At 43.6% G+C, this 255,691-nt stretch overlaps 1 protein-coding gene across 2 annotated transcripts; it reads right to left on the reverse strand.

The window, feature by feature from the left end:
• Nucleotides 1-316: 316 nt before the first annotated feature.
• Nucleotides 317-216,756, reverse strand: ARFGEF3 (ARFGEF family member 3). Of its 2 annotated transcripts, XM_033938198.1 has the most exons (35): nt 216,412-216,756; nt 186,028-186,079; nt 176,463-176,544; nt 168,685-168,816; nt 157,768-157,836; nt 156,854-156,985; nt 151,262-151,384; nt 140,476-140,518; nt 139,651-139,735; nt 127,293-127,397; nt 123,898-124,219; nt 123,107-123,219; nt 119,582-120,504; nt 114,053-114,219; nt 112,446-112,611; nt 102,598-102,705; nt 99,429-99,644; nt 98,564-98,674; nt 94,271-94,421; nt 89,676-89,981; nt 81,987-82,120; nt 74,689-74,834; nt 73,329-73,508; nt 67,891-68,032; nt 63,908-64,030; nt 62,985-63,088; nt 59,545-59,689; nt 56,814-56,942; nt 43,895-44,071; nt 34,091-34,205; nt 32,818-32,920; nt 30,358-30,489; nt 23,258-23,388; nt 10,523-11,741; nt 317-979 (listed from the first exon to the last, which is right to left on the reverse strand). In XM_033938198.1, the coding sequence occupies exons 1-35, from the start codon at nt 216,494-216,496 to the stop codon at nt 788-790; spliced, it is 6,663 nt and encodes a 2,220-aa protein (XP_033794089.1). In that variant the 5' UTR covers nt 216,497-216,756; the 3' UTR covers nt 317-787. The 2 variants fall into 2 exon arrangements, with proteins under 2 accessions (XP_033794089.1, XP_033794090.1); XM_033938199.1 differs by lacking the exon at nt 156,854-156,985.
• Nucleotides 216,757-255,691: the final 38,935 nt, after the last annotated feature.

A 255,691-nucleotide genomic window follows, 5' to 3' on the forward strand; every position in this document is an offset into this window, starting at 1 on the left:
TCAAAGATTTCATCAGTGTGCTTCTAAAGATTTTTTTTTTTTAAACAAAGCAAACATACTGCTTCCTTCAAAGTTATATTGTGCCTCTGTGTGTTTTTAATAATACTTCAAAGGACCACGGAAGGTAGCATTAATATTACTTTAGAGCAGTGGTTCCCAAACCTGTCCTGGAGGACCCCCAGGCCAGTCGGGTTTTCAAGATAACCCTAATGAATATGCATGGAGCAGATCTGCATTCCTGGCATCTCCATTTTATGCAAATCTCTGTCATGCATATTCATTAGGGCTATCTTGAAAACCCGACTGGCCTGGGGGTCCTCCAGAACAGGTTTGGGAACCACTGCTTTAGAGCCTTTGAGGAGTACTGTGACAAAGTCACATTTTAAACATGAAATGAAGGATCACATTCCCTTTCCTGAAGGTACAATGAACATGCCAAAGCTCTGACATATTGAACTGATGGGCTATTGCCATCGAGGAGTTCCTGACACATGGAACAGTAGCTGCTGAACATCCACAATTCTGCCAACTCCAGCTCATGTACATGGCTTCAGTTCCCAGTGTGTTCATATTTCCCCTTTCTGAGTCACTTAAGCCAAGATCACAGACACCAGAATGCACTGAGTTAAGCAGTTACAGAACCCAGATTCACACAAAGTGAAGCTAGTTTTGCAGACACTGACACCACTGTTACTGCAGGCATAATCCCGCCCAAGTCACAAAATACTAAAACAATGATAGTAGCTGAATCTCATTTGGCTCCAGAAATTAAGCCTTACTAATTTTCTTATACAATAATATCATATATTCTTCCAATTCTGCCCAGCCATTCTCTTGTGGCCTGACGAACACGGATGTCAGTCACATGACAGGTCAACTGACTGATACAGGGAAACACGGCTGGCTGCAGAGCTGTAAACATCTGGTCCGGCAGGATCTGGAGCTGATTGAGAACTGTCAACACCATGTCGGTCCATGCCTAAAGGAACAAAAATGAGGGGGTGAAAAATAGAACAGTTTTCTCTTGCCACCCTAAAACAGTTGAAGTATGAGTTTGTGGCCATAAAAGAATCCAAAAGCAGGAATGGCTAGCTCCGATCCTTAGCATTCATAAACAGGACAGGTTTTCAGGGTAGCCCAAATATGAACTTCGACTGAGGGTTAATATTCAAAGCAAGGTACATTTTCACCAGCAGATGGTGAATGTATAACTTGGATTTTAAGAAGCTGAAGATCCATCTAAATAGCTCAATATTATCTGTGAAGAAGAAGAGGGAAGGCAAAGAGGGATGGACTGAGGAAGCCTGATAGAGGCAATCTATAGCTGCTATCCAGATAAGATAAATTAAATAGATGATGGCCCCAGTGATTGCATCTGTATATTTCACCAGACACAGCAGTACTGAATATATGCATTAATTTAGATGCCACTTCCAGCAATTAAAACGGATGCCACCACTACTACTGAAACCAGATTCCCTGGTTTTGAGAGTAATTGTACAGAAATATAGAAGAGAAACAGGTTTTCTTCCAAGATATGCCTATAATTTGCACCATTCATTTCCCCCTTGATCTTCACAAGCCTTCCTATACCTACAGTGGCAAATTATCCCCAAAACATAATACTTCCACCCCTAGGTTTTACAAAGAAATGGTGTTAGCAAGGTGACATTCTGAATTTGTTTTATACCATAAGGTCATTCCATGCCAAGTGGTCCAGAACTTCCATTCAACCATCTCAGAAATTGCTGAAATCTTTTCAGGGGATATGTTGGGACCTCTAATGAAGATATCCAAAGTTTTGGGGCATGTTCTCAACCAGGTCCAGAGTTAGGAGCCCTTTTATTTGGGCCACTTTTTTGTATCCACGGAATGACATGAGGACACATTATTCCCTGTTCCCGTGGAAACTCATTTTCCCATCCAGGTGAATTCTTTTCCTGTCCCTGCCCCATTTCTGCAAGCTCCATCCTCATCTGCAAAAGCCTCAAACACTTTAAAATCATAAGTGTTCGAGACTTGTGTGGTTAAGGCAGAGCTTACAGGAATGGGGAAGGGACAGCGACAAAACACATGGGGACAGGATGGGGAAATTGAGTTCCTGTGGGGACAGGGAAAAATTTGTCCCCGTGTCATTCTCTAGTATCCTCCTTGAAATTGGACCAATTGACATGGAATTACCGCATACATATCCAGAGTTGTGGCCAGCTTTTCCTGCAACTGGCAAGTTAGAATTATATCTCCCTCCCATTTTAAATTAGAGTTCACTTTATTTGTGAGGGTAAAGATAAGGAGGATATGGACCTGTTGGGTTGGAAGGCCATAGGGAGGTCAATTATGTTGCATTGGTCAGTGAAAAAAATGCATTATCCCAGGACAAGCAGGCAGCATATTCTCACATGTGGGTGACGTCATCTACGGAGCCCCAGCGCGGACAGCTTTTCAAGCAAACTTGATTGAAGTTTCAAGTTTGCTATGCTGCACCACGCATGTGCATGCCTTCTTGCCCACTAGAGGGCGCATCCCCACCTCATGGTCCTCAGTTCAGTTTTTTCTGCGGAGCCAGAAGCCCTGTGGAAATTGTGCTCTCTCTTTTTTGCCTTCTGACACCGCGTCTGAGTCGTTTTTCTCGGTCGCTGTGCTTGCTTTATTTTTTTATTCGTTCGTGTGTTTGTTAATCGTCGAAAAAAAAAAGAAAAAGATTTTTCGTTCGGCTCCGGGGGCTCCCGGTAGCCGCGGCCGCGGGACCTCGTTCCATTCTCGGCCGTTTTTCGATTTCATGTCCCATCCTTTGACGGGCTTTAAAAAGTGCACCAGGTGCGATCGGCTACTTTCTCTCACCGATCCCCACCGGTGGTGCTTACTTTGCCTGGGTCCCGAGCACCCCACCGATTCCTGTCCCAGGTGCTCGACTTTTCAGCCAAGAGCTCTCCGCCGCCGTCGTGCCAGAATGGCGGAGCTCTTTGCTGTCGACCCCGCGGAGCAGGCCTCGACGTCGGCCTCGGCTTCGGCCCCGGCCTTGACCTCGGCCTCGACTCCATCGGCCTCGCCGAGACATCCTGCTTCCTCGAAACCGACGGCCTCAACTTCGAAGTAGACGGGGGGTAAGTCCTCTCTTCCTTCCTCAGCTCCAACTTCGAAGAAGCCATCCTCGGGATCCTCGACGGGGGTGGGTGGGTCGTCCTCGGCCCCGCCCCGAGCGTCGAAGTCGGGTGCCCCGCGGGAATACTCGAGACCGAGGTCGCCCTCGAGGGAGCACCCGCCGGCCCCGGATCTACCAGCCATGATGGCGGTGCCGGCTTTTCAGGACTTGCTCCGTGCCCTCATTACCTCGGAGCTGTCCGGCGCCTTAGCGCACCTGCAGCCGGCTTCGGCCCCGAGTGCCCCGGCTTCGGCGGCCTCGGTCTCGGTGCCCTCGACTTCGGCCCCCGGGTGGTTCCGGCCTCGACCCCGACCTTGCCCTCGACCTCGGTCGACCAGCCGGAACGGAGTGTGCAGCCTCGGGACAAGGTGCGAAGAGTTCGGAGGATCTCTTCCACTTCTTCCTCGTCGAGGTCCTCCCTGGGCTCCTCGCCCTCGGGTCGTCTTCGGGCGAAGCGCCGGCCGAGGAAGCCCAAGCGTTCTCACGGGTCTCCTCGGAGGCGCGGTCGCTCCTCGCCGATCGGGGCCGAGACGCTACGTGTCTCGGAGCTCCGCCTCGATAATCCGAGGTTGTTCCGTTCCTCCGAGGGAGGGTTGTCGAGAGACTCCTTGCCGAAACGGAAGGGGCAGACCTCGGTGCCTCGTACCCCGGGGACTTCACACAGGGGTTCCTCGGGGCATAGGCGGTCCCCGACCCTGTCGAGATCGCTCGGGGTGGCCTCTTGGGGCTCGGGGTCTGGTAGGGAACCTCGTTATTCCTGTGAGGCTTCCCCTTCCTTTTTGGAGACGCGGGCCTCTCGATCGCCCTCCCCACCGTCCAAACCCTCCTCCTTTTCCAGATTTGTACTTAATATGGGGAGGGCCTTGGACCTGGATCTGGTGTCTGGTTCACAATACACCAAGGAGTTTTTGGAGGAGCAGGATTTACCTTCTCCCCCGAGGGAGACCCCTCGTCTGCCTCTTAATAAAGTCCTCCATCAGACCTTCCTGAGGAACTTGGACTCCCCTCTTACAGTCACAGCGGTTCCATCTAAAATGGAGTCGAAGTACCGTACCATCCCATGTAAGGGCTTCGAAAAAGCGCAACTGTCTCACCAGTCGTTGCTGGTGGAGTCGGCGTTAAAGTAGTCCCAACCTTCTAGGGTCTCCGCTGCAGTCGCTCCCGGGCGGGAAGGGCGGACTTTGGACAAGTTTGGTCGCCGCCTCTATTCCAATTCCATGATGGCGGCCAGGGTCCTTAATTATGCTTTCATCTTATCTGAGGCAGATGGTGAAGGCATTACCCCGTTATCATGGGGTCATGCCGGATTCCCATAAGGGGGACTTTGGTAAATTTATGGCCAACTTGTCACAGCTGCGCCTATACCTTTTTCATGCGGTTTACGACGCATTTGAGTTGGCCTCCGGAGTCTCCGCCTTTGCAGTAGCGATGCGCCGTCTCGCATGGCTCCGAACGGTTGATATGGATCCGAACTTGCAGGAGCGCCTAGCCAATCTGCCATGCGTCGGATCGGAATTGTTCGATGAGTCCTTGGAGGCGGCGACCAAACGCCTGTCCGAACACGAGCGCTCCATCGCCTCCTTGGTCCGTCCTAAACCACAGGTAACGCCGCAGAAGCCATTTAGACCTTCGCCGCGGCGATACCCTCAAAAGTCTACACCAGCATTCTCGAGGCCTCCGCCCAGGCGCCCACCGCAGCAGGGCAGAGGGGCCCAGTCAAAACCTCAGACGCAAGGGGCGTCTAAGCCGGCGCCGTCATTTTGACGTGATGAGCGGATGGGGGTGGGTCCCCTCTGCACTCTCTCCAGACCCCCTGCCCATCGGGGGCCGGCTGCGGGCCTTTCATTCGGCCTGGACTATGATCACGTCAGACGCTTGGGTGCTCCGTCTCGTCTCAGAGGGTTACTCGCTAAACTTCTCGGCCACGCCGCCGGAACAACCGCCGGGGGCATCTCTTTGCAACCGAACCCAGCTTCCTCTTCTACTCTCGGAAGCCAGGGCCTTGTTGAGCCTTCGGGCGGTGGAGCCGGTCCCCCCAAACCAATGGGGGCGGGGGTTTTACTCCCGTTACTTTTTGGTCCCAAAGAAGACCGGGGACATACGCCCCATTTTGGACCTCCGGAAGCTCAACAAGTTCCTGGTCCGGGAGAAGTTCCGTATGTTGTCGCTTCCGGTTCTCTACCCTCTGTTGGAGGAGGGGGACTGGATGTGCTCCCTAGACTTGAAGGAAGCGCATCCCGCCTTCCGCAAGTTCTTACGGTTCCAGGTGGGGGAGTTGCACCTTCAGTATCGTGTCCTCCCCTTCGGGCTGGCCTCGTCTCCTCGAGTCTTCACGAAGTGTATGGTGGTAGTCGCGGCTGCCCTGAGATCTCAGGGGCTGCAGGTCTTCCCCTACTTGGACGATTGGCTGATCAAGGCTTCATCCCGGGAGGGGGTTATCTCAGCGACCCGACAGACTATCATCTTCCTTCAACGTTTGGGGTTCGAGGTGAATTTTCCCAAATCGCAGCTGTGCCCTGCTCAATCCCTTCAGTTTATCGGGGCCGTGCTGGACACGGTTCGCCTTCGTGCGTTCCTTCCCTCTTCGAGGCTGGAGGCTCTGCTTCGACTGTGCCGTCAGATTTCGCGGCAGCGCTCCGTCTCAGCGCACCGGCTGATGATTCTACTCAGCCACATGGCATCGACGGTTCATGTCACACCGTTTGCCCGATTGCATCTGAGACTCCCTCAGTGGACCTTGGCCTCCCAGTGGCGTCAGGATCGAGACCCGCTCTCCCTTCCTGTAACAGTGACTCCTTCCTTGAGACGCTCGCTCCGTTGGTGGACCAACTCTTCCAATCTTTCCGGGGGTTTGCTCTTTCTCGTCCCTCCACATCGCAAGGTCCTGACCACGGACTCTTCGGAGTACGCATGGGGGGCTCACCTCGACGGTCTGCGGACTCAAGATCTATGGTCGGCGGAGGACCGTCTTTGTCACATCAATGTGTTGGAGCTTCGCGCCATTTTTCTGGCAGCTCGAGCGTTCTGCCATCTGCTGCGCAATCAGGTAGTCCTGGTACGGACGGACAACCAAGTGGCAATGTATTATGTAAACAAGCAAGGGGGGACGGGCTCTTGGTCCCTGTGCCGGGAAGCCTTGCGCCTTTGGGAATGGGCGGTCTCCCAGAACATCTTCCTGTGGGCGGTTTACATTCAGGGAGAGAAGAATTATCTGGCCGACAAACTCAGTCGTCTTCTCCAGCCGCACGAGTGGTCGCTCAACTCCCGAGTTCTGCGAGAGGTCTTCGACCGCTGGGGGACTCCTCAGGTGGATCTGTTTGCCTCCCCGGAGACTCACAAACTGCCCCTCTATTGTTCTCGGATTTACTCCCAGGACCGTCTCGAGGCCGATGCCTTCCTTCTCGACTGGGGAGGGAGGTTCCTTTATGCGTTTCCTCCTTTCCCTCTGATCTTGAGGATGTTGGTTCATCTCAAGTCATCCAGAGCCACTATGATTCTCATTGCGCCTCGTTGGCCTCGTCAGCACTGGTTCTCCCTGCTCCTTCAACTCAGTGCCAGGGAGCCTCTACTTCTGCCTGTTTTTCCCTCTCTGCTGTCTCAGAGTCGGGGTTCGCTGTTGCATCCCAATCTTCAGTCATTACATCTGACGGCTTGGTTCCTTTCCCCCTGACTTCGGTTTCTGTTTCTCAGTCGGTCAGGGAGGTGTTGGAAGCCTCGCGCAAGGTCTCGACTCGGCTTTGTTATTCCCAGAAGTGGACCAGATTTTCATCCTGGTGTTCCTCGCACCATCTGGATCCGAGTTCGGTTCCGGTGTCCTCGGTTCTGGAATATTTGTTGCATTTGTCCAAGTCTGGGCTAAAGACGACTTCCATTCGGGTGCATCTCAGTGCTATTGCTGCTTTCCATCGGCATCTCGAGGGACGTTCTCTCTCTCTTCATCCTCTGGTGGTTCGTTTCATGAGGGGTTTAGTGAATGTTAATCCTCCTCTGAAACCTCCTCCTGTGGTTTGGGATCTTAATGTGGTCTTGGCTCAGCTGATGAAACCTCCTTTTGAGCCTATTGACAAGTCTCTTCTTAAGTTTCTCACTTGGAAGGTGATCTTTTTACTTGCGCTCACGTCTGCTCGTCGGATTAGTGAGCTGCAGGCTTTGGTTGCAGACCCGCCCTTTACTGTGTTCCATCATGACAAGATGGTTCTTCGCACCCATCCTAAATTTTTACCTAAGGTTGTGTCTGATTTCCACCTCAATCAGTCAATTGTTCTTCCGGTGTTTTTTCCGAAGCCCCAAACTCATCCTGGGGAGGCGGCGCTTCACATGCTTGACTGTAAGAGGGCGTTGGCTTTTTATCTTCAACGCACCAAGTCTCATCGGAAGGTTCCTCAATTATTTTTGTCCTTTGATCCTAATCGGTTGGGACGTCCTGTTTCCAAGCGCACCTTGTCCAACTGGTTGGCTGCTTGTATTTCTTTTTGCTACGCTCAGGCTGGTCTCGAGCTGCATGGTCGGGTTACGGGACATAAGGTCCGAGCGATGGCAGCTTCTGTTGCTTTCCTCCAGTCTACTCCGATGGAGGACATCTGCAAGGCTGCCACTTGGTCTTCGGTTCATACTTTCACCTCCCACTACTGTCTGGATACGTTATCCAGGAGTGACGGCCGGTTTGGCCAGTCAGTTTTGCGAAATCTATTTTCCTAAATTGCCATCCTCCCACCTGCCCTTTTTTGGTTGGCTTGGAGGTCATCCACATGTGAGAATATCATGCCTGCTTGTCCTGGGATAAAGCACAGTTACTTACCGTAACAGGTGTTATCCAGGGACAGCAGGCATATATTCTCACAACCCGCCCTCCTCCCCGGGGATGGCTTCTTTGCTGGATATGGAACCGAGGACCACGAGGTGGGGATGCGCCCTCTAGTGGGCAAGAAGGCATGCACATGCGTGGTGCAGCATAGCAAACTTGAAACTTCAATCAAGTTTGCTTGAAAAGCTGTCCGTGCTGGGGCTCCGTAGATGACGTCACCCACATGTGAGAATATATGCCTGCTGTCCCTGGATAACACCTGTTACGGTAAGTAACTGTGCTTTCTAACTTGTATATTTTAGACAGCAGAATGTGAAAAATGCACAAAGGTGTGAACGTTGCAGATCCAGGCACTATGGCCTAGATTCACTAAAGATAGTGGAGTCAATCGCTGTTGGCCGATTCCTGGCCGATTTAAAAACAGCAATTGATTCACTATCAAGTTTGAAAGCAAATGATTTGCACGGAGGTGCAAATCATTTGCATGCAAACTCCTGACTCAGTCTCTCAGTGAGCAATTGAGTCGAGGCAGAGCCCTGACAATAGTAACAGGAGAAGCAGCCTCCTGTCTCTGCTGTCAGGACTTCTACTGGCTTTAAATTTTTTTTTTAAATCGGGCAGATATTTTGCGTGTATTACACACTCAAAATAACTGTTTCATTAAATTTTTTTTTAAAAGCCACCCCCTCCTGCGACAAAGTGCCACCTTGCTCCCAGAACCCTCCAAAATGCCCCTTACCCCCAAACGCAGCCCTGCCGAAGAAAAACGCAGGAGGGATGCCATTGCAAACCTGATGCTGCTGGGCAATCCCCAACGCTGCCCGCCTACCCCCTCCTTCCCTGCTTGCGGGCACGCAAATGAATAAGGCAGAAGGGAAGCCAACTCTCTCCTGCCATCGCAAACCCACCATCGGCCGGGCCCACCCCCCTCCCTCCACCTTAATAAAGTTGGAAGCAGGAGGGGTGCACACTCCCTCCTGCTCCAGGCCTCCTCCTCCTCCTCTTCACTGCGGCATTAGGCCCCGCCCCGGTGCATATGATGCACGGGGAGGTGCCTAAGGCCCTGATTGACTCAGGAGCCTTGGACTCCTCCCTTGGGAGGGGCCTGGAGCATCTCAGCCAATCAGGGATTTCCTTAGGGAGGAGTCTAAGGAAGTCCATGATTGGCCATTGTTGCACCGGCACCGAGATGGGGGCCTAAGGCCGTAGTTCGGAGGATGCCTGGAGCAGGAGGGACTGAGCACCCCTCCTGCTCCCAACTTTTTTAAGGTACAGGGAGGGGGGTGGGCCCGGCCGATGGCAGGTTTGCGATGGCAGGAGGGACTTGCCATCCCTCCTGCCATATTCATTTAAGCACGCGGGGAAGGGGTGGGTGGGCAGCATTGGAGATTGCCCAGAGTTTTGTTTTTTTTAGGGGGAACCGGGCCTGATGGCAATGGGCAACTGTGCCGGGGAGGAGGGGCACATTTTTTGGGGTTTGGGGGGCACTGTCGGGTTAAAACCATGGGCTCGCAATGCGCTTTTTTGCAGAATATATAAAAAAGGAAAAATTCCTTTTTTTATATATTCTGCTTAAAGCATTGCAAGCCTTTGGTTTTAAAGGGCAGGAGAATCTGTAAGGAAGTGAAGCAACTGGTCCTCAGCAGTCGCTTTACTTCGGATTGGCAAGCTCAATCGGTGTTCCTTCTTCCGTTTAGTGAATTGCTGCCTTCCTACTTATGTATGCAATTTCCCCTAATTTGCATTGGTGGATCGGATTGGAAATTGATCGGCAACAAAGTTAATGAATTGGGCCAGGAACATATTGGGTTGGGAACGATCGCAAACTGGTCGGGATACGATTGGTGGGTTTAGTGAATCTGGCCCTAAGCACATCCACCTAAGCAAAATTTTTAAATTAAACTTTGTGAAATGAAAATGTTTTTGAATATCAGGCCAACAGATTATCTGTTCCCTCTAAGCTGAGCAGGAGTTCACCAACTGCACTGCTGCCAGGGGGGTAAGTGCTTCAATATTATTTTCAATGGCTAAAGACAGGCGGGTTCTCTGGAATCCTGCAGAACTTGTCTGTCCTTTGCTAGTGAAAATGTGGTAGTACAATAACAGTGCACAGAAGAGAGGCATTACACATCTTGATACCATAAATTGAACTAAAAAAAAAAAAAAAAAAATGTGGTAGTGAAAAACAACACCCTCTGCTTGCAGAAATGTAGGTGGATATTTCCTGCTCAGCATAGAGGGAACAATGGCAGCAACACCTGGTACACAGAGAACTGCCATTGGCTAGGGCTATCCATTAATGTTCAAAGGCATTATCTGTATAATGCCGCTGAAAATCATTGTAGACCACCTTGGCACTATCCAGTCTGGGGATAGAGTGGAAAATTATCCGGATATTCCTAAATGTTCAGAGAGTCATAAAGTGGTGTGGAATATTGCCATAATCTGGATCATTCCTGCAGTTTACCTGGATAGCTACTGGTGCAGAATATTTGGGAATATATTAAAACACTGACCGTGGAGTTTAAATATTGACCCATATAGTTTCCTTCATACATTTACCGAATGTGCCATACCTGTATCTGTGCCTCAGCATCCCTTGCAGAAATGTTGTGTGTGCTGACTGTAGAGCCGGAGCGAGGCCGCTTCTCTTGCCTCAGGATTTCAGGGCCTGCGCTGAAGGAATGCCTCATTTGACCCTGGTCTACCAGATGCTGAGGTCGTTGGGGGACAGGAGAATCCTGCCCTCTTGAACATAATGTCTCCCCTTTTTTATCTACTTTTGTATCTTTAACAAATGTGGAAAGGTTGTGTTGCTGTTTCCTCTTTTTGTACTCAGTCATCAGTTTTGAGATAGTTTTATCAGCGGCCATTGTGTAGATTTTGTTGCCAGCACTCTCCCACCATTCCTTTTTTCTGCTTTGGTCCTTCTTCTCTATTTTAGGACTTGGTGGTAGCACCACGCCTCCAATTACAGCTTTGGGTGTTGAGTTCTCTGCAAAATAATCTTTAATTTGACTCCGGTCATCTTCAGACGGTGTACCCTTCCCGGACAACCCTCCTGTTGAGGGAGTGGACATGTCAGATTGAAATGACGGTAGGATGAAAAAATGGTCTCCTTTAAGAACCTGGAGTCCCTCTGCACTGCTTTCAAGGTCCAGATGCATTTGAATGTAATTATTACACAGCTCCATGCACAGTTTGTGCAGTCTCTTAACCAACCAAGCCCAATCAGCATTACTGACTGGCTGGCCACTCAGCGATGGTATTCTGGCCCTCCACTGCCTCTTCTCTTTCCCTCTTGGAGGGCTGACTTGAGCGGTCTCCTCAAAAATGTCTTCATCTTCTGAAGAACACTGTTGAGAGGAGTCTGTACTTCTTTCATCATCCTCAAAAAGGATCTTCTTTACCTGCTCAGCTGTAATGTTCTCCTGATTGGTCAAAAGGGCACAGATCAAGGCCTGGAAGTAAATATTGAAGCTCATGACTGATTGGCGATAGAGGTTGGCAGCTCCTCCAATACCAGAAACTTTCATCAGCAGGCATTTTAGTCCAGGCCTAGTGTCAAACTCTCTGGCAGTCTGATAGGAATCCAGCAGCAGGTCAAATATAAGCGCCAAGTTCTGCATGGAGATGTATCTGAGGAAACCGGCAGACTTGGGTTCTTGCCCGTGAGCTGTCTTCTCCTCCAAGTGAGAGGGCCCTTTCACAAACTCTTCCAGTAAGATGTCATACAAATTCTGAAGCAGCACTTGATGGGATAACAAGCTGACTACTATTGTCCTAAAAGGGATACTTTAAGAGAAAAACAAAACCAAAACAAAGGTCTAAATATAGTCAATCTGCTTATCTCTTGATAGGCTACTTTAAAAATTGAAGAAAATCACATCCTAAAGACTAGTTTACACCATTATTAACAAAATTACAGTACATTTGTAACTCAATGCTCTTAAGAGGTATTCAGCCCTGACTGCATGTGAAAATGAATGTGCAAAAATAATCCCAAGCCTTATGGTGACCTGTAGTTCCTATCCTCTAACTTCTCTTTTTGGTTATATTCTGAGTCAAGTACAACACAATGATATTTACAGTTGGAGGTAGAACCAAAAATAACTGGGAAGAAATGTATATTTACTAAACAGCTGAATCAATAGAAGAACCATCACTTTTAACATTTAAAATAAAAGGAAAAAATAACTTCTGGCAAGTTCAGTTTGGAGAAGTGCAGTTTTCTTTAAAAGAAGAAAAAGAACATAAGAATTGCCGCTGCTGGGTCAGACCTGTGGTCCATCATGCCTAGCAGTCCGCTCACGCGGCAGCCCTCTGGTCAAAGACCAGCACCCTATCTGAGACTAGCCCTACCTGCGTACGTCCTGGTTCAGCAGGAACTTGTCTAACTTTGTCTTGAATCCCTGGAGGGGGTTATTTCCTATGACAGACTCCAGAAGAGCATTCCAGTTCTCTACCACTCTCTGGGTGAAGAAGAACTTCCTTATGTTCGTATGGAATCTATCCCCTTTCAATTTTAGAGAGTACCCTCCCTACCTTGGAGAGGGTGAACAACCTGTCCTTATCTACTAAGTCTATTCCCTTCAGTACCTAAATATTATAGAATTGAATCTTAGATGCATGAAGCCAGTAATACAGTTTGTGAAGGCCATTGGCCCACTGAGTCTTTTGATCTACACTGGTGGGATTTATTTTCAGCCCTGCCTTCTGTTAAAGATAATCTCAGCCCTGTGTTAATTGCTTTTGGCTTATCTCATAGTTCCACACTGGAGGTAACGGTTGGACTGAAGGAAGACCAAAATTACCATGCTCAACCTTCCTTACCTGCCTCTATACTTCTCTCTCCATATTCGAGGTTTCAGCAATCGCGGTTTCGACTAATCACGGTTTTTAGCTTGCTGGCTTCTCCCCCCAAATTACATCAGCTTATATAGAGAAATCGCTGATTCCAAGTGTTTACAGAGAAAAGCGCTGATTCCCAGCACTTTCTTCACTATGTTTTGCCTCTCCTTCAGGAACAGGGCAGGTCTCCCACCATGTTATTTGCGGTTTCACCATATTCACAATAGTTTTTAATAGAAAACAGCGAATAACATATAAAAAGTTATTCACGGTTTTTCTGTTAATCCCCTAACACAGCGAATACAGAGGGAGAAGTGTATGACTATTCTCTACAGAAATTTTAAAAGTGGAGGGCAAAGCAGAAAGAATTCCAATTCATTACTGCTAATTTTGTTTTTTCAGCAGATTGCCTCATTATTCCAAAAATGTTTCCCCTTGATTGATACCTAAAATTCAAGCAAACTGTTATAATCGCTGATCTACTTGTCCTTAAGGAACAAATATAACTTGTTCTTATACAGATGTATAGATACAGCTAAGAGGATCACCCTGGAAACATTCTAATACAGTCAAACCCCGGTTTGCGAGTGTTTTGCAAGACGAGCAAAACACTCAGCAAACTTTTGACTCGCAAACCGAGTGTTGACTCCGCTCCAACCGGCACCCCCCCTGCGCAAACCGGCCCCCCCCGCCCGAACAACTTAAACTTACCCCCTCCCCCCGTCTAGCGCAGGCACAAATCGTGTGCCTAGAAGATCTTCCGGCTTCCGCTTCTGACTGCCTTGAGCATGCATCTGCGCATGCTCAAGGACTTCTAATTCTCCTTCTCGCCGAGAATCTCGTTGAGAAATGTAAAGTATTAGATGTGGGAAGCAGAAACCTGAGGTACAACTATACGATGGGAGGGATATTATTGAATAAGAGTACCCAGGAAAGGGACTTGGGGGTAATGGTGGATATGACAATGAAGCTGACGGCACAGTGCGCAGTGGTCGCTAAGAGAGTGAATAGAATGCTAGGCATAATCAAAAAGGGTATTACTACCAGAATGAAAGAAGTTATCCTGCCGTTGTATCGGGCGATGGTGCATCCGCATCTGGAGTACTGCGTCCAATATTGGTCACTGTCCCTTAAGAAGGATATGGCGTTACTCGAGAGGGTTCAGAGGAGAGCGACACGTCTGATAAAAGGGATGGAAAACCTTTCATATGCTGAGAGATTGGAGAAACTGGGACTCTTTTCCCTGGGAAAGAGGAGACTTAGAAGGGATATGATAGAGGCTTACAAGATCATGAAGGGCACAGAGAGAGTAGAGAGGGACAGATTCTTCAAACTTTCGAAAAAGAAGAGAACAAGAGGGCATTCGGAAAAGTTGAAAGGGGACAGATTCAAAATGAATGATAGGAAGTTTTTCTTTACCCAACGTGTGGTGGACACCTGGAATGCGCTTCCAGAGGGCGTAATAGGGCAGAGTACGGTACTGGGATTCAAGAAAGGATTGGACAATTTCCTGCTGGAAAAAGGGATAGAGGGGTATAGATAGATGATTACTGCACAGGTCCTGGACCTGTTGGGCCGCTGCATGAGCGGACTTGCTGGGCACGATGGATCTCAGGTCTGACTCAATGGAGGCATTGCTTATGTTCTTATGTTACTCTATGTATACTTTTACCCATGATGAGCTTGAACGTTTCTGGGGGAGGAATTGGTGTGGAGTTTGAACTTATGCAAATAGTTTTCAATCATCAAAAGTATGCACATACAGTCTGAAAATATTTTGTATAGACAGTATTAAATAGAGGGTGTAAATGTGTGTGGGTAAGTTTTGTGAGGTAATTTTAAAAGGGAAGTATGAGCATACTCTTTTAGAATCTGGTATAACATTGATATACAGAATTCCCAAATCAAGTAACCTTCTATAAAATGATGCTTCTAATTTTAGGTTTTAGACAGTAAATATCTCCAATACAAAAAAAAACAAACCCAAAAAACAAAAGATGTAAGCAATTTTTACTGGATAAACAAAGAAAAACACCTTGTCTTCTCTTATAATCCTCATGTCTTCCCATGCCTGTTTTAGATAATTCATTCAATATTTACACATTCTATGTGCTGAAGACTCTTCAGTTATAGAAAGGTGTGTAGCATTACTATCTTTGTGTACGATCACTGAAGATCTATAACACAGATCTTATAAATAATAGTGCTCAGTAAAAGCCAAAGTGAACTATACAATATGTGAGCGCAGGGTTCTATTAGTTTATCCAGCTTGCATTGAAAAAGTCTGCTAGCAGTAATGCCGCTATGAAGCCGTGTGGGGTTCTATTCCAATAATAGGCCGTATGCTATTTGAGAAGATAGTGCTGCAAACATCTTCCTCTTGATAAAGCGAATTGGGAAACATGTATTGTGTCAACTCACCGGACACCATATACTGTGTCGAGGAAGCTCTGGATTTAACAGATGAACTGATTGAATTGATAAATTATAGTTGGATGAATGAACTTTGAAATGAATGAACTTGAACATTTATTGTGATTTTTGTATTTTGATTTGATGGGGAGCACTGTGCACTTTTGGATTTGCAGCTGAGCCCAGGAGGATACAACAATTCTAATGGAGATAAGTACTCCTCTACTCTTATTTATTCACTGCTGGGTTTTACCTGCTTTATTTATTGGTAGGGAGGGAGGAGTGCAATGATGACTTAAGCTGGATGAACTAATAGAACCCTGCGCTCACGTATTGTATAGTTCACTTTGGCTTTTACTGAGCACTATTATTTATAAGATCTATGTTATAGATTTTTTTATTATATTTCAAATTAGCAAATTCTCTACTTTTTGTAGAAGCATTAATCTGTTGCAGAGAATTAGATATATACTTTTATGTAGAGAATGACACGGTGACAAAATTCATCACCGTTCCCGTCCCCGCGGATAACCGTGGGAAATAATCCCATGTCATTTTCTAGTGTCTATTTCAACCTCGGTCCTTCTACACCAGCATTCTTCAAAGCAAAGCTTGCGGGTCAGTGGTTGTGGCCAATCATACTCTAATTCTTCCCTCTCTCCTTAAAGAATGACATGAAGATGGTTTCCCGCGGTTATCCACGGGGACGGGAACGGTGATGAATTTTGTCACCGTGTCATTCTCTACTTTTATGTTCCCATTCATAGTGAGAGTGTTGATACAGAACACTGAAGATTATTGCACCCTTTAATAATCCCTACTTAGCTGGAAAATAAGATCCCAAAAGTAAGAACCCTAAATATAACCATGTCCTATTTTAGTTTTCTTCCAAGGCTAAAAAAAATCTACCGATCAATAATCAGTCTGTGGTGGCCAAAGCTAAATGCAGTTATACTTGTTAATTTTCTTTCCTTTAGTACTGCTGCACCATCCTGTATGATCAATTGGGTTGTTTCCCCTTTCTACCAGTAGATGGAGATAGAGACATCTTCAGTCTAAGTGCTGGTGCTCTGTAGAAAGCTTCTACTACTAATAATCATTTCTACAGTGCTTCTAGACATATGCAGCGCTGTACATCAAAGCATAGAAGAGACAGTTCCTACTCAAAAGAACTTACAGTCTAGTCAAGACAGACAAATTGGACAAGAAGGTGCATCAATACAAAGTGCTCAGGTGGGGGAATTACAGAGGGAATAAGTCAAGACAGATACTGGTGCTTGGAAGGTGGGTTGGAGTTTGGAATTGAAAGCATCTTCAAAGAAAACTCCAGCATGCCTTTGCCAAAGCAGTGGAAGGTCCCATATATCACACCCATGCCCCATCAAACCAATGCAACCATAATTAAATTCCAACGAATAATAGTTCTTTTTTAAGACCACCACTAGAAAGAGAAGCAGAGAAGTCAATGAGTTCCTTGAACTGGCCTTCCAGGGAGAGTTACAGACTCATGCAGCAGGATTAAATGAAAGTACCTTAACAGGTATGACTAAATTTCACCTTCTTTAGAATCCAGCTGCACTGTCCTGTACGACTGGGATATATCTAAGCATAAACTCACTGGGCAGGGAAAGACATAGCCCCCTGAATGACAGCTCTGGATTCTAGCCAGCACATCCGGTGTGTAATGCTTTACAAAACAGTGGAATGACAACCAGATTGCTACTCTACCCAAGATATTGCCAGAGTATGAATTGATTGCACTCGCAGGCCAGAAGGTACCCATTTATTCCTGTTCCTTGATGGCTGCCTTTATCCATCATGCAGAGGAAGCCTTTGACATGATCTGGCCCTTTTGGGGGCCATAGTAAAGGATGAACAATGACCAGAAAAATGAAAGGCATTCATCTCTTGCAAGTACTGAATCTTGTGGAGCCTCCTGGCCCTTTGAGTCAGCACCCTAAACTAAACTAAACTAAACCTTAAGTTTATATACCGCATCATCTCCACGGAAGTAGAGCTCGGCACGGTTTACAAGAACTTAAAAATGAGAAAGGGTAGGAAAAGGTTTACATAAGTTTATAAATCGAGTGGAAAAGTAAGGGAAAAGAAATTACATGTTAGAGAAGAGCCAGGTTTTTAGTTGCTTGCGGAATAAATGGAGGGAGCTCAGGTTCCGCAGCGGGATAGTAAGGTCATTCCAGAGACCTGTGATTTTGAAAAGAAGTGATTTTCCCAGTTTACCTGCGTGGAGAATACCATGTAGGGAGGGGAAGGATAGTTTTAATTTATGGGCGGTCCTGGTGGAGTCAGGGCACGAGGAGTTGAAAGAAAGTGGGATTAGGGAAGGAAGGATGCCGTGAATAATCTTAAAAGCCAGGCAAGAGCATTTGAATTGGACTCTGGAAATCACTGGGAGCCAATGAAGATTGGCCAGGAGTGGGGAGACGTGGTCAGATTTACGTTTTGCAAAAAGAGGGCAAATAGACCTCCTGATTCACATGTAAAAGAAAAATGGGGAGACCCAATGATCCACAGTGAAAACAATCCACCGATGAAAACAAAACCAAAAACTTGTCTGTGGTGTTCTTTGCTCACATGTTTAAAGACAATTCTTTATATGTGAGGTTGCAAACCATTGGACCCCTGAGGAAGGCGTGTTCGCCGAAACACGGACTGTGTAGGGTCTGGTTGGATTTTTATCATAGTATTTTTTATCACTGTACTTTTTTAATTGAATGTTCATGGTTTTATATGTCAATGTTTAATAAATTATCTCCAGAACATCTGTATCCACAGTTTTTGGTTTTGTTTTCACATGTAAAAGAGAAATCGCCTTTAAGAGAAATGAGGGAATTCTGTAGATGGACACAGTGTAATATGAGAAAGAGAGATATAGGTCACAACAGGTCAGAGCCTGACGTTCTAACATTCTCCTGACTGAAGCAATCGTCTTCGAGGTGAAATCCTTGAATGAGGCAGCCTTTAGGAGTTCATAGGGAGCTCCTGAAAGCATATAAAATATCAGATTCAAATCCCATGAGGACGGTCGAACAGGATGTCTCAGATGAGTGACCCCTGTAGAAACCATGCAATGTCAATGAACTGCTAGGGAATCTCCCAGCACCTTGCCCCTGAATGAGAGAGAGTTGCTAGCTGAACTGTGAAGGAGTTCAGTGCCACACCCTGGTCAAACCCCTGCTGCAGAAAGCTAAGCATCTTTGGGGAGAAGAAGCGCTGACACTAACCTCAAACATTTTACAGACCCTGACATAAGCCACAGAAGTGGACCACTTGCAGGCTTTGAGCAAGGTGCTGATAGCAGGAGACTTGCTAGATGCTTCCTCTCAGGGGTCAAATAGTAAGCTAGAAAGGATCCTGAGCCTCCATTTCCACTGGACGTTGTCTGAGCAATCTGTGACCCCTGGGAAGAGAATTTACCAGGAGGCAAATGAGATCTGCATATTACAGACTTCGGAGTCAATCTGGAGCCACCAGAAGAATCAGAAAGGGATAATGGGCTATTCTCTGAAGGACCTGGTGATAAGAGGTCACAGTAGAAAGATGTCCAGAGGCTCCCTTCACCCTTTTTTTTTTTTTGTTAAGTTTGTATATAGTCTGGTTTAATTTTGTTTATGTTAAATATTGTATTACTTTTTAATATTGTAATTTTTAATGTTTTTTTATGTATGTTCATCGCTTTGAAGTATGATTAAGCGATTAATCAAAAACACTAATAAACTTGAAACTTAAACTTGAAACTCCTCCTTGAACCGCTGCTCATTCAAGGCATCTATTCCCATCAAGGCTGCCTCTTTCCTGCAGCTGAAGTGTTCCACCTTAACATTCATAAAAACTCCAGAGAAAACCAATATCTCTGCAGCACCCTGCTTAAACAATGCTCCCCCAATTGAGAAGACTTGCACTGATGGCCACCACCATCAGTTGGGAGGATCCAGAAGAACCCCTACAGGAGGTGACTGGGCCAGTTCCACCAGACCAGGATGCACCAAGCACTGAAGAGGAGAGGCAAATGACAGCCACAGACATAAGAACATAAGAGTTGTCCTATTGGAACAAAACGAAGGTCCATGAAGCCCAGTATCCTGTTTCCAACAGTGGCCAATGCAACAAATTCACTCAAACCAAAACGTGTTCCCCAGGGCTTGGACTCTTATGACTCCAGGGTGCACAACAAGAACCATCCTCCCCCCCCCCAACTAAAAGCAGAGAGTCACAAACAAATCTCACCGTTTAGAAGAGTATCCAGTCCAAAATTAAGAGATGAGTGAAACAGCAGGATCCTAGGGCCTGATTGGTCTAGGCACCTAAAGCCACTCCCGCTATAGGAGGGGCCTTAGGTGCTTGGGCCAATCAGGCCCTAGGATCCTGTGGGTTAGGCAGGGGAGGGGAGGGGCGGGCCCGCCTCATTTGGACGGAGGCAGGCCTGCTGGCCAGACGAGCGAGGAGCTGTCCGGTCCAACTTGGAAAGTAAGACTAAGGGTGGTGTTTCGGGATGGCGGGGTTTGTTGGGGGAGGGTCCGGCAGGAGGGGTTGGGCACCCTCCTATTGGCGATATAGGGGGCCGTTGGGGGGGCCGGCAGGAGGGGTTGGGCACCCTCCTATCAGTGATCATAGGTGGGCTGTTGGGGAGCTGGCAGGAGGGGTTGGATATCCTCCTGCCGGCGATCGTCGGGGGAGGGGGGGGGCGGGTTCTATTGGCAGGAAGGGTTGATCTGACAAATGCAAGTTGGATCGAGAGTAAATGCGGCAACGTGCGAGTTGGATCGAAAGTTGGAGGAGACAGACAACATGGCGGAGACATCTAACACCCGGTCACGAACACGGTGAAACACAGGTAAATAGCGGTTCCTAGAAGGGGGGACATTGGCCTGCGGGGACAAATCTATTCACCGTTTTTGCGGGCGGTGAAAGGATTTGTCCCCGCGTCTGTGGCGATTTGCTAATGAGGTCACCATAACCCGCAGCCAAACCGCAGCCACGCAGCGGTTCGCTGCGGGGATCGCTCCCCGTGTCATTCTCTAAAGTAGAGCTCTATGTAATGCCGACACCGAAGTATTTGAGATTTCAACCACAGCAAAGAACCCATAGGGTGGCCTAATTTATCTTGTGGTAAACACAATACATAATGTTTACTCTGGCAATATGCAAAGGTGTCACCCTAAAAGTTCGCAGCTGTTCTCTGGAGCCATCAGCAGAGTTGAGGTCCCAGAATAATAATAATAACAACAATTTTTTATATACCGCAGGACCGTGAAGTTCTATGCAGTTTACAATGATTAAAGATGTTACAGATAGAGTGGAATCAACAAAGTATAGACTTGATTGACAGTTCTAGAGATCATTTGTTGAGGACCAGGATTGTATAGGTTGGTTTCCTAAGTATTTCAGGAACAGTTGTGTTTTTAGACGTTTCCTGAATTCCCTATAGGTAGTAGGCACGAGTAATTGTTCTAGATCTTTACCCCACAGAGCTGCTTGATGTGAGAAAAGATGTTGGTGATGACTTTTAAATTTACAGCCTCTGACCAGTGGAGAAACAAAGTTCGGGTGTGAGCTTCGCCTATGTCTGTTGGTTGAGAAAGAGAAAAGGTCTGTTATATATTTAGGGGCTAAGCCATAAAGTACCTTGAAGCAAAAACAACCAAACTTGAATTTCACATGTGCCTCCATCGGCAGCCAGTGTAGAAGTCGATAGAAAGGTGTTACGTGGTCAGACTTCTTCAGTCCATAAAGTAGTCTGACCGCTGCATTTTGTACCAGTTGAAATCGCCGTATTTTCTTCTGGGGGAGTGCCAAGTAGGCACTCATGTTACCTGAAAGGTCCCAGAACAGACCAGGGCTGATGCTTATCCATCTGCAACTGGCTTTCTTCCTTAGAATAACCAAAGAGGTAAGCTGGGGTCTTTTTTGGAACCAAAGAGATCAGCCTCCCCCAGGCCTTGGACCTGCTTCTTCAGGGCCTCCTGAAAAAATAGACAGTTCTTAAAGGAAAGATAACTCAGATGCTTCTTGGAGACTGTATCCACTGTGGGGACCGAACTGAGTGCCTCACCCAAATGTCGTCTGTGGGTGACTGGCAGCTGCGAAGCCACGCTCTAATAGAGATGGTCTGTGAACCAGAAATTTTGTAGCAGGGCTGGCTACCGAGCAGTGCAGCCTTAATCTGCCCAGCCGAGCCACGGAACAGATACACCAGCCACATAACCTACCATTTGTTAAATGTAAAGAAAATACTGATTTTCTTTCTACGAGGCACCAGCTCATACCAGTGATGTCATTGGGAAAAATCAGTTTCTCTACCTCCATCTTCTGGTAGAAAGGAGATTACAAACGAATCATACAGAACGGGGCACAGTTGCATGCTAAGGAATGCCTTTTCTTAAACACTGGCGGTGTAGGCTAATTTAAACAAACACGGATATTCAATGCTGGGCCACATTTGGCTACAAGCATTCAATATCCAGATACTGCCAGTATTCAAAACGCTGGTACCCAGATAGCTATCCGGGCAAGTCAGGCCTGCCATTTATGTGATCCTACTTGCCTGGAAAGTAGGTATCTGGGCATCAGCTCCGAACAGCAGCAGTGACTGGATAATTTCTGGCTCTGCCTATGCTCAGTCCCTGGATCGACATGACACTAACCCATAGTTCAGTGGTCAGACATTATATTCAGTGGCACTGTCAGCATGAGCAAACCACACAGGAATCGCTTGTGCCCTGTTAACTCCCACTAAATATTTTGCTAGATGATCCCCCTCAATTCCTCAAATTTGATGAAATGAGACAACTGTCCTCAAATCTATGCTTCAACCTTTTGCCATTTTTTTTCCTCTATGTTATGTATCCATCTTTGCACACTTTGGTAAAAATAACTAGGCACATATCCAGACCTGAAAATACCTCTTTGCTACCAGAAAAATGGCCCCATTCAGCATTTTCATCTTTTTATTTACAGCTCCTGGTAAATAACAAGCTGAAACTGCAACTTTCACAATAACTTATGGAAAGAAAAATCCCCTTACCCCAGCTTCCTGTCATACAGTGCAGCATTAGTGAAGAAAGGGAGAGAAGAAACCCCACACCGTTAAATAATCATGCTTCCCTGCAGCCAGGATTTGAACATGTAAGGCTTACAAAACAGATCACAAACAGAACCGCAATGAGCAGAAGTTTTTTTGCTGATGCAGTCGCTGACAAAACATTCTGCTGATAAGGAACAGGAACATCTTTCTAAGTGCCACAGCACAATGCTGATCAGCCCTATCATATTTTTTTGTTTAGCTCCGGTCTTCAACCAGGCAAACTGATATCAGATGTCACGTATGACAAATGACTCATTCTGAAGATCATCAAAGACTAGCGTCCCAATGTCTGGGAAAGAATAGATGCATCCAAGTGACAGCCATGCTATGCAAGATGATCTCATACCCATAATGAATAGAGAACTCCCTCGTGCTAAGTAGAGAATGACTTGGGGACAAATTTTTCCCTGTCTCTGCGGGAACTCATTTTCCCGTGCCCACGAGTTCTTTTCCTGTCCCTGCCCCATTCCAAGTGTTCGAGGCTCGTGCAGTTAAAGCAGAGCTTACAGGAATGGGGCAGGGATAGTGACAAAATTCACGGGGACGGGGAAATTGAGTTCCTGCGGGGACGGGGATAAATTTGTCCCTGTACTGGGAGACAAAGACAGCTGTGTTCTATGGAGGTCTGGCTGTAAAAGTGAGAGGGAGATATTCACAGAGAAGAGGCAAGAAAGGAAGACATAGCATTAAGGAAATGGGGCATGGACTGTAGAGGGCTGGGGTGTCACCTGTCTTATTTGGTACTCTCTCCCTTCATTCATAATCCTACTCCCAAGCCTCCTTTCCAGGTGGAGCTTTCAGCAATGCAGCTCAGAGTCAAAACTTGTGTTCAAGATGCCAATGCATCTCAACAATCATTTAAGAAGCCACAGCTGGAAGAGACACATGAGCTATGACAGTGTCACAATGTTCTCCACTTTGTCCATCTGGATCATTAGTTTACCTTTTCTGGGTGTGTCCATTGGGTTTTTCATCAGGAGGCAAATCGATGATGAGGACGCAGAACTGGGCATGCTCAAAGCCTTCTTTATTATTTGGAGTCTTTGGCGAGCACTGGGTATCCAACATGAAAACCTGAAAAGCATAAGTAGTTCAATACCTGCATTCACTGAACACCACAGGCGATGGACAATATACGTCCCATTTCACATAATAATTGGTTGCGAGGCACTATCGGTGGGGAGCTCTGGGTGTCTGTAGCTGCTGCCGACGGAGCTCCACCACCGCACCGACCCAAACAGCAGTTTTCAGGCCGGCTGCGAGTGCCTCGCGTCTGGACCAAATTGTGTCCCATTCCTCCGGAGAAGGGCTCAATTGCTCCATACGTGACCTAGCTAGATTTAAAGTTCCGGTTAGTGCAAAAAAATACAGTAAAATACAGTAATTTAAAGGGAATAACCCTTCAGACCGGCACTACCTCAGGATTTTTTTTCAGAACAGACTCCACAGGCTCTCAAAGCAATATGCCTTGCTTGATTTAGGGGGTAAGGCTTACTGCTGAGGCTCCTCTAAAAAAATGTGGGGAGGTGGAGGAAATGGGGGAAGGGACCCCACTTGAGACCTGCCAAGTTTAACACCCCCGAGGTCAGAAGGACCCCCAAACAGTGGCTCAATCCGGCCAAAAAACAGGACTCCTAAACAAATTCCAACAGCCCTACCAAGGGAGATGGGTACAACTCACTCAACACCTGCTGGAGACTGAAAGAAGACTGATAGAAATAGGGAAAGGTATCTCTTTATGTACTATTCCACAGTTTTGTTTTCAGTTTCCACCTGCTGATCATGATTGGGATATATACCCACTCGTAAAGATTAACCTGGAGAGTGCTAAAGAATGTACAGCTATGCATAACATTGTGATTTCATAATACCTCTCGGTACTAGCTATAGAAAACATCAACTCGACAGTTTTGATGATACAATTATGCTGACACACCAAAAGACAACATTTTCATTCCAGATTGAGCCTTGCCAAGATTGCCAGGCTGACTAATACCCAACTGGTGATTTTTAAGTTGTGATCACTTGCTGAAGAGGTACATATCCATTCTTAAAACAGTATTACTAAGAGAAGTTATTTTACTAGTACAGCAAAACCCTGGCTTGCAAGTAACTTGATTTGCAAGTGTTTTGCAAGATATACAAGCAATCTCTTGCAATACAAGTACATACAGTATACACATATTACATCATCACAACTCTTACATCATGGCTCTTCTCTCTCTGACATTGCAAGAGTGTACTGACTGTTCTAAATGAGCAAGGTCTTGCAATACAAGTACGTATAGTATTTTGTAGTAAAGGTTTTGGGTTGTGGAACAAATCGTCTGAGTTTCCATTATTTCTTATGGAGAAATTTGCTTTGATATACAAGTGTTTTGGATTTGTTTTTGGAACAAATTATGCTTGCAAACCAAGGTTTTACTGTACTTCATTTTCAGTTATGGCACCTATTCTTTGGAACTCTCTCCCCACTTACCTTTGTGAAGAAAAATTGTTTATTACATTTAAAGCCCAACTAAAGGCATTTTACTTCTCTCAAGTATTTTGCTCATAGGTTGTTTTTTTTTTTTTGGGGGGGGGTTATATTATGGGTACCCCTTTTTTCTTCCCTTTCCCTATTTTACTTTTGCAAATTTTATTGTAATTTAACTTTATTGTTTTTCCCTTTAAATGTAAGAGTTTGTTTTGTATTGCTTTATTCCCTTATTTTATACTTATTGTAAACCACATAGATTTTAACTTTTTTGTTTTATATTTGCGGTACATTAAATAAATTGAACATGAACTTGCTCAACTGAAGACACAGGTTGCTGCCTTCACAGTGTTTCTAGTCTTGTGATGGATAATTAAAAAAAAAATTTACACATGTCTGGAAAAAAATGAAACCCCTTACATGTTTGAAAATACATTTGTATATAGGTTTTTTCTTAGTTAATTCATAATTTGTGTTTAAAGTGTCCTTCTTCAACCTTGACAAAAAGTCTTCAACACTGGGTTGTGGTGGGTAATGGTTTTCTGATTTGGTTGGGTTTGACAAATGATGACTTGTATATTTTCGTTGGCTTGTATGTTTTCTGCATATTCTTAATAAAATTTTGAATCTCAATAAAAAAAAAAAGTCTTCAACACCACTGAGTGTCAACTCAATGAATTCTTGGGTTTCATCAGAAGCTGAACTGTTTTGAGAGCTCCATCCTGTTGAAAAATTACTCAGAAATGTCTCAAATTTCAAGCACAAGTTTCTGCTGCAATACGATGTTTTGGGGTTATTTGGAAAAATGTTGTGGGTTGTGATTTTTTTTCCAGACACTATAATAATAATAATAATAATTTTATTCTTATATACCGCCAAAGCCATAGTAGTTAAAAATGGCTAAAAATGTAAAAAAGGGAGACAAAAATTTTTTCAGATATATTAGTGAAAGGAGGAAGATGAAAAATGGAATTGTAAACTAAAGATGCTGGGAACCGATATGTGGAGAGTGATGAGGAAAAAGCAAATGAGCTAAACAAATACTTCTGTTCTGTGTTCACAGAAGAAAATCCTGGAGAAGGACTGAGATTGTCTGGCATAGTTACATGAGAAAATGGAGTAGATTCTGCGCCGTTCACGGAGGAGAGTGTTTATGAGCAATTTGAAAAACTGAAGGTGGACAAAGCGATGGGACCAGACGGGATCCATCCCAGGATACTAAGGGAGCTCAGAGAGGTTCTGGCGAGTCCTATTAAAGACTTATTCAACAAATCTCTGGAGGCGGGAGTGGTTCATGGGGATTGGAGGAGAGCGAATGTGGTCCCTATTCATAAAAGTGGTCACAGGGATGAAATAGGAAACTACAGGCCAGTGAGTCTCACTTCAGTTTTGGAAAAATAATGGAAATGTTGCTGAAAGAAAGGATAGTGTACTTCCTTGAATCTAATGGGTTACAGGATCCGAGGCAACATGGCTTTACAAAAGGTAAATCATGCCAAACAAACCTGATTGAATTTTTTGATTGGGTGACCAGAGAGCTGGATCAAGGACATATGCTAGATGTAATTTACTTAGATTTCAGCAAAGCGTTTGATACAGTTCCTCATAGGAGACTGTTGAACAAACTTGAAGGGCTGAAGTTAGGACCCAAAGTGGTGAACTGGGTTAGAAACTGGCTGTCGGACAGACGCCAGAGGGTGATGGTTAATGGAAGTTGCTCGGAGGAAGGAAAGGTGAGTAGTGGAGTCCCTCAGGGTTCGGTGCTGGGGCCAATCCTGTTCAATATGTTTGTGAGTGACATTGCTGAAGGGTTAGAAGGAAAAGTGTGCCTTTTTGCAGATGATACCAAGATTTGTAACAGAGTAGACACCGAAGAGGGAGTGGAAAATATGAAAAAGGATCTGCAAAAGTTAGAGGAATGGTCTAATGCCTGGCAACTAAAATTCAATGCAAAGAAATGCAGAGTAATAAATTTGGGGATTAATAATTGGAAGGAACCGTATATGCTAGGAGGAGAGAAGCTAATATGCACGGACAGGGAGAGGGACCTTGGGGTTATAGTGTCCGAAGATCTAAAGGCGAAAAAACAGTGTGACAAGGCAGTGGCTGCTGCCAGAAGGATGCTGGGCTGTATAAAGAGAGGCGTAGTCAGTAGAAGGAAGAAGGTGTTGATGTCCCTGTACAGGTCATTGGTAAGGCCCCACTTGTATTGTGTTCAGTTTTGGAGACCGTATCTGGCGAAGGACATAAGAAGACTTGAAGCGGTCCAGAGTAGGGCGACGAAAATGATAGGAGGTTTGCGCCAGAAGACGTATGAGGAGAGACTGGAAGCCCTGAATATGAATACCCCAGAGGAAATGAGAGACAGGGGAGATATGATTCAGACGTTCAAATACTTGAAGGGTATTAACATAGAACATAATCTTTTCCAGAGAACATAATTTGAGGTTGAGGGGTGGTAGATTCAAAGGCAATGTTAGGAAATTCTACTTTACGGAGAGGGTGGTGGATGCCTGGAATGTGCTCTCGAGAGAGGTGGTGGAGAGTAAAACTGTGACTGAGTTCAAAGAAGCGTTGGATGAACACAGAGGATCTAAAATAAGAAAATAATATCAAAAATTGAACTAAGGTCAGTACTGGGCAGACTTGCACGGTCTGTGTCTGTATATGGCCATTTGGTGGAGGATGGGCTGGGGAGGGTTTCAATGGCTGGGAGGGTGCAGATGGGCTGGAGTAGGTTTTAACGGAGATTTCAGAAGTAGGAACCCAAGCACAGTACTGGGTAGAGCTTTGGATTCTTGCCCAGAAATAGCTAAGAAGAAAAAACTAAAAAATTTAAATTGAATCAGGTTGAGCAGACTGGATGGACCATTCGGGTCTTTATCTGCTGTCATCTACTATGTTACTATGTTTCACTATGTAGTTCGAGGCGGTTTACAATAAGAGGAGCTGGACAATCAGCGAAGATAGGCACAATGTAAAGTAATGGAATACATGTAAACAGGATACAGAGATATGAAGGGCTGAAACAATCATGTAGAGCAGGGGTGCCCACACTTTTTTGACTCGCGAGCTACTTTTAAAATGACTATGTCAAAATGATCTACCAACAATAAAATTTTAAAAAAACACAACGCACACTGTACGCATAGAATTGTTAATTATCATTCCTATTTCGGTGTTTTTTCAAAGAGGTCAAAATAGATGACTCTATGCACTGTCACCTAAGTATCAACCATACAAAAATAGACAAATTACCCACCCCCTCCCTTTTTACTAAACCACAATAGCAGTTTTTAGCGCAGGGAGCTGCGCTGAATGCCCAGCGCTTCTCTCGACGCTCATAGGCTCCCTGCGCTAAAAACCACTATTGCGGTTTAGTAAAAGGGGACCATATTGTAAAATATAGACAGCAGATATAAATTCAGACACATTTTGATCACTAAATTTAAAATAAAATCATTTTTTCTACCTTGTCTGGTGATTTCATGAGTCTCTGGTTGCACTTTCTTCTTCTGACTGTGCATCCAATCTTTCTTTCAGCCTGTATGATTCCTCTCCTCCAAACCTCATTTCCCCCCAACTTTTTCTTCCTCTCTCCCTGCCCTTTCTTTCTTTCTCTCTTCATGCCCCCTTTCTTATTTTCCTGTTTCTCTTCTTTCCTTCTGTCTCCCTGCCTGCGCCCCTTTCTTTCTTTCTCCCTGCCCTTCCCCAAGCCACTGCCACTGCCATCGGGGAATGGGACCCAAAAGCCACCAATGGATAACGCTGACGCCGCCCCATGCTCTCTCTGCTTCGGGCCGATCAATCTTCCTCTCCCCGATGTCAATTCTGCCGTCGGAGAGGAAGTTCCACCCAGCCAGGCAGCGATTGGCTGGCCCGAACTTCCTCTCCGACGACAGAATTGACGTCGGGGAGAGGAAGATTGATCGGCCCGATAGATCGCCAAGGCAAAGGGAGTCCTGGATGATCGACTCACTTTGCCTTGGCGAGCTACGGTCGATCACGATCGACCTATTGGGCACCCCTGATGTAGAGTCTAGCCACGGAATAGGGTTATAACACAAAAAAATCAAGCTGCAGTCAGCAAAATCATATCTCTTTAGCCTTCATCAGGGTCTTGTGATTGAATATCTGGTTTCCAACCAAATTACTGGCTGTTAAGTAAGCAACTATTATTACTTAACTTTTTGCTTTATTTTAAAAAAACTAAACAATGTTATTCCTGATTTGAATTTTTCTCTATAATAACATGAGACCTTAAAAAAGGTACTAAGATTTTGAACACTGTTCTACCCATGAGCTTTCCTCTCCTAGAAACATGATGACAGATAAAGGCCAAATGGCCCATCCAGTCTGCCCATCCACAGTAACCATTATCTCTTCCTGTCTCTAAAAGATCCAACGTGCCTATCCCAGAATTCAGAAAGTCTCTGTTTCCACCACCTCTTCCAGGAGACTGTTCCATGCATCTACCACCCTTTCTGTAAAAAAGTATTTCCTTAGATTACTCCTGAGCCTATCACCTTGTAACTTCATCCTATGCCCTCTCATTTTGGAACTTCCTTTCAAATGATAGAGACTCGATTCATGCATATTTATGCTATGTAGGTATTTAAACATCTCTATCATATCTCCCCCTCTCCCACCTTTCCTTTAAAGTATACAGACTGAGATCTTTAAGTCTGTCCTTATACGCCTTATGACGAAGACTACACACCATTTTAGTAGCCGTCCTCTAGACCAGTGGTTCCCAACCCTGTCCTGGAGGACCACCAGGCCAATCGGGTTTTCAGGCTAGCCCTAATGAATATGCATGGAGCAGATTTGCATGCCTGTCACTTCCATTGTATGCAAATCTCTCTCATGCATATTCATTAGGGCTATCCCGAAAATCCGATTGGCCTGGTGGTCCTCCAGGACAGGGTTGTGAACCACTGCTCTAGACTGACTTCATCCTTTTTATATCTTTTTGAAGGTGTGGCCTCCAGAATTGTATACAATATTCTAAATGAGGTCTCACCAGAGTCTTATACAGGGGCATCAATACCTCCTTTTTCCTACTGGCCATACCTCTTCCTATGCACCTTAGCATTCTTCTGGCTTTTGCCATCACCTTTTCAACCTGTTTGGCCACCTTAAAATCATCACATACAAGTCCCGCTCTTCAGTCGTGTACAAATTCTTTACCCCTAAACTGTACCGTTCCTTCAGGGTTTTGCAGCCCAAATGCATGACCTTAGCATTAAATTTTAGCTGCCAAATTTCAGACCATTTTTCAAGCTTCGCTAGATCTTTCTTCATGTCATTCACACCATCTGGGATGTCTACTCTATTGCAGATTTTTGTATCATCACAAAGAGGCAAATCTTACCTGATAGCCCTTCAGCAATATCGGTTATAAAAATGTTAAAAAGAACAGGCCCAAGAACAGAACCTTGAGGAACACCACAGGTAACATCCCTTTCCTCAGAGCGATCTCCAATAACCACTACCCTCTGTCTTGTTAACCCTGTGTGAGCCTCTGACTTGTAGTACTTTATTTCTCACATTAGTTGGCTGGTTACCTGCTGTGTCATGGCTCGAATTCTCCAGTATTCAACCTCAGCATTGGGACAGAGAGAGGGAGCTGCCACTTTCACTTCACAGGCATCTCCAGAAAAGTTTTCAGAGCCGCTGTGGAAATAGCCCAATAAGTTCTAAAGGGAGACAAAACATTCAGCTTTCACTAAATGAGAAGGGCAAAAATACTCCTAGTGAGGTGGGGTCTGATGGCACAGCACAACCTAGCAGTACAGAATGACGTCTACAGTGCAGTTGTGTTTGAGTATGTTAGACCAGGGATAGGGCAAGGCAAACCTTCAGCCTTAAATGTTCATGTCTCAATTACAGGCACCTATTTTTGCTGTTACACTGGTATTCTACAAAAGAAAGCAGAAGCCTACATTTCATTATAGAACAGATATACATGTTGCCAAAATAATATAGGATACTTAGAATTAGTTGTTTACAGTTTTTTTAATTTTTATATAAAAATATTTTGGGCTTTTGGGTATTTGTGTGGGCTGTTGGTATGGACTTTCCTATCTAGTATATGGAGTTCTTTTCCAATATGTGATTTTATCTAAAATTGTAAACCACTTAGATTGCATTGTAAGTTTGTGGTATATCAAACTGAATAAATCTGTGGTAAAAGCAGTTAGCTTAGCAGTGTTTAAAAAAGGGTTGAATAATTTCCTAAAAGTCCATAAACTATTATTAAGATGAACTTGAGAAAATCTACTGCTTATCCCTAGGATAAGCAACATAAAATCTGTTTTACTCTTTGGGATATTGCCAGGTATTTGTGCCCTGGGTTGGCCACTGTTGGAAAGAGGATAACTGAGTTTGATGGACTTTCAGTCTGCCCCATGCTCTTCCCCGAGAAGATTAGGGCCCTAATATTCAAAAAAATTATCTTGATATATTAGTAGCTGTTATGTGGATAACTCTCTTAGCAGGCACTAGTATCTGAATAACTATTCAGAGAAATTTAGGAAAGATACATTCTACCTTTATCCAGATAGTTCTGAATATTGGCACTATCCACACAGCAGTATAGTGTTGCTAACTATCCAGATAGTGGCTGGCATTAAAAAAAATTTCAAACTGAGACAGGAGCTTTGATAAGGCCTGACTTTAGTGCAGGAAGAGGCGGTCGGAGCATACAGCGAGTGATTTCCTTCACTCCCTGGCGCTCCGGCTGCTCTCTCCTGCCTCTCCAGCTGCCCTCTCTAGTCTCCCCCCACAAAAAACTGTATTCGTGGTTTTTCAAGATTCGCGGGGGTTCCTGGAATAGAACCCCCACAAATTTCAGGGGAGTACTGTACTGCATTTCTGAGGTATAACCAAAGCAGTTTACGTATGTTATGTGCAGGCACTTTCTCGGACCCTAGTGGTCTCATAATGTAAGTTGTGGAATGGAATGTTAAATGACATCTCCAGGGTCACACAGAGCTGCTGTGGGAATTAAATCCAGTTCACTCAATTCTCAACTCACTGAACTATTAGACTCCTCCTCCACTCCAGGACAAATATTGTATAATACTGGACATCGGTGTCTCAAACCTTTTTAGCTCCGGCATACTAAATGGAACAAATGTTTTTCGCGGCACTTTATAATTAAAATAATAAAAATGAAAACCAACAAAAACATTAAATTTGAGAGTTATTTATTATAAGTTATTTAAGCTATGTTTGGATAACTGTAACAATGGTGAAATTAAAGTAGACAGGATTGCTAATCAATGTGATGGATGTGCTTGTTTTTGATTGCAAATTAGCTCAAAATGTGTCTTGATAGTCGACAAGCAATCACGCATTTCATCATCCACTATCTGCAGTCGTTCTCTTTTTTTCAATTTAATTTCTGACAGAGCAGAAATTCCAAGTTCACAAAGATGAGAACCAAACGGTAACAAAGCCTTGACTGATTTATTGCTCAAGTTAGGATAACTATAGCATAAAAAATAAAACTAAAAATTATGTGACATTAGTTTTCAAGGACCAATCACGTCAAAGAATGATGCTTGTCTGGGCAGCAGCATCCTTACGCACACAGACACTCATAACATTGACAGATTCTTGGGTATGCGACGTACATGTCATCTATTCTAGTGTACACTTATGAAGGGAATTTTTAAAAATAAAGTAAAATTCTGGAATCTCTTGTGGCACACCACTGTGTCTTGGAACACAGTTTGAGAGACACTGCTATACACAACTTACTTGCACACAAGATGGACAACTTTCAAAGCTCATTTTCCTAGAAAAATGATTTTTTTAACACTCTATTCCCCATGTCTTGCTGAGTGGATGGAAGGGGGTGGTGATGGGGAACTAGAGTTCAAGTTCCTAACTGTGATCACTCTGCCCATGACTATACTACCAGCTCTTCCATTCAGCACTCCTGCTGCGCTTGGTGTGAATTCTGGGAAAATAATTTTCCAGAACAGATTAGATTTATTATTAGTATTTTTTTTTTTTACCTTCACTGGCTCGAGTGTAGCAGAAAAAGCATTCTGTAACGCACAGCAGGCCAGTCTCCACATCTCTTCAGTAAAAACGGGCCCAGCCGTAACCAGGACATACCTGAGACCCAAGACAACCCTCTGTTACATTTCTATACCAAAAAAAATGGAGATTTCCTTTTACAAGATATAGCAGAAAGAGAGACTGCAAGTAATTGGCTATATGAGAAACCTAGGATGTGTCTCACATATCAAGAAGGACTTAACAGGTTAGGGCTCTTCACCTTGGAAAACAGATGAGGGAGGGGAAGTATGAGAAGTTTATAAAATCACATTTGATACAGAACATGCTAATAGGGAAAAGTGCTAGGACTAGAAGATACTCCATGAAAACAACAGGCAGCAGATTTGAAAAGAAACTGAAATTAAACATTTTTTTTTTTCAACCAGTGCAAAATTAAGCTGTGGAACTGTTCAGAAGCAGCACAGCTGGATTTAAAACTGTTTTGCACAAGTTTTTGGAGGACAGATGGAGACGTAAGCAACATGTAATAGGTCTCTCCACTAGGATCTGCTGTGTAGGTTCTAGTTACCCAGACTGCCCTTTGTCAAAGATGGGATTCTGAAGAACAAATGGTCTGACTAAGCATGACACTTCTTACGCTCTTATATATTGCTTGATATGAACAGAAAACATGTGGAATATTCTGTCCGCATGTGTATAAATCACCAGTAAGTAATGTAAGCACTCACACTGAAGTACTGCAGAACAGCTAAAAACTTGCAATCTACTGTATTCATTGAAGTATTTACCACAACAGAACATTTAGCTCTGTCTAAAATTAAGCTATTCATTTTTATTTTAAAGCAAATCATCTGCTTGCTCTTTTTCTACATGGAAAGCTCATAATATTCTTTTTGAACCTTTCTGTGTATATATGCATTCATATGTGTGTGTTTTCTGTAGAAGTACTACATGTGTTGTATCTTTGAGGGGTAGTGGGAGGGTGGTTTGCTGGGGAGGAAGTCATTTTATTTGAAGTTAGAGCATTTTGCAGGGAGGTGAAACAGTTGCAGGGGCTATTTCTTGAGACAGTTCCTAGTGTAGGCAGACAAAGACAGTTTGGCATTAATCATCAAGTCGGTGCGCCTTCAAGAACCCTATGAAGAAATCTTGCATTGTCCTTAGAAAGAGAATGAAAAGACTGGAATCAGATTTAGAAATATATAAACAAATGAATATCTGGAAGTCTTTGTTGCCCGCTGGCCGATTACAATATTTTGGCCTTACCTTATACAAGAACAACCAACCCTGGAGATGGACTCTGTAGGTTCAGAAACACAGGCTACCAGTAGCTTGAAGAGATCCTTCAGCATTGTGTTGATTAGACGTTCATATCCAATGTCTAAGACGAGAATGTCCAATTTTAAATTTCAGTCTCTGATATCATCACACTTATTTTATATATGTACATCTGGTAGCGCTATAGAAATAATTAATAGTGGTAGTAGTATATATCAAAATCCACTTATGTATTTCTTTCTTCATATGATAGGTAATATAATTATTACACATTGTGAGTACAGTCTATCTCACAAACATTTGTTCAGTGGACCAGCCAGCTACCTGGGGAAGAATTATACCATTGATGACTGGTCTTCTGAAAGTCCCAAAAATACTTTTGTCCATTATAATTGATAAGTGAGGATTATTTAAACTGTGTTAACTGAAGACCTTTTACATGATTGAAGTTCATAGATTAGATAATTAACCTTATCAAAATTACTGAGCTCTGGAATAATTTTCCTGTCCAGTTGCGCGATCTGGGCTTTCTCCATTCATTCCGTAAACATCTGAAAACTTGGCTTTTTTCAAAATTGTGATCTTCGTTTTCTTCTATATTATCCCTATTGTATTTTTTAAAAAACATTTACTGTAAACCGTGTCGAGTTCTATTCTTATAGAGAAGATGCAGTATATAAGCCTAAGGTTTAGTTTAGTTTATCACAAGGAGAGAAGGTAACACAGGTGCTGGACTGGAGCATCACCGTACTTTTAAGCTGACTGACATAACACATTGCAGAGCCAGTGCAGATACACAGTTCCAACTGATATATGCCTTTTTGCCCCCAACCCTCTTTTAGGTACCTTGGACAGCAAAACTGCATGTGAGCTGCTTCTGCATATTTTGACGAAGTGTGCTACCTTCTCTCCTTATGGTAAGGTTAAACGCCTAATGTATGAACTTCAATCATGTAAAGCATCTTCAATTAACACAATTCAAATAATCTTCACCTACTTATCAATTATAATTTTCAAAATGGAAGTATTTCAAATTCCTTGGTGCTTGCTCTATGTATCACTGTGTAGTAAGAGACAGTAGATGCCAACTTCTTCAGAGACAAGCAGGGGAAATGCAGCCCCACTTGCTGGTGAAGTCCTCTGACTGAGCCTACAAGTCGGTGCTCTCCCCAGATTCAGTAGAATTTTTTTTTTTCTACTGAGCATGTGCAGAATGCCTTGCCTCTGGGAGCCCTCCATTACTTGTTGGTTATGTCACTAGCTTAGAAAAATATCTGGCAAGAGGGGATGGTGGGCGAGCAAGTGTGGCTGCATAAGAACATAAGAAGTTGCCTCCGCTGAGGCAGACCATAGGTCCATCCTGCCCAGCGGTCCGCTCCCGCGGCGGCCCATCAGGCCCATCGCCTGAGTAGTGGTCTATACCTATCTATACCCTTCAATCCCTTTTTCTTCTAGGAATCTATCCAAACTTTCTTTGAAACCATTTAATGTTTTCTTGTCTACAACAGCCTCTGGAAGCACGTTCCATGTATCCACCACCCTCTGAGTGAAAAAGAACTTCCTAGCGTTTGTTCTAAACCTGTCCCCTTTCAATTTCTCCGAGTGCCCCCTTGTACATGTGGTGGTCCTTAATTTGAAAAATCTGTCCCTGTCTACTTTTTCTATGCCCTTCAGGATCTTGAAGGTTTCTATCATGTCTCCTCTAAGTCTCCGCTTTTCAAGTGAGAAAAGTCCCAACCGCTTCAACCTGTCGGTATATGGGAGATTTTCCATTCCCTTTATCAGTTTAGTTGCTCTTCTCTGTACTCCCTCAAGTACTGCCATGTCCTTCTTGAGGTACGGCGACCAGTACTGGACACAGTACTCCAGATGCGGCCGCACCATTGCATGATGACTTCCTTCGTCCTGGTCGTAATACCCTTCTTAATGATACCCAACATTCTGTTAGCTTTCTTTGAGGCTGTAGCGCACTGCGCTGATGCCTTCAGTGTTGCGTCTACCATCACTCCCAGGTCTCTCTCCAGGTTACTGACCCCTAGCGGTGTTCCCCCCATTCTGTATGTGAACATCGGGTTCTTTTTCCCCACGTCCATGACCTTGCATTTCCCTACGTTGAAGCTCATTTGCCATTTTTCGGCCCACTTTTCCAGCTGCGTTAGATCCTTTTGGAGATTTTCGCAGTCTCCCCTGGTTTGAGCCCTGCTGTATAGTTTGGTGTCATCTGCAAATTTAATAACCTCACACTTGGTTCCCGCCTCTAGGTCGTTTATGTAGATATTGAACAGGAGCGGTCCCAGCACCGACCCCTGCGGAACTCCGCTCGTGACCCCTTTCCAGTCTGAGTAATGGCCCTTTACGCCAACCCTCTGTTCCCTGTTCGCCAGCCAGTTTTTGATCCATCGGTGGATCACCCCTTGTACCCCGTGGTTCCATATCTTCTTAAGCAGCCTTTCGTGTGGTACCTTGTCGAAGGCTTTTTGGAAGTCTATGGAGAACACCTGTTACAGGTAAGCAACTTTGCTTTCTCCAGAGACAAGCAGGGGAAATGCAGCCCTATTTGCTGGTGAGTCCCTAGCTTGACACTGAAGATGGTGGAGTTATAGAACCTATAGTGCAAATAAATTTTTGGAGGACTGATTGTCCAAACTGCATAGCATGTGCTGAACTTTGATCCAAACAAAAGCACTTAGTGAAAATATGTACATAGGACCAAGTTGCTGCTCTGTCTTGTTGTGAGTTGGAATGTCTATAATTACGGAATATTCAAGTGATCTGCCCACTGGCAAAGTATATACCATCAAATCATGATGCATACTTTTCTTCTAGTCTGTGTTTAATAGGAGATAAGAGGCTATATGTATATACTAATGCTTAAAATATGGGAAACAAGGTTCTGGATGTGTAGGATGCAATGGAAGAGGCTGAGTTGGATTTAGGGGTGATCACAGGGTTTACGAAGAACCATGACTGGGATATAGTTATACTAGGCCAGGGGCTAGGCAATTCCGGTCCTTGAGAGCCAAAGCCAGGTCAGGTTTGCAGGATCTCCACCATGAATATGTATGAGGTGGATTTGCATGCACTGCCTCCTTGAGATGCAAATCTATCTCATGCATATTTATTGTGGAGATCCTGAAAACCTGACCTGGATCCAGCTCTCGAGGACTGGAATTACCTACCCCTGTACTAGGCTATATGTTCAGGTAAGAAGAAAAGTAGGGGGAGTGGCATTATATGATAAAGATCATATTAAAGACATATAATTGCAGGATCTGCCAGGTAAGGAAGAGGCACTGTGGGTCAAACTGGAAAGAGAATGGAAGATGTATTTACAGAAATTTAATAGTAGACATTCAGAATATAGCTGTAAAAGGGGAAGTATTACTAATAAGTGATTTTATCATAACAGATGTTAATTGGGGTATCCCTATTGTGGGGTCTTTTAGAAGTAGGGAAATCCTGGATTCTCTAGAAGGAGAACTGTTCCAGCACTTGGTAATGGAACCCACATGAGATAGGAGCCATACTGGACTTAGTGCTTACAAACAGGGAAAGTGTTTCTGATGTTACAATGGGTGATCATCTGGCATCCAGTGATGACCGCATGGTGTGGTTTAATATTAAAACAGGTGTAGAGAGGAATTATTCAAAAGTAAAAGTTCTAGACTTTAAAAAAACTAACGTTGTTCATATAGGGGCTTGTGTCAAGGAATTGTTGACTAGATGGAACCATCTGGAAGAAGTAGGAAAGCAGTGGGCAAAACTGAAAGGAGCTATTGTATGAAAAGTAAGTAAGAGGAAAAGAAGGCTGCTCTGGTTCTCAAAAGTAGTAGCTGAGAAGGTAAAGAAAGAGAGGTCAGCTTTCATAAACTACAAAAAAATCGCAGAAAGAGGAAGACAAGCAAAAATATCTGAAAAAGTTAAGACAGGCTGGTCAAGTAGTCAGTAAAGCAAAGATGCAAATGGAAGACAAAGTAGCCGACACAGTAAAACTGGGGGATAAGACTTTTTTTTAGATATATTATTGTTAGGAAGAAGTGCAAAAGTGGCATTATGAGACTCAAAGGTGAAGGGGAGAAATATGTAGAAGCTGATAAATATGGTGTCAGGTCAAAAAGCGTGCCGGGACAAAGGCGCGCGCAGACAATTGAGCGCAGCGTGGAGGCACACGCCGAAGAAAATTACTGTTTTTAGGGGCTCCGACGGGGGGGGAGTGTGGGAGGAACCCCCCACTTTACTTAATACAGATTGCGCCGCGTTGTGGGGGGTTGTAACCCCCCACATTTTACTGAAAACTTCACTTTTTCCCTGTTTCCCTGCAGCCGCGATCTGTATTAAGTAAAGTGGGGGGGGGGCTCCCCAACAAAACCCCCGTCGGAGCCCCTAAAAACAGTAATTTTCTTCGGTGCGCGCCTCCATCTTGCGTTCAGTTGTCGGCGCGCGCCTTTGTCTTCCGCGATTATGTCTATGAACCGATAAAGATAAGTCTGAATTTCTTAACTAATATTTCTGTTCTGTGTTCACAGCTCAAGCATCAGGAGGGGACCGCAGAAGACAAAAGGCAAATAGGGATGAAGGAGTGGTAGACTCTGATCGATTTTCAGAGGATTGTGTTTGAGGAACTAACTAAACTAGAGAATGACACGGGGAAAAAACCTGTCCCCGTCACTGCACCGTCCCCAGCCCACCATCCTCTGCACCGCCCCCTCACCGCCGTTCCCTTCACCGCCCCATCACCGCCATCCCTTTCACCGCCCCGTCACCGCCACTGCCATCCCATTCACTGCCCTGTCACCGTCCCTGTCTAGCACCCATCTTCTTCCCTCCGCTCCCCCATAGTCTGGCATCTGTCTTCTTCCCTTCCAGCGTCTTCTCCCCACTCTGCCTTCCACATTTCCTTTCAGGGTCTGTTCCTCTCTACCCTCTTTCAATGTCTCTTCTATTCCTTTCCACCACCACCCTTCCCTCCCTCCTTTACCATCTGTTCCTTTCTACCACCCTTCTTTCATATCTTCTATCAGTCCCCCCACCATCACTAGCAGTCTCTCTTCTCCCTTACCATGAGCAAATAGAACTTCTGAAAATTGTATTGCTGAGGCATTATTTCTAGTACGCCTTTTTCTCCAGATGGATAATGACATCAATTTTATAATTCTTACTGTCTGCTCTGATTTCATTCACAATTTGGTTTGTGTTTTGTACCTGAGGATTCCATGAGGCATTTAACCTTTTCCTGTCTCTTCTCTGATTTCAAGTTGATTCCTTCAATAATGGAGTCTCAAGGCAGTAGCAGTTTTCTATTTTGGGCTCTTTTGACATTGTTTAAGGGATTTCTTGTACATTTGGTGCTGGTCTTCTTTGATGAGGTCACTTCAGAATCTATTTCCAAGGAAGAGAAACTTTTTCCCTTTCACCCCCTCCTTCCTTGTGTGAGCCGGAACACGCGGTCCCCGCAAGCAAGTAATTTTATATCATTTTCATTCTATTCATTCATAGAAATTAAAGTCTAGATAATGCCAGTCACATAACAAAACATGATTTTACAAAAATAATTCCCTGCACAGTCAAGCCTGCAAGGATTACTAGATGTCTTTCAGCAGCTCCCCTCTTTATTTCTGCCTTTCTTTCTCTCTCCCTCTAGCCCCCCTCTTTATTTCTGCCTTTCTTTCTCTCTTCCCCTGGCCTCCCTCTTTATTTCTCTCTCCCCATGGCCCTCCTCTTTCTTTCTGCCTTTCTTTCTCTCCCTCTTGACCCCCTCTTTATTTCTGCCTTTCTTTCTCTCTCCCCCTGGCTCCCCCTCTTTATTTTTTCCTTTCTTTCTCTCCCCCTAGCCCTCACAAAGCCATCATGCCAATTTCTCCACTTCCACGATTCTTTCCCTACCCTCACCCCCAAGCCAGCAGCCGATTTCTCCCTGCTCCTTCCCCGATGTCCTGAACTTCATCGGACAGCAGCAGCATTCACAATTCACTGCTGTTGCCCACTTCAGGCTTTCCTCTCTGTCGGGTCCTGTCTTCATGAAAACAGGAAGTAGGCAGGACCCGGCAGAGAACAAGGCCTGAAGCCGGCAACAGCAGCGAATTGTAAACGCTGCTGCTGCCCGAAGAAGGTAATGGAGCACGAGGCAGACCGCTTCTCCCCCCTCCCAGCCGAACCCCCACTGACCCTCCTATCTCCCCTCCTCCGTGAACCTTTCCGACCCTCCCAGCGAGAGCAACAAACCTCCTTCGCGGCTTTCTCCTCCCTCTGCCGCGTCACTGATGACGTCATCAGTGATGCGGCAGAGGGAGGAGAAAGCCGATGCTACTGGAGGGAGGTTTGCTGCTTTCGCTGGGAGGGTCGGAAAGGTTCACTTGGGGGGGAGAGATAGGAGGGTCAGCGGGGGTTCGGCTGGGAGGGGGAAAAGCGGTCTGCCTCGGTGCTCCAAGGCCTGGCGCCATTACCTTTTTTGCCCCTTCCGCCCCCCCCTTGGTACGCTACTGCTCTCCAGCTCTCCTTAGTTTGCTGGTTTTCTTTTTCGGCGACCGGCACGCTTTCAAAGAGCCGCGCACACGCTGCTGCTCAAAGTTCAATCTTCTGCAACTTCCTATTTCCGGTTGGGTCAGAGCAGAAGATTGAATACTGAGCAGCCGCACGTGCGCGGCTCTTTTGAAAGCGTTCCGGTCGCCGAAAAAGAAAGCCGGCAAACTAAGGTGAGGTGGAGAGAGGAAGCTGGTTAAACGATCGAGCGGGTGGGCGGGTGGGGGCTGCGGGGACCGCACGATCCTTTATGCCTCACTGCGGTGACAAGACCATTCACCGCTCCACGGGGCGGTGATGGCCTTGTCCCCGTCCCCGCAGAGGCTGCTAATTTTCATTCCCCGTTTTTGGCGGGTTACCCGCGGCTAAACGCAGTAGCCGCGGGTAAACCGCCACCGTGTCATTCTCTAAACTAAACTAAAGGTGGACAAAGTGATGGAGCTGGATGGTGTACATCCGAGGGTACTGAAGGAACTTAGGGAAGTTCTGGCAGCTCCGCTTACTGACCTTTCAATGCATCTCTAGACTCGGGTGTGGTACCAAAAGACTGGAGAAGAGCAGATGACTAAGCAGTTTTACATTCAGATACTCAATTTTTTTTACCTATTTGTCCTGGCAGGCTCACAATCTACCTAGTGTACCTTGGGCAAAGGAGGACTAAGTGACTTCTTGCCTAGGGTCACAAGGAGCAGTGCTGGGCTTGAACCTACAACCTCAGAGTGCTGAGGCTTAGCTCTAACCACTAGAACACTCCTTCCTAGCCACAAAAGTGGAAATAAGAAAGAAGTAGGAAACTAAAGGCAAGTAAATCTGACTTCTGTGATAAGTAAATTAATGGAAACACTTTTAAAACAGAGAATAGTGATGTTTCTAGCATTCAATGAATTACAGCAGTGTTTCTCAACTCGGTCCTGAAGTACCCCCTTGCCAGTCAAGTTTTCAGGATAGCCACAATGAATATGCATAAACTTGATTTGCATACACTGCCCCCCCATTATATGCAAATTTTCTTTCATGCATATTCATTGTGGCTATCCTGAAAACCTGACTGGCAAGGGGGTAATCCAGGACCGAGTTGAGAAACATTTAATTACAGGATCCGAGGCAACATGGATTCACTAGAAGTAGGTCTTGTCAGACAAAACTGATCAATTTCTTCTATTGGAGGACCAGAGAATTGGATAGAGGAAGTGTGCTAGATGTGGTATATTTAGATTTTAACAAAACCTCTGACAGGGTTTTACAAAGACTTTTAATAATTAAACTGAGTGCCCTCAGTATGGCCCCCCCAAATGACAGACTGGATCAGGAATTGGTTGAGTGGAAGGTGACAGAGGGTAGTGGTCAATGGAGATCATTCTGAGGAAAGGGATGTTACCAGTGGTGTGCCTCAAGGTTTGGTTATTGGGCCTGGCCTTTTAAACATTTTTGTAAGTGATATTGCTGAAGGACTGTTGGGTAAGATTTGCCTCTTTGCAGATGATACTAAAATCTGCAAAAGGGCAGACACTCCTGATGGTGTGAATTAAATGAGGAATGACCTAGCGAAGCTTGAAGAATGGTCTGAAATTTGGCAGCTAAGAAATGCAAGTTCATGTACTTGGGCTGCAAAAACCAGAGGGAATGGTACAGTTTAGGGAGTGAAGAACTTCTGTGAATGAAAGATGAGTAGAACTTGGGTGTGTTAGTATGTGATGATCTTAAGGTGGCCAACAGTGAAAATTAGAAGGATGCTAGGATGCATAGGGAGAGGAATGGCCAGTAGGAAAAGGAGATATTGATGCTCCTGTATGAGACCTTAGTGAGACCTCATTTGGAATATTGTGTACAATTCTGAAGACCGCATCTTTAAAAAGATATAAGTAGAATGGAGTCAGTCCACAGGAAGGCTACTAAAATGGTCAGTGGTCTTTATCATAAGAATTATGGGGACACACAAAGATCTCAATATGTATACTTTGGAGGAAAGGTGGGACTGGGGAGATATAAGAGATGTTTAAATACCTACATGGCATAAATGCGCATGAGGCAAGTCTCTTTCATTTGAAAGGAAGCTCCAAAATGAGAGTGCATAGGATGAAGTTAAGAGATGACAGACTCAGGAGTAATCTAAGGAAATGCGTTTTTACAAAAAGGGTGGTAGATGCATGGAAGTCTCCTGGTAAGAGTGGTAGAGATAAAGACTGTGTCTGAATTCAAGAAAGCGTGGGACAGGCATGTGGCACTTCAGGGAGAGGAGAAGATAGTGGATGCTGTGGATGGGCAGACTAGATGCGTCATTTGGCCTTCATCTGCCATCATGTTTCTATGCAGTTGTGTGACTACAATTCTGCTTTTTACATGCCTTTTTGTCAATTACAACTGGACAGCTCCTTACACAATTACCCTACATATGCACATATCAAACAGATAATTTTATAAACACCTATTTCTACATATAAAGAAACGGCTTGTCCTCCCTGTGCCTGATCTGTAAAAGAGAAACGCTGAGGTCATTGTTGAAAATCTAATTCAGTGACTTTGGCTATCATAGGTTCAGGTAATAAGAGGACATGATCCTGAGGGCATATTTAGGATGGCAGAGGAACATAACAGATGTAGACTACACTGTAAATTCTATGCAAACATTACGTTTTAAATATATGCCAATGCTACTTTGTACCCATAGCAATGAACAGAGCAAACCAACAAGGAAAATTTTGCTCTGAATGTTGGTGATAAATCTGTAGATAACATCTTTGTATTCAAAAGAAAACCCATGTCAGATCTATGCTAAAGTGCTCCAAGCCAGAAACATGCTTATCATATTTTTTTGCTCCATAAGATGCATTTCCCCCACCCCAAAAAAAAAAAAAGTGGGTGGAAATGTAGCGAATATTGCATCACAGACCGTGATGTGCAGTGTTCTCCCTAGCGTCTTTTAGACAGACGCTGCGCCCAACTAATAACCAGGGAAACTTATAGTATGTAAAGTACCTTTTTTTGCCTTTTTAAATCCTGGTGGTCCAGCGGTGTATTGGCAGAAGCGAGTTTTCCGTGTTCCTGCCCCGCTCTGAGCCCCTCCCTCACTGGACGGCTGCCTCAGATTTCATAGCCAGCGGCACACAAGGCAGGAGCAAGCTTTTCGAGCTCCAGCCTGGCTGCGTGCCGCTCCCTGAATGGCTGCCGTCAGTTCTCGCCATCATATTTTATGCTTCTGTGTTAAACTGTACAAACTGTATAACCAATTCTCCAAGAAGGTAATTTATTAAAACATTTCCAAATGACTCTTACCCGAGTGAATAAAGCTTTGAATATGTTCGACAACTAATTCACAGGACAAGCCAATGGCATGCTTGAAATTAGCAGATGCAACATCCCAATAGGAGTGATCTCCACGACTACGCTGGAGCCAAAGGGACATCACGGGCAAGAGAAGCTGCACAACAGCATAGATGGCAAACCCGGGACCTAAAGGGAAGGAATGCTGACAGTGAAACACTCCCCAACCACCTCCAGCACTATATAACAAACTCTGACAAAACATCAACAGCACCAAGCCATGCAAATCTGCAGACTAGCTTTAACAGTCACATAAACAGAATGTAATTGGAAGGAATTTCTGATGTTTAGCATTTTTATGCCAATCAGAGAAGGATCTGCCTTGATAATGAGGCTCTTAACACACCTTTGTAAACTTAAGTTCTGATGTGCACCAGCTGTGGATAGGATTACGTCAGCATTCTCTCATTTTTACGCTTTCCATGTCATCATTTCAAAGATTTTATGAATTTCTGGTTATGCTCAATTACGTTTACAAAATGTTGTATTTTTTCCAACCCATTGTAATGTTGGAAAGAAATGATATATCAAGGGTCAAAGATGTCTGTCAAGGGTCAAAACCAAATGAAGCAGAGCCAAATTTGGCTTTTGCATGGAGGTAAGAAGAGACAGGGGAAGGAGTAGAGAAAAAGACATATTGAGCATAAACATGGGACAAACTGGACTCAGGGTTGCAGAGAAATAATGTCCCCTCAAAAATGGTCTAATGTATTTTTGAGGGAGAGTTTAGTTTGGCAGATGCAGAACAGAGACACTGAAACACTGTGATTTGGAAGCTGTTCCAATTAAAGTGGCTCTTCTTTCTCTCACCTTCTGGTCAGAGGCAAACTCAGGGCTGATATACTGTAGATAGACACAAGAACATTTAAATGGTACTCCACCCCCAAGCCATTACTCTTATTGCTGGGCTGGCTCTTAGTAATAGAGAATGACACGGGGAAAAAATCTGTCCCTGTCACTGCACCGTCCCCAGCCCACCATCCTTTGCACCGCCCCGTCACCGCCGTTCCTTTCACCGCCCCGTCACCGTCATCCCTTTCACCGCCCCGTCACCGCCACTGCCATCCCATTCATCGCCCCGTCACCGTCCCCGTCTAGCACCCATCTTCTTCCCTCCGCTCCCCCATAGTCTGGCATCTGTCTTCTTCCCTTCCAGCGTCTTCTCCCCACTCTGACTTCCACATTTCCTTTCAGGGTCTGTTCCTCTCTACCCTCTTTCAATGTCTCTTCTATTCCTTTCCACCACCATCCTTCCCTCCCTCATTTACCATCTGTTCCTTTCTACCACCCTTCTTTCATATCTTCTATCAGTCCCCCCACCATCACTAGCAGTCTCTCTTCTCCCTTACCATGAGCAAATAGAACTTCTGAAAATTGTATTGCTGAGGCATTATTTCTAGTACGGTTTTTTTTCCAGATGGATAATGACATCAATTTTATAATTCTTACTGTCTGCTTTGATTTCATTCACAATTTGGTTTGTGTTTTGTACCTGAGGATTCCATGAGGCATTTAACCTTTTCCTGTCTCTTCTGTGATTTCAAGTTAATTCCTTCAATAATGGAGTCTCAAGGCAGTAGCAGTTTTCTATTTTGGGCTCTTTTGACATTGTTTAAGGGATTTCTTGTACATTTGGTGCTGGTCTTCTTTGATGAGGTCACTTCAGAATCTATTTCCAAGGAAGAGAAACTTTTTCCCTTTCATCCCCTCCTTCCTTGTGTGAGCCAGAACACGCGGTCCCCGCAAGCAAGTAATTTTATATCATTTTCATTCTATTCATTCATAGAAATTAAAGTCTAGATAATGCCAGTCACATAACAAAACATGATTTTACAAAAATAATTCCCTGCACAGTCAAGCCTGCAAGGATTACTAGATGTCTTTCAGCAGCTCCCCTCCCTCCCTCCCCCTTACCTTTGTGGCCAAGTCAAAATGATCTACCAACAATAAAATTTTAAAAACACAAAGCACGCTGTACGCAGAGAAAATGTTAATTATCATTTATATTCCGCGGGTTTTCAAAGAGGTCAAGGCAGATGACTTTATGCAATGTCACCTCAGTAACAACTATACAAAAATAGACAAATATTCCCCCTCCCTTTTTACTAAACTGCGATAGCGGTTTTTAGCGCAGGGAGCTGCGCTGAAAGCCCCACGCTGCTCTCGATGCTCATAGGCTCCCTGCGCTAAAAACCGCTATTGCGTTTTAGTAAAAGGGGGCCATAGTGCAAAATATAGACAGCAGATACAAATTCTCAAAACGGACACATTTTGATCACTAAGTTGAAAATAAAATCATTTTTCCTACCTTTTTGTCTGGTGATTTCATGAGTCTCTGGTCCTTCTTCTTTCTTCTCCTGCCCCCCCTCTTTCTTTCTCTCTCCCCCTGGCTCCCCTCTTTATTTCTGCCTTTCTTTCTCTCTCCCCCTGGCCCCCCTCTTTATTTCTGCCTTTCTTTCTCTCTCCCCCTGGTCTCCCTCTTTATTTCTCTCTCCCCCTGGCCCTCCTCTTTCTATCTACCTTTCTTTCTCTCCCCCTTGACCCCCTCTTTATTTCTGCCTTTCTTTCTCTCTCCCTCTGGCCCCCCTCTTTATTTCTGCCTTTATTTCTCTCTTCCCCTGGCCTCCCTCTTTCTCTCTCCCCCTGGCCCTCTTCTTTCTTTCTGCCTTTCTTTCTCTCCCTCTTGACCTCCTCTTTATTTCTGCCTTTCTTTCTCTCTCCCCCTAACCCCTCTTTATTTCTGCCTTTCTTTCTCTTTCCCCCTGCCCCCCCTCTTTATTTTTTCCTTTCTTTCTCTCCCCCTAGCCCCCACAAAGCCATCGTGCCAATTTCTCCACTTCCACGATTCTTTCCCTACCCTCACCCCCAAGCCAGCAGCCGATTTCTCCCTGCTCCTTCCCCGATGTCCTGATGTCCTGAACTTCATCGGGCAGCAGCAGCATTCACAATTCACTGCTGTTGCCCGCTTCAGGCCTTCCTCTCTGTCGGGTCCTGTCTTCATGAAAACAGGAAGTAGGCAGGACCCGGCAGAGAACAAGGCCTGAAGCCGGCAACAGCAGCGAATTGTAAACGCTGCTGCTGCCCGAAGAAGGTAATGGAGCACGAGGCAGACCGCTTCTCCCCCCTCCCAGCCGAACCCCCGCTGACCCTCCTATCTCCCCCCTCCGTGAACCTTTCCGACCCTCCCAGCGAGAGCAGCAAACCTCCTTCGCGGCTTTCTCCTCCCTCTGCCGCGTCACTGATGACGTCATCAGTGATGCAGCAGAGGGAGGAGAAAGCCGACGCTACTGGAGGGAGGTTTGCTGCTTTCGCTGGGAGGGTCGGAAAGGTTCACTTGGGGGGGAGAGATAGGAGGGTCAGCGGGGGTTCGGCTGGGAGGGGGGAGAAGCGGTCTGCCTCGGTGCTCCAAGGCCTGGCACCATTACCTTTTTCGCCCCTCCCGCCCCCCTCTTGGTACGCTACTGCTCTCCAGCTCTCCTTAGTTTGCCGGTTTTCTTTTTTGGCAACCGGCACGCTTTCAAAGAGCCGCGCATGCGCGGCTGCTCAAAGTTCAATCTTCTGCTCTGCTGCAACTTCCTGTTTCCGGTTGGGTCAGAGCAGAAGATTGAATACTGAGCAGCTGCGCATGCGCGGCTCTTTTGAAAGCGTTCCGGTCGCCGAAAAAGAAAGCCGGCAAACTAAGGTGAGGTGGAGAGAGGAAGCTGGTTAATCGATCGAGCCGGCGTGTGGGTGGGCGGGTGGGGGCTGCGGGAACCGCACGATCCTTTATGCCTCACTGCGATGACAAGACCATTCACCGCTCCACGGGGCGGTGATGGCCTTGTCCCCGTCCCCGCAGAGGCTGCTAATTTTCATTCCCCGTTTTTGGGGCCTTCTCTTTGAAACTTGTTGATGGGTGATGGAAGAGGTCAGAAGGAGGGGTGTGGGGGGATCCAGGTTTTGGGCAATCAGGGTTGTGGGGGTGGTCCAGACAGGAGGGAGTGGGCATCCCATCTGCCTTTCTTTTTTTTGTGGGAGGGATGGCCATCAGGACTTTTTTTTATGGGGACAAGTATTGAATGTGTGAAACACATGCACATCATCTGTGTGCATTTAAAAGAAAAAAAAAAGTCTTCCTGCCCCGAATAGCTGAGCGGCAGGAGGCTACTTCAGGGCTTCCCTGACAATCAGCTGTTTGAACTTCCCCTGCTGGCTCTGCGCATGTTTGAAAGTCACTTTTCCAATAACTGGATGGGGTGGGATTAAGACTGACCTCCATGAAATTAATTTGCATGCAAAGTTGGTTGAACATCAAATGCAGTTTTAAAATTGGACAATTTGTTGGACCCACAGGGACCCACCAAATTTTAGCAACGATTTTAGTGCATCCAGGCCTTGGTTAATGCTTTATGCTTTCTAACCCAAGGGAATGTTGGGGAATGTCCTTGTCTCTACAGTTAAGGGAGGGAATAGGTGCGGTCACCGATCGTGCTCCCTCCCTCCTTACTAACGATTGCCGTTGCCCCGTCCAAGCATCTCCCTCCCTCCTTACTAACGATCGCCGCCGTTGCTGCCGCTTGATCGCCGCTGTCGCCCCGTCCAAGCATCTCCCTTTCTCCCTCCCTTCCCCTTCCCTTCATGGCGGGCGATTGCTAAATTTCCTTCTTACGAGCAGTTGGAGCATTGAAGTTGCGTGCAGCTGCCGTAAAGATCATCTCTGATGCAACCGGAAGTTGCATCAGAGACGACCTTGCCTGCACCTACATGCAACTTCAACGTTCTGGCTGCTCATAGGAAGGAAATTTAGAAATCACCCGCCACGAAGCTATGGGGCAGAGAGGGAGAAAGGGAGGAAAGGTGGGATGGAGAGGAACAAACGCTGAAGGGAAATGGGGAAGGGAGAGGGAGGGAACATGGGGTGGAGAGGAACAGACGCTGAAGGGAAATGGGGAAGGGAGAGAAGGAGGGAAGATGGGGTGGAGAGGAACAGACGCTGAAGGGAAATGGGGAAGGGAGAGGAGGGAAGATGGGGTGGAGAGGAACAGACGCTGAAGGGAAATGGGAAGAGAGAGATTCCAGACTATGGGGGGTGAGCAGAGGGAGGAAGATGAGTGCCAGACAAATTGGGGGTGGGGGTGGAGGGAGAGATGGAAGGGAGAGGCACAGTAACAGAGAATATGGAAGAGACAGAGAAGGCAGACAGTGGATGGAAGGAAATGAATGAGATGAGGAAAGCAGAAACCAGACAGCAAAAGGTAGAAAAAAAAATTATATTTATTTTCTTTTTTTGCTTTAGGATAAAGTAGTATATTAGTTGTGTTGATAAACATTTATAAACAAAGCCCTGCCAGCTGAACATTTCCTTCTCCAGTTCAGCAGCCAGATTTATAAAATGACAATTGTACAGAATATTGTTTCTTTTTATACTTTAATAAAATAAGTTCAGTATAAAACAATTCGAGGCTTGTATGGATGGGATCAGATGGTCTGCGGGGAAGGGCAGGGACCGAGCTTGCGGGGACTGGACAGAGAGCGAGCTCACGGGGACAGGGACGAGCTCGCGGGGACGGGGCAGAGATGGGGGACAAAGTTTTTCCCCATGTCATTCTCTATTTGGCAATATAAGCCATAGGCAGTCTTACTGAATGCCCGTCCTCCCACCTGCAAACAGCATATCTGTAGTGCAGCATCAAAATCATAATTATGCAGTATGGCTAGGGAACCTTTGGGACAATGGGAAGTAAGGCTATTCTTGACATCGCAGGGAAGTAAATTAAAGATCAGAGAATAGCCAGGAGACATTATCTGTCCTTTATAGTATTGAAACCACAGATTTTTCCTTTTCTAAAAAATGCCTAATGACCTGGTCTTTCCATCTGATTGTGACCTATTCTCTGCCTAGGTCTGCAGCCCCAGGATAACCTGTACAGTTGTGCTGCCCGATTCAGGAAAAAAAAATTTGATTTGATTCAGACTATTGAATTGATTTTTCAATTCGATTTTCATTCCCAATTGGGTGTTTTTTTTACAAACATCCTGGTGGATTCATTTTATAGTCTCTTCACCCCCTTTGCCTTCTCCTAACCACACTGGCGCTGTGGTGTAAACAAAACAAAAAAGACTTTTCCTCTCTCTGTTAAATCCTAGCTCTTGTTTGTGGTCTAACACCAACTCTGGCAGGATACACGTTTCAAATCTGACATATTGTAATCACAAAACAGAAAATAACATTAGTTTTTCTACCTTTTGTTGTCTGGTCATTATTTAAATCTTGTTGGTCCCAGGCTCTGGATGTCTTCTGATAACTTGCATACCAGGGTCTCCTTCTTTCTTCTTTCTCTGTGCTAACCATCCACTGTTCATCTCTGTCCTCCCCTTCCGTTTCCCTTCCCTCCCCCGGAGGTCTGGCATCTTTCCTTTTTTCATCTCCATCCACAGATCCACCTTTTCTCAACTACCCTTTCATCCAGCATCTCTCCCTCCTTTCCCACCACCCCAGGGTCCACCGTCTCTACCTTTCTTTTCCCAACTACCCTCCGATCCAGTATCTCTAGCCCCCTCCACACCATCCCTTGTGTCCAACTTCTCTCCCTTTCTGCTCCTTCCCTTCCTAAATCCCGTTGTCCACCATCTCTCTCCCTCTTCTCTGTTTTTAGATCCATTATTTCTTCCCCCAAAGGCCAGCGTATGCACGTCTCTTTGAACCCACCCCTTCCCTCCCTTCCTCCCTCCATGTACACCAGGGCACCCCTCCCCTGAAGGTCTGTCCCCACCCTGAAGGCCTGCACCCCACCCCGAAGGCCATCACCACCCTTGAAAGCCTGTGCCACAAACCCTGAAGGCCTGTCCCCCCCTTAAAGGCCTGCACCCCACCCCTGAAGGCCTGCCTGTCCCTCCTGAAGGCCTGTACCACCACCACTGAAGGACTGCACACCCCCCGGAAGGCCTGCGTGTTCCCCCTGACTACCGCGCATCCATTTACTTAATTTCAGCAGCGGAGCAGCCTGCAGAGAGGATCGCCGTTGCTAGCAATCTTTGCAAGCTGCCATAGGCCTTCAGAGCTGTTTCTTCTGCCACGATCCTGCCTCTGATGTCAGAGGAGGGGCAGGACTGCGACAGAGGGAAGACAACTCCAAAGGCCTATGGCAGCTTGCAAAAATCGCTAGCACCGGCGATCTTCTCTGCAGGCTGCTCCGCTGCTGAAATTAGGTAAATGGATGCGCTGGAGGCCAGGGGGGGAAGCTGGACACCAGCACTTCCCAACTGACCCTCCCCCCTTGCCCTCTAAAGCAGGAGTGGCAGCGGCCGGCCAGCAAGAGGCAGCGCTACTGCTCCTGCTTTAGGGGGCGACGGGGGAGGGTCAGTCACCGAATCAGGAGGCCAATTTTTTTGGGTTTTAAATTGATTTGAATCAATTCACCCGAAGTGAATTGGTGAATCAATTTGAATCGGGCAGCACTACTGTACAGTGTAACATCATGCTGGACTGCTTCTCTCACCAGGCCTGTTACTAGGAAAGAAAGCGTATAGCACAAGTGTTTTAGTGTACCTAATGTATGTGACAACCAATTCAGCACCAGTGATGCACGCCAAGCTGGGAGCAGGGAAAGGAGACTGCTGTAATTGGTTTGACAGATTACCCTAGCACAAACTGTGCTAGGGTAATCAGCAAACAGCTCTTTAGCCACTTGAGTGCAGCTCGCGGCTCGTCTAGAGCAGGGGTGTCCAACCTGCTTCCCTTCCCTTCTCACTGCCCTCCCCCAAGCCACCGCCATTGGGGAACAGGCTGCCGCCACCACCAGGGAGTAGGCTGCCACTGACGCGATCAGGGAACAGGTCGGCACCGAGTTCTGAGCTCTCCCTGCTTCCCTTCCCCGTGGGGCCGACCAACTCTCGCCACCAGACGTCAATTCTGATGTTGGAAAGGACGTTCTGGGCCAGCCAATCGCTGCCTGGCTGGCCCGGAACTTCCTCTCTGACATTAGAAATGAAGTTGGGTGATGAGAGTTGGTCGGCCCTGCGGGGAAGGGAAGCAGGAAGAGATCAGAACCCGGCGGTGGCCTGTTTCTCGATGGCGGCTGTCAGCCTAGAGGCCTATGGGAGATTATATCAATCTGGCTCTGGCATGGGAAGGCAGATAGACCCTTAGTGCAGGGAAACTGTTTTAAGTTTCTCTGATTGAATCATGACTAGCTAAAAGGTGTTAATGTCTGATTAAGAGGGTGCTTAGGACAATGGTTCACAGATCAAGCCAGAGACTTAATCCCATCACCATGCTTGCAGATGTCACACTCTCCTTTGTCAATTAAATTGACCATTATCTCAAACAGTTTGCAAGTTCTAAACAGAAAGATACTGGGAGATACAATATTTTCTCTAGTCAGAATAAGATTCCAAGGTATAAAAGCCTGCTCTCTGCTCTAACAAGCTATCTCTCTTTTTCTATGGAGCTATCAATCTCTCTCTTCTTCTATCAAGCTATCAGGAGAGGGGTCTTGGCCCTCTCTCTCTCTTTCTATCTAGCTATCTCTTGGCTCTTGGCTTGGCACTCTGGCTCTCCCTCTCTCTGTCTATCCTTCCCTTTATCTATGGAACACAAAGCTTAGACCATCCCCCTTTTCTCTTTCTCTCTGCCTTTCCCTGCAACTAGAGAGTTGCGCGGGGACAGAAATCCCACCCGTCCCCACCCGTCCCCGCCAAAGTCCCACCCGTCCCCACCCGTCCCCGTGAGGACTCCCACCCGTCCCCGCGAGGAATCCCTCCGTCCCCACCCGTCCCCGCGAGGAATCCCCTCCGTCCCCACCCGTCCCCGCGAGGAATCCCCTACGTCCCCGCCTGTCCCTATAAACTACAGAAATAGTTATTTCATTTAATTATGCTACTGAATTAAAGGCTCTGGTAGAAACCCATTTAAAAATAAGCAAAAAGACTTTATTAATTTGGAAATATTAATTGGGAAGAATACATACTTTGTAAACGGGTTTCTACCAGAGCCTCTAATGTTTATAAATTTTTATCAACACAACTAATATACTACTTTATCCTTAAGCAAAAAAAAAAAATAATAATAATTTTTTTCCTACCTTTATTGCCTGGTTTCTGCTTTCTTCATGTTCTCATTCAATTCCTTCCATCCACTGCCTCTCTTCTCTCTGTGTCTTCCATTTGCTCTGTTACTGTGCCTCTCCCTTTCTCCCCCCTCCCAAATTGGTCTGGCACCCATCTTCTTCCCTCCACTCCCCCCATAGTCTGGCACCTCTGTCTTCTTCCCTGCCAGCGTCTTCTTCCCATTCCCTCTTCCCCATTTCCTTTCAGTGTCCTTCTCCCCCACCATCTTTCCCATGTCCTGTCAGGCAGCATCCTTCTCCCCTCTCTGCCTTCCCCATGTCCTTTCAGCGGCCTTCTCCCCCCTCTGTCTTCCCCATGTCCTTTCAGTGGCATTCTCCACCCCTTTGTCTTCCCCAGTGCTTTCAGGGTCCTTCCCCCCCCCCTTTCTCCCGTTTACCCCATGTCCTTTCAGCGTTCTTTTCCACCCCTTTGTCTTCCCCAGTACTTTCAGCGGCCTTCTCCCCCCTTAAGCATCTTTTCTTCTCCACTCCACCTTTCCTCCCTCCCTGCCTCCACCTTTGTGGCGCTTTTGCACCCGACCGACAACAGAACAGGCCCGGTCGGACAAATCTCCCTGTCCTGTAGCCGCGAATCTAAATTACCTTCTTACAGCAGCTGGAGTAGTGAAGCTGCTGTAAGAGGTAATTTAGATTCGCGGCTACAGGGCAGGGAGATTTGTCGGCCGGGCCTGTTGTCGGTCGATCGGGGGACCTGACCGGCTGTGCACATTCTCCGGGGCGGACCGCCCCCTCCCCCCTCTTTCGTACGCCATTGCCTTCTTCCTACCTGCCCTGCCGCACACAGCCGACCGGAAGTCTTCCTGATGTCAGCGCTGACGTCGGAGGAAGGGAGGGCTTTGCTTAAGCCCTCCCTCCGACGTCAGCGCTGACATCGGGAAGATTTCCGTTCGGATGTGTGCTGCGACAGGGCAGGTAAGGAGAAGGAGACTACCCTCGCGGCTCGACCAACCCCGCTGCGATCCAACCCCGCAGGAACCCCGCGACCCTCGGAGGCGTCCCCACGGGATCCCCGCGACCCTCGGAGGCGTCCCCACGGGATCCCCGCGACCCTAGGGGGCGTCCCCACGGGATCCCCGTGACCCAAAGGGGGAACCCGCGGGATCCCCGCGGGTCCCGCGGGATTCCCATCATCCCCGTTCCCGTGCAGCTCTCTACCTGCAACTTCATGCTTCCTTCTGGATTCTGTAAGGCAGTGAGACTGCTTTGCTCTCTGCTTAAGTGTAATGCTCTCTGCTTAAGTGTAATGCTCTCTGCTTAATTGTAATGCTTATAAATATTACTTTTCTGTAAGACTATTTCTATAATATATTCTTTATATAATCACCCCTGGCTGTGCTTCTTATTTGATTCTATCCCTAATGAAACTTCTGTGAAGGTATTGAACTCGGGACCGCGGATTGTAAGGCCGTGTCAAACATAACCCCTCCAACCTAACATTGTGGGGGTGCGACCATCCTTACATTTTATTAAACTTACAGCGGCAGTGGCAGCCTATCCTCTGGCAGCAGTGGCAGCATGTTCCCCAATGGCGGTGGCTTGAGGGAGGGCAGGGAGAAAGAAAGGAGACTGGAGACAGACAGAAAAGAGGCATGGAGAAACAAAAAAAAGAAAGAAAGAAATGGGGCACGGAGAGAGAAAGACAGAAAGAAAGAGAGGGGGCATGGAGAAACAAAGAAAGAAAGAAATGGGGCATGGAAAGAGAGCGAGAAAGACAGACATAAAGAAAGAAAGGGGGTATGAATAGAGAAAGAAAGAAGGGGGCTGGGTGAAAGAAAGAAAAAGTTGGGGGAGGGAATGAGGTCTGGAGGAGAGGAAGCATACAGAAGGCTGAAAGAAGGGAAGAAATATTGGATGCATAGTCAGAAGAATAAAGTGCAACCAGAGACTGATGAAATTACCAAACAAAGGTAGGAAAAATGATTTTATTTTCAATTTAGTGATTGAAATGTGTCCATTTTGAGAATTTATATCTGCTGTTTATATTTTGCACTATGACCCCCTTTTTACTAAACTGTAACAGCGGTTTTTAACGCAGAGAGCCTATAAGCATTGAAAGTAGCGCAGGACATTCAGCGCAGCTCCCTGCGCTAAAAAACGTTATCGCGGTTTAGTAAAAAGGAGATATTGGTCTATTTTTGTATAGTTGTTATAGAGGTGATATTGCATAAAGTCATCTGTCTTGACCTCTTTGAAAACCCGCGGAATATAAATGATAATTAACATTTTCTCTGCGTACAGTGTGCTTTGTGTTTTTAAAAATGTTATTGTTAGTAGATCATTTTGACTTGGCCACGAAAGTAAGGGTGAGGGAGGGGAGCTGCTTAAAGACATCTAGTAATCCTTGCAGGCTTGACTGTGCAGGGAATTATTTTTGTAAAATCATGTTTTGTTATGTGACTGGCATTATTTAGACTTTAATTTCAATGAATGAATAGAATGAAAATGATATAAAATTGCTTGCTTGTTTTTATGTGCGTGCACTGAAGGGAAGTGGTGAGTGAGTGGGCTGAAGACGCTGAAGGGAAATGGGGAAGAGAGAGTGGGGAGAAGACGCTGATTTATAAATTGACAATTGTACAGAATATTGTTTCTTTTTAAACTTTAATATTATATAATATTAAAATTTGCCTCCGTCTCTGTGAGCTCGGTCCCCATCCCCGCAAACCACCAATAGTTTTAACTATTTGAGGCTTGTGTGGATGGAATCAGGTGGTTTGCGGGGATGGGGACCGAGCTCACGGGGACAGAGGCAAATTTTTTCCCCGTGTCATTCTCTAGGCTCTGCCACGAATCGATTTTGACAGTGAGCAGGGTGTCAGTCGGGTTGACGTAGCCGTCGTAGCACAAACGGGCACGGGATATGCCTCTCAAAAAAAATCTTAATCGTTGTACTGCTGATTTTGGCTCTTTTGACTAATGTGTTTGCCTACCACTGCCCTAGCATATACCTGTCAACTCATTCTCTTGTGACACTAGGATGCTGAATTGGGTGTTACATACATAGCATACACTAAAAATCATCCTAATACTGCCTTGTTGTTGCCAAAAACATTGCCAGCCCCTATTTTATGCATTTTTCACTCTAGTGGGCAGATGCATAAACAGACCTCTGTAACAAACCAAAGACAGTTACATAGGTAAGAATGAAAGGTAAATCTAGAGCATTCTACCCAAGTGAGACCTATATACAGCTTTCTCCATTGTACTATGCCTGAGAATGTTACATGGAATCTGAATATGTTTTTAAATTTGCACAATGGTATAAATAGCTTTGCATGTTCCACACAAATATGGTTATGAGCTGGTGGTAGTTCTCCAGGATTTTGATCAAGTACTAGGCCATGATTATTTTTCTATTTGGTAAGAAAAGTCCTTTCCATTTCTAGACCACAAATACCTTTCAGTTCATCGCGGTGTACAAAGAAACGAAGAGACTGTAAAAACAGTGACTTACAAAATTTGCAGAAAACAATTTGTAGTTAAAATAGCAAACTTTTTTAGTTATAAAATAATATTACCAGATTTTCAATTACCAATAAATTTGGTAAACAATGATGACTTCAATAATTTTCTGAATTGCAAATATGAAAATGACAACAATAGTATCTTACGAAATTCAATGTCCCAACTAGCAACCTGAAAAGAGATCAAACGATGTAAAAACTTCTTATAAATACATCCTCTTACCAGTGGAAAAGTAAAAATAGAAGTAATCCATAAAGGACGATTTGTATTAAAGAAACTAAATTGTGCCATTAAGTTACCAGGTACTTTGGTGACCTCCCTCAGCAATTCAAAGAGTAACTCCAGAGTAGGAGGCTGGTGCTGACGAGGACAGTTGGATATGGCGGCTGCCAGCTGTTCCAACAGAATAATCCACACTTCAATAAGACCTAGAGGAAGTGCAAACATATAGGAGTCAGTGATGTGGTGCGGTCAACTTGTTACCTGGAACAAGGTTCAGAGTTTACTTAGGGTTAGATGCTCAAACGTTTACTGTGCATGTAAGACTGGTTGTAGCTAGTCTAGCTTGCAAGTTAGTTTAGCCTTCGATGCACAAAAAGGTTCTTGGTGGCTTTTTCCAATCACTGCAGGAGCCATCGAGAATCCAATGCAAATGCATTACAAGAAGCTCATTAGTATTATAATGAGCACTCTGTGTAATGCACAGCGAAGAATGCCTACCTTAGTGTGCAAAATATTTCGGCAGTTCTAGAGGTTCTCTGGTAGGAGTAGTTTGCTTGAATTTTAAAAGTTTGCAAGCGTGGCCATGTACATGCTTTGTATGCATGTGAGTCCTGCACATAAGAGCTGTGCCCCATATCGCCATAGAAATAAAAGAGACTTCCAGAACTTGCTGAAGCAAAAAAAGGCTGGAGGAGGTTTTTTTTGTCCTTGCTGCTTACTTCTTTGGAGCTCCGGTGATCCCGGCCCTGCACTCTACTAGGCCCGAGCACTCTGGAATGGGATGATTCAGCTGGCCATTTCATTGTGTGAGGTGCTGGATCACAGAGAGGAGAGCGGGAGGACATAATTTTTGGGGTGGGTTGGGGCATTGCTCCCCCCCCCCAACACTGATATTGGATGATTCGTTGCGGCTAGTTCATCTTGCTGAAACTGGCACACTGAAAAGGCTGCGATGAATCGTCCTAGATCTGTGAACTCTACCGCTCAGCCCTTTAGCACAGGCCCAGTTCCTCCCCCCTTTTATTGCTGGCGTGCAACACAAACAGCATGTATGTAATTTGCACGCCATTTGCGTTGAGCACACGGTAGAGTAAAATTGCTCACACCGGGTTGATGCAGTTGCACCGGGTTGCTGGAGTTCTGTGCATCGGCCCCTTAGTGGCTTGCACCAAAATGGCTCCTCGACTTGACTGTTATGTAGTTTACATTACAAAAACAACTGCTTCTAGAAAAAAAAACCATAAAAGGAATGACGGTCACCAAACGGGGCCACCTACATTTTTGTCAGACATCTGTTCTGTGCTTTCAATTAGATAGCCTGTGTTATCTATGTCCCGTGATCAACCTTTTTCCTTACTCACTATCCTTTTTACATTCTGAGCACTGTGTGACTGAATGTGGAATTTGCAGGTATTAATTAGACATCCAGGGACTCTAGTCCTTTTTCTTTAGCATTCTCAGTGCAGCAAACTGAATGAACTATGTATGTATGTATTTATTTAAAAAAATTTTATTTCTCGTAACCATCTAACAGTTCAGAGCGAGTTACAATCAAGCATGCATAATTAAAATAATAGCACGAACGACACATAAAAACAAACCATCCCATAAACTATGTCAAAACAATAGAATTCTTTCTAACTCAGTCATTTACCATGATACATTTATAAAAAAAGCAAAGTATTTTCTTACATTATTCCGAACTCACCCACCTCCCAAGAAACATTTATGAAAAAGCAGAGTTTTAACCATTTTCCTAAAATGACAAACTAGTAGCACTCCTTATATTCAGTGGCAATGTATTTCACAATATTGCTCCCTGCATAGTTAATAAAGCATGCTGAATGCCTACTATCGTATCTTCAGACCGTAATGACCAAAGAGGATGATATATCTGCAGGAGAGAACTAAGCAGTGTTGGACATCTGACCTTCAACAGCTTAAAAATGAAACAAACTGTTTTAAAAACTGTTTTTGCTGTTATAGTTTTCAAATGCTGTTTTTCTGGCTGATCTGTTTTATGCTTACTCTGCTCCTGGTTGTATGTTCCCTTTGCAATTGTTAATAAAGATAATTGGGGGAAAAAAAAAAAAAAAGAGATCAATAATCTTCAAGCATTCAGTGTGCTGACATAACTGGTAAATAAATAAATAAACAAGGCCCCCTTTTATCAAGCTGCATAAGGGTTTTTAAAAAATCACAGATAGCTGCGGTAAAAGCTCTAACGCTCCTAGAATTCCTATGAGCGTCAGAGCTTTCACTGTAGCGGCCTGCGATAAAAAAAACCCCTAACACAGCTTGATAAAAGGTGGCTTAAATAAATAAATAAAATATTCTTTCAGACAACCACAAAGAGTACATTTTAAAAACAGGAGCTACTCACTGAGGATTCTATAAAACCTCTATTGAATGCAGTGAAAATGCGTGGTAAATATGTAAATAACTATAAACATTTATCTCAGCTCTTCCCAAACTTTTATCCAACATGATCCCATTTTAACACTAAAAACTCAAATGACCTCCGAGGATGATAAAAACAAAACAGCAGACATCCAGTCCCCTCCTCTCTATGTAAATGTGGGATCAGAGGCATTAGAACTCGGATTGGATTTGCAGTCTAACGGGAGACCCGCCAGGAGAAAAAAGCAGGGCTTGTGAACATTCACCGACATACAAGCCTCACACTGGCTGCCAGTATTGGGCACAGATCAAAGTGGAGGTCCAGAGGGAGGGGGAGCAGTCTTGCTTTTGTGAGCCTTTCCCCCGACTCCAGTTGGGAGCATCAATGGTCTAACTTCATGCACCTACCGGTATCATCGTCAAACTCGGAAAGGACAGAATCAATTCCATCCTCACTGCTTGCCGATCTCTCCTGTACCCTCCGGGGTAGGTTAGCTAGACGTCCACTGAGGAACATTGGCTTCAAGGGCATTTTGTAGATTTTGGCAAGCAACTAAATGGAGAAACATGGAAAGAAAGTGAAACTGCTGTCGTTTAAAGCACGTCACACATAACCCTCATCCATGCAGCCCATAGCCAAAGATTTCAGTGAATTTATTCTCCTTGACTTTCTAATGCGCCCTACCCACCCAGGGTCTCACTGTTCCTTCTTATCGAGTTTGATAGTCAGGTATCTTGCCTTCAGTCTTGCTCTGCACATTTAGCTCACTTTGTCATGAATTTGTATCCACACGAGATGGTCTTGCCACCAACATTACTCATTGCTGGTTAGCACAGTTTCATTTAGGAAAATATATATCCAGGTGGCCCGCTCTGTATGCTAACCTGCAACCGTTTGTCTTTATTTTATGTATATTAACCTGTAACCCTTTCTGAGCTCATTGGGGAGAACGGGATATAAAACAAATTAAATAAGTAATCACTGCTATTAAAATATAGGAGCAATATTGGAACCCGTATAAGAAAGAGCAATCTCAAAACTGCCGCTGGGACCTCCCGCAGCAGTCTCGAAAGGCTGCCGCGGACTCAGCAGAGGCAAGAGTGACTGTGGATCACTCTTGTCCTGAGGAGTCACTAAACCACCAGCTTCGGGGACCAGTCGAGAACGTTCGAGCTGCAGCGAAGGAGCTCACCTCTCCAGCTTCATCGGCCAGCAACTAACAGCCCGGCTCAGCCCCAGTGCCTCGTTCTGGCCCTGTCCCCTGCACTACTTCACTTTCCCTCGACAGACGGTGCCTGCTCCGAACGACTTCTCCTCCTGCAAGATCTCCCCATCAGGTGCACCACCTGGATAAACTGATAAGTATTTTCTTGGTAATTGCATGGTTAGTCTACTACCCTTACTCTAGTGTAATCTTACGCTCTGTCGCACACCCATTACATGATGGCTTCTTTAAACAATTTTTTAACACTGTTTCTTATGTTCTATTGGTCCTGCTACAAAAGCTGGTCAACTGATGCACTGTAATTCTACACTTATTCCAATCCTCACAAGGGCTCGTTTTACTAACCGAGAACCCCACACAATTGCCCATCGATATTTACATGATTGTTCCGAAAGGGGCCCTTTTCAAATCCCAGTTGCTCTCCCTTCACGCAAACCAAACCGATATCTTTGCAATAAACAGCAGACATTGAGGAAAGTTACCTACTCAGCAACAACAGACCCCTCCCTCCATCAAAAGGACCCAAGGTTTCTACCTAAACATCCGATCCATTAGGAATAAGTCACAGCTGGTTAAAGATTGGTTAGAGGAGACCAATTCTGACTTTGTTCTCTTAACCGAAATATGGTTGGTTGCAGATAATGACATCATAATACGCGAGTGTCTTCCACCTGGGTTTAAAATCATATCTCAGCCCAGAAATAGGGGAAGAGGGGGGAGGATTAGCCATCATTGTAAGAGATTCATTTGAGTCTTCCATCTTAGCTTCAAACTCCTTTATGGACCTCGAAATCTTTTCTTGCAAACTCAGGTCAAATCAGTTAGAAGATGGCTTAATTATCACACTATTTTATATTTCCCCCAAGAAATAGTCCTCTGCCAAGGACAGCTTCTTCGAATTCCTCCTTACTAATTCAATATCGGGTCCCTACAACCTACTGACCGGCGATCTGAACATCCACCTAGAGCAAGCAGAGCAGGGCGACGCCAAAGAATTACTATCCTTTACTGCTTCGCTAGACTTCTTCACACCGACCCCAGAGAAGACCCATCAAAAAGGTCATCAACTAGATCTAGTAACCTTTTCCTTCAAAGAACTAGCCAACCCCAAGATTCTCTGGGAGCAAATCACTTGGTCTGACTCTCTATGGTCAGATCACTGACTATGTAATTTCAAACTCAGCTGGCAAACTAAACGTTCCCCATCCAACCTCAAGGTGACTAAAAGGAATAAGAAAATGATAGCCACTAGAGGTTTGGTAAATCCTGTGGAATTCTGGTCACACTACGACATTACTTCTAACTCAGATCTTGATTCCTTCACGCCAGAATCCTGGACCAACACGAGTACACAGATATTAAACAAAATGGCCCCCATCAAAACTAGAATAATGAGAAACAATAACCTAGATGGCTGGTTCGACGCCCAACTAGGAACAGTGAAACGAGAGTTACGAAAACTTGAAAGACAATGGCTGAAATCAGGAGACAATAAAGGGAGAATGAATTGGAGACTAAAATTAAAAGAATATAAAAAATTAATAACAACAAAATGTACTAATTTTTACGTTCAAAAATTGGTTTTTCAAATACCAACACCAGAAATCTGTTTAAATTAGTCAACAATCTTTATGACATAAAGACCCTCTCCCGCCCTACCTCAGACCCCCTACCATCGGGATCTACTGTGCTAAATCCTACTGAAATAAACACTTGATTTCTGATTTCACATTGTTTATTTTATTTGTTATGTTACATATCTCTCCATTCTGCAGCTCACAATCTCCTTAACATTCCATCCTTAAAATATATTAATACTTTAAGATCCAATAATTTTGCTGTGACAGTACCTTCCCTTTGGAATTCCATTCCCAACTATATAAAGGAAGAAACTTTCGTAGGCCCTTTCAAGATGAAGTTGAAGACTTTCCTATTCATAGTCGCTTTTGAGACATAACTGCCCTCGTTAGGGCAATAATTTCTTCGTTATTTTTCAGGTCTACCTTTTCCTTATTGTTCTTCCCTTATTTGTTCTTTTCTTTACTGATTGTAGTTCTCCCCTTCTTCCTCTTGTTACTTTTGTTTGTCTAGTGTATGTACGTTTGTTTTTACTGACATATCCCCCATAATGATATGTTCTGTTTTTAATCAATTGTTTTTATGTCATTGTATGCTGACAATGAATTTTTATTGTACACCGCTTTGAATTTCAGATGAAGTGGTATAACAAATTTTTAATAAACCTTTTTTTTATTTTTTTTTTTAATAAACCTTAAAGTTCAAGGCCCATTATTCATTTTTTAAAAATTAGTTTTCAGCCAAATAGTAAAATATGCTAGCCAGTACAGCTCTACTTGTAAGTACTGTGAAGAGACATGGTACTATTGTGACTAACACACTTGCATAAAGTAACACACTTGCATAAACAGGTAGCTGAAAGTTTAAGAAACTCTTCTAAGAGACAGAGAAGCAAAAAATAACCAGCATCTGCACATATCTGGATTTCTTGTGCTAGTATGGAGTTGGAAGACAGGAAACTGTGGACTGAAAGCTGTCTCTGTTCCAGCACCAGGCAGTCCTGCGACTATCACAGGAGAACCTGTGCTCAGGGCCAGTGTGTACCTGAGAACACCTCCTGAGGTAATCCAGGGCAGGAAGGCACAGATCTGTAGATAGGGATCCTGATACTTCTACACAATCTCCTATTTCCTTGCAATCTGCTTCTCCTGAGATATATAAAAGAAAATCAGGAGAGAGTAGCTTGATAAAAGAGAAAATGCACACACACACAAAAAATATCAGTCCTGCATCTAACCAGAGAATTTCATTTTGACAGGGAAAGGAACACCATGAATGAAATCAAACTGGTCAACGCAAAGATATTTTCCCCCTTTCCTTGTCAAAGTGAAACCCTGTGAGGGGTTTCCATTTGAAAATGTACTTACAGTCCAGTAGGATTCCCCACAGGCTTTTCAAACTGCCCTGTAGATCCCTTCACAAAGCTCCTCACAAACTGGCTAATGTCAACTGGCAGGAAGACTGTACATGTGTTAAGGCCTCGTCTCTCTCCACCCTTGTGAAAGTACAGCAATTGGGCAACTGATTACACCAAAATTGAATAATTTCAATCATGGCACTATTCTTCAACAACTAGCTCTTAAAGGGGATGATTATCAGAGGGACTGCCAAAGGCAAATATCTCTTTACGCATGGAAACTTTTGAAAACTGTCCCCCAGGAAAAGGTGCATGGGATTATCAAAGAGAATTGCCCTGGGAAAACCAGAGCTGGGAAATGAACCCAAGTCCCTCTACCTGTCCGTACACAGCACTCCCTGATTCACCAGGCGGGCCTGTGAAGGTTTCTCCTTATGAGCTACCAAGAGTGGATGTATAAACTTAGCAATACTCTCAAATACATTAAATCACAGCAGTGGGAACTTCTTGAGCCATCTCTGAGGCATCATAACCAATCTCTTTAACCTAGCAGAAGTCACTACTAGTATAAAATATATATTCCTCACAATAGTGAAGGTGTCACATTTACCTAATCCTCTCACAAACTTCATAAGGCACATAATATAGTCAGTAGAAGCATTGGCAAAGACTTGAATGTTGTTAGTGCCGAGGAATGCCTCAAAGACATCAAACACTGGAGCCTGGCGTTTTCCTATTAAAACAAAGACAAGAAACAATGAATCTCATCTTTCCATCAACAGAAGTCAAGGAATGAAGTGATATCAATGACTTGAGGCAGATGTGCAGTCTCTGTCCCAAAGGTTGAGCAAATTACTCCATCTGTGTCCCTACACTTGGACTGGAGAGCTAAGGCTTTGTCTAAAGCTGGAGTCTTGGGTGCCACCATTTGGGCATCGCTGTTAGGGCACCAGATTTTTGGGCACCCAAACAGTAATGTCCATAACTTCTCTCTCTACTTCTCCCCTCCACTGACCTCCAGTACTCATTGGCAGAAGCTGCTCAGTGCTGCAGCTGCAAGCTGCCCTAGGTAGTGCCTGTGAGGGAGCATGGTTCCTCAGAAAGCCTATTTTGTTCTCCTTCACAGGCACTGCCTGGGGCAGCCTGCATCTCCCTTCTATTCCAAGACCCCCAGCTGAAGCAGTGAGAAGCCATGGGCCCTACACTCCACAGACCAGTACCAGAGGTAAGTGCAGAGAAAGGACTTTTAGATGCTGTTGTTTTGGTGCCAAAACTTATATACCTATCTCAGCACTTAGCTTTTCCAAGTGACACCCATGTTTCATAGAAATAGCAGCAGCTGAAATACCATATCACATGAAGGTTCATTAACCAGAAGTGGGCACCCTTATAAGAAAATCTAGAGCCCAAGGAGGAATTCTTCTACACACATAAGGCAGCATAAGCCTCTGCAGAAATGAGCAAGGGAAAATTGTGTTCTTACCTCGATAATCTTCTTTCTAGTAGAAAGGCATACGAGTCTTGAACCAGTGGGTTACTCACCTCTAATTGCAAGTTGTGTAGAAAGCATCATCTACATTTATCGGCTCTGCCTCCTGTATCACTGGACTGTGCTGTATCTCCTCAATTCATACCAAAGCAGTTGAAATTCACTATAAGAGTTGAAATAAAGGAGAGGGGCATGGAGAACTCCCCAACAAAACCAAGTCTGCTCTGTTCTTAAAACCATTATAGTTAAAGTAATCAATTGGAACATAACAATACAACAAGGTGGAACTGAACAAGCTACTTACCCGAGTGCAACCAGCACTAACACTTATATAGTTCTTACCGCCTCCCATTACCTTTTTGCAATATAGAGTTATCTCATCACTCTTCAGATCTATTTGACAGGAGAAAGTGTATCTAAGACAGTAAACAGGACTAATTGAAATTTGACAGGGTGGGCCTTCAAGAGTTATTTGCCTTTCTACTAGAAAGATGATTGAGGTAAGAACCTAATCTTCCTTCCAATGCAAAAGGCATACGAGTATTGAACTACTGGTATGTACCAAAGCAGTGCCCTGAGTCTAGGGCGGGGCAGATGAGCCTGCTGCTAGCACTGCAGACCCATATGTGGCATCAAGCTGTGCAACTACATCCACTCTGTAAAATTTCATGCACATATGAAGGGTGGACAATGTAGCCACCCTACAAATCTCCTCGGGTGGAACTGCCTGGGACTGCTCTCAAGAAGCTGCCACACTCCTCGTAGTATGTGCTCTCAAAGAAATCGGTGGTTGATTAACACACTCAATATATGCTGAAGAAATAGCCATGAGAATCCATTTTGAAATAGAAGCCTTAGAAGTTGGTATCCCCAGGCAACTAGGACTTGTTAGTACAAAAAGATGATTTGAGAGTCGAAAATCATTCATCACCTCAAGGTAACGGAGAAGAACTCTTCTAACATCCAGCAACATCAAAACTTTGTCCTTTCTCTTCGAACCCATGGCATGAAGTGAGGGTGGCTGGACTTCCTGATTTATGTGGCCAATACAACCTTTGGAAAAAAAGAAGGTACCATGAGCAGCGAGACCCCGACCTCTGTAAATCTGAGGAAAGGCTCTCTGAAAGACAGAGCCTGCAGCTTCGAGACCCTTCTCACTGAGGCGATAGCTACTAGAAAAGCCATTTTAATGGTAAGATCCATCAGTGAAGTCTCTTGTAAAGTCTCGTACCAGGCCTTACAGAGGGCATGCAATACAATGGTACGATTTCACGTCGGGGAATGCAGCTGTAACACTCTCGTAAAAAATCTGGTTATATCAAGATGAAGTGTCAAAGAAACTTTCTTCACTTGAGTCATAAAGCACAAGATGCCTGCCACCTGTATTTTGAGGGAACCAACTGCCAGGCTCTTCTTAAGCCCATTCTGAAGAAATGCTAAGATCACTGACATTGGAGCATTAAAAGGCTCAACATTCTGCTTAGCATACTAGCACTGAAACATTTTCTAAGCAACAGTCGCCAGTCCCTTTGATCTTAGGAGGGTAGCTATAACCACTTCTGAATAGTCCTGTGCTAAGACTGCATGCTCATGAGCCATGCCATAAGCTCAAGGTGTTCCGGATCCATTGGGGCAACTGGACCATGAGAAAAGAGTTGGATGAAGTGGCAGTTTGAGACACTTGTCCCTCTGTAGATGAACCAGATCCATGTACCATGGCCGACGCAGCCAATCTGGAGCAACCAGGATTACCATCCACGGGTGGGTCGCTATTCTTCCCCTGGGCCACAAGGGAAAAAAACGTACAATAGCACTTTCTTTGGCCTTTTCACAGAAAGGGTAGTGGATGCCTAGAATGCCCTTTTGAGAGAGGTGGTAGAGTAAAAATGGTGAGCAAATTCAAAAATGTATGGGAGACAGGGGATACCTAAATAGAAAAAAGATGGAAACACAACATGACTAGTAATCTTGGGCAGGAGTAGTGGGAACTGAGGCTGATGCCGGATAGACTACTATGGTATGGGTCCTGCAAATAGCGAGAGACTGAAAAAGATTAGCCAAATCCATCATGGGGTAACTGAGGCTGATGCTGCACAGACTTCTAAGGTTTGTATCCTACAAATGGCGAGAGACAGATGAAGTTTCGAAAACTCTGGTGTGCTAGATCATTTTATTGCCACATACTGTGAGTGGGGTGCTGTGCAGTTTAGGGAGTAAGAGAAGGCATCTTGACTGGTACGTTGAATACAATCAGTAATACTTGGAGTCTTGGTTATAACCGCAGTTATCATTCCCATCATGTTTGGCTACCTATATGGTTGGTTTGGTGGTGACTTCACAACTGGCACTTGAACATGGATGACCAGGGCCTGCACAGAGTGGTGGGTGCAACTCTGGCCACCTTGTTGGCAAAATGGATAGATCATGAGGGGTTTTATCTACCGTTAATTATTTTGTTACTGTGGCAAAGGTAAGTGGAGTGTAAAGAAAGGAAGGCATCTGAGAATCCAGCTGAGGCCCGGAGTAGATAGTTATCAATGGTGTAGAGACAAGAAGTGCATCACTTTGCATTTTTCCACATTAAACTTCATCTGCCATTTGTCTGCCCATTGCTGCAATCGGCTCAAGTTGCTCTGGGGTTCCTCACTGTCCTTCTGCGATTTGATTGCCTGGCATAGCTTTGTGTCATCTGCAAACTTGATGATCTCACTGGATGTTGGTTGAAGAGCCTTGGGACACTCTGCTCAGTGGACTCCAGCTGTCTGAGAATTTGCCATTTTTCTTAACATTGTAGTGGTGTTTAGTTAAAAAGCCTTGAAACTATAATTGGGTTGGACCATGTAATCCAAAGTGGCTACGGGTTTCCACCATTCGAGTAAAATCTACGAAGTATGGCTGAAGTGGCCCCAGAAGAGCTTGAGATGCAACAGAGTCAAAGCAGCAAAGGTAAGTGGCACTCTTGAGTAGTTTAGATGTGAGAAAGGAGGGAGGTGAAATGACAAGGATAGATAAGGTCCAATAAAGTTTTAGACATAGGTGGTGACTAAACAGGAGGTGGTAGCCAAAAGTTACAACCCTCCCTCCATCCAAACACAAAAACTTACCCAAGGAATATTCTCCAACCAGGTACTCTTTCACATCAGACTTGCCACTGCGTACTGTTTCCAGTGCACTGAACAGAGGTCGCCACCCAGACTGGATCTGTGGGGAGCAGACCTCTACCAGTTGGCCAATGGAAGTGACTACCTGTCAGATGCAAAGTAGGAAACCTATTAATATACTTCAATAGACTGGGTTTGCAAACGACCAAAGAGGAAGAGAAGCTCTTTTGCCAGTTATGTTGCTCTGCTTCAGTGTTGAGGCTGTTATATGTTTTTAAGCCTGCAATTACAGCTCGTAGGAAATAAATTACATGTTTCTTGAAAATCTCCTTGGCTATCACAACTTTATATTTGTACATCAGACATACTATATCCCAAATATATCATGAGGAAGAACTAGCCTTCCAGTTGGAAAATAAGAGTTTTAAAGACATAGATATCACAATAGCTATCAATGCAAAAATACCTTACATACTTGCAATTGATTTATTGATTTCTAAGTAATAACATGAAATAAAGGCTCAAATTAGCTATTCAGTATTTAAATTCCTCACAGAGATATGAATGTAAGGCCTTGGTTATAAAACTGCCCACTTAGTTGCAATCTAATTTTAAATTGGAGTTCTGCTCTTCACTTTACTTGTTTTTAGCTTATTGTTGTAAACTGCTTTAATTTGTTCCTTAATAAGAGCGGTATAGCAAATAAGAATAAAAAACAAACTTGCCACAAAATCCTGTAAATTGCCTTAATGGCTTGTGCTAAGTGGTATATAAAGTAAATAAATCAAATCAAATCCTGAAATTGATGTTGCAGGTTACAACCCTGTCCCAATATTTCTGTCCAGTGGTTTGGAGCTCTGAGAGACAGTTTGGGGGAGGGGTGACAAAAAGCTGCATGGTCTGGAAAACACTTGGCTATCCTCTACAATAGGATGCCCAATTGGGCTGTTTCCCCAGAAGCCAAACTCTAGATGCCAAGATTTATGAGAATTTTAGACCTGTTTCTACACTCACAATTTTAGCTAAATTTATTGAGTGGGTGGGGCCAGGACTTCTCATACATGCTCAGCTTGTGCAAGAGCTGAGCATGCTCAGAGAGTAGGGACATAACTAGACACGCAAGTGGCAGGCACAAGAACCCTGCCCCTGCCAAGTATTTCCCTCCCTTCCACCCCAGCAATCTAGCAGCCCAACTTCACTCTCCCAACTACCCCAATACCTTTTAAATCCATCAGTGCTGGGCAAGAAAGGCTCAGGGCTAATGCAAGCAGCTGGTATGAGTCTCTGCTCGCTGCCGGCCCAGCACTGAAGGATTTAAAAGATATACTGTGGGGGGGAGGGGAAGTGAAGTATGAGACCTGGATTACCAGGGGTCTTCAGCTGGTGGGGGCTTGGGGATCTCCGCCAGCTACAAAATAGCTGTGCCACTGTTGAGTAGGTCTGTAATGTGCGGGTGAGGAGGGAATATGTTGCCCCCTGGTCTGCCCCTGAGCCCCTCCCCAAATTGGAGGGCTGGCTATACCCTGGTGTGTATTTAGTTTATTCAGCGATTACATTTTTCATCCTTCTGTTTTTTGCCATTTGAATCTTTTGGATTTCTTGTTAAGGCAGCTGGTTTTATACAGATGATAGGACTGTTGTTATTATGTTTTCTGCTTTGAATTATTTGGAAAAGCTAGACATAAATTTGAGATTTAAAGTTATGAATTAAAATGATAATCATCCTGATAATTTAAAAAAAATATGGTGGAATCTCAATGAATAAATAATCAATGAAGTCACCCATCCTGTAAGGGCTTGCAAATCTACTTGCTGTACACTGCCTTGGGTGAATCTTCATAAAGGCAGTTAATAAATCCAAATACATACATACATACTGTGTTTCCCCGAAAATAAGACATTGTTTTATATTAATTTGGGGCCCAAAAAACGCACTAGGTCTTATTTTCGGGGTATGCACATGATCATTTCTCCCTTCCTCTCCTTCACCCCAATTCTTCCTCTTTCCTTTCTCTCCCCCACTTGTGCAGCATCTTTCCTCCCCTCCTTCCCTCCCATCCCCCTGTGCAGCAGAAGTTTGCCCAGCGTCTATCCTTCCTTCCCTCCCTCCCATCCCTTGTGCAGCAGAATCCTTGAGCCCACACACCCCTGCCCCCACCGCGCAGCCGAACCCCTGCTGCCCCTCCATCCTTCCCTCCTCACCAACTGCAAGCGAGCCTTACCTTCATCCAAAGCAGCGACGGGCAGACAGCATTCTAAACAGGCTGCTACAGCCTTGTCCGTTGGGGAATTCAATCTGGCACGTTACTGATGACATCATTAGTAATGCGGCAGAATGAATTCCTCTTACGGGGATAATTAGTTTTGTTCAAAAAATTTGAAAGTTTCATGTTGAATAGATAGAACAGGTAAAGTTTTAAAATGGTATTTATTAGACAGCAGATTGTGAAAAATATAGAATGGCACTATATTCTCTGTCACAGCCCCCTTCCTATGGAATGCTGTACCATCAGACTTGAAGAATCCCCTTGACAAATTCAGATGCAAATTATAGACCTTCCTATTTAGGGATGCCTACCAGTCATGAAAAAAAATTAAAAAAGGGATTGGGACATCAACGCTCATGGTCAAACAGAGTAATAACCATGAACCATTTTTAAGAAGCGCTATCCCTACCCTATTGTTATCTCCACCCCTTTTTACCTCCCTTTTAATTTATTTTATCTCGATGTTCTTTACTCATCCTTACCCACTGACCCCTTTGTTACCATATGTCTTTGTCTTATCTGTCCTTGATATTTTAACTATGAATGCCTCCCTTTTCTTTTTTTCTTTTTAAAGTTTAGTATTGTAAACTGTCTAAGTAACCTTTGAGAGACGGTATATCAAATATGAAATAAACTTGGAAACTTGGATGAAGACCTTTACAAAGCTATGTATACATCAATACATCATTATGTGTGTTGATGTTTTTTTTCCTTTGTATGATGTTGATCCTGTGATCTCGACAACACCATAGCAAATGGGAGTTATCTCTGGTACATAAACTGATTTCATATGCGTAGCGCAACGGGATATCAGATATGACCTACGAGTATTAGCACTCTTCGGTTTGTATTTATGTCATTTCCTCATTCATCCCTGCGTAATGCATTTTTGTATATGTTTTATATATAATGCTTTTTTTGTGATTTTCTTATTTTTTTACACTTAATTAAATAATTTAAATAGTTTAAATGAACTTAGCTTCATAGCGAACATGCTTCAACTTTAGAATGAAGTTCCCCAGTGCCAACGCGTTTCGCACATCTTTATCAAGGCTGGGGATCTCAAAGATTTACAAACACTACTTGTCAAGCCAGCGGCATTCAGGATCGTGTGATCTGCCTTGGATAAAGGAGGACTATAAATGATAAACTATAACTATTTACTTAATCATTCTGTGGACTTTTTTATGATTGCACGGTATGAGCCTCCTTAAACAACAATACTCATTGCTGGAAAAGTAGGGTGAAAGCAAATAAATCGGATCACACCATGGCTACAGCCCTCACTGCACTAATGTAATCTGAATGAGTGAATATGTTGTTATACTGCTCCCAGCGGTGTTAGGCCTGCATCATGTTTCCAAGTGGCATTGGGATAACCAGCATAGTTTTACCCAAGGTTGTTCCAAACATTGGTGGAACATAGATGAGGTCAGGTATTTTTAGACCATAGCCTCATAAATTTTGGTGGCTATGTGGACTGCTACAAGATTTGGTGATAAGAAATGGAAGGTGTCAGATTAAGCACCGATTAAGAATCCAAGAAGGTGACAAAAGCTTGAAACAGCCAACCCGGGAGAGATGGTGGAGGCTAGCACTGTAATCAACAGGACATGTCTGGGTCAGATATGAAGGCAGTGGTAGAAACATGGTTGAAAGGTTAGGATGTGGGGCTAGCCTTGTGTTAAGAACATAAGCAATGCCTCCGCTGGGTCAGACCTGAGGTCCATCGTGCCCAGCAGTCCGCTCATGCGGCGGCCCAACAGGTCCAGGACCTGTGCAGTAATCCTCTATTTATACCCCTCTATCCCCTTTTCCAGCAGGAAATTGTCCAATCCTTTCTTAACCCCTGTACTGTACTCTGCCCTATTACGCCCTCTGGAAGCGCATTCCAGTTGTCCACCACTCGTTGGGTAAAGAAGAACTTCCTAGCATTAGTTTTGAATCTTTCCCCTTTCAACTTTTCCGAGTGTCCTCTTGTTCTTTTATTTTTCGAAAGTTTGAAGAATCTGTCCCTCTCTACTCTCTCTATGCCCTTCATGATCTTGTAAGTCTTTATCATATCCCCTCTAAGTCTCCTCTACTCCAGGGAAAAGAGACCCAGTTTCTCCAATCTCTCAGCGTATGAGAGGTTTTCCATCCCTTTTATCAAACGTGTCGCTCTCCTCTGAACCCTGTCGAGTAACACCATGTCCTTCTTAAGGTACGGCGACCAATATTGGACGCAGTATCCCAGATGCGGGCGCACCATCGCCCAATACAATGGCAGGATAACTTCTTTTGTCCTTGTTGTAATACCCTTCTTGATTATGCCTAGCATTCTATTTGCTTTCTTAGCGGCCGCTGCGCACTGTGCCGTCGGCTTCATTGTCATGTCCAGCATTACCCCCAAGTCCCTTTCTTGGATACTCTCGTTCACAAACATCCCTCCCATCGTATAGTTGTACCTCGGGTTTCTGCTTCCCACATGCAATACTTTACATTTCTCAACGTTGAACTTCATCTGCCATCTCGCCGCCCATTCCCCCAGTTTGTTCAAGTCCCTTTGCAATTCTTCGCATTCCTCTTTAGTCCCAGCTCCACTAAATAGTTTTGTATCGTCCGCAAATTTTATTATCTCACACTTCGTGCCTGTTTCTAGATCATTTATGAATATATTAAATAGCAGCGGCCCGAGCACCGAGCCCTGCGGAACACCACTCGTGACCCTCATCTACATGTCTACTGTGTCATCAGCACAGGGCTTCTGAACGCTGGATCTCAAGGGCTGCAAGGTTTGTTTTTCAGGCTAATTACGCTTTTCAGAGTTGCCTTGTTAAATACATTTGATAAAAATTTACTGCGAACAACTGGACAACCACCTGCTGTTTATGGCTTTTGTTGAACACTGTTAGACTAGACAACTAGACAAGTAATGGACACTTCAGTGACAAGACAAACTACTCACACAAACGGGCTCTGTCTTTGTTTCTGAAAAGCAGAACTTTAGGAAAATTAATTAGGGAGAGGAGATGGTAGATGCTGTGGATGGGCCATTTGGCCTTTATCTGCCGTCATGTTTCTGTCTTATGTTTTTCTGTTTCTAGAGCAAGAAATACACATGCTGCATTCTTAAGCTTTCCAGAGGCCCATCTCCACCCCCCGCGCATCAGGAGCTCCATGGTGCACTTTTACCTGGTCCTGAACATCCTCATCGCACAGCTCAAGCTGCATGATGCGCTCAAATGGCCGAAACAGTGCTTCATTGAAGTGGAAGTGAGGGGGCTCGCTCCAGTCACTCAGAACTTCAATCATGATATCGTGGATAAAAGAAACAGCTTTTTGTGATACACGCCTCTCTTTGTGACAGGCAGCCTATGGAAAGATAAAGGAGAGGCTTTGAATTTTTAAGCAGGGAACAATTTGCTAATCTTTGAGGCATCCTGCCATGGAGGGTAATAATTGGGTGGAGACTTTCTGCTGTGCTCCTGGCAAAATAGGCAAGAGTACAAAATATGAAAAAATAGTGCTAAACCTCTCTCCTCCCAATCATTTCTATATCAGTGCTGCTCTTGAATGCACTGTCCCCAGACAAGTATTATCTAATTGAAAAACATGGCTGTTAGCTTGTAAACCACTTAGATAAGTGGTCTGTAAATGCTGTATTTAAAAGTACATTCAGTGAAAAGAAGCATCTTCCTCACTGTACGTGAATATGCTGTACATGCAGGCATGACACCACCAGACCTCATATTTCTCTGCAAATTAGTTGGTCAGAAAAGACAATTCTTGGGTCATAGGACCACTTTTGGAAGGTAAATCATTGATAAGTCATTGCAACAGTAATACCGCGAAGGTTTGCAGAAGTTAATCACAAAGAGCAGGAGCAAGTGGGTTTTGATTCTGTTTACACTGCCCACCACTGGATCACCAGAGATACAGGTAAGCGTGGATGGGGCCTACCTATACAATAGAAATATTTAGGGATTGGTTGAGTGGGGGGCTTAAGAATGGTGGGACTCAGTGGGAAGGATTTATATATCTGCTTTGGGGGACTCAGTGGGAAGGATTTATATATCTATCTATCTATATGTATGTATATATATATCCGTCCCCATAAAAAGAAGCAATTACTTCTGACAGGATCATTAATTCCACAGTTTCTTTTGCTGTTTTCCTTGTGGAATCTCTTTGGTGGAACCCTTATTTTGTTTTCTGTTCAGGTAATTAACTTATAAACCCCCTCTTTTACTAAGGCTGACGTGTCCATTATATTATATGGACGAACCCTTCTTCCAAAGCCTCCATCCCCGTGGGAGTCCCGTTGGCTAGAGGGGGGTCCCCCTGGGAGTCCCGTGGGCCAGAGGGGGGTCCCTGTGGGAGTCCCGTGGGTTATGGGGGGGATTCCCGCGATCCCCGTTCCCGTGCAGACCTCTAGTCTGAGCTTCTGCATCTAGGTCAAATAAAGAATCCTTCAGACCCCTTACCTCATCCAAACCCAGAGAAGTTGGTAGAAGCAGATGCAGGGAGACCAAGGCTGCACTGCTGGACTCACCTCCACTAAGTGGGGAGCCACCAAGCTCCAGCAGCGCATGACATGGAGCAGTGGGCGGCCTTTGCTCCGCACAATCCTCAACATCACATCCCCAAGGCGGAAGAGGTGGAGAGCACTTTTCCTGTCTTGAGTAGATTTAATTTCTCCTGAGGTCAATAGAATAAAAACAGTCAGCCATCAATTTGACTGCTGCGATACATAAAATAGTGGCATATCAGTGAAACAACACACCAACCTCCCCCAACTCTATAAATTTGTGCACACAATTTAAATGCTTAGTGCACACAATTACATATGCAAGTTACAGAATAGCGTCTGTTGACAAGATTAAAGAATCAATGATACACCTGAATGGTTGCGACTACCCTATAAAATATTGGAAGTGACTTTAGATCGACACCTTACCTTAGAATAACAAACAGATTTGTTACTCAGGAAATGTTTCTCAGTTCTTTGGAAACTCCGAACCATTAAGAAATATTCTGATACAGCTTCCTTTCATTTGCTAGTTCAGTCATCGATACTGAGTTTCCTTGATTATTCTAATATAATTTACCTGGGCGCCTATAAGAAAATCTTCAAAAAACTAAGAGTGGTTCAAAACACTGCTGTCCGACTGATTTTCGGTCTGAAAAAAATGGGAGCATGTTACACCTTATTACCAAAAATTACACTGGCTACCGATTGAGGCTAGAATTTTATTCAGATTCGCATGTATTTGCTTCAAATCAATCTTCGGTATGTCCCCAGGTTACCTTGCTTCTCATTTCTCTTTAAATCACTCCAATAAGCCCATGCATAAAGTCCAGTTATTCACATATCCTACTGTCAAATTGTGTCGTTTGAAGAGATTTCTCGAGATAACTCTCTCTTTCCAGGCAGCTAAAATGAATGCCTGGTTTGGCAAAATCATCCAAACTACAAAAAATTGGTATTAATGGTGATGATCTGTCCTTGAATAACCCTGGAGGTGATATGGAAAAATGTGCTTCCATATCACCTCCAGGGTTATTCAAGGACAGATCATCACCATTAATACCAATTTTTTGTAGTTTGGATCATCGTTGTTATTGGTATTTATATTTTGGTTTCTTTTTGGCCATTTTTGGCAAAATCATGCCAGGAGTCTCATCCTATTATTTTTTTAGGAAAACTATTAAAGACACAACTATTTGACAAATTTGTAACCCAAGTTTCCTAATTGCTTTTTAAATATAACATGTATTGTGTACATTCTAGAAATTGATGTTATCTTTTTGAACTGTATATTTGCTGGATGTTCAGCCTTATCTGCTGTGAACAGCCTAGAACCATTTGTGGTCTGGCGGTAAATAAGAATAAATTATTATTATTATTATAACTTGTTTAATTCGTAGCTAATTATGTTAATGACCAAAAATTGTCTATAATTGGTGTTGATCGGCAGTATTTTTCAGTTCCTTAGTCGTATTTTACAAATTCAGTGCACAAAATTCATAGCACATTACTATAAGGGGTATGGTCTGGGAGGAGCGTGAGCAGGTCAGGGGCGTGCCTAGCACAACACTGGCAGTTACATGCCCTACTGACAAGAGTTAGCTGCAAACACTGACTCCAGACAACGAGCTAGCATGAGTCTTATCTTTCTAGAGTTAGAAAGATAAGCAGCTGCAAGATGTTATCTCTCAGTTTTGCCATACTTCATTCAATAATATTTATAGGTTTTACTGGTCCTCAGCGGGCCACCACGCACTCAAACCATCTCATTGTGCTGGGCTTTATGCTTTATGGTGAATCTACCCCCCCTGAATAGCGCCTTTGCACAAGCTAAGTACTTTTAGCATATATTTATTTGAAAAGGCTAAATTATTTCTTAAAACATTTAAAATAATATTCATACTGGATCCGATGACAAGTGGGAGCATAAAGCCCAGCACAATGAGATGGTTTGAGTGCATGGTGGCCCGCTGAGGACCAGTAAAACCTATAAATATTATTGAATGAAGTATGGCAAAACTGTGAGATAACATCTTGCAGCTGCTTATCTTTATATTAGAGTAGTCTTCATTCTATTATGTTATATGAGTGCCTTAGCCTACACTTCTAGAGTTAGGCATGTAACTACAGACCTATGTGCCTAACTTTAGAGAATTACCCTAGAGGGTTATTTTACAAAGCATTTTCAGCATGTGAAACATTTTTACATGTGGAAAACAGCTCTTAATATTTGTGTGTTGTGTATACTTTTACACAATCTTGGGGAAATTCTATGTACGGCACGGAATGTAAGGAGCTATTATCATATTTTTGGCAAAAAGTATTCTGATGTATGCAAGGGGCCAGAATGGGACAGAAAGCGAAGCTATACCTAAAGCGGGTATTCTCCGAGGACCGCAAGCTAAGCATTCTCACATCTAGGTGACATCATCTGGCGGAACCTGATATGGACGCTGACTAATTAGCAAGTAGAAAACCCGATATGGATGAACATAAGAATTGCCGCTCCTGGGTCAGACCAGTGGTCCATCGTGCCCAGCAGTCTGCTCATGTGGCGGCCCCTAGGTCAAAGACCAGTGCTCTAAATGAGCCCAGCCTCACCTGCGTACTTTCCAGTTGAGCAAGAACTTGTCCAACTTTGTCTTGAATCCCTGGAGGGTGTTTTCCCCTATGACAGACTCCGGAAGAGCATTCCAGTTTTCTACCACTCTCTGGGTGAAGAAGAACTTCCTTACTTTTGTATGGAATCTATCCCCTTTCAACTTTAGCGAGTGCCCTCTCGTTCTCCCTACTTTGGAGAGGGTGAACAACCTGTCTTTACTAAGTCTATCCCCTTCAGTATCTTGAATGTTTCAATCATGTCCCCTCTCAAGCTCCTCTTTTTGAGGGAGAAGGGGCCCAGCTTCTCTAATCTCTCACTGTACGGCAACTCCTCCAGCCCCTTAACCATTTTAGTCGCTCTTCTCTGGACCCTTTCGAGTAGTATTGTGTCCTCCTTCTTGTACGGCGACCAGTGCTGGACACAGTACTCCAGGTGAGGGCGCACCATGTAAGTAGAAAATTCTAGCAGTGTCCTGCTGTGCATGAGTGGGTGCCTTCCCACCTGATGCATTAGTGAAAGTTTCTCAGTAGAATAATATAGCTGTAGGAATACAATTGCTAGAGGAGGAGGAAGAGTATGTGAAAATACTATGAATTGCTTGACCTCGGAGAAAGGTGTTTCAAGTTTATTATAAATTTGATTGATCGCTTATTCAAAATTCTAAGTGATGAACACATCAGTAAAATTACAAAATTAAGAGGGTAACAAAAACAAAGAGAACTAAACCTTACAAAACATATTGAAGACTAACTTTACAAACATAATAAAACACGAGGAAAGGATGGAAAAAGAAATACAAATTGATTAATAGAAGAGAAGACAATTATGGTAAAAAACAATAGGAAGGGAAAGAACAATGAACCTCAGAGAGGTTATGGGATTAGAATGAAACTCCTAGTCAGGCTTTCTAATTACTAAATGCATCTTTAAAAAGAAAGCTTTTTAGTTTGATCTTAAATTTATCCAAATTATTTTCTTCCCTTAAGTAAATAGGGAAGGAATTCCATGTTTGAGGAGCTGTAACAGAGAAGATGAAATGCCGCCGTGTGTTAATAATTTTAAGTGAGGGACAAGCAGGCCAAGTATTTTGACATCTGGGAATCCCTAACTACCAGGCTCACCAAAACAACAACTCTAGGACAATAAAGACTCAAAATGTCTAAGTCTTGAAGTCAACCAATCTGAAAGTATATAGAAATTGGCTGTGAAGGTACAACCTGGAACAGAACAAACTTGGGCCTGGAAGAGTAGAGTTGGAATCTAAGCACCAAACAAACTGTAGGACTGTATGACTGAACTGGATCAGCTAGTAGGGCACAAAGCTCCAAGCCTTTCCAGGTCAATCACTTCAATTGACAGGAGTCAAGCAACTCAAAAGGAGCTCTCATCAACTGGGTTAGAATGATGCTGAGATCCCATGACATAGTAGGTGATTTGACCACAGGCTCTGTCAGCAACAAACCTATCATGAATCTAACACCTAAAGGTTGCACAGTAATGGCCTTACTCTTTACCTGAGAATGGTAAGCACTGATTGCACCGAGATGTACCCTTACAGAGTTAGTTTTCAAAACAGACTCAGAGGTACAGGAGGTATTCAAGCAGTTTTTGCATACAGTAAGACATAGGATCTAGGGCCTTGCCCTCACACCAGCAAGAAAACCTTCTCCATTTAAAATAAACACCTCTTAGTGGAGTCTTTCCTGGAAGCATGCAAGATTTTGGACACACCCTCAGGCATTTCAAAGTTTTAAATTCTACACTCTTAACATCCAGATCATGAAGGCTAGGATCTGGAAGTGGAGATGCAGAAGGGATCCCTCATTCTGTGTTATGAGGATCAGAAAACACTCCAATTGCCATGGTCCTTGGAGGACAATTCCAGAAGAGGAATGATTAGGATCATTGTTCCCTGATCCTGCTTGAGTTTCTGAAAAGTCTTCTCTACAAGAGATTTCAGAGGATAATTATACAGAAAATTATCCCCTCAGTGAAGGAGAAAGGCATCTGAAGCTAGTCTGCCATGTGACCCAGTTGTCTACCAGAGGAGGGAATAAACAGCTCTGAAGGAATCTGGATGGTCAGCCTGAGACCACTGGGAAGCCAGAGTCCATTTGGCACATCCCAAACGGAGGCGTGGCATGGGAGGCCATATGGCCAAATTTCAACATCTGGTAAGCTGTGACCTTCTTGCTGCTCTGGACTTGTGAGGTGAGCTACATTAAAGCACCTGCTCTTGCTAGAGGCAGAAAAGCCCAAGCTTGCACAATGTTGGGCAGGGCTCCAATGTATTTCAATTGTTAATCTGACAGAAGGTGGGCCTTGGGGGTAGCTTATGACAAACCCCAGGAGGTCTAGTATTCGAATAGCTTTCCGCAATGACTCGTGCTCCTTCCTGCACAGTTCTCTTGACTAGCCCATCGTCCAGATGGGGAAACACATACACTCCCAGTTTGTGCAGCAATGATTCTATTGCTACTAAAAACTTGGTGAAAACCCTGGGAGCTGATGCGAGGCCACGAGGTAGAACATGATACTGGTAATGGTGTTTCCCATTCAAAATCTGAGATACTTTCTGTGGCTGGGAAGACTCAAAATGGGGGTATAGGCATCCTTTAAGTCCAGAGAGCTTAGGCAATCTTGATCTTGAATCTTGCCCAGGGACATTAATCTGAACTGGGTAGAGCGTAGGCAGATCATGGGCGGGTCTCCCAGTTCAGAATACCATAAACTACACGCCACTTGGCGCACTTACACCTGTGAAAGACAGCCTAAAAATGGGTGCGCTAATGCAGACATTGCAACTGTATTCTATAACTAGTTTTTTAGCCCGTTACATTAACGGGTGCTAGAATAGATGTGTTGACTTAGGCATTTCTTTCTTTCTGTATATCTGTCTTTCTTTCTCTCTCCCTGCCCCCTTTCTGTCTCTCTCCCTGGCTCCCTGTCTGTCTGTCTTTCTTTCTGTCTCTTCCCCCTGTCCAGCAGTAGCCCTTCCCCCTTACTTTTACCTCCCCTCTGTCCAGCAGTAGCCCTTCTCCCTTACTTTTACCTCTCCTCTTTCCAGCAGCACCCCTTCTCTGCTCCCAATGTCCAGCAGTAGCCCTTCCCCCTTACTTTTACCTCCCCTCTGTCCAGCAGTAGCCCTTTTCCCTTACTTTTACCTCTCCTCTGTCCAGCAGCACCCCTTCCCTGTTCCCCCTGTCCAGCAGTAGCCCTTCTCCCTTAATTTTACCTCCCCCCCTGTTCATTAGTACCCCTTCTCCCTTCCCTGCTCCCCCTGTCCAGCATCCACTAGCCTGGGCAGCCTTGGGGCTTTTGCTAGGCCAGCCCACCTCGCATTATCGAATTTTACCTCTCCCCTGTTCATTAGTACCCCTTCTCCCTTCCCTGCTCCCCCTGTCCAGCATCCGCTAGCCTGGGCAGCCTCGGGGCTTTTGCTAGGCCGGCCCACCTCGCATTATCGAGGTGGGCCGGTCTAGCAAATGCCCCACGGCTGCTTTATGAAACTGTGGCTGCTGCCGCTGCTGGTCCAGGGATGAGAAGAAGAGGCGTCCCGCCAGCATAGTCAGAAGGCAGAGAGTCAGCCGGTGTCTGAGATCGGGGCATGAAATCAGCTGAGGCAGGCACTGCACATGCGCGGCACGGAAGCATGGAGATTGAAGTGCGCATGCGCACTAAGGGTTTTATTATAGTGGATGGAATCTTGAAGCCAAGATGCCATTACTGTATTGGTGCTAAACGTTTAGCACTGGGGCACCTAAACTGAAGTGCCAATTTATAGACTTGCCCTGGTTGCAGTAACGAAGGTGAGAGGAGCCCCCTCCCTCGAACTCTTCGTCCCCACACCTCTATTTTCTCCTTCTCCGCCCCTGCCGCTTCCCTTCCCCCATATCCCTGTAATGTTCCTGGCACAAGCAGCAACCCCCAACCTGCTGTCGCACCAGCGTCGGCTCTTCCTCTGACGTCGATTCCTAGGCGCAGGTCTAGGGAGTGACGTCGGAAGATGAGCTGGTGCGACAGCAGGTCGGGGGTTGCTGCTCGTACCAAAAATGTTTCAGAGGTACAGGGAGGAGGGGTGCCTGCGCTCTCATCAAGACGGCACCCGGGACAGACTGTTCCCCCCCAACTTACAACACCACTATCTGCTTGTTTTCAAAATTCAGGCTAGCCTTCATAACAATAAGTCAAAAAGTATGCATTCAAGAGGAGAGGTAGGGCTAAAAGTTATGCAAACAGCATTGATATTCAATTCTACTTGGATAACTATCTGTTTTAAGTAGGCCCATGCAAATAACTGTCCTAAACAGATAACGTTCTCCCTTTAAGACTTCATATTCAGTGGTCCTGCTTAGCATGAAGAGGCCAGTTGAAAATCCAGCATAAAAAGCCAAAAAGTCACCCACACATTTTTTTAAAATAAACTTTATTTAGATGAACTTGAAACAAGTGACATCAGTGGCAACATACCACAACACCAACACAATAGTATCAAAGAACTGTAGTGGTTAGGGGGAGCTGGGATGGGAGGGGGTGGCAGCGATGTGACAGGATATAAATTGAAAACTTGATTCAACTTGGGGCCGGTGTTACTGGTTCCTAGCGATGCCACACCCACACATCTTATATGTGATACAGCAGCTGTCCCCCCTGAATATAACCTATATAAATAACTGAAAGGACTGCCAGCAACTTTGCACACATAAGAGTGAAGGCTTACCTGGCATTGCTAAGGAGTAGTCAACTGTGTCTGTGACGGAATGGAAGAGTTGAGACTGGGAGGCCTTTTTCAGCTGGTATAAGAAACCCCCCAAAGCCACCAGGTTCAGCTTGTCAGCAGCACCTTCAAACAGCCTGCAAAGTAAAGAGAGAATGCAGGTGTGTGTCAAGAGCATGAGCCATGCCATCTGTTCAACTAATCCGATGTAGATAGAAAAGAGGGGAAAAGTGTTACAGATCACAGTCCAGTGCCCAGGAGTTTTCAGCACCACAGTCACCTCTTGTATTCATGAAAACAGAGAATCTCGGAGAGAGCGAGACCAGAAGGCTTTGAGCATGCGCAAATGTTCAAAGCCCAGTCCAGCCCAGCACAGGGAAGAGGGAGGATCTCCCTCGCACCGCCCAGCCCAGCCCAGGCGAGGGAGGATCTTCGGGCACTGGCACGTCCTGTGCATTGGTGCTGGTGCCCAATTGGGGTAAGCGATGTCTTTGCGGTGCTGGGGGGGATGTAGGATCGCGGGGGGGGGGGGGCGATGTGAGCGGGGGGGAGGATGCCGGTTCGCAGGGGGGATGCCGGATCGCAATGAAAAAAAAATTGTATAACGCGCTCACACATATAACGCGCATGGTTATGCTCAGTTTGTAAAATCGTGTATAATGCGCGCGATATATGCGTGAAAATACGGTAGTGGAATTAGAAAAGCTACAGAGAAGGGCCATGAAAATGATAAAAGGGATGGGATGGCTTCTGAACAAGGAAAGGGTAAAGGTTCAGGTTTATTTCATTTGCTTATCCGCTCAAGGGCATAAAGTCCATACAAGCGGGTACAAAAAAACCCCCAAAATCCAAAGTATAGAAAAGAACACCATAAAATAATAGAAGAGAAAAAGAGTATAAGAAGTTTGAGCAGCTAGGGCTCTTCACCTTGGAGAAGAGACGGCTCAGGGAGATATGATAGAGATCTATAAAATACTGAGTGACATGCAACAGGTAGATGTGAATCGCTTGTTTACACTTGCCAAAAATATTAGGACTAGGGGGCATGCAGATTTAAGACAAACTAAAGAAAATATTTCTGCAATATGTAATTAAACTCTGGAATTCATCGTCAGAGAATATGGTGAAAGCAGTTAGCTTAGCAGGGCTTAAAAAAGGTTTGGATAATTTCCTAAAACAAAGATCCATTATTAAGATGGACTTGCGAGGAATCCACAGCTTATTTCTAGGTATTTGTGACCTGAGCTGGCCACTGTTAGAAACAGGATACTGGGCTTGATGGACATTTGGTCTGCTCCAGTATGGCAACTCTTATGTTCTTATATGTGTGTGGTGCATGAGATTCTGTAGGTGGTGCATGTGCAGTACCTAAGCCCATCCCATGTTCCACCCATGTGAATGTCCCCTAGCATTTACTCACTATGCCACTAATGTGTGCCCTTACAGAATAGCGTTTTGTGGCTTTGTTGCCACTTACTCACAAAAATGACACTATTCTGTACATCGATGCCTAGTTACAGAATGCTATTACGATCAAGTCTACTCTTTTTACCTTCAAGGTGGTCTCCACCAGCATAGGGTTGAGTGACAATGACTAGGCAGATTAGACAAGGTAGAGATTTCTAGGATTCTGTTAAAGGATTTATCTTCCACTCTTAAAATGAGAAACTTTCTGGAAAGAGAAGGTTTTCCAAGGTAGGGAACACTTAATGAAGTTACGGGGAAATACTTTTAAAACTAATAGAAGGAAATATTTTTTTCACTCAGAATAGTTAAGCTCTGGAATGCGCTGCCAGAGGATGTGGAAAGAGCAGTTAATGTAGCTGGTTTAAAAAAGGTTTCGACAAGTTCCTGGAGGAAAAGTGCTTAGTCTGTTATTGAGAAAGACACGGGGGAAGCCTCTGTTGCTACTCCTTGGGTTTGGGCCAGGTACAAGTGTCCTGGATTGGCCACCGTGAGAACAGGCTACTAGGCTTGATGGACCATTGGTCTAACCCAGTAAGACTAGTCTTATGTTCTTATGATTTATTTTGAGTGATTTATCTGCCCATCCTTAAACTGGGAGCAGAGTATAAAAAGTGATTCCCCTTGTCACAACTTAAGACATAAGGGACTGAATTCTATATATGGCACCTCCTGAGTGGTATTCTATAAACTCCGTTTAAAGTTAGGCATGGTTTATAGAATAGTGCTTATGCCCAGGAATTATGCCTAACCTCAGGTGTGTCTATCTGCACCAACAGAAATATGGTGCAAAACCTCAGGCCTACATTTATGAATAGATTTCTCTGATCTGTAATTACCCACGAAACTATGTGTAAATTTACCCACATAGCTTTTAATTAACCCTTTATTTGGCATTGCTGCTCAGAAGCAACATGTGTTTCTATGGCTCTTATGGGAGATCACAGAATATGGAAGGAAGGAGCTGTTAAGCCACAATTGTCTCGGACAGTACAAGTCCAGTGTGCCCTGAGGAAACGGCAAAAGTGCCGTGAAACGTTGGCTGGAACTGTTGGACTCAAATACCGCATGGTTAAGTAGTGGCGACAAATAGACTGGAGTATTTACAGAGATCATTTGTTCACTAAATGCTTCATTTAATAATTGGCACAATTCACATGATTGAACGGTTTTTTTTTTCTGTCGATGATGTGGGAGATAGAGGTCAAGCATATACAGGCTCAACGTTAACCTGAGGCTTTTCCTTTCGTTCACAGTGAGTTGCTCAGTAATCTGCAGGAGAGGTTTTTGTAATAATATTGATTTTCCTCCATTTCGCTACTTTTTTGATCTTATGGGAGATCTTCATCTCCAAATGCCTGTTACTTGGCACGGTTGCTCTTGTTCAACGTCAAGTTATATAAAGCAGCTGTTTTCACCATTAGCCAATTAAAAGGTCAAAAATAATTACAACTAATTAAAATTCCAATTGTTTGCACTAATTGGCTTGTTATTTAATTAAATTGCGCACTTTTGAGGGAATGGCTGGGTGGGGTGTATGCTCGGTATAAGCTCTCGGCCATACTGATGAGCAAATGAGCTGAGTTTATGGATCTTTGGGGAAGGTATATGGAACTGGAACTGGGAGGGGGTGTGGGTTAGAGGTTTCTGTTTAGGGTGTGTGTGGTTTGGGGTTTCTACATCTAGAGGCCATTATGGAGAGCCTCTCTTTTCTGTGATTGAGTTTTGGTTCTCTGGGGGATCGGGGTTCTGGGGAAGGATATGTTGGTTGGGGGAGTTGGGGTATGAGTGTGGGACCTGTGAGAAATTTGCTATTATGTTCCCAGGATCTTCTGTAGAGATTGTTTATAGCAGGGGTGCCCACACTTTATGGGCTTGCGAGCTACTTTTATAATGACTAAGTCAAAATGATCTACCAACAATAAAATTAAAAAAAAACAAAACACAAAGCACACTGAAAGGCAGAGAAAATGTTAATTATTCATATTCAGGGTTTTTTCAAAGAGGTCACGGCAGATGACTCTATGCAATGTCACATCAGTAACAAAATACAAAAATAGACAAATACACCCCCTCCCTTTTTACTAAACCACAATAGTAGGTTTTAGCACAGGGAGTTACGCTGAATGCCTCGCGCTGCTCTCAATGCTCATAGGCTTCCTGCGCTAAAAAACGCTATTGCGGTTTAGTAAAAGGGAGCCATAGTGCAAAATATAGACAGCAGATATAAATTCTCAAAACCGACACATTTTGATCTCTAAATTGAAAATAAAATCATTTTTCCTACCTTTGCTGTTTGGTGATTTCATGAGTCTCTGGTTGCACTTTCTTCTTCTGACTGTGCATCCAATCTTTCTTCCTTTCTTTCAGCCTCCTGTATGTTTCCTCTCCTCCAGACCTCATTCTCTCCCCCAACTTTTTCTTTCTGTCTCCCTGTTCCCCCTTCTTTCTGTCTCCCTGTCTGCCCCCTTTCTTTCTTTCTCCATGCCCTCCCCCAAGCCACTTGGTTTGCTGCCACCGCCATCGGGGAACAGCCCCCAAGCCACCGCCGTCCCAAGCTTTCCCTGCAGAAGCGTCGCGCTGACCAGCATTCCGCTCCCTGACGTCAATTCTGACGTAGGAGAGGAAGTTCCGGGCCAACAAGGCATTTCTCCTCATTCCATCCAGCCTGAGCCCCAGAATTACCATTCCACCTATTTTCCAGCATCACCCTTCTTTGTGTCCATCTCACCTATATCCCTATCTCACCACTTTTTCAGAATCTTCATTTGTCTCTGTCCTTGTCTTTACCCCATGTTCACCATTTGCCCTTTCAATGTCTTTATCTCCCCCCCCCAACTTTTTCAGCATTACTTCTATGTCTCTATTTCACCTCCTCTTCATGTCCCCTCTGTATCTCTATCCTTATTCAGTAGGTCCTGCTTACCCTTTCTCTTCTTTGTGTCACTATCTCCATTTTCAGCTTTCCCCCCTTTTCCTTTTGTTACTGCACCCTGTAGCCAGAATCTTTCCACCCTCCCTCCACTCCGGCCCAGCCCAGTATAGAAATATTTCCTTTTGTTTCCCACCCCTTTCTCTTTCTCTTCTCCTCCCTCACCCACGAGTCCTGCATCTGGCCCTCTCCCTTCTACCTGCACCTGGCAACACCCCCCTGCTCCGCGGCTCTCTTAAGCAACTCATCAGCAGCGGTGATCAAGACAGGCTGCCGACATCGAGGCCTTCCCTCTACGAGTTACGCCTTTGTGGAAAAAGGAAGTTGAAACAAGCGGGACTCGCAGAGGGTAGGCCCTGACGTCAGAAGCTTGTGTCAATCGCTGCTGCTGAGTTGCCGAAGAGAGCCGCGGAGCAGGGGGTGTGGCCGGAAGCAGGTAGAAGGGAGAGGGAGATAGGAAGGCTGTAGAAGCTCCGGAGCATGAGACCGACCCCGGCCAGGATGATTTCTTTTTCAGGCTGCTGCTGCTGCCATGCTCCCCCCCCCCCCGAAATGACAAAAACAGCCTAAAGTGGATGCCCGGCGTCGGCGTCTTTGACGTCAGGGAGAGGAAGGCTGATAGGCCCGGTAGATCGGGACGGCAACACAAGTCTATCACGGAGCCCGGGATGGGCTCTGCGATCGACTCACGTTGCCTTCCTGAGCTACCGGTCGATCGCGATCGACGTGTTAGGCACCCCTGGTTTATAGTATTGTTTATTCCTGATCTGTTGACCACAAGAATTGCCGCTGCTGGGTCAGATCAGTGGTCCATCCTGCCCAGCAGTCCGCTCACGTGGCGGCCCTCAGGTCACAGACCAGTGCTCTAAATGAGTCCAGCCTCACCCGTGTATGTTCCAGTTTAGCAGAACTTGTCCAACTTTGTCTTGAATTCCTGGAGGGTGTTTTCCCCTATAACAGACTCCAGAAGAGCGTTCCAGTTTTTTACCACTCTCTGGGTGAAGAAGAACTTCCTTACGTTTGTACTGAATCTATCCCCTTTCAACTTGAGAGTGCCCTCTTGTTCTTCCTACCTTGGAGAGGGTGAACAATCTGTTTTTATCTACTATCTTGAACGTTTCGATCTCAGTCTCCTCTTTTCAAGGGAGAAGAGGCCTAGTTTTTCTCCAATCTCTCACTGATATGGTGTGTATTTTGACTTGTTCCTGACTTAATTCAAAATAAAGAATTATAAAAAAAGAAAAAAAAAATTGTGCACACAAGATTCAGTACTTTTAAAGCATTTGGGGGATGGAGCCAAAGTTGAAAGGAGCCAGGAAGCCAAAAAGAGCTGCAGATTTCCAGGCTCCAGGGAAGTTGAGGAGCAGCTACAGGTTGTGCCTTCAGGTCTCACTAAGGTGGTGAGGTGCTCACTTCCACTGTTAAGAAGGTTGAGTTCTAAGAGTTACCCAACAGTCCAGTGAGTTTGGGAGGTCATTATTGTAAGTTTAATAAAATGTAAGGATGGTCGCACCCCCACAATGTTAGGTTGGAGGGGTTATGTTTGACACGGCCTTACAATCCGCGGTCCCGAGTTCAATACCTTCACAGAAGTTTCATGAGGGATAGAATCAAATAAGAAGCACAGCCCGAGGTGTTTATATAAAGAATATATTATAGAAATAGTCTTACAGAAAAGTAATATTTATTACAATTAAGCAGAGAGCATTACACTTAAGCAGAGAGCAAAGCAGTCTCGCTGCCTTACAGAGTCCAGAAGGAAGTGTGAAGTTTCAGGGAAAGTCAGAAAGGAAGAGAAAAGGCGGATGGTCTAAGCTTTGTGTTCCATAGATAAAGGGAAGGATAGACAGAGAGAGGGAGAGCCAAGAGAGAACCAGAATGCCAAGCCAAGAGCCAAGAGATAGCTAGATAGAAAGAGAGAGAGAGGGCCAAGACCCCTCTCTTGATAGCTTGATATGAAAAGAGACACCTTGATAGAGCAGAGAGCAGGCTTTTATACCTTGGAATCTTATTCTGACTAGAGAAAATATTGTATCTCCCAGTATCTTTCTGTTTAGAACTTGCAAACTGTTTGAGACAATGGTCAATTTAATTGACAAAGGAGAGTGTGACATCTGCAAGCATGGTGATGGGATTAAGTCTCTGGCTTGATCTGTGAACCATTGTCCTAAGCACCCTCTTAATCAGACATTAACACCTTTTAGCTAGTCATGATTCAATCAGGGAAACTTAGAACAGTTTCCCTGCAATAAGGGTCTATATGCCTTCCCATGCCAGAGCCAGATTGATATAATCTCCCATAGGCCTCTAGGCTGACAATTATCACATCCCTGAAACAAGGAGATACTCAAAAAGGACAATAGCCAGGTAGTTCATAGATCCTCCCCACAGAAAGTTAAATGTTTCTAAGAAGGGCTCTAGAGCTTTGGCAATAGAGTTATTGAGGGCCACCGATTGTGTCAGGTTTTCAGGATATCCCTAAAGAGTAGGCATTATCTTTATTGTATGCAAATCTCTCTCTTGCATATTCATTAGAGATGTACTGAAAACCTGACTCGATGGCAGCCCTGAAGAAATGGAAGTGAAGATCAAAGCTATAGAGAGGAATATAGGTCCTCTGGGAGTGATTTTTGGTGGATTTGATATTTTCCTGCTTTGGAACTCTGTGGAGATTGGCTAGTAAAACTTACAGACCATTTCATGTATCTATCTGTATCTCGTCTAAGTTCTACTCCCATCAAGGACATCTGCTAAGCAGCCACCTGGTCCTCAATTCTCACACCTTCACATAGTACTACTCAAAAGGGTCCAGAGAAGAGTGACAAAAATGGTTAAGGGACTGGAGAAGTTGCCTACAATGAGAAGCTAGAGAAATTGGGCCTCTTCTCCCTTGAAAAGAGGAGATTGAGAGGAGACATGATTGAACCATTCAAGATATTGAAGGGAATTGACTTAGTAGAGAAAGAGAGTTTGTTCACCCTCTCCAAGGTGAAGAGAACAAGAGGGCACTTGCTAAAGTTAAAAGGGAATAGATTCCGAACAAACATAAGGAAGTTCTTCATCTAGAGAGTGGTAGAAATCTGGAACGCTCTTCCAGAGGATGTTATAGGGGAAAGCACCCTTCAATTTGCAATGAAAGGCCCCATGTGGAGTATTTCTGTGAAGTAACTGAGTGAGTGATGTATTTTGCACAAATTCTTTTTTTTTTTATATTCACTTTGCTCGATTCCTTTCACTTTGCTCGACTCCTTAAATATGATTTTTGAGAAGGAATGCCGAGATATTTTCCGCCATACCTGTCTGCCAGTGTTGAGAGGGTACAGACGGCCTTAGCAGCACTGCTAACGTTCATCAGGCTGCCTGCACGGAGGTCAAAGGCTCTGCCCTTGCAACTTTCCTTGATGAGCTCCTGGATGGGGATGGGCTGAATAACAGGATTTGTGCTCAGAGTAGTGTCTTGCTCGGGGCTCGGATCCCCCATGTAGTGATCAGTCACCAGCTCCCCTTTGGCCTGCTGCTGGGGCTGGGCTATTGCCAGAGGCGGCTGAGAAGTTCCATCGCTGAAATGGGTGTGCTCCAGGGTGCCAACGTATTCGCACACTCTAGGGAAATATGGAAGCATAATTTTCAGATTACACACACGAGTGCTTTAATCTGAGGTAGCTTTGGCAGGCATATACTACAGTAATGAACATAAAAATGCAGGAATACTAACATTTTAAAGGTGTAAATTTTCAGTAGGATGCCCGATATGCATGCTACCTGCTCACTTTTTAGCTTGCACAAATTTCATTGACATCCAAAACAATGAACCCATGCACTATGGGCTCCTTTTACAAAGCTGAATTAAAAGTTTACAGTTGCTATGCATTAATAAACGTAAACCGCATCGATTGTACCACAGAAAGGCAGTATATCAAATCATATACTGTATCTACATGCTATGATTCCCATGCATATATAATACCAAGTTTTGCATTTATAACACCAAGTTTCCAAGTTTTATTTAGAATTTGAATAATCGCTTAATCTTACTTCAAAGCAATGTACTTTGTTAAAAACTTTACAACTGTGAGGGGAACAAACAATACTCAACGAACATTACATACATTACACAAAGGGAAAAAAAGGGTATGAAATACAATAATTAATAGAAGAGAAACAAATAAGGGGTTAAACATCAGGAAGGGATAAATAAAAATAACAGAGCATAAAATTCAAAGCAGCAGACCAAATTTAAGAAATTCTTCAGTCAAAGGCATCTTTAAAAAGAAAGCACTTTAACTTTCTATGCGTGTATATATAATACTAGGTTTGCCAAGCTATGTTAACCTCACATGATATACAATGCTTATCGTACTATGTCTCACCATACCATGTTATGTTGTGTTTTGCCATGCTTTCTGACTGTTTTGCCATCCCTGTCAGACAATGGGTGTCAGGTCAAAAGCGCGCTGGGACAAAGGCGCGCGCAGACAATTGAGCGCAGTGTGGAGGTGTGCGCCGCACAAAATTACTGTTTTTACAGCTCTGACGGGGGTGTGTGGGGGGAACCCCCCACTTTACTTAATAGAGATCGCGCCGCATTTTACCGAAAACTTCACTTTTTCCCTGTTTTTAGGGAAAAAGTTAAGTTTACAGTAAAATGTGGAGGGTTACAACCCCTCAAACCCCCCACAATGCCGGTGCGATCTCTATTAAGTAAACTGGGGGGGCTCCCCAACAAAACCCCCCGTCGGAGCCCCTAAAAACTGTAATTTTCTACGGCGCGCGCCTCCGTCTTGCGCTCAGTTGTCGGCGCGTGCCTTTGTCTTTCGCCGAGTTGTCTATGAACCCAGACAATGTCCTGCCATGCCATAAAAACACTTTAATATGTATGTAAACTTGTAACCCGCCTGAGCTCCCCTGGGATGGCATATAAAACCAGATAAATAAAATAAATAGTTCCATTACTATGTAAATTAACGGGCGGTAAATGCAAACATTTTCAAAAAAGATAAGATATCTAAAGAAAGCATAAACTGGCACTTGGATGTCTTGTCAAAACGCCCAGGTGGGCATTCTCAAAACTGACTTTCCAGATCTGGTTGTTTTGTCTCCAGTCTTCTAAATCTTAAAGGGGTGTTAGAGGTAGGTGTGTTTTGTGAGGGCTTAGGACTTGGATGTCCTGCAGAGATAATCAAACCTTTAAAAAATGTCCAGGTTTTTTTTTTTTGTTTGTTTGTTTTAGAGACGTTTGGAATTAGACCTGTTTTAAATTTGAATAAGGGTCAAAAAGATGCCCAAACTGACCAGATTATTGCTGGAGAAATTAAGGCATGACCCCCCCCCCCTTGGTGGTCACAGACCCCCCTCCCACCACCCAAAGATGTGTAAAAAATAGTACATTCTAGCCTGTATTACGAGGGGGTGCTGACAAGTTCTCAGCCCAACCAGCTTCCTAAATTCTAAGCATTATTTTGCCACTGTAGCTGAAAAAAACCACTATCTTGTTTCATTAAGTGCCAATTTGCAGAAACAAAATTCTATATTTTGACATTGTTTCAGATCATTGATTGAACCATATCCACGTCATTCACTTTTTGGATGGGCTGAAAACTTTCAGTACCCACTTGTACAGCTTCAACCTCAGGATAGCTGAGAAGAGGGGCACTCTAGGGGGTACTGCAGTGAATGCCCTCCAAAACCTACTACAGTATACCGACATGATACCTGCAGGCATAAGGACTGTTGTTATAGTGTACAGTGGGGTACAGTAAGTATTAGGTCGGTTTTGGAGGGCTCACCATATAATGTAAGCAGCTTATAGTGGCATGTACCCGGGCCTTTGAAATGTGACATTCACCGTAGTACCCCTTAAAGCAGTGGTTCCCAAACCTGTTCTGGGGGACCCCCAGCCAGTCAGGTTTTCAAGATATCCCTAATGAATATGCATGAGAGAGATTTGCATATAATGGAAGTGACAGGTATGCAAATCTCTCTCATGCATATTCATTAGGGATATCTTGAAAACCTGACTGGCTGGGGGGTCCCCCAGGACAGGTTTGGGAACCACTGCCCTAAAGTGTCCCTCTGCTGTGCTCAGTTTGCTAAGAATGCTGGCTGCTCTGATGTCTGTCAAGCTTTCTTTTATGTGTTTTTCATGTGGACGTCTTTATATTTGATAATGACCAAAAAAGATAGACGTACTAAGGGCCAAAATGTCTAAATAGGTCATTTAAAAAAAAAAAAAATTAGATTTCTTGCTGTTTTGAAAATGGACATTTTCTCCACTGGATTTCTGGATGTCTTTCCCAAAACGTCCAAACTCGGACTCAGACATCCTATCAAAAATGCCCCTCAATGTCTCTGCACTAACTGTTGGGGACATGCCCAGCATCTTCCAGACAGTTAACACAAAGACAAAGAACTTATTGCATGCTGACTGCATTGCAGATAAAGTGGATGCATTTAACTGAATCTCCTGAGATAGCATTAATTGCTCTACGTTATCTGTTGCATTAATCTGTTGAGTGTATTGTGCAAACCCCATTCCAGTCAAGTTTCAAGTTTAATAAAATTTGATGGTTCGCCTATTAAATCTAAGCGAATTACATAATAAAAAGGATAGTAGTATAAAACTGTAAAACAAGTTATTTTACATTAACAATTTTCAAAGGGCTATGACAGATTGACAATACAGACAATACAATACAGATTGACAATACAGTCCACATTTATCAGTTAAATGTGGGGATTACTGCATGCTAAATGTCAAGAATGACAGTTACAGTAGTGTGGCACTACTGTATAAGCAAAACGCAACTAAAATGGATCAAGGATAGAGACTTGTATACTGCCTTTATTTTTGTAGTTATACAACCAGTCTGTTAAGTCCTGTCTCAGTGTGATGTGCTATCATGGGGATCGAAATTCAATTCCTGAGCCAGGACTCTGCTTCCCAAACGGGTCAGAAATTCTATGAAGGCAGCCATTGCAGTCCCTGGATGGAAAACAATCTCAGCCATTATACATTAGTGACATCTACAGGTTAGATTTAGAGATTGCAGTAGAAAGAAGACCAGCAAAGGATCCTCCCATGAGGATTTATTCCACCCCCTCCTCTTACTTAGGATCCCTGATGGGGTACTGGGTACAGGAGCACTCCTGCTTTGATACTATGGGTTCAAATTGGGTGATGCAATTTACAATGAAAATCTTGGCAGTGAGGGTTCTGATTTCAATAGAACTGGGATGGAAAGAACTGGCACTGTGGAAGCATCATGTTTAAAAAGCTACTCCCATGCATGTAGGAGTGTGTTAGGGGGAGGAGGGCACTATTGCACATTGGAGGAGTGTGTGGTCTAGCGGTTTGGGCTATAGCCTTAGCACCCTGAAGTTGTGGGTTTAGACTCTTGTGCTGCTCCTTGTGACCTTTCTGATGTCACTTCCTGGACCCACGCCTAGGAAGTGACATTGGAGGAAGAGCCAAAGCTGGCGCTAGCAGCAGGTTGGGGTTGCTGCTCATGCGGGGAACATTAAAGAGGTAGGAGTGGTGGGGGGGGGGCAGAGAAGAAGGCAAAGGAGGGGCATCTCTCACCCTCACTATACCACTGCCCCTTCCCCACTCACCAGACAGAACAAAATCACATGGAGTGGGGGAAAAAAAAAAATCAGCACATCATTCTCAGACTCCCAACTTCCCTCCTGGAATCCCCTTTAGCTCTCCATTAGTTTCCCTCTGCCTCCAAGATGCAGCCCCTCTTGTAAGAACTCCTACACTTACCTCTTTCCAGTCTGGAAGGAGCAATGTTCAAGCTATTCCCATCATTTCTACTAAATTTCCTCAACTTATACCGCTCACTGCCTGATTTCCCTCCGGTCACACCGCTCAGAAAGATTGTACTTGTACCTGAAGACATGAGGCCAGCAGTCTTGATTGTGGCTTCCCATCTCCAGCCCCACACTGAGGATTGCATCCATACACAGTACGTGCGCTGTGTGCAGTCGCACCCCTGGCACCTTTCCCATCTGCTCCAGCTTCTGTTCCACTTTGTGCTTTACTAGAAACAAACACAAAGCACCACAAAATAAACAAAACAAACCAAACAAAAGTGCTGTCAGTTCTGTCAGCACATTTTATTTTACCATAGTTGTAAATTTAGGAGGTAATCTTAGAAGGGATAGTTGAAACTACAAAGAACTGACTGGTATGTAAGAGCATATATAGTACTCCCCCTGAAATTCATGGGGATTCCATTGCAGGAACAACCGCAAATTTTGAAAAAACGCAAAAGCGGTTTTGAGTCTGTAAAAAGGCAGGAGAGGGCATCTGGGGTGCCAGCGGGTGCAGTAAATCATACCCGGTATGCTCCAGGGGGTGGGGAGAGAGGCGGAGGAATCGGCTGTGCAGAAGGCTGACTGGGGGGGGAGAGGAGGAGGAATCGGTTGTGCAGAAGGCTGTTTGGCTGACTGGGGGAAAAGGAGGAAGAATTGGCTGTGCAGAAGGCTGGAATGTGCTGGAAGAGGCAGTCAGAAAATACCGCAAATAACTAAGTCCGTGAATTTGCGGGGGAACACTGTATATAAATGTAAGAATTTTAGAAAAGGTGCTACTTATAAAAGGAAGGAGAAGTGGCATAGAAAGGGTGTGCACCCCTTTCCCTTTCCTCGTACCTTTTTAACTTCTGCGGCGTGAGCAGCATGCTGCCCACATCTGTGTTGGCTCACCCTTTGACGTCACTTCCTAGGCGCGGGTCCTGGAAGTGATGTCAGAGAGAGCACCAATGCACACGCAGGCAGCAACCAGCAACTTCACGCCAGGGAAGTAAAACAGGTAAGAAGAGGAGCGAGGGCAGAAAGGAGGTGGGGCGTCCCCCCCCCCTTACTATGCCACTGGAAAGGAGCAGCACAAGATGGTGTGTACTATGTGTGGTTTACGCAATCCATCAAGTTGTAAGTCTATTCTGTATATAAATTTCCAGGAAATGTTCACTGTCTGGTAGTTCCTTTGGAATAGAGTTTAAGGGGGAGAATTATATTTACATTAAGGTATTCAAGTCCACCTCAAAATGCTAAAACTTGGGGATTTTAGATCTCAGCTCCTTAACTGGTTTCACTTGTATGCACAGTTTTACAAATCTACTATTTAGCATGTCAAAAATGTTTAACTGCCACTTATACCAAATACAAATTGGAGAAAATATGCCTTCACTCAACATGTAATTAAACCCTGGAATTTGTTGCCAGAGAATACGGTAAAAGCAGTTAGCTTAGCAAGGTTTTAAAAAAAGGTTTAGCTGATTTACTAAAACAAAAGTCCATAATCCATTATTAAGATGGATTTGGGAAAATCCACAATTTAATTCTAGGATAAGCAGCATAAAATCTGTTCTACTCTTTGGGATCTTGTCAGGTACTTGTGTCCTAGGTTCATCACTGTTGGAAACATGACACTGAGCTAGATGGATCTTTGGTCTGTCCAGTATATTCTTATATATTACTCCTGGGGCAATGCAGAATTTCCGCAGAATTGCACAGTCGTGCAGAATTCCCTTTTCTCCCACGCAGAATCTCACCGTGTCATCATTTTTGGGTCACGGTATTGGCAGCAGTTTCCACATGCTGTCTGCCTCTAACCCAGAAGCCTCTCCGTGACAGAGAGCGTGGAACAAATTTCAACGGTGTCAGAACAGACTTAAAGCCTGAAAGAAACAGCTAAATCATCAGATTTTCACACTTACTTCTGTTTTTATTTTATAAAAAAGCAATCAGAATTTCACTCGCCAACTCTTTCATCATAGTCTCAGCTAGATTTCCTCTTTGAACCTATTGCTTGAGCCATCAGCCAATCAAATGACTTAGCTGTAGCGGTCTCCATGTCACCTGACAATCTGCACACTTCTCTGCAGGCAAGCCCTCCTCTCAATGTACATGTTTAGAACAAACTTTCAGCTAGCCTGAACATTTACAGATTTTAAACAATCACTACTATTTATTTTTTATCACTCCCCAATGTCACTTGCACACCTCCCTCCAAGCCTCCTCTCTTTAATTTGAGCACTGTTCAAGCTGACCCTGATTTAAGAGTTCTTCCCACACTAGGGACATAAATAGCACTGGCTGTATTTCAAGCAACTTTAGCACAGCCAGAGTCTATTATATTATAAAAGTGGAGGATACAAAATGATATGCTTTTCAAAATACTAATCATAAGTCATCCAAATGCTGACTGTAAAACTAACACATGTTGGCTGCTTTTCAGATTTGATAATTGCTAATAGCTTCTGTGAACAGAATCTTTAATGTCTGATCCCCTGATGAAGCAGGATGTGAAATGGGTCCCGTTGGGATCAGGACCTTCCAGTTTAGTTGTGCTGTTCTTCATTTGTCAATAATTTAAAGATATTTATAACAATGAGGTTTTTTTTCTTTGACCAATGATTGATTTCAACCTGGATATCGGGCATACATTGATTTAATTGCCTATTAAGGGAACCAAGGTCTTTTTCCCCTCTTATATTCTTATTTCTACAGTCAGCATTAGGATGATTTAGGATTGATATTTTGAAAAGTATATCATTTTGTATCCTCCACTTTTGTAGTTTTCTAGTTTACTGAGCATGTGTGTGTGTGGGGTTTGCTCCTAAGAACATAAGAAGGTGCCTCCGCTGAGACAGACCAGAGGTCCATCTTGCCCAGCGGTCCGCTCCCGCAGTGGCCCATCAGGCCTATTGCCTGAACAGTGGTCCCAGACTAATTTTATAACTTACCTCTAATCCTGTCCCTATAACCTACCTCTACTCCTATCTGTACCCCTCAATCCCTTTGTCCTCCAGGTACCTATCCAATTCTTCTTTGAAGCCCTGTAGCGTGCTCCTGCTTTTTTGATTTTTATTATATTATACTAGCAATAGGGAAACTGAACTTCACTTCAGGGGTCTGCTGACGGTGGCCCCTGGCCTTGCCTATCTAGTGACGTGTCATGGTGGTCTTCATTGGCGTGGTTCCTGGTCCTGCTTCTTTGGTGGTGGCCGGTTGACCTGGTTCTGCAGACTGAACTTACTATCAAGCTGCCTCAGAGACTTTTCTATCTCTTAAAGTTGTTTTTATTTTATTTTTAATTTTTTATCTTCTTTCATTCTTTCTATTTTCCATTTTTTGATCTTGGAAATGTATTACATATTTTTATTTTAATCAGGTACTTTAGCTAGATTGTGAGCCTTCGGGACAGATAGGGTAGTTTTTCTCAAGTACTTAATTTCATTTTAGTTTGGTACATTGTAAACCGCTTAGGTCAGTAAAATGCAGGAGCGGTATGTCAAATCTTAAATAAACATAAACAATAGCAAGAGTGCTATGGCACTGATGAGAATGACCCATAGATAAGACAACCCTGCTTTATTAGTGAGATTTTGAAGTCAATATTTCTTGATTTATGAATGAGTATATACGGTATTTTATCATTTCTTGTATTAATATTGTTCATTTTTCCATCAATACACCAGGAGAAAACAGGAGACAAAAGAGGCGCATTGCCTTTTTTTGCCTCCTCTGTTCCCACTCTGCAGCAGTTCCCTTATTTCAGAGGTATCAAAGTCCCTCCTCGAGGGCCGCAATCCAATCGGGTTTTCAGGATTTCCCCAATGAATAAGCATGAAATCTATTTGCATACAATGAAAGCAGTGCATGCAAATAGATCTCATGCATATTCATTGGGGAAATCCTGAAAACCCAACTGGATTGTGGCCATCGAGGAGGGACTTTTGACACCCCTGCCTTATTTTCCTAAAATGCATCATAACAGAGCCATTGCCTGGTCCATGCTCTGCTTTTTTCTGTCTAGACCAGTGGTTCCCAACCCTGTCCTGGAGGACCACCAGCGGGTTTTCGGGATAGCTCTAATGAATATGCCACCTCCATTATATGCAAATCTCTCTCATGCATATTCATTAGGGTTATCCCAAAACCCACCAGGACAGGGTTGGGAACCACAGGTCTAGACTATATTTTAAGTTAATTGGCAAGTCTACTCCCCCCACCCCAACCTGTGTCTGTATTCCTGTCACTTATCTGTGAGCCCTCCCCATCTCCTTATTCTGAATATACTACATTGAAAATACTTATTCAGTGCTTTATAATTCTTCCTCTCGTTAAAATGGCTTAAAGTTTGGTTCTCTCTGTTGGACTCACACCCTACATTTACCCTGTGCTATAGTGTCGCCAGGCTCTTGGGATTCTTTGTCTTCCTTTTCCTCTTGAACACAGGATGCAGCTGCCATCTGAGCCAATGCCGATGCACAGTTTGCTGCCACCCCTGCAACAACAAAACTCACATTATTTACTATAAACCTCCAGTTCCTTTCTCACTCTAATGGCTCTAGAGCACAAACACCCCAAATGGCTCAATGGTCATTTCATCAGGCTGAATATGTGACTTTTCATATCCACTTTCCCTTCCCTGTTCCCTTGTGAGGGTTGCTCCAGGTTCATGGAAGCACTCCATAGGACAGTGTCTCGCAAACTTTCCGGCTGGTGTCACACTAAATCCAGTGCCCCGGCCGGAAGGCACCCAGAAGTGAACGGAGGCCCATCTGGCCGCGACTCGCTTCGGTGGAGGGATCTGGGAGGTGTGGGGAGAAGAGGAGAGATGCTGGCCAGAAGGAGAATCATCTGCACCGGCTGACTTCTACGACTATTTATTATTTCTATAGCGCTGAAAAGGCGTATGCAGCGCTGTACATTTTAACGTACAATAGACAGTCCCTGCTCAGAAGAGTTTACAATCTATGAGAGGTACATTCCGTAAGCAGTCAGCCGCCGATTCTCCTCCTCGCCAGTGTGTCGTGGCACACCTGAAATCTCAGGAGGCACACAGTTTGCAATACGCTGCCATAGGCGGCCAGACTACAAACCTTGATTAAGTCACTTCCTAGTGGTTAAGAGAAGCACATCTCCTGCTACACTGGTAGGCCTACTCCCACCATGCTTTACACCTGCTCCTCACTCTTCTCCTTCCCTTAGAACAAAATCAGAAAAGACCACGTTCTGGCCATCGGTTCTCCAGGTACCTAACACGCAGCTGAGGCGGGCAGCCTTCCTCAGGCCATCGAGGCTCATACAGATGGCATCCCGCTCTTTTTGGTTCTGCTCTTTCAAGCCCTCAGTCCCCAGGATGAATGCCAACCCCTTGGAGCTTCCCGCCATGCGGCCAGTCAGCGGAGTGGACAAGGTGTCAATCAAATTTTTCCAGCAGCCAATCAGGATGTAACGGGCAAATGCGACACCTGTAGCAGGGACAACAGAAAGCAGATTAGTGGCAAGTGGCCACTTTCGTTCAGTAGCCAGAGAATAAGATCTAAAACCCAACTCAAGCACTTTGGGTATCTCATTTCTTTTTGTTCTTCTGCGTCTGTAAAAACCTATGTCCAGCATATAGAGTTATTCACTCAACCCCCCCCCCCCAAAAAAAAAAAATTTAAACAGATTTACTTTATGTTTGACAGTTTTTCTAAATAAAATTCCCATTAATGTCTGAAATAATTGAAAACCACACTATGAATAATTATTAAGGGCTCCTTTTACAAAGCCGTGCTAGCGTTTTAACGCGCATAAGAGCGTGTGCTAAACCGCCGGCCGCGCTAGCCACTACTGCCTCCTCTTGAGCAGGCAGTAGTTTTTTGGCCAGCGCGGGGGTTAGTGCATGATGAAAACTAGTGTGCGGCTTTGTAAAAGGAGCCCTAGCTGTATAATGGTGGCTCTCGCTATACTCAGCCATGGAAAAATTGCCCTCAGTTATCAGAGCATTTTTATAAATGAAAAAGCCCACAAGGAAGCTATCATTTAGAGCTCTTTACTTTGAGTGACTATATTTAAAAGTGTTGGTTTTTTTTTCACGATCATGGATATGGTCACTTTAATGGTGAGCTCCAGGTAAAGGATGAAGTAAGCAGCACCTGAAAAACAGGTGTCAGAGATCATAAAAAAAGGATTCTATACATTAAGAGCTCTGAGGACAATAAGGGGACTGTTTCAAGAGAAATACTTACACACTCTTCTCCATGCTTTAGTTATCTCAAAGTTGGATTACAGTAACATTGTGTACATAGGAACATCAAAAAGGAATCTGAAAAGATTACAAACTATGCAAAACACTGCAATAAAAGTTTGGGGCTATAAGAAAAACTTCGACAGGGTTATACCCCTTTATTTGCAATATCATCGGTTACCTGTCCATGAAAGAATCGTCCAATTTAAAGCCTTAACCCTTGCACATCGAGTTATTCATTACCACCTGACTACTTACATTCATTTCGAATTCCCTATTTACCTTTGAGAACTTTAAGATCTATTGAAGACAACAAGTTAGTATGCCCTTCAGTTAATAGAGCAAGATGGGAGTCTACACTAAATAAGGCATTCTACTTTGCAGTTCCAAATTTATGGAACCATTTATCCTGACAGTTAAGATTAGAGGAAAGATTCAAATATTTTAAAACTATGTTAAAAACGTTTTTTAAAGAAGCATTTGGACAAGATTCGATTCAATCTGAATTAACACATGTTTTAAAAATAATTTTGTGGGTCCTCAGTCAGCAATCATGTGAAATAATATTATTATTTTATTTAGGAGTGAATGTTTTCTCATATGTTTGATGTTGCGTGCATTAGGTCTATTTTATCTACCAATGGAGTTCTTTTTTTTACTTGATTATATTATATAAACTAGAGGTCTCCACGGGAACGGGGATCGCGGGAATCCCGCGGGTCCAGCGGGAGTCCTGCGGGAATCCCCCCCTAGCCCACGGGACTCCCACGGGGACCTCCCTCTGGCCCACGGGACTCCCACGGGGATGGAAGGCTTTGGAAGCAGGGTTTGTCCATATAATATAATGGACACGTCAGCCTTAGTAAAAAAGGGGGTTTATAAGTTAATTACTTGAACAGAAAACAAAAAAAGGGTTCCACCAAAAAGATTCCACAAGGAAAACAGCAGCGTAAACACAAAAGAAACTGGAATTGATGATCCTGTCAGAAGAAATTGCTGCTTTTTATGAGGATGGGTGGGGATGGAGGTAAAGGTAATTCCTTGCAGGGACGGGTGGGGACGGAGAGGATCCTGACGGGGACGGGTGGGGATGGAGAGGATCCTGGCGGGGATGGGTGGGATTTCTGTCCCCGCGCAATTCTCTAATATAAACCACTTGGATCAGTAAAATGATCAAGAAGGATAACAAGATTAATAAACCATACTACAATCAACCAAGGGCAATTTTCCACTCTCTAGTCTCACACATTAGTGGGAATTTTTTTTTTTTTTAGAAATACTTCTTTACAGTATAAGGGCTATACAGTGCCAAGTATTATCATTTAGTCCTTTCAACTCATATTCTGCTGTTTCCACAAGAGCTTCTTGCTTGCTCAATCACAGTGGAACTCATAAAAATCTCACTTGCTAAAATCAAATAAACCTGGCGCAAATATTTAATTTAGGAATTGTTATTGCAAAGCAATCCAAAAAAATGTTTACAGTTGCATTAAATAATTTCATGACTAGTGCACTCGATCTACATACAGTATATCTGAGATCACACAGACATAGCAAAATAAAATATGTTCACAGCTACATTCCCACTGTCTTTTCTAACAGGACTGCTGTAATAAATTAAGTTTATTAGGAGAACGACAATTACCATTTCACTTGCAATAATATGCTACATAGAGTCCTCTCATCTGTTAAATTGCCAATCAATGCATGGCACTTAGGTTAACCTTTTCCTATCGTGTCTCCCGGATGACGGGACATTCCAAAAATGTCGTTGCCATCGTATGTCCCATGGCATGGGACATACAGTACACGACAGGAACACAAAATATTTGAATTTACAGACTTGTGATGTATTTACATTATGTTTACAATAGCCGTAAATGATAATGGTGAATAATACAAAACTTTGCTAAAATAATTACGATTGGAACCAGCGTAACGTAAAATTTATTACGATAGGAAAAGGTTAAAGACCACATTTGTACTTAACACAGGGACAGGGTGGGCCAAACATTTTGCCTCACTCAGCATCAACAGCTAGCAAATTGGGGAAAGGAGTAGGCAGGAGTAAAGGTTGGTTAGTTTTGTCCCCTCCCAGCCAAAAAGATGTTCTGCTGCTCCTGTATAACTACCTTAAACTCTCATCAATGTTGGTGAAAAAAACACGAGGGCATAAAAAAGCCAGGCAGTACCTGCCACAACTGAATTATCTGTGCTCCGGTCATGAGTGAGTGGAGATTGGGGCGAAGCCAATCGCAGCAGTTGCCCACCTATTGCACTGCTTCCCAAGCCATCGGTATCTGTCAAAACAGGAGCATGCCAAACATTAGTTTGCGTTCTAGAGAATACCCAGGAATGAAGAGATCTGTGAGTGAAAAGATAAGATGGTGAAGCAATGCTAGAACACAAAAAGAATGTACACCAGACCTATGAGTGATTCGGGGTGAATATAGGGGTACCTTTGGATCTTGAAGGAAGATCTATTGTGGCATTAAGATGGTACTAAAGGACTTGAATTTTCAAGAGGCCTGCCTTCCAGATTGCACTTTGATTTACTAAAGGAACTCATCCTGTAGGTCAGTGTATCACAAACTATGTGCCCCGCCAGATTCTAGTTGTGCCATGAGATGCCGGCTGACTGCTTACAGGATGTGCTTCTCGTGGTAAGAGGCATGTTTAACGTGACCATTTATTGTTTCCCTCAAACGGGACCGGATCCTAATCCGTTAAATATAGTGCAAAATATAGACAGCAGATATAAATTCTCAAAACTGACACATTTTGATCACTAAATTGAAAATAAAATAATTCCTACCTTTGTTGTCTGGTGATTTCGTAAGTCTCTGGTTGCACTTCCTTCTGACTGTCCATCCAATCCTTCTCTCTCTCTGCTCCCTCCCCTCTTTCTTTCTCTCTCTCTCTCCTGGCCCCCCTCTCTTCTTTCTGTCTTTGTTTCTCTCTCTCCCAGCACCCCCTTCTTTCTGTCTTTCTTTCTCTCTCTCTCCTGGCCCCCCCTTCTTTCTTTCTCTTTCTCTCCTGGCAACCCCTTTTTCTGTCTTTCCTTCTCTCTTTTGCCCCCTCCACTCTTTCTTTCTCTCTCTCCCGACACCCCCTTCTTTCTGTCTTTCTTTCTCTCTTCTGGCCCGGTCCCCCAAGCTGCTGCCGCCTATTTCTCCAAGCCAAGGCCACACTAACATCATCTTCGTGCAGCGACTGCACAAGCCTTCCCCCCTCCCCCCCCCGACGTCAATTCTGACGTCGGAGAGGAAGTTCCAGGCCAACCAAGCACCGATTGGCTGGCCCAGAACTTCTTCTTCAGCATCAAAATTGACGTTGGGGGGGGAAGGAGGCTTGTGCAGTCGCTGCACGAAGATGATGTTAGTGTGGCGGTGGCTTGGAGAAATAGGTCACGGCAGCCCATTTTTTGCTCGCCTGTCGCGCTCCTTCTGAAAATGGGACATTTTGGCGTCCTGAAGCTGTGCATGGGGACAACGGGACAGGTGAGCTAAAAACGGGACGTATGGTCACTTTAGGCATGTCCTGTAGTCAGTCAGCTGGCACATGCGCCTCTCCTCCTTACTGGCACTTCACCTCTTCTTCTGCCCCCTCCCCCCACCCCCCGGCAGTAATAGGAGGCTCAGGGCTGCGGCTGGAGGACATCTATGGATGTTGATGATCGCGTTGATGTCTGCACATTTCTGGGGCCCTCCAGCCACAGCCCCGAGATTAGTGTGCCGCAGCTTAAAACGTTTGTGACACACTGTTGTAGGTAAAAAAGGAAAAATAATAAAAAGGCACAAACAGGCTAATTAACTTATAGCTTACTGCAAAATCTTAGACCTAAATATAGATGAAAAATAATACACTATAAATGTATATATACACCATAAAAACATAAGCATTGCCTCTGCTGGGTCAGACCAGAGGTCCATCATGCCCAGCAGTCCGTTCAAGCGGTGGCCCATCAGGTCCAGGACCTGTATAGTATTCCTCTATCTATACCCTTCTATATCCCTTTTTCCTTCAGGAAATTATCTAATCCCTTCTTGAACCCCAATACTGTGCTCTGTCCTATCACACCCTCTGGAAGCGCAATCCAAGTGTCCACCACACTTTGAGTGAAGAACTTCCTAGCATTGGTTCTGAATCTGTTCCCTTTTAATTTTTTCGAATGTCCTCTCGTTCTTGTAGTTTTTGAAAGTTTGAAGAATCTGTCCCTCTCCACTTTCTCTAAGCCTTTCATGATCTTGTAAGTCTCTATCATGTCCCCTCTAAGTCTCCGCTTTTCCAGGGAAAAGAGCCCCAGAAATCCTAGGTTCAACTATGGGAATAAAAGTAGATCCATTTTATTCTAACATGGCATCATCTCTAAGCTCTCTAAGCTTAGTAGGCTAGTAAAGTTTCTACTAAGGTCATTCAACACTTCATATCCATAAAACCTTAGAGTAGTCGGTTCTAATAATTCATAGACCTCAGTGGTGTGGACAGGGGGTGGTTCCTTCCTGATTGGCCACGTAGAGATTTTTACTTCATTACGTTGTCTTTGAATATGTATAAGAAGCTAGACGCTGCGGCCATGTTTCCCTGCACAAACTGTGAAACGTAGGTGACATCGCTCTGGCGGACTTAATGGTTAGTCTTAAATTTTAGTTAACTAAACTAGTTTTAAACTTATACTAAACAAAATATTGTATCTGTCTAATTGAAGTTGTAAGATAAAATATATATATATATATATATATTTTTTTTTTTTTGTAGGAGGAATCCTTGATACAGCCGTTTGGCGAAACATAGCTCTATGTCGGAGTAAATCCACCCCCCCCCCCCGAGTCGCGTTTCTTTGCACAAAGATGAGTACTAATCTATATTTAATATATTTATAAGACTGCACTTTAAATATGCTAAGCAATTTGCTAAAAAACATTGGACCGATGACGACTTAGGTGTATAAAACCACGGTGTGTTGAAATTTACTCTCCACACGGCTACACCATTGAGGTCTACGAATCATCTCTAAGCACCATGTCCTGCATTTTCTGTTAATATGTTTTCACTCCATGTATAATTCATGCACTAAGTTTTAATTCAGTTCTGGAATACAGACTCATTGACTAAAAATTTGTTCTTCCATCTCAATAGATTTTGACCTATGTAGTCTGAAAACTGTGGGCTTTAAGGACCATTGGGAGAAGAGGTTTTATTTCAAAGTGGCCTGAAATCTTATTGCAATTGGGAATTAGGAAAACCAGAGGGTCACTGAAAAATATCTCTTCCAAAGCAAGAGCAGTAAGCCACTACTATATCTCTCAGGAACAGAAGAGAGGCACCGCTTGAAACTCAGTTACAAATCTAGAAAATAACAAACTATTTACATCTGTGAATTTTAGTATAAGATGATGAGTTGTTATTTATTCTCCAAATGGGTTAGACTCCTTTGTAGATTGGAATCCAGATCTGATGGTGAAGATTGCCAAAAGACAAACTCCCGCATAAGACAGGATCTTTTATAAACTCTGATGATGTCAACACATGATTTACAATGCAACCCCCCAGACACCTGTTATGAACTCCTGAGCTCCAGAACATACTGGAACTCGAAGGCTAAACTACCAACTGCCTTAGGGTTCATATTTCACATCAAGAAGCGACCCTCTACAGGCTGTACACCTCAAGTAATAATTACAGAGCCAGCCTGGTTCATGGTTCCATAGTCATTTGCGCGTGGGATTTTGGCACGCTGACATTGCAGCACAGACAAATCGGTGCAAGACCCCAGCGCGCCACCTAAAAAGTGACTTTTAAAGAGCTCCAACGCAGGGTGTGAGTTGGGAACCCCTCCAGTTTACTTCATACTCTTCGCGCTGCCAATGGGGTGGTTGGAACCCTCCATTAGCGTAAACTTAACTTTTTCCTAATTTTTTAGGAATAATTAAGTTTTCTTTATAATGTGGGGGGTTGCACCCCCCCCAACGGCAGCGCAAAGAGTATGAAGTAAAGTGTGTGGGGGGTTCCCCCCAACATCTCCCGTCGTAGCTCTTTAAAAGTCACTTTTTAGGCGGCGCGCTGGGGTCTTGCGCCGAATTGTCTGCGCTGCAATGTCGGCGCACTTTTGTCCCGTCACCAGCCAGCCTTCTGCAGGCTGCTCACTTCAGGGTGTAAAATGAACACTTAACCTCTTCTCTTAACCTCACTGTGAAATGTACCTTCAGCTGTTGCTGAGGAACTGCTCCTTACAGCTCAGGAAATTCATGCACTTAACCTCACTACTCCTGGTGCATGAATTTACCCCAGGCTACACCTATAATTTCTTTTGATGAGGTACAGGTAGTGATTTTGCGATTAGAACCAGCTTAAACAGGAGCAATCTCAATATGGCTCTTGGGACCTCATGCAGCCACTGATGTCATTTAGAAGGCGGAGCTGGCCATGTACAAGAGCGAGTGGGGATCATGCCTATTACTCATCAACAACACGACAGGCACATGAAGGGGCTGCCACTGGTGGGTGTGTTTGAGAGGGGGGAACATTTTGGATTGGCAGGGGGGCAGGGCCAGTTTTGTTTTCATCTTCAATTTTGGCTGAGACTAAGGGCTAGATTCACTAAGCCTCCCCCCTCTTTACGACTCGATTTCCCTCCGACCCAATTCACTAACTTCTGTCCCGATCATCCTCTGAATTGTGCATGCAAATGAGGGGGGAACGGCATTCAAAAGTAGGCAGGAAGTGATTCACTAAAAAAAACATAAGGGACACCGACTAGGCTGACCGATCAAAAATAAGCGACTGCTGAGGACCAGTTGTTCAGGTCCTTTCCGACTGCCCTGCCTTCTGCCGGCCTGCTCTCTGCCTCGATCTCCTGCTCTCTGCCCCATCTGCTTTCGGCCCCGCAGTGCAAGCTCGTGGTTTTAACCTGAGGGTTTAAAGCGGGTTAAAACCATGAGCTCGCGATAAAATAAGTAAAAAAAAGTAAAAAGCTCTGCAGTCTGTTGGGGGCGTGATTCTGATCACCCTCATTTGCATGAGGGCAATTCTGAATTTGCCCCCCCCCCCCGGACACGGATCGGATCTCTCATGGATCGGATCCGATCCGTGATATAACCCTAAGTGGCCCTTTTCAGTCTCAGATTCGGTTTTAGCAAAAGTGAAGAACCTGGTTTCAATTGGGCTCTAAGGGCCAGATTCTTCAAAATGTCACCAAAAGTTAGGCGCTGGCAGTCGCCTTGATCATGCCTACCGGCGCCTAAATTAAGTGTTTTAATTGGTTTTAAGTGGAGTGATAATTGGTTGTGCCATTAAAAACAATTAAGAACTCATTTAAAAAAATGTAGGTGCTGCTAGGTACCCTCTGGGATCAGAACCAGGGTCCATGGCACCTAGCAGTGCCTAGTGATGCCAAAGCAGGCATGTAAAGAGGTGGCACCAGACTTCAGTGTCACTAGGCGTGACTGGCCATGATTCTGTAAGATCCCTAGGTACCTTTAAAGCCCTGGCCTACATTTTCACTACCTAGGGCTCTTGCTAGCTGCGATTCTGTAAGCGATGCCTGTCCATGATTGACATACAGCAGGCACCGCTTACAAAATCATCCCTAACTGCTTTACTCTGCTCCCAGATGTCTCCTGTAGACAAATGAGCTTCTTCAGAAATGTGTTTAAAAAAAAAAAAAAAGAACAAAATGGCAGCAGGGTCAAACAGGACTGAGATGGTGAATTATGAAGCTTCTTTTCTCCATTCTGTAGGGAAAAGAAGCTGCACAATATACCAGGCTCCAAATTTTCTGGAAATTTAAGCAAAAATAGGACCCACCACACTTCAATGACACACAAACCTACAAAGCTATTTTATCTAAGTTAGGCTATGTCCATACGGGAAATGATGTAATTTGAAACACCATAGACTATGTCTTCTCGGAAAATACTGCAAATTTTAAAACACTCTTTGTCCATTGTCTATATCTCTAAATCTGTATGTTATGACTATACTGTAAAAGCTGAAATTTATACCTCTATGTACACCAAGCTTGTTTTTCCCACCAAAGTTTGTCTTACTTATACTGTGAATGTAATCTTGTAACCCGTTCTGGGCTCCTTTGGGAGGACGGGCTAAATGAATGAATGAATGAATAAATAAATCATAAGTGTGTATGATTTAAGCATGAAAGAATATACTTTTAAGGCAGTAGTTGGTAATTTAAGCCTTGGTAATTGATTATTTTTCTTTGGATTCTAGAGAATAGGAAGAAAGATTATACAGTGTCAGGATACATAAATTTGATGCAAAAAAAACAAAAACCCAAACCAAAACACAACACCACATTGCAAGAGGCCGTAAACACAGAGGATGCCAGCTGGGAAAATTATAGGTTTACTTCACCTAGAATTATCTCTTCTTGCACGTAGTATACACAAAAATAATAGCTTTTATAGACATGCTAATTTCTTAACATCTTAGTTAAGCCATTTAAAGCTTAATTGAAAAATTACCAACTGACAAAGCTCTATCAGCTGCATAGAAGCGAGAATCTCCTGATTCTATTGCAGTCCCTAGATTTGTAAACTTCAAAAAAAATGGTCCTCAAATATACATATACTCTACTAGCACTTCTGAATCTATTTCTTAAAATGGGCCCAGAACATGTTTTAATGTCGCCCCACCACCCTATCATCTTAATATAATTTCATGTTTGCAATCAGTTATTGCTGCCTTGGATTTTTGTTTTTTCATAATTTTAAATATTAAAAAAATTATCTCCTCTTGTGAACAGCATACAGTATCGTCATACATCTGTATAATTACAAGTGTCATGAAACTGGGATTTCAAAGTCCTTCCTTGAGAGCCGCAATCCATTCGGGTTTTCAAGATTTCCCCATTGAATATGCATTGAAAGCAGTGCATGCACATAGATCTCATGCATATTCATTGAGGAAATCCTGAAAACTCGACTGGATTGCGGCCCTCGAGGGGCTTTGAGACCCCTGTAGAGGGAGGAATCTAAACATCACATTGCTTCTTAATTAAGAACTTACCCAAAAGCTACAGGTTTCTCTTGCTCTCGTTTCCTCCAAAGCTCATCTTCCTCCTAAGACACAACTGCTGAAAGGTTTCTCCTAGTTTAGAATCATTTTTAAAAATTTAGGAACTTTTTTAAAAAAATTAATGGGGAAGCTGTCGATGGGTCTAGGACAGTGGTAGGCAAACTCATTAGTCAAAAGAGCCAAAGATCAGCAGTACAACGATTAAGATTTCTTTTCAGAGCCAAATTTCTTTTCAGGAAACATGTTTTTAGGAGTCTGTTTAAATTAGCTACTAACATTAAATAAAACCAGATATCATAATAATAATAATTTTATTTATTGACAAAAAATCTTTTTCTACCTTTTGTCATTTCTGCTTTAATCATTTTGTCTTCACTCACTTCTTTCTAGCCAGCATCTGTCCTCTCTCTGTCTTCCATGAAGCATCAGCCCCTTCCATGTCTACCCTCTCTCTCTGCCCCTGACATCCACTGTCTGCCCTCTCCCCGTTCCATATGGCATTTTCCTTCTTTCTATGCTCCTTCCATAAACTGTCTATCTAGTTACCCCTTCTCTCCTTTGAACATGATTCATTTCAGCTCTGTCACCTCTCCATTTTTCTCTGAAACCACCGCCTCCCCTATGTTCTAGCATTTCTCTCTTCTCTTCTCTTTCCTTCCCACCCCACAGTCTGGCATCTATCTCCTTCCCTTCCCTGATTCCCTGGCATCTCTCTCTCCCCATCCATGCTCTGACATCTCCTCCTTCCTTTTCCCTTGGTCTGGTATACCTTCCTCCTTCCTTTCATGTCTTGGCATATCTTCCCCCATGCTCTAGCATCTCTTCCTCCCTCCCTTTCTTCCCTCCATGCCCTGGCATCTCTTCCTCCCTCTCTTCCCTCCATGCCCTGGCATCTCTTTCTCCTTCCCTCTCTTCCCTCCATGACCTAGCATCTCTTCCTTCCTCCCTCTCTTCCCTCCATGACCTGGCATCTCTTCCTCCCTCCCTCTCTTCCCTCCATGCTCTGCCATCTCTTCCTCCTTCCCTTCCCTCCAAGCCCTGGCATCTCCTTTAATTCCTTCCTTTCACTCCCTTTCCTCCTTCTGTCACCCCGTCCCCGGCCGGCACTGCAGCCTCTAAGTGGGTGCTCCAAAACCTGGCGTCATGAACTTCTTCAGGCAGCAGCAGCATTCACAATTTGCTGCTTTTTCCGGCTTCGGGCCTTCTTCTCTGTTGGGTCCTACCTTCATGGAAGCAGGAAGTAGGCAGAGAGGAAGGCCCAAAACTGTCAACAGCAGCTAGTTGTAAATGCTGTTGCTGCCCGAAGAAGTTAAAGATGTCAGGCCTTGGAGCACCCAGGGCAGACCGCTTCTCTCCCTGTAGCCAGGGCCCCTCTGAAAAGGAATATATAGCTCTCCCTCCCATGCGAACCCTGCTGACCCATGGTGGGACGACCGACAAACCTCCCTCCAGCACTCATCGGCAGCCGCAGCACTCTAAACAGTGACACTGCAGAGGGAATCAACAGCAGAAGGCTGCGAACTGTGAAGCAGCCTGTTTAGAGTGCTGCGACTGCTGACGAGTGCTGGAGGGAGGTTTGTCGGTCTTGGGAGGGCCCGGGACGATGATGCTGGGGGGGGGGGAGGCCGGGCAATGACTCTGCTGCGAATCCAGCGAAGGTGAGGGAGATGCCCAAAAGGCCCTAAAGCACCGCACCGGCGGGCCCCCTGACCATTTTGGGCCCTATCCTTTAATCCGGCTCTGATGGAGCCGTTCTCGCAAACTGCCGGCGGCTGCCCCAAAGCTTTCCTTCTGCGGTGATCTGCCCTGTCAGGAACGGGAAGTTGCGGCAGAGGGAAACTTTGGGGCAGCCGCCGGCAATTTGTGAGAACAGCTGCTGTGTCGGGGCCCTTCTGTGCAGGAAAATTTTGGCTACTGGCAGAGCCGCAATCAAGTGGCTAAAGAGCCGCATGTGGCTTGCGAGCCGCGGTTTGCTGACCACTGGTCTAAGACAATTCAGCATGGCCCTTTCAGCGCTGGTGAGCGCTTACCGTGCTGAAGCTTCTGTTCCATTAAATAAATACTTGGTAAAAAAGGGGCATATCATAGAAGGCTTTGCCCTCCCATTGGTGCTTAAAGTCCCAATTGGACAAATGAGAATACTTCCAGGGTAGGCCCCCATTGCCTACCCATCCCCACTGGTGCTTCATGCCCAATGGACCGATGAAAGAGGAAGGACATATCCCCCCTCAAACCACCCCCCGGTACTTCAGGCCCAATTGCTTCAAGGTTTGAAAGAGGGAGCAATGTTCCCTCCTCCACCACCCCCATCGGTGCTTCTGAAGGCTCCTGCTACAGCTGGAAGTGCTCCCCTTGCCCCCCACTGGTGCATCAATAAATTTATCTGAGATAGTAAGGGGACAACATCTGTCAGACTCCTCATGAGCCATCCGTTCAGGTGAGCTGGGTGGCAGGAGTCAGCACAATGAAACAGCCCGCTCTTAAAGGGTCACAATGAACCGGCTGCACTGAAACAGCCGCGCAGAATCGTTCCATTCCCGTGGTCGATATGGGCCACTCCTTCCTCAGGGGACACTTGGCTAGTAGTCACTAAGTCCAAAACACTCTTCAGTAAACGAGTAAAACGTTTAAGTTGGGTTATTTTAGTACACTGTCTCATTTTATGCCACAAGATCCTGTGCTAAAATAATCCTCTTAATAGTAGTCCACTTAATAGTAGTCGATAAGTAGTCCTTATGCTATGAGTTTATCTTGTTGTGCAGACAGGTCTTTATCTGTCGTCATCTACTAAGTTGCTATGCAGTCACCTTAGAAAACTGACTTGTTCATACCATTTCTAGAGAATGAGAGAAGCCATTTTGAAAATAAGACATCATTCTAGGTGCTGAGATTCATTTCAGATACTGGAGGAGGATGTTCCCATGTGTCAGCATTAAACTGTTGCCCTGCCCTGCCCAGTTCCACGATTTCACTGAAGCACTAGGGCACACGCTGCCTTACCCACCAGTCAGCATGGTGATGAGAGGGAGGCAGTGCTCCTCTGTGCTTCCCCAGTACCCAGATTCTCCCAGCATGTTTCTGTCCAGCACCTGACGATAGAGCTCCTCGATCCACGCCTGGGAGAAGACCATCAGCACGCCACTGGACTGCACCTGTTTCATAAACTCCTTCTGCAACACAGAATAGATGAGGGAAAGAGGTGATTGAAGGTAAAATGATATCCTCTGCAGCTAAAGACTTTAAATTTTTTTTTTTAATAGAAGTCTTTTTATTCAGAAAAGAACAAAAAATCTAAATACTAACTGTAAACAATATAAAATAACAGTCCCAAAGACATGTTATGAAATGCAAACACCTCAAACAGGAATATAAATGTGAATCCAAACTTTCAATTTAAAGATTTTATAAAACAAACTCCACCAAACCTGGATAACAGCCACCTACTCCCCACAGTTAAAGATTTTTGCAGGAAATTCTCAAGTAGCAAAGTATAAATTTCCAGGTGCACTTGCATTTAAGCAATATACATAACCATTTGTTTGTGTAATCACACAGTAAAAGAACCATTAAACCTGCTTGCTCCAGATACATAAAAACATGACAGCAGATAAAGGCCAAATGGCCCATCTAGACTAAAGTAATTTTAAAAAATATATTCCTCATTTTGGCTTGTCAACAGCAGCAAATTCTATGCTCTATACCAGTGGTTTCAAACTCAAACTCTTTGCAGGGCCACATTTTGGATTTGTAGGAACTTAGAGGGCCTCAGAAAAATTGTTAATGTCTTATTAAAGAAATGACAATTTTGCATGAGGTAAAACTCTCTATAGTTTATAAATCTTTCCTTTTGGCTATGTCTTAATAATAATATTGTCATTTATAGCTAAAGAGACATATGATCAAGAAACTGTTTTATTTTACTTTTGTGATTATGATAAACATGCCGAGGGCCTCAAAATAATACCTGGCAGGAGGCATATGGACCCCGGGCTGCGAGTTTGAGACCACTGATATCACAGTAACCAACAATCTGAAAATTTATAGCACAATAAACATATAGTCCTGATGAAAAACGCTAAACCCCTGGAAAGAGAAGAACAATAAATCATAGGGTTATTCAAAAACCAGGGTCCAACATTTAGAACAGCTTTCACATCAAAAATCACTTCGAGGAAGGAAAAAGCCTCAAAGCCCCTCCTCCACCAACTGACACAGCAGCTACAATAAATGGAGAATATAATGGGGTAGAATCACTCCACTGGCATAAAAAAACCTCCTTGATAGATATTTTAACAGAAAAAGCCTTGAGCAATGCAGACCCTCTGGTTTCAGAATAAAGCCACCATGAAACAATATGTCATTGAAGGAGTACTTAACTGAAGTTGAAATCACCACACATCAACGATAGCCAGCGTTTCGCTAAACTTTAGCTGCCTCAGGATGTGAAGGTGTTATTTCTCTTTTCCAGATGCTCGACTTCTCATCATGGCTGCCGCCCAGACACAATATAGAATACAACAATATAGAACAAAACAATATTTCTTGTCCCATTAGGGTACTCCTTTCTTGGGACGTGCGCTGTCAGAGCTACTTATGGCAACCCATGCTCACCAGGGTCACAGGCAGCAGAGGTGGTTTCTTCCTGTAATAGTCACAGTTGGACAGCTTCAGATTTAGAAGAAGGGCGTAGTAGGACACCATGTAGACACTGTCAGCATTCATCAGTGTCTGGAAACCGACACCGCCGCTTCCGTCAAAGCCGGGCGACTGCACTACCCCTAACGAAAATGAAAATTGATCCATTATTCACATGCTGCTCTTATTTTGGTGGAAATCTTATAACACAGAGCAAGACAGGCAAACAGAAGAACAACTTGCCTTGAGATATATGCAGACAAACAGAAAGGCATGGGAGGTGCTTTTTCAATCAATTGAAAACAAGTGGTCCCAACCAGGATCCCAGTTTTGGTGTGTAACAAATTCCTTCCTCAGGGTGCACTTGGCTAGTAGTCACTGAGCCCAAAACACTCTTGAGTAAATGAATGGCAGCGCTCAGAGCAATCCAAAGGGAAAGGATGGGCTTTATAAAAAATTTAAAATTATTTTCTGATCAAGCACAATCAAATTCATAGGAAAAACTTCAATTTGCAGTTTTTCCAACTTTAGGTTTTTCTGGACAACCCTAGCTCGGCACTTGCAAACATTGGTGCCAGACTTTTGATGGTCCTAATGGTAGTGTCTAAAAGTCCTCTCTGTGCCAGATGCTGGGTCAGCATGCCCTTGGAGCAGAAGAGAATTCATAGCTGCCCTGCACAGTGACTGTAGGAAAGATGGAACAGATCCCCATACGGAGCATTGCAACGAAGGGGCCTGTTTCATCTTCCCCATAGGCTCTGTGTGGGATGCTTATGATCTCCATTCCCTCTGAGGCTGCATACTTTGCACTGGAGTTCAGTGGGGGAAGCAGAAAGAGAAGTACAGAAAGACTTTTAAATATCGCCATTTGGGCACCCATATGGCAGCAAAAATTACAGGCTTCCAAATGGTTTGTGCCTAAAAGTCAAGCACTGCTGGGAGCATGTTTATCAAGTTCAGAAAGCCAAATTATCAAGTTCCAGTGGCACAATCAGACTCATCCTTTTGGGTGGGCCTATAGTTAAGATGGGTGGGCTTTCCAAAACTCTCCCTCCCTTTATCATGAATCTCTCCTCTCTTCTTCACAACCCCAGGATCTAGCATTTGCCCCCCTGCCCATGGCCCCATCTACCTCAGCATCTTTGCCATGGTCAGCCCTGCAGGCTACCCTCTGCCACAGAAGAAACAGGAAGTGATGCCAGCAAGCGCGGGACACAGTAGAGGGAAGCCTGTAGGGCTAATGCAGACAGGGGACATGCTTCTGTGCTGGTGAAGATGCTGAGGTAGACTGGGGAAGGGGGTGAGTTGCCAGGCTATAGGTGGGGAGGGGGAGAATGCTGGGTCTAGGGCAATAGAGAGAAATGTGAGGTGGCTGCCTCTGAATATTTAGAAGCAAATTCTATAAACAGCGTCCCGATTGTAGGTGGCCTACTGCTGCCTAACCAGCCAAATCGGGATTCACGTTTAAAAAAACAAACATCCTGAGGCAGGCAGCCTACATTTAGGTGCCTCTGGGAGCCTAGGGAGGCATGTAGGCCTGCCTATGTTCGCCTAAGGCTAGGCGTGGCTTCATCTGGAAGTGGCCTTAGATGACCTTAGGTGGAGCGAGGTGGCCCTGAAATGTAGGCCAGAAAAATGTTGGCCTACATTTCAAGCAGCTGCAGCTGCTGAGCTTATTGCGGCAAGGGATCTCCCTGCCACAATAAGTTTAGCTGCTGCGGCTGCAACAAACTATTTCCCCTCCCCTCTGCGAAGACTACTGGCAGGAGGGATGCCCAGTCCCTCCTAGGAAGGATGTCCAATCCCTCCTGCAAGAACCCCCCTACCCCATAAAGTAGCCTACCTGGAATCCCGCACTCCCCCTCTTTATGGTGATGGCTGGCAGGAGGGATCTCTCGGAGAGAGAAAGAGATAATGGTTACTGCGGATGTCCAGATGAGATGGGCCATTTGGCCTTTATCTGCCATCATGTTTCCTGCCTCCAGCTGGCTGGCCCGCCTGCCCTTCCTGGTGCATTGTGGAGGGGCCTTAGGCATCTGGGCCAACCAGAATCTTAAGCCCTTCTCCCCACTCTGTCTTCCCCATGTGCTTTCAGCGTCCTTCTCCCCCTCTGTCTTCCCCATGTCCTTTCAGCGTCCATCTCCCCCCCTCTGTCATCCTCATGTGCTTTCAGCGTCCTTCTCCCCACTCTGTTTTACCCATTTCCCTTCAGCGTCTTTTCCTCTCAACCCCACATTTCCTCCTCCCTGCCCCTTACCTTCGTGGCTTTCAACCCCCCCCCGGACAACAGGCCCGGTGCGACAAACCTCCTTGCCCTTTACCTGTGGCCGGCAATGTCTAAACTGCCTTCTTACAGCAGCCACCGAAGCATTGTAGTTGCATATGGCTGCCATAAAGGTCGTCTCTGATGCAACTTCCGGTTGCGTCAGAGATGACCTTTATGGCAGCCACACGCAGCTTCAACGCTCTGGCTGCTATAAGAAGGCAATTTAGACACGTGGCCACGAAGGTAAGGGGCAGGGAGGGAGAAAGGGAGCTGTTTCAACTCAGCGGCAGCAGTAAGGAGGGAGGGAGCGCGATAGGTGACTGTGCGTGTTCCCTCCCTTAACTGCGGGGACAAGGCCATTCACCGCTCCACGGGGCGGTGAATGGCCTTGTCCCCGTAGCCACGGTGGACACAGGTTTTTTCTCACCGTTTTGGCGGGTCCCGCAACTAGCCGTGGGTAACAGCCACCGTGTCATTCTCTAATGCCAATGCCCATTTGATGGGAATGAACCTTATAACAAAAGCCATTACAATAAAAGTTGATACAAGAGCAGCAAGTCTTATCACTAAAGCAGACAGTCTGACTCACTCATTTTGCTGCGTGACAAAATAACTGTCTGTACCAAAAGGAAATGAAAGTGGATTTACCAAGGTAATTGGAAAATACAGTCAACCATAAAAATGTTTAAATAAGAACTGGGTGAACATGACTGTTTTGCCCTCAAGAAGCATTTCAGCCTTACTGACAGTGCATAGCATTAGTGCAAAAATCATAATGTGCCAAATTAGCAGCTTGATTAGAGAATAAAAAAACCCTAAATCTAATACTAACTAGAGAATAATTAGTGCCCTGCATCATCACTTTTATTGTATTTACTGGTATGTCAAATGTGAAAACTCATGTTGATACTGTTGTTCAAAAAGGAGACAGGTAGGGGTGTGGTGTGGTATATATATATAACCTTTCCTGTATAGCCTGAGTATTCATATTTATCTTGGCAGTTTTCCAGTTCTTTCTAGTGATTAATACATACAATGCTATGGAAGAGGCCAAGGACTACTTTACATTACTGTGACTATGAATATAATTAGACTCACTTTAAAACATTTAAGCATTTTCCCTATAGACATAAAATACATCTGATGCGTTGTTTAAAGTCACATGACCAGCCATCTATTCCTATAGAAAAAAAAAAATATCAAACATACTTTTATTTAGAAGTCTGCTTTGATCCTGATTTCTCAGTAATTTCCAATGCATTAAAAATAGTAAAATTTGGAAAAGAAACCTACTGACACGTTGACCCAAGAGTTGAGTGGGGGCAGGAGGTATAAAATTCACTTACTCCCTTTCAAGCACTTAAGGGTAAACAAGCAGTGCTTCTGGAAAGTACAGACTTATAAATTTTTCAATTGGGATGACTATTGGCCTCTTGATGACTAGGCAAAGAGAAGTGGCCATCATGAATGGCAAATGTTTTATAAGCATCACTGTATTGACTTAGGGCCAGATTCTATAAATAGTGTCATTGTTGGTGGCCGCCAATCACACAATGGTACTGTTTCTAGAAACGCAGTTTTATGAAAGATAGACACCGGAAATGAAGGACAGGGTTTTAAAGGCCTATATTTCTGGTACCTACCTTTCACATGAATCGCAGCTAAGGAGGTGCTTTACAATGCCTAATGCTGCTTCCAAGGAGTAAATGGACAGATGGACAAGGGTGACCTGGTCGACATCATATATCTAGATTTTCAGAAGGCGTTTGACAAGGTTCCACATGAACGTATACTTCGAAAAATTGTGAACCATGGAATCGAGGATGATATACTCACATGGATTAAAAACTGGTTGGTGGATAGGAAACAGAGAGTGAGGGTGAATGGACAATACGAGTGGAGTGCCGCAGGGTTTGGTGCTTGGGCCTGTGCTCGTCAGCATATTTATAAATGGCCTAGAAATTGGCACGACGAGTGAGGTGATTAAATTTGCAGACGATACAAATTATTCAGAGTAGTGAGGACACAGAAGGACTGCGAAGACCTAAAAAGAGACATAAATATGGTAGAGGAATGGGCCGCGAAATGGCAAATGAGGTTCAACGTGGATAAGTGCAAGGTGATGCATGTCGGAAACAAAAATCATATGCATGAATACAGGATACTCGGAGAGAGCCCCCAGGAAAGAGACTTGGAGAAAAGTCAATGAAATTGTCCGCGTAATGTGCAGTGGCGGAGAAAAGGGCAAACAGAATGCTAGGAATGATTAAGAAGGGGTTCACAAACAGATTTGAAAAGGTTATCATACTGTTATTCCGGGCCATGGTACCCTCCACCTGAAATACTGCATCCAACACTGGTCGCCGTACATGAAAGGGTCCAGAGAAGAGCGACAAAAATGGTTAAGGGATTGGGGGACTTGCCGTACAAGAGGTTGGAGAAACTGGGCCTCTTCTCCCTTGAAAAGAGAAGACTGAGAGGGGACATGATCAAAACATTCAAGATATTGAAGGGAATTGACTTAGTAGAGAAAGAGAGATTGTTCACCCTCTCCAAGGTGAAGAGAATGAGAGGGCACTCGCTAAAGTTAGAAGGGAAAAGATTTCGTATAAACGTAAGGAGTTCTTCTTCACCCAGAGTGTGGTAGAAATCTGAAACGCTCTTTATAGGGGAAAGCACCCTTCAGGGATTCAAGACAAGGTTGGATAAGTTCCTACTGGAACAGAACATATGCAAGTAAGACTAGACTTAAATAGGGCACTGGTCTTTGACCTAAGGGCCGCCATCTGAGCGGACTGCTGGGCACGATGGACCACTGGTCTGACCCAGTAGCGGTAAATATTATGTTCTTATGTTCCAAGCGTTAGCCACACCTACAGTGTCATTAGACATCGTAAAGTGTCTCTGTACATGAGAGAATGGTGGCTATTTTGGCAGTACCTCCTTTTTTTAAATTTGGTTTTTAATTGGTTTTAAATGACACGGTCAACTGCCGTTCTGTTTATCACCATTTAAAACAATGAAGTTAGGTGGCACTAGAACGCCTACCGCTGCCTAACTTAGAGTGCCATAACTAGAATCAGGGCCTTAATGCCTTTAAGAAAGCCATTTCTGTAGCAAATACATTGAAGCAAAGTAAACATGAAATGCACAGAAGCTATTTAGCAACCATAGCCTGTGTAATTCAAATTTGTTCTTAGAAATGTTTCTTGTGATAGCGATGCATCCTGACATCATACCTGTTTGCAAACCTGAGCAGAAAGCTGAAGCGAAGTTCAGGAGTGCAGAATCCACCTCTTCCATGCTTGAAAGGGTTAGGAGTTGAGGCAAAAGTGTTTCTAAAGACTGTATGAACCGTCTAGCACTGTGCTGGTCTGCCTCCTGATTCTTCAGCAGTTTTAGTGAGAGTGCAGCACTACGCAATGATCTGTGACCTGGATAATCTCTGGGTGTGTGATCTTCATCTGCCAGGGAGCAGTTATCAGACCCTATATCTGAGACATCAGATCTACCAGAATCTTTTTCTGCAGCCATAGAGTACTGGTCACAAGAGTCAAATTCTGTTCTAGAAAGGTCTTGGTCATCAACACTGAAGTTGCTTTCACTATATCTTGACCCATAAGACCTTGTCCTACTGTCAACTGACAGGAAGTTAGTTATATCAGGGTAAACAATGGTGTGACTTCTTTGAATGACATCTGGTTGGTCAGTTGGTTCAGACTCCAGATCTTTATTCTGATTTTCTGTACTACCTTTGCCACCTGGTGACTGCAAGCAGTTTCTCTGCACTTCAAGGTTATCCTCGGGAGTAGTCTGACCCAGATCTCCTTCTAAAGTGGTTTGACCAGTGTCTGTGGTGACGCTAATGCTAATATCTGGACTCTTTTCTGTTCCAGATTCCCATGGTGTGTGTTCTGATGAAAGAATACGCCTCTGCCACCTGAAATCTGCATCATTGATTTCCATAGATTCTCGGCTAGACTCTGCTCCATCTTTTAGTTCCTCAAGACGGTGAAGAAGATGAAGAACCTGTTCCTCTTTCAGACCTTTCCCTTGTCTTAATTCATCTAAAGCTCCAAGAAGGCCACAGACAGAGGAAACAGATGCATAGCATGCTTCAATGCCACCCTTTACACAAGCTTCTGTCATCCCATCCATGATCCTAAAATTGAAAGAGAACATAACTGAGAAATATCTTATCTGCTAGCATTCAAACTTGGGAAAAGATAAAACTTGGGCTTCAGTAAGTTATTTCATTGCCCTTCTCTTTTACTTGTTAGCTCAGTACTCTGTTTTTTTCAGAAACTTTAGGCAATAAAGTAACCTTTAAAGTCTTTGTTAGGGTTTTTATATAAAAAGTGTTTAGTCTAGATTAGTATTTTAGGCTGAATTTCAGAGCAAAAGATCAGATTAGAGCACAGATAACAGTTGAGGAAAGTCTTTGTTCACCCACACTCCCCAGCTCCCACCCATCCCTGGCCTGATTTCTGATTTATAGGCCCTATGGGTAGAAATTCCATGTGAAAAGGGGAAAAAGATAGTGATAGCTGTGTCTTACCATCCGCCTGACCAGGATGAACAGACAGATGCTGAAATTTTATCAGAAATTAGGGAGGCTAACAAATTGGGCAACACAATAATAATGGGTGATTTCAACTACCCCGATATTCACTGGGTAAATGCAACATCAGGGAATACAAGAGAGATAAAATTTATTGATGAAATTAAGGACTGCTTTATGGAGCAGCTGGTTCAGGAACAAATAAGAGGTGAAGCAATTCTAGACCTAGTTCTTAGTGGAGCACATGAATTGATGCGGGAAGTAATGGTGCTGGTTCCGCTTGTTAACGGTGATCATAAGATGATCAGATTTGATATAATCCCCAGAATAAGTTCACATAGGAAATGCAATACGACAGCATTTATCTCCCCTTATCTATAACTTGGCACTTAATGTTAGGAAGATGAGCTCCCCCCCCCAAAAAAAAAAAAGAGAAAAATGTCATAAGACAAACAGAAAAATGAGGTCCAAAAAAAATGAGGACCAAAGAATCAAATAATTCAAGTAACAAATAAATTGTCCAAGAAGTGATCCACATTTCCTCAATAAACATGCATGACTCGACAAGGGCCAAGTTTCAGCAATAGTGCCTGTGTCAGGAGGCTAAGTGAACTAATACAACGTCAAAAAGGGCAGACATCAGAGCAAAACAAAAATATTTGTAAACGTGAAACACTTGCTTCTATAAAATTGAGGTTTTTGTTCTGATATTTATACCCTCTTTTTTGACATCATACTAGTGCACTTGGACTCCTGACACAGGCACTATTGCTGAAACACAACCTGTATCTAGTCATGCATGTTTATTGAGGAACTTTAGCACACTTGTTACACAATTTATTCGGAATGTAGATTGTTACATTTATTATTTGATTCTTTGGACTTACTTTCTTTTGGACCTCACTTTTCTGCTTATTGACCTAATATTAGGAGTCAAGATCACATGTATTTTCTAAAACAATAGTACAACGCACATCAAGAGTTCAGGTTTATTTAAAAATTTGCTATACCGCCTTATCAAAATTCAAAGCGGTTTTACATAATATATAAAAACAGGGTATAATAAAAAAAACACATTAAAAACAAATAGCAAAAAGTGATACAAACAATCAGACGCACTGACAAACATTAACTTACCGATACAGGATGGAAATGGGCAGAAATACAATATATATACATATATAAAGAGAAAGAGAGGGGAAGAGGGAAAAAAAAACAAAAGGAAGGGGAACAAAATATAAATAGTCTAAAATAATGTAAAATAAGCTAAAATGATTGTAAAATGGCAAGGAACAGATTTCCAATGCCATTCTTAAAAGGACTATTATACGTCATATGCGTCTTTAAAAAGGAAAGCCTTCAAGTTACTTTTAAATTTGTCAAGGGATGGGATTTCTCTTATATAATTACCAATAATTGGCATATAGTTACCAATAATTGGCAGTTACACGCATAAGTATTGGGCACTATTGTACAATATATGTGGCCAAATCACTTACTTCACCATCAGTGAGGGGGTGTATAAATTACTCTGTTTCTTGTGTTTCAAGGAGCCCTTAGGGGCACCAACTTACACCAACCGTTGACCTGTCATAAATAGGCATGCCTGTATTTCAATGCGCCAATGCAGTTTTGTGCTAGAATTCTGTAATGACTTAGGGGCATTCCCTGAAGTTGTTATAGAATTGACACAAAATGTGCCCCATTGTGGTGCGTAAATCTTGGCGCCTGTTATGTTTACATTTAAAATTTTAACAGTGTGGGGTCAGGTGTCATCATTTTTTGCATAAGTTCTGCACTGCTACATAATTTAACCTGAGCATAACCAACATTAGCAAAATTTTCATTTTTTTCTAAAATATATCCCGCTTTTCTTTTTCCATTGGAGCAACAACCAGACCATTGCCCTGTGTGAGGAGGATCCCGCCACCCTTCTTCCTAACCAGTTTTCAGGGGGCCCTTTAAGTGCCTTGTGGGCAGGTCACCATCTCATCACTCACCTCAGGCAGCAGACTTCTTTGAGCCGCCCCTGAGTAGTGGAGTTGCTCAAAGGAGGTAAGCGTGGCACATACCGCTCATACCTCTAACTCTGCTGCACCATTTCTCAATCAGTCCTTAAACTTTGCCATTTATTCTTGTTTCTACCAACACTGTCCAATGTACCTAGCAATCATAGGATTAACAGAGAAAAACCAGAGCATACAATTTGAGTAGGTCCAGGTGAGACTTCCTCTTTGACATAGATCGCTTTCTAGATTCTGGTTCAGCTGAGCTAGGTCCTGCCAAATCACACAGTCGCTGTGGACTGCTGAGTATCTGGAAAGATAAACAAGGCAAGGGTAAGCAAAACAAAACAAAGGAACGAACAACCTTTCTATTCACCTTGATCTAGAGGGAAATGCATCAATTTTAAAGCTATCAAGCAAGGAAAGGGAGAGTGGGCAGGGGGGATGTCGGGGGAAGGAGGTTGTGTGGTGGCAGGAGGGAGTGGTCATCTCTCCCACTGCCGGGGGGATGTCTTGGGGGAGTGTTGCTTGATGGGAATGAATGAGCATCTCTCCCTCTGCAGGGGTGGGGTGGGGGAGGGGGTGTTAGCAATGTTGGGTGATTGTGCAACACAGCAGGAGAGAGTGGGCATCTCTCCCGCTGCCAGGGGTGTCAGGGCTTCACTATTCATGTGCGGATGAGGTGGGCAGAGGAAAGTTTTATACAGCTGCTTGCTTATCAATGTGTTTTTATTAAAAACTGCTCAGATTTTTTTTTTTTTTTTATAATGAGTGGCTTATCAAATGATTAAAATGAGCATTTGTGATTTTATTTTTAGGTTCTGTGATTTTACACTGTTCAACCATTTTATGTTGTATTTGTCATTGGATGATGTACAATATGATGTTATCTGCATAGGTATATGAGGAATATAAAATTTTAAAATAAATAAAAGTAGTGATCAGAGAGGCCTCAGCGATTAGCAAAAGTCTTATACACATCCCTCACCTCTTTCATGATTTTGATAGCCTCCACACGGTTCTGAGGTGGGGGGTATAGCAGAATACGGTGGTAGAGAGATTGCAGTACAGGTTTCATGGATTCCATAGATCCCATCAATCGCACCAGTTCTGCTGCAATATAGTAGATGGTACGAGCAACAGGCCCACTAAGGGCTGGTGCTGTGGAGGAGCAGCCTGAGCCTCGACCACGATCCGAGACTCCAGAGGATGGGTCAGACTCTAGACAGATGCTGCCGTGTGCTGAAGTGATGGTCTTGTCATGGATTGGGTTCCCCAGAATCACTATAAGCGATGGGCACAGCTGCTTCCTATGGATAAGAATAAAATAAAAAAATACAATAAGTTAGATTATTGCAACATTTATTTAAAATTAGCTATTCCTAACCTAAAGAGACATCAGTTTTTACGCAATACAGCTGCTAGACAGCTGTCCAAAAACAGGAAAGCTTGATTCATTTGTATTGGCTACTTATTGAAAAGAAAAAGACATTTAAAATTACTTGTTTGGTTTACAGATAAACCTCTGTTTTGGGTGGTTCCATTACCTTTGGTAGAATGGATTATCAGCCACAAAAAGAGAACTATGTTCATTGTGATAATTTTTTAGCTCTCCTTTTTTAGGGGGTGGGGGAAGGGGATATCGTTCAAATCTTTTTAGAAATAATTCAAGGCAAGTTACATTCAGGTATAGTAGGCATGATTGTTTATCCAAGCTTTTATCTAAAGTAATGTTGATTTCACTAGAGTTCAAGTTTTTATGCTTTTATTTGTTTGAATTAATTATTATGTATATGTTTCTTTTGGTTTTTGGCATACATACAACAAACACTGTTCCACATACCTCAAAGAGAAACAGCCTTAGACAAAAAAAATTCAGGGTTACCTCAGATATTCACTTCAAAGCCCTCTCCCCCCCCCCAAAAAAAAAAAAAAAAAAAAAAATGCCCAATCCCTTAGCACCTGCTGGCTCTTCAGTTCCAGTAACGTCTGAGAACTTTGTATATTTAGCTAAGCATTCTCTCAAATTATTAGCAATTTGCTCCAGAATTGGTCACTTCGGCAACCTTCTTCCACAAATGGCCAATACAGGACTTGGTCCTCTAGAAATAAGTTATGGTAAGTCTAGCTACAGATACAAGAGCACTTACAGAGCAATTCTATTTCCTAGGTTCCCACAGCTATGAACATATTACATGTGTAAATGTCAGTGGCATGTGGTGATAGCAGGGGATTTAGCAGATGAGCTAAACCAGGGGTGACTAACCTTAGTCCTCAACAAGTCAGGTTTTCAGTATTTCCACAATGAATATGCACGCAATCTATTTGCATAAAATGGAGGCAATGCAAGCAAATAATCTAATGCATGTTCATTGGAGAAATCCTGAAAACCCCATTAGGCAGAATTCTATAAACGATGCCAAATGGTTGATTGGCTATTGCACTGAACAGTGCTGTTTACAGAATCAGGTCAAAACATTTTTTTTAAAATCCAGCTATGCTAACTGCTTTAACCACATTGTCTGGCACCGAGTTCCAAAGCCTAACTCTGGGCTTTTACAAAACCATGATAGGGGTTTCTACTGCGTGCCGGCAACGTAAATTCTCCGCCACTCATAGGAATTCTATGAGTGTCGAAGCATTTACCTCACCAACCCGCAGTAAAACGTCTACCGTGACTTTGTAAAAGCTAGCATCTATGTTGAGAAAAAAAAAAAAAAAAAGCTCTCTCTGATTTCAATTTGTTTCACGCCACTCAGGATTTTATTGACCTCTGCCATATTTCCCCTTAGTTTTTGTTTCTCCAAACTGAAGAGCTCTAACCTCTCTAGCATTTCCTCATCATGTGTGTTATTGTTTCATCCTTTTTGGTTTTTTATCATTTTGTTAGCTCTTCTCTGTACCATTTTTTTTTTTAAAACTTCCACTTATCTTTTATTGAGATTTGGTGACTAGCATTGTTGTGGCTTACTCCGAAGGAAAAGAAAGAGCAGAAAACAGCTGTAACTGTTTGAGTCTAACCCTGTTATGGTCTTTTCTTTCACTTCTATAACTCTCAAGGGATCACTTTATTAAACATAGGAATTAATCATTTTGGCATCTCCCATGACAGTCTATGCTAAAGAGGAATGTGATTTTTCCCTTCTGAAGATCTCTTTACTTGAACGGTTCGTTTTTCCCATTCAATAAGGGTGCGTCTTATGGAGTGAATACCCAACCACAAACACTTCCCTCCCGCTGCCGCTACCTTATTTAACTCCGGCAGTCCCGCTCTTCCCTACGTTACTTTTTACAATAGGCTCTTACTGCATGCCCACAGGGCATCTAAATTGAAGTGCTCAATTCTAGAGTTGCCCCTAATTGTTTCTTGGTGGAGACTGGCGAGTCATCGTTCTTTCTTCTCCCCACCAAGCACAACAAAATCAGTTCTATAGGCACTCCTGAAATTGCAGCTTTTCCACAATTAAGTGCCGAAAATCATGCACAAATTGATACTGCCAGGAATATTCCTTTATGCCCATATTTAGGCTAGCAGTCAAGAACCTGAACCTCCAAATCTTGCAGCTCTTTCTGCTGTGTGCACAGAGAAATCTTGTATGCAGCTTTCAAAAAGCCCAACTCTGTCCTGCTGCTCAAGATCACACTGCAGATCCCTATTCCATTTATTAATAAGCACAGGAGGTGGTCTTATACCCTAAAACAAAACCCTATTAAAATTTTATAGAACAGGGATTATTGCACAAAAGATACACAGTAAAAAGTACCTTTGAGACTTGAAATCTTATCCCTGCTTATCCCCAAACATTTATTCTTTATTTTTTGTTATTCAATTTTTTTCTAAACTGTTCTCCCAGGAGTGCTCAGGACTTTGAGACCCCTGAGATAGAGGATTACTGCACAGGTCCTGGACCTGTTGGGCCGCCGCGTGAGCGGACTGCTGGGCACGATGGACCTCGGGTCTGACCCAGCGGAGGCACTTCTTATGTTCTTATGTTCTTAACGGTTTACATGAGATTATTCAGGTACTCAAGCATTTTCCCTGGTAGGCTCACAATCTAACTAATGTACCTGGGGCAATGGGGGGATTAAGTGACTTGCCCAGGGTCACAAGGAGCAGCGTGGGTTTGAACCCACAATCCCAGGGTACTGAGGCTGTAGCTTTAATCACTGCACCACTGCTTTGACTAGACTTATAAACTCCTTAACCTGTTTTTCCTCAAACCTTAATTTTCATCCTAGATTTCTAAAGGAAAAATAGGGTTAGTTGGGAATGCTCCTATGTCTATTTGTACAGTGCTGTGTACTCTGTAATGTAATAGTATACTAGTGTCCATGAGTGATAGCTAGTAGTCTATGCTTCACCTTCAGTGAGCTGGTACTTACCAGATGAGATCTGTGAAGCCTTTGTGCTGATGCATGCTGGGAGAGGAACTGGTGATCATTGACAGAATGCACTCCAGGTACAGGAGTTGCAATTGCTGGTTCTCACTGGCACACAAAAAGACAAGAGGCCCCATCAAAATGACAACATGAACATTTCCGAGTCTGCTCACCCTTAAGTCTAACAAAAAAAAAAAAAAAAGCAAAAAGCCAAGCTGAAGATAAGTTTTATTGCAGTAATTTAATGCATTTCTGACTAGCACTGGCAAGCTAAAATCCCTTCATCAGCTCAGCAACAAGAACAGCAGTTACATTGCACAAAAAGTACAAAAACTCAGTTCAGCATGAGACTACCTAAAGATACCACTAAAACTTCAGAAAGAGACTGTTTGTCACAAGAGAATGACACTATCATTATTTACCAGTTCCCAAAGAGCCTATGTCTGATGTGTGAAAAAACATAGGGGAACAATTTTCAAGGATTAAAGTTCTAACTTATTTGGAGGGCCATTTTCAATATGACATCCAAATCTGAGTTTGAATGCTTTGCGGAAAATGCACAAAAATCCATTATCAAAAATGCCCATTTTCAAAATTGCAAAACATTTATCCTGTTTTTTTCAAAACTGGCCATTTTTCAGATGTGCTTCTATTTTTTTTAACCATTTTCAAACAACACACGTGCAAAAAACACACAAAACATGGGATGTAGGAAGGGTCAGTATTTTTAGTAAACTGGCTACCCAGACATCCCAGCAGAGCAATGGGGCATCTAAGTGAACTTCACATAAAATTTTCCAGGTTAACACCTCACCATAATCCCCCTATATTATGTGATGAGTTCTCCAAAATCCACCAAATAACTACTGTACACCACACCAATAGCACCTATATGAGGTACAATAGGTTTTTTGTGGGTTCACACCTTCCACCACAAGTGTAGTAGTTAAGAGTGGGATATGGGCCTAGATCCCCTTCTGACCACCAGACTACTCCAGGGACCTGCTCTGGGCATAACATCTGCAGCTGTCATAAAGGCAGGTATGTACTGTTTCATTTACATTTTTGGGGGGATGGGAGGGGGTCATGCCTACATCCCTGCAGTGATCATTTAGTCAGTGTGGGCACCTTTTTGGAACTTATTCGCTGTTAAAACAGGTCTAGCCCCAAACATCCAAATTGTGCCCTGGACGTATTCTTAATGTTTGATTATGGCACAAAACCTCCAAGTCATAAGCCTGCCCTAGTCCCACATCTAACATACTCCCTTCAGATTTAGACAAACTGCAGATCAACAGCATAGAAATCTGTCTAGAAAATAGGTTTTGAAAATAGTGAATTGGAAGGATTTGGCAAAAAAAAAAAAAAAAAAAAAAAAAGTCCATCTGCCTCTTCATGCCACATTTTTGGACGTCTTTCTTTTTTGAAAATGAGCCCCTTAAACATCTAAATCATCCCTTATGAAACCAGACTAAGTTGACTGCTTAATTTCATTGGCATCTACGTTTAGGTTTCTAAGAAGTGGTGGCTAAGAGGAGTGCAATTAGGAAGGGGAAAAATGTTAGATGCTGAATGCTGTTTAACAATACCAGATACCCAATTTAGGGGGTCTTTTACTAAGGCGCGCAAAATCGGCTAGTGCGCCTTAGTAAAAGACCCCCAAAGGGATCTAAGCCAAAACCAAAAAAAAAAAACACCCCCCCTAAAAAAAAACAAAAAAAAAACCTGCAGGCTAAATTAAGAATGATTTTCTGCTGAAAACTTACAAATCAATATTCAGCCAGCTTAACTGACATTTCCTTTATGTGCAAGTTGTGGCAGTAAAAGAAAATTGGGATACAGTACTCACTGCTGATATTCAAACTGAGGACAGCAGCACCAAATATCTAGACACAGTAGAAAGTACCACCACTATCCAGATAGTCCTCCAATTAAAAGTAGACGGCTTTCTTCGATTCTTTGTCTGGATAGTCATCCAGAGAGTGGGCTGATTATCGTTGCTCTCCAGATAAAACACTCCAGATCTGCCCATTTATCATACCTGCTGCTTCCAAATATTTATGGATAGTTGTAGCCAAACTATTTATCCAGACGACAGCTGCTATTATCCAGATACATGGCTTTGAATATCAAACCCTAAGGTTCTAAAATTTGGTTGAAAATCCAAAATTTGGGCACTGAACATTTTTTGAAAATTGACCTCATTGAGTTTGTCCTTAATCGTCTTTTTTTAAATGTTTTACGATTGTGTATTTTTACCGTTTTATAGTCCTCTCATCTGGGAACTGCCTTTTATCTCCATTTTACATTTAGGTGTAAATCTGAGTCAACAACTGACAGCAGAAAAATCAGTTTCACATAACCCATGTACCCCTAAATTCTATATATGCCGATATGAACTGTGCGTCCAAATTTGGGTGTGCACTCAATTTGCAGGTGAGATTTGGTTGGATAATAATCCAATTAGCATTGATAACTGGGATCTTAATGGAGAAACTGGAATATGAAGATTGACTTAAAACACTGGGATTGTTCTCCCTTGAGAAGAGGAGACTGCGTGGGGATATGATCGAGACCTTCAAAATACTGAAAGGAATCGACAAAATAGAGCAGAGAAGATTATTTACATTGTCCAATTTGACACGGACAAGAGGACATGGAATGAAGCTAAGGGGGGACAAGTTCAGGACTAATATCAGGAAGTTCTGCTTCACACAGAGAGTGGTTGGCATCTGGAATACTCTCCCAGGGGAGATTATTGCGGAATCGACAGTCCTAGGCTTCAAAAGCAAACTAGATGCATATCTCCTTGAGAGAGGCATATAAAGATATGGTTGGCTATAAAATAAGCCAGGTGTATACCTGGCAGGGCCTCCGCGTGTGCGGATCGCCGGACTTGATGGACCGAAGGTCTGATCCGGAGATGGCGCTTCTTATGTTCTTAACAAGGAATTATTTGCAGTAATTGGAACTGAAATTTACATACGTATATTTAGGCATGGGATCTGGAGGCAAATTTTACATGCAGCTCTAAAAGGGGGGGCACAGTCATGGGAGGTTCATGGGCAGATTAGGGGTGTACCTGTAATTTAGGTGCCCCATTACAGAATAAAATGGAACCATGCCTAATTTAAGCATGATAATTTTCACCACATTTCAGTTGGTGTAAATTCTCATTCCTAAAGTTAGTAACAGATCTCAGCACCATTCTATAAACTGTGCCTAACTTTAAGCACCATTTATAGAATAGCATTAAGCACTTTTTATGGTGCCAATTTTTAGGCACTGTGAAGATAGCACAAAATTTTCGTGGGCACAACCTTAAAAATCAACTCAACAAATCATTGTTCCACATTATGGCAGCATTGTGGGGATGAAAAGCCGCCAAATTTCCCCTGAGACAACTTGTTGAAGCAGCAAAACAGGAGAACCCCTGTCGGAAGACACTTTAGAAAACCTGTTCCAACAGTTCTAGTGTTTGAGGAAGATTGAACATATCGTGTGAGATAAGTGAATTGTGTTTTCATATCTTGGGGCTGAGCTCATATGAACTGATTTTGTAGGGTCATGAAATGGTTAACTGTTGTTTAAAATATTGCTCTGGTCTACATAGCTTGAAGAAAGTGTACAATCTATTGACTTCATCTGCCTAAAATGTATGTCCCTACCTTACCACATTGTAAGCTGAATAGATAAGAGTTTGAGCCATGATGTGCCCTGCCCTTCTGTACATGTAGCATTTAGACCTGTAAGATTTAGATAAGCAGAGAAATGAGCTAGTTTCCTATAGGACTATAAGTTGTACCCCTGAACCTATCATAAGTGCTGTCTTAGGACTAATAATAATTGTAGAAAGTTATAGAAGTAACAAATGAAAATTGTAGTTTTTGCATATATTAGTTTGCGAAAAGGGCATAAAAGTCCGTGTATTTCCTGTTTCTGACACTCTAGTAGGCAGGCTATTAACTGCACTAGAGTCCCGGCATGCTGTGAATAAACTCTTGTACTTTCTTCACGCCTCTGACTTTGTGTGTCCAAGTGACCTTTTAATTTGGCATCCATGTTGTGGTAGAAAGATTCACAGACTCCCCTTTTTCACGTTTGCAGCCATCAGACTTTCAAGTTTATTGCTGTGGACCCCAAACGAAAAAGAAAAATTGCACATATATTGAAGAATAAAATATGAAGTACTGTGAATGATTTACTATTTTGGTTATGTGGAGTTTTTTCACAGACCTATGATGATACAGGTTCTAGAGGACACCTTTTGACTCCAAGAACTAGCAGACTTCTTTCTAAATAAAATCAAGGCAATTCAATCCGAAGTAGCCAAAGCAACCATCACAGAACATCGTTCTCTTGACACTCCGTGGCATTCCACAGAACCCACTAAAGCAGATCAAATCTGGACATCTCGGACACAACAAAACTATTATCCAAACTGTCCGCACGTCGCAGTCCCCTGGACAACTGCCCTACCTACCTCCTTTAAACCGCGCCCGAGCAAATCATCATCTGGCTCACCAACCTTCTCAATATCTCCCTAAAGCAAGGCCAATTGCCAGAAACAATGGGAAAAATAGCACTTACTCCCATACCAAAAAACCCAAAGGCAGATCTCTCCATGACCTCCAACTAGAGACTCATTGCTGGCATACCTATTCTAACAAAAATCATCGAGACCCACGCAAGTAAACAACTTGCAACTTACATTGAGCAACATTCATGTCTCCACCCAACCCAATTCAGATTCAGTCAACAACACAGCACTGAACTTCTCATCCTCACTTTAATCACAAAAACCAAACAACTACTCAGTACGGGACATCAAGTAATACTCTTGCAATTTGACATTTCAGCTGTCTTTGACTCTGTGGATCATCACCTTCTATTAACAAAACTGTCAGAAATTGCTATAACTGAAACAGTGCTAAAATGGTTCTCTGACTTCCTACAAAACAAAGAATACATCGTTAAAAAGAATGAAGAGATCTCCAAATCCTGAAAGGCCTTCTGTGGGGTACCTCAAGACTCTCCACTTTCCCCCATCCTGTTTAACCTTTTCATGAGTTCCCTCGGAAACATCAAATTTGATGATGAAAGCATAATGTCCTAAGCAGATGACATTCTGCTCCTCAACCCCACAACCAACAACCAGTCATATGTCACCAATGTGACGACTGGCTCGCCTGCTCCAAAGGGCTTTAAACTAGGTGAGTTGGGAGAGGGTACCCATTCTCTTCCTGGTGTGGTAAGTAAATACTCCATTACTGAGTCTGAGGTAAGTACTTACGCTGCAGTCAGTACCGCAGGGGACAGCCCAACTCAAAAGGGACAAACTAACTCGAACAGGGAAATAAAAGGCAAACTAAGTCAAGCGGGAAAATCTCCACGCAGACCGGGCAAACACGAAGTATGGAAGGCTACGTACATTAATGCCCGCAGTTTAGGCAATAAAATACTGGAATTAGAGACGGAAATGGGGAGTTCCGACCTAGATGTGGTGGCAATATCTGAAACTTGGTTCACAGATTCCCGTGGATGGGACATGGCTATACCAGGTTATAACTTACTTCGCCGAGACAGAGAAGACAAAAACGGAGGAGGGGAAGCCTTATATATCAAGGAAGAAATCAAAGTTACTAGAATCACAGGTGTCAGGTATACAGGGGAGTCCCTCTGGGTACACCTTGCCAGGGGAAGTGGCAAATGCCTGTATTTGGGCATTGTATACAAACCTCCTAAACAACAGGACGACATAGACAAAGAATTAATGGAAGACATTGAGAGCGTCACTCTGCATGGAGACACTGTACTGTTAGGGGACTTCAACATGCCAGATATAAACTGGAACAAAATTTCAGCTATGACCAGCAGCAGCAAAAGGCTACTAACCTCTATACAAGGGGCATGACTCAAACAAATGGTTCTGCAGCCCACCAGGGATCAGGTGATTTTGGACCTGATACTCACCAATGGAGATAGCATCACAGAGGTTTCAGTAAGTGAGGCGTTGGCCTCCAGCGACCACAAAATGGAGTGGTTTCACCTCAGGAAGGTATCCACGAGGTCGAACACATCAATGAAGGTTCTTAACTGTAAGGGCACTGATTTCGAGGGCATGGGAGATTTTGTCTATGAGGCGCTGCAAAAACAAGACACAACAGATGATGTGGAGGTAATGTGGTCAGCTCTGAAATCTACCTTACAGGAAGCAACCAACCTCTTTATAAGAACCGTGAGTAAACGGCGGAGAAATAACAAACCCCAATGGTGCTCTGTGGAGATCTCGGAACTCGTAAAACAGAAGAAAAGAGCATTTGTATCCTACAAACGATCACAACGACCAGAAGACAAAGAAGCTTATCTAGGGAAATCTAGAACTGTCAAAACAGCGGTCAGAAACGCCAAATTCCGGATGGAAGAAAATTTAGCTAGGAATATTAAAAAAGGGGATAAATCCTTCTTCAGGTATGTTAGTGATAGAAAGAGGAATACAGATGGGATAGTGCACCTGAGGAAACCCAATGGCAGCTTTGCAGAATCGGACTCCGATAAAGCCGAACTACTGAACAAATACTTCTGCTCAATCTTTACCTGTGAGGCATCAGGATCCGGTCCACAGCTTCAAACAAGGGAGAGCTCAGAAGACCCGTTCAGGAATTTTGAATTTTCCACCAGCAGCATCTACCAAGAATTGTCAAGGCTCAAAGTGAATAAAGCAATGGGACCGGATAAATTGCACCCTAGAGTGCTTAGGGAATTGAGTGGTGTCCTGGCAGAGTCGATAGCCGCGCTCTTCAATCTTTCTCTGAGCACGGGAAAAGTTCCATTAAACTGGAAAACAGCTAACGTCATTCCGCTCCACAAAAAGGGATGCAGGTTAGAGACTGCAAATTACAGACCGGTAAGTCTCACGTCAATGGTGTGTAAACTTATGGAAACACTGATTAAACACAAATGGTCCTGGACAATGGGAGGCTGAGGGATCCCCACCAGCATGGATTTACAAAGGGGAGATCCTGCCAATCCAACCTGATCAGCTTCTTTGACTGGGTAACAAAGGAACTAGATAAGGGAGAGTCCCTAGATGTAGTGTATCTGGACTTCAGCAAGGCTTTTGATAGCGTCCCTCACCGTAGACTTTTGAACAAGATGAATTTGTTGGGGCTAGAAGAAATATTAACTATATGGGTTAAGGACTGGCTCGGTGGCAGACATCAGAGGGTGGTGGTAAACGGTACTCCCTCTGAAAAGTCGGAAGTGCACAGTGGAGTACCACAGGGCTCAGTCCTGGGTCCAATCCTATTTAATATCTTCATATAAGATCTGATCGGGGACTTCGGGGTAAAATTGCGTTATTTGCCGATGATGCTAAATTATGCAACATAGTGGGCGGAGGTACCGTGCCCGACACTATGACACAGGACATACTTTTACTGGAATACTAGTCTACTATTTGGCAGCTGAATTTTAATGCCAAGAAGTGTAAAGTTATGCATCTTGGTAGCAGAAACCCATGCAGAACCTACACTCTGAATGGTGAGACCTTAACTAGAACTGTGGCAGAACGGGACCTGGGAGTAGTCATTAGTGAAGATATGAAGACAGCCAATCAAGTAGAGAAAGCCTCATCCAAGGCTAGACAAATGCTGGGTTGCATCCGGAGAAGTTTTGTCAGCCGAAAGCCCAAGGTGGTAATGCCGCTGTACAAGTCCATGGTGAGACCATATCTGGAATACTGTGTGCAATTTTGGAGGCCACATTATCGGAAGGATGTGCTGAGAATGGAATCAGTTCAACGATTGGCCACCAAGATGGTATCAGGACTCAAGGATATCCCATATGAAGAACGTCTAGGTAAGTTGCAGCTTTACTCTCTCGAGGAACGCAGAGAGAGGGGTGACATGATAGAGACGTTCAAATACGTTACTGGTCGTATTGAGGTGGAAGAAGACATCTTTTTCCTTACAGGCCCTATGGCGACAAGAGGGCATCCACTAAAAATCAGGGGTGGGAGATTTCATAGTGACACTAGGAAGTACTTCTTCACCGAAAGGGTGGTTGACCGTTGGAACGATCTTCCACTTTAAGTAGTTGAAGCCAGTAACGTGACTGACTTTAAAAACAAATGGGATCAACATGTGGGTTCACTTCACAGAAGAACTTTGGGGGGGAGGGTATTTGAGTAGGCAGACTTGGGCCAAAGGCCCTTTTCTGCCGTCTTATTCTATATTTCTAAGTAACAATATTGAAAGAATCCAAATTGGGCAACAATCAATAAGCTAAAACTAAACCAAAATTTTATACTTCCACATAGCCCAACAGACAGCACCAAAAAGCATCACTCTCTGATCAGGCCACACCTTCGCTATTGATAAAACATCCAAAATCCTAGGCTGCATTCTTTATTCCACGCTAACCATGGAAGCTCAAATCTCTAATATCCGGAAAAAGTCCCTCTTCACCATGAGGCCACTGAGAATCATCAGACCATACTTTCATCAGCATCATTTTGCTCTGATTGTACAGTCGATGATCTTACCACAGCTGGACTACTGTAACTTTGCTTACATGGGAATCAACACCCCACTGATCCATAAAATGCAACTCATACAAAACACAGCTGTTAAGACTAATTATCAACCTGAAAAAATACAACTCGATATCAGCCTTCATCAAGCAACTACATTGGTTATCCATTCCAGTATGATGGGATTCATGTTAGGTTAGGTTAACCGAATATGTTTTTTTGAATAGTAGTGTTTTTATTTCTTTTCGGAATGCTTTATAGTCTGTTGTTGTAGTCAATAGGTTGGGTATGGAGGGGTCAAGTTTCGCTGCTTTAGTAGCTAAGAGGCTGTCATATAGTTTTTTACGTTGGGTACCTTTGAGTTCCCTCTAAGTCTCCGCTTTTCCTGGGAAAAGAGTCCCAGTTTCTCTAATTTTTCAGCATATGAAAGGTCTTCCATACCTTTTATCAATCGTGTCGCTCTTTTCTGGACCCAATACAAGTGAATTTTTCACTCCATGCTTACCTTCCTAGGGGTGAAAGCCTGGAATGACCTCACTGAAACAACCAGAATGGAACCCAATTATACCACATTCTGGGAAAACCTACCTCTGATACTTGAACATCTCAGATCTTCCCCTGCCCAAAAGCTCCCCCCATGTCTCCTCCCCTTCTCTTCCTGCCTCTCTCCGCTTCCTCTCACTTCTCTTTGTAAGTCGCCTTGAGCCTGCTTAGGTATGTACGACGTAGAAATAGAAGATTAGATTAGATATTGAGATCTGTTTTTCTCTATTTTGTCTTTATTATTTTGTCTTTTATTTTATTTATTTATACAATTTTATAATATTACCAAGCATAAACATCATGTACAGAAAAGTGCGATCAAAAACCAAATTTACTTAATTTTCCAAAATTGAAAAACCCAGCTAAGCTTAAAAATAAAAATACATAAAATAAACTCATTTGATCACACACTAGTCCTCAATAATTGGATCCAAAATTTAAAGAGTAGAGCAAAATTAATCAGAAAATTTATCAAAGAAAGCCATATGTCTACTGCAGTACAGAGAGTTAAACTTCCTTAGGCACAGCTATTCCTTTCTCGAGACGTTTCATTGAGAGGAAACTTATCAAATGAGATGGCTCTGTAAAGATAAACTTCAAAGAACAGTATCTAACTACACATTTACATGGATATCTCAGAAAGAAAATACCCCCTATTTGAGTCACTCCAGATTTCAAGATTAAGAATTCATTTTGTCTTTATTATTTACCAGTCTCAGTTATGTTTGCTTGAATGGTGGTCTCAACAATACTTAACAGTACGACTATATGGAGTCAGTGCAGAGGAAGGCTACTAAAATGGTGCTTGGTCTTCATCATAAGGCATAAGATCTCAATATGTACACTTAGAGGAAAGGCGGGAGAGGGGAGTTATGATAGAGACATTCAAATTAGAGAATGACACGGGGAAAAAATCTGTCCCCGTCACCGCCCCGTCCCACCATCCTCTGCACCGCCCCATCACCGCCGTTCCCTTCACCGCCCCGTCACCGTCATCCCTCTCACCGCCCCGTCACCGCCACTGCCATCCCATTCACCGCCCCATCACCGTCCTCGCTGCATCCATATAAGCCTTAGTACTGTAATATTTAGCTTATTCCTTTCTTATAAATCAAAGTTCCTGCTGCTGAACTAGAGAAAGAGATGTTCAGCTGGCAGGTCTTTGTTTATAAATTTTTATCAACACAACTAATATACTACTTTATCCTAAAGCAAAAAAATAAATAAATAAATAGAATTTTTTTTTCTACCTTTGTTGTCTGGTTTCTGCTTTCCTCAACTTCTCATTCAATTCCTTCCATCCACTGTGAGTCTTCCCTCTGCATCTTCCATTTGCTGTTACTGAGCCTCTCCCTTCACCCCCCTCCCCAATTGGTCTAGCACCCATCTTCTTCCCTCTGCTCCCCCATAGTCTGGCATCTGTCTTCTTCCCACTCTGTCTTCCACATTTCCCTTCAGGGTCTGTTCCTCTCCACCCTCCTTCAATGTCTGTCCTATTCCTTTCCACCACCACCCTTCCCTCCCTCCTTTACCATCTGTTCCTTTCTACCACCCTTCAGCTCCTCTCGCGTGGCCTATCTACCTTCCTCTCTCTCATTTTCATGGCACGTTACAATGTAATTTGTGCAAGCCACTGGGAGCCTGCGAGCTCGGTCCCTGTCCCATCTCCACAAACCATCTCGCTTCTGTGCTCCTATTTTCCCCATTTCTAATATCTCCCCTATGTATCTGCCATTGCCCCCCCCTGTGTCCATATACCATCCCCATGGCATGTCCCCTTTATGTCTCTGTCCCTATGCCCCATGCACATAATTTCCGCTCTTTCTGTTACCTTCCTGTGTCCAGATTTCCCCTATCTTCCTCTTCCATACCAGTGTGTCTTCTTTTCAACCTCATCTAGCTTTTTTCCCTCTTTATTCCCCCCCTGCTTCTAGCATCTGGCTCACCTGCCTGTCCTTCCCGTTCTTTCCTGCTGTGGGTTTTTCTTTCCGTCTTCATCCCCTTGGCCCAGAATTCTTTTCCCTTTCACTCCCTCCTTCCAGTTTGAGCTGGGAACACGGGTGATCGCACGATCCCCGCAGCCCCCACCCACCTGCCCAATCGATCCTAGTGTTTAGCCAGCTCTCTCCCTTCTCCTCACCTTAGTTTGCAGGCTTTCTTTTTCGGCGACCTGCATGCGCGGCTGCTCAGTGTTCAATCTTCTGCTCTGCTGCAACTTCCTGTTTCCGGTTGCGTCAGAGCAGAAGATCGAAATTGAGCAGCAGCGGGTGCGCGGCTCTTTGATAGCGTGCGGGTCGCCGAAAAAGAAAACCTACAAACTAAGGTGAGGAGAAGGGAGAGAGCTGGCTAATCACTAGGATCGATTGGGCAGGCGGGTGTGGGCTGCGGGGACCGCGCGATCTTTCATGCCTCACTGTGGGGACAAGACCATTCACCGCTCCACGGGGCGGTGAATGGCCTTGTCCCTGTCGCCGCAGCGACTGCTAGTTTTCGTTCCCCGTTTCGGCGGGTTACCCGCGGCTAAAAGCAGTGGCTGCGGGTAAACCGCCACCATGTCATTCTCTAATTCAAATACCTACGTGGTGTAAATGCGCATGAGTTGAATCTCTTTCAATTGAAAGGAAGCTCTGGAATGAGAGGGCATAAGGATGAAGTTAAGAGGTGATAGGCTCAGGAATAATACTTTTTTTTACAGAAAGGGTGTCTCCCGGAAGAGGTGGTAGAGAAAGAGACTGTGTTTGAATTCAAGAAAGTATGGGCTAGGCATGCTGGATCTCTGAGAGAGAGGAAGAGATAATGGTTACTTAGGATGGGCAGACTGGATGGGCCATTTGGCCTTTATCTGCCATCATGTTTCTATATCTAGATATAATCTAGTCTGACGTTCATAACCACATAATTCTTCCATTTTCAGCAAAAATTAAACGCATATGAAGAGAAAGATGCCATCCATGACATCACCCATTTATTTTTTTCATCAAAAGGGGACATCTATTATTTGTCAGTCCCGCCCCCCCCAATCCCGCCCTAGCCCCGCCCCAATCCATGGCAGAAGAACATGGAGTTAAGAGGGCCAACACAAATTCTAACCGACATATGAATTATTATTAGGATCTATTTACTATGTTTTTGAAGAAATTCACTCAAGGCAGTGTACAGCAAGAATAAGAAACATAGACAAAAGCCAATTACAGCAGTAAAAATATTCACATAATACAAGATATGGCACTGTAGGCTACATTACAATGTCAACTCGGAAGTAATTCCACGTTATCTTATACATACTTTATCACAGCTTGTAGCTTCTCACACAAGACAGCAAGGACGGACACAATATCATCACAGAGGGCCTCTAAAGATGTGCCTGGTCCTGTCCCAAAAGCAAGCAAAGAGCTGTCAGTATTTGTCCTGTCCCTCAACATGTTTCTGGTTGACAGGTCTTCTTTTACAACTGAAAGGGCTAACCCTCCTCCCACCAAAAAAAACCCACAACAAAAACCCATAGTTGCTTTAACTGACTTTTGTTTAAAATTAGACCATACGTCAGTCCCTTTTAACATACTGTCATGTGCAGAGACTATACTGAATACATCTTTATTCTAAGCATGACAACTCTTCTTTCATAGCTGAATATGTGGTCTTATTCCTGAACATTCAGAACTCATGTGCTGTACAACAGAGAGCACGAAGAAAGCCTTTACCACTATATCTCTACTCTATCTAAAATTGTAGTTAGTAGCTATTAGAATGCAATAGAAGAGGCAATTCATGTTTATTCATTTATTCAATTTTCTATACCATTCTCCCAGGGGAGCTCAGAACAGTTTATATGAATTCATTCAGATACTCAAGCATTTTTCCCCGTCTGTTCCGGCAGGCTCACAATCTATTTAATGTACCTGGGGCAATGGGGGGGATTAAGTGACTTACTCAGGGTCATGAGGAGCAGCGTGGGTTTGAACCTCAGGGTGCTGAGGCTGTAGCTTTAGCCACTGCACCACATGTTCACAGATCAGCCAGTTTGAATGTTATTTTTTTTGAAATGCGGCCCTTGAAACTACTTCCAGGATAGTCTTAAAAAGATCATAAAATAGATACCGATGCTCGTACCTTGGTTCGTAAACTCCTGCAGTACTTCAAGGCTCTCAACATTCTAGGTGGAAAGGACAAAAACATTATAACAACCACGTAGGCTCAAAAGAAATCATGAAATTAAATTCTGCTACTGAAATACTCAAAAAGGAGGCAGTACCCAACTAGTCACAACTCATACAATTGTATTTATTTTTAGGGAAATGAACTCAACATACTGCACTTCTGGTATAATATATACAATACATACTGTTTAGAATTGTGAAAGCACTAGAAACTGAACGGATGCAAGAAGAAAGCATCAATTAATAAAAGTTAATAGGAACACAGAATAGCTGGTTTTAAGAAAAGTTTGCAAACAAAACAAAACTGCAGATCTGTACAAGACGTAGGCAAATTTTTATTAATGACAAAAATCTCCTTTTGACGGCTTTTTACAGTGATGGATTGAGACGTCGCTTTATCTTTGAGTTACCATTATACAGTATTTCTGTGATTTTTTTGTTTTCTCCCTCTACTTTTACCATGGACCCCTGACGAAGGTGTGTCCAAAACACGGACCGTGTCGGGTCCCTTGATTGGTAATTGGTAAAAGGGTTTGCATAATATTATTATTTTTTGCATATCAATTTTTGTCATTAATAAAAATTTGCCTACGTCTTGTACAGATCTGCAGTTTTGTTTTGTTTGCTCTTGGTTGTTTTTAACTGCAGTTTAGGTTGGACCTCCTTTTGTTCTTTTAAGAAAGGTTTGGACATAGTCTGTTATTGAGAAAGACGTGAGGAAAGCCACTGCTAGCCCTGGATCGGTAGCATGGAATATTGCTGCTCAGTGGGTTTTGGCCAGGTACTAGGACCTGGATTGGCTACCGTGAGAATGGGTTACTGGGCTTGATGGATCCAGTAAGGCTATTCTTATGTTCTTATAATCTAGCCCATTCAATTTCACTCCTGTTGCATTCTCTTAGGTCTCAGCGTTTTATCTCCTTCCTCACTCTTGCGCAAAGTAGGGATCCCTTCTGTGCTTACCACAGGCTTCCTTGAATTCAGTTCTGTTTTTGTCATCACTGCCTCCACCGAGATGCCACGTACATGTACGCACTTCTCATGAAGCGAAGAATATTTTTAAATGTTACACCACAAGAGCTGAGACTCGATCTCTTATTTTAGAACTTCTCCACCAAAAAAAAAAAAAAAACCAACAACATTGATGCTTTTGCATTAGTTATACTTTCAAGGTTATTCACATGCCTAGATGCGAACCATTTTGAAATGACTGGGGCTGCCAAACTTCACATGAGTTATCTCCCCCTCATCTACCTGTGGCCACAAAGAACAAAGGAAAATAAAGCTAGGAGGGTCATAGGTTTAAATGGTCAGCTCATACTTAAACATTGAGGCCTGGATTCTGTATAGGACGCCTGGTCTCAGAAACCGACGGGCGCCCTATATAGAATTGGGCCTAAGGCCACCTAAAGTAAATCCGATTCTCTAACCGAAGTCCATGTTACAGACGCCGGTTACAAAATCGGGTTGTTGTAGACGCGGCCACTAAGCTTATCGCAGCAATGGATCTCCCTGCCACGATAAGTTTAGCGGTCGCCAGTCCCCCCCCCCCAAATGAACGCGGTAGGACCAGAACCCCCCCCAAATGAAACTGCCTACAATCGGGACGCTGTTTATAGAATGTGGGCCTTAGAGAACAGCACGGAGCAGTGACAAGGGAAGAACCTGTGACCAATAAAAGTTTCATGAGTCTCTCTTTTTTCTCCAACCTACCTCATTCCTACCAGTCTCTCTCCACTCATCCACCTACATCACAATCTCTCCTGCCTCTAGCCCTGCCCATCTATACCATGTCACAAGCTTTCCTCAGTTATTCTCTTGTATGAGGAAAGACTAAAAAGATTAGGGCTCTTCAGTTTGGAAAAGAGACAGCTGAGGGGAGATATGATTGATGTCTAAAAAATCCTGAGTGGAGTAGAACAGGTACAAGTGGATCGATTTTTCATGTCATTAATGCCATCTAAAAAAGGGGCTGCTTCTAAGTGCAATGCTTCATGACAACAGTGAGGGGTTTGGCATTCTACTTGGAGATTAAGGCACAGAGTTCAAATGATGATGCCAGTCTGAAACATGCAGTTGAGTATATTAGTTATAGATGGCCCTTACTTACTTGTGTTGCACAGTCATTGATACTGAATCTGTTTTCCTTTCCTGCTCCCAAAAATCAGCACCATTTACATTCCTTCTTTTCCTTATGGAATGCTGTTCCCATAGCTCTAAAACTGGAAACTAATTCTAATCAAATCTAACCTTAAAACCTCTCTAAGGATGCTTTTGAGACTTAGACAAATGGTTCACTCAAGTCTTTCCCTTCTCCATATCGTTCTTTCCATTGCCTTCTCATTTTTTATGTTAAGAATTGTAACCCTGCCCATTTCCCTCTTGTACCATGTCTTGTCATTTGAAATTTTTGTATGTATGCCCTTTCACCTGTTTTTAATTATGTTTTTATTTCTTTTATTTTTTATTTGTACAATGTAAACCGATTTGGTATTTAAAGCATTATATCAAACTCTCCCTGCCCATCCTGGATTGGGGGCAGTTGCTGTGGAAGAGGCGGACTCCTTTATTTTTTTTTTTGGGGGGGGGGAGATTTGTTTGTGTTTCTTGACTTCTGTGACCCTTTGTTTCCCCCTTTTCTAGGGCTGGGGTCTTTAAGGAAATAGGGCCTTGGCTATTTCTTATTTGCTCTAATCTGCTAGTCTACTGTTCTGGGAGAGGGGATTGGAGGGAACTTCCTTTTTGTTCTAGGGCGTGGGATTTAATGTGATGGTGGTGTGGTTAAAACATTTGATGATATTCGTATCGTTTTTTACAGTTCGTGTTACCGTTCTTATTTTGCTCTGTACTTCTCAATTGTTTTCCTGGTTGCATTTTGTATCATCAATAAAGATTGTTTGAATCCTAAAGTGTTATATCAAGCCATAATAAACTTGTAACTTATAACGTGGAACAGTTTAACAATTACGAGGCAAGCCTTATTACGTTATCATAATCTAACATTATCTAATAATTCTGTCATTCTGTAACGCTGTAATTCTTTATTCATTTTAATTCTGTCCTTAAACTAACCTTTTGTAATCCGCCTTGAACCGCAAGGTAATGGCGGAATAGAAATCCCTGATGTAATGTAATGTAATGTAATAATCCTTAATGCATATAGAAAGATGAAAATAGGATGTTAAAAGAAGCCAGATAGTTTGCACCTAGCACAGTTCAGGATGCTTCCAACTAGTGACATTTCTTAAAATCCAATTCAAAACAAATCACTCATGTGAAATAGGAAACATTCGCTGACTAACTCACAATTAGAACATACCCATGGGACGGAATGAAGAGCCGGATTTAAAAAATTATGCAAACTTTCACGGTAATTGAATTATTTATGCAGCCATTTGCTTAGGGGGTCAAATTCCTGACAGCCTTTGGGTTTCTTTAAAACACAATCGATGAAAGGGGGAGTAGTGGATCCTGAGTATTTATGCAGTCCAATTTACTATCTTATTGACATGCATTAGCATTAGCTGGAAAATAAATACCTAAAGTTCCAAGTGCCAAAATGTCACAGTCAGCGTAAAACAAATGCAGGCTCCAGTGTTTACACTGCCAGGATCCTCAGAAGTGGTGGTACTAAATATAGGTAATCAGCAGTGGCTGATGAACTGTGGGGATATTCGGGTACTATCGGGATAGCTAAGAAGTCTACGTTAGGACAACTTTTTTACCATCCTAACTTTCTCTGTATAGACATCTAGATAGCGAGTGAAATGTCACCGCTTATCTGAACAGCTACGCTCCATCCTCGCTCTGCCCCCTATTATCCAAATAATGTAGAGGAGACCTATAAGAATCTTCAGTATCCATATACTACTACTAAAAATTCATGGATAGCGCCTGGCTAGGGTTATCTGGACAGCCACTCTAGGTGACATACAATAAATTATATAGAAGGATGCTAATTTTATAAAGCATTTCTACATGTAAAATACTGTTTTAGGTGCAAAAATCTCCTTTTAATAAAATTGTCCAGGATATAGGTGCTTAAACTTGTGTGCATACCTCCTGTATATGCATCATTTTGTCTGATCTGTTCAGAAGCATTCCTCAGAGAGGAGTTTGCACTTATGCACACATTGTATAAAACAGGGGTAGGCAATTCCGGACCTCGAGAGCTGGAGCCAGGTCAGGTTTTCAGGATATCCACAATGAATATGTATGAGATGGATTTGCATGCACTGCCTCCTTGAGATGCAAATCTATCTCATGCATATTTATTGTGGATATCCTGAAAACCTGACCTGGCTCTGGCTCTCGAGGACTGGAATTGCCTACCCCTGGTATAAAATATTTGCAAACATGTCTAAAATAAACCATTAAAACTGCAATAATATGTGCATTCTTAAGATACGTCTTAGATGACCTGTTATAAAAATGACCTTATAACTACTAAACAAGACCTGCTTAGGTAGATAAACCCTTTAACACTGTCTTAAAATAGGGTATGCAACTCCGGTCCTCAAGGGCCGGAATCCAGTCGGGTTTTCAGGATTTCCCCAATGATCATGCATTGAAAGCAGTGCATGCAAATAGATCTCATGCATATTCATTGGGAAAACCCTGAAATCCTGACTGGATTCCGGCCCTCGAGGTCCGGAGTTGCCCACCCCTGGGGTAAGGTTATCTTTATGGCTCGCTGGCTGGAAACTAAACACGATTCCATATTTCTCCCAGCAGTTCAAGGTTTCACTAGGGCAATAGTAGGCAAACTCATTAGTCAAAAGAGCAAAAGATCAGCAGTACAACAATTAAGATTTCTTTTGAGAGCCATATCCGTGCCCACTTGCTCAACAACAGCTACATCAACCCGACTGACACCCCACTCTCCCTGCTTCCCTTCCCCGAAAAGAGGACGCTGAAGCGCCGGGCCGACCAACCTTCCCCACCCGACGTCAATTCTAACGTCGGAGAGGACATTCCAAGCCAGCCAGGCAGTGATTGGCTGACCCAGAACTTCCTCTCTGACGTCAGAATTGGCATCGAGTGGCGAAAGTTGGTCGGCCCGGCGCTTCAGCGTTCTCTTTAGGGGGGAGGGAAGCAGGTTGGGCATCCCTGCTCTAGCTAGCTGAGCCGTGAGTTGCACTCAAGTGGCTAAAGAGCCGCATGTGGCTCGCGAGCCACAGTTTGCCGACCACTGCACTAGGGGATCAGCATTCCTTCTCCAGTCATTTATCCAATGGAATCTAACTTCTAGCTTCCTACCCTGCAGCTAAACCTATTTATTTTAGTATTTAGTTCAAAGCCTATTCATTGGTAGTTCAAAATGAGTTACATTCAGAGACTGCAGGTGTTTCCCTGTCCCAGAGGGTTTACAAACTAAGTCTGACTTGAGGCAATGGAGGGTTATGTAGCATGCCCAAAATCACATGGACTATCAGTGAGATTCAGACCCTGGCTCCTCTAGTTCACAGACTGCTGCTCTAACCCCTAGGCTCCTCCTCCACTCCAGACACACATGTGCATACTACTGCAGACACCAGACTGAAGAGAATGATCATATCATTTCTTGGAGACACCGTCACTAAGGATCAAAATACAAGGGTCTCTGGGACATGCCATTTGACACAGGGGCTACAACTAAACAGAATGTTTTGTAGAATAAAAAGGTATATTCACAGTTCGTTTATCCTCTTTTTGTTGAGGGTTTCATCTAAAGACGGGTGATTCTATTAATTAAATTAGCCACTGTAATGTGGTTTCATTTACAGTTTGAATACATAGTAATTGGTTAATGCTAATTTTTATAGTGACAAAGGTTACTGCACAATTGCTTCACTGTGTTCAAATCTGACATCCATATATCACTAAGAGGTTGGGATGGGATTTGATATACTGCCTTTTTGTAGTTAGAGTGGTTTCCATATTATTTTGTAGCTGGGGCAGCAGAGGGTTAAGTGACTTGCCCGGAGTCACAAGCTGCGACAGTGGAAATTGAACCCAGTTCTCCTAGTTCTCAAGTCATTTCACTAGCCATTAGGCTACTTCTCCATCATAATATGTGTTCTAATTGCGAGTCTGGAGCAAATACCTGTTTTGTATTTCATTTGATTGCTTTTTAATTGGATATCTCTGTATATGGGTTGTCTAAGCACCGATCCTGATTATGTAGTTACCCCTCTTAAGGAAGTATGTCAGATGTAAAATTCCATGGAGTATGTATGTTAAACCTGTAGCCTGTCCTGAGCTCTTTGGGGACAACGGGATAGAAATCGAAATAAATAATAAATAAATATTTATCACCTCCGCTTTTTCTGAATTGAATAAAGGCATGCCTCAAATTTGTGCATTTCTAGATACCTAGTCAGTACCCCTTGGATTCTATAGCGGTTGCTCAAATGTGGTCTGGATTCGAGGTTTGTGCATGCAGAAATTATTAATGAGCCATTAATCAGTAACTGATGTTAACTGGCACTCATTTGGCATTTCATGCAGATCTCCCCTGTGCCCTATTCTATAATATCTGCTCTCAAATTTTATGGTGCACAACTCAAAAGAGGATGTTCCCATAATATGGGCACGAGGCAATAAAATAGTGCCATTAATCGTGTGCCAGGAACAAAACAAACCAAAACTGCAGAAATGTACAACGATGTAGGCAAAATTTATTGTGACAACCAAAATATATTAAAAACCTTTTTACCAAACAAGGGACCCAACACGGTCCGTGTTTCGGACAACCTTCATCAGGGGTCCATGGCAGAAAAGGGAAAAGAACATATGTCACAAAAAAAGTGAAAAATGCAGTAAGAACAAACAGATGATTTGTCACGCCGAGAGTCACGAAATCTTGTAAAATCTCGCTAAAGCCTACATCGTTGTACATTTCTGCAGTTTTGGTTTGTTTGTTCCTGGTTGGTTTTTTCACTGCAGACAAGGTTGGACCCCCTTTTTTCCTCTTGGTTCTATTAATGGTGCGCCAGCATTTACCCCAGGTTTCAGCAGGTGCATATGCTCATTCCCAAAGTTAGGGCTGAGAGCCGCTTCGGTGCTACGCTAGTATTCTAAAAAAAGGTATTCTGTGCAGATGGTTTCCTTTCAGTTGAAAGAGACTTACTAAGGGCTCCTTTTACGAAATCGCGATAGCGGGTTTAACGCGCGCAACTTTTCATCATGCGCTAACCCCCGCGCTGGCCTAAAAACTACCGCCTGCTCAAGAGGAGGCGGTAGCGGCTAGCACGGCCGGCGGTTTAGCGCGCGGTATTACAGGCGTTAAAACCGCTACCGCGCCTTCGTAAAAGGAGCCCTAAGTATTTAAACGTCTCTATTATATTTTCCCTCTACCGCCAGAGTGGCGCTGGAAGTCATATAGCACAGCAACCGAGATGGGCAGACTGGCCTTTATCTGCTATCGTGTTTTTATGTAACCACCGAGTTGGACATTTGTCTAAGGGTTTCTTTTAATTAAAGTTTTGTATTTGCATAATAAATGTTATCTATCATTTAAATCATTTGATACTTTTGATATGATTAATAAATAAAAACAAAAATAATAAAAAATAAGGCAACACCTTTTTACTGGACTAAGATATATATATATATTTTTTTTTTACTAGTTTTTGAAGGACAAAACCTCCTTCCTGTCATGAGTAAGGTAGATTTGGCCCCCAGAAGCTAGTCAAAAAACATAGCCTCCCCCCCTTTTACAAAACCATGATAGTGGTTCCTATGAACGTTGGGAACAGCACATAGCATTTAGCGCACTGGCCTGCGCTAAAACCCACAATCGCGGTTTTGTAAAAAAGGGGGGGGAGAGAGGGAGATAGTCTATTAAAAAGGTTATCACCTTATTATCTTTTTGTATCTATATATATAAATTTATAAACATGTAACTGAAGAGTACCACAGTTACCACACTACTTTATCCAGCACTACTGATAAGAGAGAAGTCCAACCAGGGGAGGCCCTCTCCTAAGCAGACTAAGAATCTGCCTAGGATAGCAAACTTTGGAGTGCAGGGGTGTGAAGGAGCTGCAGTGTGGTTCCGAAATGTACTTCAGCCTCCCCGCTGTTGAACTGTCAGTGCTGGCCCTGTCAGCACAGACTTGCAGTCAAATGCCATCTTGTCCTTCCTGCCCTCACTCCCCTCCAAGACAGACACCTATTTGTTAAGTGTGTGGAACAAGGTAGCATTTTAGTGCTGTGCACACAATGTTCTTTTAAGCCTGGACCCTATATGGAAGGAGATAGTGGGTGCAGGAGCAAGATGTTGAACATAGGGCGAACAACCCTCACAACCACCAAAAAGATTGAAGAGACAAAAATATAATAACAAAAAAAAATAAATAATAATCAACAACTCTCCAAAGAGGCACCAGAAAGGAATACAAACAGAACCAACAATGATGTTTAAATATACAAGTAGATATATTTTTTTTTATAAAGAGAAGGTATCAGTGAACACGGTGCACACTAGCACCCTCTTATAATGACAATTGTGAGCAAAAAAGCTCCACTTGTCACATTTTCACATCACTCTGTTCCTCACTGAATTTTGATATTGCATTAAAAGTTATACTGTATATACAAATGAAATTCCACTCTGTTGTCTCAAATTATATTCACTGAAAAAGTGTCCAAACTTGAAAAATGTTCAATCTTGTTGCAATGCAATCACTATAAAAGTTAATCATCTATGACAAAATAACAATTCAAAAACAAAAACTTATCTTATTGACATAGGGTGAAACACGACAAGGGGAGATGCTGGTACCCTATGGGAGAGAGTGGAAAGGATGATGCTGGCCACAGGGGGGAGGGGGTATTAGGGCCATGAGCCATTTCTGAAGGGGTGGGGCAGTATAGCTGAAGGCTCACCTAGGTTAAGGCGTCCAATTTCCTTTTCTGGCCTTGAGTCCAGCTGGAAACTACATTTTCAATCTATGTTTAAATTCTAAGCAGACGACACAAAAATTCCTTCAAATATAAAGAGAGTAGAATTATTGGAGTATCACAAGAAAATCTCTAGTGTAAAGTCAAAATATACGATATCCTTGTTACAAATTAAACTTTTTTGTGTGAAAAGAGAGCCCTCAGTTTTCACAGCCCATGGATGGGCATGTAGCCTCACAATCTGAGTTGTCGTCAATTAAATCCAAATGGGTATTCATTGTGAAACACCCCAGGGCCTCTCTTTAGTACATAACTGTGTATTAAACAAAAAAAGTGTTCAAATTACTGTGATACTCAATATAAACTACAAACTTGGTCTTTCTTCTAGACAATTTTAGCATCAAAGTCTCTCAAATGCAGACAATGTTCTATCCGCTTCACTATACGTTGTATTGTTCCATACTCAAAAGATTAAGCATTTTACTTATCTTCGTTGTTTATCAAAATTGTTAAGAAATCAGTAGCGTGCTGCTTGTAGTTAGACGGGGCTCCGTTTCAGAGGAAACTCCCCCTCACTTGGGAACTTAGCACCGCTCTCAGACTCCAACAATCATTCACCAGCCATCTCAGCCAAGCAGCAAAGGCATCAGTCCTTTTCCCACATCTCTGCCCTCAGCTGATGTTTAGGGAAAAATCAGCTGAGGGCAGAGATGTTTATTACACAAAATTACACACTAAAGAGAGGCCCGGGGATGTTTCACAATGAATACCCGTTTGGATTTAATTGAAGACAACTCGGATTGTGAGGCTTTGTGCCCATCCATGAGTTGTGAAAACTGAGGGCTCCTCTTTTCACACAAAAAAAATTAAAATTTTGTAACTAGGATACAATACATTTTGATTTTACGCTAGAGATTTTCCTGCGACACTCCAATAATTCTATTCTCTTTATCCGAGTTTGAAGGAATTTTTTGTGTCATCTGTTTTTGGACATTCTTTCATAGTGGGCTTATTTGTGGTTTAAATTCTAAGCTTTTGGCGCTCTTTTTCCTAGTACAGACGCCAGAGCGCTTTGGTACAAACGTTGCCAAGCCACACAAGTTCCTTGTTGTCCCCTGTGGAAGACGACAGAGTCGCCGACACTCAGATCCTTGTTGGGACCTAATTTGTATTGCATGGGAAGGACTGGTTTTTTACATTTTGGATATTTAGACATCAATAAAGCTTTTGTAACTGAAGGTTGGCTCAAGACATCTCCTGTGCCTCTTCTTTGTTTTGTTAAATTCCAAGCAAGCATCTCTGTGCAAGAAGCTGAATTTCATAAAAGTAATGACTGCTAACTTTTCCTGAAAATGGAAAGGACCTTCCAGCTGTAACCTTGGGCTCCTTTTACAAAGGTGCGCTAAGCGTATTAGCGCGCGCTAGCTGAAAATCTACCACCTGCTCAAAAGGAGGCGGTAGCGGCTAGCGGGCGCTATTTTGCGCGTTAAGGCCCTAGCTCGGCTTTGTAAAAGGAGCCCCTATCGTACATCATCATTTCTGGTCTTAACTCTTTTTATTTGTTTACACCAAGACAGCAGTAAGTAATAAGCTTAGAGCAGAATGACATCAGTGAGCTGGCTCAGCTGTTACTGCAAAGCAACTCCGGCAGTGTTTGTAGCACAAATAAGAACTATAGGCATAAGACACATTTCATGATCTCGACTGATTTTGACTTCTCTAGCTTCCTACACTTCTTGTTTATGTTTGGTGGATGTTTTTTTTTTTTTTTGCAAAATGCACTCATCAGATACACAGTACACATGACACGCAGACAAGAACACAGCCTGTATACGTAAATTGCAAAGGCTCACCGTGTTCTCTTGCTTTTGGCGCAACTGTAAAGTCAAGTCACTCAACATTTGGCTGAGAGTTGCACGCACAGCGGTGTTAATACTGCGTTGGTGACAGCTAGAGACATAGGTCTCAGTGCATACCTGGTGTGGAAAGAAGACATCAGGAAATCAACATTGCACATTCTTAGAACCTGTTAGGACCACAGAAACCCAGCCTGAGTTTTAGAAACATACAAATCTCCACAGCATTTAGTGGCCCCAAGGTTAAGATACAAGAAAAAAAATAAGGAATTAAGGACATACTATCCTCAATAGCTCTTTGGGTATAAAGCAATTTTTTTCCAAATGAGATGACGACAACTACCATCATATCCATCCACTGGTTGTATGTTGGGGCTATGTTCATACTGTGATGGTTTAAAATTGGCAAAACTGGGAATCAGGAATAGTGGAAAGGCAATCTTCATATGAATTTTCTTCCCAGACTTCCAAACCAGTCACTCTCTCCACCTTACTATTTTCCCCAGTACTCACTTTCCTTGCCCCTCTTCCAATCTCTTCATTCATTTTCCCAACCCTCCAATTCTCTCACTTTCTCCCTACCCCATCTGATCTCCTCATTCATGTTCTTGCCCCCATTCTTACAAACTCTTCCTCACTCATCCTCATTCATCATACATCCTTATTACAGACCCCAAATTTTTTTGCTTATTTATTCCTCCTCCCTCCTTTATGTACCCTTTGATCTAGTTTGCCTCTGGGACAATATCAGTAGCATAGCACAGCAACTCAGGGCAACATCCTCTTCCTCCTCTGCTCAGGGCTAATGTTGCACTTTGAACCACATGGGTCACGATAGTACTATATGGTTCAGGGCACGATACTAAGCCTGACAGTAAATAAAAACAACACAGTCTATAGCAGGGGTGTCCAATCTGCAGTCTCGTGAAGTATTTTGTGCGGCCCCAGTCAAGGGCAATGCAGTGCTTTCCTCTGCTGCCCCAAGGTGTTTACCATCTTGCCGGCTCCCTCCTTGGGCTTGCTGCAGCGTTTGTACGGCCCCAGAAAAAATTTTTTGGCCAATACAGCCCAGGGAAGCCAAATGGTTGGACACACCTGGTCTATAGCATCAAATTGTTGGTAAGAAGCTGGGTTAGGGTGATAAGAGGGTCTGAAGGACACAGCAAGGATGATTGCCAGTACCTCCTATGTTCCCACAACTACTGTTGCACTGAACCTCAGTCTCCTTTGGCAATTCAAAATGGATTGAAGAACTCTAATAAGGCCTGAATCTTATGGCCCTTCTCCTAGCAATGGAAATGAGATCAAGGGCCCTGATTATATTAATGGTGGATACGGGGTAAAATTCTCAGGTCTGTTGTACAGATTTTTCTAACAATCAAACAAAAGGAGTAAAAAGAATTCCACGGGATGTCAACAAATGAACAAAAAGTGGAACACTGTGAAGTCCAAAGCAGCTTTAATAAAGCATAAAACAGTCTAAATAACAACAAGTTGCTCTCTTGGAGAACAGACTCAGTTCAAAGCAGTCACTTTCTCTCAATTTCAAGAAGTCTCTTTCTCTCGAGATGGCCATGTTTCGGCTGGTGTCCCTTCATCAGAAGTAAAACATGCCTTATAAACTAAAAACATTAAGCATAACAAAAAAATCAAAGCAAAAAAAAATAAACATGGGATCAACAAAATGCATATATATAAACTCCATAATATACATGATATACAGAAAGAGTTAATGAAAACATAATGCACCGTACAAAATATAAAATCATCAAAGTTGGTGAGACATAAAAACAAATAATTTCTTATATATAAAAACACATGATAAAATTTCAAGCTCATGGGTAGAGATGATATCAACTGATGTTTAGAACACAGTTCAAAAAGAAAAATAATCACTAAACCAAGAAAACACACACACACACACACACACACACATACCTTTTTAAGCAAAACAGATTCATCTACTGGACAAATATAGGAATTACCATATTTTTCACACTATAAGACGTACCTGACCATAAAAGGCACATAGGTTGAGAGGAGGAAAACAAGAAAAAAAAATATTCTGAACCAAATGGTGTACCCTGTCACTCCTTCTGGTGGTCTAGTGGTAGGACGGGACAAGAGGGATCCATCCCAGCTGACTACATTTTTTACCCCCATTTTACATCTTTTTAAATCCTGGTGGCCCAGCGGTGTAACGGCAGGAGCGAGCTTTCCATGCTCCTGCTCCACGCTGAGCTCCTCCCTCGCTGGATGGCTGCCTCAGATCTCGCGGACAGCGGCGCAGAATGCAGGAGCAAGCTTTTCATGCTCCAGCATAGGCCCGCGCTGCTCCCTGAATGGCTGCCATCAGTTCTAATGGGACTTATAGGAAACATTGCACACACACAATCAAAATAAATATGGCCACACTAATGGAAAGAGTTACAGTGGCTCCAAAATGTACTGAATCAAATGGTAAATCAAAGATAACCTACAGTGGCTCAAATGGTACAAATAAAGAAATATTGCAAAATCTTTCTGTAGCTGCACAAGTTGACAAAAAAAAAAGGCAAAGTAATGCAAATGAAAAATTGCATTTATTAAAGTACACTGATCAATTAAATGTGTACATAAAAGGATTTCAGTTTCAACCTCAAAACATTCTGTGTTATAATAGTTGGACTGTCCATGCAAATAGAATCATGCAAATAGAAAAAAAAATTCAGCACAAAGATATACAGTGTCAACACAAACATGTTTGCAATGATGTACATATCAAAATAAAATTATAAAAATGCACTGTAATCAATTTCCGAATTGAGATCACTAGGTTGAATAGTGTTAAGTTTATAAATCCAATGTTGTTCTGCATGAGTAAGATGATATTATATTCTGTATTGTACATTAGGTTTTCATTAACTATTTCTGTATATCATGTACATTATGGAGTTTTTTATTTTTATTAAACTTTCCAATTTTATGATCACCAAAATCATTCAAATTAAACAGTTACAAATAAAGTAAGAATCAAAACAAAAACAAGAAAAATAGGAAATTTTTCCCTTCATACTGTTAGTTTACAATATAAGGGAGAGAGCTTTAAAATAAATCGGAATTTCGTAGTTATTAAATCATTATTGGGTAAACAGACAAGCGAACCTGAATATCGCCTAGGCCTTCATATTACAAGCTTTCTTCTTATATGTTAACAGGGGCACTAGCATTGATCACATCTTTACCTGAAATAAATCTTGACAATTGTGAAAACTCAAAAAATACTTATCTAGTGCCCTGAAAATTAACTAAACATTTACAAGGAAATCTAAGCACAAATGTTGCCCCTAATTTTAGAACCTGAGGAAGCACAATCAAAAATTGTTTCCTCTTTTTTTGGGTCACTAGATACATTCTGATCTTGTAATTCATAAACTCTTTATCTTTAAATTTAAAAAATATCTTCAACAACCAATCTCTGTCAGGTTCTAAAGCTAATTGGACAAAGAGTGGTAGCCACTGATATCTGAACAGAATCTGATCTTTCCAGTATATTAGTCAAGTCTAATATACTAATATCTAAGGCTTCTATAGCAGGAGCCTGTTGTTCCTCAGCTGTTTTCTTCTTTCCAACAAGAAGATAATAAACTCTCGACACAAGTGGATAAGAGGTTTGCAGAATTTTCAAAACCTCTGTGAGATACCTTTTAAACATATCAAGTGGTGAAACAGTAATCAATTTAGGAAAATTAATTAATCTCAGGATGTGTCATCTTGACGCGTTCTCCAGCATCTCATAAAGTTAATATTCCCATTATCCTTCATTAACAGCTGATTTTGAACAGTCAAAGTATCCAATTTTTGTCTTTGCTCCACAGTTTCAGTTTCTATTTTACCCACTCTTTGGTGTAATTGTGTTATCTCTGAAAGCACTCCTGAGCAATAAGTTAACTTTTGCATCTGAGTCCCTAATGAGGATTGCAATTCAGAAATGGCTTCCCATATTAAATTCAGATCTATGACTGGGGGCTTTTTTTAAGGGAACTCCCACAAAAGGTTTAATTTTCATAGTACCTGTAGAATCTTGCATTAAAGATAGATTCTGCGAGTCCCCCATTGAACCCAAGATCTCACGCGGTGGCAGTTGTGTTCCTGGGGCAGTCAATATACGTTGTACAACCTGCTCTTCCCCTTCTTCACTGCCCTCCGATATTGCTGCTTCACTCGCCGTACCTGACGAAGAGTAAGCGCCTCGAAGGAAGCTTTAGAGTTTCCTGACAAACTCCCGCCTCCAGCCAAGGACTTCTCATCCTTTGCTCCGCCATGGCGACGCTTGACAAAAACATCCATCGGGCCAAGTAACCCTTACTCCTGACCCAGGTTCCGAAGGAAAAACCCGGGTCTTCGATTTCTGTTTCACCATCAAAAAGTCTCAAACGACTCAACAGCGTTCCACCAAACTCCTTCAGGACGCCATCATGTTTAGGCTCCACCCTCCTGCTCCATTATGGAGTTTATACGTATGCATTGTATTATGCCATGTTTATTGTTCTTTGCTTTGATTTTTTGTTATGCTTAATGTTTTTAGTTTGTAAGGCGTGTTTTACTTCTCCTGATGAAGGAACACCAGGGAAAACACAGCTGTGTCGAGAGAGAGAGAGACTCTGCTTAAAACTGAGAAAAAGTGATTGCTTTGAACTGAGTCTGTTCTCCCAGAGAGCAACTTGTAGTATTTGGACTATTTTACGCTTTATTGAAGGTGCTTTGGACTTCATAGTGTTCCACTTTGCTTGTTAATTTGTACAGATTTTCTTCAATTAGTCTTGTATGTAATTTAATTTTACCTTCAGTTTAACAAATCCTGAGGCACTGCTCCACTACTGTGATTTCCTACAGCAGAGACAACCAAGGAATCTTTGCTCAGATCCTCATATAATAGCGAAAATAAAATGTCTGGGATTTGCTGGCAGTTTATTACAACTTTTGCTTTCTTAGTCAATGACATTTCACGTCATTATTTTCTAATAAGAAAATATCTTTTTAAAATGTAGAAAATAGATGTGGGATGAAGTTTCCCCTTCTCTGAACCTGCTTATAAGAAGGCATTTAAGCAATGGCACGAGGAACGAGAATAAGGAAATGTGCAAGTTTTTAAAATCACTTAGCACAGTCCTTCATTAAGCTTCAGTAACCCCCTCCTACCCCGTCTGATTCAATGTGGTTGCCGAGTACCTCCTAATCAGGTATTTGGACAATATCAACATAAAACTCAGGCTGAGATTCTGGATAGGGACCAGAAGGGGAGGGATTTATGAAAGTTTTGACCAGTGTTTCCCCTACTGACAAATGTAAGAGGGCTTTAGTCTATAAAATCTCTTTCACGGAGAAAGAATGGAAGAAAAGTTCCTCTTGAATAAGAACCTTATTTTCATTGCAAACCAAAAGTGAGTTTTCCATTGCAGCAAAGCTCGGATAAATCCCTCCTGAAGAATTCAAAAGAAAATATCTAGCTGCTGTGAAGTTCCTTTGCAGGATAGAATCTGTGCACAGTTTGCAGTCCTGTGCACAAGTAGTTTTAGCTTAGAGTTCCACAACGGTTGAGCTCGATACCTTGGAAAAAGCCATGGGTGGCTGGCTGCTAGAGAAAACACGCTGGCACAGGGCAGTGAGGATGCATGCAAGAGATGCTTTTATCATTTCATACATTCTGGGGGATCCAGTTCTATGGCAGGCCAAACACAACTACAGGTAAAAGAATAAAAAAAAAACACACTAAAAAATGGGTAAAGCATAAAGAGGCGATGCAAACAAATGAAGAGACCAGTTGAAGCTCCAAGTAACACAAGACAATAAAAATATTTCTGCAGTACTGTTAATAAGCCTAATGGTGAAAATGTAAGTGAATCACACAGAACTTTGTTTAAAATCATTGAGCAATACACCAAGTATTCACAAAGGCACACGCCTTAATCTGGAACCCTGCTATGATGTAGAAGTAGTCAGGTGGTACCATTTTGGAGTTTGGCAGCTATGGGGCATGAAGGAGTTATGCTGGAGCAGAGGAGAGAACAAATCTTACGGACCTGCTCAGGAAGGTCAGGCAAGGTTCTGTGCAGTCTTGAGAGTACATATACCACAATCTCTATGGACAACTCTTATGTGTGTCTGTTGAAAGGTGTCATGTACTCCCAGGATAGATAATGGCCATTAGAATTCTGCCCCTGGGCTCTATTTATCCTCTTTACCATTGCGTTAAACTCCAGGGCTTTAGCAAACTTCTGAAAGAACGCTGGAGATTTTCACTAAATTTAGAAGTTTTTTTGTTTTGTAAAGTGATATGAAACCTCATTGTTTAGTTATTGAAATGATGGAAAACTGTTATCAGTGATAGAGGGCCAATTAAGTAACATGTCCTTAAAGTAGATAGATGTTTGTAAAACATGTGACCCTGTGCACACACATGTATGTATGTAATGGGTTGGGTAGGATGGGAGGCAAGAAAGGTACAGAAAAAATGTTCTCACCTCGGCAATTTTCAGCACTGAACTTCCATTCAGCTCAAAGGTAGATGTATAAGTTATACAGAGTAAAACCTTAAAAAAAAAAAGAAAATTGCAAGATTAGTTTTATTCATTTTCCATATCACTCCTTGAGAAACAGCTTACACGAAGCCTGAACACAAATACAGAGGAACTGCTGCTTCTCCTCATATTATTGCATGTAAATCAGGGAAAAACAATGAATATGGGTGTGCACAAAGGGGGTTATTTTAGAAGCATCTTCATTTGTAAATATAGCAGCTTTTAGATGTGTAGATTGATTACAAATACAACTATTGATTTTGCAAGTATTATACATGGAGAATTATAAAGAGTTTAAGGGAGCATGAATAGGGTAGGCTGAAAATCTACATGTATATTTCTCATTTTACAAGGGGAATACATGTGTGGACCTAAAAATTTCCACACCAGCCTCTACACCTGCTCTGAAGGAGCAGGTGAACAGGTCAATAGAAGTCCTTCCTGAACCCCTCTGACATCACTAAAGTCCATCACCCCTCTCTCCTGTCAAACAGAGTCCTGCCTCCAACCCTCTGCTGGGTCTTACATGGGGGGTCTTAACTTGATATCTGGAAATTGCTCCTGTTCCTCACCAGTTACCCTTTCTGGCCATCAGCTTCAAAACGGCAGAGAGGCTACTGCTAGTGGTTGACTGCAGTCATTTTGAATTTGCATTCTTGAAATTTAAAAGACCTTTTGACTATATCTTATTTTCATGGTGAAGACACTTTAACATCAAAGTCACCTGGTGGACACAGACCTTGCGGTAAATACTCAACTTGTAAATACATAAATTAAACTAAAGGCTATTGATTTAACTGGATACTCATCAAAATTCAACCGTAATAACCCAGTCAATAATATATTATATATCAATTTTTTAACCCTATATATAAATATCAATTTATGCAGAAATTTTTTGTATGTGTAGAATCCTCAGTAGGCTCTCCATTCTTTTGCGTGCTTCCAGTATAAGAATCACACGAGCCACTTTCTTCACCGGATCCTTTTTTTGGATATTTTTATACTAGAACACCCATTGTGATGATAATTTAAATATTTAGTAAAAAAAGACTTATCTTGTAAATAAGTCAAGGGAGCGCCTCCACCGATATGCCATGTTTCAATTCATTTTTTTCAGGGTTGAGGCTCCCAGTACAAGATTATCGAGCTGTATTCAAGTCACGCTCCTGTAGAATTCATTTAGATTTCTACAGGAACGCGACTTGAATACAGCTCGATCATCTTGTGCTTCAATTCCATTCTTCATTAAAATTTTTGTGAGCAACATACTCTGCGTGACTCACAATCTGGATTCCGCTCACAATTTAGTACCAAAACTGTAATGGCTGCGATCCTGGATTACCATCACAATTTATTTAGTAAAGGTACTAGTGGTCTTGTACTGCAATTTGATCTGAGTAGTGCCTTTGACTTGGTCGACCACACAAAACTCCTGGAATGCTTAGATAGCATTGGCATCCAAGACAAGGTCTTCTCATGGTTTCAGGGGTTCTTAGAATCTCGTACCTACCAAGTTTGTGTCAACAATATCAACTCAGTCTTCTGGAAAAAACTAAGCGGGGTTCCGCAGGGATCGCCACTTTCACCGACGCTCTTAATATCTATCTCTCTTCTCTCAGGCCAAGAATGTCAAACTTAGGTGCTAAATTGTTCAGTTATGCTGATGGTATTACAATAATAGTTCCTTGTAAAACGTCATTGAGTAGTATAATCCACATTATTGAGGCTCTCTTTGATACTATAGAAACTTGGATGTCAGAGTTCAAATTAAAGTTGAACCCCCACAAGACTAAATTCTTTTTTGCCTCCCCTCAACAACTACCCATGGTTCATCTATATTCGTCAAATCTTTGCAATATACAATCCATTCCACAATCAAAATTCTGGGTGTTACCCTTGATTACTACCTAACTATGAAACATCAAGTTGATACTGTGCTTCGGAAGGGTTTCTCCATGCTGTGGAAATTGTGTATGCTGAGATCCTATTTTGAAGCTCCAATATTCAGATCTCTGGTTCAGTCTTTAATTCTGAGTCAACTCGATTATTGCAACATAGTATATCTTGCAGGAATCAAGAAAAACATCCCAAGAATGCAAATTATTCAGAACACAGCAATTAAACTTATATATAATCAAAGGAATATGACCATGTTACTCCACTGTATCGAGAGCTACACTGGCTCCCAGTGGAGACGTGAATTGTATTTAAAGTGGGCTGTTTCTATTATAAAGTCGCTACGGGTCAAGCTCCACAATATTTGACCAATTCATTTGTCTTTTCAACTCAGAAAAATCCAAGAAAAACTCATGCTTTGTTTTCCCTTCAGTAAGTGAATGCAAGTACAAAAAAACTTCATGAGCGACAACTTTATTTTCAAGTTGCATTGCATGATAGTGACTTTAAGAATCTGTTCCTAACATCTTACTCTCTTATCTTCAATTTAGAAAGCAGTTGAAAACTCCTCTTTTCAAAAAAATTCATAGGCAGCTAATTCTTTAACTATTTCATCCTGTATGTATTACTAATCTTTTGTAAACCGCATTGAACTTCCTGGTTATGTGGTCTAGAAATTGATTTATTATATTGTATTGCAGGGCAACTATTGAAATTCTGAAAATCCAGACCTTCTGTTTGATGAGGGCCTCAGGGCTGTGTTTGGTTAGTGGATAATTTGGGGTTGGTGTGGGAGGAGGGGGGTTGTTTTTTCAAATTTTTAGTAGGAATGCAGTTTTTCATCTTTCTCTTGTCTACTGCTCTACTTTGAGTGCTGATCTGAAAGTTCTTACAATGTTAAAGGCCTTAATTTTCCTTATAAGAGGTGTTTGTTGTTTCGAGAATTTCTTTCATAATAGGACTGTAAATGTTTTAACTTTCTGCTTGCCCATAAGATATATAAGATAGATCAGTTAAGGCTTCAATCATTAAACTCTTACATAGGGATAAGGAAAATTCGATTCTGTTTTGTAGCTGAAATCTTGACATCCTTCAGCAGCCACAGCTTTTAATTTGAAGGCATTATTCTGTGTAAGGAACAATCTCCAGGATATTAAATGTCTCTGCATTATTATCCATCACAGCAGGAAGGAGTGTGAGTGTAATTAGTGAGGAGATACTGAGGTCTGTAGTGTTTCCAACTTGCGACAAGATCTAATTTTCCATGAGTAGAAGAGCAGCATTGATTTGATAGAGGAAATAGAAACAGATGGACTCTTTTTTGCTACAAGACTCATTTCTAAAAAGCCAGCGATCACATTTAATTAATAATGAAAATGAGTTGTGGGTCCTTGGCCTCTCTTGCTTATTTGCTTTTCACCATGTCCTTGTACGGAGCTTTAAGAGGTAGTCAATTGTTGTATGATGAAACAACGAGAGGGTATTTAATGTCAGCAGAGGAAAGTTCTGCTGCTTTGAACTGGTTTTCATAATTAGATGCTTTTAACTCCTTTATATGATAAGACAGTCTTAGTCATTCCTGATGATACATGTATACGTTCCAAGCCACATTTAGTCATCTAACTGAAAAATAGCTGGAAAGCGATGACCACAGATGCTCGCAGTCTAAGCAACAAAGTTTATGATCTGCAAGTCCTGATGTTAGAGGCAGACCTGGATATTGTTGCTATCACAGAGACATGGTTCAGTGAATCCCATGGATGGGATGCAAACATACTGGGTTATAATCTTTTTAGGAAGGAGAGAGATGGGTGGAGGAGTAGCTCTCTATGAAAAGATTGATATCCAAACGACTGAAATGCAAGGGACCTGGGGAGAGGAAGAAGCGATATGGATCGCTCTGAGAAGAGAAGATGGAACTTCTATCTATGTGGGTGTAGTCTACAGACCTCCGACTCAATCGCTGTAAATTGATAAAGATCTGATTGTGGATATCCAAAAGTTTGGAAAGAAAGAGGAGATGCTGCTGTTGGGAGATTTTAGCCTGCTGGATGTGGACTGGAAAGTTCCGTCTGTGGAAACAGAAAGATTGTGGATGCCTTTCATGAGGCTCTGCTCAGACAAATGGTGATGGAACCAACGAGGAAAAAAGTGATATTTGATCTGGTCTTCATAAATGGGGAGAGTATCTCTAATGTTTGAGTGGGTGCTCACCTGAGAAGTAGCGATCATCAAATGGTTTGGTTTGCTATAACAATTCAAGTGGAGAGCAGCTTCACAATTCTTAAAGTCCTAGATTTCAAACATATGAACTTTAATAAAATGGGAAAGTACCTAAGAAAGAGCTGTTAGAATGGGAGGACATAAGAGAAGTGGAAAAACAGTGGTCTAAGCTGAAAGAAGCAATAAAAATGGCTATAGACCTTTATGTGAAGAAAATAAATAAAAACAAGAGAAAAAAGAAACCAATATGGTTCTCCAAACTAGTGGTGGAGAAAATAAAGGCAAAAGAGTTGGCGATCCTGAAATATATATAAAAAAAAAAAAATCCAAGAAGAGGAGTATAGAAAGGACTACCGGGTGAAATTGAAAGAAGCCAAGAGAGAGAAACATCTGGCGAAAGCTCAGGCGGAAGAGCAAATGGCTAAAAATGTAAAAAAGGGAGACAAAAATTTTTTCAGATATTTTAGTGAAAGGAGGAAGATGAAAAATGGAATTGCTAAACTAAAAGATGCTGGGAACCAATATGTGGAGAGTGATGAGGAAAAACCAAACGTGCTAAAACAAATACTTCTCTTCTGTGTTCATGGAAGAAAATCCCAGAGAAGGACCGAGATTGTCTGGCAAAGTTACACAAGAAAATGGAGTAGATTCTGCGCCATTCACGGAGGAAAGTGTTTATGAACAACTTGAAAAATTGAAGGTGAACATAGCGATGGGACTGAACGGGATCCATCCCAGGATACTGAGGGAGCTCAGAGAGGTTCTGGCAGATCCTATTAAAGACTTGTTCAACAAATCTCAGGAGATGGGAGTGGTTCCTGGGGATTGGAGAAGAGCGGATGTGGTCCCTATTCACAAAAGTGGTCACAGAGATGAAGCGGGAAACTACAGGCCGGTAAGCCTCACTTCAGTTGTTGGAAAAAATAATGGAAGTGTTGCTGAAAGAAAGGATAGTGAACTTCCTAGAATCTAATGGGTTACAGGATCCGAGGCAACATGGCTTTACTAAAGGTAAACAAACCTGATTGAATTTTTTGATTGGGTGGATCAAGGACATTTACTAGATCCAGTTCTCTGGTCACCCAATCAAAAAATTCAATCAGGTTTGTTTACCTTTACTAAAGCCATGTTGCCTCGGATCCTGTAACCCATTAGATTCTAGGAAGTTCACTATCCTTTCTTTCTGAAATCTAAGTAAATGACATCAAGGACATTTACTAGATGTCATTTACTTAGATTTCAGAAAAGCCTTTGACACGATTCCTCATAGGAGGCTCTTGAACAAACTTGAAGGGCCCAAAGTGGTGAACCGAATTAGAAACTGGTTGTCGGACAGATGCCAGAGGGTGGTGGTTAATGGAAGTCACTCAGAGGAAGGAAAAGTGCCCCTCTCAGGGTTCTATGCTGGGGCCGATCCTGTTCAATATGTTTGTGATTGACATTGCTGAAGGGATAGAAGTTTCAAGTTGATTTAAGATTTCATATACCGTCCAATCAGCCATAATGTCATAAAAACATGTATTGACTAAAACATATTTAAGATAACAGCACATCATTAAAAACAATAATAGTTATTTAAAACATTTAAAAACAAAAACAAACAGGAATAAAAGGGAAAAGGGCTAGAACTACAATGATCAAGTAGAGAGAAAAACATATAGGGAAGAAAATAAAAGGAAGGGTGGCAAAAAATAAAATAAAACTATGTAGCCCTGAAAAGGACATTTAGGTCTCGAAAGCGTCAAGGAAAAGAAATGTTTTTAACTTCGTCTTAAAATGGTGAAGAATTGATTCTTCCCATAAATGGGCCAGAATATTATTCCAAAGAGATGGAGCGCTGACAGTGAAAATGGTAGACCTCATTGTGTTGATATATTTCAGAGATGGGATAGATAGAAGATTTTTAGCAGACGATATTAGAGTCTTAGAAGGACTATAGGAGAGATTATTAATAAATTTGGGTTGGCTATTTTTGTCTAGTTTTAAAAGTTAGTAAAATAATTTTGTAAGTGATTCTGTGTTCTACTGGCAACCAATGAGCTTTATGAAGGAGGGGGGGTGACATGGTCTAACTTCTTTACATTAAATATAATCTTTACTGCAGTGTTCTGTATAATCTGAAGTCTTCTTATTTCTTTCTTAGTTATGCCCTTGTAGAGAGCATTACAATAATCAATGCAGGAATTCACAAAGAGAGTGGATCAAAATATTTAGAGAAATGGGCTCTAACAATTTGGATATGGACCTAATCATGCGTAGTTGGTAAAAGCAGCGCTTGACCACTGTGCTGATATGAAGATGATAATTGAGCTTACTATCAAAAGTGATTCTGAGTAGTTTTAAAGAAGGCACAACTTGAAGAGACTGAGTTTTAAATGTAAGAGGAGTTGGCAGAGTAAGTCCATCCTTGTTGGGAAAGATCATTAATTTGGACTTTTCAATGTTCAAAGAGAGCATATGTAAATCTAGCCAGGAGTTGATTTTTTCCAGTTTTTTGTTTATGAGATTTATTTCAGTTAAGTTGTTTAAGTCTATAGGATGAACTAATTGCACATCATCTGCATAGGCAAACATTGTGAAACCAATAAATTGCCCTAAAGTTAGAAGGGGTGCAAGGAAAATATTAAAAAGTAGGGGGGATAAAATCGAACCCTGTGGGATACCATAATCAGTTGTAAATGGATCTGATGATGTTGTATTGAAAATTACCTTGGAGGACCGATCAGTAAAAAAAGATGAGAACCAATCCAAGAGCTGGTCTGGGATTCCAATTTCATACAGACGCGCCAGAAGAAGCTTATGATCAATCGTATCAACTGCAGATGATAAGTCTAAGGAAATGAGCAAAACGGACTGATAGTGATCAAGATGATAAATAATTTTAGTAGTCAATCCATTAAGTGAAAGTTCTGTGGAGTGATGTTGGCGGAACCCTGTTTGGTTTGGATATAGTACATTTGTTTGTTCAACGAAATCTGAGATTTGGCGGAAGACAATTTTTTCTGTAAGCTTAGCCAAAAAAGGTGTATTTGAAATGGGTCGATAATTTGAAACTTCATGTGCACTAATTTTGTAGTCTTTAATTATTGGGAGAATGATTGCTTCTTTCCATGCTTTTGGAAATGCTCCTGTGGTTAAATTAGTGCATATCAGATTTAAAATATCTGGACCAAAAAATGAAAAAAAAAGTGTTTCAGAAAGAGTGGTGGAATAGTCTCCGATTTGGAACCTTTTATGTTTAGTGTATTTAAAGTTCTCTATAGATCTTGAAGAATAGGTAGGTTAAATCTTGAACATTTAGAAAGAGGAAGATCTATGAGTTTTGACTGATTAAGTAAAGGTTTGCCTTTTTGCAGATGATACCAAAATTTGTAATAGAGTAGACACCGAGGAGGGAGTGGAAAGCATGAAAAAGTATCCGTATGTGCTGGGAGGTGAGAGACTGATATGCACGGATGGGGAGAGGGACCTTGGGTGATAGTATCTGAAGATCTAAAGGTGAAAAACAGTGTGACAAGGTGATGGCTGCTGCCAGAAGGATGCTGGGCTGTATAAAGAGAGACGTAACCAGTAGAAGAAAGAAGGTGTTGATGCCCCTGTACAGATTGTTGGTGAGGCCCCACTTGAAGTATTGTGTTCAGTTTTGGAGACCATATTTGGCGAAGGACATAAGAAGACTTGAAGCAGTCCAGAGGAGGGCGATGAAAATGATAGGAGGTTTGAGTCAAAAGACGTATGAAGAGAGACTGGAAGCCCTGAATATGTATACCCTAGAAGAAAGGAGGGACATGGGAGATGATTCAGACTTTCAAGTACTTGAACGGTATTAACGTAGAACAAAATCTTTTCCAGAGAAAGGAAAATGGTAAAACCGGAGGGCATAATTTGAGGCTGAGGTGGAAGACTCAAGAGAAATGTAAGGAAATTCTTCTATAAAGAGAGGGTGGTGAATGCCTGGAATGCGCTTCTGAGAGAGGTGGTGAAGAAAACGGTGTCGGAGTTCAAAAAAGTGTGGGACGAACAAAGAGGATCTAGAATCAGAAAATAATAGTAAATATTGAAGAACTAAGGCCAGTACTGGTCAGACTTGCACGGTCTATGTCTGTATATGGCTCTTTGGTTGAGGATGGACTGGTGAGGGCTTCGATGGCTGGGATGGTGTAGATGGGCTGGAGTGAACTTTGACGGAAACTTCAGTAGCTGGAACTTAAGCACAGTACCGGGTAGAGCAGTATCCTGCCTCCAGCAGTGGCCAATCCAAGTCACAAGTAGCTGACAGAATCCCAAGTAGCAAGATCCAAGTTTATTAATTCCTTGATATATCATCTATTGTGAAGTAACTAAACAGTTTACAATAAAAGGAGAAATTAGATTCTTACCTGCTAATTTTCTTTCTGTTAGCTTGTAAACTGGTATAGTCCTTACGAATGGGTTATATGCCTCACTGCTACCAGCAGGTGGAGACTGATCACAAACTTGTATATCAGGCTAGAATCTCCCTAGCAACTCAGTTTGCTGAATAGCCAAGCAGAACCTAAGAGTGGAAAAAAACAACGAATACTTATAAACTACTGTTGGAACATGTGTAGAACTTAATCCTGTTATAGAAAACATCTCCACAGCTCACCAGCTAAACCAGCTGAGCCATAGTGGCTGTTCTTACTTCTCCCCGGCCCTAGAAAAATTCTAGAACCTGCAGAAAAAACAAAATCTGCACACGAGCAAAACAAAATCCCGCATTCACCGCACAAAGACAGACAGGGTGGGGGACTATACCAGTCTACAAGCTAACAGAAAGAAAATTAGCAGTTAAGAACCTAATTTCTCTTTCTGTATTGCTTGGTAGTCCTTACGAATAGGATGTACCAAAGCAGTACCCATTAAGGGTGGAAACCCCGAAGGGCCGACACCAGAACACGTTCACCAAATACTGCGTCCTGACACACTTGAACATCCACACGGTAGTGTCTTACAAAGGAATGCAGAGGACCAAATTGCAGCCTTGCAAATATCCACTGGAGGCACCAGAGAAGATTCATCACAATAAGCTGCCTGACCCTTAGTGGACTGAGCCTTAAGATATTCTGGTATAGGCTTCTTCTTCAGCAGATAAGCGGAAGCAATAGTCTCCTTGATCCAGTGCGCAATAGTAGCCTTAGAAGCGCCATCCCCCTTACGAGGGCCCACTAGAAGGACAGAGAGATGATCTGATTTCCTGATCTCCTGGGTCCTCTGCACATTAGAGCAAAGGACCCCACTGACATCCAAGTTACGCAGCTGTCTCTGCTCGGAAGAGCCCTCTCAGCAACCCAACACCGGGAGGACCACTGCTTGACTGACATGAAAAGGAGAAACTACCTTTGGCAGAAAAGAAGGAATGGACCTCAAGACAACCCGCTCCCTAGAAAACTCCAAAAAGGGAGCCCTACAAGAGAAAGCCTGCAGCTCAGAAACACTGCTAGCTAAGTAATAGCACCAAGAAGATTGATTTAAGGTCCTTCAAAGAGCAGTCACCCAATGGTTGAAAAGGAGGGCGCACTAGAACTGACAGAACCAGATTCAGATCCCAAGATGGAACAGAGGATCGGACGGGAGGCTTGGTCTTCTCTCCGGGTTCAGCTTGCGGCCTTGTCAGCCTTTCGGGGGTTATTGAAAGGTCAGCATTTGACTACCTTTTGTTGTCTGGTCATTATTCAAATCATGTTGGTCCCAGGCTCAGGTTGTCTTCTAATAACTTGCTTGCCAGGGTCTCCTCCCCATTTGTTGTTTTCTTCTTTCTCGGTGCTAACCATCCATCTTCCATCTCTGTCCTCCCCCCGGAGATCTGGCATCTTTCCTTTTTTTGTCTCCATCCCCGCAGCTGCAGCGATGGACCCCACCATCCCCAGATCCATCATCTCTGCCCTTTTCTTAACTACCTTTTCATCCAGCATCTCTCCCTCCTTCCCCACCACCCCAGGTTCACAATCTCTCCCTTTCTCTTCCCAACTACCCTCCAATCCAGCATCTCTATCCTCCATCCGACCCCTCCAACACTATCTCTTGTGTCCAACTTATCTCCCTTTCTGTTCCTTCCCTCCCTAAATCCCATTGTCAACATCTCTCTCCCTCTCCTGTTTTTAGACCCATTATTTCTTCCCCCCAGTCCGGCATATACACATCTCTTTGCTAAAAGCACTGGTGATCATCTTTGCAGGCTACTCCATTGCTGTAATTCAGTGAAGGTAAGAGCGGGAGGCCAGGGGGGAAGCCGGAGGACACCAGCACTTCCCGACTGACCCTCCCCCCTCATCTCCTAAAGCAGGAGCGGCAGTGAATAGCCAGCAAGAGGCAGTGCTGCTGCTCCTGCTATAGGAGACTGAAGGCACGGGGAGGAGGGTTGGGCCCCGAATCGGCAAGGCCGATTTTTTCTAAATACAAATCGATTTGAATCGATTCACCCGATTTGAATTGGTGAATCAATTTGAATCGGAAATTGGGCAGCACTAGTTGATACCAAGTTGCTTGTACGAGTGTCATAACTTGTAAAGATTTGATAAATAAATTAAAAAATATTAATTTGTGACAATTGTGCTGTTTTGGACTTAGTCTCTCACATCCTTTGGAAACTTTCTGCCTTTACTGACTACTTGTGATGCCACCAAAGGCACACACTTCTGAATAGAAGTGTTTCTTGGTGGAACTTGGAAGGGGCCATGTATTTAATGGAGACAATTAGAGTCACTGTGTAACATCCACCTTCATAACCTCCACTTGAAGGTCCTCATGGAGGGATGGTGTCACCTTCACTGCATTCAGCATCTGATTAAGCAACTGCCTCTCGTCCGAGTCCGTCTCCACAGATACAAATCTCTCATCCGAAAGAAGTTTCTAAATGAAAAGAAAACAATTTAACAGTAGAGTTCACCGGAAGATTAAATTATGCTTCTGACGTATTATTTATTGATGGCTACATTCACAGCCTAAGATACAAGCTCTTCCCCACCCAGGGAATGGTGAGATGAATCAATTGTTTAAGATATGATAAATTCTTTTGTTCCTTACTACATGATTCTCTCATTTCTAAATCTCACTTCAATTTAATTTTCTGGTACCATAAACCACTTTGAGCTAAATCTAAATCTTGTAACCTGGGATGGTCACTGTTGGAAACAGGACTTGATGGATCTGCAGTCTATCCCAGTATGGTAGCTCTTATGTTCTTACTGGTTACTGCACTGTAACAATGGAATTTGAGTTTTGGATGTGTTTTTCCTGGAGAGAGCAAAGGAAGATTTGAGGAAGGCAGAGTATGAAGAGGGGGGAAAAGGAAAAGTGTAGAAGGGAAGACAACAAAAAGGGACAAGGCAGAGGAGATAATACAGGGGGGAGTTGCAATCAAAGAGAAGAATGAAGGAAAAAGTATAAGGAGTACAGATAAAAGAAAGGAGCAAAAGAAAAAGGGGAAGATAATAAACCCCCTTTTTAAAGTAATTTTTTCAATGGACTCTTCTCAATAAAACTTTAATGATCTTTCAGAAATCAACCCAACAACTAAGCAAAACCAAGCAGTCACCTAGGGCAGGGGTGGGCAACTCTGGTCCTCGAGAGCCAGAATCCAGTCAGGTTTTCAGGATTTCCCCAATGAATTTGCATGAGATCTGTTTGCATGCACTGCTTTCAATGCATATTCATTGGGGAAATTCTGAAAACCCGACAGGATTCCGGCCCTTGAGGACCAGAGTTGCCCACCCCTGCCCTAGGGCAACAGATTTTTGGGGAAGGGGGGGTTGGAGAAAAAAGCTGTTAGAGTGAAAGCAAAATAGGTCCTACAGTCACACATCTAAAAAAAAAAAAAAAAAACCCAACACACCAGGACATATTTTAACTTGCAATTTATTGTAGTATGTTTGTGTGATGGTCATGATTGTTGGGTAGGGTTGGGGAATCTGAATGTTAATTGAGAGGGGGTATAAAACTGGGAGGTTTGTTGATGGTGTCCATCATCCTTGCACTGGCTCTAGGCTTTTGTGACCCCAAAAGAACATCACAATTTTTTTTTTTTTTTTTTTTTTAAAGAAGAGAGACTTGAAGAGCTTCAGTTTGCTGATACTTTAATCATTTTCTTGGATCCAAAATAATTACAGTGGTACCTCGGTTTACGAGTTCACCGGTTTGCGAGTGTTTTGCAAGACGAGCAAAACATTTGCAAAATCGGTGCCTCGGAAACCGAACATGGCTCGATTTACTAGCACCCCCCCCGCAATCCGGCATCCCCCTGCGATCCGGCACCCCCCCTGCCACGATCCGACCCCCCGCCACGATTGGGCACCCCCCAACACGATCCGACATCCCCCCCGACACAATTGGGCACCCCCCCCGCCGCTTCTTACCCTCATCTGGGCACTCTTGAAGATCGGCCTACTCGTCTGCTGGGCCTTGAGCATCTGAGCATGCTCAAGGCCTGCGAGTTCACGTTCTTAACGTGAACTCGCAGGCCTTGAGCATGTCTAAGTTGATTTCACATCAAGGATTCACAGTACAGTGAACACTCTTCAAATGTATGGACCTTCAGACCACCATCAGGGTAGAAACCACTGACTGTTTTACTCTTCGTCGGTCCAACCTTTATTTATTCATTTTTTTGTTCATTTTATCCAAGTTTATAACTAAATTATTTTTTTAAACCAGTAACAACATTACTTAGCTTTAGCTTATAGTGATACTGTCCAATCTTCACCTCTCCCGGAGGTGAAGATTGGACAGTATCACCATAAGCTAAAGCTAAGTGATGTTGTTACTGGTTTTAAAAAAATAATTTAGTTATAAACTTGGATAAAATGAACAAAAAAATGAATAAATAAAGGTTGGACCGACGAAGAGTAAAACAGTCAGTGGTTTCTACCCTGATGGTGGTCTGAAGGTCCATACATTTGAAGAGTGTTCACTGTACTGTGAATCCTTGATGTGAAATCAACTTAGACAGCTACAAACAGAATCAGTACACCATTGATGTAAGTTATAAGGACTTTGCACATGAACAAGCTGACAACCAGTCACAGATAGCCAAAGTGCTCCAACGCCCACCCACCTTCTGGTTTTGATTTGAAATGTGATCACTCTCAAGGGAATGCTAATTAACTTGCAAACTACTCCAAAATTCATCATCACTGCAATATTATAGAGTTGGCTATCAATAATCCATCTTGTTTTCTGCGTGCTGAAACAACAGTTACAACAACCTGAAAACCAGGAACATGATCCAATGTGCTTCAATCAATGCTAATTTTTTTTGTCTGCAACTATTCAAAATGCATGGCATAATTTACAAAAATATGCAATAGTGATATTGAAATATAGGGATACAATGTCACCCAGAATGAGCCAGGAATAAAAGCAATGCAATTTTCTATTTAGATATTTTTTTCCAAATACAGTATTAGTAAATAGCAAAGATAATAAATGAGGAAAGAATTATGTTCCTAGAAGTGCGGGCGGGGCACGTAGGGATCGGCTTCTGTGGACAGGTCGGGTGGATTTTGGGAGTAATATAACATAGTAGATGATGACAGATAAAGCCCCGAATAGTCCATCCAGTCTGCCCAACCTGATTCAATTTAAAAAAAAAATTTTATTCTTAGCTATTTCTGGGCAAGAATCCAAAGCTCTACTCGGTACTGTGCTTGGGTTCCAACTACTGAAGTCTCCGTCAAAGCTCCCTCCAGCCCATCTACACCCTCCTAGCCATTGAAGCCCTCCCCAGCCCATCCTCAACCGAAAGGTCATATACAGACACAGACTGTACAAGTCTGTCCAGTACTGGCCTTAGTCCTTCAATATTTACTATTATTTTCCGATTCTAGATCCTCTGTGTTCATCCCACGCTTTTTTGAACTCCATCACTGTTTTCTTCTCCACCACCTCTCTCGGGAGCGCATTCCAGGCATCCACCACCCTCTCCGTAAAGTAGAATTTCTTTATATTGCTCTAAAGTCTTCTACCCCTCAACTTCAAATTATATCCTTTGGTTTTACCATTTTCCTTTCTATGGAAAAGATTTTGTTCTATGTTAATAGCTTTCAAGTATTTGAACATCTGAATCATATCTCCCCTGTCCCTCCTTTCCTCTAGGGCAGTGGTTCTCAACCCTATCCTGGCGATCCCCCAGCCAGTCGGGTTTTCAAGATATCCCTAATGAATATGCATGAGAGAGATTTGCATATCTGGCAATTCCATTATATGCAAATCTCTCTCATGCATATTCATTAGGGATATCTTGAAAACCCAACTGACTGGGGTGTCCCCAGGACAGGGTTGAGAACCACTGTTCTAGGGTATACATATTCAGGGCTTCCAGTCTCCCTTCACGTCTTTTGGCGCAAACCTTCTATCATTTTTATCGCTCTCCTCTGGACTACTTCAAGTCCTCTTATGTCCTTCGCCAGATACAGTCTCCAAAACTGAATACAATACTCCAAGTGGGGCCTCACCAATGACCTGTGCAGGGGCATCAGCACCTTCTTTCTTGTACTGGCTATGCCTCTCTTCATATAGCCCAGCATCCTTCTGGCAGCAGCCACCGCCTTGTCACACTGTTTTTTTTGGCCTCTAGATCTTCGGACACTATCACCCCAAGATCCCTCTCCCCATCCGTGCATATCAGCCTCTCACCTCCCAACATATACAGTTCCTTCTGATTATTAATCCCCAAATGCATTACTCTGCATTAGAGAATGACATGGGGAAAAAATCTGTCCCCGTCACCGCCCTGTCCCCAGCCCACCATCCTCTGCACCGCTCCGTCACCACCATTCCCTTCACCACCCCGTCACCGTCACCGCCATCCCATTCACCGCCCCATCACCGTCCCCGCAGCATCCATATAAGCCTCAGTACTGCAATATTTAGCTTATTCCTTCCTTATAAATCAAAGTTCCTGCTGCTGAACTAGAGAAAGAGATGTTCAGCTGGCAGGGCTTTGTTTATAAATTTTTATCAACACAACTAATATACTACTTTATCCTAAAGCAAAAAATAAATAAATAAATATAATTTTTTTTTCTACCTTTGTTGTCTGGTTTCTGCTTTCCACATCTTCTCATTCAATTCCTTCCATCCACTGTGTGTCTTCTCTCTGCGTCTTCCATTTTCTGTTACTGTGCCTCTCCCTTCACCCTCCCCCAATTGGTCTAGCACCCATCTTCTTCCCTCCGCTCCCCCATAGTCTGGCATCTGTCTTCTTCCCTTCCAGCATCTTCTCCCCACTCTGTCTTCCACATTTCCCTTCAGGGTCTGTTCTTCTCTACCCTCTTTCAATGTCTGTTCTATTCCTTTCCACCCCCACCCTTCCCTTCCTCCTTTACAATCTGTTCCTTTCTACCACCCTTCAGCTCCTCTCGCGTGGCCTATCTATCTACCTCCCTCCCTCTTATTTTCGTGTCACGTTACAATGTAATTTGTGCAAGCCGCTGGAGCCTGCGAGCTCTGTCCCTGTCCCATTCCCACAAACTATCTCGCTTCTGTGTTCCTATTTTCCCCATTTCTAATATCTCTCCTATGTATCTGCCATTGCCCCCCCCCTGTGTCCATATACCATCTCCATGGCATGTCCCCTTTATGTCTCTGTCCCTATGCCCCATGCACATAATTTCCCCTCTTTCTGTTACCTTCCTCTGTCCAGATTTCCCCTATCTTCCTCTTCCATACCAGCATGTCTCTTCTTTTCAACCCCATCTAGCTTCTTTCCCTCTTTCTCCCCCCCCCTGCTTCCAGCATCTGGCTCACCTGCCTGTCTTCCCCTTTCTTTCCTACTGTGGGTTTCTTTCTTTTCCTCTTCATCCCCTTGGCCCAGAATATTTTTTCCTTTCACTCCCTCCTTCCTAGTATGAGCCGGGAACAAACGCGATCTCATGGTCTAGCAGCCCCCACCTACCCAATCGCAGCGTTTAGCCAGCTCCCTCCCTCCACCTCACCTTACATTCTGAGTTTTCCGGCTTCCTTTTCCCCGAGCCGCACGTGTTTAAAAAGACGCTCATGCGCGGCTGCGTGAGTCCATCAAGCTTCTCCTCTCCTGCAACTTCCTGTTTCCGGTTGCGTCAGAGGAGAAGCTTGATAGACTCGCGCAGCCGCGCGTGCACGGCTTTTTAAACGCGTGCGGCTCAGGAAAATGGAAGCCAGCAAACTCAGAATTTAAGGTGAGGTAGAGGGAGGGAGGGCGGTGGCTGCGGGGACCGCGCGATCCTAAATGCCTCACTGCGGAGACAAGACCATTTACCGCTCCACGGGCGGTGAATGGCCTTGTCCCCGTCCCCGCAGCGACTGTTATTTTTCATTCCCCGTTCCGGCGGGTTACCCGTGGCTAAACGCGGCTAGCTGCGGGTAACCGCCACTGTGTCATTCTCTACTCTGCATTTCTTTGCATTGAATTTTAGTTGCCAGATATTAGACCATTCCTCTAACTTTTGCAGATCCTTTTTCATGTTTTCCACTCCCTCAACGGTGTCTACTCTGTTACAAATCTTGGTGGCAGGCAGGGATCAGCTTCTGTGGACAGGTCAGGTCAGCTTTGGGAGAGGGGGGATGCAGGTGGGGCAGGCAGGAATCCCTGGAATGCAACTGTGGATGGGTCGGGTCAGCTTTGGTAGGGGGGCATGGGCGGGGCAGGCAGGGATCAGCTTCTGTGGATGGGTCGGGTCAGCTTCGGCAGAGGGGGTGTGTGGTTGGGGCAGGCAAGGATACCTGGAATGCAACTTAATTTTGGAAGGCAGGGAGAGGGAGGGATCACAAACTCGACACAGAAGGAAGGGAAGGGACATGAACATGGAACACAGAAGGGAAGGAGGAAGGGGGCACTAATTTGGGACAGGAGGGAGGAATAGAAAGGGAGAATTGTTGGGCATCAGTATGAGTGAGAGGGAAAGGAAGAAAGAGCAAGATTGGGCATAGAGAGAAAGAGGAGAGAGGTAGAGAAGCATGGGGAGAGAAGGATGAGAGGAGAAATGTTAGATATAGTGGTGGAGGAAGAGATGTGGCATTGTGCTAGAGAGGGGTGATAGAAGGAGAAATGCGCATGGGGCTGGTGGGCAGTGGTGAAAAATGCTGCACATGATCCGTGGGATGAGAGAGGAAGAAATATTGGATGTGGCAGTAGAGGGGGTGGGAGAGAAGTCTGGATCTCTCAAAACAGATGAACAGTGAGAGAGAGAGAGGGAAACATATTGCCAATAGGGGTGGAGGAGAGAGGAAGAAAAGTTGACTCATGGAGGGATAGAGAGAGATATGTTGGTTGGGGAAGGGAATGGGGTCAGGAGGCGAGGAATCATACAGGAGGCATATTGGAAGGAAAAGTTCTGAGAAGCTTTTTTTTGGTGTTTGTTCGGTTTTTTTCATTAATATATCTGGCAAACTATGTCTTTGAGCTTAGATTTTTTTAAGCTGCTCTATATAATTTTCTTGATATGGACTTCATAGATTTTTTTGGTAATTTAGGGGTTTGTAAGTTTTTACTTACATTGAGAATTAACTAACTTGAATGGACCTTTCACTAAAATGCACTAGAATCTGGCCTTAATGCATGATAACAAGGGATTTTACCAAGCACTATGCCCAGATTTAACACAACCGTTTTGGAAGATTTTAAAATATATTTTATTGTTAGTTAGTCACTAATGTTAGCATGTGGTACTTGTCTAGCATTAACATGGGAGCACTTACCTATTTAGGAGGTGCTAAGTGCTCCTGCGTTAACTCTATGTTAGCCAGTTAGCACGTTTAAATAGAATGCACTAGCTAGTTTAATGCTTCCAAGTCCACGTTCAAAAATATATTTTTTAGAAAAGCAGTAATGTGCAGGTTACAGCGCAAACAGGTAAAATATCACAGAACGCTTTAGCCTATTTGTGCATGCTAACCATGCATTAAGGACTTAGCTCCCCTTAAAGGACCACTTAGTAAATTTTTAATTAATTTTTTATAGCGTGCATTTTAAAAATGAAAAAAAAAACCCCACAATATATATGCAGTGGAATGGGGTGGGCAACCGGGGCCATGGCCCTACCGATATTTTCTCCACAGCAGCATCAGCAACTAGAAAGCTTGGAGGTGAGGCTGGAGATTGTAGGGGCCAAATGAACCAACTAAAAAGGTGAGCTAGGTTTATTTCCCCCAAAAGGCAGTGGAACTCCTGACAATATCCACAGGATGACCTAGACTAGAGTTTTTCAGAGTCAGACAAATATATGATCCTCCCTTAACTAGTTGTATATTTCAATGAGTTCCTAGTAGGAATTTTCTTTTTTACATTGGATTGTATGAGTTCGTGTGTCCATTTCTTTTCTTTTTCTTTTTTAAATTTGCAGCAATTTCTTGCATTTTACAAGGCCTTCATAATTTAATTGCTTCCTTTTCAAGTCTGTTCACTGTCCTGTGATTAAAGTGCTTTACATAGCTTCTTTACTAGAATGAGAAAGGATGGGGTAAGGCATTAAAAAAAAAAAAATCAATCCATCAAACCAAAAACAAAATAAACCAATCCATACCTGCATCCCTGAAAGAGAGTGCTGGGCTAACTTCACATTCTTTGTTTCTAGTGCAAGCTGAAGAGGCAGAAGACATATCTCCCTGAAAATAGCCCAGAACAAGAGAAAAGTCAGCCATTTCATTGAAACAGATTCTGGTACTATTTGCATTTTCTCTTTCTACTGTAAATCACCACCGCATAATTCTACACAAGTAGAATTTAGGTTTGTATAACGTCAGCTACTTGAGGCAAAGCTGATTCAACTAAAATAAAGTCCCACACAGCACTACAGCTTTGGGGTGGAGGAGGGGAAGGGGTTAAGGGATTAAAAATAAAACACAATTCTTTCCCTCGGACAAAATAAAGAAGATTCACAAAGAACTAATGGTGCTTAATTCCCATAATACATACTGTACCTACATATTACTTTAGCCCCATCATGATAGCCTTGCACCCCCTAATACATATTGAATTTAGTGTAGATCAGCCAATAAAGACAATTCATAAACAATTTCATGAAGTTACCTTTCTTCTTGAACCTCAGAATCAATTTTTGGTATGTGCCAATCTGTTATTAACTAGTCACCCACGAGGTGTGAAATAAAAATGTAAACCTGCCTATCCCTAGATAGTTAACATAATAAAAACATACACACAAAATGTGAAAAACAGAAATGAATACATATTTGACAATACATACATCAAAAAGAAAACAAACTAATAAACTATCATACAAAAACTCAAGAAGTGGAGAAGGCCTGCCCATACAATGCTTTGCTATGAGATTCAGGGACAATGATTACAGACCTGAGGTCAGAAATAGGCTATGATATCAAAATCATTCAACTGACCTGCATTGGTAACAAAATTCATGGAGAGTGATCAAAATAAAGTTTATAAAAATACTCAGAGATATGGAACTCTGTAGGGAAGGCTTGAATACCTCCCTTGGGTGAAGAGTTCACCTTCCAGTCATTGTGATTTTATAAAAACTTTGATCACTAACTCCACAGAATATTGCTTAATTCAGTCTCAAAAAAACTTTCATAATAAAGATTTTTAACGTATTTGAGAGTCACTGTGTGTTATAATATGTTTAACGTGGCCCCGTTTCGTTCCCTGTGTCAGGGGACCCGAGTGGTGTAATTCAGACAAGTTCCTGATGAAATGCAGTTGAAAAATGGCTCTTGTAACTATCAAAATGATTCTCTGCTGGAAAACAGCGGTTTTTTAATTAAACAACATCTCTCCCTCCATTCCCTTCACCACTGTCCAACATTCCTCCCTCTTGCATCCCTTTCAATCTGTCCCATTGTTCCCTTGCCACATTTCTCACTCTCATCTTTTTCTTCCCTATCATATTCTGTACCTCCCTCCCTACGACCAAAAATTCTCCTCTTTCTTCCATTTGCCGTGTGTACACAACCATCTCTCTTTCCCGCTCATTGACACACCCACACCCAATTCTTCCTTTCTATTTCCTCCTCCATCTCAGCATCTCTTTCCCTCCCTTCCTCTCTCCCCAGTTCATGACTTCTGTGTCCAAAAATGCACTCCCTTCCACCACTTCATTCGAGTCCAGATAACAGCAGGGGTTGGAGGCAGCCTGCAGCACACCATATGTAGCCGACCCAGAAGTCTTCCCCCGAAGTCAGAGCTGACATCGGAGGGAAGGCTTTGCATCAGTCTGGCGGCGGCTGAGGTGTCAGGTGGGAGGGGGTAGATACTGGATGTAGGAGGTGAGAGGAGACAGACTGTAGATAGAAAGGGGGAGGGATCAGACATACTGGATGAAATGCCTGGGGAGAGAGAAAAAGACAGATGATGGATGTAAAGAAAAGGAGAGGGGAGGATCATGCTTTTATCTGCATCCTTCTCCTCCATTTCTAATTCCTTTCAGCTTGCGGCCCCATATGCCCTAGAATAAACTACCTGAGTCCGATCACCACACCCCTTCCCTTGTTCAAAAGTAGGCTGAAAACCCACCTTTTTGAGACGGCATTCAATTCATAACTCTCCTCTGCTCATCACCCTAGACATCAGTTTAACCATCCCCTCTAACTGTAACCCCTATCCTGGCATCCTGTTTTGTCTTGATTGTTTAGATTGTAAGCTCATTCGAGTAGGGACTGTCTCCTTTGTGACTCTTTAAAGTGCTATGTATGCCTAGTAGTGCTCTAGAAATAATTAGTAGTAGTCGTCGTAATATTTTGCTCCCATCTAGATTCTCTTCCTTTTCTCCTCTACCCCCATCCCAGGACAAATCTCTCTCTCTTTTCTCCCCTGCCCCCTCCCCATGGTGATGCATCTTTCTCCCCCTTCCGTCTTTCTCAATCTCTCTCCCCATTCCTATACCTCTATCCCACTCTTCACCCTCTATTCCTCAAAAGCCCCCCAATGGCAGTATCTATCCCTATCCCCCAGCCATGAGTGCTTCTTTCTTTCTTTCTCTCTCTCTCCTTCCACCCCCACCCCCTCTCGTGGGTGCTTCTTTTTCTCTCTCTCTCCTTCCAACAGTCCCCCCCCCATAGGTGTTTTCTGTCTCAGACCACCCCCCCCAGTGGGATCCTCGTGGCATGGCCTCTCTCTCTCTCTACCCAGTCCCCCACCCCAGAGTTGGGTATGGCTTTCCCCCACCTACCTCTGTGCTGCAGTTCAAGCTTCTTCAAACTGTCGGCAGCTCAGCGAGGCGAGTCTGCTGCCTTCAGCCTGCCCCTGAAGCCTTCTCTCTGTTACGACTTCCTGTTCCCACATAGGTGGGACATTGCAGAGAGAAGACTTCTTTGGCAACAGGCTCACCTTACTGTGCTGCCGGTGGACCAAATATTGAACTGCAGTACGGAGGTAAGTGGGGAAGAGCCACCAGACTCCTTGGTGTAAGCCGGCCCTGCCAAACTGGGTGGACTTGTGGGCTGCCTAAACACGAACAGACTCCCCTACTTTAAAAAAAATCCATCCAGACAGTCCTCTAAAAAAAAAAAAAAAGAAGAAGACATATCTGGGTTTTCCCAGACATATGGCAACCCTACTCTTGTAGGAGATCAAGATAACTAAAATCTCCCATTCTGAACCACATCTTCCTTTTATTCACTACTCACCCCCCTTCCTCTCAGGTCAGGGTCTTCCAACTCCACCCATATAAAACTCTCTACACACACACGCAGACTCCCAGAAGAATCTCCTGCTGATCTATAGCACAAACATTCTTCTGGGGGATCACACAAGCATTTGTTTTAAAGCTGGGGAGGGACGGACTGTTGATTAGTATTTAGTCTGGCCCTTTTGACTTCACTTCTAGAAACATCGGTTTGCACATTAGTGGGCTGATGAACCTGAAAGGAGAGGGGGGAGCAGAAGTTAACACTACCTTCCGAGGTACTTTTAATGAATAATACAGTTTATGAGGTCTACTGCCAATTCTGTTATTCATATTGCATAATAATGAGCTACTTTGCAGAATTTGTAACTCATTTATCATGCATTAAGGGAAAAAAACCTTTGCATTAGGGCTGTGCTATTGGCAAACAAATTATTGTCAAAACACAGCTTAGTCAACAAGACTCCTAAATCACTGACACATGAACACAGTACTCGCCTTTCATTGTCCAGTAATTCAAAGCTTAGAATTTTAATTATATTCTGTATTGACATTTCAGAAGAGTACAGTATATCATCATCAGTCCATTTTATACCACCACCTAAAACATTTGGGGGAATTTGATAACAGCGCACCTCTGCTAGGCATCAAGATAATGCGCGATAGGTGCATATTCTATAATGAAACCCAGGCAACTCCAGTCCTCGAGGGCCGGAATCCAGTTGCGCTTTCAGGATTTCCCCAATGAATATGCATTGAAAGCAGTGCATGCAAATAGATCCCATGCGTATTCACTGGGAAAATCCTGAAAACCCAACTGGATTGTGGCCCTCGAGGACTGGAGTTGCCCACCCCTGTACTAGAGTAACCCAATAACTGGCAAGCTTAACATTAATGCGTCTCACAGCTGGGTGCGCTGAAGCTGTACTTACAACTTCAGCCTTAAAGGGCATTTCTCGAGCCCTTGAGGAAGTTCTTTTGAACAAAACTCATGGCTGGGCATTGTTGAAGACAAAAGGAAAATCTGCTGTCAGCTGCGAGGAGGAACTGCTAACTTAGGGCCGATGCTGAAAACCAGGCGCAGACAAATATAAGGCAAAGGCCATAACCCAGAAAGGAATGCACTCTGAGATTGTGAGTTCGATTCGAGCCTGCTCCCTGTGACTCTGGGCAAGTCATTTAACCCTCCGTTGCCCCAGATACCACAGTTAGATTGTGGGACAGATAGTGAAAATACTTAATTTAATTCCCTCCCCCAACTTTTACAAAACCACTATAGCAGTTTTTAGCGCAGGCCAGCGCGCTGAATGCTCTGCGCTGCTCTCGACACTCATAGAGTTCCTATGTGGGCTAAAAATTGCTATTGCGGTTTTGTAAAAAGGGGGGTTAATGTGTTGTCTTATATACTGCTAAATCTTCCAAAGGATTCGAAGCGGTTTACAAAACAATTAAATTGACTTAAGTAATGGTGAAAAATCTAATCAGGTATTTCGAATTTCCCTCTCTGTCCCAACGGACTCACAATCTAACCATAATACCTATGAAAGAAATAATTACAATAATTAAAAAGGCAGGAGAAGGAGAAAAATCAACTGAGGAGAAGGAACGGAGGAAGAAGGGAAAGGGCAGGAGAAGGCAGGCGAGAGCGAGGGGCAGCAGCGAGAGGTATCTCCGCCCTTCCGACGTCAAGCCAAGCACAGATCCGGAGCTACCCCTTAGAAGGGGAGGGGCCAACGGCACTCAGCCGTTCCGCATGCAAAGGTAAGCGTTAAAGGCGCTCGCCTTAGCGAGAGCGCCTTTCGTCCCTTCTTTAGGCCCTTCGCAGACACTAGGGAGTACCACAAGGGCAACAGAACAGACAAGCAGCAGATAAACACAGAAGTAGCAGAGGACAAACACAGAGGGGACATACAAAAAACAGAGGTAGCATGTTTATAAACAGGAGAGAGACTGCTCAGTAACACCAAGGACGCTACACAGATTCCTACACAAGGAGAAGCCACTTCAGACAAAGCATGAGAAGGCATATAGGGAAGAACTAGAAGCATAGAGGACCTGGGAAACAGGGAGAAGCCACTTTAGATGACAGATCGTCAAGTGGGCAGCAATGGAAGCAGCAGACAGAAGCAGGATGTTGAGCTACCCAGTTTTCTGCACCGTTTGTCATATGTATGATCACCTCCCCTCTGAGAGGCGGTCTTATCTATGTACTCGATGCAAGAAACTGGATGGCCTGATGAAACATGTAAGACTACTGAAGGGCAGAGTACTAGAACTAGAAGCGCTTCGAGCAGTTGAGGAGGACAGAGAGGCAGAAAACTTCATGGCAGAGGAAGAAGTCAGGGAGTTAGAGAAGTTCATTGAGGAGGCATACAGAGAGGCCGTGGAAAATGATCAACGACAGTGGAACTGCCAAGATACACCTACAGTGAGTGAGGACCACCTGGAGGACAACCACAAGGAAGGAATAGATGACACAGCAGCGAGACCTGGAAACAGAGGAGGGAACCCACAGGAAGATAAGTCCAGTGCAAGCCAATGCCGAGATGATGATAGATGGAAGTGCACCAAGGACACAGACCTGCGGCTAGAGAGATGGGCATACACCGAGGACACGGACCTGCGGCTAGAGAGACAACAGCAGATAGAGAAGACAGCAATCGTCGTGGAGGACTTCATCATCCGACAAGTCAACAGCCACATAACGGGAGGAAGAAAGGATCGGCTGGTGACCTGCCTACCAGGAGCCAAGGTAGAAGATATAGTGAGCCACATCGATAGGATCAACGACAGCCCAGAAGGGGGAGATAAGGCGGTGGTGATCCATATTGGACAAATGACGTGAGCAACAGGAACTGCAGCAGAGAAACACTGAAAGACCAGTTCCGGATGCTAGGAAGGAAGCTGAAGACCAGAATGCTGAGGGTAGCGTTCTCGGAGATCTTGCCGGTACCCAGGGCTGACGGGAAGAGGCAGACGGAACTGCAAGCAGTCAACGCGTGGATGAGGCGCTGGTGTGAGGAAGGAGGATTCCACTTTGTGTGCAACTGGACGATGTTCTGTAGGAAGAACAAGCTATACAGGAAGGATGGACTCCACCTCAACGGAGATGGAATGAGGCTACTTGCAAGCAACATCAAGCGAGAAATTGAGAAGTTTTTAAACTAAGAAGAAGGGGAAAGCCGACAGTCAACCAAGAGTCGATGGTTCGGAAAACGGTATACCCAGAGGATACCATGCAAGAAGATTGCAGGGAAGACTCATTGGATCATAGGCAAGATACAAATCCTGACGGATCAAAAGGGACGGAAGCGAGGGAAACGGAAGAGAGAAGGAAATGCAAGAAAGTAACAGGCTGCAAACTTACGTATATGTACACGAACACAAGGAGCTTAAGGAATAAGATAGGGGAATTGGAGGCTATGGTACAAAAAGATAACCTAGACATCATCGGAATCACAGAAACATGGTTGAATGAGGAAAACATCTGAGACACTGTGCTACCGGGATATAAGCTCTATCGCAGAGACAGAGTAGGACAAAAAGGTGGGGGTATTGCCCTATACATAAAAGAAGGAATTGAGTCTACTGGACAGAATGCGCCAGAAACGAAAAATATGGGCCAAAATACTAGGAGCAAATGGAACAGATATGAAGATCGGCATCTACTACCAACCTCCAGGGCAGTCCGAAGAGACTGATGGAGAAATGACGGATGAGATTAAACGCAACTGCAAGGGAGGAAACACAGTTATCATGGGTGACTTTAACTATCAGGGGATAGTTTGAAACCTGGGCACCAAGTTCCTGGATGCTGTAGGTGATTGCTTCCTGGAACAACTGGTCAAGGAAAATACGAGAGGAAATGCAATTCTGGACTTAATTCTAAATGGACTATGAGGACCGGCACAAGATATAAAAGTAGAAGGGATGCTGGGAAACAGTGATCACAATATGATCCACTTCAACCTGGACACAAGAACAAAACATTGATCCATAATGAGGGCCATGGCACTGAACTTCTGAAAAGGGAACTATGAAGGGATGAAAGTCATGGTGGGGAAGAAGATTAGGAAGAGGATAAGCACTGTAAACAAACTAGAGCAAGCATGGTACCTTTTTAAGGACACAGTAACCGAGGCGCAAAATCTCTATATACCGCGTAACAACAAGGGTTCCAAGAGGAAAAAGAACAAGGAATTGTCGTGGCTCACTGTAGTGGTGAAGGCAGCGATCAGAGACAAGAAGACTTCGTTTAAGGAATGGAAAAGAACAAAAACGGACGAAAACTGGAAAAAGCACAAACAACATCAAAGCAAGTGCCATAAGGCGGTGAGAGGGGTCAAAAGAGACTACGAGGAAAAAAGAGCCAAGGAGGCGAAGGAAGCGGTGGAGCTGTTAGATTACCATGGAATAAAGGGAGTACTAAAGGAGGACAAAGTCATCGCCAACAAACTGAACACATATTTTGCATCTGTATTTATCAAAGAGGACATATCCAATATACCAGAAGCTGACAGGGTTGACAGTCAGTTTAGAAGAGGTATGCAGGCAGATTTATAGGCTTAAAAATGATAAATCCCCGGGACTGGACAGCATCCATCCAAGGATAATCAAGGAACTGAAAAGGGTTATAGCTGAACTGCTTCAACTAATAGCCAATTTGTCAATCAAATCAAGAAGGATTCTGGAAGACTGGAAAGTGGCGAATGTTATGCCGATCTTCAAGAAAGGTTCTAGGGGAGATCCGGGATACTACGAACCAATGAGCCTGACTTCAGTACCAGGAAAGATGATACAGGCGCTGAAAAGGACCGCATCATTGATCACCTTGATGGACACAATCTGATGAGGACCAGCCAGCACGGCTTCAGCATAAGAACATAAGAATTGCCGCTCCTGGGTCAGACCAGTGGTCCATTGTGCCCATCAGTCCACTCCCGCCGCGGCCCTTAGGTCAAAGACCAGTGCCTTAATTGAGTCTAGCCTTTCCTGCATACGTTCTGGTTCAGCAGGAACTTGTCTAACCTTGTCTTGAATCCCTGGAGGGTGTTTTCCCCTACAACAGCTTCTGGAAGAGCGTTCCAGATTTCTACTACTCTGGGTGAAGAAGAACTTCCTTACGTTTGTATGGAATCTATCCCCTTTTAACTTTAGAGAGTGCCCTCTCATTCTCTTCACCTTGGAGAGCGTAAACAACCTATCTTTATCTACTAAGTCTATTCCCTTCATTATCTTGAATGTTTCAATCATGTCCCCTCTCAGTTTCCTCTTTTCAAGGGAGAAGAGGCCTAGTTTCTCTAGCCTCTCACTATACGGCAACTCCTCCAGCCCCTGAACCATTTTAGTCGCTCTTCTCTGGACCCTTTCAAGTAGTACTATGTCCTTCTTCATGTATGGCGACAAGTGCTGGATGCAATATTCCAGGTGGGGGTGTACCATGGCCCCGTACAGCGGCATGATAACCTCCTCTGATCTGTTTGTGATCCCCTTCTTAATCATTCCTAGCATTCTGTTTGCCCTTTTCGCTGCCGCCGCACATTGCGCAGATGGCTTCATTGACTTGTTGACCAGTACTCCCAAGTCTCTTTCCTGGGGGGTCTCTCCGAGTACTGCACCGGACATCCTGTATTCTTGTATAAGATTTTTGTTACCGACATGCATCACCTTACATTTATCCACATTGAACCTCATTTGCCATGTCGCAACCCATTTCTTGAGCGTGTTTATGTCACGTTGCAGGTCTTCGCAATCCTGTGTCTTCACTACTCTGAATAACTTTCTATTGGCTACAAATTTAATCACCTCGCTTGTCGTACCAATTTCCAGTTTGTTTATAAATATGTTGATGAGCACAGGCCCGAAAACCGAACCCTGCGGCACTCCACTCGTGCGGCTTTTCCAGTCCGAGTATTGGCCATTTACCCCCACTCTCTGTTTCCTATCCGCCAACCAGTCTTTAATCCACGTAAATATTTCACCCTCGATTCCATGGCTCACAATTTTTTGAAGTAGTCGTTCATGCGGGACCTTGTCGAACGCCTTGTGAAAATCCAGTTGTGGGTGATAAAACAAGCTGAGGGCTTGTCATTTTAAGGTCATATAATTATTGAAAAAAGTATTTAAAAAGTTGGTTTGTTGGACTATTGTGACTAACTGCAAGAGGCAGGATGAAGAAAAAACAATGAAACACTGATTTCCTGCAAACACCCCACACAGATACAATACACTGCGAAGGAACAATTGAACTGCAGCAGCTCATCGGCTCATTTTAACAGCTCTTCTAATGAACACTAGAAATCAGTTTCCTTCATAAATCTGAAACATCCAGAAACTTATATTGAACTAGTAGCACAGTTGCAGAGTAGAGTCCATTTTTTTTGTAAGCTACAGCCTTGAGGCTTCAGTCTACCTCTGAGGTTCTTGTGGGCTTACCTTGTCAACACTCCTGGTTTTAAGTTGCCTGAAAACTTTTTGGTTTCCTTACCTCAACTTATAAGGAGGAATCTTGGTCCCAGCGTCCTGACTCTCTAGCATCTCTAAAAGAGAAAGAAAAAAAAGAAGGGAGATGTACCAAAGGCAACATACTGGAAGGTCATACAAGACCCATATGAGTCATAGCTGGAAGCATACATTTTGTCAAGATTTTGATTATGACAGCATGCTGTTTATTTGGAATACAACAGATGCACAATTCTGCCTATTAGCAGTTATTGATATCTAAAGCAGTGGTTCCCAACCCTGTCCTGGAGGAATACCAGGCCAATCGGGTTTTCAGGCTAGCCCTAATGAATATGCATGAAGCAAATTTGCAGCCTATCACTTCCATCATATGCAAATCTCTCTCATGCATATTCATTAGGGCTAGCCTGAAAACCCGATTGGCCTGGTGTTCCTCCAGGACAGGGTTGGGAACCACTGATCTAAAGAATACCAATATAGAAGAAAAAGGAGAAAGATAGCATCCAAGGTTAACTTTCAGGGCATATTTTGCTGTGTAAAATCCTGGATGCATGGCCCCCGCCCTGTTCCGCCCACAGCCCTGTCCCATTTCACCTCTAGCTCTGTCCCCAGAAAGCTTGTGTTTTCATTTCCGACCTCTGGGCAGCATCCGAGCATTCATGGATGTGTGCAACATCATCCGTGATTGTTCAGAGACCCTCCAGATGCGGCCAGAGCTTTCCAAAACCTGGACAAACTGTCGGATTTTGGAAAGTCCATCCAGGCACCTGGACAGTCCTCTACAAAGAGCACATGTCCGGGTTTTCCTGGACATCTTTTAACCCTGTGTAGGCAAAGTGAGTCGGGTCCTGACTTCAATCCGAATCCTGGTGTCAGGTCAAAAGCACGCCAGGACAAAGATGCGCGCAGACAACTGAGCGCAGCGCGGAGCCGTGCGCTGAAGAAAATGACTGTTTTAAAGGGCTCCGACAGGGGGTGTGGGGGGAAACCCCCACTTTACTTTATACAGATCGCGCTGCGTTGTGGGGGGGTTTGGGGGATTGTAACCCCCCACATTTTACTGAAAACTTCACTTTTTCCCTAAAAAACAGGGAAACAGTTAAGTTTCCAGTATAATGAGGGGGGTTACGTCCCCCAACAAAACCCCCCATCGGAGCCCCTAAAAACACTCTCTTTCTTCGGCGCGCTCTTCCATCTTGCGCTCAGTTGTCAGCGCCTTTGTCTTCGGCGGTTTTGTCTATGAACCCGAATCCTTACTCCAGGGGGAATTTTGTTAGATCTAGGGATGGGAAAAGGGAGTAAAGGAAAGGTAGGTACAGTTCAAACTGAATCTGTCTCATACAGTACTATAAGTGTTTTGATAATGTTTCATTCATTCAATTTTCTATACCATTTACTCAGGGGAGCTCAGAACGGTTTACATGATTTATTCAGATACTCAAGCATAATTCCCTATCTGTCCCGGTGGGCTCACAATCTATCTAATGTACCCATAGGTCAGATTTTGACATTCTTTCTATTTCTAGAATATTCTGAAACTGCCAGAATTAAGCAGTAAACCGATAAGGACCAAATGGTAAAATTAGAAGTAAATCCAAGCACAAAGAACAGCTGGAGTATTGTGTTCAATTCTGGTCTCCTTATCTCAAAAAAAGATATAGTGGCACTAGAAAAGGTTCAAAGAAGAGCGACCAAGATGTTAAAGGGGATGGCACTCCTCTCGTATGAGGAAAGACTAAAACGGTTAGGACTCTTCAGCTTGGAAAAGAGACTGTTGAGGGGAGACTGAAGTCTACAAAATCCTGAGTGGAGTAGAACGGGTATAAGTAGATCGATTTTTCACCCCATCAAAAATTACAAAGACTAGGGGATACTCGAAGTTACAGGGAAATACTTTTTTTTTTTTTTTAATTCTTTATTCATTTTGAAAACTTACAGCAAGCGTATAGGAATATATCATTAGTAACAACAATAACACTTGTAATTCTCATATAATTCTCAAAACATAAAAATTGTATCCTGTCTCACCCACCTTCTTTCAAATATTATAATCAATTATATCATAAATATAATATAAACATATAATTTAGTGAAATTTCCAGAAAAACTCCCCCCCCCTATGTGTACATATATTCATCCAAGGAAAATGATGTTTACTCATTACAATATCGTTCCAATGGCCTCCAGATCTTTATAAAATTATTATTATTCTCTTTCTGTATTGCAATTGCTCTTTCCATCTTAAAAATATGGCATACCGAATTCCACCAAAATGTATAATTAAGATTAGTATAATTTTTCCAGTTATTGGTGATATGCTGAATAGCAACCCCAGTCAAGATTAATAATAGTTTGTTATTATGTGCTGATATTTGACTTTTTTTCCTCATAGACATGCCAAACAGAATAGTATCATAGGATGATGAAGTTACAGGGAAATACTTTTAAAATCAATAGGAGGAAATTTTTTTTCACTCAGAGAATAGTTAAGCTCTGGAACGCATTATGTGGTAAGAGCAGATAGTGTAGCTAGTTTTAAGAAAGGTTTGGACAAGTTCCTGGAGGAAAAGTCCATGTAGTCTGTTATTGAGAAAGACATGGGGGAAGCCACTGCTTACCTTGTATTGGTAGCATGGAATATTGCTACACCTTGGGTTTTGGCCAGGTACTAGTGACCTGGATTGGCCATCGTGAGAACGGGCTACTGGGCTTGATGGACCATTGGTCTGACCCAGTAAGGTTATTCTTATGTTCAAAATCCTGCCTCTTTGAGGCTTGACTATACTCACAAGGAAGAATCAATATTAAGATTAAGCCTTTCTGAAGAACAGGGCTGAATTAGACAGGCACAAATATAGAAGGGGCTAGAGAGAGAGAGTAGGCACAGGGCAGCAAATGGCCAAAGTATTTAACCCTTGGGGGAAGAGCTATTATCAGGGTAACCTCAAAACACATCTAATTATAAATATTTTGTAATGTCAAATAGAAAACTTAAAATTAAATATCCTATACTATAGAGAGAGCAATAATTATATGTTTGTTGGAAATTTTATCTTGAAAATGGCTCTAAGGATTTTGATGAAATGGGGAAAGGTTACATTTTAGGGTACCAGAAAGCAATATACAGTAGCTAGATATCAACTTGGGAAAATTCATTGGGGGGGGGGGTGTTTTTGGGGTTTAAAAAACAAACAAACATTTGGAGCAGCATCAGAATGAGGCTTGGAATGCACCAAGAAATACTGCTAGAGCACCAGTGAGCTCTGGAATGCATAAGACTGCTGGAGCACCACAGTGAGGTTTGAAAGGCAATTGGAGCACCAGAATGAGGCTTTCAACACACCGAGAAAGATTTCAACACACAACCTGAGGAAAAAAAACAGGAGGGAAGTTTGGCAGCTAAAACAATCAGGTTGGGCATTTGAGCACCCACCCTGCAAAAAAAAACCCCAAACAAAAAAACACAACAACCCAAAAAAACTCCAACACACATACAGTTCACAAACAGAAACAGGCAGGAAGGAAGTTAGGCTGATTTCAACACACAACCTGAGGGAAATTAATCAAATAACACAGTACCACCATACAGCACATATATGTGCCCACACCATAGTTCTACAACTACATCCTTTTTTTTCCTTTTAAAAACCATCAAACACACAACATAATCATTGCTCTATCATACAAACTGTTGCCTACCATTAATGTAAATTTAACACACTAAGGGCCTCTTCTATTAAACTGTGCTAGCAGTTTCTAGCTCGGGGAGCCGCGCTGAATGGCCCGCGCTGCTCCTGACACTCAGAGGAACTCTATGAGTGTCGGGAGTAGTGTAAGGAAGTTCTTCTTCACCCAGAGAGTGATAGAAGTCTGGAACGCTCTTCCGGAGGCTGTTATAGGGCAAAGCACTCTTCAGATTGGATAAGTTCCTACTGGAACAGAACATATGCAAGTAAGGCTCTGGTCTTTGACCTAAGGGCACTGGTCTTTAACCTAAGGGCTGCTGCATGAGTGGACTGTTGGGCACGATGGACCACTGGTCTGACCCAGCAGCAGCAATTCTTATGTTCTTACAAAACGTGTTTGCACTAAGACAACATAAAACTTGTACTGTACTTCTACTGTGTTTCACGTAACAGACCATACACCTTCCAATATGCTTCCAGCGTGCCCATGGACTACAACACCTTCCAGCATGCCTACAGGAACAAACTGTATGAAAATACTTCCATAAAAGTTCAGTTATTACCCTACAGACCTACACATCATTCTTAAAACATTTAAAATCTCTACATCCTAACTAAATCCATTACACACCTGTATATTATTCTATGGAACATTTATTGCTTCTACCTATTACTCTTCACAAACTGTACGACTTAACAAAAAAGAATCACCTGTCATACTCAACAATAAACAAACCTTTAGTTCTCACCCAGAAAACATGAAAACTTAAACACTACAGTGCAAGAGCAACATCATCATCATAGTCATTAACACTACTTGTCCGAGCGAAGCTCGGTCTTCCTTGTACTAGCATAAAAAGGCAGGATCGTCTCTCCAATATACCCTGTATAGGAGATGATTTATTCGGAGACTGTGCAGAGGAGGCAACACAGAAAATTAAAAGAAATACTGACTACATGACTACCTTATCTTCATCTAAATCGCGTCAATCTCAGATGCCAGAAAGATATTCCAATGTCTCTAAGCGCCCTACATACTACTTGAGGCACAGATATCAACAGCCTTCTGCTTCAATCCACATAATGGCTCAAAGGGAATCCAGACAACAGAGGCAGCAGAAAGCTTCTACACAATCTCAGTCTAAAAACAGCAGCAGTCTTTTTGACTTCCTCCTAAAGAGCTTAGTCAGTATTTCTCAACCTCTGCCTCAGACTCTATCTATTGGAGGTTGACTCATTTATTATCATTAACGTTGGTCCCTAACAATATCACTGGGACCTTTATGTAGCGAGTCAGGGCTATGCCCTCCATTAAAAAAAAAAAAAAGCCATCCTCCAAGAGAGTTTACTTTCAACTCCCAACAGAAGACCCTCCTTCAACAAGAGTTCGCAGCCCTCCTCCAGCTCAATGCCATAGAAGTTCTTCTGTGTGATAGGAGCCGAGGGTTCTATTTCAAATATTTTCTCATACTGAAAAAGAACAGAGGTCTTTGTCCAATCCTAGACCTCCAAGCTCTCAATAAATACTTGGTGAAGAAGAAGATTCACAAGGTCTTGCTGGGAACCCTTCTATCACTATTAGAGAAGAATGACTGGCTCTGCTCTCTAAACCTGAAAGAAGCATATACTCATATTGCTATTCTACCCGCTCACAGGAAATACCTTCAATTTTGACTGGGAACATGCCACTTTCAATACAAAAGTACTCTTTTAGTCTGGCGAAGAGTATTCACAAAATGTTTAGTAGTCGTAGCAGCAGTACTCCACCCTTATGGTTTTCATGTATTCTCTTACCTGGTTGATCAAGGTTCCCCCACCCCAGCAGACTCAACAAGACATGAATGCAACTATTCATCTTTTCGAACTCCTGGGATTTGCTGTCAATTACAAGAAATCTCATCTGGAACCTACTCAATCTCTGGAGTCATTGGAGCCCTCATGGACACAACTCAAAACTCGTGCCTTTCTTCCTCAACAGAGACTAGATAGAGGCTTTAATTCAAATTTGCTAAGAGGTCGCCTCTAACACATTACTCCATGATAACCGATGCCTCCATGATCGGATGGGAAGCCTACCTAGATGATCTTTGTACCCAAGGCTCCCAAGAAAGCTCTCCATATAAATCTCCTTGAGCTTCAAGCGATTTAAATTGCCCTACAAACTTTTTCAGGATCGAATCATCAACCTGATTGTCTGTATGAATGAGTACTATCAAGTAGCCATGTACTATGTGAACAAGCAAGGGGATACAGGTCTTCACCTTCTTTGCAAGGAAGCCATCCAGATCTGGTCTTGGGCACTTACAACATTTTCCTGAAGGCAGTCTACCTAGCAGAGAAACAAAATGTCTTAGCATACAAGTTGAACAGAGCCCTATAACCGCACGAGTGGACAACTCCACCACTCTACATAAGATCTTTGTAAAGTGGGGAACTCTAGAAGTGGACTCTTTGCCCCTACAATCACAAGCTTCCTCTATTCTGCTCCAGATTCTATACTCCCAGTTGTCTGGAATCAGATGCCTTTCTCCTAAAGTGGCAGAACGAATTCCTCTAATTTTTCCAGCCAACTCTTTTACTAAAGAAGACTCTACTCAAACTTCGCCAAGAACAGGCCACCATGATTCTCAAAAAAAGTGCATCTGTGGCCATGTCCAAACATGGTTCCCTCTCCAACAACTCAGCAAAAAGGAACTCATCACACTTCCAATCTTTCCAACGTTGCTGACACAGAATGAGGGCTATCCCCTACATCCCAATCTACATTCATTGACACTCACAGAATGGTATCTCTCTCCCAATGTATAGATGCTTTTGCTCTAATCGGCACCAGCGACATCCATCATTTAGGCTTCTAGAAAACCTTCCACACAATGTTGCTATCATTTGAAGTGGACACGTTTCACAGTCTGGTGTAATCTCTACTCGCTAGATCCAGTCTCTTGTCCTCATCCATCGGTTTTGAAATATCTTCTGCACCTTTCTAAACTCTGGTCTTAAAACTGTTTAAATCAGAGTTCATCTCGGTGTTATTAATGCTTTTTGTACACCACTGGAAAGGAAGCCATTGTCTGTACATCCTTTAGATTCCAGATTCATGAAAAGGCCATCTGTCAAACCTCCTCCTGTTGCTTGGGACCTTAACGTCATACAGGCCACTCTTCTGAAGCCTCCATTTGAATCAATCTCAACTTCATCTCTTAAACATCTCACCTGGAAAAGTAGTCTTCCTCATAGCTCTCACATCTACAAGAAGAGTCAGTGAACTTGAAGCACTTGTGTTAGATCCACCTTATACAACATTTTACCATGACAAGGTGATCCTTCATAATCCTAAATTCCTCTCAAATGTCGTCTCAGAATTTCACCTGAATCAGTCTAGAGGCCTTTCGAGAACCACAATCAACTTCATCTCAAATGCACTTTCGTACCAAATGTTTAGGAAGTCACTAAAAACTTATCTCTTTGACAAATTTTTCTGACCCCACTTCAACCTGATGTACCTCAACCTGATGTACTTCCAAAACACTTCCAGATAAACCTGACTAAACTTAGCATGCCAATGTAATTTTGAAAGTTCTCTGTAATGTCGCTGTCTGTATACAGTCTCTTCCCTTGTAAACCGCTTAGAACTGTTTATGGTATGGCGGTATATAAAAATAGCACTCCACACATTGGACTGTAAACATGCTTTTGCTTCTTACCTGGATCAGACCAAACCTCACAGAACATTCACTCAGCCTTTTCTGTCATTCAATCTAAACAGACTTGGAGCTCAGGTTACCAAGAGAACCATTTCTACATTGCTGGCTGACTTAGAAACATAAAAAGGCCAAATGGCCCTTCCAGTCTGCTCATTTGCACCATCCACTATATCCTACTCTCCCTAAGAGATTACATGTGCTTGTCCCATGCTTTCTCTTTTTGCTACACTTGGGCTGGGCTAATGCTGGAGGGCCGTGTCACTGCACATAAAGTAAAAGAAATGGCCACTTTAGTAGCCCAACTATGTTCCACTCCCATTAAGGACATCTGTAAAGCAGATACTCAGTCCTCAGTGCATACCTTCACATCCCACTACTGTTTGGAGAATCATTCCGGACAAGATAGCTGGTTTGGCCAAGCAGTTCTACAGAATTTATTCACCAATTAGAAGTCAACTTCCTTCCAACCCTGTTGGTTTTGCCATGCTCATGGTTAACTGTGAATAACCCTCTTCTCAGAAGCATAATCCTGGCAGCTAGGGAGTTCCACTTGAAGAATATGCTGCCTGCTTGTTCTGGGATAAAGTGACGTTACTTAACTGTAACATGTGTTATCCAAAGACAGCAGGCAGATATTCTTATAACCCTCCCACCTCCCCTAGTTTGTTACTGAACTGAAGGAGCTGTGAGCTGGCGTGGGGGGGGAAGGCATTTGCGCATGTGTGGTGCGGGTAGTCTTCAGAATCTGAAGTTTTTTAAAGTGACAGTGCACTTTTAGACTGTCCGTACAGGGATCTGTGGAGGCAGTCGCCCACATATGAGAATATCTGCCTGCTGTCCTCAGATAACACCTGTTATAGGTAAGTAACTTTGCTGTATTTGTTTGGAAAATTACTGCAAATCCATAAGTTAAAAGTATCCATGGACTCTGTCCTGGGATAGACACACGCACAATACCTGTCCCCATTTTAAAAAGTTGTGCCGCCATCCCTCCCTGCCAGCCCCCCCCCCCCCCAAAGAGAGGCAGAGGGATGCCCACTCCCTCCTGTCTTGGCCACCCGGACCCCCAGCACATACACCCCTGCCCTCTCCAGACGGCCCCTGAAAAAGAGAGGCAGGAGGGATGCCCACTCCCTCCTGCTTTGGCTACCTGGACTCCCCATACACCCCCCCAAACCTCCCCCCCAAAACAATGGCCCCCCCACCCTAACAACTTAAAAAAAGGCAGCAGGAGGGATGCCCACTCCCTCCTGCCTAGGCTACCCAGACCATCCCCTCACCCGACTGACCAAAACCTAGACCTTTTTGAGAATTACCCCATAGTTCCTGGAGAGAGGGGGGGCTTCAGAATGCCGCTCTGAAGCACCCACTAGTGGCTAGAGTAGAGCATCTGAATCTTGAAAAAAAGTGCATCCATTTTTTTTTTTTTTTAAGGCCAGATTATGTGGCTAACAACTTCCCAGCTGAGAAGTTGAGAAGGTGGCAGAAAAGGCTGGTCCTGAAGGCTTTCCATACAATGTTTTTGATCCCATATCTCAAATCTTCTGTTATTTATTTACTTGTATTTATTGGGATTTAATAACTGCCTTTTCCATGAAGAGATTCGCCCAAAGTGGTTTACAATACACTGGACAGTAATCAAGTATTTTCTCTAACTTTCCTGACAGACTCTAACTGTGGTGCCTGGGGCAATGAGGTGGTAAGAGACTTGCCCAGAGTCACAAGGAGCAGGCTGGGATTGAACTCACAACCTCAGGGTACTGAGGCACCAGTTCTAACCACTAGGCCACACCTCAACTGATCAAGTTTTTCTCTATTCTAGTCTCTCCATATGGAACAAGAGCACAGTCATGCTTAGTTAGGGCTGTGCTGGTTGAATAAGAGGTACCAGTGGTAGAAAGAGGCTGCATATCTTAAGTAAATAATCACACCTACACAAATAAAACAAAACTGGTAGGGTTAAGCTGTGAGTAAGTACCACAGAAAATCCCTGTACTCAGACTACAATGTTCTGGGTTTGCATTTCAAAGCAAGCAGTATACATGGTATGAAGGAATAGTGTAATCGGCTCTAGAAAGCTCCCTAGGAATAAGTGTAACTCCTGAGAACAGTCTATTTTATTTACTACATGCAAGCAATCCATGTGGTTTAAAGCCACAATGGCCTAGATTCACTAAGGGCACAGATCTGATCTGTGAGGGATCTGATCTGTGTCTGATTCACGAATCACCATGTCCCCAACCGACCGTCCGGATCACTCTGTAGCAATCCCGACACATGCGCAGACCATCTGTAGATGATCTGTGCATGTTTAAAGAGCAGCAACTTTTTTTTTTTTAACTTTTTAAAACTTTTTAGCCAGCCCAGCAAGCCCGTGGTTTTAACCCGCTTTAAACCCGCGGGTTAAAACCTCAGGCTCACACTGTGGGGGAAGGCCGGGGCAGAGAGCAGGAGTCCGGGGCACAGAGCTGCATAGTCGGGGCAGAGAGAGCAGGAGAGTCAGGGACACAGAGCTGCAAAGTCGAAGCAAAGAGCTGCAAGGTCGGGACAGAGAGTAGGAGATGCAGTCGGAAAGCAGTTGCCTGTTTGCTGATCGGCCAGCCCAGTGTGTGTTGCAGTTTTTTTTTAAGTGAATCGCTGCCTGCCTACATTTGAATGCTGTTTCCCCCTCATTTGCATACGTGGATCGGAGGATGATCGGGACAGAGGTTAGTGAATCGGGTCGCAAACCGACTGGTACACGATCGATTTGCTTAGTAAATCTAGCCCAATGTTCACACCACTACCCACTGCTACTGAAGCAAGAGGCACTCCTGCATCTACTAATGAGGCTACTTAACCAGATAGACTGGTGAAAGGACAAGGAAAGAAGAAGAAAAAAGAAAGCAAATGAAAAAAAAAAAAAAAAGAGGTGGTGGGGGAGCAACAAAAAACTATGAAAATATTAAATTTTTCCCTTTGATTGCAAGCTAATTCCCTGCCCCCCCCCCCAATCCTCTTCAGCTCCTGGCAGTCTTGCCTGTACCTACATTTTATGTTCTCATAAGCTAAACATTGATAGCCTGAACATTTCTGTACTTTCCCCCGACCCTGAAGAAGAAATAAACGCGTTGGTGGGGAATGAAACAGTAATGATTCAAAAGCTAAGTCTCAGTTTTCATAAGAATTTATAAACATATGAATATATTTATAAGATTGATTTCAAGAAAAGCACTTGCACTTTAATAAGGATATGAAATGAAATGAAACAAAAAAATAAACACCAGCTTTTAAGTTCTGATGAGGACAATCACCACACAGGCTCCTTTGTTGAGAGTTTAAGTGTGGCATACTGAGGAACTTCGGTGGGATATATAACTATAAAAGAATTTAATATTTAAGAATTTACTATCTAAGAACTAATTATTATTTGAGAACTAATTATTTAAGGAGGTGTAATTAAAGAACCAGTTAGTGGAAGTGTTTATTTAATTGGTGCCACTACTTGTGTTTATGTTCTCTGTGGCATTGCAGAGGTTACAGTGAGGGGGTGAGAGGCTTCCTTCAAAGTTTTGCTACCTGAATGAAAAAAAACATCATTACACTACATAAACATTTACGAATCACTAATATACCCCAACTAGTGTTTAAGCCCGTTAGATTAACGGGTGCTAGATGACCGCCTCTCCTGCTTTTGAACCTGGGCAGAGGCAGAGCCGGGACGGGAGGGAGTGACGGTGGGAGAGCAATTTCAAAGCCTCGGCAATGGCGGCTCCTTGACCAATCCGCGCTTACAACGGCCCCACACTCGCGGTCTGGCTGGCTTCCCCACCAAAGCCCTTCGCAGCGGCAGCCCTTCCTGCATCCGTCCCCGTGTCCCAAGCCTCTCCGAAGGCCAGCTCCCACGAAAATGGTACCCCTCTGTCCAAAGCTGCGGCGGCAGCCTCCCTCAAGACACATTTCAAATCTGACATATTGTAATCACAAAACAGAAAATAAAATTATTTTTCTTACCTTTTGTTGTCTGGTCATTATTCATACCATGTAGGGGTCCCAGGCTATGGTTGGCTTTTGATAACTCGCTTGCCAGGGCCCCTTCTTTCTTCTTCCCTCCCTCCATCCCTGCAGCTGAAGACAGGCACCTCCCCCCAGTGGTCTGAGACAGGAGGGAGCAGTTAGGAGAGGGTCTGAGGGCAAAGAGGGGCTCAACAGCGCACAGCCACCTTTCCTTCCCTCCCTCCATCAGGTGCAGTGAATCCACCAATGTTAAAAGGAGCCGCGTCGAAATCGGAGGCCTGCCACTGCCGTAGCACGTTCCCCTCTGCCTTGGTCCCGCCCCTTCTCTGACATATGGGACCGCGGCAGAGGGAACGTGTTACAGTGGCGGCAGGGCTCCAATTTCAAAGCAGCTCCTTTTAGCGGAGCTGAACTATACCTGATGGAGGAAGGGAAGGAACGGTGGGGCAAATTTCGGCAAAACGGCAGAAATTGTTTGGCGGGCCAAGCACCGTGAAACTTTTTTTCTTTAGGCAGCCCCGGGGGGGGGGGGGGGGGGGTTGAGTCGTCGACGTGCAGGCCGCTGTGAACAGGAGCGGCGGCAGGACCATGAGGCGGGAGTGAGCAGTTCGGCTTCCCCTATCTGGGGAAACCGGGGAAATCGCCGTGCCGAACTCAGCTGCGCGTCAGGAGTGAGTTGTTCGACTTCCCCTATCTGGGGAAACCGCCGTGCCGAACTCAGCTGCGCGTGGGGCCGTAGTAAGCGCGGGGCATGCTGCACTCTTGGCGGCCACGGACATACGGATCATGGAAGCACGCCGATAAGACTGCGCATGCGCCGCCTACGGTTTTATTATATAGATAGGCGTTCAATGTGATTTCCAAGTTAATAAGAAGCTGGCCATCACTAGGAATTACAATTTTACATTAATGTATATCTTTTGTTACTATTTGCTTAGTGTATTGGTCATTGTTGCCCTATTGTTCTGTATATTATAAAATTTTCAAAAAATTTTCAATAAAGATGATTGAACTAAAAAAAAAAATAAATCAAAACAAACACAAATATGCTCATCTGTTAGAGTGAATGAGATATCTTACAAACAACTAGGTCGTCAAGCCTTTACGGAAACTCTCATAACAGGGGATAGTTCTTAATTGTATTGGAAGAGAGTTCCACCATTTTGCCGCCACATATGGAAAAGATGTAGAGTGTATTGTTTTATACTTAATACCACTAGGATTTGGAAACCTTAACCTCAGATGATTGCTAATCAAGCTATAGTTATTAACGGATGGTAGGTTCTACTAAATTCATCACATAGTCCAGGATTTCTTCATAGAAGAACAAGAAAACCAAATGTAGATAATTTAAAAATATCACTTGCTTTGAAAGAAATTCAATGTAATCCGATATATAAAGGCATCACCGTATATCTTGCTGATAAGAATATAAGCTTAACAGCAACATTCTGGATGGTCTGTAATTTTTTGCAATTTTGTATAACCCATAGTAAATAAAAAAACATTACAGTAATCTAGTTGAGACAATACAAGTGACTGAACCAATAGCTAAAATTGCTCTCTTATCAAAGCAGTGACAAATTCAAATTATCATAAACACTCTCCTAGGCCAGGATTCTCAAAAACATGTGTTAAAAAGCAACAGTCTGCTAACGCAGCCGTTTTGATAGCAAATCTAAAAAAGCGAGACATTCTCAAAAAATTGCACATGTAAATGAAGTCAGCAGACAGCAACGAAGATTCGCTAGAAATCGCAATGGGCACATGCGCAGAAAAAAATGCGTCAAGGTGAAAAAAATCAAACCCTGAACACACAACAGCAGGAGAGATGTTCAATCTCACCCGCCGTCAACAAACAATCACCCCTCTCAGATACCTGTGTCGTCTAAAATGGGCCTTCCCCCTCCGGTGCATCTTGGGATGCACCAGGGAGAAGCCCGAGGCTCTGTATGGCCCAGGTTGTATAAAGCCCCTCTGGGTCATCTATTTTGAGGTAAGGGGAGGGGGTAGCGGGAGAGTGTGGGCATCTCTCCTGCTGCAGGGGGGGGTCGCGGCTGGAATTTTAACTCAGTGGAAGAGTGTGGACATTTCTCCCGCTGCAGGGATGGGGGGTGCTGCCATTCCAGAGGGGGATATTCACCACCACTGCAGGAAAGGGTGTTGTGATGCAGCAGAGAGAATGGGCATCTCTCCCGCTGCATCACAACACCGGGGTTTTCTAGCAGTCTCTGACACTGACCGGCACCCCTGGACCAGTTGCTTATTTTTGTCACCAAAAGCCGATGCCGCTTTTTGAAAATAGCTCAGTATTTTTTAAGAATCCACCAAAGGGTTCATTTCAATGTTGAAGAGCTCATTTGCATGTCAGTTTCGGAGACTGCTAGAAAACTCACTACAGACAGAGATAATCCACCGCTAAACTGCGTACAGGCTAAACCGCTGGAAAACAGTTTAGCGATGGCATTCTAGTCAGCAGCCACTAGTAAGATTTGAGGTGTGTTAAGTGCTTCTCAGAAGTTGTACAAGCCTAAGGTTCCCTCCCCTTTTAGCGATTCTCCCACAGCAAATGAACCAAAGCCCATAGGAATTGCATAGGCTTCAATGCATTGCTGCAGGAGAATCGCTACCGTGACTTTGTAAAAAGGAGATCCTAAATTAGGAGCGCTACTGTGCAGTAGGACCTGGCATGCTATTCCTCTGCATGAGACAGTCATATTGCATGTACAGTTTACCTTCTCTCCAACTACAAAACAGCCCTGGCAGTCACAGCAACTAACTAAGTCAGCTGCCTGCACAGAATTGATTTCTGCTTCTCCTGCCTATAAATGAAACTGGTATGTTCACAGTGAATTGAGGAGTTCATGGATGGTGTGAAGCTGATTGTAGGGAAGCAACTGGACTTAGGAAATGTGCATTAGTGTACCTTAAAAAGTTTAGTATACACAAAAATGGATTTAATGCACATTAATCTATGAATTAACAAGCTCAGGATTAAGATGCAGGAGTTAAAAATTCTAAAGCATGTTAAAATGATTAAAACAAATGTCTGGAGGAGGGGGAGCCCAAAAATCAGGAAAAATCCCTCCCCCCCAAAAAAAATCCAAAGATCCCTAGCAGTGGTCAACAAACAATGAGGAGCAGAATATGTTTACCACGCGATATACCACTTTTACTGGTACCCAGGTCAAAGTGGTTCACAGTGGCAAATATAAAAGAAATGCAGAAAGAATTAGAAAATAAAATAGTTCAGAATACACACTTACCTCAAATAGAGAAAAACAGAAATGAAAAGGCATAAGGAAAAATTATGTTCTTACCTGTTAATTTTCTTTCCTTTAGACGCAGCAGATGAATCCAGAGACCAGTGGGATAGCACACATCTACCAGCAAGCGGAGATAGAGAAACTGATTAACAGGTGGTCCTATTGGCTGGCACTCCTCCTGTATCTTCAGTATAGCTCCTTGCCCAATCATTCGTAACCATCAATAGGCATAGCATGTAAAAAACTTCTTTCCCATAACAAATCTCAAAAGGCAATAATACAGAATACAACCATCAATAATTACAAACTTCGAAAGTTGCAAAAGAAAAAACCAACAGACAATATCCAGAAAGGGTGGGGCTCTGGATTCATCTGCTGCGTCTAAAGGAAAGAAAATTAACAGGTAAGAATATAATTTTTATTTCCTTAACAACAGCAGATGAATCCAGAGACCAATGGGATGTAGCAAACCAATCCAATCCTCAATCTGGGTGGGAAGCAAATGCCACCTCCGCAACAATCGAAGCACTAAACGCATCCACCGCATGCGCCCCCACATCCAACCGGTAATGCTGAGATAAAGCACTCTCGGAAGACCAAGTAGCCGCGAGACAAAATTCCTCCAAGGAAAAAACCTCTGGACCGAGTCCAAGAAGTAGCCATCGCTCTGGTGGAATGGTCATGAAGTTCTGTCGCCAACCGCCTCCCTGCCATCAAGCAAGCGTAAATAATGTCCTCCTGGACCCATCGAGCGATGGAGGCTTTGGACACTGCCATACATTTGAGGAATACAAAAAAGGTGATCTAAACAACTAAAGGTCGTTAGAAACCTAACTTGCAGAGAACGCTACGCACTTTAAAAATATGCAGTGAATAAAAGCAAGTCTCCCCATTTCTCCTCCCAGTAAGAAGGAAGGAAAAGTGAGAGTGTCATAAAAGAAAGGATGACACCTCCTTAGAAAGAAATTGTGGTACCGTCCGAATTGACACCTCAGATTATGTAAATCCGAAATAGGAATCCCCACCGAACAAGGCCTGCAACTCAGAAAACCGCCGAGCTGAAGCCATGGCCACAAGAAACCCCGTGTTCAACGGCACAGCCCTTTAGAGTCTCAAAAGACAAGGATGAAATGAAGCCTTCGATAAACTGCGAAGAAGTACCTTAAGATTGTACTCCGGACAGGGCTTTCTAAGAGGTGTACGAATATAACATACTCCGTTTAGGAACTGAACTACATGAAGCTGAGAAGTAAGCGAAGAGCAATATACCTAGTCCTTGTAACAAGCTAAGAATGGCACTTGAAGCTGAAGGGAATTGAACGCTAAGCCCTTGGCAATACACTTGTGCCAAACATGAACTCTGGAAGGGTGCAAATGTTGAGAAGTACCCAAGAAAGGAAAAACCTCCAAAAGGAAGCAGAAGCCACAGGTGAAGACGTCTGTATCGCCTGGATAAGAGAAGAAACAACCTGCTTCGCATAACCCTTACACGTCAGCCATGACTTTTCAAAAGCTAGGTCGTAATACCAAAGTAGTACAAATATCCATGTTGATCGGACCCTAGGTGAGCAAATCCGGAGATACCAGGAAACTCAACAGTCCAGCTGTCGAAAGACTCATCAGATCCACATAGCAAGGATGGTGTAGCCAATTCAGAGATTCTACAAATACTGTGCCCTGAAAGCGAGCTTGAGTTGGCAAATCCAAGCCATCATCAGCCAGGGGAAAACACTGAAAAAAGAGAAACCAGAGGCGAGAAAGAAGCCATGCTGCTACCCCCTCTGACTCCCACTCCCTGTGCCCGAAGAAGCTAGGAAACTTAGAATTTCGAGACGAGGCCATGAGGTCTAGTTCCAGGAGATCTCACTTACATAAAAAGAGCTGGAACACCTGAGCCAAAATTCTCAATATCCAGGATGTAGAAGATTTCACTATTACTAACATTTACACTTTCTAGAGCGTATACAGCGCTGTACACTGTAATATACAATAAATGGGCCATGCTCAGATTTTGCGGAGAGAAAGTCTATCCAAACTCTTTTCCTAACCCATAAAATGATCTGCCAACAGAAGAGGAATTTGAGGGTCCACCCATTGAAGTAGAACCACAACTTTATCCGCCAACTGAGTACATCACCTACTGCCCAGGCTGTAGAGAAATACCCCCATCATAATATTGACTGAAAAGACCTTCAGCGTCATTCCGGAAGAATGGTCTGAAGCTCCAGAAAGGTAGCCTGACCATGCTCCAGAGTAGAAGAATGATCAAGCACTGAGTCGCCTCTTAAAACCAGACTCCTGGAGCTGAGGATGGAAGGCACCGAGCCCCCCAACCCGACAACCCAGGATGTTTGGTGACCATGAGCTAATCCAGCAAAGATCGAGGCATGCCTTTGAAAAGAGAAATCTCGCTGAGCCACCAAATCATACAGAGCGATGCTTGAGGAGCCTACCAAATAATTGGAGCCCTGAGATACCAGGAACCACCGGAACAAAAGCGACTGCTGTAGCGTTATAATGGGAAAGCAAGCCGAAGTTCCCAGTGGAGTCAGCAACATGGATCCTAGAACCTGTACAGAATCCCATACTCTTGGTCATGGTGACCGAAGAAGAATGCAAACCTGAGACTGTGACCCATCGCCCTAGTCTCTGGGAATAAACACATTTCTTTCCTATATGAATAAAAACATTGCCCCGATATACCTATAAATAGTACAGGAGAAAAGAGCACTGTGCAAATTCGAAGATTCACGTCCAAAGAACTGAGGAAAAGAAACCACCCTTTTCGTGTCAGTCAAATGGCCCGACTGGAAGACGTCCGAATCAATCAGTCAGTCAAGAAGAAAGTAGGTGAATCGCCTGGTAGTGCCAAAACGGTACCACTGCCCACATTTTCCAAAATGTTTGTGAAGCCTTGGGTAGGCGAAATGGCATGTGCAAAAATCAAAAGCGCTGCTCCAAAGAGAGGCAAGCAAACCTAGTGCCGATTCGGAGTCCATAGTGAAAATGTAAATATTCTCCCAGTTTTTCTGCAGAAATGTGTAACCCTGAGAAACTAATTCAGCAGAATGGGATCCAGCCTGCCCAATGCCCCCGTCTTGGGCACCATGCAGTAAGTGGAACAAAGTCCCTTAGTTCCTGAAGAACTACAAGAACTGCCCTAAGGACCAGTAACACTTAAAAGGGAAACACAAAACATAGAGACTCCAAGAACCGGAAACCTGAGGAGGATGCAAAGTTGCAAGCATCCTGAAAAATGTTCACAGCCCCCTGACCTGACATTATAGCGTCTTCTCCCTCATGAGAAAGCCTGAAGAGTCATTGGAAGAAGTCAAGATCCCCTCAGAATTAAGTGCAGAAGGTCAGGGAATGGCAGGATGAGAACTGTAGGATCTGTAAGAAGAAAGAAATTCTCCTAGGAAAAATCAAATTTCGCAATGTAAAGAGGAGTATACTGGAACCATGAAAACAGTACTAACGCCATGCAATGTGAGCGAAATACGTATGTCCTTTAAAGTGAATACGTACTAGACGCAATCAAGATGCTGCATCTACCGCCTCGTGGAAAACAACAGCATCCTAACAGGTATCAGACAAAGCTCATATCGCTAATGAGAGCTTCAGGGATGAGGCTAACAACCACATAGCGCGTGCTCCTCCGCGGGTTTGATAGAATAGGTAACTGGCTCCTGGTTAGAAGGAGTTGTACAGCCCTTCCTGTCTAGTCAAGGGGGGGGGGTCCGTCTAGCATGTGCCATGAGAAAATGGCGACAGGAGAAACCAGCATGATAAGCATGGAAATCTGAAGTCCAGGCCCCCTCAGAAATAGAGAAAGAAAGTCCTGGCCACAGGAAGATGCGGTGTCATTATGCCCATAGAGACAGCCTGAACTTGGAAACTGTTAGTACTACCTTTAGGCATATATATCCTATGCCACTACTAGACACATGCAGCGCAGCACAGAGGCCCAAATAAGAAGGACAGTTACCAACAGACAAAGGCTCAATGTGCAGGGACCCCAAGAGAGACAATGAGATACCCGTGTGAAATACAGATCTTACTGCTGATCTCACTGTGCCGTGATCTGCCGTATTTCGACCCAGTCCAGAGACAAACCGAGACTGGGTGACCTAGCACAGGTCAGAGTCTCTCTGGTAATCCCCTTGAGTGCTAACTCCAGAGTCCGATTAAACTAGCAGCTTCCTTCAAGTGAATACAGCAGGAACACAGACATAGACATATAAATCTGCCCAAGCTTGTCCCAAAGCTGGTGAAACACGTACAACTTGTCTAAACCAGAAAGGAGAGAAGCCACAGCATACCCTGACCAAAGTCAGCTGGAAATAAACTACCGGAACGCTGCAGCTCTCCCGCCATCATTGGAGACCCAAGCGCACACCTGATTCTCGCCGACATGTGGCTGCTGCATCAACGCTCCTAGAAACATAGTCGGATTCAAGCCCCGCAAAATTTACCCTGCCGCAGCCTGCATAGAAAGAAAATCAGACTCGGGGAATAACTAGAAGAACGGTACAGTGCTTCCCACAGCGCCGGAAAAAACATGTCCCATCTCATGTGCGCTGCTATAAACCGGCATCTGCACAATCAGCTGCACATGGCCGTGACAAGAGAGAGCCTCGGAATAAACAGGACTACTACTGCTGCACTGAAACCCAACGAGGAGAACAAGTGTGAGCATGAAATCGCACTGCTACTGCCGCGCTGTAACCAACAAGGAAACCAAGCGCGTGTGTGCAAAGGGCGGGAAAGTCCTGGCTCCCTCAACGGATTTCTAGTCATAAAACTTAGCCTCAACAAAATATCCATTCCTTAAATGGACTTTGACCAATCCCTCAGTACTAAGACTCCTAAAAAGGACCTGAAGTTCAAACAACAGTAAAAAACACATACATACTCACAAGCTTGTTGTTATGGCCGGTTGAAGCCAGTAAGAGCTGGTTGTGCAGTACTAACAGGGCAGAATGTAGCAACTGTGGCCTCCCTTTTTTTTTTTTTTTTTTAAAGAGAAGGGAAAGAAGAAAAAAATCGAGACCCAGTCAGACCCTCTAGCAATGGAGGGAGGGTGAGGCAGGGACCTGGGGGGGGCCCAAGTGTAACCCCTAAAGCCGGCACCATTCAGCTGGACACCCCTGTCTCACTGAAGAGAAACCTCAACAGGAGAAAATAATTTTCCAGTCACAGCCAGAATTCAGGAGCTAGTTGAATAGCGACCATCACCTGCTGGGAGATAGAGCATACTGAAGATACAGGAGGAGTGCCAACCAATAGGACCACCTGTTAATCAGTTTCTCTATCTCCGCCTGCTGGTAGATGTGTGCTATCCCATTGGTCTCTGGATTCATCTGCTGCTGTTGCTAAGGAAGGAGAGAATGCATGCAGGTGACAAGTCAAAACCGCCCCATCCCACCTACCGGTCCCAAATGCCATTTTGAAAGTAAAGCAGAAGCATCTTCAGAATGAGGTGCTGGGCTGCATGAGCAATCTCACCATTTTTACCCCTTTTTTTGGCATTGTTGCCCAGAAGCAACATGCGTTTCTATAGCTTTTATGAGAGATCTGCATCTCCAAATGCCTGTTACTTGGCACTATTGCTTACGTAAAGCAGCTGTTCTCACCATCTGCCAATTAATGGGTTAACTGACAGCTGAGAGCAGAGAGAAAGTGAATGCAGAGTAGCAAGAGAAGGGAAGGTCAAAATCTGGCTGAATCCCAAGGAAATATTAATGAAAAGCATGCAGAGAATGTAGAAACCCACAAATGCAACTAGAACTTCACTGAGGTGAGGGGAGGCAGGGGAAATTCACAGGTAAATAAATGGAGGAATAAAACCAGCAGCTGTTATCTGCTTGCTATGTATACCTACGTCTGTATTTCTATATTTGTGTGTATACATATGTATTTATAATTACATCCACTTAAAACTGGTAACATAGGAGAGCTGCCAAAGCCTCCTGCCATGCAACAGGCACATCTGCTATATCAGAAGTCATGGTAACACTGCTCCATCATGCAGGGGTAGGCAATTTCGATCCTCGAGAGCCAGAGCCAGGTCAGGTTTTCAGGATATCCACAATAAATATGCATGAGATAGATTTGCATCTCAAGGAGGCAGTGCATGCAAATCCATCTCATACATATTCATTATGGATATCCTGAAAACCTGACCTGCCTCCGGCTCTTGAGGACCGGAATTGCCTATTCCTGTAGCTAGTCCAATGCATGTCTCAAGCTTTTAAGGGAAGTACAGTAATCTGCTTTTTAGTCTCACACACATAAGGACTGTAACAGGACTTGCATGCATATCCACTTCTACACTAGCCGAGATAATTTTCATGCAACTTTCTGAATCCACATGCAACTTTCTTTTCGTCCCCTTATTCTCTAACTCCTTGAGGGCTGCAATCCAGTCGGGTTTTCAGGATTTCCCCAATGAATATGCATTGAAAGCAGTGAATGCACATTGATCTCATGCATATTCATTGGGGGAAATCCTGAAAACCCGACTGGATTGCGGCCCTCAAGGAGGGCCTTTGAGACCCCTGCTCTAACTCCTCCTATACGCTCCATCTTCACTTACACCCTATATTGTCTACAAAGATGTTTTATTGTACTGACATTGTAAGTAACATATTATGCCATAATATGACTGTTTGAATATTTTTCCTGTAAATATCATTGTTTCCTATATTCATACTGATCTTGTTGTACACCACCTTGGGTGAGTTTCTTCAAAAAGAATGGGTAAAGAGCCACACCCGTCCTCTCCTTTCACTTAAGCTTTTTGAGAAAGACTTGTGGAGCTAGCTCCTCCTTATAGGACCTCTTCCTAACTGAGAATCTCAAGTTATCCAGCACCCATGGGGATTGGTGGATACTGGATAACTTTTTTTTCTGGTTAATTGAGAGTGTGTTAGAAACCTTGTACACACTCTTAATTCCCCCCTCTCCTCCCCCCACTCTGAAGCACCAACGCGACATCGGTCCTGAACCGCAAAGTGCTCCTCCCTCATTCAAGTTCTGAACTCACTCATTCCTTCCTTCCCTTACCCAAAGCGCAGCGATCAGCAGGAGGCAGAGGCTGCTCACAGCCAACCCTGGCAGGGCCTTTCCTCTGATGTGTCACTTACGATGCGTCAGAGGAAAGGATCTACTGTGGGACTGGCCATGAGCAGCCTGTGCCTCCTGCTGACCGCTGCGCTTCGGGTAAGGAAGAAGGAGGGGGAAGGTTTTCACAGCTCAGGACCGCTGCCTGCTTCTGCCACTTCGGAGCTTGAGGGAGGGAGGAGGGCTTTGCGGCTCAGGACGCTGCCGCTGGTGCTTTGGGTGACATTTTTTTTCCCACCAGCAATTATTTTTCCAGTTGTGTGAGAGTCCCGGTTAACTGAGACCCAGTTAACCGAGACTTTACTATACCTTCTTCGTGAAGGTTGGCAAGTCACACATTTTTAGCAATGTTGGTGTGCCTTGTGTTTGAAAAGGGTGGGAAACAGTGCTCTTGTACCTAGTCTCTTCCAGCTCAATATTATGCAGCAGATTCATTTCTTACCAATTTTCTGCCAATATCTCAATTGCATATGCATCGGCTTCCATATGACATCACTTGCACCATCAGCATGTACCTCTAGGTTAGGTCTTTGTGCCACTAGCTCTCATGATAGCATCTTGTGCACCAGCATGGAGAATGGTTCAGAGACAAAGTTTGTCCCCACCCCGTCCTGTCCCCATGAGCTCTGTCCTCATTTGCAAAAGCCTCTAACATTTATGATTTTATATTTAAATCTTTTTATTAAAGCACAAAACAGGACAATATTCTGTACAACTATTTATAAATCACAAATACAGCCTTCCATTTCTATATGGTTTTGGTACAACCTTCCCAAAATTCAGTTGCCTATGATTTTATATCACCTGGGAAGGTACCTGGATTGTCTTTCAGACATGGGTGTAGAAGAGAACCTAAACCGTGTAGTAAATGACCAGGAAAATAACTGTCTATTAAATGTTAGAAATGTTCCTTGATGCCAGCCACGATGGATAAATTTTTTGCTGTAACAGTAGGATGCTTCAGCAGCTAGGCACATGATGGAAGGACGTTGCAGATGGCAGACAAGACACAAATGATATCATTTATATCATTTAACAATAGTTCATTGAAATCCAAAAGCAGCTTCTGCAGTTTTTTTTTTAATCATTGGATTCAGTTGCCAACTAAGATGTATTAAGTTTTTACATATTGACACTAGTCTCAAGTTTTTAGAGAATGACACGGGGACAAAGTTTGTCCCTGTTCCCGTATCATTCTCTACACCAGCATCTCTTCTAACTACATGTACCAGATGTATAGCACCTGGTCTAAGGACCACAACTCAATCTAGTTTTCCGGCTTTCTACAACGAACGTGCAAGAAATTTATTTGCATTCACTGTCTCCACTGGATTCAACTAGGTCTCGTGTATATTCATTGTGGCAATCTGGAAAACCTGAAAGGAAAGCAGCACTCAAGGACTGAGTTTGGGAGCTCCTGTAGCAATCGGTGCCATACCCTTTCCACATATTTCATATCTGGATTTTTTTTGGGCACAAGTTTCAGATTCTTGCTTAATCCTGGCTTTGTACCATTGTCATTCTCTTTCTCCCCTGGAGTCCCTCTGCTTCTTTCAAGAACATCAAATTTGAAAGAAAACCTACACAAGCCACCACATTTTTATTCAACTTTTCAGTGCTTCAAAAGACCTGCTCTTAGTTATCTTCTACTAATAAAACAGTTCTCCATTTTCAAAAGCCAGAATTCAAGAAAGCAAAGAGAATCCTTAGAGGCAAAACTGTGAAGGAAAAAAAAAATAAATTAAAGATTAGTCAGTGCTAAGGCTTCCCACCACAAAGTAATTACCAGGTGGGCATTACTGCTGTGTTCAGAAGCCAGCAGATCAAAACCTGATGCAGTAATAATAGTGAAGGAGAGCTGAATTAAAATCTAAAGATGAGAAATGTATAACCGCAGCACAGAACAAACAAACACAGATTTCTGTAGTGCTGAACTGGAAGTGCTCACACATTTCCCCCAGCGGGTGAAACATGCTAATGTCAAAAGGCCTGCACACTTCATTGACTAGAAACTGTGCAAACACAATTAGATTGCTGGGCCAGAAAAACACTGGAATCGTGGGACACGAAGAAGTTATGATTGCCAGGGCATTCTTGTTCCAACAATAAAAAGCTCCAAGCAAGAAAAATAGACACTGTGGTAAAAGAGAAAAGCAGAACATCAGTATTATCAATAAAAGTGTCACAACCCTGTGACCATTTAATGCATAGGGAGAAAGTAGGAGGAGGTTATGTGTAGAGGTGCTAGTGTGAACCAGGGAAGTCAGGGTTCAAATCCTGTTTCTCCCACTGACACACTCTGTGACCTTTGGCAAGTCATGTCCTCCTCTGCCTCAGGTACAACTTAAGATTGTAAGCCGACTTAGGCAGGGAAACAACTTGTGTACCGGAATATGCAGCCCAGATTGAGCAAAGGCATGTCAGAGTTCTAAGTCTACAGATACCAACAAACAAAGATGAAAATGTTATGCCTTTATATCACTCTATGGTACGGCCGCACCTTGAATACTGTGTGCAATTCTGGTCACAGCAGGATTTCAAAAAGGTTTGGATAATTTCCTAAAATAGAAGTTCATGGACAATTATTGAGATGGCTTGGATAAAATCTGTTTTACTCCTTGGGATCTTGCCAGTTACCCGTAACCTGTGTTGGCCACTGTTGGAAACAGGATACTGGGCGTGATGGACCTTCGGTCTGTCCCAGTATGGCAAGTCGTTATGTTCTTAAATGAAGCTGTATCCTAATAAATTAAAAAGTCCAAGCTGGCTCTATGTATGTATTACACCTTGTGAACACTACAAGGAGGCTCTTTTGCACGCTGAAGATGAGATTCTATTAACATACCTCGACAGAGGTTCCCCCCCCCCCAGTTATGTGCAAATCCAACCCATTGGGAGACATTGTCCAGATGGAGACATCATATTTGTTGTTTCAGTCTAAGTACAGAACAAGAGAAAATTTTTTTTAAAATAAAGAGGCCCAAAAGAACACAGTCTGAAACTATTAGTCTCCAACTACACTTTCCAACTTTCCAGCTTATGATTTATCTTTAATCTTATCTATTGTTTTGCTTTTTGTCTTTGTTTTGTTCTATTTCTATCATTTAAATTTCTCCAGAATTCTACTGTTCAACGGCTCCCCCTTCTGCTTCTATTCCTTTCTCTCCTCTCTTCTACCTTCCAAAGTATTTAAATCAATGCTGTCTTGTTAAAATGTTTATTTTATTTTTATTTTTCCTCTAACTCTACTTTTCACTTCTCTATTACCCTCCAGGTACTTTAGTTAGATTGTGAGCCTACGGGACAGTAAGGGAATTTTCCAAGTACCTTTCTTATTTCTAATCTTAATGTATATTTTCTGTAAACCGCTTAGAACCTAACGGATGTAGCGGTATATAAGAAATAAATTACATTACATTACATACATAGCTCAGCACAGAAACATGTGGTTCTAAATGTTTCTTTGTACGTCCCCCATAGGCTGCGAGATGACAGACTTAAGATGCTCGTTTTCAAAGCACATAGCATCACGTGTCACTTTGTAAGTCTATGTGCTTTGAAAATGAGCCTCTTAATGTCCCATGTAGAATGGAAAATGTGAAAAACACAGGCGTTGACAAGGTGAAAACTGAACTAAGATAGCAAAATGCAGCTGTGAGAATTCAGGCTGCAATGGCAGCTCTTCTCACTACAGAACTACCGACTGCCTGTCGCAAAGCCCCAGCCCTCCTCACAGATCACTGACCAAACTGTATAAGCAGCAAAACACAGCTGTCACCATACTTGTGTAGATGGCTGGGACACAGCGACTTCAAGGGGGGGTGGGGTCACAAGCACACCAAAATATTACATGTATTTCCCAGTTTACAATAGGAAATATATGTATTAAAAGAATTTCCCTGTCAGCTTTCACACCTCCAGTGAAGCAAGCACAGCTACAGAAAACATGTTCCTTTTTGGCCAGGGATTCAGGGGGGTTATTGCCCTCAAATTACCCATTTGTTTTTACTTAGAAGACAAAACTAACAACTAACATCAACCAAACACCCCTGTACCAACTTCCCAGGGTAACAGGCTTACATAAACAGCACATATAAGCCACGATTTTATAACAGGTCGCCTAAATTTAAGGTCTTATTGTGAGCTTTCAATTTATAATATATTAGCATTAACCTAGGCACCTATGACTTCTTCCCTCACCCTTGCATTAACAGTACTAAAAATAAATACCCAACACACAACCTCTATGGAAACAACTTGGCCATATATTTATTGGCATGAAATTAATAACGGCAAATTAAAAATTGAGATAATAATGATAATAATAAAACAGGGTACTCAAGCCAACCTGAGCTCTTTGAGAGCCTTTATAGCCTGCCACCTTGTAAGCAAGACTGCTGTTACCCACGCACTTTTCAACAGGGCACCTCCAGCCACACAGCAAGGAGGGCCCGACCCATGGTATGGCTACCCAGCACCTAACATCCCGACAGTGAAATCAAGTGCCATCTTCAGGCAGCCTCCCAGGCTCATGTACTCCTGCCAAGCCATGACATCGACGGAGATGAAAGGAAGAGACATGGTCATTCCCAGGTTGGGGAAGGGTAACTGCTCACTGTGTCCAAAACTATGATGTCGCTCCCTGCAGCAGACAGCTCTTATCCCCCTGCCCAAGAGAGCTGCCTTCCCCAGCGGGATATCCAGGAAGATTTTGACCAATCGACCTGGACTACCCCACAATCTACCCTTGGGCGCTTGCACATCAGGTGCGCAGGGCCATGAAATGAACATAAGAACATAAAATTTGCCACTGCTGGGTCAGACCGTGCTCAGCAGACTGCTCACGTGGCGGCCCTTAGGTCAAAGACATGTGCCCTTTTTGGGTCTAGCCTTACGTGCATATCTTCTGGTCCAGCAGGAACTTATCTAATTTGACTTGGCTAAAAGTACTCCCAAAGTCTCTTTCCTAGGGGATCTCACTGAGTATAGCACCAGACATCCTATATTCGTGCATATGATTTTTGTTACCGACATGCATCACCTTGCACTTATCCACGTTGAACCTCATTTGCCATTTTGCGGCCCATTCCTCGAGTGTGTTTATGTCTCGTTGTAGGTCTTCGCAATCCTTCTGTGTCCTCACTATTCTGAATAACTTTGCATCGCCTACAAATTTAATCATCTCACTCGTCGTGCCAATTTCTAGGTCGTTTATAAATATGTTGAAGAGCATAGGCCCAAGCAATTTGTGCGTGTATGACTCATAGCCAGTGTAAAGTGGACACTTAAACTGTGCTGCTCAATTTTAGAGCTGCCTCCAAAATATTCTGAAATGGACCCAATATCCCCTGTATTTTATAAAGGATGCCTATTTTTGGGTGCCCAAATTTTCACTTGATTGGGAGTTGTGGAAGCAACTAAATTACATAGGGAGTCATTAACAACTAATAATTGAGTGCTATCAAATTATTGGCATTAATTGATAGTTTTGAAGTTGCGTGGGCAACTGCCTAGTCGTGATTCCATAAGGAACCATACCTACACTTTCTCACATGTGGACAAAAAGGGGGCGTGTCCCTGGGAAGGGCATGGGTGGGTCAAGGGTATTGACAACAGTCAGGTGCATTATTACAGAATACATTATTCAACTAGATCTTACTGCAGCATTTGACCTGGTAGACCACGACATTCTGCTACAAATACTAGATACAATAGGAATCACAGGCAAGTACACACTTGGTTTCAAGGATTCCTACTATCCAGGACCTACAGAGTAAAGACAAACAAAGAAAAATCAGAACCATGGTCCAACCCCTGTGGCGTACCCCAAGGATCGCTATTATCCCCAACACTCTTCAATCTCTACATTGCATCCCTCAGCACCTGCCTAGACAAAATAGGTTTAACCTCCTATAGCTATACAGACGATATCACCATTCTCCTTCCTTTTGATCAGCCAACGCCCACCATGACAGACACACTACACATAACTCTAGAAACAGTGGCAACATGGATGAAAGACCAAACTAAAACTGAACCCAGACAAAACAAAATTCATACTTCTCGAAAAAAATAAAACCCCAACCATAACAAACCTAGTAATAAACTTAATCACAAACCCCATTCAACCCACTTCAAAACTTTTGGGAATGACGATAGGTAGATGCTGCACCATGCAACCACAAATCAACAAAACAATACAGAAATCATTTGCGATCATGAGAAACCTAAGGCAAGTTCGAAAATTCTTCGACAGAAAACAATTCCAGCTCATGGTCCAGTCCCTAGTCCTAGGTCTCCTTGACTACTGCAACATCCTATATCTCCCCTGCCCCGCAACAATGATAAAACAACTACAAACAGTACAAAATACAGCCCTGAGATGAATCTATTCACTAAGAAAACACAACCACATCACCAAGGCATACCTCAACTCACACTGTCTCCCAATTCAAGCAAGAATACTATTTAAATTCTACTGTCTATTATTTAAATCCATAAATGGCGACAGCCCAGCCTATTTGAACAACCGCCTAATCCAAACTACCACAACCAGACACAGAAGAACCTAGACACCATTCACATACCCTCCAATCAGAGACATTAAACGGAAAAAAACTGTACGATGACCTACTAGCCACACAGACAGCAAAACTAGACCACCAACTCTCCAATCTACTAATCGCGACCCCAGACTACAAAACTTTTAGAAAAGAAATAAAAACCCTGCTATTCAAAAAATCCATGAAGACTAACTAACACCGTATGAAACATGTCAATCCTCTGAAGCAACCCGCTCTTTAACACCTCTAGACATGTCCAGAAATCCTATTCTGTAATTCTGAAATCCTCTTCTGTAATCCACCTTGAACCGCAAGGTAATGGAGGAATAAAAATCACTAATGTAATGTACATCCATTTCCATGCCTAAGTTGGGCCCAGCATTATACCAGGTCTCAGCTGGCCTAAGTCTGGCGCCCAGAGTTAGCATGGGAATCGGCACCAAGCGCAATTCAATAAGGAACTCTCACCCTTAGTATTTAGTGCCGATATTTTCAGGTGTGATTTACTAAATCCAGCTCTATAACTATAAATACCGACACATATGTGGATTTTGTGAAATCACCATTTCCACATACAAATAATTGCTGATATTTGCACATGGATGTCGCTGAGTGATGTCGCTCTGTTTTATAGAATTACTGCTCCTGCTGTAAATGCCAACAAATGCATGTGTATTTGCCAACATCCTTGTGTGTTCCAAAAAAGCAGATTGGCAAGCAGTTTGCAAATTTCAAAAGGAATAAAGAAGTATGGCAGCCAGAGTGGCTAAAAAAACAGAAGACTTTTATAACAAATTGGCTCAAAGGAACGCCCGACATGGCTGTGCTTTGCTCGAGGGCTGCTTCAGGGTTTAAAACAACCAAAACCAATACGGTACACGAATAAGACCATACCAAACTGTAAAATCTTACCATGGGAATTGGGCACACACCCTTTAATGTTTAGCGCCAATATTTTTATCTGATGCCCAACTTTGGGCACAATTTACTGGAATCTTGCCAAGTGATGTCAGTCTTTTTCACACACATTTTTATAGAATCACAGCTCCTACTGTACACACTAACAAATGCACGTGCATTTGCTGGCATCCTCACTTGTTCAACAAAGCTTTTGGTACAATGGCAGAAAAATGTAAACATCTCAGTAGGAATGCCCATGTCTCACTTAGGACAAATACGCAAAACAGGGCTTCACTTGTGTTTAACAACACATGTTTTATAACTGAATAAACTTGAAGGTTTATTTAGGCTTTCAATTCATTTATGCTTGTATTCTACCGAGGCTTCAATATCTGTTACTGAGTTTCACTATATAGAAGCTCAACCATGCTATTATTACTCACCAGCAGTTCGTGAGAGATGAAAATGGTGATGACTACCACTATAACAAAACAATAAGCTGGCAGAGGGTGGATGTCCAAGATGAAGGCTTTATTAAAACAAATTAACAATCCAAATAGATAATCCACATAAAAATGTCTAGGGCCTGAACCACTGGAAACATGTGGACCCCAGATGACTACCATTATTTCGTCTTTTTTTTCACCTGTCCCCCCCCCCCTCCACCAGGAACAAAAACATTAGTCTTCCAGCACTCCCAGTTACCTGCACTGGGTGGTAAGTCCAAGCCTGTAGCAAAAAGAGCATCCTAGGGCCTGTGTGCCAACAACCATCCCCCCCTCCCCAATCCATCCGCCAAAAACGGAATGAAAATTAGGCAAACAACTTGTTTCCTGACCTGGCTCTACAGGAAAATCAATTAATAGCTGATTCTAGTACCTATCTATTACAGGTTCCAACATGATGCAGATAAAGTGCTGGATGTCTGCTCTGGGCATACCATTATTATTAAAAAAAGAAAAGATTGGCAAAATAATAGGTTTTGACTCATGTGCTTATAAGTTCTAGATAAATACGTATAATGTAATTTATTATAACACGCATATTTACCAGGTGCGAAATCACAAGTTCATCGCCAATAAATCAAAGCATGCTTCTAGAAACGGGTGTAGTCGCAGCTTGCCTTGGATATCAAGGGCATATCGCCGACTTCCCCAGTCGCCACTTACCGATCGCCGCCGTGCAGCTCTCCTTCAGCGTTTTGTGCTTGTTGCCCGACGCCTCCTTCTGCAGCTTTCGCAGCGTCTCTTCCATCTTGCTGCCTAGCCCTCAGGAGCCACCCCAGGGAAGAAGCAGAAGGAGAGCAGCACCAGCAGCAGCAGGTTCCACCCCCCCTCCTCCCTCTAGACGAGACCAGCGGGCGGCAGCAGCATCCCCATGGCTGCTAGTGCTGAATCAGCTCAGGGAGAGGGAGGTGCTCCCCAGGGCAGGGGGGGCCAGTGGGCGGGGCCTCTAGAGATTAGCTCTGCAAGCCACAGCGGAGAAGCGACAAACCGGAGGGAGAAAAACGTGGAAGCGGATTTCCTGGAGCGGGATTACCCGGGAAGGGAAAGGCACCGGCTCCGGATTGGCCGCGGCTGTCTTGTGACCAGGCTGCGCTGTGCCGGGGGAGAGGAGGAGATGGAGGCGAACCGCCCATGCCTGGTTCAGTGTGGGCTGTGGCCAGGTGAATGTGAGTCATCCATGTTAAAATTTTACTATGTACAGAAGAGGCGGCGAGGAGATTAGTTGATATGTGATTTACTGTATATTAAATGCAAGGAGCAGTAGAATTCTTCATCTTCTGTAGGTGAATTTTGGAAACCACTAGAGGATTGGATTGTATGCCAGCCTAGTGACTTGTAATGGGAACTTTAATAAGCTTCTCTTTAAAAAAAATATATTTTTTTTATTAAAAAGGCAAGGAACTATGAATTATGTAATGCAGAAATTATGTTAAAAAGCAGAATAGTATGAGGGCAGGATAAAGACTGTGCCTGTCTGACCCTTGGACAGTGGCGTACCTAGGGTATGTGGCACCCGGGGCCCATCATTTTTTGACACCCCCCCCCCCATGGAAAAAAATATTTTTTGTAATGACCATGAAACGTAATAAATGGTCTGAATAGAACAGGCAGTGAAAATTTTCTTATATTCCAAACATAACATAACATAAATTATGTCTGAATTGTCATGACATCAGAAGTACATATGGAGTAGTTGCAGGTGATGTTTGGGACAGTTCTGATTGTGTTATGTGTTTTTTGAATAGAAAGGTTTTAATTTTTTTTTGAAGGTTTTGCAGTCTATGGTCGATGTCAATTGGTTGTAGAGTTGGGGGTCGAGTGTTGCAGCTCGAATGGTTAGGAGGTTGTCGAACAGTTTTTTTCTTTCGACGTTTTTGGTTGGAGGGTGTGTGAATGGTGCGTGAGTTCTCCTATGTCTGTTTGAGGTGGATTGAATTATTTAGCTGAAGAAATTAGTTACCCCCTCATCCCACACACATTAATTCTCTTCCATTATAAAAAAAACATTGATAAATTCCCAGAAAAAAAATACATTAAAATAAAAAGTGAAAACAAAGGCCCCTACAGATGAGAACAGAACATAACATAAGAATAGCCTAACTGGGTCAGACCAATGGTCCATCATGCCCAGTAGCCCATTCTCATGGTAGCCAATCCAGGACACTAATACCTGGTCAAAACCCAAAGAGTAGCAACATTCCATGCTACCAATCCAGGGCAAGCAGACACTTCCCCTATGTCTTAATAACAGATTATGGACTTTTCCTCCAGAAATTTGTCCAAATCTTTCTTAAAACCAGCTACACTATCTGCTTTTACCATAACTTCTGGCCACTTCATTTTTAAGTTTAGATCTTTCCTTTCAAACAGAGACCTTGCTAGATGTCAAATACAGCACAAGGTAACTTCACATGGACTTAGCTGTGCAGGAAATGTGAATTAGAGAATGACACGGGGAAAAAATCTGTCCCCGTCACCGCCCCGTCACCGGCCCACCATCCTCTGCACCGCCCCGTCACCGCCGTTCCCTTCACCGCCCCGTCACCGTCACCGCCATCCCTTTCACCGTCCCGTCACCGCCACTGCCATCCCATTCACCGCCCCGTCACCGTCCCCGCTGCATCCATATAAGCCTTAGTACTGTAATATTTAGCTTATTCCTTTCTTATAAATCAAAGTTCCTGCTGCTGAACTAGAGAAAGAGATGTTCAGCTGGCAGGGTTTTGTTTATAAATTTTTATCAACACAACTAATATACTATTTTATCCTAAAGCAAAAAATAAATAAATAAATATAATTTTTTTTTCTACCTTTGTTGTCTGGTTTCTGCTTTCCACATCTTCTCATTGAATTCCTTCCATCCACTGTGTGTCTTCTCTCTGCGTCTTCCATTTGTTGTTACTGTGCTTCTCCCTTAACCCCCCCCCCCCAATTGGTCTAGCACCCATCTTCTTCCCTCCGCTCCCGCATAGTCTGGCATCTGTCTTCTTCCCACTCTGTCTTCCACATTTCCCTTGGGGGTCTGTTCCTCTCCACCCTCCTTCAATGTCTGTTCTATTCCTTTCCACCACCACCCTTCCCTCCCTCCTTTACCATCTGTTCCTTTCTACTACCCTTCAGCTCCTCTCACGTGGCTTATCTATCTACCTTCCTCCCTCTTATTTTCATGGCACGTTACAATGTAATTTGTGCAAGCCACTGGAGCCTGCAAGCTCGGTCCCTGTCCCATCCCCACAAACCATCTCGCTTCTGTGCTCCTATTTTCTCCATTTCTAATATCTCCCCTATGTATCTGTCATTGCCCCCCCTGTGTCCATATACCATCCCCATGGCATGTCCCCTTTATGTCTCTGTCCCTATGCCCCATGCACATAATTTCCCCTCTTTCTGTTACCTTCCTGTGTCCAGATTTCCCCTATCTTCCTCTTCCATACCAGTGTGTCTCTTCTTTTCAACCCCATCTAGCTTTTTTCCCTCTTTCTTCCTCCCCCCACCACCCTCTGCTTCTAGCATCTGGCTCACCTGCCTGTCCTTCTCTTTCTTTCCTGCTGTGGGTTTTTCTTTCCATCTTCATCCCCTTGGCCCAGAATCCTTTTCCCTTTCACTCCCTCCTTCCAATTTGAGCCGGGAACACTAGCGATCGCACGGTCCCTGCAGCCACTACCTGCCTGCCCAATCGATCCTAGTGTTTAGCCAGCTCTCTCCCTTCTCCTCACCTTAGTTTATAGGTTTTCTTTTCCTGTTTCCGGTTGCGTCAGAGCAGAAGATTGAAACTGAGCAGCAGCGGGTGCGCGGCTCTCTGATAGCGTGCGGGTCGCCGAAAAAGAAAATCTACAAACTAAGGTGAGGAGAAGGGAGAGAGCTGGCTAAACACTAGAATCGATTGGGCAGGCGGGTGTGAGCTGCGGGGACCGCGCGATCCTTCATGCTTCACTGCGGGGGACAAGACCATTCACCGCACCGCGGGCGGTGAATGGCCTTGTCCCCGTCGCCGCAGCGACTGCTAGTTTTCTTCCCCGTTTTCGGCGGGTGACCCGCGGCTAAAATGCGGTGGCCGCGGGTAAACCGCCACCGTGTCATTCTCTAATGTGAATCTCCTCATACACCCACCATATAGTGCAAAAATGTGCAAAGGTCTGTTTTTTTCTTTCGATCACTACATAGCCTAATGCCACACAAGCAGTGCTGTACAAACATATTCTGTAGGTCAATGCTAAGGATAACAAAGTTTCCTTCCTTGGACCAGAAGGAGATACTGATAAACCACTGGAAGAGATTCCAAAACAACACCCAAAGACCCTCTCAGTGTGTGAACCAGTTGAGTGGAGTGGACTAACTGGGGGGTGGAAATGGGCCCGGAGTTTGCTCAGCAGAATTTCCCAGACCACCTCTTCCTCTCAACACATTGACACGCTGCCACCACCACCACTAGGAACACCTCACTGGGTAGGCCAGCTATGCTATAAACTTTATAAAACACATTATTATATTTTCTTATAAAGCACATATTTTAACTGAACTCTCTGACATCCTCAGCCTTTCCATTCACAAAAATAGAAGGAAGAAAAGTTCCCATTTCCTGCTGTCTCATGTCCCCGGCCTATACAATATATTTTTTCTGCAGACCCTTCAAAAGTCTGACCAAATCCTCGTTTCACTTGCATTATAAAGTACTGAGGATGCCATCTCTCCCCAATCCCAGGTCCTAAAGTCTAAGACAGTAGCACAAACTAATGCTGCCAGATTCAGGGAAAAAAAATTTCGATTCGATTCAGCCTATTGAATTGGTTTTTCAATTCGATTTTCCTGCCCAGTTGGGTGATTGGTTTCTCCTAACCACACTGGCGCTATGGTGTAAATAAAATAAAGAAACAAAAAGGACTTTTCCTCTCTCTGTTAAATCCTAGCTCACGTTTGCAGTCCAACACCAGCTCTGTCAGGATACACATTTCAAATCTGACATATTATAATCACAAAACAGAAAATAAAATTAATTTTTCTACCTTTTGTTGTCTGGTTATATTTCAAATCTTGTTGGTCCAAGGCTCTGGTTTTCTTCCGATAACTTGCTTGCCAGGGTCTCCTTCTTTCTTCTTTCTGCATGCTAACCATCCATCTGCCAACTCTGTCCTCCCTTTCCATTTCCCTTCCCTCCCCAGGAAGTCTGGTATCTTTCCTTTTTTTTCATCTCCCTCCACAGATCCACCTTTTCTTAACTACCCTTTCATCCGGCATCTCTCCCTCTTTCCCCACCACCCCAGAGTCCACCATCTCTCCCTTTCTTTTCCCAATTACCCTTCTATCCAGTATCTCTATCCCTCCTCCACACCATCCCTTGTGTCCAATTTCTCTCCCTTTCTGTTCCTTCCCTCCCTAAATCCTATGGTCCATCATCTCTCTCCCTCTCCTCTATTTTCAGACCCATTATTTCTTTCCCCCCCCCCCAAAGTTTGGCATATGCACGTCTCTTTGAACACCCCCTGCCCTCTGTGTACTTCTAAACCAGGGTCCCCCCTAAGGCCTGTCCCCCCTTAAAGGTCTGCCTGTCCCCCCTTTAAGGCCTGTCCCACCCCCTTGTAGGCCTGTCCCCCCCTTGAAGGCCTGTCCCCCCTTGAAGGTCTGCACCCCCCCGAAGACCTGCACCCCCGAAGGCCTGTCCCCCCCCTTGAAGGCCTGTCCCCCCCTTGAAGACCTGCACCCCCTTGAAGGTTGGCACCCCCCCAAAGGCCTGCACCCCCCCTGAAGGCCTGTCCCCCCCCCCTTGTAGGCCTGTCCCACCCCCTTGTAGGCCTGTCCCACCTCCTTGTAGGCCTGTCCCCCCCTTGAAGGCCTGTCCCCTCCTTTGAAGGCCTGCACCCCCTTGAAGGTCTGCCCCCCCCCCGAAGGCCTGCACCCCCCCCGAAGGCCTGTCCCCCCACTTGAAGGCCTGCCTGCCTGTCCCCCCCTTGAAGGCATGTCCCCCTTGAAGGCCTGCACCCCCTTGAAGGTCGGCACCCCCCCGAAGGCCTGTCCCACCCCCTTGAAGGCCTGTCCCACCCCCTTGAAGGCCTGTCCCCCCCCTTGTAGGCCTGTCCCCCCCCCTTGAAGGCCTGTCCCCCCCCTTGAAGGCCTGCACCCCCTTGAAGGCCTGCCTGCCTGTCCCCCCCTTGAAGGCCTGTCCCCCCTTGAAGGCCTGCACCCCCTTGAAGGTCGGCACCCCCCCGAAGGCCTGTCCCACCCCCTTGAAGGCCTGTCCCACCCCCTTGAAGGCCTGTCCCACCCCCTTGAAGGCCTGTTCCACCCCCTTGTAGGCCTGTCCCCCCCTTGTAGGCCTGTCCCCCCCCCTTGAAGGCCTGCACCCCCTTGAAGGTCTGCACCCCCCCGAAGGCTTGCACCCCCCCTTGAAGGCCTGCCTGCCTGTCACCCCCCCTCCCCCTTGAAAGCCTGCCTGCCCGCCCCACCCTGAAGGCCTGATGCCCCGACCCACCCCGAAGGACCGTTCGCCCCCCTGGCCTCCCCGCACTACCTATGAAGCAACCACAGCAGGATCGCGACGTCAGCTATCCCTGCGTTGCTTAGGAGCTGCTTCCTGCGCCGCGGTCCCGCCCCCTCCTCTGACGTCAGAGGAGGGACGGGACCGCGACGCAGGAAGCAGCGCCCAAGCAGCTCAGGGATTGCTGATGTCGCGATCCTGCTGCGGGCTGCTTCATAGGTGTGCTGGAAGGTCAGTGGGGCGAGCGGTCCTTCGGGCGTGGGGGGGGACTGAGCGGCAAGGCCGGGAACACCCCTTCAGGGCTGGCACCCGGGGCGGACCGCCCCCCCTCCCCCCCCCTTGGTACGCCACTGCCCTTGGATACTCTGTAGGCCAGTGTTTGCCATGCTTCCCTGTTTTCCACGGCTTCTTTCAATTGCTTGATGTTCATTCCCGAGTCATTCTTGATGTATCCAGCCAATAGGTCTCTCCTGCTTCCTTTTATCACTGACCATTCCAAGCAGCACCTCCTTCTCTAGTGGATTAGCCCTCATCACATGTCCAAAATAGGTCAGTTTCTGTCTGGTTATCTTGCCTTCCAGGGACAATTCTGGTTTATACAATCAAGAACATCTTTGTTGGTGATCGAAGCCATAGGCTCCATGCCACATCTCTTCCTCCATTCCCTCCACCACCATGTCCAACATTCCTCCCTTTTGCCTCCATTTCCATCTGTCCCACTGTTTCCTTTCCACCACTACATCCAACATTTCTCCCTCTTATCTCTACCTCACGCCTCTCTCATCACCATGTCCAATAATTCTCCTCTTTTTTCGTTTTCCCATGTACACCATCTCTTTCCCTCTTACTCGCACCCATGCTTAACAATTCTCCCTTTCTATTCCCTCCCCCACCTCAACATCTCTTTCCCCCATCCTTCCATCCTATGTCCCAAGTTCATGCCCTCTCCCAAGAGTGTGTATCTGTGTTCTGGCTTGCTTTAAAACATCCAAATAGGTCTCCTCCTCATTCTTTCCAGCTGCACTTCTTTTTTCATAAAGCCACAGGCAGCAGCAGCAGAGTATGGCCAGAGGTCCTGGTGTGCTCCCAAGTATGATATCTCTCACATCTCACAGTCCCCAGTCCACATTGCCTCCGCCTTTTCCTAGCCATCTCTTCCTTCTCTGCTTTCCCCGAGTTGTCCATCTCTCTCCCTCCCCCTTCTGTCCCCTCCCTGAATCTCTCTCCCTCTCCCCATCTTGCCCCCTCCACATCCATTTCTCCCTTCTCCCCTCTGCCTTCCCTCATGTCCATCTCTTCCTCTCTTACTTCCTCTGTCCATATCTCTTCCTTCCCCCAGTCCATATGCTCCTCCCTTCTACACCTAGCTACCGGCCAGCGTGCCTGCTACCAGCATCTACTCCTCCCCCCCTCCTGCCTGCTTACGAGCCTGCCGCATTTAACTTCTTAAAAAAGCGCTGCACCGCACTGCCGCTGGCCTCGGCGTCTTCTCTCTATTGCAAGCCCTAACGGAAGCAGGCAGTTGTTAGACAGAGTGGGCCAAAGTGGAGAGAAGATGTCGAGGCCAGCGGCAGTGCGGTGCAGCGCTTTTCTAAGAAGTTAAATGCCGCGGGTGGGAGGGGGGAGGAGTAGATGCTAGCAGGAGTGCGTTACAGAGGCACGCTGGCCGGTAACAAGCTCCCAGCCACTCCTACCTCACTCAGAGCTAGATGCACTAAACAGGGTTGGTAAGATGTGGGTCTGCTATTGTCTGATTTTTGTCCGATTCCAAAAGAGCGATTGATGCTCAAACAAGTTTGCATGCAAATAATATGAACAGAGGTTCATCATAATCCCTGTCCAATCCTGTTGACGAATTACTGTGAGAGTGACTCTCGCACACGCGCAGAGCTGCCAGGGGAAGCCCGAATAGCTGAGAGGTAGGGGAAACCCTGAAGCAGACTCCTGCTGCTCAGCTGTTTGGGGCAGGAAACCTTTTATATTCTTTTTTTTTTTTAATAGACACAGATGTTGTTGTGCGTGTTACCCATGTAATATATCTTTCCTCATCCACGTACAATATCTGTCCCCATTTTTTTTTAAAAAAGGTCATGTTGGGGCTCCCCACCCGACCAAAGCCTTCCCACCCCCTCTGATGACAACTGCATGTCCCCGAAACCCCTAACGATGACAGCCGCCCTCGTGACAGCGACACAACCCAGAGAGACAGGAGGATGCCCATTCCCTCCTGCCTCAGCAACCCAGTTGAGCATCTGGGCCACCTGGAACCCCCACCCTACATGAAGACCCCAAAAGACAGCCTTGATGAGCTGAAGGGGTCAGCGCAGAAACCCCCCAGCTCAAGCAACCCCTACAGCCCCTTCCCCATACCTCATTGTAGAAGCCGGCAAGAGGGATGCCCACTCCCTCTTGCAAGCAGGCCCGCCTCTTCAAAAAAGTATGCCTTCGCCTTCCCATTCCCGGTGCATCCTGGGGTGCACTGGAGAGAGGTCCAAGACCCTGATTGGCCTGGATACCTTAAGGCCCTCCTATGGGAGGGGCCTTAGGCCACCTTCCTGGTGCATCCTTGGATGCACTGGGGAGGGGCCTGATTGACCTGACCTGTTTTTTGGGATCTTGGTGGGGTGGTAGGAAGGGGAGATCATTGTGTAGGGTGGGGGGGGGGGGAGTGTCGGGAGGTCCTGGTGGCTCGGATGCACAATCGGGTTCCTGAGGCAGGAGGGAGTGAGCATCCCTTCTGTCTCTCTGGGTGCATCGCTGTCGCGGGCTGGCCATCGTTGGGGGGTTTAGGGGACCCGCGGTTGTCATCGAGGGGAGGGTACAGCGGCTCGGATCACCGGTTTAAAAAAAAGGCAGATATTGTGCGTGTGTAACACACGCACAGCATCTGTGCTCACTAAAAAAAATAAGATAGTAAATGTTATAAATATATTAATTTCAGGGATGAACTATCGGTAACATGTAAGCAACTGATCTTGACCAGTCACTTTTTCGGATTACTAAAAGTCATTGCTTTTTTTGTAGACAAAGTGATGGTACCGGATGGTGTACATTTGAAGGTGCAGAAGGAACTTAGGGAAGTTCTGGTTGCTCCGCTGACTGAACTTTTCAACAAGTCTCTAGAGTTGGGAGTGGTACTGGAGGACTGGAGAAGAGCAAATGTGGTCCCTCTCCACAAAAGTGGAAGTAAGGAAGATGTAGGGAATTACAAGCCACTAAGTCTGACTTCTGTGGTAAGCAAATTAATGGAAACGCTTTTAAAACAGAGAATGGTGAAGATTCTGTTTAATTCTTTATTGATTTTCAAATTTTGACAGTGCAATACAACTACAGTGGTACCTCGGTTTACGAGTGCACTGGTTTGCGAGTGTTTTGCAAGACGAGCAAAACATTTGCAAAATCGGCACCACGGAAACCTCGATTTACGAGCACCCCCGCCGCGATCCGGCACCCCCCCGCCATGATCCGACCCCCCCCCCCGCCACGACCTGAAGTCCCCCAGACCCACCCAAACCCGCTTCTTACTTTCATCTCGGCCTCGGCACCGGCATGTCCTGTGCGTTGGTGCCGGTGCCTGAAGATCGGCCTCCTCTTCTGTGCTGGGCCTTGAGCATCTGCGCATGCTCAAGGCCTGCGAGTTCACGTTTTCTCCCCTCCCTTCCTCACATAACTATTACACTGCATATGCATATATTATTGCAATCCCAAATACCCTTTAGCAATCCCAAATACCTTCCCCTCCCCCACCCCACCCCCCTGTCTGATTTCAAGAAAGCCTGGGATAGGCATGTGGGATCTCTTGGAGAGAGGAAGAGATAGTGGTTGCTGTGGAATGGGCAGACTGGATGGGCCATTTGGCCTTTATCTGCCATCATGTTTCTATGTTTCAAGATTTTGGCGTACTCTATTTCGGCACATAGGATGCTGTCATGAGTCATGTCAGGGACATAACAACTGACATGACTCATGTTTTGCGTTAACTGCTATTTCAAGGTTTGTCCCCTAAGAGTAAACATAAATGTCTAAAAACACAAAAAGCTTTAAATAAAATTGAAGATGTGAGATAAGATCTCTTTATGTTTATATATAAAATAATGATGATTTAATGAAATTCAAATTGTGCAACATGAGTGAGACTGGTGACAACTGGACACTTAAATTCCTACTAGCAATGAAATTTTGAGCCAATAAGGATGGTATCGCTGATGTCTCTGATGATTCCCCCCAAATACCCCCCCTTCTTTTTTTTTTTTTACAAAACCGTAGTTTAGCACCGGCTGTGGTGGTAGCGGCTCCGTTGCTCATAGGAATTCTATGAGCATTGAAGCTGTTACCAAAGCGGTACGATTTTGTAAATGTGGGTGGGAGGTTGTGGTGAAGTAGTATTAATGAGTTTGGATTTGATTGAGTGCACTACTTCTAATTATATATTTTTGGGGAATAGCCGGTTGAAAGGGTAAAATTAGCCATATTGGATGGAGTAGTACAGCAGTCTTTATCAACATAAACCATTCTTGCAATTTATGGAAGTGGACACTTGTTTTGAAAGTATTCTAGTCCGTAGGAGCCAACTTTTTTTTTCAAATTATTGGGGTGCTAAACCCAATGGAAATGCTTTCTCCCTGGACACATTTGAGGAGTATGTTCAATACTGGGTGTGGTCAAGCATCCACAAAGCTAGCCCTATATACCAGCCGATGAGAATCCCTTTACATGGACCCAGCATTGTTAACCTTGCTTGGAAGCTGGAGGCTGCACGCTTTTGAAACCTTTCAGTTAAGTGCATCTTTTTAAAAAAAAATTATTTATAACCCGCTTTTCCCAAAGCAGTTCACAAGTATAAACATACATAATAAAAAATACATATAAAACAATCACGCAAATAAGCAACCAGCACTTACACCTAAACAGCAATCTTAATACCCATATTTCATGTGACAAAATAAATACCTCTTCAATAGCTTCTTAAACCCAGCGAGATTACATTACTTTCTGATGTACAAAGTTAGAAGATTCTATTCCTGGGGTCCCCTACAAGAGAACATAGTCACACATGAGGATTCAGTCTCAGATCCCTCATAGACAGCATAGACAAATCGCCATGATGAACAGAACGCAGTTTTGACAGGCATGAATAGTACTCACCAAACTTGCAGGAGCCAACCCATTCAAACACAGATATACCATCTCAAGCAACCTGAAATGTATTCGATCTTCTAATTTCAGCCAGTATAGCTTCACATAGTATTCAGTAACATGCTCAGTCCTTTCCAAACAAAAAGGGTTCTAACCACTGAATTCTGTGCAACCTGTAATGCACTCAACGGGGTTCCTGGCAAACCCAAGAGCACAAGATTACAATAGTCCAAGCAAGACAGGACCATAGACTGCAAAATGACCCTGAACATACCAGGAGACAAGTATGACCGAATTCTACTGACAAGGTGTAATCTTCTACTGATATATTGAATTCACTGAATTTATTGATTTTAATTTTTTGGATGAAAGCACATTAAAATTGGTGTGTTTTTTGGTTGAGTGTTTCTGGATCTATGATGGCGATTTTTTTTTTTTTTTCTTTTGCTTATTTATAAGCTTTTGCCAAGGTCATTTGTATCACCATTTAAGATCACTAAATGTAATTTAGTAAGTATATAGCAATAGGTGTACGTTTTTGAGTTTCCTTATGAGTACATTCAGTAGATTTATTTTCTGGCCTAATATTTTTTGACTGCTAGATGATTTTGAATTGTTGGAAATATTTTATCCATATGATCATGTCTGCTTAATAAACTAAGGTCATCTTTTATCAAGCCGTAATAATGAGTGCAGCACAGCAAATGTACCGAAACCTATTTAATCCCTATGGGCTTCGGTGCATTTACCTTGCCAGCCCGCACTATTCAGTTTGAATGATAAAAGAGACCCTAAGAATTGAAGCTGTGTTAATAGGAACATTGGAAGATGACAGCAATTTATGTAAAGCTTCACTGAAATGAATCTTTTATCCAAGAAAACTGCAACCTTAGCGTCCTGATTTTTGCATTTACACACTGAAATGCTTCCACTGTAGTCAAGGAACTTCTCCAAAGAGTTGCACAGAATTCTGCTAAGCTAAACCACTTAGAACATCATTAAGGATAACTAATGCTACTTGGTATTCTGCTTTATGTAATTTGTCAAGGCAGTGTTTATGCACTGGATGATTTTCTTCATCTACTTGTTCTCTGCAGTAGTCTACCAATATGTCATAGTTGACTGCAGCACTTACAGCAAAATACCTAAAAGCATTTGACCTCATTCAGAGAATTAAATAGTATGTACAAACATAAGAACAACCAATGAAGACCAAGGAGTACTGAAATATAAATCCCACACAAGAACTATCACTCAAATAAAACACAAGTACAGGATTAACTACAAGTCAAATTCCACTGATCACATAAATACAATATAAATTGTGAATAGTGCCCTGAGCCCACACCTCTTGCATTGGAACCACAAGAGAATCAAAGGAACCTTCATTGCACTTTAAGTGTTCCTAACCAGTCCTTTCTGCCACACTATAACTATTATATGTAAAAGTATATGTGTAACACAATAGTGAAACTTGCACTTATCTGTTGATGGGGAAGCAGACTGATTCCAAAGTATATTTCAGTGAAGGAAAAAACCCATACAATATTCAATAGGCTCCGCAGTCTCTTATATTGTTTATTGAAAGCTTCTACCGTATTTTCACGCAGATAACGCGCACCCGTGTAAAACGCGCACACGGGTATAGCGCGCAGAAACCACGATTTTATGTACAAAAACTTTTGTATACCGCGCTCACGGGTATACCGCGCATGCAGCCCGACTGTCCTTTCGCCCGCCCCGACTCTCCTCTGGCCACCCCGACTCTCTTTTCGCCCTCCCCGACTCTCCGTGCGCTGTCCCGACTATCCGTTCACCCTCCCTGACTTTCCGTGCGCTGTCCCGACTCTCCGTTCACCCTCCCTGACCCAATCAGAATAGGCCCTGGAGCCTTAGGTCCCACCTGGGGGCGCGGCCTGAGGCACATGGTCGGGTTGGGCCCATGTGCCTCAGGCCGCGCCCCCAGGTGGGACCTAAGGCTCCAGGGCCTATTCTGATTGGCCCACGTGCCTTAGGCCCCACCAGTAGGCGGTGCTTTGGGACGGATGGGCCAATCCGGCCTCATTCCGTCGTTGGCTGCCTGCCGGACAGGGGGGTTTGGATCCCGTCTGTCCGGCCAACTACCAAAGGTATGGGGAAGGGGGGTGGGGGGGTGTCGTGGGGGTCGGCCAGGGAGGTCGCGGGTCGGCTGGGGGGGCGGTCGGAGGTTCTTGGGGGGGGCGGTCGTCGGAGGGAGGGGGGTTTGCGTCGAGGGCAGGAGGGCCTGGGATCCCTCCTGCCCGTAATGTAGTGCGGGGTGGGGGTAGGGGGTCGCCGTGGCCAGGAGGGTTTGGGCTCCCTCCTGGCCCGATATTGTCGGGGAATTGGGGAGTTGGCCGGGCAAGAGGCCTTGGGCCCCCTCTTGCTCCCGATCGTGGATGCGGGTGCGGGTGGGAGCGCGTGCAAGCGGTCCGTTCGGGGTGGAGGTGCGAGCGGTCTTGCTGGGGGGGGGGTGAATCCGGGCGTCGGGCGGGGTGGGAACTATGTATAAAAAAATTTTGTATACCGCGCTCACACGTATAACGCGCGAGGGGTATGCGCGGTAGGTAAAAACGCGTATAACGCGCACGTTATATGCGTGAAAATACAGTATATGCTACTAATGACTGGATAGTCAATTCAGAGTGGTCTGCATAAGCTTTTATAAAGGTGTTACAATTCATGAGCTTTGGTAATGCTGTTACTATACATGAGATGATGATGTTACAATACTTGAGCTTCAGTAAAGGTGTTATTATATACACTAGTCTTTAAGCCCATTACATTAACGGGTGCTAGAATAGATGTCTGTCTGTCAGTGTTTCTTTATCTCTCTCTCCTTGGCCGCTGTCTGTATCCTTCTGTCTCCCCCTACCCCCCAAGCAAAGCTGTCTGCCCCCAGCACCCACCTCCCCCCCAAATGTCTCTCCATGGCCCTCTTCTGTCTTCCCACCCCAGAGCAAAGCTGTCTGTCCCCAGCACCCCTCCCCCAAAGCAGCCCCTTTCCCTATCTCTCCATGGCCCCTTCTGTCTCCCCCCAGCACACCCCTCCCCACAAAGCAGCCCCTTTTCCCTCTCCCTGTCTCTCCCATGGCCCCTTCTGTCTTCCCCCAGAGCAAAGCTGTTTGCCCCAAGCACACCCCTCCCCCGAAAGCAGCCCCCTTTCCCTCTCCCGCTGACTCTCTCTCTGGCCCCCTTTCTCTGTCTGTCTTTCTGTTCCTCTCCCTGCCCCTGTGTCTTTCTTTCTTTCTGTCTCCCTCCCTCCCGCTGTCTGTCTGTCATTTTTCCCCATTTCCCTGTGCAGCAGCATTTCCATCCCACTTCCCTATGCAGCAGCAACAGCATTTCCCTCCTATCCCCCCTTTCCTGTGCAGAAGCAGTAGCAGCATTTTTCCCCCACCCCCCTTTCCCTTCTCTTCCCTGCTCCTTTCGGCCCCTCCCCCTTCTTTTACTGCCCAATCTGGCCTGCTCCTGACCCTCCCACCGCCGACAAACCTCCGGGCTCCAGCCGCGTAGGCAGCACTTTAAACATGCTGTTTCGTGGCCTTCTACTGCCGATTTGCTTTGCCACGTCTGTCTCTGATGATGTCATCAGAGATGCGGCAGAGGAAATCGGCAGTAGAAGGGCGCGAAGCAGCGTATTTATAGTGCTGCCTACACCGCTGGAGCCGGGAGGTTTGTGGAGGGTCAACGGCCGGAGCGGGGCTGCTGTCCACCACTTGGTTGCTGCCACTGGTGCTGCCTACGCTGCTGGAGGCGGGAGGTTAGGAGAGAGAGAGAGAGAGCACAGTCGGGCGCCTTCAGCCCCCGCATGCGCCATGAGGTTAGAATGTTGCCACAGAAGCACACCTCACAGTGCCACACCGCACGAATTTTCGAGAGCGCATGCGCGCTCTAGCATTTTATTATATATGATGAGCTCTAATTTATGAACTCCTATAATGGTAATGATGTTAGAAAATATGAGCTTTCAGTAACGGAATTACAATACCTGAGCTATGATATCCTATAACTACATTTATCCTACCTATTTGTACCATTATTTATACTATAATACATTCTTTATGTATATACCTTATACTTCCATTATCTGTGTATTGTCATGTACTTTTGTGAGTTTTCCTGCATTCTTCCTGAATATGAGGGCTGACCATTATTTCCTCTTCGTTGTTATTCCCCTTCATGTAACATCATGAATAATGTGTCCAATTGCTCAAAATGTATAAGTTCCCAAACTACTCCTCTATTAAGACCTGTGTTTCGCCAGAAGACTTCTTCAGGAGGAGGGGACACCACTCAAAAACAACAACAAAAATAAAAAAAATCCATATTTCAGCATATATGAAACTGTACTGGGTCAGACCAGTGGTCCATCTAGGCCAGTTTCCTGTTTCCAATAATGGCTAATCCAGGTCACAAGTATTTGACAGAAGCTCAAATTGTAACAATATTCCATGCTACCAATCCATGGCATGCAGTAGCTTCCCCCATGTTTGTCTCATTCAGCAGTCTGTACTTTTTCTCCAGGAACTTGTCCAAACCTTTCTTAAACTCATCTGTAACCACTTCCTCTAGGCAATGAATTCCAGAGCTTAATTGTTCTTTGAGTAAAAAAAAAAAATTTCCTCTATTTGTTTTAAAAAGTATTCCCATGTAATTTCATTGAGTATCCCCTGTTTTTTGTACTTTTTGAAAGGGTGAAAAATCAATTGACTCTTATCTGTTCTTCACCATTCAGGATTTTGTAGACTTCAATTATATCCCCCCCCCCTCAGTTCCATCCCCTTTATCATTCTGGTCATTCTTCTTTGAACCTTTTCTAAATCCGCTACATCACTTTTGAGATACGGTGACCAGAATTGTGTACAAAAACTCAAGGTTAAGATGTACCATGGAGCAATACAGAGGCATTCTAATATTTTTGTTATTTACCATCCCTTTCCTAATAATACCTAGCACACGGTTTGCTTTTTTTTGCCACTCACTGGGCAGAAGATTTCAGCATAGTTTCTACAGGAATCTTGGGTGCTGATTCCTGAGGTGGACCCTAGCATCTGGTAACTATGATTTGGATTATTCTTCCTGATGTGCATCACTTTGCATTTGTCCACATTTAAATTTCAACTGCTTTTTGAATGCCCAGTCTTCCAATTTCCTAAGGTCTTCCTACAATTTTTCACTGGCCTCATGAAAACATGATGACAGATAAAGGCCAAATGGTCCATCCAGTCTGCCCATCCGCAGTAACCATTATCTCTTCCTCTCTCTAAGAGATCCCACGTGCCCATCCCATGCTTTCTTGAATTCAGACAGTCTTTGTCTCCACCACCACTTCTGGGAGACTGTCCTCATGTGAAAAACGGTACAGTATCTGCTTTCAGGCATCATCCATACCTCCTAAATCCTCTGTGTGCCACATAGAGTTGTTGGATTGATGCAAAATAGGTACCACACCATTATATCTGCCAAGCATCACCATCTGATGCAAACATATTGAAATCATTATTGCAATAAAAATCTTTAATTGTTGAAACTGTTTGCAGCATTGTGACATGCTACTAGCTTAATAATTCATACAAACACAGTAACATGTAGGACTACCAGCTTTCATCAATGTAATATATAAAAATCAACATTTTGAAAACAGAAATTTCCATACTATCATCAACTATGTGTGTGGAAAGCTGAGTTAATTTATTGAGTATGTAAATAACATTATTAAATGTATAACTCTTGTGGCTCTAGAATTTCCTGCACAGCCACATGGATGGACGTAATGTGATAGCTAGCAGGACAACATCAATTAACAACCTTTACCTCATCGGCAGTTCTTATTCCGTGGCACAAATTCTTTCCTGTTTTCAGTTTCAAGGGATTCAGTCAATAAAATTTTCAAAATCAACTGTTCAAGATCTCGAAGCTTTTGTGATGGCTTTGTAGGTTTTATGACTGAGATGACATTTTAGATAATTCAGTTTGCATTCGCTCCCTTTTTTTTTTTGCATGAAGGACGCTATTCCTCATTAACTCCTAATTTTCACAGAAAGCCTCACTGGTTTCAAGGTATCAAAAAATGTCTTGAGTTACACATTGTGAAGGCCTGCTGGAACATCAGTCTCGCCTGAATGATCAGTGAATCAGGTCTGACTCAACCATTAGCCAAGACTAGGGCAGCAGCTTCAGGAGGCAAGGCTGTGCCAGTGATGTGCTTATCAGATACTGGTATCAATAAATGACAGCTACTTGGAGAGGTAGTGGAGTGAATAGGTGGAATGCAAAAGAAGAAATGCAGTGAGACTGAGGTAGAACAAGAGGTTGAAAGGAACAAGAAGGGGAGCAAGATGGCAGGCTAAATTCCTTCTGTGGTGTCTGTGTTTTATCGCATGTAGAATTTTTTTTTTCTATGACATTAACCATTATGAGGAAGAGAAAGGGATGTTCCTGGGTTGTCAAAAATGTACCCCTGCCATCTTCCATTCCTGGAACACTCGACAGTTTTGTTATTCAGGGCTCTGGCTCAATTCAGGCTAGAATGGAACAACCCTGGGCAGAAAAATTGAGATGCCCCCCCCACCCACTCCATAACACCATCACTCCCAAGATAGTAGGGAGTGGGGGAGGATACATATTTTCCAAGCCTGACATAATACAATTAGTTCAGAAAAAATACTTTTTTCTACCTTTGTTGTTTGAGCATTGCATTGGTCCTAGTATCTTGTCATCTGTTTCCTCTTAATTCTTTCCAAGTTTTCCTGTTCTTTTGATATTCCTTCTTTATGTCCACCATCCATCTTTCTTATATCTATCCATCCTGTTCAGTGTCTTCCCTCTGTGTTCATGTCTTTTTGCTCCCTCCAATGCTTGCATTTCCTTTGTGTCTCTGTCACTCCTCATGGCTGGCTTTTCTCATCTCTCTCTTCCCTTTCTCCTGTGCCTCCTGACTCCTGATCCATCTTCAGTATTCTAGCATCTCTCTTTCCCTCCTTCTGTTGGACTAGCCTCTTTCCCCCATTCTAGTATCTGCTCCCTCTCTTTCCCTTCTCTTTATGCTGCAGATCTCTCTCTTCCCTCTGTTCCCCAACCCTAGGTCCAGTAACTCACTCTCTGTTCCCTCTGCTCTTTCCCCACACCCATGCCCAGCATCTCCTACCTGTGCCCTGCCTCCACCTGTCTTCCAAATGCTGTAGCGGGTCATGGCAGAGGCAGTGCTGAAAGCTGCTCTCTGTCCAGCAGGCCTTTCCTCTGCTGCATCCCACCTACAGGAAGTTGCATCAGAGAGGTAGGACGTGTTAGATGAAAGGCCCCACTAGACAGAGCAGCTTTCAATGCTGCCTCTGCCGCAACATGCTGCAGTGAATGGAGGACCAGCAAACGGGAGGGTCACTGATTAGACAGATGCCGGACTCGCATGGGAAGGGAGAGGGCAGTGGAGAGACCTGGGTACAGGTGGAAGAGGAAAGGAAGGGAGAGTGCAATTTCAGTCTTACTATTGGGTGTCCTTAGGCATTTAGCTAGGCTCACTCAATGGTAATTATGCCCTTGGTGCAGAGACTGTTGGGAGACATCCCAGTGTTGTGAGTGTTGTCTCCTATAGGCCTCAGAGGTAACAGACTGGAAGAGCACAGACCTTGTCCCATAGCATCCTTGGGTAGGGTGAAGGTTGTGCTTTTAAAACTTTTTAAAAATTTGACTTCTCTAAAGGGGGACAGCAGCAGCGTTCAGATGCAGAGCACTGGGAGATTAGAAAGATATTGCCAGCATCTGAAGATGAGGCATTGCAGTATATTAATAAATTGAACTTGAACTATTATCACTCGGGTAACATTAGCGGTCATGTGACCGCTCCTCACTTTAGAATTCTTTGGACAGTTTAAACAGCTCGAGTATTAACTTTGGAAATCAAACTGCTAGTTTGATTGCCGTTTTTGCTGTCAGGATTTGTTTTGCAATACTAAATAATGAGTTTTACAAGATGTCGCTTGGTCTACTCAAATTTGACAAAGGCAGTTTCACAGCTGTTAAGGCCAATAGTCTTAAAATGGGGGCTCAGGATAAGTTGAAATCTCCTTGTACATTTGTAAGTTATGAGTGTGATATCTTATAATTGCTCCTTATAAAATATAATAATTCCCCCCTCCTTTATACATTTATAAAAATGATTTGTTTTAATAATAATCAAAAATACCCCCCTTCCCCCTTAATGTCTTAAACTTTTTTATTCAGGGAAGAAAACATTTTAATCTTTACTGGAGAATATGCAGAGGAGAGCCACGAAACTTGTCAGAGGTATGGAGAATTTGAGCTATAAAGAACGCCTCAGAAAACTGGGATGTTCACCCTCGAAAAGAGAAGACTGAGAGGAGATTTGATAGAAACTTTTAAAATATTAAAAGGATTTGATAAAATTGACCAGGAAACAGCATTACTGACATTTTCAGATGTGACACGGACAAGAGGTCATAGCCTGAAACTGAGCGGCAGCAGGTTCAGGACAAATGTCGGGAAGTTCTGTTTCACACAGCGAGTGGTGGGTGCATGGAATGCTCTCCCAGAGGAGGTTGTGGCAGAGACTACTGTTCTGGGTTTCAAGTGCAAGTTGGATTCACACCTTCTTGCAAATCGCATCGGGGGATACGGGAAATCCAGGTCTCCAATAAGGAGCACCTAACTGGGCCTCCGCATGTGCGGATCGCCGGACTAGATGGACCTAGGTCTGATCCGGCGAAGGCGTTTCTTATGTTCTTACAATAATCCAACATGTCAGGTGTAAGATGTCAGGTGTATTTGAAAGATAAATTGATGTATGTATTTATTATACTTGATTTCAGATTTAAAACGAATAAAGTTTTTATTAAAAAAAAAAAAAGTTATGAGTGTGAAATTTGTTGTTTTTAAAACCTTCACAACTTTTCTGTTTTAAGGGCTCCTTTAACGAAGCCGTGTTAGCGGCTTTATTGCACGCACATTTTTAGCGCGTGCTAACCCCCGCGCTAGCCGAAAAACTACCGCCTGCTCACGAGGAGGCGGTAGCAGCTAGCACGGCCAGCAAATTAGCGGGCGCTATTATGCGCGTTAAACCGCTAACGTGGCGTCATAAAAGGAGCCCTAAGTGGTGGTATCTTCATCTCTGGGAGAAAGTCGTGTTACCATCTCTGTAAAGCCGCCTTGAAGTGTCTGGATAATTCATGATTGAGCTTTGTTGGCAGTTTAGTTAATCTCTCTAGTGCAGTTCTTTTCTTTATTTCTGACTCTCTTTGATATCATTCTGTCCTGTGACATGGTGGACTTTTAGTTTATGACAGCAGAATATTCTATTTTTCATAACTTTCCTTACAAATGAAAATTGGTTGTATATTATTGCATAAATAATTATAAAAGAAACCCACAAGAAGGCAAGCGCAGCAACCCAACACCAACGCTTCCACCAACCTGGTGAAGTGTATGGGAGAAAAGATAACTTCTGTGACGGGCAGCAGCAACTTAAGCAAAGTCATAAGAACATAAGAATAGCCACACTTGGTCGGACCAGTGGTCTATCTAGCCCAGTATCCTGATTCCAAAGTGGTCAATTCCGGTTACAAGTACCTGGCAAAAACCCAAATAGTAGCAACATTCCATGCTACCGACCCCAGGGCAAGCAGTGGCTTCCCCTATGTGTGTCTCAATAGTAGATTAGGAACTTTTCCTCCAGGAACCTGTCCAAACCTTTTTTTGCAAACCAGCTACTTCAACCACTCTTGCCACATCCTCTGGGAAAAGCCAAGATGAGAGAGGGTATGGGTGAGAAAGAGGGTGTGAATGTAGGCAAGCTGCTTGGATGCAGAGCAGACATTTCCATGGAGCACATGAGAAAGGGAGAGAAGAGGGTGGAAGGAGAGGAATAGAAATAAAATTGGAGAGGTTGTGGCTTGATGTGTACAGGCAGGATGAGAGTTGATTTGGAGGTCCAGGATTGAGACTGATATCCTCAGCAGCGAGAAGAAAGAACTAGAAAGTACAGAGAAGAGTGGGGGAGGTATGACAATAGTGATGAAGATGGGGTGGGCTTAGACAAAATGGAAATGGTTGAATGAAAGAAAGAAACGTGAAACGTGAGAGCTGAGGAAAAGCTAAAAGACAAAATGGCTGGTGAGGTGATGGAAGGAATAAATGTGCAGTATGCTCTTGAAATATGAACTGGGAAGAGTTAATATCAGGCAGAAAAAGTGTAAAGTAATGGAGCCATAGGAAACTTCAATCTATACAAAATGTAGCAGCCCAATTAAGATTTGCAGCCTGTCAATTGGAGAGATTTTTTCATGGGTTTGATTTTTGATTTTTGATTTTTTTAATTCAGTTGCATTGGTTACCAGTTGAAGCAAAGATTTTATTTAAACTGTGTATGATGGTTTTCAAAATCTTTAATGATAAAGCTCCATTACTGATTTTTCCACAAAATTTATTCTGTAAATCGATGCAGAAGAAACTTGACAAACTTTCCATATCCTGGTGAAATTTGATCTAAAAGATTATTTACTGTATCCTTTTCATATCAAGCTGCAAAAAATATGGAATTCTTACCTTTAGAAACTAGATAATAGGAAGGCTGTAGCAACATTCAAAAGTATTTCCTGACCAGATTTTGATTGTACTGTATGATTTTATTTTTCTAGGTATGCCTAGTCTCTCTCGCTCTCTCAACCACAGATGCAAAACATAAGTACTATAATGTAAGAGTAAATTAAACAGGAAAAGGGAAATACATGACAGACTTGTTTTGTTATTCCTCTACGTATTACCAAAGCTTTCTTCATTTTTCCACCATTCAAGGGCTGTCAATGTAAAAGATATCATGATAGAACTCTTTCTTTTCAGATTGCATTGTGAGATAAAGATTTTAAGCGGCTCTTATCCTCATCTATTTCTTATCTTCACTATAGGAAATAACTCATGACTTTCTTGTTTTCTAAGTTTCTTGGTTCTTAATATTAATGTATCCATCATTTTGAATTATGTTTTCTAGTTGAACTTTTAAGGTAATTGAGGTTTAGAAATAAATTATTATGTTGTTATGTAATACAAAACTATGGACATACATCACCTGGTAGGTGGCTGGAATGAGTGCCAGAGCAGAGGCTCAGGTAGTACAGGCCTGGATGAATATGCAGATGACCTGGAAGGCTCCGGAAGTAGTGTGGAATAGCAAGGGCAGAGGTTGAAGTGGGTTGGGGTGGACATAAGAACATAAGAGTTGCTGTCTAGGACAGACCGAAGATCTATCAAGCCCAGTAGCCAATCCAGGTCACAAGTACCTGGCAAAATCCCAAAAGAAGATCTGGGCAGAATATGCAGATGCAATGCAGAACCTGCCAGCACTACATGTTTTAGTTTACGTTTAGTGAAATAGTGTAGTAGCTGTGCTAGACCTCCAAGATACACAGAAGTAAAAGAGTAAGCAAACAAGTCCATAGTCTGTTATTGAGAAAGACATGGAGGAAGCCACTGCTTGTCCTGGATTGGTAGCATGGAATGTTGCTACTCTTTGGATTTTGGCCAGGTACTAGTGACCTGGATTGGCCACCATGAGAACAGGCTACTGGGTTTGATGGACCATTGGTCTGACCCAGTAAGGCTATTCTTATGTTCTATGTCTCCACCCTTCTCACTCTCAGGAGATCTTGCCAAGGTAAAAATTCATAAAATAACCCCTGAACACTTTTCAAGAGAAGATAGGTTAACTAGCAACCACTAAAGTGCAAAATATATAAAGTATATATGTACCTGATGCAAAACACATAAATAGCAAACAATCTCACTGTATTACAAATACAAACTGCAATAGTCTAGATGTCCACTAGAGGTCACAAAAATGCTATATAAAAGGCATGTCCAACTTTGAACAGGCCAAAAGTTCCAGTGATCTACCACCATGAAAATTAAGTTTCAAATTACAGTAGTTTTAAATTAAAATTTAACCCAATAAAGTTGGAGGATTCCCCCCCTTTCTGTCATTTACTTGGATGTGATCAGCTGTTAAGCAAATTAAGCAAAAACAAAACAGAGAGACGAAGATCCAGTAAGAACATTTTTGCTTAGTTTATTGAGTAATAACTTTTATTGAGTAATTTGTGTTAAATTTAGGTTGAGTATGGATCCAGGCTGATGTTGCACAATCTTTAATGTTTTGCTCTTGCTCATTAGTGAGATGTCTGAGCCTGCATTTCATCCACCAGCTTTTTGAAGTTGGGTGAATATTGCGTGAGGGCCAATCTCAGGGAATCCTGGAGAAGTTCATCTGTCATGTTGGAACGTTGTGTACTCTTTGTGTGTGCATCTTCTCAAGTTGGGAAATTTGTCTCTAGGCACTAACTTCCAAAACGATTCTTGCTCAGCACGGGTCTTGAGAAAAATGTCATTTTTAAGGGTTAATATTTTGTTTTCAAGAGATGGCTTGTTCAATGAGCAATTTTTACTGATAGCAGCTGCAGTTTCTTTAATGTCCACATATACTTTGAATGGGTATGACAAGTACTCCACAATTGTTCCAATTTTTGGGAAGTCACAGAATCTATTTTTGAATTCCTGGATAACAACAGATTTCTGTCACATACTTCTCGTTCTGTAAAACAAAATTTGGATATTGTCCCAGATGGTCCTGCGTATTAGGAAAATGATCAAAAGTGGTGTTTGCAAGGTCAGTCATCATTAGCTCAAATTTGCTCTTGTAGGATGAAACTGTACTTATCATCTCGCCAATGCATTTGGTTTTATCTTGTAGTTCAAGGTTCATATCACTTAGTTCGCCTGCAAAATCAGCAAAAAATGCCAGATCACATAATAACCACTCCTCATCTTCCAACTTTGCTTGGTTATCTCCCCTTTCCTTCAAAAAACTTCTTATTTCATTCAGCAAATCACAAAATCTTTGCAGAAATTTCTGCCTACTGCGCCACCTTACATCTGTGTGCAAAATGATTTCCACTGCCCCTTCATCAAGAGTAAGATTGAAAAGCCATCTTTGAAGTGATCTTCCATGAACTGAATTTACAATTTTGAAAGTGATGTCCATGACAGTCTTTGTATCGACTCTCTTGCTTGCCAAAACTTGCTGGTAAATGATGCAGTGGTAAGAAAGGAAATCTGGAAAGTCGTCATGCTGTCTACAGAGGGCTATGAAACCCTTAACCTCACCTGTCATTGCTCTTGCTCCATCAGTAGTGATGGAAACAAGTCTATGCAATGGAAGATTACACTTTGTCACAAAAGAATGGAAAGAACTGACTATTTACTGACCGGTAGTTCTCCCTTTTAAAGAAATCATTCCAAGTAGTTCTTCTTTAACATTGAAGTCTTCAAAAACCATCTTGATAAAAGACTAGTAACTGGGCTATGTCTCTTATGTCTGTAGATTCATCCAGTTGGAGTGAGAAAGCAGCACAATTTGAAACATCCTCCAACAATTGTTCAGTTGTGTCTCCACATATCTTTTCTATTCACTGCACGACGGTGTTTCTTTACAATTGTACATCTTGAATAGCAGCTATGATCTCTTTCTTATTTTTAAATCCTTTTAAAAGATTGTCAGCTGCTTCAAGAAAGCAATCTTTTACAAGTTCCCCTTCAGTGAAAGGTTTGCATTTCTTTGCGATCAGGTTGCTGACCTTGAAGGATGCTATGGTTGTATTGACTGAATGTGACCTTGGCTTCACCATCAACTGTTGCTGAGTAGCCAATTTCGATTTAAGTTTTTTGAGCTTCAGTTTACGAATTTCACTTTTGGGTGGAAAATCAGCATCAAACTTTTGCTAAGCAGAGCCTTATAATGATGTTCCAGATTACCCTTTTTGGGCAAGGATCCTGGGGTGTTACAAATCAGACAACAACATTTGTCTTTCACCATGATGAAGAAGTAGTCCATTTCCCATTCATCATGAAAGTGGTAGGTTTTGCACTTCTTTGGAATACTCATCTTTGATATACTGGGGTGGCTGGATGTAAGAAGGCCAAATCTGCTAAGTTAGTATAAACACTGGCTGAATCTGGTCCAAAACTGTCACTGTCCCAAAGTATTAAAGATGAACAGGAACTGAAGACCTCTGGATGATGTGCAATACAAGGAGTGGAGATGCCAAAACCACACATGCAGTTCTAAAAGTAAAAATAAGAATTAATCATACTGGCACCAATAATCAAATACCGCCAAACAATCATCAAAAAAACTCAAACACCTGTCCAGTAAACCAGATAAAATCAAATACTGCCAAACAAGTTCAAATACCACCACACGCGATTTAATAAATTCTGCACAAAGTGTAGAATCAATGCAAAGGCTAGGCAAAATAAAATTTGCAGAGCCAAGCAAAAGTCACAGTGGTTTGAACCAATTCGAAGGCATAGGCATGTTAGAACTAAATTGGAAAAGCCCACCAAAATCACCAAATTCTTGACACTTTGTTGTGTCTGCCCAAAAACATTTAATGAAAGCGAACTATAAAGCGACCAATGACCAGCATACGACACAACTGATACGGTAAGTGTATTCAGGAAAAGCCCGGGCGAATGGATATGGCCCGGTATATAACACACTTCTAAGGGGTGTTGGGGCTGGGGCAGGAATGGGTGATTCTGAGAGGCAGGAGACCAAGTATGACGCCGGGGCATGGACGGCGGCCCCTCGGGATACCCACAAACTATTGGCATGAAAACAACAAGTGTCCCCAATACACCCGCAGGCAAGATTCTCACAGGCAAAGGATCAGCTTGGCAGACAACCTGCCGGCATGAGCTCTCTCCTAGCGACGGGATGAGCTGCTGGAGAGATGGAGCCAAGTGGGGCTGGCGATCTATCTCTGACCCCCCTCCACAATCTACCCGTTGGACATGCCTGCTATATAATAATGCCATATGCTATGTTCTAGGAGTGGGCAGCCCACAATTTTTAGTTTCCATTATTTATTCATTCATTTACTTTTCTATATTGTTCTCCCAGAACAGTTTACATGAATTTATTCAGGTACTAAAGCATTTTTCCTTGTCTGTCCTGGTGGGATCACAATCTAATGTACCTGGGGCAATGGGGGATTATGTGTCTTGCCCAGGGTCACAAGGAGCAGCGTGGATTTGAACCCATAACTTCAGGGAGCTGAGGCTGTAGCTTTAACCACTGCGCCACACTCTCGTGTTGCGTGCAGCATGGTTTATTTTGTTTTAGTTGGTCTGCATTTTCATTGGGGGGAGGCAATGTTGTTAGGAGTGTGCCCTCTTTGTAGAGAGGGCAAACCTTTCAGAACAAGTGCACACTTGCTTCCGACAGTGTGTGCATGCGTGCACTAATTCACGCATGCATGCAGTACTGGACAAGAGTGCTTATGGAAAGGATTGCATATGCTTTCCAAAATGAATCTTTTTGCAGTTAGCACCATTATGAGCAAATGAAAATACAGAAAGGAAACTCTCTGGAATGAGGTTTCCTAGGATGAAGGTGAAAAGAGTTAGTCTCGGAAGTAACCTCAGAAAATACTTTTTCACTGCATGGAATAGCCTCCCAGTGGAGGTGATGGAGATTAAAATGTATTTGAATTCAAGAAATTTTGGGACATTGGATTTCTAAGGGCAAGGAAGAGATAGTGGATGGCGTGGAGAGGTAGACTACATTACATTACATTAGAGATTTCTATTCCGCCATTACCTTGCGGTTCAAGGCGGATTACAAAAGAGATTAAAAAACGGTGGGTTACAATGGAAGAACATTTGTCCTAAATAGACCATATGGTTTTTATCTGCCTTGATTTTTCTCTGTTTCCGTGTTATATTTTATTCTGCTCATTTGTTTAACATGCAACTTGTCTAATCTAATCTAATCTTCATTTTATATACTGAATCTACTCGCTAAGGAGCTCGACTCGGTTTACAGTTTGTAAAAAATGAAACATAACAAGTAAAAACTGTGGGATACAAACAGAAATTAATTAGATTAGATGGATGGAAAAAGTTAGAAAAAGTATGTTGAATTGTTTAAAATTACTATACGACAGCTAAAATCAAATTAACTATTGTGAAAACAACCAGATTTTTAAACTTTTTCAAAATTGAAATAATTGATCTACCAGTCTTAGGGCTCCTTTTACAGCTGGCGGTTTTAGCAACTGTGGAAGGAGGAGGTTTGCAGAGGCCAGAACAGTTTGATTGAGTTTTTATCATTGCGTGATCATGGCTTATAGCTCCTGTCTCGGAGAGGGCTGAAGAACTTTGTTCGACCTGGTAAGACTTCTGGTATTTACACCAAAGAGATATGGAAATTGTTGGTCCTTCTTGGCCAGATTCTGGTTATGCACCTGTCACAAATATCTTTGAAAATATCCAATTTAGAGGGAAATTGGAGACGCAGGAGTCCCAAGACATAGTGTTAGACACATGTTAAGAAATAGTTGAGATTTTGCATATGCCTTCTCAATCTGTACTTCCAGTGACAAGGACCACTTATTATCGCCTCTTAAAAAAAAGTTGAGGGAGGATAGTCATGACATTCTGTCCCCTGTTTTTAAAGATAGTTCAAATCTACTGCTTTTCTTGAATCATCTATAGATGAAGATGCTATATCATCTACTTTTGGGGTAACAATGGCATTGGATCCTGCTCATGATTGCTTTCTGAGATGTTACTTCAGAAATAGAAATACTCCTTTTCTTTCATTGAACATGAGAGTCTTTCCAGATGTGGGGATACCGGATTTTACGATTGTAAAATCTGGCCCCAGGTCCCTCCCCTATGGTTTCACCCAGCTCTGTCCCTTTCTACCTAAGTTACACCCCATTCCAACCCAGCTCCGCCCCCTTCAACCTGTTCTCATGTTCGGAGCAGCATCGGGAGGGCATTTGTGTATGCGCATGTGTGACACAATGACATCCACGTGCATGCTTATGATGTCACCACGTTGCAGGTGCCTTTCCAACAGAGTCCTGAGCTGGAAGCTTTTCAAAACCCGGGCGCCGCGCATAGAAAGTGACATCAGAGGGAGAGCTGACGAGGTCACGAGACGCACGTTGTTGACTGCCACGAGCAACAACTTCAACTAGAGGTATGGGGGAAGGGAAGAGTGGTACTTGCGGCAGGCGGGATCGGGGAAGGAGTGAGGGAGGAGCACCTCACCCTTGCTCTGCCACTGCATATCATTTTTCCATATAGTCACCATGCAGGAAGATGCATTTGTTGTATCGTTCAACTAGTTTCTACATTCCTGCAGAGAAGAAGTTTCTCAGCTGCTCCCGAAGCCAGGTGAGCACCGCTTCCTTTACTTCATCATGCTTTGTTTTTTGCTCTCCGAGTCGAAGTGACGCCCCCATGTCTCATTGCCAGTGACAATTCTCTCCAGAATACTCAGATTTTCTTCATACCATCTCAGGAACAGGGTTGCAACCTCCACACGCTCTTACTTGTGCAGATCAGTAAGCTGTTTGGGAACCCATCATGCACAGACTTTCCTCTATCCCAAGTCATCATGCAGTAGGGCAAGTGCAGATCCATAGCCAATATCCAAATCTGCAGCCAATTGAGACCGTCTGTAATCAAGGCATCCACCCTGTCAGTGTGCTCTTATGTGCACGATGCTGATGGGTGACCAGAACGACCTTCGCCAGTTACACCTGTTCATCCTGCTTTAAACCTTTTTACCCACTTTCGTTGATCCATGTCCATACTGAGTCAATATCCGACGGTGAATTTCCACAGCTTTTATTCCCTCTGCCCAAAGAAAGCGCACTACTGCACAATATTCTTCGACGGTGCAATCTTGCAATGGGGGCGCCATGTTTCTGACCTCATGGCTGCCACACGACTAAAGGTCGCGTGCTGCCCTGCCTTCAATTAAATCACCTGTATTAACTAGTTTAGATTTTAAAGTGGATGCCTGATCAGAGCTCAGGATTTGCTTCTTTTATTCATGTGTCTTCTCTTTTGTGACTAGATTGTAAGGACTAGAGGCTGTCTGTTGTGCATCTCTGTACAGTACTATGGGCTCCTTTTACAAAGGTGCGTTAGGGCCTTAACGCGCGGAATAGCGCGTGCTACATTGCCGCACGCGCTAGCCGCTACCGCCTCCTTTTAAGCAGGTGGTAATTTTTCAGCTACCGCACACTATAGTGCTATATACATCTTGAATGCTCTACAAATGATTAATAACCATAATAATAATTCCTAGGACCCTATGACAGCTGCATAGACTATAATTGCATTTCTCTTTCCCTTTTTTTTAGCAGTCAGAAACAAGTGCTGACATGAGCAGCTCCCATGGAAAATGCTGCTGTGCTAGCGGCACCCCTCCCTTTAGGTGTTGTTCCAGAGCAATTATTCCCTAGCATTGAAAAAGGCAAACACAATGAGGAGACAGCACCAAGCTCTGGCTTATAGAAGCACATGAAATTTAATGTAGACAAATGCAAAGTGATGCACATTGGGAAGAATAACCTGAATCACAGTTACCAGATGCTAGGTTCCACCTTGGGGATTAGCGCCCAAGAAAAGGATCTGGATATCTTTGTAGACAATAGGATGAAACCTTCCGCCCAATGTGCGGTGGCAGCCAAAAAAGCAAACAGAATATTAGGAATTATTAAGAAAGGGAGAGTTAACAAGACTAAGAATGTTATAATGCCCCTGTATCGCTCCATCTGGAGTATTGTGTTCAATTCTGGTCTCCTTATCTCAAGAAAGATATAGTGGTGCTAGAAAAGGTTCAAAGAAGAGCGACCAAGGTGATAAAGGGGATGGAACTCCTCTCGTATGAGGAAAGACTAAAACAGTTAGGGCTCTTCAGTTTGGAAATGAGACAGCTGAGGGGAGATATGATTGAAGTCTACACAATCCTGAGTAGAGTAGATCAGGTACAAGTGGATTGATTTTTCACTCCATCAAAAATTACAAAGACTAGGGGGACACTCGATGAAGTTACAGGGAAATACTTTTAAAACCAATAGGAGGAATTTTTTTTCACTCAGAAAATAGCCAAGTTCTGGCACGCATTGCCAGAGATTATGGTAAGAGTGGATAGCGTAGCTGGTTTTAAGAAAGGTTTGGACAATTTCCTGGAGGAAAAGTCCATAGTCTGTTATTGAGAAATACACAGGGGAAGCCACTGCTTGCCCTGGAGCGGTGGCATGGAATGTTGCTACTCCTTGGGTTTTGGCCAGTACTAGGGACCTGGATTGGCCACCATGAGAACGGGCTACAGAGCCATTGGTCTGACCCAGTAAGGCGGTTCTTATGTTCTTAAGCATAAAGATATGCACCTCCCATTTGGCCTCCAGGGAATTTGTTTCAGTTAGTGACTGAGCAGAGAGACAGAGCACTTTCAGCTAGCACAGCTCTACTTTATCATCAGACTGGGCCGAAGTACTGCCTGGCAGCACACAGCAGAAGGTGCTGTTACTCACACTTTTTTTTTAGGGAACAAGAGCACAATATTAATACATAGCATTAAATTGCTGTGCAATAACATTTGAGAACAATACAATTTTTGTCTATCGCAAATACCTCAAAAGAAATTCAAAGTGGTTAACAAAGGTAATAATCAATACAATAAAACATTTTTAAAAATTACAACTTTTTCAAAACATATTCCTTAAAACAAAAAGAGTTTTTAAGGCCTTTCTAAAGCTCTTATTTTCACTCATTGAACTAATCTGATCTGGCACAGTTCTCCAGAGTTTGGCAAATTGATAGGTTAGAGTGGAAGTGAACATTTTGGTATATTTTAACCCTCTTACCTCTGGAAATCGAAAGGACGAGTATTGCCTCAGAGCAGGGGTAGGCAATTCCAGTCCTCGAGAGCCACAGACAGTTCAGGTTTTCAGGATATCCACAGTGAATATGTATGAGATGGATTTGCATGCACTGCCTCCTTGAGATGCAAATCTATCTCATGCATATTTATTGTGGATATCCTGAAAACCTGACCTGCCTGTGGCTCTCGAGGACCGGAATTGCCTACCATGCCTCAGATTATATAATGTAATATCTGAATAACGCAAGAATATGGGCATATAAGATGGTACCTCCCCTTGATGTATTTTAAACACTATACAGAAAATCTTGAACTTAATCCTAACTTCAACAGGAAGCCATTGTAGTTTTAACATCTCGTATGATGTACTTTTGTCCCTTTTTTTCAATCCAATCCAAACATTAGTCTGTGACAGATTAAGGTGTTTCCCCTCCCCATACACATATTATACCCCCAGGCAGCAGAGGATGCTACTCAGAAAGAGAATGGACTACATGTCCCAGAATACCCTGAACTTTGTTTTTCTCTATTAAATTTCAACCGAAACTCAACCTAAGAGCTTATGAGTCAATGGAATCTAACACCCCCCCCTCTTTACAAAACTGAAAAAGCGGTCTTTAGCAGCGGTTGGCGTGCTGAATGCTCCGCACTGTTTCCGATACTCATTAAGTTCCTATGAGCGTTTGGAGCAGCACAAAGCATTCAGCATGCCGGCCGACACTAAAAAACACTTTTGCGGTTTTGTAAAAGGGGGGAGGGGAAGTAATGTGCCAAAAATCAAAAGTATGTGAGCAGGAAAAATGGGATTTGACTCCTGTTTTCCCCAGGCTCCCTGTGTTTAACCACTAGGCCACTCATGCAACAGATAAATTAAAAATCATTCTCTCAGTCTGTGAGATAAGACTAAAAGTTCTAGGTACAGTTTCTATAAACAAACAGACAGTAGATAAACCTGATGGACAGGAAGACTTGGGAGGTCACACCAACCTTTCCTTGTACTCTGCCCACTCCCTTAACACTGTCTGCTGCTTCCTCTGTACAAGCTCACTTTGCTACATTAATTACAAGATTTTGAAACCTGGGGCACACTTGTCGATTTCATGCTCTCCTTTGCTATCCATATTTAGGTTTTCTCTTCTCCTCTTCTGTCATTAGCTCTTCCCACAGCCCCATCCTCTTATGGGGCAATTCTGTAACTGAGTACCACAATTTAGGTGCTCAAATTTAAGTGAGCTCTGACCTCTATAATGGCAATTGCAATATAATCTACAGTTAATCTGGATTTTTAGATTTTCTGGATTCTCAGGCAGTACTTTTTTTTTTTTTAGTTCAATCATTTTTATTAAAAATTTTAGAACAGTACTTTTAAAATTCAAATTCAGCATCTCTCTCTCCTCAACCAGTGCGTCTCTGCAGCTGTACTGTACAGAAAATGCCACAGCCCAGAGGAGGGGGCCCAGGTCCCCAAGGCCTCTTTGCAGCTATGCCCTCCTTCCTACCTCCCCCCTCCCATGGTCCAGCATCTCTTCCTCTACTCTCAGCCCTGCCAGTGGCTCTATCTCACTTCCCCATGCAACCCCCAGTGTATAGAACTTTTTTCAGAAGTACAATAAGAAAGTCTTCCATGGTGCAGCACCAGCCTCTCACAGGCCGACACTGGCCTGCACTGTGCCTTTCCCTCTGACCCCTCATGCTCCTTCTGATGCAACTTCCTGTTTTCAGAATGGCGGGACGTGTCAGAGGAAAAGGTACAGTGGAGGCCAGAGGCAGCCTATGAGTAAGACTGCACCAAGGAAGGCTTCCTTACTGTACTTCTGAAATGGCAATGTACACCAGGGGGTAGCATAAAGGCGTGAGAGAGCGCGGCAGGCAGGGCTAGGAGTGGAGGAAGAGACACTGGATCGGGAAGAGGGCAGGAGGGAGAAATTGTGCAGAACTTATCGTCTGGATTCTTGGCCGGTCCAGATCAAAGGCATAGTAAGGGGAGCGGGAAAACGTGGACTGCCCCAGGCACCATCTTGATGGGGGGCCCTGACACCTCTCTTCCCCCCCCCATGCTACATTCACGCCCTCCCTTCCTCACCCCTGTACCTCTTTAAATCTTCACCAGCGTCAGCAACTACTCTGCCCTGCTGTTCGCACCAGCCTGGGTCCCTCTGAAATCACTTCTGGGTCACGGGGCCAGGAAGCGATGTCAGAGGGAAAGCCAATGCTGGAGGTACGGGAGTGGGAAGGAGGGGGCTCGAGTGTGATGGAGGGGGCAGAGAAGAGGATGCAGAGGGAGGGATGCCACCATCCTGGGAGCCTCCTACCCTCGCTACGCCACTGGTTCAGATGTCATAATTTTGAAGGGTAATCCGGATTTATGGCATTCAGATTGTTGGACTTCTACTGTATGTGCTTAGTTTGCATAATAGAATACTAAGGTAAATTGGCAGCAACACACCTACATTTAGGCGTTTCCACTTATGCCATGTCAATAGCAAGAATAAATATGTGCACCTAAATGTGACCCTTATGCATTTAATTTACAATAATCTGAAAGTTGCATTGTAAGTGGAAGACATGCTCTTGGCTTACCCTTTCTTCTTCCCCTATGAATGCTTTCTTGCATGTACATGCTAAGGCAGTTGCTCGCTAAAGTTATAGACTACCCCTGAGCATGCACATAGGGGTCCTTTTACTAAGGCACGCTAAATCGGCTAGCGTGCCTTAGTAAAAGGACCCCGTAGTGTGTAGATGTGTTGTAGGAGTAAACAATAATCACACAGGCCCCTACTGGACAGTGTAGATAGAGATATGTAAATATTCTTTTATAAGGCAAAGCACATCTCTTAGGGGCAAGTCTGAATTCAGCTCCTTTTATCTATGTCAGTGGCGTACCGAGGGCGGGGGCAGACCGCCCCGGGTGCACAGCCTGCCGGGTCCGGAACCTCCCACGCTGCTCTACAACGGGACCTGCACCTCAGCGTGGCTGCCGTACTTATCCAGAGTAGAGTTGGCAGCCACGCTGAAGTGTAGGAAGGTCCCACGATGACTGCGTCTGCTGCGTCTGCTCTGGAAGATGTAAGTGGTCTGGCAGACACAGTCATCACGGGACCTTGCTGCAAGTCCCTGCGTCTGCCGGTCCACCCCCTCTGACATCACTTATATCTTCCGGAGCAGAGGCAGCAGATGCAGTCATCACGGGGCCTTGCTGGTTTGGAGGGAGAGAGAAAGAAGCATAGAAGGGTGGTGGAGGGAGAGAAATGGGGCACATGCTTATGGAATTGGTGTGCAGAGAAAGGGGAGAGACATAAGGAGAAAGGATACTGGATAGAATTGAGTTGAAGGGAAAGATGCTGATAGAAGTGGGGGGGGGGGGGGGGGAGGGAGAGGAGAGAGTGAAATGCCAGGCCATGGGGGTGTGGGAGAGGGAAGGGAAGGAGAGGATAGAGATGTCAGACCATTGGAGGAGGGAAGGGAAGAAGATGGATGCCAGACCAATGGGGGTGAAGGGAGAGATGGAATGGGGAGGCATACAGTTTCTGGAAGGGGCATAGAAGGAGAGAAGATGCCATATAGAAGGGGCAGACAATGGATGAAAGAAAGAGTGACAAGATGAGGAAAGCAGAAACCAGAGAAGACAAGGTAGAAAAAAATTTCTATTTATTTATTTTTTTGATTTAGGGGAGATGCATCGCTGTTTCTGTGGAGTTGCGTTGTATGCAGAGTCCAGCTTCTTGGAGGTTCAATTTAACCTTTGTCTACGTATTTCTATTTTATCCCCCCTTTTACAAAACCGTAGAGTATTTTTTTAGCGCTGGCCGTGGTGGTAACAGCTCCAGTGCTCAAAATTCTATGAGCGTCTGAGCTATTATCACCGTGGCTAAAAAACGCACTACAGTTTTGTATAAGGGGGAGGGGTTAGTCTGTGATTACATATTCCATACTAAGGGAAGGTGCTTTCTGTGTTCTGTGTGTTCAAAAGATATGGTTTTCTGTTAGGACTGACTGTGCAGGATTGATCTGTACTAGTCTGGCTTGTTTAGTTTTACAATGGGTGTATTGATGTTGTATTGCTCACTGCAGTATGTAAGATGCTGCTTTTTCTAGGTACACTCTTGTATGATGTGTGGATTGTTACTAAAAATCATAGAGATGGGGGTGTCAAAAAATTATGGTACGCCACTGATCTATGTTTTTATTTATTAATCTGGAAACATGAAACTGATAGAAATAATAAAAGGATTTTGGTTCACAGAAAGAAACAAGAACTATTTATAACTGAATAAAGCAGAAATAATTAGAATACAGAAGAAAGCCAAATGTCAGTTTAAAAAAATGTTAGTTTAAAAAAATGTCAGTTTAAAACACACCAAAATATAAGTTGGGCAGGACATTGCAGGAAAGTTAACTCCCTAGACTCCATCAAAAAAAAAATATAAACCTCAAATCTAAATTATTAAGATAAGGAGCATCCGCAGCGTGAGTTTGAAAGCTTTAAAGAGCGACTCAAAAAGCAGCTCCATCATCTGTGTGCTTTAAAGTGTAAGTCAGGTGCAAACAATGTGCAATAAATAAATATATATAAAAGTGGAAGACAAAAAGTTCACTGTCTGCAATGCCTTGAATGCCTAACCCACTGACCTGAACAGAGAATGAAAAAAATTAGGGCTCCTTTTATCAAGGCGCGCTATGGGGGTTAGCGCGTCGGTCATTTCATCACGCGCTAACCCCCTGCGGCAGCCTAAAATCCTAACGCCTCGTCGATGGAGGTGTTAGGTAATAGTGCAGCAGGCGGTTTAACGTGTGGTATTCCGCGCGTTAAACCACTACTGCGCCTTTGTAAAAGGACCCCTTAGTCACTTGTCCCTCCAGTTACTTAGCTGAATAAAGGTGCTGCAGTGAAATAGTAGCAAGGAGAGCCAAGCTTTTTTTTTTTTGGCTCAAAGACCAAAGTTAAGGTGCAGTCCTCTTTCAACACGGCTCGACCCAGCAGGGTTTCAGGGCAATAGCCCCTTCCTCAGGAACCGAACAGGCCAACACGGCTGTAGAGTTAACTTTCCTGCAATGTCCTAGGGCACGCCCAACTTATATTTTGGTGTCTTTTAAGGATATTTTATCTTGCGGTTTTTGGTAGTTTAAAACACACAACATAAGAAAAGAATAGCCTTACTGGGTCAGACCAATGGTTCATCAAGCCCAGTAGCCTGTTCTTACAGTGGATAATCCAGGTCACTAGTACCTGGCCAAAACCCAAGGTGTAGCAATATTCCATGCTACCAATACAGGGCAAGCAGTGGCTTCCCCCCTTGTCTTTCTCAATAACAGACTATGGACTTTTCCTCCAGGAACTTGTCCAAACCTTTCTTAAAATCAGCTACGCTATCCATCCTCTGGCAACGCGTTCCAGAGCTTAACTATTCTCTGAGTGAAAAAAAATTTCCTCCTATTGGGTTTAAAAGTATTTCCGTGTAACTTCATCGCGTACCCCCCTAGTCTTTGTAATTTTTGACGGAGCAAAAAAATCGATCCACTTGTACCTGTTCTATTTCACTCAGGATTTTGTAGACTTCAATCATATCTCCCCTCAGTCATTTCTTTTCCAAGCTGAAGAGCCCTAACCTTTTTAGTCTTTCCTCATATGAAAGGAGTTCCATCCCCTTTACCATCTTGGTCGCTCTTCTTTGAACCTTTTCTAGCGCCACTATATCTTTCTTGAGATAAGGAGACCAGAAATGAACGCAATACTCCAAATGAGGTCGCACCATGGAGCGATACAGGGGCATAATGACATTCTTAGTCTTGTTAACCATCCCTTTTTTAATAATTCCTAGCATCCTGTTTCCTTTTTTGGCTGCCGCCACACATTAGATGGAAGGTTTCACTGTATTGTCTACAATGACACCCAGATCCTTTTCAGGGCACTAACCCCCAAGGTGGATCCTAGCATCTGGTAACTGTGATTCAGGTTATTCTTCCCAACGTGCATCACTCATTTGTCCACATTAAATTTCATCTGCCACTTGGACGCTCAGTCTTCCAATTTCCTAAGGCCCGCCTGCAATTTTTTACAATTCGCATGCGTTTTAACAACTTTGAACAGTTTAGTGTCATCTGCAAATTTAATCACCTCACTCATCGTTTCAATTTCCAGATCAATTATAAATAAGTTAAACAGCACTGGTCCAAGTACAGAGCCCTGCGGCACTCTACTGTTTACTCTCCTCCGCTTTAGACACAATAGTCAGTGTCACCTATTGTTATCCACAAGTATTTTCAGAGCTTGGCTTATGATCAGGATTGATGAGCTGATCTCTGGGAACATCAGGAACGGGACAGGGATTGATGATGTTCCAACAGTGAGAGGATGCAAAAGGGACAACTAATAAGTAGATATCAAATGAAAGGTGGATTTTTCAGCTGGAAATGTCCATCTTTTATATCATTCTATTATCAGTGCTGTCTTGGATGATTTGATAAGATTATGATAAGTGATTTGGCTGGTGATTGCATCAGCCAGATAAAGTCCACAGGCGTTGTCCTTCTAAAATGCAAGCATTTGCAAAAGTCAAAGCAAATTTCATGCTGTAAAAGTCTTCAGCACTGTACCTTTGCATTTAGTATACTAGCTCTGCAAGGCAATATTGTAATGTAATGTAATTTTATTTCTTATATACCGCTAATCCGTTAGGTTCAAAGTGGTTTACAGAAAATAGACACTAAGGAATACAATAAAATAATATAAGTAAGATAGGTACTTAGAAATTCCCTTACTGTCCCGAAGGCTCACAATCTAACTCAAGTACCTGAGAAAAACAATTAGTAAATAGTAGAGAAGTAAAAATAAAGATATTGCTTGTGGCAGGGGCTTGTACCCTTACAGTTATGCATGTTAAGTACTGGTATTCTATAATTTAGGGGTACAACTGGTGCTATAGAATAGCTAGAGTTTTATACTTCCTTAAAAGGTTGGACAATAAACTGCATGATTCTTCTTTTTGCAAGGACTGCCTCATCCATTAGACCACTGTTCTTCAACCGCCGGATCGTAGAAAATTCCTGCCGGTCCGAGTAGGACCGGCGAGATCAACATCTCCAATTTCCTGCCGGTCTGCGCAGGACCGGCAAGATCGACAAGCTGTAGTCATGGGGAGCCTCCGACAGCGTGTTTTCTCTCCTCCCAGCAGCTCTCCTTACTTATCAGCGCAGCGATTCAGGAAGGCAGCCTTGGGGCTTTAGCTGAGTCGCGGCCGCCTCTGATGATGCAACTTCCGCTTTCCTCAGAGGCGGTGTGACCCAACAAAGGACCCGAGGCTGCCTTCCTGAATCACTGCGCTGGCAAGTAAGGAGAGTTTCTGGGAGGGGAGAAAGCCTCTGTTAGAGACTGGGAAGCTGCTGGGCATGGTAAAAAAAAAGGGACAGCTGCTACTGGACCTGGAGAGGGAGAAGGGAAAGGAGTCTGGGAAGCTGCTGGGCAAGGGAAAAAAAGGAATAGCTGCTACTGGACCTGAAGGGAAGGAGAGATGCTGCTGGGAGGGGAGGAGGGAAAGGAGTCTGGGAATCTGCTGGGCAAGGGAAAAAATGGGACAGCTGCTACTGGAGAGGGAGAAGGAGAGATGCTGATGGGAGGGGAACAGGGAAAGGAGTCTGGGAAGCTGCTGGGCAAGGAAAAAAGGGACAGCTGTTACTGGACCTGGAGAGAAGGAGAGATACTGCTGGGAGGGGAGGAAGGGAAGAGAGTTACTGCTGGACAGGAGGAGGAGGGAAGGGAGAAGGAAAAAAGGAAGGAAACAGCTGGCAGGGAGATTAGAGGAGGGGAAGGGGAGAGACGGGCATGAGAAAGTAGAGAGATTGATGATGGGAAGGGGTCAGCAGAAAACTAAGCAGAGAGGGACAACAATGTAGATCTGGTGGAGAGATAAAATGAAGAGAGCAGTGAAGCTGGAGTGAATCATGTAAAAAGGGGAGAGGGGGCGCAGGCTGGATGGAAAGGGGAGAGGGGCATAGAAAGAAGACAGATACCATATGGAAGGGGGAAAGGACAGACAGTGGATGTAAGAGGCAGATGCTGGATTGAAGAGACAGAGAAGGTAGACGCTGGAAGGAAGAGAGTGAAAAGATGAAAGCAGAAATCAGAGATGACAAAAGGTAGAAAAAAATAATTTTATTTCTATTTTGTGATTAGAATATATCAGATTTGAAATATATATCCTGATAGAGCTGGTGTTAGACATAACTGGGGACTGCAAAGCCCAGGCAGTGCTTCTTTAGCCTCCAGCTGGCTTAAGGCGCTCTCTGACCAGGGGCAGTTGCCCTAGTTGCACTCCCCTAAAACTATTCCTGTCGTGTGACTGCAGTATTCTGTTAGCATGATAGTTCTGTGTAACATTCTGTAATAATTTGGCTTGTTCAGTTTTCTTGATAGTAGAGGGGATATATGTGAAGGGGAAGGGAGACAAGGGTTTTGTTGATCCTTGCTCTGTATTATTTGTATTAATAAAATGACAATTGTACAGAATATTGTTTATTTTTATACTTTAATAAAATACATTCAATATAAAATCATAACTGAGGCT

The sequence above is a fragment of the Geotrypetes seraphini genome, chromosome 3 (assembly GCF_902459505.1).
Source record: "Geotrypetes seraphini chromosome 3, aGeoSer1.1, whole genome shotgun sequence".
In the NCBI taxonomy this organism is placed as follows: Eukaryota; Metazoa; Chordata; class Amphibia; order Gymnophiona; family Dermophiidae; genus Geotrypetes; species Geotrypetes seraphini.

Excerpts from the sequence above, each read along its gene's own strand:
- ARFGEF3 (XM_033938198.1), bottom strand. The coding sequence starts at position 216,496 with ATGGAAGAGACGCTGCGAAAGCTGCAGAAGGAGGCGTCGGGCAACAAG. Across the intron at positions 176,545-186,027 it reads ATTCCTCCTTATAAGTTGAG|GGAGATATGTCTTCTGCCTC; the intron begins GTAAGGAAACCA and ends GGCTATTTTCAG. Across the intron at positions 23,389-30,357 it reads TTCGAGCCATGACACAGCAG|GTTTTCATGTTGGATACCCA; the intron begins GTAACCAGCCAA and ends TATGCTTTTCAG.